General features: G+C 37.9%; 6 protein-coding genes across 37 annotated transcripts; all 6 read right to left on the reverse strand.

Moving 5' to 3' along the window:
- Positions 1–648: 648 nt before the first annotated feature.
- tle3b (TLE family member 3, transcriptional corepressor b) lies at positions 649–26,426 on the reverse strand. 21 transcript variants are annotated; one of them, XM_026267467.1, is made up of 22 exons: positions 26,047–26,426; positions 25,389–25,580; positions 24,597–24,697; positions 24,188–24,251; positions 22,759–22,803; positions 17,252–17,314; positions 17,039–17,143; positions 13,864–13,896; positions 11,841–12,045; positions 11,676–11,692; positions 8,440–8,562; positions 7,699–7,749; positions 7,462–7,614; positions 6,908–7,040; positions 6,507–6,682; positions 6,333–6,409; positions 5,888–6,137; positions 4,915–5,162; positions 4,669–4,816; positions 4,179–4,329; positions 3,751–3,827; positions 649–2,201 (listed from the first exon to the last, which is right to left on the reverse strand). In XM_026267467.1, exons 2-22 carry the CDS (start codon positions 25,410–25,412, stop codon positions 2,094–2,096), a joined length of 2,352 nt encoding a protein of 783 aa, XP_026123252.1. In that variant the 5' UTR covers positions 25,413–25,580; positions 26,047–26,426; the 3' UTR covers positions 649–2,093. The 21 variants fall into 21 exon arrangements, with proteins under 21 accessions (XP_026123252.1, XP_026123261.1, XP_026123257.1 ...); XM_026267476.1 differs by having other exon boundaries at positions 6,507–6,685; positions 11,841–12,042; positions 13,864–13,893; positions 17,069–17,143; positions 26,047–26,425; XM_026267472.1 differs by having other exon boundaries at positions 6,507–6,685; positions 13,864–13,893; positions 17,069–17,143; positions 26,047–26,425.
- A 61,030-nt stretch (positions 26,427–87,456) lies between these two features.
- Positions 87,457–124,876, reverse strand: LOC113106003 (uveal autoantigen with coiled-coil domains and ankyrin repeats protein-like). Of its 2 annotated transcripts, none has more exons than XM_026267484.1 (18): positions 124,651–124,876; positions 105,105–105,235; positions 101,586–101,674; positions 101,045–101,109; positions 98,908–98,965; positions 98,403–98,473; positions 98,107–98,213; positions 97,452–97,633; positions 96,347–96,384; positions 95,134–95,241; positions 94,908–94,940; positions 94,632–94,724; positions 94,481–94,511; positions 94,258–94,307; positions 90,224–92,902; positions 89,975–90,127; positions 89,489–89,554; positions 87,457–89,199 (listed from the first exon to the last, which is right to left on the reverse strand). In XM_026267484.1, exons 1-18 carry the CDS (start codon positions 124,696–124,698, stop codon positions 89,128–89,130), a joined length of 4,074 nt encoding a protein of 1,357 aa, XP_026123269.1. In that variant the 5' UTR covers positions 124,699–124,876; the 3' UTR covers positions 87,457–89,127. The 2 variants fall into 2 exon arrangements, with proteins under 2 accessions (XP_026123269.1, XP_026123270.1); XM_026267485.1 differs by lacking the exon at positions 124,651–124,876 and adding an exon at positions 105,946–106,622.
- Positions 124,877–128,687: 3,811 nt separating this feature from the next.
- rxfp3.3a1 (relaxin family peptide receptor 3.3a1) lies at positions 128,688–131,297 on the reverse strand. The gene has a single exon (XM_026267486.1). It carries the CDS (start codon positions 131,147–131,149, stop codon positions 130,130–130,132), a length of 1,020 nt encoding a protein of 339 aa, XP_026123271.1. The 5' UTR covers positions 131,150–131,297; the 3' UTR covers positions 128,688–130,129.
- Positions 131,298–133,601: 2,304 nt separating this feature from the next.
- Positions 133,602–172,944, reverse strand: pias1a (protein inhibitor of activated STAT, 1a). Of its 3 annotated transcripts, none has more exons than XM_026267488.1 (14): positions 172,834–172,944; positions 159,840–160,278; positions 142,550–142,634; positions 142,363–142,410; positions 142,174–142,264; positions 141,876–142,010; positions 140,494–140,599; positions 138,736–138,809; positions 137,925–138,085; positions 137,392–137,522; positions 136,725–136,911; positions 136,464–136,603; positions 136,320–136,360; positions 133,602–136,217 (listed from the first exon to the last, which is right to left on the reverse strand). In XM_026267488.1, the coding sequence occupies exons 1-14, from the start codon at positions 172,855–172,857 to the stop codon at positions 135,924–135,926; spliced, it is 1,956 nt and encodes a 651-aa protein (XP_026123273.1). In that variant the 5' UTR covers positions 172,858–172,944; the 3' UTR covers positions 133,602–135,923. The 3 variants fall into 3 exon arrangements, with proteins under 3 accessions (XP_026123273.1, XP_026123272.1, XP_026123274.1); XM_026267487.1 differs by lacking the exon at positions 172,834–172,944 and adding an exon at positions 171,999–172,800; XM_026267489.1 differs by lacking the exon at positions 172,834–172,944 and adding an exon at positions 170,115–170,173.
- Positions 172,945–173,465: 521 nt separating this feature from the next.
- On the reverse strand, positions 173,466–180,878 carry skor1a (SKI family transcriptional corepressor 1a). Of its 8 annotated transcripts, none has more exons than XM_026267498.1 (9): positions 180,516–180,878; positions 177,700–179,407; positions 176,978–177,068; positions 176,647–176,739; positions 176,447–176,515; positions 175,867–175,941; positions 175,693–175,756; positions 175,445–175,510; positions 173,466–175,116 (listed from the first exon to the last, which is right to left on the reverse strand). In XM_026267498.1, exons 2-8 carry the CDS (start codon positions 179,395–179,397, stop codon positions 175,447–175,449), a joined length of 2,154 nt encoding a protein of 717 aa, XP_026123283.1. In that variant the 5' UTR covers positions 179,398–179,407; positions 180,516–180,878; the 3' UTR covers positions 173,466–175,116; positions 175,445–175,446. The 8 variants fall into 8 exon arrangements, with proteins under 8 accessions (XP_026123283.1, XP_026123282.1, XP_026123277.1 ...); XM_026267497.1 differs by having other exon boundaries at positions 173,466–175,119; XM_026267492.1 differs by having other exon boundaries at positions 175,693–175,767.
- A 6,836-nt stretch (positions 180,879–187,714) lies between these two features.
- On the reverse strand, positions 187,715–237,096 carry map2k5 (mitogen-activated protein kinase kinase 5). 2 transcript variants are annotated; one of them, XM_026267500.1, is made up of 22 exons: positions 236,672–237,096; positions 236,456–236,504; positions 236,106–236,173; positions 230,653–230,722; positions 230,189–230,229; positions 228,978–229,045; positions 226,946–226,994; positions 223,663–223,727; positions 218,565–218,604; positions 217,164–217,232; positions 216,221–216,302; positions 216,058–216,119; positions 215,688–215,736; positions 215,376–215,449; positions 213,656–213,706; positions 213,216–213,287; positions 209,584–209,613; positions 205,198–205,224; positions 204,844–204,876; positions 198,211–198,272; positions 194,050–194,095; positions 187,715–188,664 (listed from the first exon to the last, which is right to left on the reverse strand). In XM_026267500.1, the coding sequence occupies exons 1-22, from the start codon at positions 236,801–236,803 to the stop codon at positions 188,554–188,556; spliced, it is 1,350 nt and encodes a 449-aa protein (XP_026123285.1). In that variant the 5' UTR covers positions 236,804–237,096; the 3' UTR covers positions 187,715–188,553. The 2 variants fall into 2 exon arrangements, with proteins under 2 accessions (XP_026123285.1, XP_026123284.1); XM_026267499.1 differs by having other exon boundaries at positions 226,946–226,997.
- Positions 237,097–254,589: the final 17,493 nt, after the last annotated feature.

Below are 254,589 nucleotides of genomic sequence, written 5' to 3' on the forward strand. Positions count from 1 at the left end.
GTGGGCAAACTTACAAAATCAGCAGGGGATCAAATAACATTTTCCCCACTATAGACGACGTAGCCATGCAACGTTTTAAATAACACATGGGCAAACTTCAACAGCAAAGTTCATGGGCAGAGGAAGTGTGATGGTTCATTTCTCTAAGTAACAGTCATTTTACTTCTAGGGCATCAGAACGCAGGTGAGAGACTGACATTTACTGAAATCACACTCTTAATGAAACCAACTCAAACCACCAAAATAAATCAATTGGCACAAACAAACTTCTTGCCCGATAATCCACTTGAGGTGAGAAAATCAAAAGGGTGTGTTGTGTGTGTCACCCGCTGTGGTTGGGGGACCGCAGGGCATATTTGAGTCAGCTGGGTCTGCGGTTACAACAGATAGCTGAGGCAGCAGAAACTATTATGTCTCTTTTACACACACACACACACGCCGCTTCATGTCTCAACTCTTCAGTCAGCCTTTCAACAGCTTGACACCATGTGGGAACATCTAGATGACATATCCAGTATTCCCAACCTCTGTCATTAGTCTCCATACTTAAGACATATGGGGTTAGCGTGACACACACCCAGCCTCTGATTCAAATCCCATTGTGGTACTCTCAATTAAACCAACATTCATGACACGTTTTACAAAAGAAAAAAAAGTTTATTGAATTATTAACAACTGTACATGATCAGTGCTGACACAGTTTGCTACATACTTTGGTGTGAAGTTGAAAGGTTGTGTACTGTACTCAAGTGGGAGTTTGTTGTGACCGGTTCTGCTGTGGTCCCATGAAGTAGACTCCAGTTCCCAACAGTTCAAACGGTCCACAATTACACAAAAATGGTTAGCCAGGATCAGGTTTAAAAGAGCCACTCTTTTCTCTCTCTCACGCACACACACTTTCACACCAAGCTTCCACCAAAGTCAGTGCAGGCAATGAATATATTCATTAGAAAACTGGCTCAACTTGTACAGAAATGAATCCCCAATTGACTCCAATCACTCACGTAGAAGAAGGTTTACATCAATCTGTGAGTGAAAACAAGGCTGCAGGCTCAATAGGGTGGAGCTCTACAGCAAAAGCAAGCTGTCAATCACTGAGGTGAGTCATATCCCATTTCAACAACAGCGAACTATAGTGGGGCCGCTTATGAGATCAGTTGGCAAGTTACTCATCGCAATGTGCGATCCACGCCAAGTCAGCATGTTACAATCAGACTTCATTATCTGAATTCCTCTTTCCAACAAGACGCCACACAATGTAAAGGGCACAGAAAAGTAGTACAGTTAGTCATTCTCCAAGTTTAATATCGCTGTCAATTTACAAACATCTCCTGACTCTCCTCTGGGCTGTTTCCGTCGCATTCTGACTTCCGCAGGATTCCAGTCTGATCCCATTTCCATGAACAGCACATAGGCTCAAAAAGCAAACAAAAGAATTACTAAGATCAGGAAGGGGTTTTCCACAAGAGCCTTTTAGCAAATGGCCAGCCCAGAGAGTGTACTTACAAAAATCAAAATTAAAAAGTGTGTTCTAATCTACATTCATCAAGCATTAAGGACATGAGGACAAAGAAACCCATCACAAGTATATCAGGACATGGAAATATATATAATTATATATTTATAAAAGTTCTTTATTACTCCATATATACACTTTTTAACAAATTGTCCAGGGAGCAGGAGGCCAAAACTGAAGCACTGCTTCATATTACATCACAGATCGTTCACTTTTTGTTCAAATGAAGGAAAGAAGGTGGGGATGGGGGGACTATGGAAGGAATAGGCACACACAATCCCATGAGCAGACCGAAAGCAAAGGCAGACAATAATTTTTACATTAGTGCCGTCTGGAAGTCCTTGGGACAGTTTAACATGTTTCTGCTTGGATCTTTAGAGGACTGCTCCAAGTAAGAATCCAGGTGCGCAAAAAATAAAAACATCTGGGAACTGATCCCAATGGACCGACCAGTTCCTAACCTGGGTTCCTACTATAAAGGAGGAAAAAGTGGAGGAGTGATCCCTTGAATCCATTAAATATGAGGCCCAATCAGAAACTCCATACATAGGTCTTTATATCTGGCGAAGCAGTGAATTTAGTAGATCACTTCATACACAGTGGCCTTCTTGTCTCCAGATCCTGTCACAATGTACTTATCATCAGCTGAGATGTCACAGCTCAGGACAGAAGACGACTCCTTGGACTGTGGAGGGAGGAAAGCAGGAAAACGATTAGCTGACATGATCAAACAAAGGCTCAGTGACATCATAAACCACAGAGCAGCATGTCAACATCACTCCCTTCTAAATATTAACTGAAGCATTTAAGCCACTCTGGAAGGCAAGTAGGTGTGTTGACAATTGGCAACGTATGTGAGCAGTGCAGAGTTGTGTGATTTTTGCCTGAAGCAGGGAGACTTAAATCGCTCAAACAATTTAATGGCCATCTTTTAAGGCTATGGTTACACAGCAATGATGTAGTTAAAAACTGAAAATTTTCCCTTGTGTTTTTAAAAAGTTTCATGTTTACATGACAATGTTTTCAAAACATTTGCATTTACACATATCTGCGAAAACAGCCAAAAATGCAGCTGGCACTGTCACCTTGTTAGTAAATAGTACATGTTGCCATATGTATAGATGTATTTCCACTGTTGGTTGTAATATTGGTGGAGTAAATCCACACTTTGCTGAAGCGTTAGCAAACTCTTGAGCAGCAGCAGCAACATATTTGTTCGCGATTACCTTTAAAATCGACACACTGCACATGTCTACATACTTAACACCGTTTTCAAAGATTCCCGTATTGGGTGTTTACATGGAAGCGATAACGGTGCCGTTTTCAAAAAGTTGCACTTTGAAACCCGTTTTCAAAAATATGCTTACATATAGAGATGTTTTCAGACCCCAAAATGCCATTGTCGTGTAAACAAATAGGCAAAACGCATAAAGTTTCACGTTTTGGGCTGAAAAAGTTGTCGTGTAAACAGCCCCTAATTGAATGTCAGCAAGAATTCCCCTCATGTTAAACAGTATTAATAGATTATTATGTCATGCAGCTGGTAAATGCAAGAGTGGGAAGGTGAAGGATGTTTTAAATTTAATTAAGGTAATACTGCCTGCATGTCACAATAGTAGACTAAATTATAACTTTTCTCCCCCCCAAAAAACTAAGCACAAATATTGCTAAGCAAACGCTCACCAGTAAACAGAGCAAACAATATGAAAAACCTGGAGTGGAGTAGCAGTTGACTGAGTAAAATGGTTTATTTATACATTTCCCTTCACCTTTAATTTTTATTTAAGTTTTAGTCATTTTATTTGTGTTATTTTAGATTTTATCAGATATATATTTAAAACATTAGGGTTAGGGAATAAAACAATGTAATAGCTTGAAACTTTAACAAATACTGATTGAAAACTGTAGCTGCTCCACTGTTTTTTTAATGATGTCCATTTTTTTGACAAGGCCATTCAGAATGACACCTTAACTTCCTCAAACTAAGTGCTAAGCTTTTAAACTTGCAAAATGTGTCAACAAAGACTTCATTTTATGCATTGTAATGGCCTATTGTAAAAGCCATCACTCAAACACCCCATTACAACAGGAATAAAAGTCCCAAAAGAAAGCCTGAAAATAGAGAATCTATGAATCTCACACTACAAATCACACAAACACACAAACACACAAACACACCCCCACTGTATTACGGTCTGCAGCAAGGGGAGGGAATAAGGTATTGATCGACATACCTGGAAAATGCTGGCACCATAGGGAGTCCTCCAAGCATTCAAGAGATTGTCCTTCCCAGTGCTCACAAACCATTTACCTTTAGGAAATGGAACAAACACACATGCACTAATGGGTACAGAGTCAAGGTTGATCTAAATGACTTGATTCACTACAGCTCGACTTATTTGGAAGTAGAGTGGGCCATTAAGAGAAAGAGAGAGAGAGAGAGAGAGAGAGAGAGAGAGAGAGAGAGTGCTGGGGGTGGTACAAAGTGCAACCTGGCCCCGCTAAAATGGAAAAACACCACCGAATACTAAAGTAAGACTCCATGCAATTGTTTTCCAATGTCATGTCTCAGATATATTTTACAGCAAGTCTAATGTTTTTCCACCCACTTATTCTCAGGTGCAAGATACACTACATACAAGGTGAAGTAACAGTGTCTTACCACAGTAGGCAAATTTGAGGGAGAGGACACAGCTCTCATGCAGGTGCAGCTGGTACTTGTCAGGCTTGGTGTGATGAAGCACCTCCACATTACTGCTCTCCATTCCCACAGCCAGCCACTCGCCCGTCGGACAGTAGCCCAGAGAGAAGATCTAGATGAAAGCACAAAAGCACAAAGCCCATCACAAACTGATCGAAAAGCGCATAGACAATTTATGCACAAACACAGATTTGGACTTTCAATACATAATCAGAATTAACACACTTATTCAGCATGGTTCAGCATAAGAACCAAATCAGCATATTAAAATGATTTTTTGAAGAATCATGTGACACTGAAGACTGGAGTAATTCAGCTGTCATCACAGCAATAAATTACATTTTAAAATAAATAAATTAAAAAAGGCTTATTTTAAATTGCAATAATATTTCACAATGATATTATACATTACACAAGGTTTATATCTGATTTTTGTGTGTGCAACATTTACCTGTGAAGTAAAGTCATGCTGCTGGAGCTGTCGTCCCTCTCTCAGGTCCCAGGACCGTACGGTGTTGTCCAGTCCACCTGTCCACAGTTTGGTGCCATCATGGGAAATGTCTATACAACTTGCACCATCTGTGTGACCCTGGAACTGCCTAATTACATGAACAACACATATACACATCATTGTTTAATGCATGTCTATCCTCAAAGAAACACTATTTCATGCAGCATCACCTCACATGATTCCTACCTGACAAGGGTTTGGTTATGAAGGTCCCAGACAGCAATATTTCCATCACTGCAGCAGGAGAAGCAGACCTTGGCATCAGGGCTGATCGCCAGCGCATAGCAGGCCGGGGCAGAAGAGGTGAGCTCGGCTTTGATACGGGGAGTCTGAGAGGCCAAATCCCATATGGTCAGAGTGCTGGCTTCCCCTCCAACGATCAAAGTGCGGCCATCCGGAAGCAGCTTACAGGAACGGATATAGTTATCCCTGTTCTGAAGAGAGAGAGAGAGAGAGAGAGCACATGTTGAGAGACAGACATTTTTCGGAATAATGCATTAAAAGAGGATTAAAAAATATATATATTTATTTTACAAGAATATGTACAAATGTCCCTCTCCAGCCCCTCAATAATTAGGCTGAAGAGGTGAACCATTCTAAATGGTAGGGCTGGAAAGCAGCTGTTCAGATCCCTGTTATTTGCTCTGCCTCTCTAAATCCTGTCTAACCTGTGTTTATCAAGGTTAATCGAGGAGGAGAGTCGGCCGATAAGAGGGCACAGAAAGGTAAGTGGGTAGGGAAAAGCTTTTAAGGGTTTTGAGTTGCAGCACCAGGATGAAGCACATTTTCAAATTAGCAGGAGAATTCTAGACCTATTCCTGGGGGAGATCAATAAGTTCAGGCTTTCAGACAAATTAAATCACTTTATAATGGCCGAACAGCTCATCAAATACACTGCTTTCTGCACTATGGAGCTAGCACTGGGACAAGCACACACAAAAAAGCAAGTAACGCAGACTGAGGGGGATAATGGAGAGCCATCATGGTATTTTCCCCTAGAATAACTATACATATCCTGAAGATTGGTTCTTTATTTAGCATGGGGATTAAAGGGAGGATAAAGATTACAAACTAACATGTAAAAAAAAAAAGTGAAACTGTACTTCAGAAATGATAATTCTGGTCATGTGTGGACCGATTAGACAACATGAATTTTTACCAGACAGTCGAGTTGTGAGACAGGGCTCTTGCTGCCGGGCTGACTGATATCCCAGATCTTCACGCAGCCTTTGCCACCAGTATAGACGTGCCGCGTGGGGTTGCTGATGGTTACGGCACACACCACCTCACCGTGGCTGAGTGTGTTGATCTGACGAGCATGACGGGGAATGCCGGGTCCAATCAGAGCATCTGGAGGAAAAGGTACTGGTTGCATCTGGCCATCTGCGCTAACGTGGAAGGAGTAGGCCCTATTTATCAGAACACAAAAGAATGGGATAAAAGAATTGGAATGATATTTTCTTAGATCATAAATTTCACTTTTGATCAATTGAATGCATCTTTGTTGAATTAATGTATTCATTTCTTTCAAAAAAATAATTAAAAAAAAAAGTATTCTAACAGTAGCATATTATGCATAGTTTGAGCTCAATAACAGCACTTACGGTTTTCCTCCAGGTATAGAGGTCAGACTTGTCGGCAGACCAGGAGCACGCATGTGGGGATGAGGATCAAAGCCCGCCTACAACACACAGACATCTTAGTATCTTAGCATTAAAGCTGCAAAACCAACCAAAACTGTATATGTAATCAAAGAAAATAAAGACAAGGTGTCAAACCATAGTTGATCGTCCATAGGCAGCAGCGGCTGCGGCACTCATCTGAGGAGAGATGTGAAGGCCAGAGTAAACACCCGGATTGGTCAATGAACCGTTCATCTCTGGATGGTGACCCATCATGGCGAATGGAGCCCCATATGGCGCCGCAATCGACAATGGTGTACGTAGAGCAGGTGCTGCTGGGAATATATGAAGAAACAAAGCCAAAGTTGAAAAGCTTTGAATGCATGCATACACTTACAGGTTTGACTGGTTAGCATAGCCCCATCATTTTTTCTTTGGCTCCAGATTAGCCACACAGCATTACAAGCTCAGGTGGCTCAAAAATTTGGTCAAAAAGTTTCAAGAAATGTGAATGCTTAATGAATGGATATGTTTAAAAGTGCACATTTACTACTTACTCAGCGCTTCCATGCCTGGTGGTTTTCCGGGAATGGGCCTGAGCCCAGGGGTGTTGCTGGTTCCTGGGGTGGGAGCATCGTTGCGTGGGGTGGGGGTGTTGGACTTTAAACCTGGGGTGGAGGACTTGTCGTTCTGAAAGATGAAGGAAAAGAGATGGAATTAACTGAGCTAAAGCTACATACCCCAAATGCTCAAAATCCAGAGAGCTCCCTCGCACTAATCCAGTCAAACACTGACAGCTCATTATAGAGAAGGAGGATAAAGCTAAACTTCAGACTGAACCCTTCCCCGAGACCTCATCCTCTCACTCATCTTTAATCACTCTCTCTTCTCTCTTTTCTCCTCTTCCCCTCTGAGGCTAGCTAAGCGCATTGAGATATTAGCCAAGGCTAGCGGCTAAGCCGCTGTTTGTCTGACAGTAGCTGATGTATTCATGTTACGCTTCAATTTGACATTTACACTGCAGCAATAAAACTGAGGAGAGGAAGAGGGTTTTGCAAATGTTCAGAGACTTGACACCATAAATGCCCATCTTCTATTCCTTAACACTTACATGTGGGTGGTCCTTCACTTTTGAGGAGGGGGTGCTTCCAGAGGAGGCAACAGAAGCCGGGCTGTTGGGGGCATCTTTCTTCAGCGCTCTGGCCTTGTCAAGTCCATTCTCAGGGGGAGAGTGAGAGGGGCTGGCCCTTGGAGTGGCTGGATCCTACAGTGGGAAACAGAAATGTCACATACGAAAGAGTAGCAGTTCTCCAACCAAAAAATGGGAAACAGCTATACTAGTTTTTACCTCGTTGGACACATCAACGACCAGATCATCACTTTTGTCACCATCACTGTCCTGTAGTGTATAAACAACAGTTAAATATACTTTGAGTGATCAAAGAAAATAATGGATTTCTAAAAAAATAACAAAAAAATATTTTTTTGGCTAAAACACAGCTGGCTGTAAAAGTTGGCAGTATGAACAATCATATATTTCTAGCATGTATAGACAGTTACATACACACACACCATAATATACACTACCATTCAAATGTTTGGGGTCAGTAAGAGTTTTTGGAGTTTTTTTTTTTTCAAGTCTCTTATGTTCAAAGACTGCATTTATTTGATCAAATATACAGTAAAGACAATAATATTGACAAATACTATTATAATTAAAAATAACAGCTTTCTATTTTCAAAAGGTTTTTAGGACTATTAGACAGAAAGCAAGCACAAAAGAACTAAATAGAAATATTGTGCAACAATGTAAAAGTATTCACTGACACTGATTAACCTTGCTAATACTTGTGAACATTAGAATATGTTTTTAATAGCAAAAAGAACATGACTTAATTAGGGATGCACAATATCCCAGTATCGTATCATTCAGAGATCTGTAATTATTAAATATTTAACAGTGCAAAATAATTTCCTCTATCTTTTCATTTAGATTCAGTTAAATGTAATCTTTAAAACATTAATTGAACAGAATGTCCATTTAAAACAACTGATTTCTGTATGTGGGGCTGCATTATAAATATCGTACATATCGGCTCATGTTTTCCTTCTCCTCCACTCTGCGTTTCTTCGGGTCCAGACTGTATTCTGACGAGCCTCTGTGTTTGTCACTGGCCCTCAGGCTGTCTGATGGTGATACTGAATTATTCTGCTTGGACAAAGAAATAAAAAGTTGATCAGCACAAAATCACAAATAAAAACATACCACTTTGCACTTGATGACAATACCAACACTTAATGTTACCCTGAAACAACACTATATTTCCATAATAATATAAACATTTTGCACTTAATTCAAATCAGGAATTCAGGATCCTCCCTCAAAAGGTGTCATCTTGAGAAACCCAAACTGACAGAACCTTTCAGATATCCTGTAGCATTCATATATTTACATTTGTGGGTTTATTACATTTCAAACAAACACTGCATGTAGGAGCGTCTCCCTTAAAAATATCCTAACAGACACTTTTAGGTTCAGCTCATTAGCTGCAGACAGCCGGTTATGCTCATGATGGCCCAGACTCACAGCAGCACAGATTCACATATCAGAGGCCACATGGGGCCACCGGCGGCTTTGAACGAGCCATGTGTGTAAATTCCTCGCTCGTACAAGGTAAACATGGAGAAGTGAGGGGGTTAAGCCCCAGGCCTTGTTAGATCACCCCGTAGTCCCTGGCATGGAGAAAAGGAGAGAGCGTGGGGCTTGCCAAGGAAGCAAGCCCAGGCCCCGTGAAGCAAAGCAGGCGGGACAGCTGAGCAAACTATCCCTGAAGAGTGAGGCCTCTAAACCAGCCTGACCACACCACACTTCAAACATTCTGGGCTAACCTCGCAGCCCTGGGCACCCTGCACTGAGCATTAAACAATGCCAATGCGCCAAACTGGACAGCAGGGTCAAGAGAAAACTGATCCCTGCGGCACAGAGGGGGGAGAGAGAGAATAACACAGTGAAATGCAAACACCAGACCAGAATAAACGGCCCCTCACCCCGAGAGTTAACCAGGCGGATGACAGCTTGCTTTCCTACCCTCCTGCACATGCCCACACGGACTAAAACACAGCAAACAGCCACCATTTCACCACAACGACTGGGCCTTAAAAGAGGGAGTGAGTCCATGTATGCCTCTTTTACTCCTCAGCCCACTGCCAAAACCACCTGTAGAGCCACACAATTAATTGAAATAAAAGTGAAATAGCAATATGGCTTAGAGCGATTATCAAATTGTAAACGCTGTGATTGAATTAAAAATAAATATATGCGCAGGGTGTTTTAGAGGGAGGCATTCAGCAAGCAACAAGTGGCTTGGCTTTTGGCTTTCTCTCAAAGTGGTTTGTTCACAGTAAATTCTGAGTCCCACAAACTACATCTCTGCGTGAGCTATGAGTTTGGGTCACTTATGTTTATTTAAAAATACAAATACCGACCAATATTTTAAACATAAATGAAGACGGCCACAATAGTAAGTATTGTAATTTTACAGTTCTTCTGTAAAATAAAATTATTTGTTATTTTACAGTGAATTACAATAGTAATATTTTGTTTAATGTTATAAATTGCAATAATCAAAATTTGACATCGTGAAGCCCTTCAAAAAAATAAAAAAATAAAACAGCAAACCTGGAGCCTCCATTCCAATAACACCAATTCGTATACAATATTAATAATAGTAATAATAAAAAGGGGCAGCTGGAGCTACATAGCCCAGAATGCACCAAGAGTGGCAGTGGCTGAGTGACGCTCCCTCTGTGAGCATGGCTGGGCAGACGGGCACCATCTCTGGGCCAGAAAGTGTGGCACTGCCAGTGCATGATCTCTGTGCCAATCCCACACTCATGAAGAGAGAGTAGGAGAAACGGATGAAAAGGAGGATGTGGCTGGGCCAAAGGAAGTGATCTCCAGGCAGAAGGAACTCCACGCTCTCCTGTAGGCGACATAAAGGAATCCCGGTAGCTTAAACCCCACTCACAAACACTCTACAACAATCTCAGTGTTGCTTTTGTCAGCACTAAGCAACCTATTTCTCTCCCCACCCCCTTCTTCTGCTAATCCAAAAGTAATAAACAGACCTAGACTGCTCTCTCCGGCTGACGGGAGCGTGTATGTGTGCGTCTCAGCTGCGGGTTTAATAGGCTGACCTTTTAAGACAGGCATAACGTGACTCAAGCAAAGTCAGAGCAGTGCTATCAGATGACCCCGTGACAACAGGAAGTCCAAGCAGGCAGAGAGCAGGACGGCCTCTGCTGCACGAAGCACTAATCAGCAGCAGAGTCTGATTTCTGCAGGCATGACTGCACCCATTCACACTGCTGCCCATTCAACACACACAAACTCTATCGCCAACTCAAACCTTTCTGCATATCCAGTTTAAGAGGCGAAATGGGGCAATCCAGCATTTGAGAGATAGGGAGGACTTTCAGTTGTTATAAGAAGACTGCAAATAAACATTTGACATTGGACAGAACAAGAGCTGTGGAGCCAAAGAGCCAAAGAGCAGTTAACAAAACTGAAGAAAAGAGGCACAAGGAGAAACAAAAAAGGCGGCAATGAGATATGATTGAATGAGTCGAGTTTATCTGAGCCAGGAGCCGCAGACATGAAGAGTGGGTAGGGACAAATCCTCTAAAATAGAGAGTCAAAGTCTTTTTTAATTGTGATGAAATTATAGCACTGCTAATCCCTGGCCTGTGCTTTTGTGCATTTTTTACCTGGATTAAAAGTAGGATTATACAGCAGGCTCCCCTCCATTTTCTTTTATTAGTGTGCCCTAATGCTGCCTGCTCTGCTCTCCTCACGCTGTTAACATGCCGATGACTCCCCTCTTCATCAAACACCAGGAATAGTTCAACAAAAAAATTGAATTCTGCCACAATTTACTTCATGTCACTTGAAACAGTTTGAATTTTATGGAACACAACAGGAGTCATTTGTGATGCGAGATGTGAAATGGAGATACATGATGCCCAAAGCAGTTTTTTGGGGGGTTTTGGACAGGTAAGGGAAATGGTTTGTAGAGCCTTCTCTCTAAAACTCCTTAAGATCAGTGTAATTTACTTAAAATTTAAGACACAATCATGCTGATCCACTTTGACAGATGCCAATGCAGCATCTAACACCATGGTGGTATGTTTACACCAAGAAAAACGATGCAAACTGCTAAATGAACCCATACAGTAGTTATGTGTAAGGAACAGACTGAAACTGAAGTTCTGCATAAAAAAGCAAGTAGAGAAAGACATGGAAAATCAGAAAATGACAGAACTCACTGTGCTAGATTCCCGCTCTTTGTCCATGGGAGAATGATGAAGTCGTTAAAGAAACAGATAAAGAAAAACACCAAGTCAGCATTTACATTTATTTTCTTACCAAAGCATGAGTGTAGCGCTTCAGAAAATTTGTTTTGTTTTCTCTTCAGTGCACACATGCATTACCTCTGTGCTCCAGGTCATGGTGGTTCTTCTCGTCTTTGACTGGCAGGTGCGCCTGGCTGCCCAGAGCTCCCAGCGCCAGCAGACCTGAGCCTGAGCCCGTGACTGAAGGGATGCCTGGGGGCTGCAGCCCCGAAGGGTGAGGGGGCAGCTGGACCGGGGGTCCATGAGCAGCATGAGAAAGGTGTTGAGCCTGGAGCTGCTGCTGCTGTCAACACACACATATACATCAAGTGGGTCGGAGGGAAAAGGGATATGAACAGCACACACTGAATAAAGGTGACTGGTTAAGCCCCTCTCACACAGGACGCATGGAGAGGAACATTAGCACCCTAACACCTCCATTAGTGGCTGGATCAAAGCAGGACACCCTTCACAAGGACATGCCCTCCTTGAGCTCAGCAGGAACAGCTCACTCTGACACATTCTGCAGATTTCTAAACATGCACTGCTCTTAAACTACACTACTTAACATGCATCTTTTGTAACAAATCAGAAATACATAATCTTGTTACATCAGCTTCAAACTGAATTTTTACACACTCCTATCCAATACAGTCAAGAAACAATATAAGGGTGCTTTCTGGTATTTGTTTTCTGAGCCAATATTATGTACACACATTCATTCACTATAGTGTATGTGTGTGTGTGTAATATATATATATTACATTACACACACACACAGTCAAGTGAGTTAAGCAAAATGTAGGTAAACATCAAATGAAAGGTATCCACTACAGTCACCTCGCAGCCCATTCTATGTTTGTGTTAATTTAATAGCCTGTAACACATGATGTCAAAGCAGTGGCTGTTTACACCTGAGAGAGGAAGATGTAATAATGCAACTGAGGAAATCAGGTAAATGTGTGTTGCACTGTGTGATTATCTTAATTCCATCTGGATTAAACATTATGTTGGTCAGTGCTTAATGTCTGTTAAAAAATAAAATGCATATAAAGGCTTTTATTTGAGTGGCTTTTTTTAAATTTTGGATATATTTTAATCTCTTTCATGTGAAAAGACTTAATATGAATCCAAATCACAGACTTGTATAATTTTATACCTCAATTCCCACAATTGTACACAGCAATTATAGAATTTATCACCAGACCAATTTTGCTGGATTAACGGTCCTGTGACACATACATCCCATGCACAAGACCTTCCCAAATCTACAGTAGATAGACATGCCCATATTAGTAATAACTGCAAAACCCCAAGTCTGTCTACATCAGTACTTAACTAATAACCAATCCAGTCCATATTAGCACTTTAAAAAAAAATTATATTTCAAATAAAAAAACCTGACATACACTACCATTCAAAAAAATGTAGGGGTCAATATGTTTTTTCTTAAAACTTATCAAAAGTGACAGTAAAGACATTAATACGTTACAAATATATTTCAAATAGATTCAAGTAATTTCAATAAAATTTTAAATTGGACAAGAAATCAGCATATTAAAGTGATCACAGAAGGACCACGTGACAACAAAAACAAATCTAGCTTTGCCATTAACTACTGTATTAAAATATTTTTATTTGAATAAAAATAATAATAAAAAATAATTTATCAAATTAATCCAGTCTTGGTGAACACAAGAGACAAACAAACAAAAAGAACAGTAGTTCATCTATATAAATTGTGAACAGATAGTCGTTAATAATAAGATTTTGTAAGCAGAAGATTTAGCTTTAAATAAAAACAATGCATTCAGTTGTTTTAAGCAATCAAAATATGTATCAAACATTTTATTGATGTATCAGCAGTCCTGCAGTGGTCACCTCAATGTAAAGAGGGCTCAAATATATCATATAAATTTATGAACCTGTGTGAACGACCACTACTGTTCTCCCAGTAAACAGCCATTGCTTTGACACTAATGACTAAAGGAAGCACAATGCAGAACACACACACACACACACACGATAACACGGAAAGGCATTAGTGTCTAAAGAACATTGAGGTCTCAACTTCACTTCAAAAAGCCAAATATAACACACAGAGGCTGTCTTTAGCACTGACCATCAGAGCAGGGTAGACAGCATGAGGCTGCTGCTGATGAGAGAAAAGAGATGAGCATGTCATTACACGCTCACAGTGCTCACTCATGAATAACACATCACTACTTCACAAATCCACCCAGGCACATGAACGCTGACCGACACTATTTCAGCAATGAAGGGTGCTTTTGTATCCAAATGCGTGTGTTTCTAACCTAATCACAGTGCTGAACACCCTAACCGTCCTAGAAAGACACAATGATCCCTACTAGTCTTCTAATAGCATAGTAGTGACAAATATAACTGGCTAAACGTTCGCCTTTATAATTATCAGTCATGTTTTGAGTCAGACTGAGGCCATTATGCTGCTAGTGTGAAATCTGAAATGCAAATGAACAGAAACAGCATGCAAAATGGATCTGGTGTTCTGTATCTAAACAAAAGGCAAACCAGCAGCAAACCTATGCCCCTAAGGTTTACATAAAAAAAAAAATCTGTATGTATATCTGGGCAGCACGACTTGAGAAAAAAATATTACATTGTAGTTTTCCATTATAGTTTAAATCAGTTTACAATTAAAAAATATATATAACAATAAATATAATAATGCTAAATAATGATGCTTAAGTGTTTTTTTTTTTTTTAAGAAAAGATGTCTCTAATATTACTATTATTAATATTACTTTGTGGTTGATTTGATCAAATCACAGCCCTAGTATGCATATATATGCCAAAAAAAGAAACAGTATGAGTCGAGCATACACTTCGAGATATATATTATAAATATTTTTTTTTTCCCAAGTGTATGCATTACTCATACTGTTGGTTTACGGTTGTTGTTTTTTTGGCACAGCTACAGCATCATTAACATTAAAACCTTGTCGGCTGTAACTTATTAGCAAAGCCACAGACATGTACAGCACTGTCACTTTAACAGGTCAGTTTTACCGCAGACTAAAGCTTTCGTGGGCGCCTCTCTTCTCTTGCTAACCCACTTATTTGCCTCCACCCCTCCCTGTGGATATCACTCCCTCTCAATGTCTCTCTCTCCTTTCACAATCTTTCTCCTCTCTTTCATTCTCTCTCTCTCTCTCTCTCTCTCTATGTGTGTGCCAAACACTGCTGGCTCCTGATTAACAGTGAATCTTTAATGACCCCCCTCCCCCTCTCCGTCAGGGCACACAGATTGATCTCCTGCCATCTAACCAGCCAACAAATAAAAGCTTGTTTTTTTTCCCTCCCAAGCCTGTGAGGATGTGTGTGAGTGTGTGTGTTAATTCCTGCAATAGTACGGCAAGTGTCTGCCTGACTACATCTATTTATCCACCATCATGATGACCATGTGACTGCTAAGTGTGTGTGTATGTGTGAGCAGAAGCAACAAGCCCTGCCCCCATGCCTCCCCCACCTCTTGCCGAGATCGACAGTTGCATTCAGGCAGATTCGAGGAAGCAATTACCTTGAAAACAGGGGTCAGAGTCTTGGCTCATTTGCCTTAATTGAATTCCAATATCTGGCTCTGGCTGTCCCGACCCAGCTCAGGACCTCCTACCCAAAAGCCCAGCCCAGGCCAATCAAAGTTGGATAGCCACACGCGCCACATTAACTACTTTTACATCCAATAAAAGTTTGATTTTAATTACTTATTAGACTTTAACTAATAGTTAGACGTATTTTATTACCATCTTCTAAATTATAGAGAATAAACTGTGATAATGTGAGAATGGTTAAAGGTGTCTGATTAAATGTAGGTTTGACTATTTAATAAATGAAGTTAACCAGCTAACGTTATACATACCATTTTGGTTTCTGTACCCAATATAAAAAAAAAAAAAAAATGTACAAGTGCAATAAAAATATCAGTATCTGTAGTAGGTATCGGCAAGTACCAAAAATAAAAGTATCGGTATTGAGCAAGTCCTGGAAAAAGTTGTATCGGTGCATCCCTAGTGACAATACAGATTTAATCTTTCAAACACTACAGTATATCTGGACAGAAAGATCAAGTATACATAATTGTGATGTAAGGGCACTTCAACAGAACAGAAATGCAACAGAACAGACCAACAGAAATGCATATTTTAGATTAAACACAGCATAACATTATCTGTTATTAGATTAGAATCAAATACCAACTCTAAAATCACGTGTGTCATTATTTGACATTTTCCTAATCAAATGCTGTTTATACATTGTGCAGTGTTTCCATACAGGTAATATGAGGTACGTGATTGTCTCTTGCTAAGCATTTAGCCATTACATTCTAGCACAAGATTGGCACCACAATTTATTATGCTAACCCAGCTCTGGAGCAAAGTTTCATACTCCAGGTAAAAAGCGTTGCAAACCCCACTTCTAAAATACAAATGTGAAATACACCTTTACTCAGGGTTAAAAGCGGGGTCTAAAATGACAATAACCAGGGGTTAGGCACAGTGTAATTAGCCTAATACAGTAACCGGTTAAATTCAAGTAAGGTTTGTGTTGCCCAAGTCAATAGGAAGCTTCTCAATACTCCTTAACACAAGCTCTTTAAAGTATTTAACATGGCTCATCACAGACAACCCTGACAGAATTAGACTTCTCCCTTTGTGTGATCAAAACAAGAGCTTAACAACACAAGCCTAAACATGTTTTCCTCCACATGCCTCTCAAGCCCGGTTACAAACAGAAACACAAAGAGACAAGCACTACACGCAAAAATGAACACAAGTGGCACACACTGAAGAGACAAAAACAACAATGGCATAAAAAAAGCAAACATCATGGTGGAAACACATGGCATTACAAATTAAAAAGTAAAATCAGACCATGAAGGGCAAAGGGCAAATCTGCAGCAAGAGACTGATGGGACTAAGACACACCAACGATCCTGATCTGCGCCTTGAACAAGTATAAGCATCTCTGGCAATCATGGATTTGCCCTCGGACTGTTTAAGAGTGGTTGAGGTGATAGGTGTTGGATTGAAGGTTTTACATGGAGGATTACATCTGATACATCACCTATAACCCAAACCCCGCCTGTGGGAGTAGGCTAGTTTACCTTCTTTAGGAGCTAATTTGATCTTTATTGCTATATTCTATAAATCCAATTGCCATTTAGGAGCCAGGCGGGAATGTATTAGTACACAGAGCTGCATGTGTGCAGGTTTGTCCCTAGCCCTGGTCAAATGAAGGAGAAAGAGGGGTATACACACGGTGAGAGGCAGATTGGGAAGTCCACGTACCCCGATGATGGCATTCAACTCTGTCATTGTCACTTGCTTAGCACGTTCAACAGCCTGCGCAACCTGCTGTTGGTGCTGGAGGAAAGAGAGAAGACAAATCAATAGGCTGAAAATTTTCATGGGCTAACAGAAATGATGGCACCAAGATGGCTTATTTTATGAGCAGAAATTTTAAATATTTACCTCTTGTGACAAGAAAGGCATGATTTGAGCAAGAATCGCATTTAGCCGTTTGGCAATCTCAGTCTGAAATAGAAAAACAGAGACATACAAACAGTACGGTTATTAAATGTTGTCAGCTCTTCTCTAAATCACTCAAATGTACTTAATTCACGACAGCACTCTTACGTTACTTTCACATTGCTGAATGCTCTAATCAAGCCTCGGTGCATCTAAACGAGGCATGATGGGATACCTCCAAAACTACCACTGATTAATGAAGTAAAAACTTCAGAAACGTCTGTCTTCGCTGATGTTGCCATGTGTCTGACTCGCCGTATAATGAACACGAGGTGATTTGAGCACTGATATGGTGTGTGTGTGTGTGTGGCTCACAAAGCCGAATAGTGCTCCAGAACACTGCTACTGAAACAGATCTGGCCAAATTCACAGCTCTGCCAGGCCAAGATGGGCAGAAGGCCTGCGGTGCCCATCTGGCCAAGAGATGGAGAGAGGGAAGGAGGGGTGGTGGGGGGGGGGGCGTCGTCTGGCCTCAACCATCCCCCCACCCCCTCATTACCCAGACAGATTATTTCATTAAGATGCTGAAATATGCTAATGCTGATTTGGTGCTGGGAGATTAACGATGGCAATACTGAGCAATTACCATTTTTCCCCATGCTCCCATTCCAGCAGCGCAGGAGGCAAGGAACCGGAGCCCTACAGCAATATTCAAAATGACTTTTATTGATATGGAGAGACGGACAGGGTAATCAGCCAACATGCTCTGGTTCTCCTGCATTACTCACGGCTACCTGAAGCCCCCAAGAGCTATATTTCATCATGAGCTATGCTAACGCTTCAGAATGAAAACGAGAGAAGGGAAAGGAGAGTGTGAGGGAGGAGGGAGAGGAAGTATGGGGCGGTGAACAAATTGATTATAGGTTGGAGCAGATGGCCCAGCAGGTGAAGGAGGAGAGAAATTTCTCTCTTTCTTTCACTGCAAGCCACATTCCGTTCATTTTTTGGCAGCGTGACCTCTGTGCCTGTGGGAGGGTGCTGACCCTGGCACTCTGATGGATTCGGTCTCTCTTTAGAGCGGGTGAGAGTGGATGAGTTCTGACCTGTAATGAACTGTCTCTAGGGATGTGAACAAAGGATCTAAGCCCTCTCCACACCCCTTCAGAGTCACTGAGCTATTAATGCTCTCAGCCCAGATTTGCTACACAAACACACACTCCTTTGCAAAACAAACACGTACAACAACCATAATCTGTTGGTATCTAACTAAAGTGAAGAAATATTCGAACATGAATACGCTGCCTGTTCTCATACGCCAGCAATAAAGTGAGCTTCTTTTTTCCATCGCTTCACCCCCCCGCCCCCTCCCCTTGGCTTCCATTCCCTATGCCACTCTGAGGTTGCCACAGCAACCGGTCCGCCCCTATCTCTCCCTCAGATCATTATGTAAATTGGAGCTCTGCTTGACCATAACAGGCAGTAAAATCATATTACGCGCACTGGGGCAGGTCATTAAATTGAATTTTCGGCCTGTCGATCAGATCAACTCTGCAAATTAATGTGGGATGAAAGGGGGTAGATGGAGGAGGGGGTGGGGGGTTAACGGCTTCTCTTTCATGGGTGAGGTGAAGTGTGTGTGTGTGTGTGTGTGTATTAAGAGAGAGAAGACTGGGAAACACTACCCTTTTGCCTGAGCCAAAAAAACCCTGGTGACTGTCCAAAGGAGAAGATATTCCACAGCAATTATCAGAAATGACTTTCCCACTGATATACGGCATACGACTTGTTAGTACACAGCACACTGTGTACCACAGAATCTAAATACGGAGAGCAGTAAGCACCTGCTTTAGCAAAACAGCTTCCTGTTGTGATGCCGGCTTGAATCAAACAATGTGGCTTGTGGTAAAATATCTACATTTACAATCATAAAAAATAAAACACTTTAGGGAAGATAAGATACAAGGGTTAAGCTCATGAAAACAAAAAATGTTTTTGCATCATGATACTACAAAAATGCTTTAATATTTTTTGCATTGTAACACTAACTCACATTTTATCCTCTAATTATCCTCATTTTATCCTCACATTTTAACCGCTACAAAACAAATACTGTACTGTCATTATAATAATTATAATTTTTAGTTTTTTTTATAAATTTAGAGTGAATTCAGGGAATTACCAAACAACAAAACAGCAAATAACAATAATACATTTAGAGGGGAATAAAATAGTAATTAAACTGCCACAATGCAAATAATCTTTTTTCTTTCTTTTTCTCTGACCTGGACGTCTTTTGTGAGATTTAACGTTAACAGACTCCATTAAAAAAAAAAAAAAAAAAAAAAAAAAAAAGCCAAAAGGACTTGATTCAGAATCACTTTACACAAACCTACAATCAACATTAACCTCAAATTAAACCCCTGCACCATGGGATAAGAACAGGAAGCGCAGTATTGCAGAGTTCCAGAGGCGTGCCGTAAGCTACTAGAACAGCTCCCACACAGGCTGATAAAAAAATAAAAAATAGGGCACAGGGAGTGAAAACAAGGCCCTTCAGCAGAGAGAGGCTTTCTGCACAGCTTCACAATCCCAGGTGCTCAGTGCTGTCAAGCAGCGTGTGAAGAGCTCTCACACACAGCCCTGTCAATGGCACGCCAGAAGCCATTTACCTGTTGCTGTGGGTACGAGCTGAGTGCAGCGAGACACTGATGAGGATTAAATATGCTGCAAAACAACTGAACACTGAAGGAGAGCCACTCACTGACAAATGAACACACACACAGACCACTGCACTCTCTCCATGACTCAATGAACAATTACACACAAGATAGAGGGAAAGTAGGGAGCGAGTTTGTACAGTTGAACTTACATTTACATGCTCACTCAAACATATACATTCTGATGACAGATGAAGCCATCTTCACGGATAAGAGTCAAGACAAGTTAACAAATAAACCAAAGCACTCAGTGGCATTCACACACTCGAGTTCATTCCTTCTCGCCTGACACAGGCTCCTCTAAACCTCGGCTTCCCTCGGGCTGAAAGGCTGCATTGAGCAGCAGCCGTCTGTACAGGGTGCCTCTGTCTTGCCCTCGCTGCATTTGCAGCACAAATCCTGTTGGAACTGTTTAGTGATGTTTGTGTCTCTCTGTGCATTCATCTGCTGAAGCCGGACACAAAGGACACAGACACGACCACCTGGTTCAGTGCACAGAGCTGAGAGACAGATGTGACCCAAACTTTATACACAAACACACAACAATATCTATATTCAACAATGAAGATGCAATGTGGCAAGCAGCTTAAAATGTCCTATAGGCTTACATTTGATTACTTAAAGTTAATTCTTAAAGCATTAAATAATTAAAACAAATGCATTTTCAGCTAATATAGCATATCAACATATTATAATGTTGTGATGCCAATTCACTATTAAAGCAATTGATTTCACAGTTTATTTTTGTCTAGACAATTTTTTTTTTTAATTACAGTCCTTATCAGGCATTATGCATGGATTATTAGTGCAATAAATTAAATGTAACAAAATAAATAAATTAAAAATAAAAAAATGCTAAAGAAAATGGTGGGTTTTAAACTAGAGATAAACTGTCAGAATAAAATATAATATAACTCTGTCTGCATTCTGTTAGGAATCAACTGGCCTGCCATGATAATGCGGGCACATTTTGTCACCACTAGACATCTCACTCACATGTACACAAACACTTCTGAAGAGAGACTGCAGTGTGCTCCGAGTCAGTTTGCTTTGGCTCAGAATCAAATCGACCATCATCACCTTGACAAACAATTCCTGGAATCCTGAATAAATTATTCATCTGAACAAGTTCCCTCCCCGCTGCCAGTCTCAACCCCCCTCCTCATTCTCTTTCACCCTCTAAGGCCACAGACTGAGCTTCACTTAATGAATCTGGCTTAGTGGATGCACACACAAAGAACTGACCAAATACGGCCACACCAACGATAACACACACACAATAGTTCTGCATTCATTCAGCAGTGGGCACTTCAGGACAAAATGGGGAAGAAAATGAAGACAGAGGGAACTGTGTTAAACACAGAGGGACAGCAGATCAGGGGCCTCTGAGGCTCAGTAATTAAAGGGCTACATTGACAAGCACAGCCGTCCACTTCCTGCCCCCACACGGCCAGCCCTCCCCTCATGACCGTAAAACTCATCATCCTGCCCTGAGGCTCTAACGTACCGCAAGATTAGAGCTGACCCTCGGACCACTACAAACTCTCGAGTGTGTTTACATAAAACGGTTATTTAACACTAATTCGAATCTGGTGGATCCTGAAAGCACATGACAAATCTGGCACCTAAATGCATTTTCCTCCTTTTCCCTTCTCTCCAAAAGCACTACATGAAGGGCAGACTGTGTGTTATCAGACTGCTGTCATCACTAACTCCAGAGAGCAGGGAGTCCATGCTCCGATGAATAATTCATGCGTTTGAGTCCACTCAGTCAGAGCCCTATTGATAAACAAAAGAGAGGCTCTGAAAAAAAAGCCAGTCGATTAACCTGTTTGCGCAAAGCCCCTGTACCTTCCCTTCCCTCCCTTTTCATTTTCTCTCTGTCTCTCTCACAGCTGGAGATAAGTGCCTGGCAGAACCTTTCAGAAAATGCAGTGTCTGTGAGAGAGAGAAAGATGTGGCCCAGACGAGCGCGCGCACACACACACACACAGTCGGAGTAGCTGATGGATTGTGCATGCTGTTACAATTCACCACCCTCACACTGATACCATTAACCTTGTGAGGCCTCAGGGTGAGAACCATAAAAGGCCTCTTCAAACTGAGCTCTCCTCATATGACTCATATGACTATACATCATATCACTACTAATGACATTGAGAGATAGAGAAATAGAGGAAAAGGGGGTGTCTCCTGGTATCTCTTTTAACATGCATCAATTTCTTAACCTCACTTGTTTATGAAACCCCAATCGATCAGTTGCAGAAAAAAAAAAAAATACCGGCTGACAACAATTAGGACTGCCTGTGCTGCCAACCATTCACATCAATTACTTAAAAGAGGTTAAATAACATTTCCTGCTGGACACTGCTGACCTAGTGACCTTTATCAGGCCAGGCCTCTATCTTTCTCTTGCTTATCCTTTTATTTTTAGTTCTGTTGTGTGCAAACACCACTTTCTGACACTTATTTATAGGGGCAGCATAGGAAACAAAGAAAAAAAAAAAAGGGAACAGAATCGGGAAATGGAATCAGACTTGCAGCCAGATTCAACCATGCACTAATAACTATGCCTCTAACTACCGTAATCAATTTAATCATATGTATCACTACTCAAACTGTACGTTTGCATGATTTTGTGCACGCACCCATTATAATATCTGCAAGAAACATTGCATGCCATTATCATCTTTCTGACCAGAAGTATTGGTCTTGTAAAATACAAATAATCCCACAAATAAAACCCACACAATGTACAATAAAAAGAATATGGGGTCCGAGAAGATCACATACCTGTTTATGCATTTCAATGTTCAGCCCATAGGACATCTCATAGTACTGCAAGAAAAAAAGGAGAAATGCATTTAGCACACAATAGTGTTACGCTATTGACTGCAGTAGTGAAGAGTATCACCTTTATTATGCACCCAATTTATTTCCTAGTTTAACACCCATGAAAAAAATAAAAAAATAAAACACACAGCTAGGACTCAGATAATTGCCTGATTATAGGAGTAGAGAGCAATGTTTATGAATCTCTCTGGCAACATTTGTTTAGTGGCATTTACTCACTACTAACATTCATGAAAGCACACTTCTCATACCAGTTACTGAACTGTGGTTTAAAAATAAACTATGCAAAGATTGACAAATAAGCATCTCATCCACCATTATTTACTCTCCCTTTCCTCACTGTTCTTCCATCTCTAAGAAACATTTATTTTCATTGAAAATTTCATTTCAGTTCCATCATTGGCATCTGTCAATTCAAGAGAAAGGTGGTTTTCTATACTCAAAATAGCCGTTCAGACTATGACCATCTGAACAACTTCTGCAAACATTTTTTTTTTTTCCTCGGAGCGTGACTGTGTATTTCATTCCATTTATCTAGTAGTGGACTTTTTACCATTCGGCATTCCTCCGAAAAATAATATTTAACAAAGGTGCCGGCATGTTGAGTCAATATCTGCTGCATGTTCAAATAAGATAAGAGAGAGTAGAGCTCGGTTAACACTGCTCAACCTGTGCACTATTACATCACATCCTGATGGAATTCCGTTTCCACTCACTGAACTTCTAATAAGAGGCGTTCAGCCACACTAATATTAGTGTAATTCCTGAACCACACACAAGGGTCAATATTGAGCGAGACTGCAATCATCCTGAAGGTTGATAACGTTTCATGTGAGTCAGGTCTCTATGTAATCTAAGACAAAAACAACTACACACACCTCCACTGAATAAATGCATACATTGGTTGATTTTTAATTCATTAAGTGACAAGATCTGTGTTGTTTACATTCACTGCACATTATCATCATAAAATTATTATTAAATCTTGAAAAATTATTTACAATGGACTTGTCTCTTAAATGCAGTTTGTTCCAAAAATCCAAATCTGATTAAACGGAGCAGGTCTGCCTTTCTCTCACACATAGAGACACTCAGCACCTTGAGTCAGAGTGAATGGAACAAGCAGTAACACCCTGCCCAAAACAGACTCCAGGTATTTCACAACAAATAAAAACACCCACGCTCTTATAATCTCAACACTGATCCCCCAGTGCAATCAATGCAAATGCTATCACACAATAAATAGGGGCAGTGGATACTAAACACCAGCTCAGATAGCTAGCTGGTGACCCTATTGATGTTGTCAGAGAAACAAAAGATCAACAGATAGAAGACGTCGGATAGAAAACCAACCACATCTTGCTCTTACCATGACATAATGTCGCTGCATCTCTGTCTTCTCATTGGCCAGTTTGTCATACTCCACTTTAAGACTTTAAGGTAGAGAGAAAGATCATTATAATGAGTTTCTAGTGTTCCTGAAAAGCAAAGCCACTTAAAGATGCGGTCACATACACAAGCAACTTATTGACATATGTACTTTTGTAGGGACAATTACATATACAAATATTAAACTATAAACAGTTACAAAACGCACGCACACACACACACACACACACAGGTAGGCCTATAATATGTACAATGTTATAGTGACTATCCAACAACTGTGAAGTTTGAGGTTGCACTGATGCTGCATTAGATTTAAACAGAATAAAATCAGCATCAGAGCCGCCTCAGAGTCTAGTAACAGGTGTGAAATGAGTCATCGCAATATTTACCTGTGGTACTGAGCTTGAAGGAACTGGAATTCATCTTTGATCCTGTCACAAGATTCTGCTACAGTGAATTTGAAGCCTGGCTGACCAGGCTGGTGAGGTGCCTGAAAAAAGTATATATAAATAATGTGAACTGTTGCAAAGGATAAACTTAATGTTAGGAATATAACCCAACCAGGCCACTGATGCAGTATGCGATTACAGTTTTTAGCATGTCATTGTACCTTTGAGTTCCTACCACCATTACCAAAAACAACCTACGACCTTCTCCATTACTCCTTTTACGGCAGTTCATAGGTCTCAGGTTTTGCTTTCACTGTGTTTTTGAGCAAGTCATGGGTATAACCACGGGTGTCAATAACACATTTCATGCTTCCCGATTTTCAGGGAAATGATATTTCATCGGAGCTGAACTGCGGTTTGTCAGAAGTGCCCAGACGCTCCCTCGAGCTCGGCCTGTCGGTGGTTTTGAGCCTCCAACACTCAGCAGCGGGTCGGCGTGACACAGACGGGTCACTGCGTCTAAACAGCCCCGGAGAAAAACCAGCAGCTGACTCCTCTCCTTTCATTTTTTCTAAACGTTTTTCCGTTTTAAAGTGAAATGAAAACATACTACTGTTCAAACGCAAATTAACAGACGTCCAGAGGAGTACATCCTAGTTTGGTTTGTGCAGAAATAAAAGAACCGAGGCGATGGAGACGTCACGCGACACAATGTGCTCAACGGTGAAGGAAAACGCGCTTTTGCGCGCAGCTGCCTGAACACAATGTATCAATATAATTTATGTTACTCACCGGATGCCGGCCCTGCGGATACATCTTGAATGTATCCTTTCTGAAGTGAAGATCCAGGGATGTGGTGCTCTTCAGTAATCCGAGTAGATGAGCGAGAGCCCGTCGGTCACCCCTCCCTGCACTCGCGGACAAACAAAGCCCAGTCCGTCCACTGCTTCTCCCGCTCTTTATACCCGATTTAACTTCCTTATCCTTCACACACAGCCAAGGAACAAGACAGAAACATTGCGCGCTGGCTCATTATCTCCAATAAGAGTCAAGCATTGAGCTGCGCGTGCTGTAAACACAGAATAGTTGTGTAGAGCGAGTCAAACACACATTTGCTGCTTGTCATCTGCGCTGCGAGCTGCGACTAACAAGCTGCTTATGAGTCTTCTCGCAATAACAAGATTACCTGACTGCTGTTTGCTTGAATTTAACCCGATAAAACATCAATCAACAGAACCCACAACAATTTACAGCAATTCTTAGATAAATTGGTCAAAAATTACACTTATTCCGTTTAGCACAATGTCGAGCCTCGAAGTAAATACAGCAATTGCAGCTTTGCAAATTACAAAACAGGAACGGAGAAAATATATCACGAAGTGTGTTGAATTAGCTAAATAAACAGTCTGGATTACAAGTGTATTCTTTTGAAAGTTATCTTCTGCGTTACCTTTAGTCTCCATAAAATCCCTTTCCACGAATGTAAATACAGCAATAATTCCTTGCACCGAGGAAACGTCGAAGTCCTCCACTCGTGACCTTATACGAGCAGTATTAGGCGCTGGTTGGGAATCAATCCCAACCCTACAAAAGCAACGCCAACAATCGCTTCGAGAATGTTTTCCTCAGTTAAGACTCGGTTCTCGCTAGAACACAGTTCGCAGTATTCCCGCTGTTGGTAAATTCTCCCAATCCCTATTTGCTCGTTTGTTTAAAAATGTCTGATAGTGAAAAGTTTGCCTCGTACGTGCCAGCCGCTCGCAATCGCTTTGCCTAGTTTCTCCAACGCTCGCAGTACCACACACAGACTACCCACTGACACGCGGGCTCAACTACCGCGAGAACAAGCCAACGCGACCAATCAAAGCTCGGAAAGGACTTCACTGCGCCGACCAATCAAACACAGGAACCCCACGTGGGGCACGTCTGTTCCCCGCGTGCTGATTGGCCAATAGATATCTGACCTCATGTTCGCCATTTTGGCTCTAAATAGGTTGCTTTCCCCGTAGACAAACAACTTACATGAGCGACGATTGTTCGAAGTCTGGCCACCAACTGAAATCTCAAGAGATAGATTGTAGCCTAAGAAATACATATTACAAGCGAAATTGTCTGTTTCGCTTCTATTCTTTTTATCAGCATGACTACAGCGGTTTCAACGAAAAGCAGTGGGGAGTTGCATTAAATCTGATTATACGTGCTTTGACGTTTCATAAATAAGGTTTTAATGCCATGTTTTCAGTACACTGCGAATCCGTCGCTAATGTAGAATAATATGTGAGCAGTTGATCGACTGATTTGAGCCAAAACATCCATCAAATGTCCTGTTTTATCCTTTCCAAGGACGTCTAGCACAGTGAAGCGAGAGGGACCCTCATTGCCAATGTATAGTTATGCTACCGATTTTGAATGTAACTCAAATTAACAGCATAATCTGTGAAATCAGCCCTCATTACTTGATTCACGCTGTCTGCTCAGCAACACCCTCCATGCCCACGTCTGTGCCCGAAAAAAAACCAGCCTATCATGTGTTGCTCAGACCCACGTGGGGCGTAGCTCCGCGTTCTGCGCCTGCTGACCAATCAGAGCACTGGCGTGTATCTGATTGGCTAAGAGCGACACGGGTTGTCAGTTCGAGACCTAAGTTGTCAATCAAACCCACGAGGGGTAGAGCGCTGACAAATGCCTGTGCCTCTCAGCCTCCCGCCTGCGAATAGTGCTTGGAATGGCTGCTTAATTAGCTTCGAATGGCTTTTCCTTCCAGCTCAAACAATCTGTCACTACCATGTGGTAAAAAGAGCCCCGCGTAAAACAAAAGAGGGAAAAGCTAGTAGGGGCTAAATATCAGTTTGATTTTTTTTTTCTATGTATGCAAGTCGCATTACCACAAAACAAAACATTTATTCCACTCAAAGGCTGGTTCATCGTAGCCAACTGTTTCTGGCTTTATTTGTTTTCTCCAAATAGGGGTGTAATCTAATATGCTTAATAATCCTCTATGCTTATTTATTTATTTATTTTAGATCATAAAAAAGCTATTTACGTATAAAGCGTATAATCCGGGTAACCTTAACATGGAAGTTGGAATGTACTTTTTAAACGGACTAATTGGACACATTTAAGATGTTTGCACTCAGGGACTTCAGGTCATTTCAATACAAAGATCTGGGAAAAAGCCAACCATTGTTCGATTAAACTGTAAACTTTTGTCCATCCCATTTGGGAGGGTTATTGGCTGGAACAAATGTCTGGAGTGGAGCCGAGGATAGAGCATGGAGTCGTAATGAGCGCCATTATTGAAACACGACTGCTCTAACATTTAAGAGAACTAGCTTTTGTCAGTGCACAAATGTAATATTGATTCTTTCTCCTGGAATTACAAAAATGTTCAAAATGTTAAACTGGGTAAATGACAAACACGCTTCTATGAACAGTAAGCTCACTGCAAGATACTTGTTGGTGTGTGCAGAGATAATATAGATTTCCTGCTTGTTCAGTGACCACTCACAAAAAATGTTCTGTATAATACAACAAAAGTGTGAGTCAATGAGTTTTCATGCCACAGGCAAGGCCTACCATAGTTGTGTCAAGTCTATTTTGACGACCGTAACAGCTGAAGATGACAGACTGCACTCCACGCCTCTTTTCAAATAACTGCCTGGTCTATAAAACCAAGCATTTGTCATATACCTGCAAGAGATTTATTTCAGCACAGATTTATGCATTGCTATATAATCATTGCTAGAGGATGGAACTGGTTTAGTTTTAATTATGGAGCGGAAACGCACAACAGTTTCATATACAAGTGCCTGTTCATGCACCTTTGTTCTGACAAACACGCTTTGTTTTTTTCATGCTAATGCAGCTCCAAATGATAGCTGGTGGGATTATCCTCAGTATGAGAGAAATGCTTCTCTCTCAGTCCCTGCCTGCCTGTTTTTCATGCATGCAACCTTCCGCTACCTAGCTCTCTCTTCTTTGCTTGATTTCCCTGGTAGTGGAGCAGAAAACTAGGTCTGACTCTGCATGGCGTGCATGTATTGTGGGGCGCCTCTGTCTCTGGATTATTGACGTGCTTTCATAAGTGGGATTGGGGCCTGAAAAGAGACATTCCTGCTTACAATAGCTTCAGTGTGCAGTGTTCGGCTGAATGGGCCATGGTGTATCAGAGAGACTTGTCAGGCTGTAATCAATGCAAACAGGATGAAAAGCCTTATCAAAAGAGACAAACGCAGAAATGAGCACTGTGGCCAAATGAAAACAAGAGTAAGAAAGATGGAGGCTCTGGCAGTTGGCCCTGGCTTGTTGTATGTGGAGTGTGTGTGTGTGTGTGTGTGTGTGTGTGTGTGTGTGTGTGTGTGTGTGTGTGTGAGAGAGAGAGAGAGAGAACGAGGGAGAGAAATCAAGCCAATGAGCACTTAGAAATTCTCATTCTGTTCCAGTGAAAGTAATATCTTCAGTACAGGAGCCGTGGCATAACCGTGCTGATTCACACACCCCTCGCAGAAGCAGCATATATTAGATGCTAATGTGCAGGTAATAGATGATATATATCCATATAAAAGGACTCAGTGCTTGTGGATATGTGAGTGTTAATCCAACACTTTGATTTGGGAGCTGCCAGAGATGATGGGTAAAGAAAAGCTTCTCTTTAGGGATTCTCCTCCCAATCCAATCTGCATCTGTACTGATGGATTCACTATAATCTCACCATAAAGAAGAAAGGGATTCCACACGAGAACCTGTGGCACATAAGCCTGTTGAGAACTCAGCTGGCTGTCACAGTGTGTGTGAGTGTATATAAGCCTGTTTTGAGCACAGCCGAGAGAGAGAGAGAGAGAGAGTGTGTGTGTGTGTGTGTGTGTGTGTGTGTTTGGAGAGAGTGTTATATGTTCATAAGCCTGTTTGGGACACAGCTGCCCATCACAGCTATTTGAAAAGCTCCGGGGGTAAGCCATAGGGGCATGAGAGCTCTCTTGAAAAAACTTGGCAGTCATATACTTTACAGAGTTTTTCTCCATGTTGTCTAAGGAATCAATAGCTATGTCCACTCTTAGCTTCAGAGACAGGTTAAGTACACATTTCAAGAGAATCTGGATTATTTTGCAAGTGTAAAAACATTTATGGGGCCTCTTTGTGTATGCTAGACTCTCAGTAAAAATAGAGTAATGGAGAACATTTTAGCATCCAGAAGAGTCTGACATTTCATTGGTTATTGGAGAATGAATGCTGTTTTACCTCTCTAAATGTTCACACGAACTGTAGTTTAGCAACAGCCCCTGTTAGCAGTATTACACAAACAGCACTAATGATTTTATACAACAGCTCATTACAGCTAATATTTTGTATTATTGATGTACTATTGATAGACTATTTATTTTTATGTTATATTTAAAAATATTAATTAAAATTTAGTTTTAGTAGACTTTAATTTATGTCTATAGTTAAAAAAACATTACACTACACTAAAATAAGTTTAATTTTATAACAAAACTAATAATAAAAAACGAATACATTTTTATATTTAAATTAAATGAAACTTTATTTCAAGTAAAAGTTTTTTAATGAATCAATGCATTTGAATGATTAGTTAAATGAATGAATCAGTGACTCACTCATAAGCCATCTACTGGTGAAGTGATGTAACCTGCAAAAAGAGTCAATCTAAAATCTCTACCACTAATGGAAAGACTAGTACATTAGTGTCTGTCTGGAACACTCAAACACACACACTGAGTGAAAGAAATGGTGATAATGAACTTATATTATTTTTGATCAATTGTGAATATGTCTGTTTGATATTTTTTCCATTTAAAATGAAATAGTAAATGCAATAGCTATTTCTTGGGTGCAGGAGAAAGCAATGGAGTGAAATCAAAAGAAGCAAGTGAGTCTGGAGTTCTTCAGAGGGGTTCACTTATTTTTGGTGATTGAGACACAAGTGGATAGGGCTTTAAAAGCAGGTCAACAAAGTGGCCAGGTGCCGCACACAGAGTGTGAAAGCTTGGGGGGATGAAAAGTCAAGCACCTCCTCAACACCAGCAGTATCTATACTGCCAACCAAGCTATCATCTGACAGAGAGAACAGTGGATGAGATGAAATATAGCTGACTCTACACCTACACACACAGACACCCACAGATACACTTGTTCATGCTCACTAGCTGTGGAGAAGCTCTACTGAACACTGTCTCGCATGGTACCTCTCATCAAAAAGTACCTTTTTACAACTGTTTAATGAGAAACTCATAATTTGTTCTAATAATAGAAAGACAATTCCATCCATAACTGACGAGACTGTAAATGTCAGGGTTTGTATGATGGAAAGACCTATCTGTATCGTTTGTTCCCATTCTCTTTCAGACGCTGTGTGAAGAATTCAACAAATCACAAGCACTCAAAATTCCCTGGGGGAGATTCTGTTCTCTGAGGAAGATTTCATGTAACTATTCCCCTATCCAGTGACACACACACACACATACACACCTGTCTAAAATGCAGTATTGTAGGAGGCCTAGTGTAAAACAAAGGTTATCATCTCAGATCAGGTCTTATGGGAAACACACGACAAAGAGCAGTAGTCCAGCCCAGCCCAGCCCAGCCCTGAGGGTCTCATTAGTAAGACACATCTGTGATCAGGTTAGCACACCCAATCTGTCCATGCTATCAGCCCCCGAGCACAACAAACTTAAAGTGAACCTGCATTAAAGATGCTAGTGTTTTTCTTTTAAAATATTGTAATTAAAAGCATTATTTTTAAGGTTAGCGATGTCATATTAAACTAAGATCAGTTGCAAGATATGGGATACCTCATACGATAAAAATGACAAACACAAAACACTTCATGATAATAATAATTGTTATTAAACATAATATAAATATAATTATTAAACATAACTTATTTTTTAAGTTAATTATTAAACTTAATAAGTTATACAATAGTTCTTTCACAATGGTTTTATTAAACAACAAACTTTTATTTAGTTCTTAGTTTATTTAGTTCCCTGATTCTTACTCAATTCTATTCCATCATCATCTATAGCACAACTGTTTATACAGTTTATTTATTTGCAATATTTGTTTTGTTTGTTTGTTTTGTCGGTGTGTTGTTGTCTCTGTGCACTGGAAACTTATGTCACTGAAACAAATTCCTTGTATGCTTAAGCACATTTGATAATAAAGCTCTTTCTAATTCTGATTCTTCTACCCAGAGGTCTGTATATGCGTTTTAGTTTAAGACCAAAAACTAAACTATAGATTATTTCTAAAATAATTTTAGCAGTAACTGTCATGATGAAAGGGCCCTTATCTACTTTTCCCACCTGTCATTCTTGTGAAGAGGCTTCAGATTTTGTCCTTGTCCTTTATTCAGTATTATCTATCATTCAGCAGATGTCTTCCCCATTATATCATTCTTATTTTCGACCGGCTTACGTCACGTCCTAGTACACACGGTGGGTGCGAATGCAACCCTTTAAATGGTACTTGGAAATAGTTCGCGAAAAATCGTCCCATGACTTTATAACTGTACATTTAGTTCTAGAACTAAAGTGGTGCGAAAGGCCCTATAGACTTTCCTTCTCTCTCACACGTGACACTATCAAATACTTCACACAAACAGGTTTTCCTTGTGTGGACTTATCATGTACTGTACAAAATCTGTTTCTCCCATTTACACAAACACAAGCGGAAGATATTCTTGTCACATCCTTAATCTGAAACTCCTGCGGACCTCTATCAGGCTTTTAACATCTCCAACCGCCCGCTCTCTCTTTCTGTTGAGTGCTGCTACCTTGTTATCCGAATGTCTCCCTGTCGTCCACTTAGCGAAAGGCTAGGGAGCAGCCCAAGGTCCATCTAACTCACGAGAGAGTGCTGACTATTCTGCCGCTGCAATTCTCTCTCTTTCTTTATCTGTCTCATAGATAGTAACACATTTCAGAAACTCTTGGACAAACTCCATCGGTGTGTAGCCAATAATATTGTGAAACTCAGATAAGGTTAAGAGTGAGTTTGACACTAGTGCAGAAGGACAGAGCTCACTGTCACAGCTCACAACCCACCGTCAGGCCCACATTTCTGCAGGCAGTTTTCATAATGATATTCATAACCTCAGAAGGACTGATGGGGAATAAGAGAAAAATGGATCGATATCTCTTGTTGATGGTACTATTTTGTTTACATTCAAAGGGGGCTGTTTTGGCATTAGATCAACGATGTATTGAAATCCTGATACGCTAAACATCTATTTACAAAATATATTCTAAAAATGATAACCTTAGTTTATAAGTGTGAATGTTTATATAACCTTCGAGGGAGATGATTTACTAAATATCTATTCTAACAACAATAACCTTAGTTTATGAGTTCAAATTTTTATATATCCTTTTTGGAAGATCGAAAAATATTTGGCTTTCTGTCCATGATGAAGGACTAAACACAAAACTCGCAATTTCAAATAGTTTTTCTTAGTTTGCATGCTGACACCAAAATAAGCTACTTTCATTTAGCCAATACATGGCAATTCTATAAAAAAATGTCCTTTTATTTTTAATTCAAAATTCTACTACTAATTGTTTTAAATTCAGAACAATATTTATTTTTCTAACAACTATACATTTTAAAAAACTAAATAAATGTAGAGTTTTTCTCAGTCGCTTTGGTGCATTTCTCAAATCAAAAGTGAAATTCTCAAAACTACTTGTGCAACCTCCACATCATCTAGTCATTTGTATGCATCATAAAACCAGTTTCTCATTCTTTTGAACAAGTTGCGATTGCTTTTGTACATTCATGCAATTGATTACGTACATTTATCCGTGGTTTCCTACATTATGAGTTGCTTATGTCATGTCACTCAAAATGTATTATATCGTTTTCTGTTCAATAGTCTTACCCCTCAAAACATCTAGGTATTAGTTAATCATACAAGTCATTAAATCCAAAATGGTTCATCTAGTTGTCATAAAGTGTCAAGCACATTTTTTATAAACATTATTAGTAAACTTTTTGTAAATTTGTCATGAATTGTGCAAGTGAAACTTGACTTATGAAGAGAATGCAGATCAACCATTGATAAACTGTTTCTCTGAAATAGCTCAAAGGTTAATTTCATGAATCTTCAGTTGGAAAGCATATACTGTATAGACAGAGGACAACACAAGAGTTCTGACACAACACATTCTGACAATGGACTTTTTTTTTTCATCTTTGTGCCCATAATTCTTTTCCCTTTTCTATATCAAACACTGAATGCATTTGAATTTATTTTCAATAAACAAAAATCAAAGTAAAAATATAATTCTCTTTTCACAACAGGTTCACCTTTTCTTAGACATGTTTGTAAGTCATGTTCTCTGGGATATGACGTGTTTGGAACTGCTGCTGTTTCCAGGGATCTGTTATTACAACAAGAGGTTTTCCTCAGGGATCAATGAAGTTCTACCGTATCCTGTTCTAATGATGCTACAGAGAATAAACACGACCTCATTGTGGTGAGAAACATGATTATGTAAAGATTGAAACAAAATAGATTATTGAAAAAGTATTACATTTCTTTGTTCCTTTATTTCTTGCAGTACCTTGAAGAGTACAAACCCTTCAGTTGCTAACAACATGGTTGTGATGTTTTTTTTAACCTAACCTAACCTCCACTGTCTGCTTCATAAATGACCATGAACTCTGCCTGAGTGCTTTAAGAAAGCCCAAGCCGTCGTCTTGACCTAATGAACGCTGCTGGAATAAAGCAGCTGTGCTGTATCTAATACTCAGGTCTTAAGTGGTTTGTCCCCTTCTGTGAGGTGATGGTGTTTCTGGGAATACAAAATGCTGTCTCTGTACTTCTCTTTCAATGCTGTTGCTTTATTCAACTCACGTAAAGCACTGCATTTTCCTTCTTCTTTCCTTCTCTCTCAGCAGAAAGCTTTTAAGTCTGTGTATAGTTTGCCACTGGCACTGAAAAGTGATGAGTGTACCATAACCTGTTGCTTTTAGTGATTACCTTTCATTTGCATTATTTATACAGTAAAATCCTTTCGGTTGCTTTTTAAAGCATTATGTTAACAAGAGGAAAGAGTCACAGGAGCCACAGTTCACTACCACAATAAAGAATTGATCTGAGCAGGATGGGCTGCTTTTAACCTTCCTTTTTAAAGGCTCCATTAATGCACTCACAGAGAAGAGTGGCACTCCCAGCATGCACTAGTGTTAATGGCGCTGTGACAGAGGCCTGGGCGAACAGTCTGGAATGTGCGTCACTGACAGCCTACAACCTACAGGGTGTGAAATTTCTCTCTCAAACACACACGAACCCAAAACCAACTACACACACTCGCACACCCACAAACACAAATAACTTGACAGCATGAGGTGGAGTGACTGGTTGCCATCACAAGCAGGGAGAATAGGAAATGGTTTCAAAGGTGAATTCAGGCAACCAGATCCTGCAAACAGTCAAAACAAGTGAAGGTAAACATCACAGGCATTTTGTGTAAACCACAGTTGATGGATTTGAATTGTACACTTCCTTTCATTATAATGAAGGGCGATGGATTTCACATTAGGGCGTAGCCATTGTCATTACACAACGGTTTTCTGCTAAAGTCACCTGCAAATATCTGAGGACATGCGAACAAAGAACAAGATCATAGGCATAAAATGAGATTTGCATTTACACTGCTGAGGTAAGCATGGACGCAGACTGACGTGTGCGGAAAATGTTTGTATAGATTTGAGTAATGTCAGTTGCGATGTTTATGTAATCTGTAGATCAGAAAGGTCTATGACACTGAACTGCAAAATTCCCACCAGGGTTATACGTCAATTAATAAAAGGTGTGATATTACAATTTAAATGAGGTTGCAAACATGATGCATAATAATAATTTGAATTGATATAAAAAATAAAAAAAAAATGTAATTTTGGCCAGTTAAATTGGACAGAGACAGATTTTTTATCCAGTCATTCCAATTCAAATTCTTCTGAGACAAAGATTTAATGTTGGTTTAATTTGTTTATATGCCTTAAACACATAAAGAAACAATATAAAGTCAGAATGCTACATAAAATAACAGACATATTGGATGGATGGATGGATGGATGGATGGATGGATGGATGGATGGATGGGTGGTTGGATGGATGGATGGGTGATGGGTGGTTGGATGGATGGATGGACGGACAGACGGACGGACGGACGGACGGACGAACGGACGGACGGACGGACGGACGGACGGACGGACGGACAGACAGACAGACAGACAGACAGACAGACAGACAGACAGACAGACAGACAGACAGACAGACAGACAGACAGACAGATAGATAGATAGATAGATAGATAGATAGATAGATAGATAGATAGATAGATAGATAGATAGATAGATAGATAGATAGATATCTAACAAAACAGATACAGATATAATTATTTTTGAACATAAAAGTATCTATGCTTAGCACCTCTTCCTTCAAGGCAGAAGGTGTTCCGCTTATTCAGAGAGGCGCAGAGCAATCAGACAGCCTGTGACTGCGAATGTGAAAACTAGAGTATCCGTTGGGATGGAGGATAACAATTAAAGAGCGTCTGTCAGAGTCAAGCACCCCCTCTCAGCCTTTTTACCATTAATTGGGATGTAGGGAGGCTGAGGGCGGGCAGGTTCAAGAGGCTTCATGTGAATGACAGACCCACTCAGGGCCCTCTTCAGAAACCATCCAGAGCAGATGAGTTTCTGACAAAACGTGATCGACAGCACACAGTAACAGCTGAGGGGTCCCACCCTCCCCTCCCCCCATGCCCATACAAATACACTTTCTCATTCACAGGCACAGCAGTCTGCCATCGGTGTTCATTTGCAGAGTAATGAAAATGTAGTTTGGATAATAAAATAATTTCTCAAAGGAAAACAATATTGCTCAGGTTGCTCCTTAGGTGTTCAGCTGGTTCATATAAGTATTGTTTTATCTTAAATAAATTCTGATGGATGGGTGTAGAGATGGAATGTGAATAGTAAGAATTTGATGTGAAATGATTGAGTTGCGACAGAAACTCATTTTGGGGCCTATTTTTCTTTCAATTTAATCATATATATATATATATATATATATATATATATATATATATATATATATATATATATATATATAAGCATTTAAAAGAATAAATTGTCATTATTTACTCAACCTCATGTTTCTCATGTCACACCAATATGACTTTCTATCTTCTGTGGAACAACAAAATAAGATACTTAAAGAGCCAGTAAAATGAAAATTCTAAGCTTCCTATCACTGTTTATAAGTCCTGTACATTAGGTTTAAATCCATCCAAGGTTAAAAAACATTGTCATTTTGTCAAAATATTATTTTAAAATTACCTCAATTCTCAGAGATCCCCAAACGGTTCGCGCAAAGCTGTTCAAAAGATTCAGTTTCCTTAAACCCCACCTTTCGGTAGCATACTGTGTTTTGATTGGTCAACTAACATAGTCAGGTTTGAATGGTTGTTCCGCACACACCTCCACAGTAAACAATGCGTTAGCATCTGTTTGGGGTGAATTATGTCTTATTCCTCTCATCGCGAAGCAAACAGTAAAATAAAAAACTTGAACAGTCTCGCTGCTTTTTCTTCTGTGTGGGTGTATTCAAGCCGCGCGCTTCAGTTTGAATCTGAATAGCGCGTTCAGCGCGGGGGCGTGGTCACATTAGATATAACGAAGGGAGACATGAAAAACAGACATCCCGTTGTTTTCACATGGATTACTTTATCACAGAATAAAGAATCGGCAGCACTTGTTTAGTTTTAAAGTAGACATGTCAAGCTTTCTATAGATATCTCTCTCATGTCTCTTCGTTGAGTATTCACGGAGTTACACTTCATTTTAATGACGTGTTTGTAAATGAAGATCAGCGCAGACAGCACACATACTGATGAGACGCTCAGGAGAAAACAAACACATAACTTCATAATCATACTTCGCGTTGTGATTCGGACATGCTCGTTGCTCTAAATAAAGTTGGTAATGAACCCTCTTTTATGGCCAAAAGCTTTGAAAATCCCGTTGTACTCACCGAGATTAGAAAAGCAGTCATCAGTGAAAAAGGATTTGTTGTATTGCTCTGGTATTGTGGTGAAAATGAATTTTAGCCATTGGTTCTTCTGATTTTCATTCTTTGGCAGTGAAAATAAAACAAACTTGCCTTTACAATTAAAAACACACTGTCTCCTCGACATGATGCTCTCACATCAACCAGAGCGTCTTCATATGTTTTTTGTTAATACAGTGAAAGCTAATAGAGTCCAATGTTGTTTTGGGGCACCACTGACTTTCATTGTATGGACAAAATCAATTTAAACGATCTTTAAAATATCTTTTGTTCTACAGAAGTCAGGAAGTCATATGAGTTTTGAATGACAAAAAGGCAACATGAATTTATTCTCCTTCAAACCATATGCACGTCAGACAGAAGCATTTAAAGTCTAGTATTTCATATGCAATATGTGAACTGCTTTTTCATGTTGAGAAAGCAAAACAAACAGTTGAGTTTCTATAGCCCTGCTATAGACAATGAGCAAAGCAGAGGGTGAGAAAGGAAGTTAAGAGCACTTGTAAAGAGGCCAAGAGTGTCAGCGGTGGGGATGTGACTTATCAGTTTAGTGCTAAATGGGTTCAGTGTCCACTATCACCTCTTAAGACTTTGGACCAAATGCTTGAGGCTACAAAAGCTGAAGACTGCAGTCTGTTAAAGTCTGGAAAACAAAAAATGGCTTATTCTACATAAAATTACATGTTCAATGAATCAATATGACTTAGATGTGTAAATCCGGTCTGTTCCCTTTGACACATACACAGAGTGTACTGGTCACTATGTTCTTCACACACTTTCTGGAAGGAGGAGACGGGAGCAGGCGGGCATGTCGTGACAATACACACCACTGTGTTTTCCTGTTGAACACAAAGGCTATCTGTCACTGCAGGACCCTTCTGACTCACTCCTCCTAGATGCTGATTTCATGACCTTCCCAGAAAAAAAGAAAAAAAATGAAAGAAAAGAAGAAAAAAGAAGAAAAAAATGCTTCCCCTCTGGTCCTCACTGCAACTTAAATCCCCCCTCCAGGCGAAATTGACTTCACACAAGTACTGCCATGCTTACTGAATGACACAGTCTCTCTAAAAATATCCCCTTCACTGGCAATAGATTGCTGTTGAGCTCTATTTCCTGTCAGAACACACTAGACTAGATGATGAGATGGAGGGAAGGAGAGAGATGAAGGGAAAGAGTGAGAGTGAAGGCACAGAACTGCTTCAGACACTGAGTTATCAAAAAGCACCGAGCAGAGGTTGTGATACACATCAAATGCACCTCAGGCTCCCTCTTATCATGCACACATTAAAACCCACAGTCCCTCTTACACATCCTAATAAACACACACCTCAAAAACGCATCGTGTTGGTTTAACAATCATGAAAGCTCAACACACACACAGAGAGAGAGGTGTGTGCTAGCTCAGAGCAGTCAGTTACTCTGATTAGCACTGATTAACCTCCTCACGGATCATGAAGTCTGCCGGGGCCTGGTACAAGATTCATCGATCGTAACACTCAGCTGTTTCTTCCGGACCAAAAAAACGTCTCCAAACCAAAAACCTCATAATCATCTTTTTATGATCTTACACACAAGAGAGAGAAAGCGATTAGCCAAATCAACAGAGATTAATGCGCTAACCGTGTGTGTCTGTGTGTGTGGTAAAATCCATTAGTCTTCTTTTCCAAAGAAGATTAAAAATGGACTTTCTTTTAATTCTCTAATTATCGGACTGCTCCATGTTGATGTATTTCCAACAAGCTCTCAAGCAATTATTATGAGTATGGCTGATGGCGAGCAAAAAACAAATAGCATATTTAACTGGCGCTAATGGCTTAAATTACTGTACAATTAGGTCCCAGTGAAGTTATTTCGTATTTATCCACTTCAAACTAAAACAATCAGAGAAAGCATTTCACAGTCTTCAGTCTTCAAGGTCAGTCTTGTTAAACTGCAACCCTTTGAAAGGATTGTATCTATTACACCTGTGTGTCCAGTTCACATTTCTCTCATGTGGATAGCCAGGAAACAGTTGGGTGTGTTTTTTTATTTAAGACGTTTTTTGCCAAGTGGCTCTGTGAGTCACACACCATAATGTCACGAGGCCTGCACATCACCGTGTGAGTTTCCTTTCTGATGGTGTGAATCCAGACCTCTGTGTGAATTAGGGCAAAACTCCCCAGGAAGAACTGTATGGACTAAATGACTAACATGTGGTGTTACCCTGCCCTTTTCACTCCTGTCTTCAGCCATCTGTCCTCCCCGCCCAAAAAGTGATCCTTGTCCTTTTTATGTAGTCAAAGAGTTCAGGCCAGACAGGATTTCTGCTACCATAGAATGCCACAGTGATCATGAGAACATGACATCATGAAAACACTGTGGCATTTGGCAGATGTTCCATTGAATAATCCCATGCAGCATTTTTTTTTAAACACACAATTTAATATCAGTGATGTATATATTGCTTGCAAAATTTATTTTATGTAAGGATACACTGGTCATTTTTAAAAGCCGTCAATGAAGAAAGTTGTTATTTTAGAACTAGCTGTAGCAAATTCAAATACCATAACCAAGGTGCCATTGTCATTTTACTGATCTGAATTGTCATTTTACTAAACAGTGACCCCTAAGGAAGAGATCACAAACAGATATAAATCCATATCTCTGCGCAAAGTGACAAATCTCTAAAAAAAAAAAAGTTTTCTATGATTATTATTTATTCAAGAGATATAGATTTTCAGAAGTGGGAGTCTCGTATCTTTGTCAGCATTTTGAGCCACACATTAAAAATTTATTGTTTTCCATTTTGTCATACCTGTATGCAGAGGGCAATGCCGAAAACCTCAGCAAAAACTGATTTGCAGGACTGTTCGTAAGACGGTCATCACACTTTTTTTTTTTTTTTTTTTTTTTACAAACATTTGTATTATTTTCACCCATTAAAATACTAAACTTAAAATGTATAACTAAAAAATCTATATAAAACAATATAGTTCACCCAAAACTGAAAATTCGTTTCAAGACCTTTGTTCATCTTTGGAACACAGATTAAGATATTTTTTGATGAAATCTGAGAGCTTTCTGACCCGCCATAGACAGAAATGCAACTACCATGTTCATAGCACAGAACGGTAATAAAGACATCGTAACAAAATAGTCAATGTGATTTCAATGTGTGCAAAGAAACAAAATTTATGACTTTATTTTAAAAAAAATCCTCCTGGGTCAGTCTGCCACCATCATTGAGAGTACAGGTTTTACTGGTTTGGAGCAACATGAAGGAGGGTAATTAATGGCAGAATTTTTCTGTTAACTATCCCTTTAATATTTTATACATCTAGTAATATTGATCAGTACAGTGTTCCTCTATAGGGTAAAATGATGATGCAGCAAGGTTGGAGATTCTGTTGTATGGAGACTCTCATCCAGGATCATCACTGTCCTGCAGAATTTAATTCAGGACCATCTGTAGTTTCATGTTTGTTTGTTTTTTATAATTAAAGGTGCTTCAACATCTGGGGAACTGAGCACCTGAAGGTGGATATATCCTCATATATATATATATATATAAAGTAAAATCAAACCTTATATCATCCATAATAGCAGTGATTTTTTTACCCCCGTATACTGGAACAAATCTTAGCAATTTAGCAACACATCTGGGAAGGAAAAAAAAAGTTTTATGTCAGGATTGTGTTATTTTATTGCACAGTTGACTGATGTGTTCTGGGGAAAAAGAGTAGGGAAAAATCAATCAGTAGATCTTCTGTTTGACATGATAGATATGTTTTTCCTGACAGAGCTGACTGCAGTCCTCACACACAGGACTTCCTAATAGTCTCTGAGCAGGAGTTGTCCTGGTAACATACAGGTAGGTGTCTAGAGTCCTGACGGTTGTGTCACATGAGACAGAGACAGCAGTTCTGCGCTCACATGATGACTGGCAGTCTAAACAAATGTCTAAAGACAGTTGAGACATCATCTGCTCACAGTAAACTGAAAAGAGATACAGGACGGGATAATGACAAATGTAAATATAGTCAATACAATATGGGCGTTTACGGTGGATTTTTTTTTGTCTGTGCCAGAATAAATATTGGAATGACCATCAATTGAGAAATATGCCTGAAAAAAACCCGAATAAATTATATATTTTAAATTATAACTTATATTATAAAATCTCCCAGTAATTTACGTCACAAGGAGGATTGGCATTATGTGATTATTTGATTAATTTACAACACAACAGAAGAATTTGTCTGTGTGTGTGTTTTGTATTTTTTTATGATCTCAAGCAAGCAGGGTCAGATTTACCACTTTTCATGACATAGGCAAAGCAAATTTTTGGGCCCCGTTTCCCTATTAATATTATAGACCTAACATTAGCTACCACCCAAGCAAATAAAAATATTTCTTAATCAGTGGAAACCATTACAGTGTTTTCTATCACAATAAGCATTTGTGTTCAATCAATAAAAATCACATTTGTTTGAGAACCGAGAAAGACCATTCCAATAATAGGTGCAGTGTCGTGGCCACATAACCACTTCAGGAGTGCATTATCTCTCTTATACTTGTAACGGCCTGGAGTCACAAACACACATTAAGACATTAAGATGGTTTATTTTCCTTTCTCTTTGGAGTGTTACAAGTTGCGAATAGATAAGATCCCTAAAGTTGCAAAAACTAAAGTCTCAAAACAAAAGAGATATTCTTTATAAAAGTTAAGAGTTGTCCATGCCCTCCTAAAATGTCTTGTTTAAACATGCCCACACGTCTACATCATGATGTGGGAAGATTTGCATAACGCTGCCAAAATGCTCACGCAAAGAAAGAAGACATAACTTTATTGTTGCTGCCACTGCCGCCATGTTGTGAAGACGCTGTGTGTTTCATTGTGAAAGCGAAACTACTTTGTTTGGCCTTCCAAAAGAGGACACATCTAGACATCAGTGGTTAAGTTGTATTTACAACACTGTTCCAGAACAGTTCAACCCCAATATTCAGATGTGTGGAACGCATTTTATGGAGGACTGTTTCCTGATCCTGGGAGAGAAGACTACAATGTCTGTAAGTATGTTTTTTATATTTAAAGGGACATAAGTGATTTTCACCATTTACAGGGCGTAGTCAGCGATTGAATTGCAGTCCAAATCCTCGATTTCTGTATTTTTCTCTCACCACCCCCGTAAAATCCCCGCCGAATTACCTTCTGTTTTTTGACAAACTCCAAGGTTGTGTGGTAATTTAATTGCTGTCCGAATCCACATCTCTGAGTTTACAAGAAGAAATCAATTCAAAATTCATTGCTTAAACCATTTTTTTAGGTCTCCCAAACACCTTAATGGACGTTAACTGTTGCATTTTGTAGTAATTTGCATACATATTTATTTCTGAAATGCTGGAAAGAAGAATAGATTTTGTAAATAAAATTCATTTTATTTACAGCAGATAATAATGTTACTGATCACGTGAGCAGCACGTTCCCAGATTAGTAGGATCACAGAACTCACTCCTCCTCTGTGAATAGATTACCATCCGAATTTTATCACTGAGGTGATACATTTAATTTTACATACATTATAATCTGTAATGGTGTCCCCATTGGATGCAATAAATGCCTTGTTTATAATGGGTTTTAATGTTTTTGTCTCATTGTGCCAGGAGATGGCATCACAGTATGGTAAGGGGCATAATATTTCCGTCACACGCTTGAGTTATTCTGCCAGTCACAATGCACTGGATAGCTGGCCAATCAGCATACACCTCACTTTTCAGAACGATGAGCTTTGTAAAAAAATGGATGCGTTTCAAAAAGGCAAAGCATAGAAGAGAAACAATAATGTACATTATGTGGATTTTTTTTTTTTTTTACCTTAAACTGCATAAACACATTTCAATACACCAAATACACAAAATAAATGTTCTTTTTAGCAACATCATATGACCCCTTTAAACTACTTCAAGAACCTCTCTACTGAGAAATGTCATGTAGCTTTCCAGCTGAAAAACTATTTTATTTGATAAATTTGATAAATTTGCTGACAAGAAGTTTCTGGTTTCTTGGTGTGTGTGTGTGAGTACATGTGAGTGTGCATCCATGAAAGAGAATGAGAGGGGAAAAAAAGTGTTATTTCCGTGGCCTACATAAAAAAAGGTGGAAACCATGGAAATACTTTGTCATTTTCTACCCTATTGTTTGTTATATTTATTTGCTCATTGTCTTCTGGGTTTTTGGTTATTTTACTGTTGTAGATAGCCCATAGTATAACAAAAATATTATTTATCTCTTCCTTAAACTTTAGAAGGCCTTTGACACCGCTTGATGATGTGGCAGGCGAGATATGCAGCCTCACCAGGACACAGCCTTCCTATTGAAAAATAACTACAGAGAATAATGATTTAACCACGAGACACACCTGGAAACAAACACAACAGGAAAACATCCAACATGCGAACAGGAAACAAAAGACAACACTTCAAAATAAAAGTCAACATGCACCCAGAATCTGTTACACCCTTCTCAAATATTTTGAGTCAAATACACTGTACATCAAACACTGTAAACATGACTATGATTTCAAGGTGTATGATGAAATAGTTCAGCACAAAATTAATCCTGTCATTTTGAGTGCTCAATTTGACACAATCTCCTTAATGCGTGGGTTTCAGTCTTCACATCATTCCCACAAGTCCTAAGAACATGGCTTTTGACATATGAATGAACACACACACAGTACACTAAAATCCACCATCATACAGATACATGAAATCTCTTTCTTGTGCTTCCCTCTCTTATTCGGTCTCCCACAGGACAGCAGGTTCAACCTAGATCTGAAAACACATTTTCGGCTCTACTGAACAATCTACTGTTAAGGTGCAGAGATGCTTGCCCTTGCTGCTCTCCCTCGCCGCCTATCCACCTTGTGTTGGGACAGTCCAATAAATCTATATTGCTCTGGCAGCATGCCGCTTACTCCTCAAGCATGATTTTTAGACAACCTTTTTTAGTACAGAACCAACACCCCCACCACCCACCCCAAAATGCCAGCTTCCTGTGGATTACTACAGACAAATTGCATGCACAGCAAAGGACACTGAGTCCACAGCGCACTAGCACTAATGAGCTATCTGGCCCACTGATGGGGCAACCACACATACCCACGTCAAAGTCGCTCAGTGACCCTCACTAATTGGGTGCTGGCAGAGAACAGCTCTATTTGCCCAAGAGGCGTGTAGAGAAGCACACTACCTGAACACGCAATGAGCAGAATAAGTATGCACTGCATTTAGCACATAAACGTCACATTAAAAAATAAAAAAAATTAACGCTTCCTGCAGCAGATTTTTTTTTTTTTTTTGCCATACTTCAAATTATTGAAGCATGTTTCTACCGCAGAGAAAAAAAGAAGTCATATTGAAGATACAGCATCACACTGTTGCAACTGCTACATTTAAAGTCACACTGTGGCATATACAGTCAAGTAACACTTATCTTTTTATATACAGGTGCATCTCAATGAATTAGAATGTTGTGAAAAAGTTCATTTATTTCAGTAATTCAGCTCAAATTGTGAAACTTGTGTATTAAATCAATTCAATGCACACGGACTGAAATAGTTTAAGACTAAGTTTAAGAGATTATTTTAATTGTGATGATTTTGGCTCACATTTAACAAAAACCTCAACAAATTAGAATATGGTGACATGACAATCAGCTAATCAACTCAAAATACCTGCAAAGGTTTCCTGAGCCTTCAAAATGGTCTCTCAGTTTGGTTCACTAGGCTAAACAATCATGGGGAAGTCTGCTGATCTGACAGTTGTTCAGAAGACAATCATTGACACCCTTCACAAGGAGGGTAAGCCACAAACATTCATTACCAAAGAAGCTGGCTGTTCACAGAGTGCTTTATCCAAGCATGTTAACAGAAAGTTGAGTGGAAAGGAAAAGTGTGGAAGAAAAAGTTGCACAACCAACAGAGAGAACCACAGCCTTATGAGGATTGTCAAGCAAAATCGATTCAAGAATTTGAGTGAACTTCACAAGGAATGGACTGAATCTGGGGTCAAAGCATACAAATGTGTCAAGGGATTTGGTTACAGTTGACATATTCCTCTTGTTAAGCCACTCCTGAACCACAGACAACATCAGAGGCGTCTTACCTGGGCAAAGGAGAAGAAGAACTGTACTGTTGCCCAGTGGTCCAAAGTCCTCTTTTCAGATGAGAGCAAGTTTTGTATTTCATTTGGAAACCAAGGTCCTAGAGTCTGGAGGAAGTTGCTTGAAGTCTAGTGTTAAGTTCCCACAGTCTGTGATGATTTGGGCTGCAATGTCATCTGCTGGTGCATTGTTGGTCCATTGTGTTTTTTGAAAACCAAAGTCACTGCACCCATTTACGAAGAAATTTTGGATCAGGTCATGCTTCCTTCTGCTGTCCAGCTTGATTGGCGTTCATGCTGATTTCAGTTTCCAGCAGGATTTGGCACCTGCCCACACTGCCAAAAGCACCTTAAGTTGGTTAAATGACCATGGTGTTGGTGTGCTTGACTGGCCAGCAAACTCACCAGATCTGAACCCCACAGATAATCTACACCTGAGATTCTATGGGCTATCGTCAAGAGGAAAATGAGAAACAAGAGACCAAACAATGCAGATGAGCTGAAGGCCACTGTCAAAGAAACCTGGGCTTTCATACCACCTCAGCAGTGCCACAAACTGATCACCTCCATACCACACTGAATTGAGGCAGTAATAAAAGCAAAAGGAAGCACTACTAAGTATTGAGTACATGTACAGTAAATGAACATACTTTCCAGAAGGCCAACAATTCACTTACATTTTTTTATTTATTATTGGTCTTATGAAGTATTCTAATTTGTTGAGATTTAATTGGTGGGGTTTTGTTAAATATGAGTCAAAATCATCACTTTTATTGAGATACACCTGTATATATATTTTATTGGAGGCAGAAATAAGACTTTTTTAACCATCAAAGAAGCAGAACAGTAACTAAACTGTTTTAGCCAATGCATTACAAGAAGCTCTAATATTTAAAGTAGGTCTATCTGTTATTGTTCTTGTTTTATTTTTCTCTTATGAGGACGCTTCAGTATACCCACATGTTCCACTCACCCTCAAAACCACAGAGAAGACGCTCATCTTAGGCAGGAAGTGGCTGCTGAGGCCAATACATTTCAGTGGCAGTAGATGACAGAACAAAGGAAGTGCGTCACAGATCAGACCGGCTGAACTGTGTCTTGGAACACCGCAGACTGACCACATTCTAGAGTGTCTATCTGTGAGAGCACATCTGTACTTCACACAGGAACATAAACAGGTCATGCATCCTTGCACCCAGCACTCACAAACACTGCAAATATCACGTTCAAAATACAGTTCAGAAAGAAAAAAATCAGCATCAGGGTGAAGACTTGTGATTAATAAAAAAAATATATATATAAATAAATAAATAAATAAATAAATAAATGTTTTACAGAGTCCAGAAGAACGTGAAGCAACATAAATGTTTTCTACATTGATCATAATAAAAATAAATAAAAAATAAATGTTTCTTGAGCACCAAATCAGCATTTTACAATGATTTCTAAAGGGATCACATGACTGACTGGAGTAATGAATACTGAAATTCCACCTTTCACAATAATGGATAAATTCCATTTTAAAATATATAATAATAGTTATATTTGAAATTATATGTTTTGATAAGCATAAGAGACTTCTTTCAAAAATATTCTTGAAATATACACTGACATACTGTATTACATTAGAGGAAGCCAGATTTAAAAGATATTAAAGGGGTAATTCAAATGCTTTAAGTCTTTTCAACTTAATTTGGGTGTTTGGGAGCAGTACCTGAAAAATCCACCAGTGAGGGTCGAATCTGAAGCCTCATTAACAAGTGTCTGTGAGCCATGATGACAAGGAATGGAAACTCACCTCAATTACGGATAAAAAGAGGAATAGAAAGAGAGAAACATAAAAACAGTGAAAAGCAGTGTAAGCTGTAATTAATGTCACACTCGTTAGCACGCTAAGCAAACTGAGAACCAGACATAAGTTAGAACACTGACTCTTGGTAACACATTTTTTTACACACCCACACACAAACACATCTCACACAGTTTGTTTACAAGCATTAAGTGCAGACTTAATTTCAAAAGTTAAATGTATCTACTGTTGTAATAGTTTTTTATTCCATTATTTTTAATAGTCTTTCACTTAGTATTTTCAAGGTTTTAGTGTAATCACATTACAATACCTTTGTGTGCACGCGCCAAAATACGAATAAACAGAGCTGAAATATGATAAATTACTAGATAAATGCTACTAAAATCTTCATCTGCCTTTCCAAGTATATAACATAATGTATAATCAAATTTATGAAGGATTAAATAAACATCATCATAACTTTCTGAGAAATCGCACAACAGCAAGGCCAAATGTAGTCCTAATAACAAAGACATGCTGGAGGAAACCCAGCTACAATTGCATTATCAAGGTCAGTTAGTCTAAAACCTGGACGGTTATGTTTATTTTTCAAGTGCATGTAAACACATTTGTGTTCCTGCAGATTCCAATCTCCCTCTTTGTAGTGCTAATTTTATATCTGCTACCACACAGACATGTGTCAAGAGGAGCTGGCAGGAACCTCTACAGGGCTGCAATGAAGACACTTCAGTAATGATCCACCATCTTTATGAGCTTCATTAGCCACACACGCAGAACAGAGGAGCACCTGTGGCAAGGCTGAGCTCCCAGGCCTGGCACTCATGGCCCACCCAAGTGCGTGTATGTGCATGTGTGTGCAGGTTCAGGGCCTACAGCAGTGTTGCGCATCGAGGCCTATGAAACGAGAGCCCTTGATGAGAGACGAGTGGAGCGCTTTACTCTGTGTGAGAGAGAGAGCAGACTAAACCACAGCTCTACAGCAGGCTGTAATTCACCCGCCACTGAAACCACCGACATTGCTGCTGCCACTGTCTGCACTGCATTCGCTGTTATATACATGCACGCACACACACACACACACACACACACACACACAGGATTTCCTTGTTTGTTTACGTAACGCCAAGAAACGGTCACATGCAAAAATGCAGCTTCTGACAGAAAGCAAAATTGTGAGCCAGGGCTCTTGTCATGTTCGAGGGCTGTGATCACGGGATCATGCCTCAGAGATGAGGTTTCATTTCTCCCACTGACCTCTCAGGATAAACTAGAAAAGCCACTTAACTCTGGGGCTCAGCTGCCAAACCTCAAGAGAGTTATTCAGAGATGGAAAAAAAGAGTGAGACAGACAGGGAGTGACAAAAAAAAAATAAAGAAGAAGTGATTACTTGACTACAGTACAAGTAGTGTGGTTGTGTGTGGTGCTACGCAATTGTTACATTTCATTTGTTTTATGACACTTTTTGCATGCAGGATCTTATAGCTATAGAGTTTAAAGAGTTTCCAAACTGGACCTTAAAAATGCCATTAAGCCAACATATGGCTTTTATGAGTGTATGCCTGCTGGAAGCCATCTATATGCTATATGATGTGTGTGTGGGTGAGTACACTTAAAATTCATTTAGCACATGTGTACATTTAAAAACAATCACTTTCAAACCAAGGAGCTATCTACTGGTCAAATCTGCACGCAAAAAAAATTCACCATCACATACAAATTCCCAATAACAGATTCCTACTGAAACGACTCGATTTTGTCCAGGAAAATAATGTATATGTGACTAAATGCTGTAAGATTACTGTTTATTAATATTTCATTGTAACTACTGAATTAACTTGTAAATTAGAGGGGATTCAAGCTCCACGTGGAAACAAACCAGTGCATTTCATGTGATTTAATGGGCTTTTGAAGATATTTTAAGGGAGATAAGGCACACAAATGATTAAATGAATGCTTAAATAAAACTGAGCCATCTCACCCTTAGCCTTTTGCCACATGTTTATTGTGTGTATATTTAACAAGAAGAAAGAAAATGGCTCAACAAATACCCCTTGGTGGCATGTTTGATTACCTTCCAGCCTTTGCTTCCTATTCAACAATCTGTAGTAATTTGTGAGCGTAAGAGCAAACATCTGGACGGTCCCATTACAGCTGTGTTTAGAGCAGTCATAGAGCAGTGAGTGGGAACAAGAGACTGTCCAAGCACATCGACTGAAATCCCTAAACACATACTGAAGTCATAGAGCACAACCTCATCCAAATTCACATCTACTCTGTGACCTCAACATCCTTCAGCTCTCTAAACTGTTACTAAATTCTTGCACTGGTCTGTCTGTCTCACAGAGCGGAAGTGACCCAATAGTCACTAAGGCTAAAATCAACATTACTGATGCTAATAATTAAAGTTAGGGATTTGAACAAACCTCAAAAACCCTGATTATTTTTTTCCCGTAGCTCAAATTGTGTGGCAAATGAGGCCTATGCAAAAACATGATGTCAGCAGCTGATCTGCCTCCATCAAGTGTGATTTATGAGCTCATCTTATTCCATCTCCTTTTATTGGTTTCTTTTTTTGTATTACAAATGGACACCCCCATCTTTCATCCATCTCTCTTGCTCTCATTCTCCTCCAGGGTCTTTAACGGCTTGATGAGCGTAGGCTGAGTGGGCAGCAATGTGATAGAGCTTTGTGGCCTGCTAACAAACAAATACATGCACAAACAGCCAGCCACACACTGCTTTCACCTCCAGAAGCCTTATCTATCCATCTCTATGAGCAGGGATTGACTAGACACTGATAGCACTTCTCAGCAGCTCATTGCATGCGGCTAAGAACAAACACACACACTATGTCTGCAAAATACAGACACACACATTTAATAAATAATGAATTGCTAAAAATGGATTCAAGTATAAAATTGTATTTTCAACCAATTATTGTCCAATTTATTGTCCATTGTTCATCCCACAGAGAAAAATTAACTCCATGAACAACTTTACAATTTCCATTTCCAAACTGATTCCAAATCAACACGTATAAATCTTGTGTTCACTCTTTAAACCCATTTCTCACTGAATCAGCTGAAGCCAGAACAGCTACTGACTTTGTCAACATAAGCGAATACAAAGAGAGATAAACAGCAGAGAGAGAGGGGAGGAAATTGCTACTGAGGCCAAGTGCATTGCGCCGCAAGCCTGTAAATCATCAGATTATAGCTTTTATGAGCACCGCTCGCGTGAAAATAATTGCTAATGTTCGGAGAGTAACCAATGGAAATCAAGGTAATGGAGCAGTTTATAAATTCTGATCGCTATACATGGAAGACTTCCAGCCCATCTAATTTGTTATTTACAGCCTATAATAAAAAATACTTAGAACTGCACAATGTGTGCATGACTGTTACGATCAAAAAATAAATAAATAAATAAATAAAAAAAACACTTTCGTAGCTTAGTTTCTGTTCTGTTATTTTTAGCAAGGCCGCAGAAGAATCTTCCTAAAGTCCTAAATTACAGATCAGTGTGAGTGACCAAAAACGGATCTTTATTTTAGTGAGAGAATAAGTGATGAGAGAAAGAATTAATGTTTTTACATCACTGGAAGTAGGAAATCCTTTAAAGAGAAGGAAGACTGAACAGGGGTTAAACTAATAATTGCCTGCAGGATGCATGAGAGACGTGTGTGTGTGTGTGTGTGTGTGTGAGAGAGAGAGAGACAAACGGATGTGAATATATGCAGAAACACACAAACACCACAAAACAGTTGTTTTCAATAGAACTCCAGCTTCCTACTGCCCTAGTTGGAGTGCGTTGGTCTTGCACAGTAGTTTATGCACAATTTCTCACACTCATTTTAGAGATTATGGTGTTCATAACAAGCTTTTCTCGGTCTCAAAGTGTGTCATAGCCCACACAGATAACTCGCTGCTTTTCACTCGGAGGTGAAAACACCTCCTCAGTATTTAAATCATCTGTGGTTTAAAAAGAGAGAAGCACAGCAGTATCAGGGTGAGGTGGAGGACGCGTTTGTGTGTGAGAGACAGTGGGAGAGAAAGAGGGAAACAGAGAAAGGGAAGTGGGATCATTAGAGCTGTGTGGAAGGTTGCTGTGCATGTGTGTGAGTGTGTATAAAGTGAAGAGAGAGACCAACAAAAGGGGAAGCATACAAAAAGGTGATCTGTAAAAAAGCAAGTATGCGGCTAAAATAAACTATGGGGATTTATGGTTGGTGAATGTTTAATTTTAAGCTCATCTGTTGTAGTACACTCTTATTTTTAGATGACTTAATTGGTTCACGCACACACACACACACACAAAAGCATCACAGTTGAACTTTCCATGCATTATGTGTCTCTCTCTTTTGCTCATGCAGCATATCACAATATAAATCTGAACTATTTTCTACCACACAGGAAAAGTAATGCTAAAAATCTGTCAAAGTGTGCAAAAATATAGGGCACGCCCACATAATGTCACGCAGAAGAAAAAAACGAGAGAGAAAAAAAAACGCCAACCATCACCTCATTCTGCAGTTCTAAGAGAAGTTTTCTGTTTGAATCAGTATTTTTCCTTTGAGGGAGGATGAGGTATATCAGTAGGGGACAGATCTTTAATTATACTAAATACTGAAGAAAGGATGTAACAAAGACAAAATCACTATCGTGGGTTAATGTCAAACACGTACACAAGTCATTCACGCACCACAGCATTGCCTTCACCTCCCTATAGACTAACACTCTACACACACATAGCTACACACTGCAATCCACTTCTCTTTTTCTCACTAGACAAGTAGCATGCCTGCTAATATGTGGTTGCGACCTATCTTCCTCCCCTTTCCTTTTTTTCTTTTCTCTGCGTTGTTCTCCGTCTTTTGTTTTTTTTTTCGCTCAGTACATTGCGTGTGAACTTTACCCATGCTGATGTGGGTTTAACTGCCCCTGATATGAAATGCGTGAGAGAGCGTGCTCACCAAACCTCAGATGATAAGACATGTAAAAGCGTGAGATACAGTGTTTAAATGTGGTGTATGCATGTGTGGCGCCCTACGTCTCATGGACTAGTGCGAGCAGAACAGAACTAGCAAACAAACAGAATGCAAGAGGTGTCATGTTGGGCAGAGAATGTGTATTTTTAGCTTCCACTCTCTTCTGACAGTCCTCGATACATTCACACGCATCAAAAGCAATGACAGCGGTGGCAATATGTGCAAAATCCAATTTGTCACCTACACCTACACAGAGAGAGGTGCACAGCTCCTGGAACCATAAACCTCTGCTTATCACCCACACTGTAAAACTGAAAGAGAGAGAAAAGCATTTAACTCTCAACAGAGCAAAAATAAATAAAGACTGAAGGTAGAAATACAATCTTAAACTGATAATGCGCAATGCGAGAAAATGCATTGTGTGTATGCCCTCAGTTGCCATGACAACACAGAGCGGGAGATCATTTAACGTGGACAAGTCAAAGGCAACAAAGACAGAGCGAAAGACGCGAAAGGGAAAAGTCATAGCAATTTAAATAAAACAAGCAGACAGCAGCTTGTAAGAAAGAACATCAATAATTCAAGCAGCTGGTGTGATGGAGTGAAAAGAAAACCAACTGCATAATCACATCACACCAGCACAGTTTACACATCAAGCTGCTAACACGTTTGTGAGTGTTGCATCCCAGAATCAGCCACGGAATGTGTTAATGTGTGTGTTGAGTTCAGAATGAAACAAGTTATGGGTTACGCGAGTTAAGGGAGATTCAGGTTATGAGTTAAGTGTGGTGGGCTACAGTGCGAGTCTGAATGTTGCAAAAGCACACAACAGAGAGAGAGAGAGAAAAAAGCTTGCAGAGGAGACAGCGTGTGGTTTCTGGTCTGTGAGGTTTCACAAGAGCAAACGTCTCTCTTGCTCACTCAGCACTTCTAGATCATTGCACCAAACCACAGCTGAACCTGTGAGATAACCTTCACACAAACACACTGGAGGAGAAAAACAACCTTAAAAATAAACCTGTGGCTGTACCATGCTACATGACAAGATGATCATTTGTGAGAAAGAAAGGGAGGAAAGATGAGACGAGCAAGTGTGAACTTGTGTTTTTGTTCCTTTGACCAAGATTTGAGCGTTTGAGACAAGAGTGTGTGCGTGTGCGTGTGCATTTGTGGTGAAAGTAAGATGCTTTCACAAGGGGAACTGGTTTTTTGGTAGCCTCATTATTTCTGCCGACACGATGATTCTCACAACCACATCTTCTTTCTTATAGAGCAACAACCAAGGCCGGAAAATTAAAAGCACAACAGTACAGCGCTTCGTAGTTGTTGTGATGACGCAGAATCTGTTATTCTGAGTTAAAAACAGAAAAAAGCACAGAATGTGATTCTCTTTCCGATGGTAATCTATCTGAAGATAGTACAATTGGGGGATGTGTTTACATTAACAGTGTCACTTGGTTTGGCACGATGACAGAATGAGTCGGATGATGCTAAAGATATATTAAAAAAAAAAAAAAATTACAGTAGTGGTTACAGTTCACAAATTATATGCTCAAGAAGACTTTAGTAACATAAAATACATAAATACAGTCATCTGAAGACATTTTTTATATAGAGCCGTTCAATCAGGATGTGAATTTGTAGGCCAACATGGAAGGCTAAGTCGCCATAGGTTCTTTTGAGAAGTTCCTTTTGGATATTAGAAAGCCAGCTTTGGATTTTTGAGTAAAATAAGGTCTGTTGTTAAAATTAATTTCTACAACTTCATTAACACATAGTCAAACCTCAAACATGAAGGCAGTTGTAAACTGTAACTGTAAATGTAAACTGCTATATATAGACAACAGCAGACAGTTGTCAGATCATCAAGCATGCAAACTCATAAACTTGGGGTTATTGTAGCGTCGTACACCAACTCATGTCATGCTTTTCCTTATCAGCAATTAAACCTTGGCCTTATGATAAGTACCCAGCAATCAAATTGTATAAAATTTAAGCCCATAAAAAGACTTAAATACCTTAAATGGTATAAGAAAAGTCTTAATTGTGATTTCCATCTTACATTTAGGGATGACAGTAATGCAGTCTTACATTTAGGGATAGAAAGACTACAATCACGATATAGCTGGATTGAACTTTAAAAGGTTATAATTTCACTGAATATATGCCTTCTAAAAATCTAAAATTAGTTTTAAATAAATATGATATTTTACATGTTTGACACATCCTTCTCTTAAAACTGTTTTAAATGTTGGAACGTGATGTGTATCCTTTATAAGACTTTTTTGTGCGTGTGTAAAAGTGTTTATCTGAACTATAAATCATGTCATTTTATTGTTTGGGCTTTAAAAAGGGTCATAAAAGAAAAAAAAACTTTAAAGTAATTTTAAAAGATTCTGTAGACCATGTAAATAGTGACATTTAATTTTTTCCATTTGTTGATATTTGTGTTTTGAAAAAGTTTTTTTTACTTACCAGCTATTACACTGTGTATGTCAAGCATAAAATAAATCAAATGAAAGAATTCAAAAATATATAAATAAAATTATGACCTGACTGCTCTCACCCAAAACCAACCACCATGTCAGCTCTGTAAACTGAAAGCAAATTTGCTACAACTATCCAAAATATTTATGAACACTTTATTGCGTGGTGATGAGTTGCACAACATCTTACTGGGTTTTAATATACTGCAATATACCCGATGAAGTAATGGGTGACCACTGTGCTTGTTCAGATGTGCTCAAATTCAATTCTGGTTGGGTAAAGGAGATGTCAAAGGTTTAGCACAAATTGCTGTCAAATAATCCCCCTCATCTATACTAAACGTCTTCGTGAAAAAGGAAAAGAATCTTGAGTTAATTGCTCAAGGTGAACCATGCTTGCACATTCACCCTTATTTAATGACTGCTCACATTGTTCATAATCATATAATAAGTATATTTCTCAATCAACTCACTTGATTCATGCACACATATTCCTGTCATGTTAATATAAAGTCATGTCTCTACGCTTCAGTGAAGTTGCTTATTTCATGTTCGCTCTTGTCTGCCTCTGTGTTTTACAAATGAGCACTGACTTGTGAAGCTGATGTAAAAGCATGAAAGAGAAGTTACAATACAGACAAGCAGAGAGAAAGAGTAAGATTGAAACAAGGCGTGCAACTGCTCCATGATGAAATTTGTTGTAGACTAGCAGCAAGGGGGCCCGATTTCCATTGTGGAGTGAATGTAGGATGAATCAGGGAGCGTAGCCCAGAGTGGCTGTCTCTCCCTAGGGTTGACATCCACACCTGCAGGGGCCTCAGCTGTGAGCTCCATCCTGCTGCTGCAGCTTAATCTCTTTAATCCAGAATTATCCCAGCAGCCATCCACTCTCTCCATCCACACTTAATCCCCCCTAATCCCACCAACTCCACACTCACTGAGCCAGCTGCAGACACACCGCTATCCTTATCACTAGCAGGAAACGTGAATGTGTGTCAACAGCTTCTCTGATGCTTTGTATTATCAAATAGTACACGTGTGCTTCTCAAACAACAGTGTTGTGGATCTGACCGGAGGAGTGATTGTATTTCAGATCATTTCAGCATCTTTCGAACTAATTATCTGATATGCATTAGCATTAGCATTAGCAGTGAAGTTTTAATGGGACTCTCAATGTGCTCATTATTGAATCGATTCAATCAAAATCGGATTAATTCAGGAACAAAACAAGTGAGTGTCATTATGCGTGAGTCATTGAATCATTCAAAAAGCAATGATTCTTTCAACAGTGTTGCTTGAAGAAATGCAGTGATTAATTATGTTTGGGCTTCGTTTTGAAAAAAAGCAAAAAGAAAAGGTGATAGACCAATCATACCAATTTGTGTCATATATTAACAGGATGGAACAAGATCTTCCACTTTCTTATTCTCACTTCATCTCATTCTGCTGGGAATGACAAGTCATTATATTTCCTTATATCAGCTGAGTGGAGTGTGACAAATCTTCTCTTACTTTGTGCATAAAAACTCACTGTAAAATGTTAAATGTTTTTTTTTATTTTATTGCATTTCTTATCATAGAAGATTCTTTTTTAACTCCCAAGTTGTTTGCTCTATTGTGAATGTTGAATAAAATCTTGATTACACCCTAAAAAATAACCCTAAAATGCTATTTAACTGCAGGGCAAGTTCCAACTTATTTTGCTTGTTGTTGTTGTTTTGACATTGAAATTCTATCCTCTGTACCCCTGCTGTTTATTTGTCATTATCATGATCACATCTTGGTTGACGAGAGAAACCACTCTTGGTAATTAGGTGATTAATTACTAAAGTGACCCAGTGTGTACTGGAGTACCACAGATGCATAATGAAACACGTGCTGTTTATTCATACTAGCGATAACAGGCCTTAGTGTCCTCTAATGGTCTGTATTATAATGGAGCCGCTATCAGCTGAGAACCTGCTGCAGAGTTTGTCCAACTACTTTCTACATAGACAGTGTTTTCAATGGAAAGTGAATAGTTTGAATATGTATAGAACAAATAAGATCTGTTATATAGAATCGAATTATTTTATAACATTGTTCATTGTGGCCCTCGTTGTTTACAACTGTAAAAAAAAAGATGACAGCGGAGACAATCTTTGTCTGTTTCATGCTTTTTTCATTCAGACTTCATAGCTTTGTGTCACTTTTCTGCAGTCATGATCCTATAGCTTCACATAAAGTTTTCTTATGATCATCAGTGTTGGGTCTAACTAATTGTTAAGTCATAAGTTGCTGTAATTTAATTACTTTCCCCTTGAAAAAAATAAAGTAAGGGATTACTCTTTTTTTTCTGTTATTTAATTAGTTACTTTTTATGTATTTGATCTTAATACGGTGTATATATTGTAGAACATTTATACACAATACAATAGTGAAATTAAAATCTAAATGTAAAGTCTAACCTTAAAATGCATTCTTTTCACGTGCCCTTTTCACTTTAAATACTTTGGTGAGTTAATAAGAATGTTGGTAACACTTCAGTGTTCAATTCCCACTACTGACTTTTTGCTTATTAGCATGAATATTACTTGGATATTGGCTGTTTAGTATTACTTAAAAAGCACATATTTATGTTTTATTCTGCAAGACTTTATTCTAAATCCTTAATCCAACCCAATTCTTAAAATTTACTAAGTATTAGTACGCAGTAATTAGGAGTATTTTAAGGCAAAAATCAGTTAATAGTTAGTTAATAGTGAGAATAGAACCCTAATCTGAAGTGTGACCAGAATAATTAATATAGTTATTTAAAAGAACCGTTTCATGTTTATCCTTGTATCATTAACTTGTCAAGGTTGATATAAGATTTAGAAAGTAATTAGTAATAAGTAATGAAATACATTCTGGAGATAGTCATTTGTACAGTAATTAATTACACTGTTGAAGATGTAATCAGTAACTAGCAATTAATTACTTTTTTAGAATAACTTACCCAACACTGTTGATCATACAGTATATGAGATGTTAGCTTGACTCAATAATACTATATGCTGAGGGGATAGCTCTCACTCTCCCTTTTTCTTATCTCCTAGTTAAATGAAATGCAATCTGTGCTTAAAGAAAGAAAAAAAGAGTCCATCACTGTCAAGTGAATGAGGCCATTTAAAGGGATAGTTCACCCTTTGTGAAAATTTTACCATTTATGCATTAATTCATGTTGCATGTAAGTGTTCCTGTATGCCTTTCATCTGTGGAACACAAAATAAGATATTAAGAAAAATGTAAGGCAATTTGGTCCAATGTTGTTTTGGACCCCATCAAAATACCAATGCAATATTAATATTGCAACTATTGTAATACATGTACATTTTAGCTTTTGTACCTTATAGGGTACCGCCTCGGTGATTGATTTGTACCGTTTTTTCTTTGCATCTTTTTTTCTGTCAGCTGAACCACCTGTCAGATACTGGTTCTCTTCACTCCTGGCCCTCTGCTCACATGGAAAGTCCTCATATTAAAATGAAGAACTCCGTTCATGTGACTCTCGTCCAACACAGCAATACAATCTGCTGCACTATAAATGATCTGAGGACTATCAACATTTAGAGTGATTCACACTCTTCTATTCTCTGATCACTTTTTCAGTGGCAACAGATCAACACTGATAGAGCTCTTTAACGCTTCTGAGAGAAGAGCGATTAAGATCTGGCCTGGTTGACGCAGTGGAGTGGTACTCTCATCAAGCTGTTTTTGTTGATTATGTAGGCACAAATTTGCTGGCTGCATGTTGATACAGGAAATTAGAGGCAGAAGTTCTTGTAAGAGGTGAACAAAGACATCCTCATGCCATTCAAAGGTGTTCAACTTTCAGTAAACTAATATTTGGTGCAAATGTCAGTGTGTAGGTTAGGAAATGAGAGCAGAATCCTACGAACTCTCAGTTACCTTGAACCTGTCACTGTGATGCCACATCTGAATAGATGCATTCATAATTTAACAGGAATTTCATGCATAAAGATTATAGGTTGCCAAGTCATTTACTGCCTCCCCAGGGCCTCACCTGTTAGCTTATATAGAAATTATATATTCATAACACTGGATAATGCAGGCAGTTTGTTTATAGCATCATCCATTTTCTAGAGCTATTTTTTAGAATCCATCCGAGCTGTTTACTTTACCTTAAGTGTTCGGGAACACTAGGAAAAAAAAACTGTTTATTTTCTTGTGTAAAAATATTTACTGCGTATGACTAAACACAAACTGATAGACATAATATTTATCCATCCATCCATCCATCCAGGTATCAAGCTATCCACCCCTCTGAAAAAGGCCTTGTTGAAATGCAATAATTTTCGGGTGGTGCAAATCTAGACAGATTTTTTTGGAAACACAGTTAGGTGTGACGGTTCTCCCACAGTGCTTTGTGGAGGAAAAAGTCAGACTTCCAACAGCCATTTATTTTTTATTACTTTGATACGGCTCAAATACCTGCTTTTCAGTATGCCTCGCAATACGTCCTCCTCCAAGCGTTTTGCTTGAATTTGACAATATAAGTTTGACATCAGAATGTGTTAGACATCTCAATGATCGCAAGCCTAGAATAAAAGTTTGCTTAACTCAGACGTGTCCCTGATTATTACCGGTACAAATGATGGATTGAAAGTAACAGAGATGCATAAAATTAAAATAATCTGACTCTAAGAGTTCACTCCAAACACTGATCTGAGGTCAGTCTTACAATCTCAGATTAGCTCTTCATCTGATCCCGTTACATCACTCAGACACACATCCTCCCTAGAGCAAGAGACATAAGTATGGATGGATAACTCAACACTTCAGCCAGATTGATCTATAATTACAGAAGAGTGCAAATGCCAGACCGAACTGATCTCCCCTCTGTCCGCACTGTAATTAAGATAAAAAATTATACCAATCACTTCAGCTTAGAGCCTGTGATCTGACAGAGCGCCAGAGGCATGTGCTCAGCAGCGTTATCTTTACCTCTAATCCAGAGGCTATTTACTGAGCTTTACCAAATAATACAGCCACTCGCTTCCTATTTGTCTTGCAGATTGGACCACTGGTGTGCTACTTTCATTTTCAGCAGCCAGATGTTAATGATTAAAGGGGGGGGACACGTAACATTAAATAAGGCAAACACTGCAACCAAACTGTGGTAAACAAGAGAAAACTCATTGAGTTTTATGAGTTGTTATAATGTTAATGCAATTTAGCAATGCTGTGCTCCGTGTCAGGTTAACGTAAGAATTATTCATTAAAGCCGTCAGCCAGTTTTATGTTTCGCAAAGCATCAGCACTCCTAAAAAGGTCATTTTGCAATGTTTTAAGGTGCTTCACAAATGAATAACTTTTATGGGACTCTGCTGAGAGGGCCAGGATATGAATGTGTTGTGCACACCGCATTACTGGAGATACAAAGTGAGTTTGATTAAAGGGGCGATTTTGCTGCTCCCTAATGAGAGGTAATAAGAATTACAACAACCTTTCCGAACATTAGCTCAAAGGGCAATAAGCTCATTTGGCATCTCCACCTCACACATCAAATTAATATTAAAAGAGTGTTGTGTAAAAGTAGTTCTGTCTTCATAAATTCAACTAGCAGGGACTTGAGCTAGGGGAAATATTTCATTTGCTTTGGTCACAGTGATGTTACGTTAGATTTTACATCGGTCTTAAAGACTGAACCTGAATAACTATGCCTGTACTCTGCGTTTGGACTAAATTTTTCTGGTTTATAAGTCAAAGTACGTTTAATGCATTCCCTTAGCTTAGCTTAGGCAATATATCGCTCCCAAAAGTAGTAGAGCCATATGGAGCATTTGGTATATTGAAAAAAACGTTTTTTATATGTCAAGTGCACTGTAAACTTGCTATCTGTCCATTGCTGAAAAGAATAGTATTGAATAACAACTTGACATTTCTCCAAACGGAGCTAGAACACATATGTCCTCTGATCCCATGAGGTGTGTGTTACAGTGATGTGAGTGAGACGGGAGGAGATCTGTCCCCACAACAGCCTGACATTCAGCTTTCTGAAGAAATAAATGTAGTAGCGACCAACAGACTACACAAACATTTAAGCATAACGGACTGTTTTAATAGTATATTATAATCCTGCTGTGAATTATTTTAACAAGCCAGTTACACTAAAGATAAAAAAGCACTTCCTATATAAAATATGTAGTTTTTTAAGCTGGTTTAACTGTGTAGAGCTCTCCATCCACATGAATGAGCTGTAAAACTCTGACTGCAGGCCACTCTCTTAATTGCTCCACCTATTATGTTTTTGAACAAGCCCTTGAAGATTTGTTGAAGTTAATATTTTATAGCCAACATTCTGCAAACTCCAACCAACTCTTGAATTAATGAGTTGAGACAAGAAACCAAAGACTTGCCAGCAGCAGCTACTGGGTGAAAAGCATTAAAGAGAGCTACATCAGCAAGATACTGCCAATTTAGAAATAGAGGAGAACGGATGTGTGTGTGTGTGTGTGTGTGTTCGCAGACAGAAAAGAGAAAGAAAAGTGTCAAGAGAAGAAGTGCTTTTTATTCCACTTAGTTCTTTCCACTTCTTAGAATGTTAGTGAGCAATAAATGTGGTCAATGAGATTGTTCCGTTTAAAACAAATCCTTTCATGTGCTTTGCAGCTTAACTGACACTTTTAACTTTAGTGACTTACAGCATACTTATGTACGGACAGCCCCCCTAGAGCAAGCTAGAACTTGAACAAAACAATTTACAGTGGTGATTGAGCGCCCCTTACAGGGTTCACACCTGGACCTTTCGGTCACCAACTTAGATCTTTACCCCCTGGCTACACTGCTCAATGCACATGCAAAAATACCATTAGGTGTAATCAAACAGATCATAACAGCATCATCAGCAAAACCACTCTCTGTTTACTCTCTTGACACCTGCATTTATATATCGAGGAAGATGTGCCCTTCTCTTTGTGCTTTGTTTTGTTATAAACTTCTCAATCATGTATATGCAGCATTAAGCAAATTCATTTTCATTTTCACAGTCTCGCTTAAATAGGAGTACTAAGATATGTATCACTGTGATCTAATCATAGCGATGCGTTCAGCCAAGGGAGAAAACATGTCCTAGATCCTAAACTTACTGTCAAGTAAATGCATCCATACAGTACAATTCAACAATAGTAGTTTTATGTTTTTGAAAGACGTTTCTAATGCTCTCTAAGGCTGCATTTACTTTATCAAAACTACAGTAAAACAGTAATACTGTGAAATATTACAACAATTTGAAAAACCTGTTTTCTGTCTGAAAGTATTTTCAAACATAATTCGTTCCTTTAACGGCAAAGCTGACATTACACCATTCTTCAGTGTCACATGATCCTTCAAAAATGATTTTATTATGCTGATTTGGTGCTCAGAATATTTTATTATTATTATTATTAACTTTAAAAACTGTTGTGCTGCTTAATGTTTTGCGGAAACTGTGATACAGTGTTCTTTGATGTTCAGATATATACCAACACACACACGTAATTTATACTCATACATTACATGAATTAAATTGCAGTTCTAAATATGATATTTAAACAGCTTCATCTAATTGCACTGATGTTTCCATAAAGGGAAAGCTCACACTTCAGCAATCATCCGAGCTGTCACTCTAAAGGTGCACTGTTTTTCCCTCTGAGACAATCCAAGAGCTCACACTTCACCTTGATTAGTCCACATTGCTGTAATTCAACTTAATATATTTTAATGGTTGATGGCATTTGCTTGGAGAGCAGCATCAACAAGTGTGTAATTATCTCCCTAATTAAGCTGCCAAAACACACGCACTGCCAGAGCACCTCTGAAACAGTGAGTGCTCTGTTCATTAGCATCTCTGTAAGCTTATTAATCATCTAACAGGCAATTAGCAAGCCGTTACCATTCATGCCTGCTATGTAAATATATTCCTGGGTTAATTTTTCCCTCTGATAATATAGAAAACATTATGAAAATTAGATTCGTGACCATATAAATTATGTGTGTTGTTAAAGGCAGAACAATGGTACCGCAAAGATAAGCACAAATAAATTTGTTATAAGAAAAAAAGGACCAGCAGTAGTGGGAACGATTAACCTGACAGACGTTGGCTCGCCTCTGAGGCCCTTTATGGGCTGTGGTTATGGCCTCCATCAGGCTTCTGTTGGACAGATCACGCGGCTTTATCCGGAGAGGAGGCTGCAGATGATAGACAGTCCTAGATCCACTTACTACTACAACCCAGCCTGCACCTCGGACACTACAAATGAAGAAATGAAGAACACTCACCCTAAACAACAAGGCATAATGAATCACAACACAGGGCAATGAAGCTAACGCTCCATTAGTAAATTAAAGCGCTGCCCTGAGCGTCTCATCTTAGTCCTCGTGGAGGATGGGAAATGGAGTGTAAATGGGATTTTCCACTAGATTCCAACCAAATTTCAGCGAGACCCACAAATAACACATACATCATAAATTTAATGCAGGCTCAGCCAGAAGCCCCGGTCCCTTCGGCCTGTGTTGTTAATGCGATGTAGTCACTGAGAGGATATTATGTCAAGCGTTTAAGCGGTCTGTGGTTCAGGGCTCTGGGACAAACCAAGCTGATGAAGCTGTGGGGAGATGATGTTCCATGAAGACTAGTAAATTGCTTGTATTTTTATGCCATCATGGTGTTATCATATTTGTAGAGGTATAACGTTCAGCGGGGTAGTTTATCATCTAGATGACAGCAAAGGGGACAAAACACATGAACTCTCTGGTTTTAAATGAAAAAAAAAAACACTGAACACTCTTTGGACCGTTGACAGACACAGAGGCACGGTGGACTATTTATCAGAGGTTCACAGAACGTTTCAAAGAGGGACGACAGACATGCACACAAACACCCTTCGATTTGGACAAGAAAGTGGATTCACTCGCCAGATGGTTTAGCCATTTCTCATTCCCAAATGGTTGAAAACTCTTTCCCACTCGACTTCGGCAAAAGAGCGGCCACCATGTGCGTCCTAATCAACAGCAATACAAGAGGCTTGTATATCTAAATATGCGTGACTGCATCAAGCATTATGCAGCCCAGATGTGCCCTCTCCCCCAAACCGAGGTGATGTATGGAGACTTGGCTTTAGAGAGACACTATGAGGAGCTGATCTGAAAAGCAGCCCACATCTGAAATTTCGAACGCTGCTTGCCAGACCTACTTAACAGAGTGCATTTCCAAAGTCTTCAGCATGGGGAGTTTAACAACACAGGCTTGCCAAGGACGAACATTACCGCACGCATCCCGAGACCAAACACACATATATCTTCATTTCTTCGCCATCTGATGTACATTTTCTGCAGAAGAGAAATCTATAGACATGGTTCATTCTCGTGTGCTCCTTTGGGTTGCTGTTAAGAACAGTCAATGACTGAGGCGCTTTCAATTACAGCTGGTTTCTCTCTCCGCTAATTACTGCCACTTGTGTTGATTTTTTCTCAAAAGGGCCATTATTTCTCTCCTTCTCAACCCCTCACTGCCACCCAATCAATTAACATGAGTAATACTAGGGCTATTAGAGGTCTGTACGCTGCCTCAGGAGGAAGTTTTGCCATCAGCAGGACGAATGATTGCTTAATATAGCAGACAGACTCAGAGGAAAGCTTACCGCAGTACAATCCTCTAAAATCGATAGCCTGTATTGTTTCAAACGAGGAAAGCCAAGCTACGATAAAAGCGCTCAATAGGAGCGTCTGGGCCTCTGAGACGCTGATCTGGCATTAAGCTCCGGTGGCAACAGGGAGACATTACTCTCTTTGGGTGGACTCTCAGCACCCTGTCCAATAGCTCGACCTCTGGTGCCGAACACATGCGTGCAGCAAGAGGAAGTGGATCTTTTTGTGAGGCTCGAGGGACGTCTTCTGTGGTGAGGACAAACATGCTGAGCTGTTGAGTCAGTAGGTTGTGTTTAATCTTGATAAAACTTGGCAATGGATTGTGGAGACGGGTGTTTTTAATCTTCTGTATGGCAGGTTATCAACACCATCAATTGGCGTATTGTTCTTTTAATGCAGTTGAAACATGGACAGTTACAAGTAAGCTTAAAGGTGGCTTTAATTACCTCTATTTGTTAAGCTATATTATTACAACCGCTTGCAGAAATACGTGATTGTGATTAATCAATAGCAGAATTCTGCACTCAGATATGATGTTTGAATGTTAACCCTGAAAACCAATCTCCTGTGGCAGTTTCATGTTTCCGATCTCATTAATATTCAAAGGTGTGCATATGTAACATTTACACATACATTTCCATATGTGTGGATACACGCTGAAACAATACGGAGATACTGACAGCAATTAAAAGTGTAAAAATCTTTTATGTAAAGAATAATTTGACGACGGGCTGTTGAATTATTATAAAAATAATGCACACCCGAGGTGGTGATGTGGTCATGACTCGAAGCATGTCTTGATGTGTGGTAACAGTAATATAAGCAGAATAATTGACTCCAGCCCATTTCATTTTTAGAAAAATAATGCACACCCGAGGTGTAACGGTCACTCACTCACACGTTTTACGTCGTTGCCGAATGAACACCTTGGGTGTGCATTATTTTGTTTAATAATTAAATGGCCTGGAGTCAATTATTCCTTACATATATGTAACCCTAAATTACATAAGCACTTTACATCAAGCTGTCAGGCTTCATTTTGCTGTCATGACAAGGCTAATGTTAGCAAATGTAACATTTATGCAGACTATGTGCTTGTTTACCTTCAAAACTGTTGTGATTTGGCACAAAAAAAGCACTGGATCCAGACCCTGTGACCTCTCTTCAGCCCTCATATCAAGTTGCTCTTATCTACAGACCAGCGCAAAGAGGATGAAAGGAGAGAGGGATCATTTAAATCAACAGCAGCTGATCACTGAGCAAATGCACATTTTTCTCATATTCCGTGGTATTTAGAGCTTACAGAAAACAAACTTTCCACATCCAGCACGAACAGTGAAAAACAGCAGGTTAAAGATCAGAGTAAAGGTCAAAGTAAAAAAGGTGCCATATTCATGATTTATTTATGTATACTGTATATGACAGGGTGTGATGATAATAACATTAATTTTATTACTTGAAAATGAATAGAACATCAAATTAATCTGTTTGCAAACACAATACTAAGACATAATGTACACTTGATACAACATATAATAATCTAAAGAACACCTAACAACCAGGCGATTTAACTGACTTGAGAAATACACGTGAGGAGCCATATGGATACGGCTGCTGAGCATAACTGAAGATGCTTTTTAGAAGCCATGAATAACATGCTTATTTATTCTTACACAATTATGGGAAAAAAATGTGTCTCTTTTGAAAGAAACGCTGCCAACCTGGCCCCATGAGAAAAGAAATTGAGATTAACTGTACTGTGCATTATTATAGACACCTATATATACACCTCCATATGTTAGATTGCTCACCGGAATGATGATTAATTGCAGTATGCGGTTTTGCTTTGCAATTTACAGGCGAAGGGAACTTGATGTAGCCGCCACTGAACACTCATCAGCTTTTAAATAACTTCATAGGCCTGAATCTCTTCAAAGAAACAAAGCAGCTGACACATAAGAAAATATTGCTCTCTTTTGATCTCCCACATCTCTCTTTGCAGTGAAGTCTTCCACAGAGATTTGCATTGAGCATTAAGATTCCAGCAACGTCTCCCAATCTCTCCACTCCTTGTAGGGTCAGAGAAATCAAAGCGGCATACATCAGACGAATATCAGAGCAAGACTCATGGATTAGTGCCCATGGGGTCCTGGCACTAATTAAAAAAGAAGTGGGAAAACGGTTCCCACCGGCTCCTGGGGGAAACGCTATGGAATGATTAGCTGCAGGTGATCGATACATCCCATCAGCCAATCACAGGTGTACTGCTCTAGGGAGTCAGACGGCATAGACGAGGCTCATCTGGATTCTAAATAAAAACAAGTGTGCTTGGCCGAGAGGAAGGAGAACTTATTGAACTTTTGCAGGGGAATGGAAAGATGAAATCTGAAGCAAGCAGAAATGGGCTGTACAGACAGATCAGGTAGAGTGCTGCTGTAAATAGGCCTTTACGCTGCCTGCTGCCACTGATGTTTCTGTCTGTAGATACACGAGCATTAATGGGAAGCTCAAGTTGAATCCATTAAGGCAACTTCCTGTGCAAACATTATAGACAACTCTCCAACGATGCAGTTAGGCAGCTTAGTTTAACCCTCGTGGGAACATCTCGAGAGTTTCTTCCAGTCATGTAATGCAACACCAGGCAATCATACATACATTATAAATAATAAAAACAAAAAGTATATTTGATCTTTTTATAATAATCATAATAATAATTTTATTTATTAAAGTCCTTATAGTGCTGTCCAATGATTAGGCCTAATCGCGATTAATTGCATCCAAATCCAATGTTTTTGTTTACATAATATGTGTGTACTGTATTATGCGTTTATAAATATACACAAATACGGTTTATAATTTGAAAATATTTACATGCATTTACATATATATATATTCATATAATTTATATAATATATTTATATTATATAAACATGCATGTTTGTGTATTTACTGTATGTACACATAATAAATACTATACTACACCGTACACACACACATATATTATATAAAAAGGTGTATATGTGTGTGTGTGTGTGTGTGTGTGTGTACATAATAAATATTTATATATTTATGGTTTCTTTTTCATATCTATTAATTTATATACATATATATATATATATAAACAAATCGCTCACCATGGCATTAAATATGTTATTTATCAACAAAATGACAGAAACACATATATATAATAGTAATTAATTATTGTTATTATTATCATATACGTATATATCATTTTTTTTCCATTTACATGTATGAATTTACATATGCATAAAAATGTCATTAAATATGTTATTTATCAACAAAATGACAGAAACATATATATAATATTAATAGTAATTAATTATTGTTATTATTATCATATACGTATATATCATTTTTTTCCATTTACATGTATGAATTTACATATGCATAAAAATATATGAAAAAGAAAAAAAAATTGGTGTAGTTCATATTTATATATATGTACATGGGGGAAAAAAGAAACACAAGATTTCACCATGGCATTACGTTTATGCTGTTATCTGCTGACAGACAGAAATCTATTAGGCAGAAAGCACTGAAGTTGTTTCTTTATGCCTCAGCCAAACCAAAAGAGTTGTAAGAGCTAAGATCATCCCATGTTGCACATGTGAAAATTCCTCATAGCAAAGCACTGGGCTGTAGGTTACCGTGGTAACATGCATGCGTTTAGATGCTCCCCCCTGCTGTTAACAGCATGGATCTTCTGAGCTGACAACAATGAGGCAGGTAATTTCCTCCGGCCCCCTGGAGAGCCTATCATCTCTCTTTACTGCCTCCTACACATCTCAATACAAACCTGAGCTTCTACGCTCATGCTGTAAACCAAAGAACACCTGCAATCTCGTGCACAGCACTGTGCTCATTAGCTAACAGGCATTTTACAGGAAACGATACGAGAGGAGTCAACATGTCATAGAGGGACACGGGCAAAAACAGCGGGCTGTTCCAGCCTGTGCTAAAAGTGTTTCCAGAGACATCAGGCCTAATTTGCCTGTAAATAATTGATTTGCTATCGTTCGGGTCTCACCAGAGACCCTCATTTTGTCCGTAGACTGCAAGGCTGCATCCACTGAAAATTAGCCTTTCAAATGTGTCTAACCTCCTGGTTCATGGACATCACACACAAAAATACAATCACACAAGCACGCAGCATGCACAGCAAACATAGTCGCTTTCTCTCTCCATAGCTTCCCTTCAGAAATAACCTTCAACTAACCTTTAAACCGTACTGAATAATTTAGATCTCATTTTCATATCAATGCAGGAGTCAAGCCAGGCAATTATCTTTTATCTGTATATTTCACTGTCAGACCAAAGCATAATAAAGATTTCCCAAGTGGGCCTGGAGAGAGAGGGAAAAGAAACTAATAGGAAGAAAGCATAGCGCGTTCTCTTGTTATCTTAAGACATTAATGATTAATGAATAATGTTATAATGCCTCCAAAACCTTTTGTGAAACATACATACCTGCATCCCGACTACAAAGTCAAACATAAGAAATTGTCAGATCACATATTCAATTAGGCCAGAGGAGCATGAAGAGAGAGTGTGTGTTTGCATCAAGAGAGAGTTTCAACATTAATAGACCGTGACACACTTACAAGACAATCCAAGATCATAATGAGAAACATCCTATTTAATTGACAGTGTCAAGGGGAACAGCATTTGGGCATCTAGACTAGACTGTAGATGGTTCGCACTCTGAAAGACTAGACAAAGTCTTTAACAAAAAGAATCAATCATTTATTTAGAGCAAGAGCAGACGTTTCAGCCATCCAGCTATTCTCAATGCTCATAATGAATCAACCACAGACATGCAGTCAATTAATACCCGATAGATAATCAGGAAACAAGTAACAGGTGCAAAGGGAGGGGCTTCTAGACTACACACATTAAAAAAACAACAATTATTGTATTTTTTCGATTGGATTCCAGGGAAATTAGATATGACTGCAATATCCAGTCACACAGATGTGCTATACATCTGACTTTGTTTCAGATCAATGATGATGGCCATCATTTATTTAGTGGCGTCTGAGCTGTGGCCTAGAGATCAGCACACATGATCTGACATGCTGCATTACGTTGCTTATAAAGCCAAACAAGGTCAAGTCTGGCTTGCATTGCTTTCCAATACTGCTCTTCCCCCCATCATCTCCTGCCAGCTATAGTCTGCTATCAATAAAGTGGTCAAATCATGCCATATCATGGAAAAGTAGATTCACAAACTAAGTTCACCAAGCCCAAGCTAGACTGAAAAACATGCAATTCATTAACATTACATTACATTTACATTTATACATTTCGCAGACGCTTTTATCCAAAGCGACTAACAGATGAGGACGGTGGAAGCAATCAAAAACAACAAAAAGAGCAATAATATATAAGTGCTATAACAAGTCTCAGTTAGGTTAACACAGTAAACGTTTCAGAAATCATCATAATTACAACATCACAACCATGAGACTGCCAAAAAGTGCACTGATGATTTACTTGAAGCATTCTTCACTTGTCACTTTCCCACTTGCTACAGTTTTGTTATAAACAATGGTATTCCTATCCTTATAGTTTTGTGTGTTTTTGTTTTGTTGTTTTTTTCCCTGTTCTATAGGAGTTATTTGGATTGCAGATCTGGATTTCCTTCCTTAATATATTAACTTAATTACTCACCCTCATCAATTAATACTAATTAATTACTCACCCTCACTTCATTTCAGTTACATTGCTCTATAAGCAGGGTCAGATAGCTCTTGAATTTCATCAAAACGAAGCTCTTATGGGTTTGGAACAACAGGGTGAGTAATTAATGACAGAATTTTCATTTTTGGGTGAAATATCCCTTATTTTAGAGAGTATTTGTCTTACAATAACAATAAAAAAAAGAAACATTTGAGTGAGGATGCGACGATATGCTGTGTTAAAAAAAGTATATATATATATATATATATATATAAAGCTATTGGGACAAATCACAGACTTTACATGACTGTGGCATTTAGGGTGCAGCATCCAAAATGACCTGTAATGTTACATACCTACAATATACTTTATAATGTTACAACAGTTTTTCCATGGAGCTCAGCATTTTGTCACTCGAAACGCTTCTAAACTAGGTTGGTTTCTCCACTGAGGTTTTGCTTTCTTCACTGTGTGCAGTGCTCTATGAATAAGGAAGCCAGCAATGATGAAGCAGTTTCTTACCCTTAAGTGTGTTGTGCATTCACAGCACTGTTAATTACTGAAGTGCAAATGTGTGCATGGGGAACAAAGCCAATGACATGCCCACAGTCAAAAACACATTCATGCAAACATGCACACACACAAAGCCTATATACTTTAGCAGTGAAATATAAATATCCTATCATGTGGTATTGTGGGTAATTAATTCTCATGAATAAGAGAATATGGTTGCATATAAAAGAGGAATCAGAAAAGCTTGCTGTAGTGTTTGACTGCAGCTCCCTGTTGAGAGAGTTATAATAACCTCAGCCCCGCATTTTCTTACGATGATAATACTATATCTCTCTCTAATTATGGAAATTGGGACTAACATTAGCATACTGAGCAGAGAGTTGCTAAAGAGAATCTGGCAGCTGAATATAGTTGAAACTGGTGAAAACAAGTGTACGAGTTTGGCTTTCTACAAAGAACAAATAAAGATGTAAAAATATCTTTATCTTGTTATCTAATCCATCAGAGTGAAATTATTGAGTGCTTGCTTGTAAACTGCACATTACTGGCACTGTTAGCAGATATTTTAATATGGTAATGGCAGCAGCAGTGCAAAGACAACCTTCTTCAAACAATCACATTACCATCACAAGTTTTAATGGAGCAGCTACGGCCATCTGTTTCTAAACACAGAGCTAATTCAGGGGCTCCATGCTGTGCCGTTTCAGCAAATAAGGATCAAAGTTTTTGTTGAGGCATTTTGTAAAGTATAAAGATAAATGACTGCAGTGTTTTAACAGGCCTGACCACATGCATTCATGTCGACACAAAAACTAGAAAAGCTAGAAATCAAGAAGCAGCACAAACCAAACATTTCCTAAAGAAAAAGATATGGTGAATGAAATGAAATGAAATGAGGAATAAGCAAGAATGGGTGAGACCAGAGAAAAGCACAATAGACTGAAAACATATAAATACAATTTCTACATGCCTGCTACACACGCATGAACTTTAAAAAAGATACAATAGAGCCCCCAAAAACATATATAACTGTTTTTTACAATTTATTTTAATCTTGTTATGGCAAAGCTAAATTTTCAGGTGCCATAACGCCAGTCTTTCTTGTCACATGATTCTTCATAAATCATTCCAACGAAAATAGTTTGCAGCTTAATATTTTGTGGGGGAAAAACAAATAAAATTATATATATATATATATATATATATATATATATATATATATATATATATATATATATATATATATATATATATATATATATATATATATATATATATATATATATATATAGCTATAGCCTTGGGGGCCGTAATTGAGTCCAAAGAAGACCTTTCCTGCCCATAACATCTCAGAATGTGTCATTAAATGTAGGCTCTATATACAACATCTACAAATCTCTACATATCTAATGTCACACATTAAGGCCTTCAACATGCTTCTTTTACCTCCCATCCCCCTGTTATCACAGGTAAAGCAATGAGCAGGGGGAAATTCATTTATTTCTCTCTTCGCTATCTCTTATTTGCCGCAGGCAGTCAAGGAGGGTTAGCATTTCACTAATGTGTTCATAATTTAAATGGCAATGCTGTCTGTTGGCGGAGCATGCCATGAATTATGCAACAAGACATCTCAGCCTTCAAGCAGACAAACAGAATAGACTCATACCTCTGCAAAACAAACAATATTCCAATCAAAATGCCACTATTAATTAGCTAATTAGAAAGCTCAAACAAGTGCGAGCTCGTGACAGATAAAGTAACAGCGCGAACCTATGTTCTTAAGTGATCATAATTAGAAAGATATCATTAGTGGGTGTTAATTACAAAAGCGTATTCGAACAAATTTGAATATTAATTTTCAGTAAAAACAAATGGTTGTTCTTTCAGCTGACTTCTGGTCTTCATCTCGCTTCATGCGGAGCTTATGATGATGATGCACGCACACACACACACACACACACAGGACACCGAAAATGGGAAATGCGGAAGGCATTTGTTATGAAGAGACGCTGATTTTGAAAACCCTCATGTTGTAGTGGAAAAGGAAAAAGGAATCATTACTAATGAATGAAGGGAAGATAAAAAAGGAAAGATTTCCCTCAAATCTTTCAGTGTTATGTGAATCTTTAATGCAAATGGAATTTCAAATGAGCTGAAGCTATCTTCAGAGACCTCTACTGTTTTCCACCAGCCCTCGATTAAAATTTATATCACCGATGATTTATAAATTTCATTAATAGCCCTGCTTTGAGGGAACAGGAGAGACAGAGAGACGGCAGGCGTGCTCAAATGCTCTTTCTCTCTCTATCCCTGTCTCCTGCTCCCATTCTCCTCCCAAAGTATTACTCACCCTCTGTCTCCCCGTCTCCAATTTAATATTCCATTTTCCTCACACATTATAGAAAAATCTAGTCTTGCACTATCTCCCCCTTCCCCGATGTCAAAATCAGAGTGATTTTATAATTGGGCCCTTGCTCATTGTTATTCAAAACCCGGTAGAGCCAATTAGTTTTACCCTTTCTGACCTGTTCATGCTTTGCAGGAGCGCTAACTAAAGACTCTAAGTGAGGGAGCTGCAAAGGAGGTCTTATCTTCCCCCGGTTCTGATTAATAATCCTGTCACAGCCATCTCACTCTTTAAAAAGAAAAGCCTGGTTAAGGCCCAGTCTTTCTCCATCACTTCCTTCCCTTTTTATGCCTTTCTATTAATCTTTAATGGTGGCTGGGTCACTCACTCCCTTTTGTCTTGTCAGATAAATGTAGTGTTAACAAGATAATGAGCTTTCTGGAGGATGGGGGAGAGGGGAGCTGTGCTAGCAGGGTGACCCCCGTTCCAGCTGAGATAGGTGCGCTTTGGGGGAACAGGACAGGATGCGTGGCTCAGGCTATAGTATCATTGTTTTATCATCTTGATCATTTCATATGACAAAAAAGAGAAGTGTCGAATCTAACAGCAATGAGTGGCTTTGTGAATTCACAATCATTTCTATGCAGCTCAGGAGATGGATATCATACAGCTGGGTGATAGAGCCAAAAGTATTCTCACTATATTTGTTTTCATACCACTCGATATCAACATTTATCATTATACTCCATTACAATGAATGCTTTGCATTTTCTGTAAGACCTTGAGGATGAATGCAAAAAATCTATACCTTTTAGAGCCCCATGACTTGGGTATTTTATTTATCACTAAAAAAAATGTTTTCGATTTAATACAAATGTATCAGCCAAAACGATGTACTTTATAGCATAAATAAGATGCCGTATAACAGAACTTTATACAATAACAGTATACAATAGATATATTTGTCATAATTTCCTCATGTTAAACTGAACTTTTATTTTGAAGATCGTTCAAACACCTTAATTGTGTATTTGACAAATTTTTCTCACATAAAACTGCAAATCTTGTGAAGTGACTCTTAGAACAGTTCTGATGATAAAGTTCACATAGAATGTCCTCCATATAGTGAGATGGCAGGCACTGAAAGCACTGAAAGCATCACGTGTGTTTAAGTTTAAGTGAACAAAACCGCACCATTCCTTCGACACACAGAACATGCAGACTTGACTTGGTTAACAGACTGATGAGTGTATTTCCACCATTTTGAGTAATTGTTGTTATTATTGATATCGACATACATTTAATCTTGATCTTGATATGATAATGTTTAAATCACCTAGCCCTATCGTAGATGTATAAGATACAAAGAGCTTCTCACGATCATGTGCACTGTTTTGCATTCAAACAAGAAATTCAATAGAGTAGGCTGGTATCTAAATTATGGGTGAGGGCGATCTGACACAGGCGAATCTTAGAAATTACATTTTAGCTGAAATTGACACTTAAAATAAGGTTTCAGCAATTAAGTCTGGATAAGAATTCGGGGTGTTGTGCTCTTAGATGATAAATTGCAGCAGTCACGTATTGAAGTTTTTCAGTAACAAGCCGGCTCTCAATATTTCAGTCGAAACTAAATTTGCATACTGTTACTCCAGGGTTATTTTTAGTTGTGGTGTAGTGCATTCACACTGCTGACATGTTTACCTGTTGTGGCTCGTTCACACTGTGTGTGCATAGAATAAATATAACAACAGTCAAAATGCATCACCAGAGAACCACTAATTAAATCACCATTTCAGTCCAAGATTTCAGTCCTTCAAAACTAATTTGGCCAAACTTATGCTATTTCATCCAAATATATTTTTCTGTGCACCACTAGTGGATCTAATGGATTCAGTTTAAGCAAGAACATCAAAAGCAATTGATTCAGCTCGAAAGCATTCCGTTTCACAAATATCCTTGTCATCAAAACCAAATGGTAGGTGAACTTTCATCCTGTATAGTAATATTAAAAGGTAATGTGAAATGTGTCCTGTCTGTTAGCGAGATGCAATACAGGTGCTTTTGAGTGTGCCTTTGCATTTAAAGTGAATAAAAAAACTCAATGACACTGGCTGAACACTGCAGAAACCCATAACTCTGAGAGACAGGAAGGAAACAAATGTCCAGTGAGGGTGACTGACATCCCCAAAGGAGTCTGTTTAGGAGTGTAGCTAAAATTATTTAAAAAGAAGAGAGGTTAGTCCTCTATTCTATATTTCTAAAATCACAATATGCTACACAACATTCAGCTACATTCAGTGTATTTACACACTCATAGAATTTGAAAGCCGAGATCCAGCACAGAATTTTTTTTTTTTAGCAAATCCATCCTGTGACATCAAACGCAGTGCCATTGGTTTTGATTTTATTAAATGTCTGTGTCCCATTTAAAACAATAAAACAGGCCTTTCTGTGCCGATGCTCATCTTACAACTACATGTTGGTCTCTGTATGGTTTTAAGCTACAGCCCTTTGTTCATCTCTTCTCAGAGCTATGGGAACAGAAGAGGGGAATGTAAAAGTAATATGTTGCAAGAATGGAAAATGAAGGACTTGATCCTTCCTTGTTTTTTTCCTCTTTATGCAGGATATTGCAATGAGGGGATTGTAGCTAGAGGGGAAAGAGGGATGTTAAATAAATCTCCCCCACGAACAATCAAGGTTTTTCCATCAATGACATATTCCACACATTTGTTTATTATTCCATCTCTTATACCCATATGTATGTATGTATGTGTGTATTATATATATATATATATATATATATATATATATATATATATATATATATATATATATATACACATACACACACAGACACACACACACACACACACACACACTGCACTTGCCCTCAGGAAATCGTGTTGAGATGGGGGGCCAGTCTAATTGTCTCCCCTGCCTAGGCTGGCCGCCCAGAGGCCTCCTACACAAACCATTACATTAAATCTGTTATCCAACCAGCCGCAGTGCACCGTGGGGGCATCTTTAAACACATCCTCCATTTCCACATGCACGCAGACCTACTGCTGCTTCTTACAAACCACATAACACAGTCAGACTGACTGACTGACCCAAACCAGTGATTACAACCAGACCAAACGCACTTCTGAAAATTAATACAACAGCATTGATTTTCAGGGACGTTAATGGCCAATAGGGTATGAGGTTCTGTCCGCAAAGCATCTCTGGATTGGACGGCAAGTGATACGTTGAATGCTGTGTCACAAGACTAGTATAGGTTGGTGTGGTTTGGTAAAGAGGAAATGGTGCTTTTGCTTTGAGGGTGGTTACTGTGGCCAGCACTCTCGGTTCTGACCATGGGCCATAGGAACTTGGGGCATTTAGAGCAGAGATGAAGTCAAGGGTAAGAGTGTAATTGTGGAAGTAAAAAGAAGAATGGGTAGAGGGAGGGAAGATGGCAAAGAGAGGAAGAGAACAGCGTGCTACCAGCTGACACAGAGAAGCAGGAAAGGCCTTAGAAAACAAATGTCTGTGGTCTGCCTAAAGTTCAGGGTGGGGCAGAGTCTGAGGTTTTGGCCATTGTGAACAACACACTCAGACATGGTTCTCAGAGAGTTGCAGATTGAGTCACATGAAAATCAGATGGGTGAATACAAAGAGCAAACACTTGGGGCCTTATTCGCTAACAATTTCATAGTGTTTGCATATTTAGTTATTGTATAAAAGAAAGATATTTCTTACGTAGAATTTTCGCTGGTTTCACAAGAGGTTCATTCACACATTTGTTCTTACCTTTGTTTTAATATGTTAATGAGTCTGGGTTCTGAATGACAGAGAGCAATTCCACAACTAGTCATTTGCATAAAAAGTGCCCAAACGATGTCCATATAAGAGCTTTCCATAAAACTCTCACGCAAGAACAGGCGCTGCAATTGAACACTCCACAAAACCTGTTAAAACACAATAAACCATTTTACTGTCGATAACACCGAATAATACATTTAGAATACATTTTAATGAAAAGGTATTTTTTAATTATGTCTCTGTGAACTGATTTTACATGCAGATATTAGCGCATACACCCGGTTAGTGAATGAGACCAATCTTTGTATATGTGTGAGGCTCCTTTTTACAACAAATCTTTATAAAGCAGATGAAATAAAAATAAAGTTTTATTAAAGATGCAAATGTTAACAATTCAGTCAAAGGATGAATGATATGTGCACAACATAGGAGAAACATTCTGCTAATACATTTTCTATACTTACACAGACAAACTTGTATATAATGTTTTACAAGCCAATTATTTCCAGTGAGTGCTAAGTGACTTGTAATAAACTGGAATCTGGTTACAACAGTCAGCTTTTGACCTTTTGCCCATTTAATAGGCAATTGTCCTTGGTCTCTTTCCAACAAAGCAAAATGGCAGCCTTCTGCATCACAGCCATCATTTTTTAAATAGTAAGTTGGTATTCCTAATACATAAAAAAAACATCCTTATACTGAGTGTTGAAAGAGAGGCTTGAGTCAATTAAGGCAATATTCGTTGTACTTCTGCCAACCCTGACATTTAAGCCAAACACCCACTCTTGACCGGAACAATCTGATACTGGATCCTGGTTTGTTATTGAACGCATCCGAAAAACCAAATATCTGAGCTAAATTGTCTCCAAACATGCATTAAAAACATTCTTTGGGGTTTGAGGAACTGTCATCACTGATGTTATCCAACTTTTTGTAAAAACTATTGTAAATGTCTCAAAATATTTACTGTAATCTGGAAGACCCACTTTTACAGATTGTGATATCATGATACCCACAGAGCTATGATTACATTATACTTTAGTTCTTGTAAATAACACTAAAGTTGATTTTTAACTTTGAATATGATCCTTTATTACTGAACAAACCGTTATTTCAGAAACATGTTTGCATGTACCTTTTTACACAACAACAATGCAATTATATGAATGAGGGCTTAAATAATTTCTTTTGGTATTTTCTTTAGATGTAACTATCAGAATTTGTTTTATCAATCTAAAGTATAAAAAATGTTTTGTCTTAACTGAAAATATGTTAGATGTGGTTTTTTTCTCTACATAATCCACATGCACAGGGGCTCCTTTCCCTTCCAGTTGGATGTTATACTGGACCCTCACTAGCTTTTAAATGATACTCCACTCCTCACAGTCATAAATATTCATACCCAAAACTCTGTTGGATAATTCTGCATGCTGGTCCCAGTAGCATCCATGTAGTCTGAAGTGTTATGTAGCATTAAATATCATGTGGATGGACCTGCACATCTTCACACCTACCTGATGGGTTGATCTGAGGGCAGAGAACCGAATAAAACAAAATGTAGTTCAATAGTGTAGTCACTGTCAGAAAATATACCAATGGTGCACAGAGAGCCAAGAATGACAAGAGATGGAAGCTAGATTAAAATCGGTTTTCTACAGAATTTTCCTTCTGTTAGAAAAAGACTGGCAACAGGATCATACAAGTATGCCAGTGCTTAAACTCACATTTGAATAATCATCGTCATCCCCTGAGGCTGACAAGATGTTGGAGTGGTTGTACAAGCATCCTAATTTACTACAGGATACTGCTTCAGTCAACAACAAAAGTTCTCAAATAAATTTTGTACGATACGCAATACAGCCACTCTATACCGATCCTGTAACTATATCAGCATTTAACTCCTTCAAAATGAAGATAGAGTGACACTGACCAAATTTGCAAACAAGCGTGTTATGAAATGAATGAAACCTCTTTCTCATCATATTGTCAAAAAATAAATAAAATAAAAATAAACACTCAATGACTGTTTATTTGATACACCTGGAATTAACAGACAAATCAAATCTGCCATGCAGGACTCAGTTGCCTGAAAACTTAGCATCTGATGCAAGCTGCTAATTGCTATGTAAACAGGACAAAGGGCAAAAAAGATAGTAAGGAATATTGTCTATAGCAAAGCATAATATTTACATTAGTAATGAGCTATAGGTTAAATGATAAATGCCTTCATCCAATATATCAAAAATGACTCAACCTCTAGAAAGAAAAACTGTCGCTGTTTACCCTTTCAAAAGGTACTTCTATGTACACTTTAGGTACTAATATTTACTTTTAAAATATTCATATGCACTTTTAGGGTAGCATTTTTGGGTAAATAAGGTACAAAGACATTCCATTTACAGTAGCTTTTGGGTAACACCACAGTGATAGCTTGGTTTGATTTTTTTTGGAGAGTGTACCCAGCATCAGGGAAGGGTAGACGACAACCAAGGCTAATAATGCAATGAATACTGAATCCCCAAATGCAATGCACTTGACTTTTTCTTACATTCTCAAAATGAAGAATTAAAGTCGGCATGAAACGGAAGTAGCAACTGTCTTTTTTTTTTCTCTACTGTGATGTCTATTCGAGTGAAACGGCATCTGTAATGAGAGGGCGGGACTTGATTTCATCGTTCTGGAATTGATTGGATCGTTGGAGGTTGGGGCGTTGCTAACAAAATGGAGGCAGATCTAAATGCCAGTTTGCAGTTACTTGTGAGGGGATTTCTCTCCACTGTATTTACAGCCAACACCAGAGCATGAAGAAAGGTTTTATTTATTGAGGATGATGACAAGGGTAATCAGCGGCACAAAACATACCTAACAGCACTTGAGAGAGACTGCCTGAATGACTGAGCACCTTAATTCATATTCATAAAAAATTGTTTGCGATGTCCTAAGAGTAATGTTGTGGGAATATTCTAATATTCTTTCAATCTTTAAGGGTAGTCCATTCTGATTTCATGGTGACTTTAACTAGAATTATCGGTCACACTTTTAAACTTCTTTATTTTTTTATCAGGCAAAATTGTTTTCAACTATTTTTTAAATGTAGAATAACTGGGAAACATTTGCAGCAACAATGTGGTCATAAGTCTGCTGTAGAACTCTCTCACATACTATTTGTGGCCAATGTACAGCATGCAGAGATCAGTACACCATTATCTTTTTAGATTAATAGAAAAACTATAGCCAGAATGGACAACCTACCTTACAGAAGAAACAAGCACACCCAACAATACATTTATACTCTAAAATGTAGACGAAAGGGAACATACAATAAGGTTAGCACCTGTTACACAAAAGCACATTGGTTTAACTGATTAAGTTAATTCTATGTAGTTCTTCAGGTTAATTCTATGAACTCCACTAATGGCACCATTGCAACCATGCTGAGACCATTTCCACCGGAAACGCAAATTATCAACTGTGCACCCCCAGGAGTGAATAACATTAAAGGCAGTTATTGAACTATTCCATCATGGTGAAGAATGTGAGCTATGGCATTTGACCAAAAATAGGAAATTGGACCATTCCTGCACAAAGCAGAAATGTAAGCTTTGGATTGCAGCATCATCAAAGTGAGACTAAAGGAACAATGAAACTCCAAACAGACCCAGGTTCTTCCCTTCTGAGAAGGAAAATATCAGGTGGGGTCGGGATCTAACAACCACCTGGGATCCATTAGGGTCTCCATTATATCTGGGCTTCTATTTTTTTCCCAGTTCACAAAGCCTGAAGTGCGAGTTATCGCCGAGATTGCATGGCTGCCAAGGTTGTTAACCTGCAGGCATTTGTAATGTCGAGCGGGAGTTGCTTTATTAGCAGAGTGAAATAATCTCTACCAAAGTGGTTGAGATGATGACAGACCCAGATTTATGACCCCTGTGAAAGCCCCAGCATCGCGGCTGCTCCAGCATGCATCATGAAAACTAATAAGAAGTGAGCCTCGCTGCCAATTGCATAAATTCATGCAGATTTTGATCTCAGAACATCTGCAAGGCTAGAATAATTTATGTCGAACTCTCCATGAAGGGGCTTACAAGTCCTCTGATAACTTGTTTTGGTCTGTTTTTGTGAGGAAGCCTCAGGTAATCCTTCGCCTCAGGGACAATACCTGTCAGAACTGCATCCAAAACCACAGAAAGCGCACATCAAAAGCCACAAATTCAGAAGCAGAGTCTCTCTGGTCTCTCCACCGCATCTGAAACGCTTGCATTTATCTGCAGTTTGTGATGCGACTGGTGGAGCAGAAAGAATTTAATCATGAATTCTCCTAATATGACTTGGTGAAAATGAGAATAAAACGCTTATGCAAATGACAGAGACTTATAAGCAGGGAGTTCTTATATACATACGCACTTTCACATTCACTCAAATGCATCTGCATTGCTCTCTTTCTGTGCACACATACTGGGTTTTGACATCTAACTGCTTATAAAACTCAAGCTCAATTACTCCTTTGTACACAAACACACTTCTCTGCATGTGGCATCTAGTTTTAGTGCAATTTGGTTGATTGGGAATCTCTGCAGGCAAAGCGAAGTCTAAAGGCAGCCAACAGCCAATTTCTGGTAATTTAAGCATTGTTGTTGTCATTTGATCATAAGAGTTACCATTTACACCCACTGCCTTTATAATACCTTTTTCTGGCTAGGTTCAGGAAGGAAAAAAACTGCGGCACAGTATGCTCAGATACTTGCATCCCCACCTCACATCTCTACGGACTCTTTACAATCATTTCAGCAGATGCGGCAGCAGGTGAACCTGGGTAAATATTCACAGAGGCATTATGATGCGAGTTGGCATTCTATTGCCCATCTAGAATGGGAATGAGTAGCCATGACACACCAACAGATTCAATAGATCACCTGCCAACACCTCAGCCAATGGAAATCAAGTAGTAAATCACATAAATATTTGATGACAGACCATTTCACCTGTGTAAACAGATACAGGGCCAACACATTCACTGCAGAGGAAGCATGAGCTCAAGCTGTACATCTGCAAGGAGAAGAGATTTATATCCAAATCTTTCCAGGGTACTCCTTAAAAGCCAACAGTTTTACAGTCTCCGGATGAACTTGTTTCATTGGGCAGGGACACAATAGCTGGATCAAGAGGAACATTGATGAATTAAAAAAACAAGGGAAAAAAAAGAGAGAAATATTTAAAAGTCTTTAACTGAAATATATTAGTATGATGAAGCCAGAAAAGGGGGTAAGTTAGAAAGAGAGACTGATGTGATACAGCAATGTTTATAATTCAAATATGTCAGGTCCTGTCTTCTAAGAACATCAGGAATCATTCTGCTCTGTTATGAATCAATGCCAAAGTCTTAAACATAATGTTGGTCTGCCCTCTGCAGGATGGGAGTGGAATTACACCACACTTCTGTCTCACTATAAAGGCAATAACTCCTCAAAAAGAGAGTCTTTAAAATCAGATATGAAAACTGGGAAACCATTCTAAACCCAGATTCATTGTTACGACCTCAGGCAGTGATTCGGAGAGGACAGTGCTACTACCAATAAAATGCCCATCTCTTGACCATTTAGCCTGTGGAAGCTAATGAGGCATTAGTTGGAGAATATTTAATGGACTCTGCTGGCATAGTAATTAAGGACAAATGAGAGAACTGGAGAGCGGGCACAATGGTGCCTGCGCTGTTATAACCACTTAACATGATGGAGTCGGTTAGGCACAATATCTTAAGTCTTAAAATAAAAAATAAAATAATAATAATGTTTTCCTCCCAATCAAATTACTGGAACAAATCTAGGCCAGTAAAAGCAAAACATGTAAGATAATATACACAATTTCTTTACATTAACAACTGGCATTTAGTTTTTGTAAGTCTTACAAAAAAATAATCCTGAAAACATCACATTCAGATTGTGCTTATGGACATCTTTGTACGGTGTAAAATAATAGTATCTTGATTTTACTACTCAAAGGTAATAATAACGGTGTCCCTTTAAGGATACTTTTATAGTGACAAGCTGTTACATGCCTAAAGGTACACCTCTTACAAATTATTCAAACTGAATTTGTGATGATCGTCATGATCTTAATTGTTCATCCGCACATCTGTTCCAACCATTCCTGTACAGTGCACTTATTCAATGCACCTTAAATTGTTTTGCCAGTCCACTGACTCTCTCTGTGAGCCGTGACACTCAGGATTCAGACGTTTGTTGTTCAGATGGATCATAAATATTTCCTTTTGATTGTGAAAGGTAGAAAGTGGCTCTCTGAGAGCCAGAGGCATGAAAGGCTGGACACAGCAGCCACTGTCCCCCACTGGATCCTACCATCTAACACCTGCTAGCATCCGGAAACAGTTATTCGAGGGATTTGCATCCAGGGCGAACTGTGATCATTAAGGTGCGATCAAAGGCAGATGATGCAAGCAAATCACAGCAACACCAACCTGCAAATGCTGCAGATGAAAGAAGGAAGATTAGAGAGATTTAGAGGACATTTAAAGCCATTAATCCAATACCTTGCCTTATAAGAAGAGGGAAAAGCAATTTAATTAACATCCAGGACAACAAGCTCATGGCAACATCAAAAGAGCCTGTCCTTGATTAGAGACACTTTAAGTAATGAATTTCTGTTCAACTTCTGGTATATAAAAGCAGGTAGAGTGTTTTTTAAGTTTGACATTTCGAGGTAAATTTGGTAAAAATGTCATTTAAAGTGATTAGAAGGCCCTTGCTTGTTAAAACTTAACTCTCACTTGTCAAAGATGTAGGCAAGATTGTGCCTCTAACTCAACACTACAATAAACCCCTGTGCAGCTCTCAAAACACATGGTATTAATTCAGCTTTCCTTTCTTCCAAAGTGTTCAACAAGGGTTTGTTAAAGTTTACCAAATGTGGCTGAATTTCAAGGAAAGAAACAAATGCAGATGTAATTTTCCACTTTACAACCTGTTTATGTATTGTGAATTCCTTCCTAGGAGACGGGGGCTTTTCATGTCTTAATTGGATTGTGTGACTGCGGCTTTGTCTAACAAATGCACATTTTCAATGCTAATGATCGACAGTCACAACCCTGAATTTGCCTAAAGCACTTTGACTGTGAGCCTAATGAGTAATGAATAAACTAATACCTTATGTTCTGCTAGCAGGAAACTCTTCAGGAACATTAAACATTCCAAACACCTCCAGAGCCGCACCTTCACCCCGCTGCTGGCCTCCTGCCGGAGGTATGAAATCAAGGAAGTAAACACTGAAAACTGGGTGCAAAAAGAAAAGACAAGCTGAAGCAAATCACTTGAAGATCAGCAAGAATGGTTCATTAGTTCAATGACATGATTGTGCAACAAAGGCAACTAAAAATGATATATTACAGTGGCGCAGCAATTGGCAGCATATTCCATAAGCAATGTAGCTGTATATATAATATACTGAAAAATATTGCAAGACTGTGTATTGGTTATCACACGATATGAGAGAATTATTTTTGTTTGTGTGTGTGTATTTTGTGCATGCATTTAATATACCATTCATGGTTTGGGGTCAGTTAGGACACTAAATAGACAGTTAAGACTATATTACAAGGATTTATATTTTAAATAAATTCTGTTCTTTTGATCTTTCGGTTCAAAAACCTTGATGATAATAACAAATGTTACAGTTAAAAAAATGGCACCTTTGATATTATATATTTAATTGTGCTTACTCATTTATGATATTTTCATATTTCTACCCACAAATATCCTTCTCAAGAAAATAAGGTACAGAGGGTTTCCTTTGTGGAAGTTGTATTTTTTTTTCTTACATTTGCTAATAATACTAATAATTTAAAATGTCAATCTCAATATGAATATCCACTTTCATCTGCATTATAATTCTGATTCACTGAATTTAGTTGTTTGTGTCTTACTATTTTATAAAATGAAATTGTATACTTTAATTTATTCTCTGCCATTTATTGGTTATATAACATCCAAATAATTATCAGACTTTTATTGTAAGTACATCCTTGAGATATAAAGACTTACAAACTAGTTCCTAAACTCTTCTAAGTCCACCTGAATCAAGTAAACCAGTATTTTCTCCAGTGACTTCGGACCATCGACCAGTCGAGTTCCTTAAAAAATAAAAAAGGCATAACGAAGATGGCCAAAAAAAGAAAAATGGTATGCTCTCCCCACCTTTCCCCTCAATTTACCTCTTAACAAGCCTTTAAAGAACCACAAGCCCACACCGCAGAGCAAGAAAAGCAGTCAAAACCGAACCCTTTATAAAATCAAGAAAGTACATTAGTTGCAGCACTATTTCCAAGCAGCCAACCATCAATTCCGCAGGCTTATTCTGTTAAACCACGGACACAGCCCCATGTGTCAGCTCTTAGCAGACATGTGAAATGCAGTCGATTTTCCATCGAAGCCTGGGGATTATTAAGAGCTTGAGCTTGGAAGAGAGGACAACCACATGTTTCTTGTTGAGCCTGACCGGAAAAAGGGGGAGAAAGTAAAAATGAGTTGATACACAAGGCATTAGTGGTTAACCAAGAGCTAATGAGGGGAAAAAAGAACAACAATGAGCTCAGATGAAACCGTTTAAATGTGCAGTTTAAAATTTCGGCTTTGGAGTACAACACCCCCTCGTGCAAAATTACCTTGCGGTTAAGAAGTCTTAACCGCAAGTTTCAAAAGTCTTTGAAATGTGCTCAACAGTATCGAATTTTTGTACCTCTGTGATCTAATCAACCCTCTGCTGCTTACTGCCGACCCACTCAAACAAGGATGTTTATTTTTAACTTAAACACATTTAATGGAGGTAGATCCCCAAAAGTACAGAACACAACCCAATTGTGTCTTCCCTTGTGCAGAAAAACCCGTCCGTGGATGGATGGAGCCACGGCCTGGCGGTGGTAGTGGGACTCTCCTGTGGCCGGTCCAATAAATCCATTTTTATATATTTTTTCAACCATTTTTCCCCTCATCCCAGGTGTTATATGATGGATGATGAGGTCAGGGAGGTATGGATTACATGGCAAGGATCAGAGAGGAGCTGGGCAGGAGACATGTTGAATCCATCTAGTCCAAATCAGCCCCATCTGTCCCCCAGAGCCCTGTTATCCTATAAATGAACTTTATTGAGGCAACAAAGTGCAGGGACCTCTGCAAAAACATTAAAGGGGTGAGCAGAGGTGACCGATCCAGGGTGGCTAATGAGAAAAGATGGGGGTTTCCATGACATTCTTTTAAAAGCCGCCCGATGATAAGAGGGTGAAACTGATGGGAACGGGATGTGGTGCACATCTGCATTTGTTATTAAACTATTAAAAGGAAAGGTAAGAAAAACTTCAAATGCACACAAAATCAAAAACAGACAGAAAAATAGAAATGGACGCGCAGCACAGATAAAAAGGGAGCAAATTATTCGCCTGACACGTGGAGGGCTCTGTGGTCAAAGTGAGCGTAAATCACGACACAAAGACTACCGACTGAGTAAGCAACCACATTAAAGCAACACAAACAGGGTTGATCCCCCCCGCTCCAATTCTGCCCACCTACCAGGGGGCCAGCAAAACGACAGGGTTCCACTGTGATCCTTACAGACATGATTAATGGTAGAGAGAAAGGGAAAGAGAGGGGAGAGGTTGGAGGATGTCTGGTTCTGCTTATGGTCCTGGAAATGAGATTAAAGGGAAAGCTCCAAACAGATTGAATTGTATTTGCCATAATTGCTGAGAACAGCTTATGCAGGGCAGGCCACAAATAACAGACTCATAAAAACAAGAGACTGCAAGAGGAGGGGAGAGAGGGAGTCAGAGGCAAACTGAGAGCTGTCGTTTCAGCAATCACATACACAAAAAATGTGAAATTAATCAGGTGTGGGACAAGCTTTAAAAATATAGTGGCTGATGTAGATGAAAAGTGACTGATCAAAGCATGCTGAACAAACTAAGATAAGCAAGCAACATGGATTCTGTTCCGCAGTATTACTCTTTTAAGGTGAGTGAGAAATGTAATCACTATGACCTTTATTGGGAGAAAAATATTGCCTTTTCTTTGTATTTGTAAATCTCATTTTGTTTCAAAGATAAGTTAAATGCTAAGGTACAAATAGATGCAAACCACATGAGAAAAAAAGAGCCCTAAATTGGATTTAAAGTAACAACATGTGCGTTCACTTCAAGGAGAGTGAGAGGGGCTGGAATGGTCTGGCAAAAGCAAGGTTCACTTCATGATACTCCGAGACTGCTGGGATTAATCTTAGTCATTTGCACAGAGCCGGTTTAGTCTAAAAGAGGCACTTTTATTGATGTTAGACTCAAAACAAAAGGGAAAACAAATGTCCATGAAGGAGAAACACAGACTAACTGATAATCATAAGAGCACAGTTAGAATGTAATACTAATAAATAATGAAACCATTACAATTAGTCATCCCCAAAAGAGAAAACCAATGGCATCAGTTAATACCTAACAAACCAAATGGCACGATGATGGTGGTATTTTAAAAATAAATTAAAATCAATACTGGAAAGCCATGGTTGGGTGCTCAAATTGATTGGAACTCAAAAGTTAATTTAACAGTTTAGATGAAGGCAAAAAAAAAAAAGATACACAAAATATAGAGTATGTCAGTATACAGTCATGTTCCGAAACCTGGACAGATTATTGTGCCTTTCCATTCCAGTCCTGCTGAATTCTGTAATAGTTACCACAAACGTGATGTTGTTCATTAATCAAAAGTATTACAAAGCCATGTAAAAGGTGATATATCAGATCTGGGAAGCATCAAAAGGGAGAATTCCTAAATGCATCACATTCTCCTACACAAAACCACACATCAAACTTGGCCAGCCAAGTCACACCACTAGATGGCGATATCAGCCAGGATTCAGGACCATGAGGGATAGAGTGTTATGAAAGGCCTCAGTGTTAAACGCTTCGCTCATGAGACGCAGTCTGATGCTGTCACTGCAGAAGCAAAGCAATTTTACATAAACACTTCAGTAAAACAACAAATCCACCGTGAATCACCCAACCCAATAGACACTCACTGACTCAAATACATCACACGTATTTGGAATAAAAAAATCTAGTGTATGGTCATGGGCAAAACTGCTAAAGAAAAGTGTCTGAAGAAGCTGCAGTGGTGTGCTCTGATCTTTTATGATGACTTTGGACCATAACAATTCTGGGACGCTCCAAAACAACTGTGCAAATGACTTTTACTGTGCATTTATGCTCTTACTGTATACTGTATGTGCTTTAACTTACATGTAATATTACTATTGTCTGCCCAGGATATGCCTCTGTGCACACCACTCCACTAAAGCCTGGAAGCTAGTTTCCCTGGTGCTGAAAGATCGACTTCCTCTAACCAGAATATTAGTGTAACCACTGCTGAGGATACAATAACGCTGGACTAAGAACAGAAGATTAAAATCTCTCGTCCCTCATTAATACACTGTACATGTAGCTCAGATCGAGGCTATAAGAGTGGAGGGAGGGAATGTTCTTCTTTAAACTGTAGTTAGGTTATTTCAACATGAAATAAGAAGGTACATGAGACTTAAATCACTGAATGTGCAGTTTACATCTTTACAGCAATCCGCACTTTCCATCACCTCTACAGCATGTAGCAATAGCTTGCCTAGTTAAGCCAGTATGCTTATTTGTGAATAAATCATTATCCATTGCCTCTCATGTCTATGATTTATGTCTTAGGATAAGTAGAAGTATCCTTACTGCTATATCTAGTACTGTCACTAAGCAAATCTATGTTATAGACACAATGTTAGTGTTTACATCGCTCAGCCTAATTAGGACATGTCAAATGTTGCAATATGTGACTTTCTGACCAAAGCATTCCAGAGCAGTATCAAACCGCACTGAGCTGAACGGGAGGTTATGTGTGAATGATGAATTGGAGTCAGTGTAGTCTCAGTGTGCCGAGTTCAACACACAAAGCCTTGTCTCATTCGAATGATCTGCAATAAGGCAGCTTGGACATCTTCATCCATGTGACCCTGAAAGAAAAGAAGTGGCCGGTATTTAGTGACGATACATCCACCTTTAGAATTGCTTCCAGAAACTTCTGTGCAATTACAGGCTATGACCTGTATACTATCACAGTGTATTAATAAAACAGCACTGTTGATCTCTGCATGTCATCCATGGTACAAAGAAAACCATACGCTATAGCGTACCTAAGAGGTTTCAATAAATGACCTTGACATAGGAGCAAAACAGAAGGAACTGCTACTGCAGAAAAGAAAAAGAACCCTTCCCACTCAACTCACATTCACACGCAATTACCTGTGCTGCACTGAGAAGATGAGTTCGATAAATTGAAACCACTTCTCTATGTTGCCTCTCAGCATCCTGTTTAGATAAAAAAAAAAAAAAGAGGATGGTCCATGAGTTGGAAAATTCAGCTTTGACATCACAACTAATGAAATTTTAAAATGTATTAAAATAGTTATTTAAATTGTAATAATATTTAGCACATTTCTTCTTTCAAAAATATGAGCAAAATATTTTGAAAAACAGTGCACTCTTTTGAAATTTAAAATGTATTTTAATTAATTTAAATTAAACATTATTGAAAAAAAAATTTGCATATACTATATCGCTTGAGTAAAACAGACCATTAAATTCAGAATAACATCAAATCTTGGAAGCCCTTCTATCAGTCCCAGTTTCTTATATATTATTAGTATATTATTTAGTCCAAGGTGACGGCATGCCATATTTGTGGGCAATTACAAATAAATCCAGCAGTATGTGCACAGAGCTACTCACAGCCAGCTGCTGCTGGAGGCTCTTGACCTGGGCTTGGAGTGTGTCAATGTGTTGAGTCTGTCTCTTGTTGGGCGTGCTGCCAGCATAAGCCAGCTGGGATAAACCATTCAGAGCCTGTTTTAGCCTTTCAACATCTGCCAGCAGTTCTGTGATCTGAAACGAAAAACACCTCGCTTATAACCAGACAAAATATCAGGCACTTATCGAAAAAGCTCTTCCATGTAACAAATTAGTATATAACAGCCTTACCCGTTTGTCTTTAAGCTCAGTCTGCTCCGTGGATGCCTGAATCCTCTTCTGCAGTTCTCCAATGGTACTCATTGATTCCTCGTATCTCTCCTTCAGATCTCTGATCTCCTTCTCAATAGAGGCACTCTTTACCTGCAAGGCCTCGGTTTCGGTTCTCGCCCTCTTTTCACCCTCCCTAGCCAGAGTCGTTTCCCTGTAAAGGTCCTCATACTGCTCATCCAGTCCTGAAAGCCGATCGCCAAGTTCACGCACCTCCTCCTCCAACTTCTGCTTTTCAGCTCGGAGCAGGGTCACCTGCTCTTCATGGCTGTGGAGGTCATCCAGAGCATGTGTTGCTCTGAGAAGCTCAGTCTGCAGGGTAGCTACGTCCTCAGCCCTCTGCGCACTGTTTTCTTCCTCCTCCCGCAGTGCCAAGCGAAGCTCATTGACCTCACGTTCCAGAGCCTCTCTAACCTGGCTATACTGGGCCTCATCACAGCTCTGACTCTGAAGCTGTTTCTCTAGTTCATGAACACGCTGGACTTCCAGTCTATGAGCTTCATGTAGGCACTTGCACTCCTTTTGCGCCTCCTGCAGGCTGCCACTCAGAGAGCTCTGCATAGCCTCAAACTGCTCCAGATGGATAAACTCACAGTTCAGTTTCTTTTGGAGACTCTGGATCTCAGAGTTACACAATGCATTTTTCTCCTCGAGCTCGGCCCGCTGGATCGTAACCTCTTTATATTGCTGCTCCAGCTCCACCAACTTCAGACTCAGCTCCTCCACCTGGCCCTTGCAGCGATCTTCCACTTCTTTGTACTTCTCATTGGACACAAGCCCCGTCTGAAGTTTCTGCTGCAGATTTGCCATCTCTTCTTTAAATTTTTCGTTCTCCTGCTTTTGGCGTTCTCCTTTGGTCTTTTCGTCATTGTACATATCCTGCATTTTGGCAAGTTTTTCAGCCAAGTCCTTCAAAGCGGTGTTGAAATGCATCTCTTTTTCCTCCATAGCAGTCAACGGAACAAACTTCAACTGCAATGCCTCTTGAATAGTATCCAACTCTTTCTTCTGCGCTTCAACCTCCTCGTGGAGCTTTGATGCACTCTCTTGAGCACACTGGTACTTGGAGTAGGCATCTTGAGCTCTTCCCTCTGCTTCTGATAAAGCTTTGCTCATTGTGCTTCTCAAGATCTCATGTTCCACAAGGCTGATATATTCATTTTCTAACTTGGCCTGCACATTCTCAAACTCCTCCTTCAACCTAGCATTTCCTTCTTTCGCTTTCTTTAACTCCTCGTCCCGAACTCTATAATCATCCCTCAACTTTCCGATTTCAATCTTTGCTTTCTCCAAAGCCTCATTTAACTCCGTCTGCACTCTCTCGTACTCACTCTTTGTAACAAACTCAATGTCAAAGCTCTGCTTCAGTAATGATTTTTCAGCTGCCAAAATCTCAAGTTCATTGACCTTCTCCTGGTATTGATCTTGAAGGCTATTAAGATCTCTTTCCAGTTCTGTGCTGCGTTCTGTGAGTGCAGCCATATCGCTCTCATAACGTTCACAAGGGATGTACATGCTCCTCAAATTGGCAATGTCCTCACAAAGAGAGGTCTTCTCATCCTGCAACCTCTGTAGCTGCTCTTCAGCCCGTTTTCTCTTCTCGGTCTCCTCTGCTAACCTAACCCTCAGCTCCTCCACAGCGAGGCCCATAGACCTCTTCACCTCCTCATGGTTTTCCAAGGTCACAAACTTGGTTTTCATATTGTTGCTGAGCTCCTGCAGCTCTTCTCGGAGCATTTCTCTCTCATCCTCACCTTCCTCCACTTCACATATCAACGACTGACACTTTGTAGTGACGTCTGCAAGTTTCTTCTTTAGGGTTGAGCTTTGCTCCTCCAGAGCAGTCCGGACTCTCTCGTGCTCTTGCAGGGGGACTGTCTGTCGGTCGTCCATTGCACGGTGGAGCTCTGCCACTTCCTCCAGCACACGGTCATAATCTTCCCTTAACTCAGCCAGCTGTAGCTCCTTCTCATCTACAGCATTGGTAAGGAGGTTCTTCATGTTGTCAAACTTCTCTCCTGGAACCATTGAGGTCAACCTGGCATCTGCAGTCTTCACTTGACCCTCCATGTTTAACAGCATCTCCTCCATGTTTTTATGGTCCTCATTCATTGCACTCAGCTCTGCAGTGAGCCTCTCAACCTCCACAGCCAGAAGCCCTTCACTTTTCTTGTACTCCTCCAAAGCTTTCTCACTCTGCTTTAAATGGTTCCTGACCCGTCCAACCTCAGCAGAAGCACCCTCGTACTTTGCCTTCACCTCATTCAGCTGTGCTTTGAGGTCATCAACAACTTGGTTACTGAGATGCTCCTTTACTGCCACCACATGAGCCTGAAGCTGTTTCACCTTTGCCTCGGAGTCTATCATTCGCTTCTGCACATCTCCCATGGCTTCCTCCAGCTCGTGTATCTGCTGATCCGATTCGCGTTTGATGGTCTCACACTTCCTAGTCAGCTCCTCACACTCCTGAGACTTGCATGCTAGAGCCTTTTGGAGGAGACCCACCTCCTCTTGTGCAGCCTCTTGCTGTCTGCGGACAGATTCAAGCTCTTGACCGAGTGTTTCGGGATCACCAGCCACTGTCTGAGACCACTCCAAAGGTCGGGCCACAGACTGAGGGGGTCCTGTAGGCTGCAAGATCTGAATTCAAACACAAGTAGGCATTCATTATTAATCACACAAAACATGCTTACAAATGATCCTAGTGTCTGTGTGTTTTAAGCGGATACTACGCCACAGTGGAAAAGCCTGGAAAGATTTTTTTTCACAGCTTTCCTTTTCCTCTTGACTATTAAAACAAGAAATTTTAACAGCCAGCCTTAAGAGATGAGAAAAATGGAATGGTTCCCATACTTTTTCTCAAATGGGGTCACACTAGGGCTTATAACTTTCAAAGAAAACTTTATCTAGGCCACATCCCAAGTCAGACATGTGATCCTACTTTAATAGGTGCATTTTTTAAAGTGTGCGGTGACCTCTAACACAGGTGAGAGTAAAGATGTCTCTGCTGCTAATGTGACAACAAAATTGCATCCACCACATCTGCCCAAAAGCTGATCCCAGGCACAGTCCGTCCATTTAGAGAATAACACTAATAAATCATAAACCCTTCTGACACTGCAGGCTATGGAGGTTCTGAAATAAAATGAGAGAGAGCATCTTATCTGACTGCCACTGCCTCTCCTAAGCTTAACACCGCTGACACAGCCAGTCTGCTCACTGCATTACTGAACATGAGAAGAAAAAGTAAAAAAAAAACTAAAATGCCAAACCTTGGGTGAAATGACCGGCTCATATGTAAAGCTTGTGCATGCTCAGCAAACCTTTAGAATCAATGCTTGATTTTAAAATTTAAGCTTTGCACTTGAAGTTTGACGCTATTGTTGAACTGCATAAGGAACGTGGGATATCTATATACTGTATGTACATAGAAACAACTGGAATCTGTGTATTTACACAAGTACATACAGAGTAGTAATAATAAACTGTATTTAATGTTAAACTGTTCTTAATGTTAACATGTAAACAGAGTTGAATGTTACAGATAATGCCAATGTTACACATATTAAAGGCATAAAATAAAGACTTACCCTCTTAACATACAAAAAATAAATATATACTTACGACAATAATATATAAACATTTAGACATTTTGGATGTCTTATTATCCAGTGACAGCAATTTTAAATCACAGTAGTCTCATGTTAGCATATAAATGTTAAAGTGACTTGTGTTTTATTACAGTATAAGCTACATTACTGTATAAGACTTTGTTTGTACAAATAAAGAAAATCTTCTGTGGTAACAGACAGCATGCTGTACTTTAACAATAGACTTTTATGTGTATTTAAGGCAAAACTGTATAGATTAAAATCTGTTAGTAGCAGAAAACTGGCATGGGATGAAGCTGGTTTACATCAACATGAAATATAATTAGCTTTTTGTCCTCAGCCGAAATCCCTGGCATTAATGATTTTAAAAGAATTTTTATTCACCTGAGCAGAATCCAGGCTGTGTGACTGTCGCACTAGTACATTGTCTTTTCCTGCAGAGAAAAAAGATCCCAAAATGAAACACACCTTTATTCACAGAAAAAAAATATTTTCTGACATCCCTACACTGAACATTCCTTCAACATCAGTACACTATTTATACTGAGGTCTCTAATATCAGAAGAGTCGTCAGTCTAAAGATGCAAACTTTAAAAGACAAAATCACCTTTGATCACAGACTGGCCAGGGTAATCTCCCTGTAAAATAAACACATGCAGATTTATTCATCATTCCATCAAACTTTGATCACAAACTGCTGGATCTGGAGTTAATGAGCAGCAATCCTTGATGAACACATTGCAAATATTTTTACTGACCAAATGGCTCCGCTGCTGGACTCTCACAGTCTCCATGGCCCTGGCTCCTTCCTCCTTCTCTTTGGCAGAAAGTAAACGCTTCAGCTGCTCTCTCTGGTGTACAAAACACAAACTCATGAATATTCAATAGCAACTAACACCAAACCTTAATAAAAAAAATAAAAAAATCCATAAATAGTAAATACTATGACAGAAGTGGGATGAAGAGATGAAAATTAGAATAGACAATGTCATTGGGACAGAAGGAAACCATTTCCAGAACAACACACTAATTACCTCCTTGTGAATGTCCTCCACTGTTGACTTTTCCTTAGAAAGAGAGAGAACATTTGACAAAAGATATCTATAGAACTATACTGCAATAGAAATATACAGCAACCTGCTCAGAAGAATTGATAAAATTGCCACGTACAAGTATTTTGGCTGAAAATGATGAAAAACACCCATATGAGGCGCAGGCTTTCAAATAAATTGGCCAATCACAAAACTCCTGAAGAAATACCTGACTGAGTTGCTGCTGAAGCATGTTAACTTTATCGAGCAGTGTTCTCTGTTCCTGGTGGAACTTCTTTAGTGTGTCCTGTTGACTCTCATTCTTTTTCTCCAAATCCTGGAAAACACAAACATTCACATAGACGATTGCTCACACATTTGTATTAATATATAGTTTGTAATGCAAAAAAAAAAAAAAAAAAAAAAAAAAAAGTCTATGATAAATGTCTTATAACCCCTTATAATTAATAAACAATTCATCTAAAGAATGTGTAAGGAACATGTAAATGGCACACAATAAAACAAGTCCAGGTCTTATACTAACAAACAATGGTGAACAAACTATAAACAAAGAACAAGAACATTTTACTGGCAATGTCATACTGTCATAGATTTGACTGGACCTCATCTGTATGATCTTATCATGGTTAGAGGCTTCAGAAACCATCTCAACAGATTGCAAGGGACGCAGAAAATAAAATGTACAAATTACTTTTTAATCTAATTGTAGAGCCAAAGACCCCCTTAATCAGTGAAGGGTTTTTGAGTCTGAAAAGAAAACGAACTTATTAAATTATAAACTATATGAGCGGGCTGCAGTTTATTTCCACCATTGTCACTGATTTTTACGGTCTGACCTTAAAAGCACATTAATTGCCTTCAAAGCATTTTACAAATTAGAAAATTATGACTTGCTAAGATAAGTGAACTTCAGGAGGATAAAAAAAAGCTTAAATTATAAAAAAGCGCTGAATGTGGTTCTTTTAGAGAAAAATATATATATAGTGTACTTCATTCATTGAACACTGGGTGGCAGTAGTGCGTAAAAGTTTCTACAGCACTGCAGTCTCTAATGCAGGTACAGTCAGACTATGGTTTGAGATAAGGAATTCTATTAGATTAAAATAATTTATTTTCCTTTTAATATGGTAGATGCACAAGTGCTGAAATGAGAAAAACTAAATTGCGTTCTCTTCACATCAATCATAAATTCCATTTATATTATTCCAGACTCGGTGCTCTAGATAGCTTCAGTGAAATTACAAAGGAATAAATGCAGCCGTTTTCGGTGCAGTATGCTAATTGGTTATGTTTTGGAGTAAGCAATAAAAGGAAAGATTTTAACCTTTTGTGATTAAGTTTAATCTGTATATTATGTTTCTTAAAATCTCATCTGAAGAGAGTTGCTCAGAAAGAAGTGAAGGTGAAAATGTTGTGTATACCTGTCTCTTTTTTTGCTCTATCTTGGCAGCCTCTTTTGCTGTGAATACAAATGAGTAAATGATTAAATAGCAATTCATGAAACGACCAGAAAAAAAATAAACAAATAAATACAGGAGAATTGAGATGTTTTTCCCCCTCAGGAGTTATGGTATGTATAAACGCTTCTTTTTTACTCTGAAGTATGAAGCTGAGAGGAACGGTTCTACACTCTTCTTAGGAAGTGTGTGCATAAGCTCTTGGGGCTTTGATCTCTATAACCTTATTACCTGATAAAGCCCTATTCACACCAAAAGTGATGCAACAAAGCAATGCGAAGAGCAGGGGAAAAACGGATAAAAAAATCTGATGAAAAGTTGCATTCAACTGATTTACACCAAGAAAGGCAGACATTTTCATCAGCCTCTTTGTGAAAAGTTTTAATATTAAATAAAAAAAACTTTACTTAAATGCAAAGGATAATGAAATGGAACAATGGAAGTAATGAGGTGATAAAGGAATATCTGGTTCCTATGAAAATAGTGGTCTGTGCCAGAAATTGCTTGGCAAATCACTTCTTTTTCGCTCTGCACGGAGTGCTTTTTCATCGACAAAAAGCTTGGACTGTGAAACTGCAGTGAAGGACTGCATTATAACCTGCTTGATTTTGCCCCTTTTTATTTTCAATTTAAAATGTGAGATTCCTCTACTAAACTGACCTCTTATACTTTCTTTCTTACTTACATTACTGAATGTCCAGTATATTAGATTGCAGACTTTTATCTGTTTTGATGTGACAAACTGATGCAAATAATAAAATGTAACCAACCATAAAATTGTTTGTACAATCCAACTCGATCTCTGGACTAGTTTAACGGTCACCTTGTAATATGGCTAATATGAATACCATTTTTTGGTCCAGTATTTGTTATTTGGACCAGTGATTCATGTTGTTGCTCATGAATTTACAAAATCTGCCAATTCAGTTCATGTCAAGAATTTTACACCCTGTTGTCCCAATGCAGTTTGAGGTACATTTCAATTCATTGCAATTTAAGCACTGCTCTAATGCTCCAACACTGCAGACATATGAGAGAGAGAGATCATAAAAACAAGATGCAACAAAACCTTTTGTGGCACTGTCCAGATAACTCTTGACCAGAGAGAAAAGCTCCTGGTTTTTGCTGAGCCGTGCATAGTGATAACTGTCATGGCCGGAACCATCCACAGCTGTGACGTCAGCACCGTGTTTCAACAAAACGTCCACAGCATCCTTACAAGCATACTCGCAGCCCAGAATCAATGCTGTTCTGAGTGAACAAACAAAAACACAAACACATTTTCAATATGACCAAGTGACATCAAAATATTACATTTAAAAATGCTTCTGTGAACTATTAGGACAAGAATAAAACTAATACATTTGGTATATCCTTCTATTCACCTTTTATTTCAACATGAAAGAAAGCTATTCCATGAAATCGTGAGATTTCAGATTCATTAGCCGCTTTAGATCAGTAACTAGAAGAATAATAATGCAGAGTTAAATTGCTCATGCTACAAACTATTATGCATGACAAATTAAGCAATTATGCTAAGAATAATGCCAATTTGCATTATCAATCAGCTAAAATAACTGAAAGCATCCGATATCCAAAGGGGAAAAAAAGGGGGATAAAATCTAAGGAGATCTCAGAAAATTCACTAGCTGGATAAAAACACAGCAGGGCAAGAAAAGAGGCAATAAAAACCAATTACTGAGAAATATGAATGTGATATTTACTTGTTCTGTTTGTCTCGGACTGTGATGTCACTTCCTCGATCTAACAGCAGCTGACAGATGTGTGGATGACACATTTGAGTGGCAAGCACCAATGGAGTCCGACCATCCTATAAACACACATAAAAGTGCACATTTGCATCAACTCAAACCAAAAAAAAAAAAAAAAAACATTTTTAAAAAAGCATTTGAAGATAAAGTACATTTGAGGGGAAATAAAAATACAGAACATTTGTCCAGGGAAAAAGAATGAGATGACATAAAGAAAGAAATATCCCACAAGCCACATATTAACTCACAAAGTCGCTGACATTAACTGATGCCCCACTGTCACAGAGCAGCTTCACACTGGAGGAGCAGCCGGCCATAACTGAAAAGACAAACAATAATCATTTTTCCATAACATTTCCCCCAAGCATGCGAATTAGATTCAGTAGACTCATCTGATATCACACTCAAACACACAGACAAAAAAAGAATAAATAAATCTAAAACCTCCACTGGGCACGGAGTAAGAGCAAGAGCTCTAAATCTTACATGAAAGCCTTCTGAGGGAAGGAAAATAAGCCTGTGAACTACATCTTATTGATTATGACTGCTGCTGCCTCAAAGAATCACATTCAGTGTTCATCCACTACCCTTTCCATCTCTGCTTCACCACTTGTTGTAGAAGAAAGTGGAAAAAGAAGGAATGAAAGAGCAAAAAAATGGAGGGAGCAGGAAACCCCCAAGTTAGGTGGAAGAGAGAGGACTGCAGAGTTCAACTCCAACAAAATCTCAAAATGTCCAAAGCTTTTTGCTTACCAGCATCATGCAAGGCTGTTCTTCCCTGCAGGTCCACGTTTCCCACCGGGCAATTGTGCTGAAACATAAAACACTCGTCACACTCACAGTCACTCCATTCACAAACACTTCATGGACTACAAGCTTTAAAAGGTCAGAGGATGAGTCTAAACGTTCGGAAACATCCTTCATGACTGGCTGCTCCTAAACAGATGAACACAAAAACCAAGAACGCACCAGAATGACATGGGGGTGTGAGAGTCTAATTCAACGCTTTGAAATAATTCTGGACCTGAGAAGTGAAACCAGGTCGAGCAAAGGAGTGTTGCTAAGATACTGGCCTCGGTGGTCTTCAGCCCCACCACCCCCTGTGCCCTCATTTCTAAAATCTCTTTCACTCTCTCCATATTCCACTGTCTGTCCTACTTTCTCGAGCCCCATACCTTCTCCGCCTCTTTTTTTGCTACCTCTAACAAAACAACTCCTCTGACTTCAGTCACTATAAAAACCTGTTATGCTCTAGCAACAGCCTCCAAAACCAGTAGCGAGGTCACATGGTCTTGCTGGCTAACTGTGTCCTGGGTAACTCTATCTGATGGGCTCTAGGAGCCAGTCTCAGATTGCACATGATGATGGCATAGAAATATAGACTGCAGGTTACAGTACGGGCAGCCTGTCAACACTGCAGACACCCGGGAAAATGTTGTTCGAATAACAGCACACAGTCATGACACTTAAGGTGGATTACGCTTCATATCAGCTGTCAGTGATTTCAAAGGCAAGCAACAGACAATAACTAAAATTAATTTTTACATAATGAGTCGAGTCAGATTTTTCTCATTTTGCTCCCTGGGGTACAAAGTAATTAACACAAACAAGTCACTGAGACAAAGACGCTGTTGTTGGAGTCATCAACAAGCACGTCATAGGAATCATTTCCGATCTTAATTAGCTCAAGCGCCATCACTCACATCGGCACAGAGACAGAGTTTTACCCTCTTGCAAAATGTGTTTGTGCATTAATTGAGTGAAATTAAGCGGCGTATCTGTAAACAAGATCTGCTCGATTTGCCTTCAAACAGCATCATTTTCTCATTATCAGGATGTCAGGTTCAGTGTTATGCAACTGAGTTCAGGTCATTGCTTTATTTTCTACACATTGTTTATGAGCCTGTGGGCTGAAGTAAGCTCACTAATAGCATTAAAGGTTAGCAAGCAAACTGAAAAATCGATTTTGCAGTACTTCCTTGAACACACAGATGACAATGAAGCAGGGCTGGGTACAGGCCAATGATATAGTACACAAAATCAGAAAACATACTCTTCAATAAGCCTAAAACTGTATTTTTTTTTTTCAGAAATGATATGCATTGTGAATGTCTTTACCATTTCAAAAAAATGTTTACTTTGAACTTTCTATTCAAAAATCCTACAAAAAGCATTTCAGTCTTTGCAAAAATATTAAGCAGCATAACTACCTTGAGTTATGGTAAGTGATGTTTCTTAAGCACCAAATCTTTGACATCACTGGGAATAATTACACATACAAAAGCAAACATTTCACAGTGGTACTATATTTTGGTGCATGCAGATCAAATAAATACAGTTGGTGAGACTTCAAAAACATTAAAAATCTTACCAGCTTTTGAATTGAGGTTCATTGCTACTGTATATAACAATATATTTGGAAGATATTCAGGGCGAGGTCAGATGAGAGATTCAGAGAACGTCTCTTCTCTGTTGTTTAATACTGCATCTCAATGATACAGCTTTGACTGTGCTAAAAAATGCTGGTCAGAAAGTGCCTAATTGAACTTCAGGGAATGATACAAGTCATAAATCATATAAACCTCATAAGAAAAATAGTGATGTATCGACACAATATAAGGAGAAAACCTGGGCACATTGATACAAGAATGAATCGGCACAGCCCTATAATGGAGGCCGTAAATAATCCTTTCTGAAGTTCCTCTCATCATCAAAGTCCTCAGAAAACCTCATATCTACTCTTCAAAACCTTTCCTTCACATCAAAAAGAGGATACAATAGAGCAGAAATTGTCTGGCTTTACAAGAAAAAAAAAAAAAAAAGAGTACAAAAATACCTCGTGTTTCTAGCCATTCCTTAAAACTGTATTGATTGTGAAAAGCAGCTTTACCTGGAGTAGTTTCTGCACACATAGCGACTGGGCATTTCTGGCTGCCAGGTGTAAGGCATTTTTTCCTACAGGAACAAAACAACAAATCAATTGGAGCCATTAGACAACAAACCAATCTGAACCAGTCTCCCTTTAGAGACAGATGTCAACAGCAGGAGTCTGACTAAAATGTTCCACATCCATTCCTGTTTTACATCAAACAGTTCTTCTCTACATATCATTTGACAGTGACATTTTTATGGCTTATACCTCTATAAAGGATTTCCAGAGTAACCGCATTCTCTGGTGAAAAATGTGTTGCTATATCATTAACATTTAAAGAGAGAAATTCTCCCGAAATACTTTTAATGAATTCTGAAACATGTCCGTTCCTCAATTTGGACAGTGTGACAGAGAGTAATGACTATTTTGTACATTATCCCTTTAGTAAGCAACCGGACAGAGCGTTTTACTCCCCATAAAAGTACATTTAAGAGACACATTTTATCATTATATGTGTTCCTTGGTATTCAAACTCACCCATCTAGAGCAAAACCCTCACCTGTGGCATCGGTGGCTGTGACATCCACACCGTGATTAAGAATGAGGTTCAGGCAGTCGAGATGTCCTCTGGTGGCAGCAAGATGGAAGCTGAAGAGAAAGGAGCAGAAACGGGAGAAAGGGTTAAACTTGTGTCGAGGGCATTATCACCATCATCAGCATTCTAGAGACGGAAAGGACTACCATCAAGAGAAATTCAACTCTGTCTCTCAAATGCTTCTGCACACAAAACTCCTAACTTTACATTACATAACCATACTTTTTATTCATACATGCAGTGCCTAATGTAAACATACTTCCATTATCAAAATGCTGGCCAAGATAATGTCCATATTTAATGCATTCACTTTCACTTCGTACTTCATATGCAAGATGCCAAACTGATAAAAAGCAGCACTTTTTAGTGCTCGGTTTAAAGCGGTGAGAATGTCTCCGAGACAAGTTGTAAAGAGAGCCATGCAGATTTTCACCTGTGTTTGTAAAGTGTTATTTTAGACCGTGTTGATGGTGAGAATCCAAACATGTAGACAGGCCTTTGACCTGAAGATTGACAGGTGAAATTGTGGACACAATTTCCACACACTGGCCTAAACAACAACCACCCATGGTGTAATGGATGGGTGGCAATTAGTTGTTGTTAAAATTAAGGACAGAGAATAGGTCTTGTGTTTTATCCGTTTCAGCGATGTGGTGGTTCATCCCAATCCTTAGTGTGTATCACTTTCTGAAACTTTATTTTTATGAAAATTCATACAACATTAGTTGCGTTATAGTCACTGTGTAAGTCATCAAAACAACATTGTTCCACTACTACAGTATATGATGTTTTCAAATTTAATCTAAATTTAAATTAATACAATTTCCAGGGAAGTCAAAGGGGAGACACAGCTCATTGCTCTACAGGTTCCTCCAAATATGATTTCATAACTAAAAATGACTAAACATTTTATTAGGTATATGGAAAGAAGGTGAATGTTATAATAGTAAGTGACCCTCATTAGAGGAGACTGAAGGGCTCAGATGGTCATGAAGACCCAGACATGTCATTCTAGCTTGGCTCCAACTCCTTGGCTGACTCGCATATCTGTGGCTTCAAGATACTTTATGTATTTTTAGAGGTGCTAGAGAGGTGGGACGGGGGGCCAGTTTGAATTCAAAACAAGAGTTTTGAATGCTGTACTAGTCTGTCACTAGAGTCTCTGCAATTCAGCAAAAGCCATTTCAATGCATAAAAGTATCTGATAAGTGTGGAATGCATTAGGAATTTTAATACTTTGCTGAACGCAAGGCTCATTCTTAAAATTTTGCTGCTACAATAGGGCTTTAAAGTTGACATCTGTCAATGGTGAACAAACTGAACATTTTTTACTAGTCATAAATATTCTTACTAATCAAGCATCTTCAAAATAATAATAATAGCATTTTGAAACATTTTGAACAGTTTAAAACTATTTAAATTACAAAAACAAATCATTTTACCATTTTAGCTAACAATAACACAAAACCATTTAGAATTTGATTTCCTAACAAAGTTACTGGCCAACTTCAATTTCACTCTCATTGGGGATTTGCAAAGTGTTAATTACAAACTGTGTGTGTATAGCCTACATATATTATAAACTGGGTGTGTTAAAGAAACAAAAGACTAATGCCACAGCAGGAAGGCTTGGTCTGTTTCCTGTGAGCTAACCATGTATTAGCAAGCTTCCATCAAGCAGGTGTATTTCATTCCATACTCTTATTTAAAGATAGAAAAACACAGAAATCTGCTCATTTTCATCTGCCCACAAAGCAAAAATGCTGGCCTAATGCAGGTTACCAATTAACTTACCAGAACTACTGGATTACGCCCTACAAGCCCTGTGGTCCGCCCTCCCTGGGGGCTATTCTGACCAGTAAGGGAAATAACAGGCTTGAAATGCAGTCTGCATGTGGGGTCCTGCTATATACGACCAGAGGATTTCCATAAATCCAACATTTGACCTGTGTATTCCACTTGACTATGCACAAAGGCTACATATTACCATGTCCAGGTCATCTGGTAGTCATTATGGCACACTGACGTCCGCAAGCATGTTTCATATAACAGGCTGGTGTTTATTAATTGAGCTCTGTTACACTATAACACCAACCCGGCGACTGCGACGGTGTCCGATGCTCTTGATTTAGTCCTGAGAAATTCTAGCACCTTATTACAAGTCAAGCTCCTATCCACCCAACAGGGCAAGAAGAATCTCACACTATGACAAAAATACCCAAAGGGGAACCTTATGGCTTTAAATGAGGGAAAGAATCAAATCTGTGGTTAAATCAAGCTGAAATGTGTCTGTTTATGCCCTACATAGACCCTGTCAAGCCAATAAAAACATCAGGGATTGATGGGAGGCCAACTAGGCTTTCTAAAACAGGAAAAGACACAGTTGATCCACCAGTGTTGGAGTCTACTGTGCGGCCATGTAATAATGTAGAACATCACTCAGTGTGATATTGAATAACGGGGTTCAACAATTTAACTCTGACCCCAAATACTTTCCTGCATTTATCCCGAAATAAAAAGGCATCATCTAAAGGTCTCCAGACTCGGAACTTCCAGAAGAAGATTGAGTAAGCAGTTAACATGACAGATTAGGAAAGAAAAACTTCTAGATACTAAATTTAGTCAGTGTACACAAGCATTGATTTATTCACTGAAGACGTACTTCCAGCCCAGGAGGCCCAGGCTGTTCCGGACTTTTCTGGTTTGTGCCGGGTCAAGCATCTCCAACCACAACATGTTTTCCCATTTTTACTCAAATTCTTGTTCAGGCACAAAATGCTTCAGTCCGGACTGGACAAAAACATAGGGCCGATGAGTGAGACTATAAATACCAAAGTATGAACAAAAGCATAAAACCAAGCATAAATGAATAAACAAACAGGACTCCTCAAATTTAAAAAGTGCTAATGAAGTGATAACCAGTCTGATGCATGATAAAGCTGTGAACTATATTGAAAGCAGAGTTTGATATCATTATATAGCAGGGATCCAAAGACATTTAAGTCAAAAAATATTTTTTTCCTATAATAAAAATCTTACTGTTATAATACCATTGTGCCTAAATATGCATATGTAAAGAGTGTTTAAGAATTTGAATGATTATGAATAATCTCACAGTTTGAGTGTTTCACGCTCAGGCAGGTGTGTGCAAAACTACATATTTTCAAAACAGACTAACCGGTACGCTGCCTAGTCGATTCATTGGTCTTAAGGATGCCCTGCATTATTAGTCTGGTTTCGGGTTAATCCCATCAAGAGAGGCCACGTTCCTTAAGGACATGTTCTTAAGTTAAACAGTTAGACCACACACAAAAAATAGGAAGAGAACGCAGGATTCTGAAAACAAGCTTTGAAATATAGGACTGTTTAACTTCACACACTTTCTTAAACCTAGATTTAAAAATTTAGACAAACTAGTTGACCTTACTAATAGCCTAATCCGTTGTTGGATGACTAGTCAACCATGGTGACAGGGATACTTACGCAGAGCGGCCCTCTACGTCAAGTTTGGTGGGGATGATGCCCTTCTTGCAGAGCACTGCTGCCACCTTGTCCACCTCCCTCCTCTCCACTGCCTTCATCAGCCTGTCGTCATACTTATTCCAGTCTGTGTTCTAAAGGATAGAGAGAGACACGTCAGAACACTCATAACATCAGCATGTACACAAAGACAGCAGTGTCATGTTCAATAAAGCTGCTGAGGTGACACCTTTTGTTCATGAATCTCCGAATGATCAGGGTGGTGATCTCAAGTAGAATTAGCTGAATGAAGGAATGTTAACAACAAAAATTCAAAAGCACAACAGGAAACGAAAGGCTTGAAGTCTTCACAAAATAAAAAGGATGGTTTTAAAGGTTTATCTTACATAAATTGAAAAAAATAAAATGTTTCACTTTTCTAAGCAACTGATTAAAATGGAAATGTTTATGTTTACGTCGAATGTCAATAAAAATGTAATTAAAATAAAATAATACCTGTAATAATAAATTAATAAAGGCTTGTAGCCATCCAGGACACTAAATAACTTCTGAACCAAAGAAACACCTGAGGATATAGATATTTTAGAGTAGTCTTAATACACATTACTCATTAAAAAAAAAAAACCTTTTGCATTAACAAAAGATGCTTTAAGCCTGCCATGGTCCTACAAGTTCACACAAGCTTTTCAAGAGACGTCTAAGCTAAAAGACGTCCCAAAAGCACACACACTCACTTCAGAATCAAATGTCTCTGCCTCCAGCTTTTGCATACATAAAGAGAAAGAACTGAAAGCATAGCAAAGTTTAAGGGAAAAATACCACTGGAGAATCTCTTGATACCTACAAAGTACATGGAGGTGCATTTGAGCCATCGACTCATCTTGGTGGTCCTTTTGCCGTGGTCTGGAGAAGTACAAGAATAAGAAAAAGTTCTGTCTGAAAAAAGAAAAGAACACTCAGCCAGCGAGTGTTTGCGTGTTTATGGTCTTCAGATGAATCCCCCTCTCCAGCAGACAGCCTGTGCCTCGCAGGGGGACCAGAAACCTCGGCAGAGTCCTCGAGCTTCTCTCCAGCCCACAGCCTCTCCACGAGACTTCATCACGGCATGAGAAACGGTGCAAACACACAGAGAGTGAGCCGCTGTAGCACAGGGACCAGCCCTGGGACAGCAGCTCCTCCTCCCAGGCTGAGTCTCTGTCGCTTCCCTTCTCTGTCAGACCGTCCCCCTATCCGTACAGCCTCTATCCTGCTTTCCGTTCTCTTCTCCTATCCTTCTGTCTGTAACTGCTTTGCTCCTCTATGCCAAATGGCAAGGACGTTCAACCTCTGGCAGTAAATATGTGAGCTCTTCTAGGTCTAAAATATCCCTGTAAACAGCACGTAGACAGGCTCAGGGTGGTTACCTCTTTATTTTTGCACCTCAGACCTTCCTCCAATGACTGAATGGGGTAGAACTGCTAATAATAAACCATCCTAGCATATCTAGTCCATGAGTAACAGTTACGGTGACACCCGTGAGCAACAAGGCCAGCCAAATGAGAGGAACCTCAGCACTGCAGGCAAATACTGTATCCCCCTCCGCAGTCATGGCCGCACATAAAGCTACAACCATTAATCTCTAGGAGATTAAAGTCTCTGGTCCAGACCAGGTCATCATCTGGCGGTCTGAGGAGACGCTTCCAGCCTCACTCACACTGGGGGGTGGGGGTTGAGGGGGGGGGGTTCTGAGCTGACGGATGAAGCACACGGTAGCAGGATTAGGTGTCGGCTTTTTACAATCAGCTGCCTGGCATATGGAGCCTGAAACCCTGTTTACAATCGCCCCATGCCGTCTCTGTATCTGCAAGACAAACACTACGCAAACGATCTATTTCTAAAAGCAAGACGTCAGCTTTTAATTTGGTAGGTGAGAGACTTGAAAGTGGATCAAAAGGCTGCAGGGACGCATAAGATTTTCAAACCAGCGCCAGAGGGGGAGTTCAGTTACCCCTTAATACACCCCTCTACCCCCAGCGATACAGCAGAATACATGTGAGAATACCCACATGTATAGCATGTCATATGAGGGACACTGGGAAGGGTATCGACTCTCAAAACCTGCTTGGTCCCATAGAAACAATGACACTGACATGGATGCATATAGGGTCTAGTACCTTAAATAAGCACAATATTGAGCATGTGGGTGTGTGGACTATTTCGGTTTTGTTTTGTCTTTTGCAAAGGACACTGGCTGAACAGGCTGAATAACTCACAACTGCAATTCAGTGTCATATTAAAGTGTGAGACCAAATAAAATATACACTATGTGTCTGTTTGTCTGGGCATACGTGACTTACCCTGTACTAATACCAATTTACGGTTCAAACCTTGAAATTAGTTTTCCAGACAAAGAGATTCCTTGGTAAATCTGAAGAGGAGTATTATCCAAAAGTGATGGAAGACACATATGTGACCCTGGACCAAAAAAAACAAAAAAAAAAAACAGCCCAAAGTCACTGGGATAAGTTTTTAGCAATAGCCAAAAAAAATTTTTTCTATGGGTCAAAATTATCGATTTTTCGTTCATGACAAAAATCATTAGGATATTAAGTAAAGATCATGTTCCATGAAGATATCTTGTACATTTCCTACCATAAATAAATTAAAACTTAATTTTTGATTTGTAATATGCTTTGCTTAGGACTTTAAAGGTGATTTTTTTTTTTCAGTTTTTAGATTTTTTTGCACCCTCAGATTCCAGATTTTCAAATAGTTGTATCTCGGCCAAATATTTTCCTATCCTAATAAACCATACATCAAAAGGAAAGCTTATTTATTCAGCTTTCACATGATATTATGTACATTTCAAGAAATTGACCCATATGAATGGTTTTGTGATCTAGGGTCACATATGAATACCTCTTCGTTACGGTTTTTAAAGTCATCCCAGGATGCAGCCCGTGAAAATTCAGTTTGCAGAGCTGTAATCTATGCAAAAGGCTACACTTTAAGAGTTCAGTATAGTTTAACGGTCACGTTATAATTAGTTTCAATGAACTTGCTACTGTTGCAAAATAAAAATAAAATAAAAAAGTAATAATGAAGAATGAATAGGTGTGGCCAATATTTTGACTGGTGTGTTAACACTATTATACACACAGACAAAAACAGATGGTTGAAAGTATGTGGACAATGGGTTTGACTATTCCAGTAATTCAAGAGAATTGTGCACTTGTTGAAACAGTTAGAGGTGGGCCTTATTGAAAGTGAAAGTTCTGTAATATGGAAATGATCTTTAAATACTACTAATAATGCCTTCTGCTGTAGCTCTTATATCAGTACTCCTCAGATGTCACGGAAGGTTTAAAGTCAACAACTTTGAAAGTGATTAAAGGATAGTTCACCCCAATTCTGTCATTATTTACTCGCCCTCATGTCATTCTAAACCTGCATGACTTTATCTCTGCGGAACACAAAAGATAATATTTTGACAAACGTTTCTTTTTATTATATGAACCAAAAATGCCTTTTTTCCCCTGAATATTTTATGAAAGTCATATAGGTTTGGAGCTACATGAGGGTGAGTAAAGGACAGAATTTTTTTTGTTGGGATAATATATTTTAAGGAAACATCAAGCACTTAGTAGTGTAGTAATTTAGTGTTCATTACATCTGCAAGGATCAGTGCACTTTTATTTTCCAACGAAACAACAAAATTATCAACTGTATATTAATTGATTCAAATTAAAACTAATTAAGAGTCTTAAGTCAACCTATGGGAAGAGTTGACGGATCATGAGTGTGTGTGTGCGCATGTGTGTTTATGTCATGCATGAACGAAATGCATTTGCATACGAGGGACAGGTGCAAACAGGTTGGTTTGTTTATAAAGTTGAGTAATAGGGTGTGTCGTTCTTCTAGTGCAGATTTGAACGTACCCATGAAATCCACACAAAAACACACACCATACTAGTGTTTTCAGTGCAAACAGGTTAATAAGACCAACAAGGTATGAAGTGGTTGGACAATGTATCTAGGTTGGATCTTGGCTGCCGGGCAGTCTGGGTGACTCTGTGTGTTATAATTTATGTCATCACCTTGTAAAATGAAACCCAATCCCCCATCCCAGATCACACACACACACACACACACACACACAACCCACAGTCTTGCCTGGCAACAGCAAACGTACATGGCCATAAATCAAGACACATAGAAGAAAGCTATAGATACTTGTGTCCTGCTATACAAAGATAACACAGAGAGAGTATAAGAAATACAACAATACCAGGCAGTTATTATGAGTGTGACAAAGAGCAATCAAGCATGTGTCTCACTGCATAAACCAAGTCAGTGCTTTAACTACTAACCTGCACTAGCCCAGGGCCATAGTTGACAGCTATGAATTATTAATGGCATAAACTGAAATCTGCACAACAGCTCACTCAACAGATTCATCTTCGTTGCTCCCTGTAAGGACACCTGCAGCTAAAAAAATAAATAAATCAGGCCATCGCATCGCATCTGTTTGTTCATATTTCCACTCTTCTCACACAGAAACTGTCTCGTCACTTCAGACCAGTGACATGCCATCCACACATCAACAGGTCTGATTTAGTGCAGCACTAACCACAATCGGCCCCCCAAAGAGTAGCAGAGAGCAGTCATGCTAGATTTAGAAAGTTCTGGAGGCAGACGTATCCCTCTCAAGTGACTGTAAAGGGTGGGATTGCTGAAGGTGGAAAGAGAGGGAAAAAACGGCATTCTTGGAGTTCAGCCTAACACTAATTCCACATCAAAAACATCTCGCCGCTGGATACCACATGCCTGAAGCAGAGAATACTGGTGTAATATCCTCTTTTTGTTATATATATAAAAAAAAAAACACAATATAAGTAACATGCAAACTGAAAATCTCCTCGGGTCATGTTTTTTTAAATGTGATCCAAATTTTTCTGATGAGCATGGAAAACTGGTTTGACCTTTCTTCAGATACAATTTCCCACATCAGTGTTACAAAAAGAAAAAAAGAATCTGCTAATTTAAATAAAGCTGAAATCAAATGCAGAATATACTGTAAAAAGCTGAAATATAAGTTACAACTAAAGTAGGCTAGTACATTTTCTAGATCTGAATCTCAAAGAAAATTACAAAAAGCAAAAAAAAAAAAAAAAAAAAAAAGAACAAAACTTTAAATAAAATTAAATTTGAATATCAAAAAAGCTAATTCTATATTGTTCCACATTCACTTCAGAAACTCATCACATGCTTGCTAAAAAAATAAATAAATCTTATTTCACACCGCTCTCTCACTCTATTCATTAAACACATTCAGATAATATGTAAATCACTTGTTTTGTGAACCATTTTGCATTCTAGTTGTGTTTGAGTTGTATTATGAGGGTGTATTATGAGAGTCTAACCTGTCATTACTGTGCACGCTGTAGTTAACTGGAGACTATTTGAAGGTCTACTGCTTTGCTAAAGTTCAGTGTCTGTTGTCGAGCACTGGGCTAAATGGATGCTTTAATTAGCACCACTTCCCTTCCAAAAGGCATCTGGATGATCTCAGCGAAGTGTGTCGGTATGCTAAAGAAAAGCAGAGAGGAACTATTGGAAGATGTTGTGTTTAAATGTACACTATGGCTAAACGAAGATAGCTATTGGCTGATGGCAGTCTCTCTGCTCACTGACATGCCAAATATTATGACTGAAAAGGTGTAATGCTGCAATTAGCAACAACGAAATTGAGTTAACGGGCATAGGGTGTATCCGTTCCTCACACATTATCTAATCTTCAGTTGTAACTAAGGTAGTTGGCTCTGACCCCACCAGTTAACGTCAGTTATCTCCTATGGTGTCATCACAGTGGGAGAAAGGATTCTAGACTATTAAGTAGAGATGTCAAAAGTATGACGGTAATATCAGTAATATCACACGATTTGTCTTTCACTTCCTGGATTAAATGTCTTGGCAAGGTATTAAATGTATTAAACTGTTCCGTCTAAACTGAATGCAAACAAGCAGAACAAAATAAACTAATTAAGAGAATGAATACTTACAAGAATACCTAAAAATTTAAATATGTGTGCGTAGAATTATATAATATATCATTATATGGAGGTATTGGGATATACAAACAAAAATCATATGTAAACAAAAACTTTTATTCTGGATGCGATTAATCATTAATCGTTTCACAGCACTTAGTTAATAAATAATAATTCAACAATAATCCTGATCAGACAAAGAGAAAGAGAAAGTGACAGTACTTCATTTTTTTTTGGAAGAACTTGGAGCAACGCTGATTAGCTGAAAATCGCCTGAGGGCTGCATGCCATTGTTTTCAATTCAGTTGATTATTATTTGCATTTAAGATTAATATTACTGTAGTGGAATAGTGTTGCACGGTGCACCGATACTTCAAAAGTATCGCGATTCTCGGAAATTAAAAACGTCACGATACCTAAATTTATTAGTATCTATACTTCAAAGAATGACTGCGTTTCAGATTTGTAAGAGACGTATTTCATGTTGGTGTCATGGTGTGTGCAATGCACGCTTCCAGTGCCTCCTTATGTACGTCTGTGTTTTTTCTCCTCACGCAAGCAAAAAAGCACTACTGCCTGCATTAGTGGCTTTACTAAACTGATTTGGCTTTACTAACATGTGTGCATAATCGCATTAAATAGTTTAAATGAGTTGTTCAGATGAACAAAGCACAAGGTTTTCTTGCATAATTAACATTTTAATTGTTTGGTCAGACCGTTCATATATAATATTCACATTAATCGGGGATTAAACGTGGAGTTATGTTCTGTAGCCTATGCTAAATATGAAAACGAGCGTATCTGCACAGCACCTATAACTGCGCTTTGTATCTGCTGATTGCTGATCGAGATTTACATGCTTGGCTTACTGACCCTGTAAACTCATTCATTTCATTCATAAACGAGATGTATAAGTTCATTCAACTCATTCACGCATGAGAAGATCTCTCGATCTCGTTCAGTGAAGGGTGGATTCGTTCACTACAGTCATCAAATCACATGCTCCGTCACATCTTGAGTAACTCTTTGACTGGATGAAACAGTTCAAAGAGCTGTTCACGAGCTGCTGTGGAGGGAGGAGCTTCAGTGAACGAGAAATATGAGTCTAGTAGCAACGTATCTTCCGTGATGTCCGCGATGCGCGGGTCGGGGTGGGTAAAGAGATGTTTTTCTTTATTTGCAGGCTGGGGCGGGCCAAATTATTTCATAAACGGGGGACCCGCGGGTTGAAAAAAAAACCTGACCCGCACATCACTAGGCTGCACGTGCGAGCACAAGTGATACTGTGGCCGCCGGTCCATGGCTGGTAGAAAAAGATGACGCTCATTAAAGCTCACTGGCTGAGTTTTCTCCGCTGAAAGAAAAGGTTGCACAACTGACAGAATAAGTTACAATATCTGAGATATTGCTGCTAAATTTTATTTGCTTTTTTTTTTTTTTTTTTACTTGAATGCCATTGCTTAAATTTATATTATTTATCTTTTGACATTTAATCTTCTGAGTTCAGAAACATTGTTTAATACAATCGCTGTTCATATTTATTATTCAAAGTTCAGAATCAAGATAAATGTATTACTCTTATGTTTCTAACTGTATAACTGAGATAATGCTGCTAAATGTATTTTTTCTTTACCTTGAATGTCATTGCTCCATTTTATTTTTTATATTTTGATATTTCATAATTTGTTCAAATGTTTAACATATATGCTGTTCATATGTTCATTTATTAGTGTGTAATATGATTAGAATGATGTCCCGCAATTCTTGACTAGGTATCGGTATCGAAACAATAATTTTGGTATCGTGACAACACTATAGTGGAATCAAAAATGAAGGATTGTAAATTCTCACTGGAATTTTCAGCTGTAATTCTATAATTCTAATATAAAAAGACCCTACAGAGCTTAAAAGTGACTAAAGAAAGAGGTGTTTATTTAGCACTGATTGGAATATTATGGTGCACAAAGCATTGTCTCAATCACTGTATCATTGTTTTGATCCAACGTCTCTTTGTGGGATAAACTGAGAAGAAAACAGATTTTGCAAAAACAAGACAGGGCCAGACAGGAACACAGAAACACAGTTGGGTCTCGTCCAGCTGTCTGATCAAACCCTTCTGATCTGACCTTTGACCCAGTGGTCAGAACACATCCCTGCTATTTTCCTCTACTTCCGACAGCTGGGTAAAGCCCAGGATCAGATTTCTGCTGACCTATACAGTGTCACCCTCATATTTCATCCTTCTTCAGACCACCACTGTATAATTCTTAGCACATATCAAAACCATCATGGGACAATCTAGTAATTTCATTGACACCACTAAGCAACTTAACACTTTCATGTTATGTAACTCTCTTATAAATATTCAAGTCCTTGACCATGTCAAAAAGCTTCTTAATTAAAATGAAAAGCGAGTCATGTTTGAGAGCAGAGAGTGCTCAATATTTCGCAAACACTCAGAGAATATCAATAGATTAGAGAATAATAAAAAATTTACATCTCATCAGCCTGCCCATGTCAGTGTTTGGGAAAGTGCAAACACTTGGCAAGAGTTCAAGGCAAATACATCGGAGGGAAAGATGATTTCATGAATTAAAAGCAAGCTCACTACTAATCATTCTTATACATTGTAACATGCAACATAACATTGTGGAATATTATTACCATTTTAAATAAAAAATATTTTCAAATAGGATACAGTTAACAATAATATCACTTCATTCTTCAGAAATCATTCTAATGCGCAGATTCGGTAGTCAGGAAACATTTTTTCATATTTTCAAAGATAAAGTTGTGCTGCTTAATAATTAATAGAAAGCATTTATGTGAAATGTTTTCTCATTTCATTATAAACGTCATTACTGTCACTTTTGACAAGATTGTGTTTTGAATTGTATCCTTGCTGAATAAGAAAAAAAAAGGTAGTTTATGACACGAATGCAGTTGATCATTGCACTCAGAATGAGTGAAACGCACAAGATAAACTTTAAACCAGACTCACTGAATGCAGTCTGATCAGATGCCTTATTCATCATTCAGTCAGGAGGAACAGATAGAGACTGTGGGTGGCACAGCATATCTTAGTGGATTCTAGAGAGGGGAGTCATGACTTCTTCAGAGTTCATCCTCTGTTGGCCGGCGCCAGTCCGTCCAACGTCTCTATCAAAACAGAGGCATCTTATTCAACCAGAGCAGAGTCCTATCACCGCTCTGATGAATGAGGAAGAATTCCAGACTAAATAACTCCCACTATAACTCTCTCACACAGTCACCCCTCTTTCAATTGTTATTTCAATCAAAAAGAAATAGGGTCCCTTCCCATGCCAAGGGGCCAAAATAAATAGCCTCTGCAACCACATTTATTTAAAAGTTCATCTTTTATGGAGCTTTGGAGAAAGTCTCTCTAAAATTTTGTCTAATATATCTAACGATTTGTTTGTGTATTTGTTGATACTGAAAAATTCCTAACAATTATGAAAACATGAAATAGCTGGAGGAAAGAGACTAATCAAAACTCTTTAACCCACTTGATTAAATGTGTTTTTTTACAGGGCTCTGTGGAATACTTGATTCTGATTGGTCAGTCGTGACATTCCAAGGCATGTTATCCCTCGATAACATCCTGTAGAAGCTGATAACACAGGCTTATCCAGGTAATTGAAGTCGGCGCTGTACTCTTGCTAGGAACTGTTTTTTTTTTTCTTGATGGAAGCTTAACGTTTGTTTAGTTAATGAAATATTATAACTCAATTGAAAATTATGCACTATTATTTAATTATGTCATCCTTGTATCTAGGACTCACTCTCTCATTTCATACAAATGCAGCTGGCTGCCATTTTGATACGATTGTTTTTGTACATTGTAATGAGTTATAAGATAACTAACAAACTGGTTAAAAAGATTTTAAAACATTTTAGTCTTAAAGTGATAGTTAACTCAAAAATGAAAATGAGATGTTTATCTGCTTACCACCAGGGCACCCAAGATGTAGGTGACTTGGTTTCTTCAGTAAAACACAAACTGAAAAATTTAACTTACATGGTTGCAATCTGTTAGGAATTTAATGTTAGTGGATGGGAATCATGGCTAAAACATACAATAAAACTAAAAATAAATAAATAAACATACACAAACAAAACCAAATTAAACCCTGCAGCTTGTGATGATAAATTGATGTGTAAAGACACAAAATGATCAGTCTGTGCAAGAAACTGAACAGTATTTATATTGTTTTTTTTTTTGTTTTTTTTACCTCTGCTGCACTAAAATGTCTCAACTGTCTGAAATGTTCTGCACGTCGTCACACGCAGACAGTGTCGAAGACGCACAGTGAATCAGAGGTTAAAAAAACGATATAAATACTGTTCAGTTTCTTGCACAAACCGATCGGTTTGTGTCTTTACACATCAATTTATCGTCACAAGCAGCAGGGTTTAATTTGGCTTTGCTTGAGCATGTGTTTTAGTTTTAATGTAAGTTTTAGCCATGATTCCCATCCACTTACATTATATGACTAACAGACTGCAACAGTTTGAGTTAAATATCTCTGTTTGTGTTCTGCTGAAGACACAAAGTCACCTAAATCTTGGATGCCATGGGGGTAAGCAGATAAACATAAAAGTTTCATTTTTGGGTGAACTATTGCTTTAAATCTTTTAAACACCATAATTATAAATGTGGTGAAATGCTGTGTAATAAGTGGCATGACTGTACCGTTTCCCTTAATTGTCAGTCTAGTTTGAACTTGCCGCTTGCCGCTTGCTTGCAGCTGCTGTTCACAGAAGCTTTGCGTTCAAATATTTCAACTCAAATCAATATGTTGTGTCTAGTTATTTACTTATGTGGCAAGGAGCCGTGTAATGAGCAGGATAATGTACATCCAGCCGGTTGTTACAGCAGAATAACCCCCTTCAGGGTGATACAAGACACCTCCGCTACGGGGTCCTGCTCACCCTTACAGGGGATATTCTGTGATAACAACCGGCTGGATGTACATTATCCCTTACATGACATGAGAGAAAGACAGGAGTGGAATATCTCAGACACTAAAAAAAAAAAAGTGCAAAGGAAATGTTCTCTTAAATAATGGTCATGGTGGGGAATGCTTTGGATTTTTGGCATTACATTACAGTGACCTCGCATGCTCCCATTTCTGTGGATTCTGGTCTGTGGTGGAAAATAGGAGCGTGACAGCACTTTCTCTAACATATTTAAATTATTTCCCCTATAACACTGGAGCCCCCTAATGGATGACTTAACCACTGAGATAGATGACTGTTCCTGCAATCCTCTCATTCATCCATAAACACATGTACAAATAACATGCACTTTCTAAAACCTTGTACAATACTTACAGCTTGCTTAGATAACTCATGATTAAAGAATGAAATCCAAACATGTGCATGTTGAATTGTAGCTTTTATTTTATCATCATTGTCTACTAACTCTGAAGCCGTCCAAAACTTCCCACCCACTGACCAGCAAGTGACAAAGCAATAGTCGTGTCTGTGATGTAACTCTAGCTATTGTCAGTCCCACAATGATCTCTTCAATATGTTCCACCCTTATACACTTGCATTTACACATCAAGGGGTCTTAAAAAAAAAAAAAAAAAAAAAAAACATTCCAGAAATTCAAACGGTCCATGTATTTCATTAAAACAATATTTGTCTGACCTCAGTTAACTCAACTAGGTCTCAGCAAAATCCCACTAGAAAAAAAAAAGAAAAGAATACATTCATCTGGCCCAATATTGCATTTGCCTGAGGGAAACACCTGAATCAACATAAAGCCAACACAACGTAAAAGTACACAAAACACTTTAAAGAGAATGAGAAGAGTTGATCAGTGTTGATCTGAAGAACAGAAGCACAGATAGCATAGATGAATGTGTGTGTCCATGTTTGTTTGGCAGTGTGAAAGAGATGAAGAAAGGACATCGCACCGCTGTGACTCTACCAGCTAAAGCCTAGCAACCATCCTTCTCCATAACCTATGCTGAGACTGGCAGGTTAAGACTTGTCTCTCTATGCCCTTTAGAAACTCCTTCTCACCCCCCTCCTCTTCCTACATACCACAAACACACACATAATGCCCACTAAATTCTTCCCTACTTGGGAGGGAAAAAAAGGCATTCTTTGTATTAGTAGCTCTATCTAGTATGGTAGACCTCCTTAAGGCACTGCAAGACATTTGACAAGACAAAAAAAAAAAAAAAAAAGAAAGGAAATAAAGCATTGGCCCTTTGCCTATGTTACATATTAAAAGTACGACATAGTTCAGTCAAAAAAAGAAAATGCTCATTCCAAACCTTAATATGCAAAAGACCCTTCTTCAGAATATCTCTTTTTATATCAGGAGTAGAAAAACATAAGAATGAGCAGAATTAAAAAAAAAATTGATGAACTATCATTTATTTATCATGAAACATTGTTTCAAGTTAACATTAATCAAGGTGGTATTAATATCAGAGGGGGAAGACAGCTGGTTTAACAGCAGATATTTTATTATGGAGCAGAGCAGAAACTCAAGTAAAACCTGAAAGAGTTATGCTGACAAAACAATGGGCCATGAATTCACTTCCTCATGGGGAGGGATTAGTAGACAATAAACCTAGTGGTAAGAAAAGTGGACCAAAAAAACAGAGCACATTTTTCCATTTAAACAGAAAAAGGTCTACATGAGAGCAGTGCCAGTGCCACATCTCTCCTCTAGGAGGCAGTCCAAACACCTTACATTTCCAAACTACTGCTGATTTGATCAAATAAACATCCAATGTGAAGACAAATAAAATTTGCTTCTATGCTCCTACGAAGTAAGATAGTAAATGATTTAGTGGAGCTGTCTGAGTTTCGTCAGGTTTCTTCACTTCTGATCACTGTGACCCAACACAACTGCAGTCAAAGTTGTTGTGGCTGTGGTTCAGCACTGAGTTGTGTGTGTGTGTGTGTGTGTGTGTGTGTGTGTGCGCGATGAGGTCAGCAGTACCAGAGCCACACAAAACCACGAGCTGTCAGACAGTGTTTGGAGAGCCATGGTCATAGTATGCTTCTCTCCAAAAACAGTACACCTAAACTCATAAAACAGATCAATCTCAAATGTTTCACAAAAGACCTCAAATACACTTGGTTTTAATATTGAAATCATGTTCTAAAAATGTATTTAATCAGATTATGAATACAATCAATGAATGATAAATGCAAATTCTATGAACACTTTTCTCAACATAACAAAATAGCCTTATCACAAAGACTTGGTTAAAAATTAAAAACTAAAAAAACTAATCTCAACGCAATATGGGGTGGTATAGTTGGATACCTGGTCAAATAGCCCATAATTAATGAGTAATCTGAGATTATCTCTCTTAGGTATTCATCAACACAATGAATAGTGTCTCTTCACGTAGGACTGCAGCCTCTTGTTTGCCAAGTACATTCCACACGATCAATATGCAGCAACACATTTCATTCATTATCCATCTCTCCAGCTCCTGAGCTGGAACTAAAGGGTTTTCTGTTGCAGATTATCAAAAAAAAAAAAAAAGAAGAATAAAAGGTATTATCACATTTTTGAACAGCTACAACGGTTGCTTTATGTTGAAACATTAAGTGTATGGCAATAACTATACATGTCAACGACGTGCTATTTTCTGCAGTTTGTTTTTTTACATTTCTATTAATTAAAAATACATTAAAACAGGATTCTTACAGTGAGTCATTAAAAGCTTGCAAATGAACATAGTAAACACCAACACAAATATAGATCTTCAACATTAATGCAGTTCCCCGAATCTTATCCATTATGTTTTCTTGTTTCTGACGTTAGGCCTTTATGAGAATTTGGGGACATTTATGAACGTTAGGAGGACCCAAGTGAAACTGAATATGTGAAAGGCCAAATACCAGGAATTCCTTAAATCTCAAAATGATGTCATGTGATATGGACACTCAAGGTTTCTATGGGTTTTCTGGGAAAAGAGCCAGGTAGAAAACAGGAGAAGTATGGACAATGGGATGAGTGTCTAGTAAATACAAAGACAAAAAAGGCAAAGATATTTCCTTTAGCCTCATGTCTACAAATGAACATAGCCTACTGCTATCCGAGAACACTCTGGGGGATGAAGAAAGAGAAAGGAGGGTCCCTGCCTTACTAAGGGCTCTAAATCATACATCAAAGTCATGGAAGCGTGTTGTTTGTACATGTTTTGAACTCACTTACTGTATAAGACAAGTGTGGGCAAGCAGAGGAAAATGGCCGAAACAGAAAAACAGCTGCTTTACTGCTTAGCAAGCAAAACTACTTCTAAAGCTCTTAGAAAATAACAGTTCTGGCTGACAAAAATACAGATTTAGAATATAAACTAAACACACATTTTTTGTCAATTAAAAGTGCTATACTGAGGGCTTTAAACACATAACACACAAATTCAAGAAAAAAAATGTTACTTCTTAATGACCCTGTTATTTATACACTTTATTAGTGAACACTACATCTACGATTTCTCCTCTCCTTGCAAGTTTCAGAAGCATACAAATTGAAACAAGTCTCCTCTCCTCTGGCAGAAAAAAAGGCTGTTTTGGTTGTGTAAGGTGATCTCAGACAGGGTGAGGCAAGAAATGCCTCATGTCCTTTCAGGACCTTCCCAAGAGAATGAGAATGGGACAGATAAGAAGATACAGTTTCCAATAGAGTGGAAGGGAGGAGTGAACATTTATTAAAATAGGGGGTGATAAGAAAACGTGCCAGATGTTATGCTGTTTACAACAATCATACAACTGGGTAACATCTGGTAAACATACCAGCACATTCCTCTCTCTCTTTATCCAACCATCCTCTGGATGACTTCAGCAAAAACGGAATGAGGAATGAGGAAGAGCCACATAAATCCTGCATATAACTAAAAACTTGCTGATAAGCCCTGCAGTTTAAGATCAGTGATCAAATGGCATTAAATATTTGCCTCAAATGGCTTCTTCCATTTTCAAATGAGCAAATGAAGTACAAACTCAGCAAGTTTATAAAGTTTCTCCAAATTTAATTCACAAAAATTCTCAAAAGTTTATTATTAAATCAACAAAGCTGTCAATTTTTTGAAACTGAAAAGTGTAGCATAGTAGTAGTCTTTGATTTATTTGGTCCAAGTAATTTGATTTTGATTTAAATCAAGCAGATTGATAATCAGAAGACATAAATAAACCTCACAGAAATAAACTAACATACTGTAATGTTTATAGAAATAGAATAATATAGAAATAGAAAAGTTAAAGGAGTCAAGGAGTCCTATTATGCTCTTTTACAACGTCTTGATTTTGTTTTGGGGGTGTGGACATGCTCTCATATCATAGTAGGTTGTTCGAAAAACATTATTTTTCACATATTTTACTTTTTTCAACACTTCTCTCCTCAGTCTGGTATGAACAGCCTGAATAGTTCCTGTATCAAATGAAGGCCCACCTTCTGAAATAAGAAATGTCCTGTGATTGGTTAGCTGGGCCAGTGTGTGATGTGATTGGCTCTACTCCACGCCTGGTTGGGAAATGTCATGTCCCTTTTAGACAAGCAGCCTCCTGCTACATAAATATTGCATCAAAATCACATCAATTAGACCATGATTTAAACCCGGATGATTGTAACCACTCCAAGTATGGGATGTCCATTAACTGAATGTGCACAGCGTCAGCTGGTTCCTGTGCAGACAGCTTTGTTCACAATAATGGGAGCAATCCAAATTTTACTGGGGGTGATTTTTTTTTCCCAAGTCAGTCCTGAAATACTGTTGTTTTGAAAACTTGATGAAAAGATCATCCTGATCCTGCACCTCCAGACCTCTGGCAATGGCTGTTCCTGGTTCAAGACCAGCAGGTTTTAGCAACCAGTATAGAGCCAAAATTTCCAGCCAGGAAACGCCAATACAAATGCTTAAATCTAAGCTGCATTAAAGAGCCCATTTCATAAATCAGTCTCCCAAATTCTCTGAAGTGGATCAGCTTAATTATTTCAGGTACAGAACAATGACAATGACATATTTGTTATCAAAAACTCTTGAAGACACAACTGGTCCAAGACATCCTCTGCCTCCATGAGTGCCTTTCTGAATTAATGAAATCAGATTAGATGAGACACCAGATGTACATGTTCAAAGCAGCACACAGATTTTCAGACCACCCTGAATATGTGTAAAAGGAAAACACTCTTAAATAATTAAAAATGTGTTGACCATCAGACTTGGGCTAACATTTATTTAATACACATTTCTTATATAAAAGAGACTCTAATAATCTGACACCATGTGCAAATCACGTACTTGAGAATGAACCTGCTTATCAGGTAATTTTCTTTTCCACTTGAATAAACTAAAACCTTGCTTTTTGGACAATTTTTCCTCTCCGTCAACATACACAATTTAACATCAAAGCTCAAATTAATTCTCTTTGATGAACAAACAGGGAAACAGACTCTGCAACTGCATGTTAGTCATTGAGTTCAGTGGAAACTCATTTTATTGCAGTAACGTCAGCTCTGCAATGTACTGATGACAGGGTTCCGGGTTCCAGACTTTTGAGCTGTGCATATAAGCCTGAGGGCTTTCAACTACAACAAATTCCCATTGCCTGTAATCCCCAGCCATTTATTCATCCTAGGATAACCTTCAATCCTCACTGTCAGTTTCCCACTACACTGGGGGCCTGAGCTTAACACAGCAAAGTTTTTAGAGAGGCTCAGTGGACACTGGAGACACGGACACAGCAAAGCTTTCAGACAGACACAGCAGGCACAAACACCATGTTTAGACACTCCTGTACTTTCACCAATCAATTCAGGAAATAAATAAATAAATGCTGCACGATATTGCTGGAGATATGAGTAATTCTTTTCAAAACATCTTACAGATGGTGAAAATAAAACTTTGGTTATTTTCGACAGATTGGGGGACTGAATAACATAGCCAATGGAAATACCAAAATAAACCCAATTACTTGGATCAAAGAAAAGCAGTAGGGGTGAATAAAATTATTGATTAACCCAGAAGACCATTTTTCCTTATGTGGAACACAAAATATATTTTTTGAAGAACAGTGGGAACCAAAAGGGTTACTGGAGCTTATTTACTTCCACTGCATGGAATGGCAGAGATTACACAAAATATCTTCTTTCACATTAGGAATTTGGAACTACTGTACATGAGGTTCAGTAAATAACAATTTTCATTTTTGTGTGAATTACCCCTTAGTTTAAGTACTGCACAGTTGGCCTGGTTTGCTTTTTGGTGCCAGTGCACCCTTTAGAGCTAGAGAACAAAGAAGCCCTTAAAATGTTTTTTTGTGATGCAAACCACTTCAGTAATCTTACCATGATATCTTTCCTTCAACACCACACAACAGCCAATCCTAAAGACAATCTTTGACAGTTACTTATGATACAACCAGTAAAGAAGGTACTACAGAAAACTACTGTTGAGAGATTGTGAGAGGCAGTAGATGCTGTACAATTAGATTCAAGTTAGTACATTTAAACATCAGTGACATCACACTTTAGATGTTATCAAAAGTAAACTGTGGAAGTATCACTCAACTAAAAAAACTTGATTAAGTTTCAGGGCAGGCATGCTTTAATTTAAATTAAATTAAGGTTAATTCAGGCATGCTTCAAGGGCTCCAAAGAGCCAGAAACAACACTGCTTGCACACTATGATCCTTTTGAAGACAGTGTTGAGTAGAACATAAACATCGCAGTGCACTGCAATGATTAAACATCACCAGTTCACCCCAAATTAAAATCTGTCATCGTTTAATCACCACCATGCCATTCCAAACCCATTTGACTATTTGTTTCTGGCAGCATAAATGGCTTTTGGATGAACGTTTTGTAATGCTTTCTGTACAATGAAGGCGAATGGGGACAGAGGATGTAATTCTGCCTTTAGGGCCCTATAATTGCCATGATGCAGCAAACACAGACAGAGTCATTGGAATCCAGTCATGAAAATTGTATTTAATTAATAATTTGGAAATATTTCCATGAATAACTCAAAGTTAAGGCTGTACTATTAAAATCTCAATGTCATCAGGTTCTTCACTACAGAAAAAAAGGATTCATCCATTTTTGAAAATACATTTATATTAAGTGATTTAAAAAAAAAAAAAACTGAATCTCTACATTTCTGAAAAAATAATGATAATACACACCATACCCACATTTTGAAATTATCTTCTGGAAATACTAGAAATCCTTGCTCTTGCCATTTTTTTTAAATCAATTGAAATGAATTCTCAAATTATTGAAATACAAATCCCATACCAGAAACATCAAAAAGTAACTAAAAATGTTTCACAGTCTTCAATATTTAATACGACCTTAAATGACCTTTGTCTGAACATAAGATATCAGATATAGACTAATTTTCATTACATGGGATATTCTGAATAAGGTGCTTACATTAAGACCATAGACACCAACTGTCCAGGTCTGATTTAAGGAAATCCTAATGCAGTCCCAAAAAGCTGGTTTTATATGGTTTTGACACACACACAGTATAACACTTCATTCTGATTAAGACTGAAACATATATGTGTATGCGTGTCTGATGCGTGTGTGTATGCGTGTGTGTGTGTGAAGAATGCATGATTGCTGAAACTGAGAAAACTCTTCCAGCCTATGAAAGAATCTACAGACATGTCACAAAAACAGAGGGTGTGCTCCCATGGTCTTTTGTGTTCTGTTAAGTCAGAGGGCAACCAGTGACAATAGCCCAGCTCTGAAAGCATGTGGAAACGCTTTTTTTCCCATGTGTCAGAGGCATCAAGTCAAAACTGATCTCACAGAGTAAGAGAGCACATACAATCATCAAATATGAAGCAAACGTGACATCAGATGTTCTGAATCATCTTCATTACACAGTATAAGTTCCCTTTATTTTAAAGCCAAAACAAAACCCTTGAAAAAGCTCTTCAATAACTAACCCCCAAGCAGCCTCCCACACTGCTCTGGGTGCCAGGCTCTTTGACATGGAAATTAAAAAGAGGGGAGGGTGAATATCTCAAGGATCAGCTGCTTCTGAATTAAGGCTGTTTGTGTTTTTGGATTCCATGTTCTGCTCGAGGAAAATAAAACTATTAACTCATTTCCAGAAGCTCAATATGATATCCTAATAGAAAGTGATCCCTGGTCTCGTTTTTATACAGTCAATAAAATATTGTATAACTGCAATGAGAGACAAGTTTAACGTTTCCCAAAGTTGGGCAAATTCATGTTAATTCAAGCAGTGCAAAGAGCAGTGCCCATGTCCCGGCCTGTTAGAGGATGTGACACATGATTATGTGTCAAAAGATTTGTCTTAATGCAGGATGATCTGAGTAAGCTCTCGAGAACAAAACAACTACGAGCAGTAGATTAAATAACACATCGAAAAGTACATAAAGCTTATCGACTAAGTTACGTCAAGAAACAAACCCTGCGCAATGTATATTCAGGAGTTATCATTAAACAAAACAAGCGCCAATGTTTTAAACTCGTAACTTACTGTGATGGTAACTTCATGCTTTTTCAGTCGATACTTCAAACTCTTCATGTTTTCTCTTTGGTTGTATAAATAAACGGTAGGGTGTCGGTTAGTTTTTGAATAAATTACAACAACAGTTACGTTTTACGGTTTAGTTTGACTGCGCAAAAACAACTTTTAACGTCTGACAACACACTGCGAGTTTCACCTGACGCGAAACACCAGCAGGCTTTTCTGGACCCGTTTCCTTACCGACAACGCTGCAGTCCAATGGTAGTGAGGGATAGTAGAATAAATCACGCTCGAGCCAATCAGACGTTAGAGGGGGCGGGACTTCCTCGTGGTCCCAGCAGTGTTTGAAATATTGTAGCTGCGAACAACTGGAGATGCTGTTGTGCGCCTGACGTCATCCTTACCTGGAAAAGGGCTGGACTTTGTCTCAAGCGAACTTTTTTTGTATTATGTTGTTGTAATGTTCTCTTTCTCTGTTTTTGTTATTTGACAATTATTGTTTTGTTCTAACTGTTTAAATAAAAAATAAAAATAAAAAACTTTGTCTCAAGCGAGAGAGTTATGTGAAGAATATTTATTTGATAACAACACCTGAATTGCTTTGGGTGGAGCCAGAAAAGAAAACTGATAGGTTACGTACGAAAAAGGTAACCTTTATATTTTACAGTGGATTTCATTATTCTGATTACTACGCTAGTATGTATGATGATAATGATATTTTCATTTATAACTCAAAAACAGTCTGAAATGCGAATTTGCATTACATCGCTGGTGTTAAACAATAACCCTAAATGAAACTCGGCGCTACAATTTACAATACCAAAAAAATGGTTCGTAGGAAACCTTTTATTTCTGAAGAAATCAGAATACATGTCTATCATTGGTTATATTTATGCCATTCAAGAGACGTGTTGCCCCCTTCTGGCCTTCTGGAAAATTCTGTTGAAGAAACTGGTGTGAGGCGTTTGAGATTCTGTTCGAATAGTGTCTTTTAAATGTAAAATATGGAACACTGAACAAGACTATAGGCCTATATTCTGTCAAAAAACAAATGAGTGGATTAATTAATGAATTAATTTTATTTTACGTTTGCCTATTGAATACCTCTTTGTTTGGCACATCTGAATAAATTTATTTATCTAGCCTATATACATTGAAATATTGGAAATCAAACTTTCTATTTTTTTCTATGCTTGGTTACCATAGAGTTTGTCCAGGAAGTGAAAGTGAAAGATTTAGAGGAAGAGCCCTGGTTGTCCTTGTATAAGCTCTCAGGTCAACCTTGTACAGTTATTCAGCAGGAAATCTGACTTTCTCTCTGCCAAATTTTGTTTTCTGGACAAATTACTGTTGTATCAATATTAACAGGACAAAATCGGATGAATACCATAATATAAAATAATGACTTAATGAATTAATGTTGATGTACTGTATCATCTATTTATGTAGGCTACTTTACGAGGAAATCACATTTCAATCACTTGAGTCAGGGCAAAGAATTTATCAGAGTAATGGTCAAGAAAAAAAATCTATTTTTTCTTACTTTTAAACCATGAACCAACGGGGCATTCATTTTCACAAATAAGGGCTTGTCATGAAGGATGACACTAATGTTTCCACACTCCTGTAGGCAACATCTGTGCGACCTTCAGCTGGTAGTGAGAAATTTGTCGGGGTAGTTGTTAGCTGGAAGGAAGAATAATTCACTCTTGTCAAGTTTAAGCTGTCACGCAGGCTTTTTGAGATTGCACATGCAGGAACAGAAGGGGAGATGTTTAGATGTAAAGCGTAATGTCATTTCGCAGCTGTAGTCGAGAAAAGGGGAAATTGTTTCATGATTATTTTGAAATTGTAAATACAAGACAAAAAATTCAATCTTATCTACTTCCAAATGTGATGTTTATTCCACAGTTACCTGCTGATTCTTCGTAACTGTTTGTGGAAAGCTCTAGCAGTTTCAGAGTGAAAAAATGTTTTAAAGTTAATCCTGCACCATTGTTGTTTGTTTTTTTCAGTGTCCTACAGTTCCACTACTTGATGTGTTGACATAAGAAGTAAGATCAATACCAGAGATCTCTCAGTGGAGAGAGGACGGGGATGAGATCAAGAGGGCAAGTTCACAAGGCTGAGTAAAGCACTAAAGGATTTTCTTGTCTGAGACAGTCTTATAAACAAGCATGACATATCAAGTCAAGTCAAGTTTTCTTTTTTTTAGTCAATTCTTCCACATGTACAGCACATGAAATTGCGTTACTCTCAGACCCTTGGTGCATACAGATAACACAAACAGTAGAGCATAAACATACAGATAGATGCAGAATATATGAATGCTGGTCATATACTGTAGCTCAACTGGCTGAACCTGGTACTAGTATCACCAAGGTCATGGGTTAAATTCAGAGAATGCACAGACACTGATCAAATACCCTGAATGAGGTTTATGAAGTCTTTATCACTGGACAGTAAGAGAGGATCTAATGTGTGTTCATTCAAAAACATCAAACACAACTTTCATTTGCCTGTGCAAACATAGCCTAAGCTTAAATATTCTCTTAACTGTTTAAAATAAATTCTTAATGGATGTTATTTCCATAAACCACAATGGACGATGTTGTTAGACAGAAAATATGACTAGATTTTGAAGACCTGTCCTAAGAATTCTATAAACTTTTAGACTTTGAAGTCTCATTACAAAGATAAAAATAAAACACACATGATTAAATAGATTCTACTTTTCATTTGAAAAGGTCAAACAATTATCATTAATTAGACTGATAATAAAAATTAATTTCAACAGAAATAAATAACTGTTCAAAAATAAAAAGCAAGTCTATTATAACACATGCAATGCAGTACATTCACTTCTACTTTTTGGATTATATTGTAACTGAATACATACAGGGGTGGAGAGAAATATACTGAAACACTGTGGGTAGAATACACACATCAAAAAAGACCAATTAAATTCCAATGCGATGAAATTCTTATCTAGATCATAATGGGAATACGTTGATTTGATGATGTGCATTAGGAAGTGACTTGTATAATGTACTGTAACTCCTAACCCACTCAGTAATAGGAAACCATGTCTCCACAAGACATCCTGTTAGCAGTGTGGGATCTGATTATATTAGCACACCCAGCAGGAGACCAAAGTGAGTTCTGTAAAATTGACAAACATCCATGGGCAAACCGGTGAATTTGCATCTACACGGCACTCATTTCAAGGGAAGGCAGTCAAATTCATACCTCCACATATGTGTCCACATCTCATGAAAAAGGCAAAATAACTATATGAAAAGTTTGTCATAGTAGCAGCAGCAATAATGGTACTGGTCAAAACAAATGGGCTGCTTTTGTACACAAACAGTACACATGCAGAATTCTCTTAGTTTTGATTTCTATTTCTAGGTATGTAGACAAACAAATATTATTCAAATGACATTTAAGTGCACACATAAAAGTTATAGGTGCCATAATTGTACCTACTGCTTAGTTTTTAAAGGATACTTTTGGTTTGGTCTTCGGAGGGAAAATATTTGCATCCAAAACAGACTGACTGCAGCCCAGACTGTTCCTCACAGTCCACTGACCTCTACTGACTAAGCACGGGAGTGTGACGTATCATAACCAACAGAACATCATCAAGAGCATCACTTCTCTGCTAGTTGTCCATTAAAAGGCTCCTGTGTGAGCGTGACGGTAAACAGCAGCAGATGTACTCTTTTCAAATCTTCCAAATTGCCTGCAAATGACCATCATTAGCTCACTATGTAAGTGATTTAAAGCAACCGCAATTTAACAAGACGTTAAGCATTCTCAGTTATGAACCTGATCGCCCCTTTCTGGGTAATTAACTGCATGCCGCAGAGCTGTCATTTCTACTGGATAGAAGAACACGCTTGGATGTGTGCAAAGAGACTGATATGCCCTTCGCCTGACTAAATGAAACATATTTCTGCCTATCTAGCTTTGCTTGATATATTCCTGAATGCTTTGATTCACAAAGCTCTGATCAGGGTGGATGGTAGTATCTTGGCTGCAAGCTTGTGTGAGTGTCTGTCAGTAATCCTAACTGAATTTGAGAATGACACAAGACTGACAGGGAAGCACTGTGAGAGGGAAATTCAGAAAGCGTGTTGTCAATCAGTGAGTGCGAGAGAAAAGGACAATCAGCAGATTGGACCGAAACTTTTACTTTGGCTTTTGCTCAAAATTAACTGATGGTGTTCAGAAAGTGTGTTTTTTTTTTTGTTTGTTTGTTTTTTTGTTTTTTTGTATAATTGTAAATGGCTTATAATATAATGTAGGGCTAGTGACACTATTTTATTTACAAATTATATTACTTAGGGTAGGTTTATTTTGTATTGTCAAATCCTAACTGCAAAATGCTATTGAATCTAAGTCTTATTGCCCAGATAGATAAATAAATAAATAATGTTCATTTAACAAATGCACTGTTCATTGACCAATAGCATGTATGGTAAGTTGTCAAAATGGAGTTTGCCATTGAACATCTTATTATATGCTTTTCAGCTTATAACTATACAAAATAATTTAAAAAACAGCAAAAACATCAAAGGTAATATCCTACAATATCAAGCCAAGGTTTTTGGCAACAAATAATATTCTAACCTGCCCTGGTCTCACTTTTATGCAAAATAACCTTTTCCTGAAAACACAGTTTAGCCTTTAGGTTTAAATCTAACAGGCTCAGTGTGGTTTTAATATGTTCACTTGTTACCCAAAGGCTATAGCAAAATAATGACGCTGGAATTTAATTTCGGAGGATGAAATTCACAAAGATTTAAGAGGGTTTAAAACAATGTGTTTGAAAAACTGGAAATGTGACCCAAAGCCTTATATTTGCCCAGACATAATCCTCAGAAACATGGATGGTCTCTTATATATTCTGTCTTTATTAAAGTCAGTTTGTAATTGAATTTAAATAGATTTTAATTTAACACTCAGAAACAATGAGATACACACAATTACCCCTAGAACTGAGATATAAAGTGCACAATACTGTATTATTATTTTTAACATTTCATGGAAGAGGAATTGTTAAAGTGCACTGAATGCAGCGTTTTTCTGTTGTTGTTTTTTAAGCAAAATTAAGGTCACATTTTATATCGAAAGTTGGGCTATTTTAAAATAATGTTTCACAAAGAACAACAAATACAAAGACATGTACGCAATACAACTGTACACCATGCTTATACTGTTGTAGGTACTGTCAGTTCACCCAAAAAATACCACTTCTATTCTTATTTAGGCTACTCACCCTCATGCTGTCCCAAATCTGTGATCTGACATCCCTTTTGAGCTCCACTCCAGAAATAAAGTCATACAGACTTAGAAGAACATGAGGTTGAGTAAATAATGACTAACAGTTAGCCTACATTTTGGGTAAAATAACCCCTTCGACAAGGAATACCGTTTGTTCCCCAGGACTCAGTAGCGCGGGATGCACGCACACTTACTGCTTTCAAACTCGGAGAAACAGGTCCTTCAGTTTTTTCCTGAACTCTTTACGCATAAGACAGTAAATAAATGGGTTTAAACAGCTGTTCGCGTGCGCCAGGCACACGGTCACCGGAAACACATAGGTATGAACGATATAGTACGACTTATCCCAATGCACAGCATTGAATTTCACCAGCACGCCCCAAAACGTTATGGCATGGTTGGGCATCCAGCAGAGGAAGAACGACAAGACCACGATGGTGACGGACTTTGTGACTTGCGTTCTTCGTTTTGAGTTGTTCTTCATGCTCCGCTGACGGATGAGCCTCAACAGCAGCAGATAACTGACGGACACTATTGCCATGGGCACAATAAAAGCGATCAGTATTTTCTGGAGATGATAGACTGCCAACCAATACTGTCCGTCGGGGAACCGCAATAAACAAAGTTTTTCGCCGGCCACGTTGGTGACTGTGGAGAAGATGGATGTTGGCGCGGTGGCCACGGTGGCCAGGGACCACAGGACGACGCTGACCCACCTGATGGAGCAGCTGCTCTGTCTGCTGCGGTCCTTCAGAGCTGAAGCCACTGACCAGTACCGCGTGATGCTCATCGCGGTCAGGAAGAAGACGCTCGCGTACATGTTCATCACGGTCACCGACAGGATGATCTTACACATGGCGTCTCCAAACGGCCAGCTGAAGTCCAGCGCCGTGTCCACGGCCCAGAAAGGCAAAGTCAACACAAACTGAAAATCCGTGACGGCCAAATTGAGAATGAAAAAGTTTATTTTAGATGTGCGTCTCTCTTGTCTCACGCGAATAAAGAAGAACACCAACAGGTTCCCAATCAGACCTACGACGCAAACCACGGAGTAGGTGATGGAGATCAAGCATCTCAACACTGGACTCCCGTCGGCGGTCACATCAATGTCTTCCAGGCTCTTAAAGCGCTCGCGATCACTTATAGATCTATTGATGACACCACTTTGATTACTGTCTCCCATTATATCCAGCGATTTCACTATTTCAGCGTTGCCCATAAAGACAAATAATGTACACTTATAGATTCATATGTACTCCAGTTAGTGTAGGCTACCTGTTGTTTAATCAGATTTATTACTAAATTTAAGGCTTTCTAAATGATAACTGGCAAAGCATCATTCATCCATCATCACTACTGCAGACAAGTTCGAGGTTCTGAAACTACTGAGCACAACGCCGCGCGCTCTACTATTTATATCGGGCGCTTTTAAATATCCCCGCCCATCGAGAGCAGCGATTCGTCTTCCCATTTGATTGGCAGGACGACGTCAAATAAACATAGGCCGCTACAAAACTTTGGGGTGTCCCTCGCGTTTGCTGTAGTTTTTGGTTGCATACCAATATGAAATAACATACATTAATATATATTAAATTAAAAAAATTATTTAGTTTATATATATATGCCCTCCATACTTGTTAGAACAGTAAAGACAAAATAGCTTTCTCTGCTGTGGAGTCTAGACATTCGAATATATTATTAAAAGATGATTATGCGACAAAACTGCAGAATGTCACATTTTATTATTAGTTTTTTCGACATATACATGTTTTATCAGATAAAAAGGACAGCACTTTTAGAGTTCATCCCACTATTTGATGTGAGCATAAGTATTGGAAAAGTTGAATTTATGGCAGATGTAAAAGATTAAAAGCTAATATTTAGTTGCAGATCCCTTGCATGCAATCAGAGCAGTGAGTCTGAAACACATAGACATCACCCGACTCTTGGTCTTATGCGTTGAAATGCTTTTTTCCAGCCTTTAATGCAGCCAATTCCAACTCTTGATTGTTTTGAGGAGTTTCTATCTTTAGTCTCCTCTTCAGCTGCATGGTGAAATTAATGTTAAATCGGATTTAAATCTGGAGATTGATTTGGGCAGTCTAAGACTTTACATTTCTTTATATATATATATATATATATATATATATATATACACAGTTGGCCTTCACGTTGAGACATCTTATGGAGACCAAACTCCAAACTGGAGCTTTTTGGACCCATGGATCAGCAGTATTTCTGCTGCAAAAAAAGGCAAAGCTCATAAGCAGAAGAGCACCATCTCCATCCTCAAACTTGGAGGTGTATCAGTCCTGTCATAGGGTTTCTTTACTGTAGAAGGAGGTGGAAATCATGACTGTATGAAGGACATCATGGATTCTTTGAAGTATCAGGCCATTTTGACAAGAACTGTGATGCATTTGGTGCAAAGACTGAAGCTGATGATCAATGGACTTTCCTTCAGGACAGTCATCCCAAAGTACACATCCAAATCTATTTCTGCTTGGTTCAGTGATCAGTTATAGAATATATATCAAAATGTATATGTGTGTGTGTGTAACAGACAAAGAAATACTTCACAATTTAACAGCTGTCCATTTAATATTTATATCTTGTTATGTAAATATTATACATTCTATCATATTTATCCAGACAAAATAGGTTATGTCAGTCTTAAACAATCTATTTTACCTATAGCACATACTTATAAATCTACGGGAATTAAATGGTAATAACCTCATGAAGAATCATGACTAAATAGCTTTTAATACACAGTTCAAGATATTGGCTGAAGTCAAGAGCAGGTGGATCTTGCCATCTTGGTAAGTTTTCACTGCCATCTGCTGTTCACATTTAAATATACACAAGTTTTTCTCAAGGCTTTTGTCAAGTTGCTGAAGTTGACTGTCACATTACAGTATGTTATATTACAGCCTAATTACAGTTTCTAATATGACAGTTGTCGCAGGAGCATTATTGCATGAGACAACTGGAGGGATCACAGAAATCTACGCACCTTATTTTAGGATTTATTTTAAAGGTAGAAAAGATTTTCTTTGTGATTTACAATGTTCATGGCTTTGAAACACCATGTGTAATCAAAATGACTGGTGGGCTACAGAACAAAATTGAGAGAAACCATAACTTATCCATATTTTATGAGAAATAGTTGTTTGGACTCTTTGTTTGTGGGTTATCATTCATTAATGACTACCTAATGGAGAGTTGTGCTTTAAGATATAGCATAAAATGAAAACGGTTTACTAAAAAAAAAAAAAAAAGAAACATTCAATATAATCTTAAATAAGGTCTGTGTGAATCGAGAATAGGTTAAAGCTTGCTGACCCAGAAACAGTGTTGTAATTATTTCTTAAATATTAACAGGCACCTGGTTATTTCTCAATTTAGTATCGTCACCTTTCCACAGATCGATTCAGGCTTGTCTGACCTTTATCACCGAGGAGTATGCCATTCAACTCAAATGGGTTATGTCCATCTTGCATTGTGAGTTACCGCAAGGTAAAAAAAAAAACACAACAACAAAAAACAAAGCTGAGCTATTCAGCACAAATGTAAAGGACTGTAATATCCAAATTCTTAAATGTACTAAGAAATATAGTATTGTATACACATCAGCTCTTTTTTTTTTTTTTAATCAAGACAAAAGCCAGTTAACTCAATGCATTTTATTACATCTAAATGTCTCTACATAAACATGTAACATTCAATAGGTAAACAATTTCTTTCAATGCATGTAATAAATATTTTTTTCACTTAGTACTTTATACAAACTGACATTGGTCTACTGTACAATAGGTCTTCCACGTCTTAAAAATCTTTTTCTTTTTTTCTTTTCATAAAACATGCCACATAGACACAGAGTGGATGAAATTTAAGGCAGTGAACATAGATGCCAGCTAACTGAAATGGAAAATAAAATAAACTTGGACTTTGACACGAAGTCCATTCATAACACAGTTCAGCATCTAAATTATATTAATACGTTTGTTATGAGGTTGCGAATCCAACTTTTAACACATAAATGCACATCACTGGACCATCCAAGTTTGCACAATGTTTGCCTTCCATCAAAAACCAAAACATGCACACATGCTTTCATACGCACATTCATACACACACAACCTATCCCTTTAATGTATTAATGAAAACTTGTATTGTGTTTGTCACTGAACCTTATCTGTGTATCCTAGCAAACAAATATTGTCAAATACACAATGGCATGAGACAGACACACCGAATTAAAAGACAAGAACTGTCCAAATTTACTTGTTTAAATAAAGTGTCACACATTAACACTGCTAGAGATTTGGTTTTAAGAATTTTGCAACAACAGCATATGTATTTTTGTCTCCGTCATTCTTATCTCATTAATTACTTAACCAATTATATTCCAAACCAATCCTAGAGCCAAGAAATAAATCAACTGATAAACATCTAATACTTTGGAAGAAACGTAGGATAAAAAGAGGTTTAGAGGTCAAAGGAAACAACAAAACGCGATAGCTAGATTCTGCCACATGCAATTACCCCAGTCCCAAACCCAATTAGGCTTTGAAAGGAGGTCTGGTCAACACACTGAGAGAGCCACACCAGCAAACACACACGCACACACACACACACACACACACACACACACACACACAATAACAGGTCCAGTCTTTCATGCACAAAACACACTCGCACAAGGCACACATGACAAAACAGTAGAAACGATGAGTGGCTTTAGTTTTCCTGTACAGTACCAAACACAGATGACCTAACAGACGACAACTGAACAGAGACCTCAGTCACTGCTTGACACCTGTGAGAAGTTTCCCGCCAACACTAAGGACATCGTAACCTCACCATCTACCCACTGCAGAACCTCCAAACAAATCATTCCTTCTGAAAAATTCAATTAGAGAGGGACGGTAGGAAAGGAGAAAGAAAAAAATTATTGAACCATCAACATTAAGCATGGTAGCCCCAAAAAAAAAAAAGTAAATCCTTACTTTCCACACAAAGTGTACATTTAAGTTCACTGAACTCACAAGCTCTCACTCTAGAATCATAAACACTAAACAGTGTTATTTTGGCATTGAGCAAGAAAATATGGATGCAAAATTGTTAGAGAATTACATCGTTTTAAAAACAGTCATGAATTAGATTTCACATAAGAATCATGAGGTCAGACATTGGCCATCTGTAACAACGCTATTACTTCCAGTTGTTAACCTGAATGTAAAGGAATGCTTCTTAACGGCCCATCAAAATAAAGGAAGTGTTCATCAAGAAATGATCTAGGCATCATTTACTCTTTCAAACCTGTACGACTTTCTTCTGTGCAACACAAAAGAGGGTTTTAATGGGGTCTAAAACAACACTGGACCCCACCGACTTTCATTGTATGGGGGAAATAAAACAATGAAAATATCTTCTTTTGTGTTCCACAGAAGAATATACTTAATGAGGGTGTGTAAACGATGACAGAATGTTCATTTTTGGGTGAACCTTCCCTTTAAAAGCATTATATAAAACAATCCTGCACGTTTAGGGCAAATGTTATGGATTGCCGAAGACAAGTTTTGCTGAACCAAGAGTCCGGCAGACGGTCCGATCGCAGCCATTGTGCCCTGTGGAATCAGACAAAATATAGACCATTACAGAATATGATGGGTCAGTGATATAAAAAGTGTTCATATTACATTGAAGAGGCTGTTAAAAAAAAAGCTGTGAAGGAATAAGGGCGTCAGTCTCCCATGAGACAAAATCTAAAGTAATTTTAGCAAGCCAGAGGTGACAAACAAAAACTCTTTCAAGTGTACATATACATTAGATAGATACGTATATACAAAAGTAAAACAAAAAATATATTTGTTCTCTGTACACGGCAACGATTATCATCGTTTACAAAAACACCCTTCAGTCATCCTGTATTGTCCTGTTTTCTTCCCAATGTTTGGAAGTCTCTTCAGTCAGTTTCGGTCCCTGGGTCAGTCTAAAGAGATGACGTCTGGGATGGGACCGTAGATGGCAGACGTGGGGGCCAATTCGGAGGTGGGGCGTGGGGCAGGTGGATGTCCGAGGCTTTCCCGCAGGCTGTTGGAGGACACCAGGCTACTGCCGGTGCTGCTGCCATTGACGTTCATGGGAGGGAGGTTGTTGTTTACAGGGGTAGAGGGAGGGTCCAGGAAGAGCTGGGACGAGCCGTACGGGAGAAAACGACTCAGGAGGAGGTCGTGATCTTCAGAGGCTGATGCGGCTGCTGCCATCACCATGTTGTAGTGCTGGAGAGACAGCAAGAAGAGAAAGAAAAAGAGTAAGGCAAACAGAAGATGGTCACTGAAGTGGCTACAACAAGTTACATCAAAAAAAGTTTGGATTGGTACCTGATGATTCTCTCCTTGTAAAAAAGGAAAAAAGTTGAGATCTGTAACAGGTAGAGGTAACAGATAAATCAGCACAAATGTTGAAGCTTAAACAAGCACATTTTCCACATTAAACGGGCTCCTACTGATGTTTGGGTGCTGTACCTGACAGGTCAGTGGGTGTAGAGTAGTAGTGGCGGTAGTCCTGAATGAGGGGAGGAGGTGGGGGAATGTAATTGGTGTCCACCTGAGGCATGCTGGGAGTTCGACTCACAGGAGACGCTTGTCTGTGGAGATTTAGTACCCTGTGAAAAAGCCAACAAACAAGCTAGCTTGAGTTAACCTTTCACAAAACCAAACCATAGAATGTCATTTAAGCATATTTAAGAAGCAGAAAATAATTTGTTTGGTTTTACTGAAATGTACCCATTATCCATCTGAGGAGAGATGCTAGATAGCGAGGGGCAGCTTTTCTTCTGAGGAGGTTCTTCATCTTCCTCTTCTTCAGACGAGCTGTCAAGAGTCAAATCAATCACCTCCACTTTTTTGCTGTTGCCTCCACTGTTGCCGTTTGTTTGAGAGTTCTGCTCCAATACTGTTGTACGACATCCACCTGATTACACACACACACAGCAGACTGTAAGCCAAATTATTTCAGGGTATGGGTTTAGTTTATATAAGCATGTGTATGGCAAGGTGGGATGGCATTTCTCAGGAAAAGGTTAATGTCACATTCATTGTTTGCCGCTATCAGTCAGATCAAGAAAACCTCAAGAAACACTTCTCATGATTAAAATGAAGCGCTTTACAGGTTTGTATAAACCTTTTTTTCATGATACACTGATGAATAAAAAGTTCAAAAGAACAGCATTTATTTTAAAATATTTTTGTAACAGTGTAACAATACTGTTACATTTAATAAGGTTATAATTAATAAAAGTTTTCATTTCTTTCACAGCTTTTTTTACATTTATTTTGTTTAAAAAAATCAAAATACAAAATTACTGTATTAGGGCTTTTAAGATGCCTTAGACCACCCAAAACGCATCCTGCAACACTTCCTCGACAACAATAGGACATGATCAGAACTGACCATCAATGCCATTATATGAAGCCGACACCTCCTGCACTTCCTTTTTCGACCTCATGGGGGCCCAGTTGCCATCTTCTTTGAACTGGATTTCATCACAATCTAAACAGCTGTTCAGAATCTCCATGAACAACCTAAGGATGGACAGAGAAATGGGTAGGGAAAAGGAGAGCAAGAAGACACAACGGAGAGATTAGAGAAGAGAGAATGTAAATTTAGGGATCATCCACTCAATGGAAAACAGCTGGAAAACTTCATGCAAAATCTAAATTATATTAGAAAAGTTTATATTGTTACATAAATATTTTGACCACAACTATATATGTGACCCTGGAGCACAAAACCAGTCATAAGTAGCATGGGTATATTTGTAGCAATAGCCAACAATACATTGTATGAGTAAAAAAAAAAAAAAAATAATAATTTATGCCAAATATCATATATTATATATGTATGGTATATAAATCACATAGGGTAAGGATTGTAAAAACAACTTAATTTCTTGTGCTGTTCTGTTCTGTTATTGTTCTGCATACCCATCAATGATGAGATGTTCATAGGGTGCTTTTTTGTCACATACAGGACACACCCATGTGGGCTTCTTTTCATTCATCTGGATGTAGAGTGTAGCATCAAAACACTGCAGGTGTGAGCACGTCAACGCCCGACACGGAATCATTAGCCGCATCTTTCCCAGCTGTGCAACACAAACAAAAGCACAGACAGTCATGAAGGAATTAAACCATCCAGACATCCCACATGGAAAAAATCCAGGCAAACTCACACACACATACATGCAGTACATAAACAGTTGTGGACTTGGACAAAGACCAAAGAATGAAAAGAGAAACATGAACAAAACTTATATAATCATGGCAACATACAACTGACATTAAACAGCCTAATTGTTTTAGACAGATTTATGAGTCATAATATATAAAACACTCTGAATCTGATTTAATTTGAGTAAAAAAAAAAAAAAAAAACGTCAGTCTTTGCTTTGTGTGATCATACTTTGAAACACTAGAATCTTAAATAATAATATGTTATAAAGCTCTGGTTCTCATAAAGACTTTGTAAGATCCTATAGCTGGTTGCAACAGACCTGTCATGTAAAAAAAAAAAGCCTTAGGTAATTAGTTCTGATTTGTAATTAAGATTTTTCTTAGCTTAAGAGGGTTGTTGCAGCTGGCCCTTGGGCTTAAACTAACATGAAGCCCAAAAATTGCTCCAAAAATATGAATTATTGTGTGTGTGTGTGTGTGTGTGTGTGTGTGTGTGTGTGTGTGTGTGTGTGTGTGTGTGTGTGCATGTTTAACCGAGTGATCGGACAAATAAGATGCTTACCGGACATAATAATGAAACTCTTAGGCTGGTGGTTGCTATTTCACTGTCAGGGTCTGCCGTTAACTTTTCCTTTACTGCAGGACATGAGCAAAAGCACACATTAGCAGCTGAAAATCTTTACTGCTTTGCTTTTAAAAAATGACTTTGAGTTGTTAATACCACTGGAGGAATTAAAGAACTATACGGTCACATTTAACCTGGCAATAATTAAGGACTGAGCACTTCCATTCATCATATGCACACCTACACAACCATTCTTTACTATTTTTATACAGTATGGATACATATAATTGATATAATGTCACAGTAACCACACATTTATAATGTAAAAAAAAAAGCTTTCTGTTCTGAAACGTCAACATAAAATCCTGAAATGTATATTGAAATATTCAGGTGCACAAACACAATTGTTTTTATCATTAAAAAATAAAAAGTAATGTTTCTTGAGTACCAAATCAGCAAATAAGACTAAGATTTCTGAAGGATCAGGTGACACTGAAGATTTGAGTAGTGACTGCTGTAAATTCAGCTTTGCCGTCATAGGAATTAATTACTTTTAATATACATTAAAATAGAAAATTGTAAAAGAAAATTATTATTATTATTATTTTAAATTGAAATATTATTTCACAAAATTAGTGATTTCAATATTGATAAAAATAAAAAGAGCAGTCTTGGTGCTGCTAATAATAATAATTTAAAAGAATCTTACAATCCTCAACTTTTGAACAGTAGTGTGTATTTATTAAATGGGTTATCATTGGACAAATATGATATTCACAGCCATTACACTTTAAAATATTTCTAAAACACTTGTTTGTATTTCTCAAATCATGTGAATAAATATTAGTGCTTCAGAATTAGCTTGAGCTGCCTCAGGCTGCTGTGCTGTAGCTTGTTTACAGCAGGGGCATCAGGGCGTTCTTTCAGAATTAAGAAGCCTCTTCACACAGTTTATAGGTTGCTACATAAAATTAAAGTATCATGGAAAGTTTGAAGGGCAGACAAGAACAAAGAGCAATCTGTGTAAAGCAGAACTGGGATGTTTCCATTTCTTTCAGTGATGAGATCAATCCTAGATGAGCTCACACCATGCTATACAGAATAAAAGATTCTGGTAAATATACACAATCAAGCATTACTTAGTCTTGATAATTGATAGGATTAAGAAAATGACTATTGAATTCTATGGAGCACAATTTTTAAGGTTTTAAATTGTATAAAATAATACACCAACTAATTATAGTTTATCTTCGCAGCAAGGAAGGAACCAGAGGACTCAGAAACTATTTCTTTAGACTATCTTTAGATCAGTTATCAAGAAAATAAAAAAAAAACGAAAAACGAAATAAAAACTTAACAGAGCTGTTCTGTCACTGAAGTCCTCTTTCAACGACTTGTTCAAGCACAGAGGTTTCAAAATCCACATCTGAGGCAATTATTACAATTTAAAATAACTGGTTAAATGTATTTCGAAATAATATTTACCTTTTGTTTTTCAGAATTGATGAATAGACATTAAAAAACAGCATTTATTTGAAATACAAGTCTTTGGCAACAAAGTCTTTACCTGACTTTAATTTAATGCATCCTTGCTGAACAAAATAACAGTAGTATATATCAAAAGTGTAAATCTGTTATACTAAAAACTGGATGGAAATTCCTGTGGAAACCCATAGCTCAAAAATGATCATTTTCTCCAGGTTTTAGGACAACAAACAGGACAGCTTTGTTTCTCTTGGAAATGTGCATGCTTACTGAGTGCTCTGGAGTGATCTGGATTTCTGATGCCTTTAGCCCGTAGCCTCTGCAATAGCATTGTAGATGAAAGCTGTTTGACCAGGTACACCGCCATAGAGTAACTCTGAGAAAACAATCCAACAACTGATTCGTTACTAGAGACACACTGGCATCCCACACTTCAATTCGAGCAACATTTTGTTACATACTAACATCTTATTAAAACAGTATGCAGTCTATATATATTTTAATGCCGGTTACCATACGAAATATTTAATAGTTTATGGAATAACTTAATAACCATAACATCACAGTGAGACAATGCAATACTAATGCCAGGATATAACAGAGTGCAAAAACCTACTGCAGAGATGAAGCTTCTTTAGGGCATCATTTATTTATATTTTCAGGTCAGATCTTACATCATCGTTTTATCAGTGCCATATGAACAGGTTCTATAATAAAGGGCCCTTAAGATTCAGTGAGAAGGTACAGCTCATATAATTTTCATGACTCCTGAGCAAGAGTGAAAAATTTAAGGAATCTACCACAGAGAGTGCCAGGATTGCTCATTGCCTGCCGAGGCAAGTTATATGATAAGGAATGACATCATTCATGAAGCTGAATATTATATGTAGGTGCAGTGATGTATTATGTGCAAGAAGATGAATATGTTAGCTAATAAGATATAGGGATCTGTGGATGAAGTAATGAACTCCTGTCTGCCTAGAGTAATCTCAAAGTAAAACAGAGAGGTTTTCTTTTTCTTAATATGCATTAACAGCTAATGGACAAGAGTATTCATCCATCACAAATGCATTTCCAGAACATATCAAAGGTAAATGAGCATTCACAAAAATCACAAACTATTTCAGATAATGTATAAACCTGCAGGGAAATATTAACGATTACCACAGACCACAACACAGAGAATAGACATAAAGCACTTAAATTAGTAATATGCAAGTTAATACATTTCTGTTTGACGTCATATCCATCAATACTCTACAAAAAGCATTTTTGTTTTTCTGAAAAATGACTGAAATAAGGCCATCTGCAAGAGTGATTTTTATTTTGATATTATATTTATTAGCTGTGCCTCAAAATGCCACTCCGAGAAAATACTAAAATACTACATACATGCTGACCTTTTCACACAAACTGCATTAAGCCGATGCTATAATTGACCATCATGTGACTGCAAATGGCTGCAAGACACGTATGGGGAGCTAAAAATAAATGTTGATTTCAACAGGAGTTCCTCTAATAGGCTTGCTTGATTTGCTTTATTAGACCACAAATTACTTTCCATCTTTTCCCATAAAAGTTGAAAAACACATTATCAAAGAAATGTGTTTATATTCACAAATCAGGTGAGGGAGGGATTATTAGTAACTTACACGTCCAATTTCTGAGGTCCAGGACACTATGATGGTGTTGGGGACAGTTGTGGACAGTCTGATCAATGAGGTAATGTTGATGGGTCTGCTGGGCCTCTTTGGTTCCACGCCATTTTTGGTAGGAGGCAGATATCCCTGGTGAAAAACAATAGGAAAACAACAAGTGATGAACTTGTGCATTTAAATAATGTTTTTTAAACAAATGTCATTTTGAGTAGATGCCAACAGTGTCTTGACCATGTGTCTCAGTTTAGAATGATGGACAGATGGACAAATAGACTGGAGCAGTTTAACTTACTGGAAGATTACACGGTTTCCCATTGACTTTAACACAAAGATTAGGGGGGAAGTGGTCCTCCTGAGGGCAGCTCGTCTCTGATAGACAAAACCTGGATTAAGCAGAAAACAGCAGTCTAGTGCTCTGAAGTTTTATACAGTATCATATTTATGCAAAATGTTTCAGTGTATCAACACATAAATAATTTACCGTAACTGTACTTGCACTGTAAAGTCACATTTGGTCCCAGATATATCTCTATAAAGAGAGAAATTCCAACATGGCATCACACATTCAGTGCCTTATAGACACTCCTCTTCTTATTTTGGGATTTTGCTTTGTTAACATCATTACATCATTTCTGAAGGAAATGTTATGTATGAATAAACAGACTTACATTGAGCTGCTGACTTGTTGGACCTGCTGTGGCGTCAATGCAAATGCAAAACATGTCTCCTGAAACCTCTGGCTGTTGTCTGAAGCTGCAGAGAGAAAAAAAATCCAGAGAAGAAAAATAACTACACTGAAACAACCTTACATAAAACATATTTTTCCATAGTTTACATTCAATGCTTAACGTGAACAAAACCCAACAGAACTGTAAATTACTTTGTGCCAAGTGAAAGTTTCATATAAGGTTTGTGGGCTCTGAAAAATCTCTGAACAAGTTTAAATATGCAAAGTATTTCAACCAATCCTAATTATTTAGATAAAGTCAGTTTCATTTTCAATAGCAAAGCAAGATTCTTATCCTCATAATTCCACCCATATGTGAGGGGGGCTACAATCAAAGCTCAAAGAGTAATGTTACAGTCTTCTTCCCCAACTCTGATCCATGTCCAGCTTAAATAACATCAATGTTCCTTCAAAACAAACTTTTTCTGGGAATGCTCATATCATTCCTACTCAGTTCATTTCCATTGTCATCAAAGGGAGAGACCCAAGCTGTTTTTTTCCAAAGGTTCAAAGACAAGATAAACAATGTGTCAGAAACCATTATAGTTACAGACCTTATTCTAAAATGGTTGCTATGACAGAGTGCGTGTTTGAAAACTAAATACAGATTATGTGAGGATTGTTACTGGTTAGAAACATTTGTTGTTGTGCTACCAGATTTAGCCTGCGACAAGTCATGCAAGTCTTTAGGGACTTTGCTGTTAATTACAATCAGTAACAATAAGGATGCTATAACAGCAGACTGCAAATCACAGATCTGCATCTTTTTGATAAAGGTAAAACACCAAGCTTCAAGTCCATTTAGAGATGTCCATAAATAAAGGTAAAAGTCCATTTTTGTCTTGCCAGGATAGATGTGCTACACTAATACCAATACATCCACAGACATGTTGCTGTGAGCATTTTAGAAATACTGCTGCTTCACATATAGCTTACATGAAATTACCCTGTAGAAGATCTATACAGGTGGAGCTGGGGATGGTGGAGGACAAGTATTTGAATGTTGAGCAGCAAGCTCATTGGCTGCTGTCTGATGCAACAAAAAAGAAAGTGGGTAAGGACCTGTTGTAGGACCACTTGAATTTCAGTGTGATTATTTGGCAAAAAATGATCAAACAAAACAAACAAAGTTAAAGATGAATTTGACTGATACCATTTTTTTTTTCTTTTTTTTTTAAGTTCTACAGATTTGTGATAACACAGCTATTTTGAATTCCTGAGGTTTCTGAGAGAGCTGGTAAACATTAGAAACATTAGAAAAGCTGATCAAGTGACAAAGGAAGAATAACTCTCTCTGTAAGTCAACTACCATGTCGTTCAGTAATTTTTTCACTTTTGCACACTTACACACAAACGATCTAACTAATCCAAGTGCTCTCTCATCCAGAGAAATCTTCCCTAAAATAACATTCACTGCTACACACTGACACAAACTCAGCAGAGCCAGCCAACCATCATCACACCAGTAATTTAAATGTCTCTAAGCACAGAGGTTCAGTTTTTCATGTCATGTAAATCTAACACAAGCAATACACTCACAGCCCATTTTCCTCTCGATATCTCTTGCTCAGCTGGAGTAATCATGCCTAGTGATGCAAAAGGCATAATATACATAAAAATAATAAAACAAAAATAAATAGACAAATAAAAGCAAAGTTTAACATTGTTTTTATACAATGGTTCCACTCCTTGCATAACGGCGCATATTGCATATTTTTCACATTAAGAAATAAATAATGTTTCTGTGAAAATACTATATTTATGACAGCTTTCTATAAAAGCGTTTTAATTATAGGTCACCATTCTTAATGTATTGTGCCATGCTGAAATGACGTGTCCCACAATGTTTCACTAAAGGTCAGAGAAAATCCTCAAAATCACTGCCTGAGCTACAGTAAGGTTGTTTGGTGATGCGAAGAGTGAAAATTAGACAATAGAACACAATGATTATTTAACAGCAAAAACACTGAGAGAATCAGAACCTGTGTGACTGAAGAAACAGAAAAGGACTGAAGCAAGGGAATGAAGGTGAACCATGCTGATATATGGCAGTTCAGCATTTAACCATTAAATTACAGAAGAACAGCGATGTTATTGCTAGCTAAAGAATTACTGAATGTACCTTTATGTACTACAAAGCGTTTTTTTTTTTTTTTTTGCAAGGAACAAAAAGCTAACTGTTTTCTTACAAGAGACTCATTCTACTTTGAATAATGAAAGGTTTTGAAAAATTCAATGGGGTGATTTGGCCCTTGTTTGCACATGGATCTTCACATTCAGCTGGAATGACGGTATTATTTAACAGATTTGAAGGCTTTGTAATTGTTCATAAAGGTGACACAGGTCACGGATTAATAATAGTAGAAATTCATGACACATATTACATATCACTAATTTATGGTTCTAATAACAAAGTGGCTAATAGAGAAATGTTTGAGAAACTTGGTTATTTGCTTAATGAATGGAAAAAAATATAAATACATACATATAAAATATAAGAACATTTGATAATGTGTACTTTAATAGGTGACTTTAATATAGTCTCTGATTCATGGCTAGACAGGAGACCTCAAAGAGGTCCACATTATGTGTATAATGATACTATATAGAATTTTTGTAAAACTGTAAAAGTTATTGATTACTGGAGGGTATCCAACTCAAATAGTATTCAGCATACATGGTTTAACCCCTCAGTAAATGAACAATGTACAAGTATTGTTTTTTTTCTTGTGAAGTACGTAAACTAGTCTTGGAATGTAAAATTACAGCTGCCCCACTGACAGATCACTGTATGTTTGCTCATTCCTTAGCAGTCTTTAAGAAATATCACATTTCTCTTAATATTTGGAAGTTAAATAATGACTTGTTAAATGATCATAGATTTTATCAACAGGTGTTGGCTCTCATTGAGGAGATTGAAAAGCTAGATATGATAGATAACTTAAATGGGAAAGGTTTCAATTTAAGGTCGAGGGAACGGAATAGTAATAGTGTGCACGTTTTAGTAAATTGAGGGAACGAATTAGTAAAGCATTTTCAGCAGTCCGTTCCCTGTAGTCTTCTGATGTCTGATTTTGTAGCTGAACCAAACCAGATAGTTATCGAAGTACACAGGACAGACTCAATGATGGCTGAGTAGAACTGTTTCAGCAGCTCCTGTGGCAGGTTAACCTTCCTCAGCTGGTGAAAGAAGTAAAACCTTTGTGGGCCTTTTTAACAATGGAGTCAACGTGAATGTCCCACTTCAGTTCCTGAGAGATGGTGGTGCCCAGGAACCTGAATGTCTTCACTGCCCCCACAGTTCTGTCTATGATGGTGAGTGGGGGGAGTGCTGGCGGGTTTCTCCTTAAGTCCACTTTCATCTCCACTGTTTTGACCGTGTTCAGCTCCAGGTTGTTAAGACTTCACCAGACAGCCAGCTGCTCAACCTCTTGTCTGTAAGAAGACTCATCACCATCCTGAATGAGACAGTTAACTGTAGTCTCGTCTGCAAACTTCAGGAGCTTTAGAGAGAGGTTTTTAGAGGTGCAGTTGTTGGTGTAAATGGAAAAGAGCAGTAGGGAGAAAACACACCCCTGAGGGGCACCAGTGTTGGTGGAGCAGCTGTTTGACATGAGATTACCTAGTCTATCTAGTGTTGTCAAAAGACCTGGTACTTCGGTACCAAGTCGGTGTAAATTTTTTTTAAATGTTACGGTACCAAGTTTTTTGAAGTACCGGTGGTACCGAGTACCTGGGCACCCCCGGTTCTTGATGCACTATCCCAGAGGTGAGCAGATGTGCTCTCTTCATAAAAGCTCTGAGACATGGCGACATCAAATAGATGAAACCAGAGTATGTGAGCAAAGTGGGACTGGCAACAGTTTCACCTCCGCGCTCAGAGCTTTTAATAATCTCTCCAATCCGGGTTCACAATTTCCCATTCCCGCTCCACTCCACTCTAACTGATACCAGAAACACCGCTCCACCTTTGCTCTGTGGCTAAAGTATTTCAGTATGTTTGAAATATTGTTCATAACGTGGACTATATTAAAACTAAAACTAAAATAAATAGAATAACAGGAGAGTTTCAAAGTGGCTTAGGCCAGTGGTTTTCAACCTGTGGGTCGCTGTGGTATTGCAGGTGGGCCGCCAATTAAGAAATAATAATATTGTTAATATATGTAAAAATGTCATAGCATAATAACATAATTTCATATATACAATTAAATAAACAATAAATATTAAACTATAACTATGCTTTCACTATTTGAGCTCGCTGATTAAGAATAAACCACCAATTTATATTTTTGCTGCATATGCTACAGAACAACAAATTCAAACTTGCATAAATGGCTGTCAACAAAGTCAACATAAATGGCTGTCAACATGTTTCCTCCTGACTGCTTGCTCCGCTGACTGTCTACCTGCTGCCGAGCTCTGCCTGGATCTGGTTTTCCTGTTTTGCTGAGCGGTGCCAGCCCGAGTTATTTTCTGTTCATTGCCAGTTTATTCTAGGGCTGTGCCATTAATAGAAATCGTCATAAAATCACAATGAGCATGTGCGATTTCTAAATCGCTTTATAGCATGATTTTCCGCAGCCCTGACCTCCCGCAGTATATGCTATACGATCCAAATAGACTGCAACACCCCTAGCACGAGAAAAGAACAGACTGGGCATATGCTTACGTAACTCCAGGTTCACACACTGTCTGTGATGCGCCTTTTTCCCAAACCCATGTTAATGGATCAGAGCGTTCACAGTGCACGCGGTAAAAGTAGGGCTGGGTATTGTTCAAAATCTTTCGATCCGGTGCCAATTTCGATACCTCAGTTTCAATGCCGGCTCCTAACGATACTTTTTTCGATACCATATGTTTTAAAATCCATTTCAACATCAACACAAATACATTAAACACAAAACTTTTATTTTTCACCTTAATTAAAACAAATTCTGGTAACACTTCACACTCAGGATAACATTATTAATACAACTGGTTGTGCTTTTTGGATAGGGGTGTGCCTAAAAATTGGCCCTGGACTTTCTAGCCCACAGCAGCCCACCACATCATAACACAAACGCCCCTGTTTTGATGTAATGAATTTATTTAATATTTAAGTAAATGGTTTGGGGATTTTAGCCAATAGGGCAACTGATCCTCCGTTAAAAAAATTAATAAATAGAAATAAATAAAAATACCAGCAGCCGTTCATTTAGCGACTCCTAGTGAGAGATACATGCTCATCAAGACACAAACATTCTTCTAGAACTAACACTTTGCATTCAGTAAGCAGATCCATACGAATCATGCATGAAATAGAAGTTTATAAACTCAAACGATAGCTTTATGTGCTTTACAGATGAACTTGAAGTCTTTATTCATTCGAGATGTTCAATGATAGATAATCTTTGACTCAGTACTACAAGTTCATTATCCAATTAGTGAAGTGATGATTCTTTTGAGTCAATCTTTTAAAATAATCATTTATTATGTTTAACGAAACCAGTGTAAAAATCAGTGCCTAAAAACGCGTGGAAAAATGCTAGTTGCGCCGCTTTCTCCTACTTTCCAAAGTGAAAAGAAATTTCAACAAAGGATAAATGGATTTGCAGCACAAAAAAATCGCTTTCAGTAGCTCTGCTACTAAATTTATTTCAAAATAGCAATCCATATACAGATCAGCTGTTCCTTCATCTTGGCTGAGCTTTCAATGTTGTTACGGGAAAGGATGAAGCTGAATGTTTAGTTCTTGTCACATGATCTGCAGTGCGCTTGAGGCATTCTGAAAAGTTGAGATGTTTTTAACTCGATGCGGTGCAGACGCGCCTGGTAAAAATGGGCGCGACGCACCGCGTGCGCATCACAACCGCGTCGCTTCCATTATGAGCATGCATACCGCGCGCCTACATTGGAAATAACGAACTTGAGCGAGTTAAAGATGTGATATGTGAACGGCCCCAAGAACTGCGGTCTTCTACAGTACTTATGCCGTGGAGAAACACAGAAAGTGACCAAATTCAAGAACAGTGTTGCGGCATCTCTCAAGCAACGAATAAACACGCTAACTTGGAGAATGCAGTGAACACTCCTTTTCTCGCGTCTGCCCTAGACCCTCGGCATAAATATCTCAATTTCGCGATGAAAACATGAGAGAAGTAAGAAAAAAAACTTTTTTGAACATTATCAGAACATTATTTTCCTTGATGCGAGTGGTGCGGATGCAGCCGCTGCCACCAATGATGAAGAGGATGCAATGCCCACTCATCGGAAAAGGCTGAGCCAGTTCTTCAGCGATGATTACAGAGAGTCCAGCCGAGACGAGTGGGAACAGTTCTTGCTGGAGCCATGTATTCCACTAGATGAGGATCCCATTCAGTGGTGAAACGAAAACACAAAGTGCTTCACAAAACGTATTCGCTTAACACACCGTTATTTGTGAATCGCGACAACGTCTGTGCCGTCAGAGCGCATTTTCTCCGCGGCCGGCCTTATTGTTAAGGAGCCGACTATCCCCCGATCATGTTTACATGCCCGTATTTCTTAACAAGAACATGTAAAACAATAGAAAAAAAAAAGCAAAAAAGATTTGCTGACAGCTTAAAAGTTTCAAAGTTAAGTGTAGGCCATGTTCTACAATAGCCTAATTGCTGCTCCTTTACGTTTTTTCTTTGTTCACTTTTGTTTCTTTTTTTTTGCTTTTAATCTGTACTTTTGTTTGTTTGCACGCATTGTTAAAGGTTTTCATCTACAAAACACGATGTATAATGTTCAAGCTTATTGTGTGTAAGCTTGTTCAAAATGACGGAAACAATAAATGTTGCTGAAAATAACGTCTGTCTCATTAAACTTAATTTAAATAAACAAATATTCGAATATTCATTTTTTGTGAGCTCAAATATTCGAATGTGATATTTGCAGAAAAGGCCCATCCCTAATACACACACAATTATATCAAAATAATTGTCTCTCCAAGTATTCTCGTAAACACAGTCGGTTATGTTTTAAGTGAACGTATAAAGTGGCCTGCTGCTCAGAGAAATTCACTGTACCGGATAAATCTGTCTCTCTTTGTTTTTTAGATGACGTGAAAGAGGGCATGTTTCAAGATACGCAACGGAGTAGACCAAACTAAACAGGGAGGGAGGGCAAAACACCAAACAAATGCTTTATTAATTGGTGGTATTGCCGGCTTTGGTTGCAATACTCTTAACGCATATGTTGCACATTTGCTGACTCGGCATCCACTTTTATAAAGTGTAGCCACACTTTAGACCTCTTTGGCATTGTAAAACGGAAGCATTTTGAGAAAAAAAAAACTACACTTGTGTTGTGTGACTGCGAGTATCTTCAGAAATCCTCCCCGTCACGTAGTGCTGGACAGCCAATCACGATGAATTTAGGTCCTTACATGCACGTATGCTACAAGCTCACATAGACACAGCCGTTTGGCAAAAAATAAAAAATAAAAACGTCCTCTTGGCTTTTGGAACTGAAATTTGGCACTGAAAGATAAATAATTTTGCGAATATCGCACAGCCCTAGTTCATTCAATAAAAACGGTTAACAATCTAGCTTCTGAGTACTAAGTTGAGTACTACCCAACAATAGCGGGTTCAGTTAATTTTTTTGCAGCGGGCTGCACAAACATATATGTTTGGTTATGTGGGCCGCGAGTTGAAAAAGGTTGGGAACCACTGGCTTAGGCTATTGTGTGCAAACTTTTTTTTTCCTAACACATGCCAAACTAATAACATGATTGTCAACATTAAAAGGTATAATTGCTGCTTTTTGCTGTGCAAATTTTGTTTGTGATTAAATAACTTCCCACTCGGCTATTGCCATCATTATAACCTTCTGATTTGAGAGTATCTAGCTTTATCAAGCTATAGCTAAATACTGTATCAAGCTATAGCTAAATATGTTAAGGGGAATTGCAGGAGGTTTTAATGGTTGTGTAGAGAGATGGTCAGAACGGGCGTGGTGGGGTTTCAAATCTATAATAAAACTAATTTGGGTCGTTAGCAAGTTGCTGATTTGCCTCAGTATATGTTCTGTATATGTTTTATGAACTTTTGTACGTAGGGCCTATAACATCTACCTGTCCAGGGACTGCGGGTGGAAATTAGCATTTTTTGCTATAACCTGGCACATGACATCTCTTCTTTTTTAGACTAATGTTTTTTCTGTGCATTGTCCCTGATCAAATAAAATAAATTCAAAATTCTAATTCAAAATTCAGGGCAGGGGATGGTGTCTTGTAGTTTGTGATGGCTCTCAGACCTTTCCACACTGAAGTTGATACATCGGAATTGAACTGATCTTCCAACTTTTTAGAGTAGGTCCTTTTAGCCACTCTAATCTCTTTATTCAGTGTGTTCCTGGCCTGAATGTAAAAGACTCTGTCCCCATTTCTGTAGGCATCCTCTTTGGCCTGACGAAGATATCTGAGTTTTGCTGTAAACCATGGCTTATCATTGTTGAATGTTAAGTCCTGGAAGGAATGCATATATCCTCACAGAATCTAATATAGGATGTTACAGTCTCTGTGAGTATGTCCAGAATGGTAGTAGCAGCTTAAAAAACACTCCAATCAATGAGGTCAAAACAGGCTTTTAAAGCCCAATCTATTTCATTGGCCCATCTCTTTGCAGTCTTTACTATGGGTTTGGCAGATTTAAGTTTTTGCCTGTAGGCTGGTATAAGGTGAACCAGGCAGTGATAAGACAGCCCCAAATCTGCTCGTGGAACAGAGTGATATGCATCTGTGTAACAGTAATCTAATAACCTTGCTATCTAAACCGTCCAAAAAAACAATTACTATTATTAAATAATTGAAGACCAATAACTCTACTCTTTATAAATTACTTGCCCTGGTGTATGCTAATCATCTTAAACGTACTTGGAAAACTTGTAGAGGAGTATAAGTCAGCAATCATTAAGGGAAGATACATTCAAAACCACATTAGACTAATCCCGACAATCAATCAATGATACAACCAGAAAGCCTAATTTTATTTATAGATTTTTTTAAATAATTTTTCGACACAGTGTAAAATCCAGGTATGGTAATCCAGGTATGACTCCTAGAATTGAAATTTTACACGGATGTCCAATCTCTCCAAAACGGTTTATATTGTGCACTCAAATCTTAGTTTATTTAGTTTTCAACCATCCTCAATTAAAAGGAATAACCATTTCTGATTATGAATATTGAATTAGTCAATTTGCTGATGACACAGATAAAGGACAAAATATAAATCTATAGTTAAAAAGCCCTGAATACTATTTCAGTTTTTTTGTAGAGCATCGGGATTATACCTACATTTAAAAGAATGAAGTGAAATACTTGGGTTTAATAATGTCTAAAGAAATATATAAGAGAGAATTAGTAAACATAGAAGAGAGAATTAACAGTATGAAAAAAATCCCTTAATCATTGATTTATGAGAGATCTGTCTATTATGGGCAGAATCCTTTTGACAAAAGCAGAAGGCATATCTAAACTAATTTACTCATGTTACTCTCTTTATGTTTCTCCTCAACTGATAAAAAAGGTTAACTCTATTATGTTTAATTTTATATGGAAAAACAAAACACATAATATTAAAAGATGATTAAAGACTATAAAGGTGGAGGTCTGAAAGTCACTGAATTTCAATCAACGGTTGTACTTAAACTGAATTGGATTAAAACATTTTTAGCACAGCCTAACTCAATGTGGTTTCACATACCTAAGTGTGCATTTAAGAAAATTGAAGGGTTGGATTTTTTGCTGAAATGTGATTTTGAGGTTTCCAAATTGCCAATTAAGCTTTCAAAATTCCACTAACAGATTTTTTACTTTTGGAAAGTGGTATTCCAAATTTTACACCTCATGGTTCTACTTTGTGGAATGTCTAAGATTCTGTTTTAAGGTAGATCCTTGTGTTTTTTATTTAAAAGAGCCTGAAACCATTGGAAATTTACTTATTTCTTGTCCAGTCATATTGAAGTTCTGGCAGGATATTTACAGCTGGCTAAATATTTATATCAACACTTATATTCCATAAATGCATTTGTTTCAGGTTTTGTTTTATGCTTATGATCTTTTGAAAAGGTCAGTCATTGATGCTAAACATTATTATTACAATGGGTAAATATCATATACACAACAGTAAGTGGAATAACAGTATACCCTCTTTAAATTGCTTTAAAAATTAATGCAAAATACTTAAAATCTTTAAAGCACTTATCCAAAGATGATCAACCCCTTGGGAAATTAAAACCATGCATGAGTCTCTTTCCTTTAAAGACTGGTAAGGTCCTTTTTTCTCTCTCCCTCCTTGCAACCCCCTGAAATGTTTAAAGAATGTTTGTTTTGTTTATTGTTATTATATGTAGAGATATATACACATGTACATTTATGTATGATGAAGATATTATTGGGAAAGTCACTATTTATATATATATATATATATATTAGTGGTGGGCCGTTATCGGCGTTAACGTGCTGCGTTAACGCGAGACTCTTATCGTGCGATAAAAAAAATAATCGCCGTTAATCTATTCTCAAAGTTGGGTTGGGAGCTGGGTTTAGGCGAGCTATGATGACTTTCACCTTGATATTTTATATAACTGACTCGCTGAGGCCAGCCTAAAAAGATGCTCAGGACAGTTGACGGGCCACTGTTTTTACGCCTTACCGCTTGTCGATTTAAACATTAGAGCATCCAAACACAATACGCGGAAAAGCTGAACGGTGTAGCTGGTTACTGGTGTTCGGAAAGCACGAGAGAGAGAGAGAGAGAGAGAGAGAGAGAGAGCTGCGTATCACAGACAGCGGCACTGAACCGAGCTCTCTTCTGCAAAGAGAAAGGCATCTCAAAACACTTGAACATCGAATTTGCTTATTTTCTGCTCTTGTGCCGACAAATACTTACAAAATATGTCAAAATATCCACCTTGGAAATTATGCTCGAAAAAACTGTCACTTATTTCTTAAGAAGGCTAAAAGTAAACAGTTGAGGGAAAAAATGGGATGTGTATTATATTGGATGCGTTCATCGTCTCTTAAAGTGACCACGCCTAATTTAGCTACTGGCTGCTGTAATGTTAATCCAATAAAATGAAAGAAAATCACTCACTGCTCTTGACTGAATTAGTTTGTATTTTTATAGTCAAACCAACAATTATTCAGAAACCAGATATAATTTTTGATATATATAGCAAAACTGTAATAATGTGAGAAATGTTGAAGGTGTCTGAATAAATGTAGGTTTGATTGTATATTTCATTTTTACATTGAAGACTATCCAATGCTATTTTACATTTAATTATTTGGTTTCTGTACCTTGACACCTACAATCTTGAAAAAACTTAAACATTGGTGTGAAACAGGAGTAATGTTGTTTGCACCTTGTGCAATGTGGAATTAGTTTACATCTTTTTCAAGCACTTTGTGATGCATTTTGGAAACAGGAGATGAGCCCCTTTTCTAATGCACCACCTATCTTGATAAACCCCTTCTAAAAGACTTACTGTTTGTCAATTTTATTTGGGTAACACACATATCCTGAATGCTTTCGGCAGAATTCGAATGAGCCATTTTAATCTAGATTAATTTCAAGATCACAGTGAGATTAATCTAGATTAAAAAAATTAATCTATGCCCACCACTAATCTATATATATATATATATATATATATATATATATATATATATATATATATATATATATATATATATATATATATATATACATATATATATATATATATACATATATATATATATATATATATATACATATATATAGTCATATGCACATTATTGTTCCCCATTTGAGTTTGTAAATTGATACAGTTGAATAATAATAATAAACTTTATGTGCTACAGCACTCTTGCTTGTCTTCCTAAAAGAAAGCTTGATTTGTTAATGAGATATTCGATATTACACAAAATGTCTTAATTTCCTGCTTCTTTGTGAAGCTGTTTTTCAGGTTGTTACCGTTTTACTTTCTGGACACTTGCTGCTCGCTGTCCCCTACCGGCTGCTTTTATTCTCAATTTGTTTTATTTTCTCTGTTGCCTTCATTTGTCTTTTCCCTTCTCGTACATGTACAATACATCATTCTGTTGACAGGTCTATTGACTTTTCTCTATTTCATCAGCATACACCAAAAAGAGAGAGTGTTCTCGGAATATGAGTGTGTGAGGCAGCGTTATGGAGCTAATTACTTTCCATTTAACTATGAATATTGACCAGGGCCGTGGTGATGAAAGCCCAAACAAGCGCCACTATACACCCACCTACCCATTTTCACAGGCCGTTCCTTCCTCTGGCCCTTTCTTTCCTGCTTTGCTTGTATTGAATCGGTCTCATTTTCTCTCTTGCACCTTCATCAAATCTCTCGCTTTCCTTAACATGAAACAGCAGGGGTGCAATTAAACCTGGAAAATCGACTCGCCGACACATAATTAGCCTGATCTCTATTCTCACAATCAACACTGGGGAGGTAAAAGACGAGAGAGCTAGAAAAAGATGGGTATGGGAGAGACAGAGAAAATAACGTTGTTGAGATGAAGGGAAACAAAGGGAGATTGACGGGGAGAGGCGGACAGAGGTATATGAGAGAGAGAGAGAGAGAGAGAAAGAGATTGAGAGAGAGAGCACAAGCACAAGTTCCCTCCCCCATGTCTAATCTAAAAATAGCACAGCAGTCTTTATCATCCGATTTGCTTCAACAGTTGGAAGCAAAGTGGACGTGAGGGCCTGTGTGTTACAGTTTGTTTTCTGACAAACCTTCCCGTTTATCTGCACGCGCCTAATTGACACAGACATAAATCCTGCTCTGTAGCCATGTGCCAGGACAACAGTATTTAAGAGTGCACCTTTCTTAGCATCCGATAATAAATATGAAGCCAAACCAAAAACCCGAAGATATGCATGAGTTTTTATGTATGACAAAACGCTGTGCTTATCCTAACAAATACTTTTTCATTGGTAAAGTCATTTGTTGCTGAATTTAGATTAGAATGAGCTAAATAAGCATTTGATTTTCTCTTTCACAGGAGAGTGTCTTGTGGATTAGACTCTTTATTGTGTTGACTGCACGGCTGGCTGTGTGTTGAGTGAGTGATAGTGATGTCTGTGCGTTTTCATTCTTCAGAGAGGCTGGCTGACTCATGATTCTGGATACTGAGTTAAGCAATAGTTAGACTGACACTCACTGCGGCTGCACAACTTTGTGTGGAATTGGCGCAAAATCAAACCAACAAACCAAAATCTCATATCACGATATGAGTAATAATCCAGATAATCCAGTTCAGCAATGATATATATATAAAAATTCCAATAAAATGGTAATGGAATGGAATAAAGATGAAAGGCGCTTCATTTGATTTACTTTATTTTCATTTAGAAGCATGGATGGTCAATGAAATGCATACTTTTTCATCATTGTTACATGATCTGGTCTTTTGGAAGAAATTAATAATAATACATTTATCAGGGACGCATTCAAATTCAAAAGTGACAGGTTATGACATTTATAGTTTTACAAAAGATTTCTGTCTCAATTAAATTTTCCATGACGATATTAAGCAGCACAACTGTTTTCAACACTGATAATAAGAAGACATTTTTCTTGAGCACCAAATCACCATATTAGAATAGTTTCTGAAGGATCGTGTGATGCTGAAGACTGGAGTAATGGAAAGGGGGAGCATCCCAGCAATGATTGCGACATGAGAGCAATTAATATTACATGTATGTGCTTATTTTAGCAATGCTGCAGTCACTCATCAGCATATCAAACTGCATATTACTATTAGTAATGGTTTTATTTAGTCATGAGCGTTATGGAAAGCCAAACACTTTGAAAACCATGCAAACCAACATCCACGAGACCCACATGACTGTAAGTGGATCTGTTTACACACTCGGCCCACTAATAGCGTGCCTGAGATCAATTTAGGTATTCGTGTAAACATAGTCAGTGATGTTTTGTGATATTTCAGTGATGTTTGACTTTAGTGTGCCTACACACACACAGTCCCATACTAAGTGTCTATAGATCATTCGTCTTAATGAAAACACTGCTAGGATACTCTAAACCCGACATACACGCCAATAAAAATTACTCTCAGTCTTTCTGTAGAACACTAAGACAGAAAGTTAAACACAAAGAAATGGAGAGACAGAGCGAAAGAGAAAGGGAGACTGTGCACAGCTTTAAATAATTCTGAATTATCTACTAATCTGTTACTTTCTGTTTAAATTACTTTCTTAGTTTCGGCAATGCTGTATTGTTTGCGGTAATTAAAGTTCATTTCAATTTGGAATAAACTGAGACAAAGAATCCTCTAGTGTTGAGCTGATGCTGATGCTCTAAATCTGTTTAACTCATTTCATTTACAACACTATTCTAACATTGCTGAAATTGTCTATGATGCAGTCTTTATTCAGAAAGTGTATATACTGTATTGTTTGGTTCATAACTGAAGGATGCTCACCACATTGCTCTCAGTGTGTGGGAGTACATTCATGCTGCGAGCAGCAGTAAGACACATCTCTGCTAATTAATAAAAGACACTGACATCCTTTCTATGACGAAAATACATCTAAAAAGGATCCAAGTTCTTTAAATGCTCCTATATGCCAGCATGCCAGAGAGTGATTGATGTAATGACTAATCTATGCATAGTGCATGGATAGCTCCGATGAGAGCAGAATAATGATGATAATGTGATTATGACGAATAAATAAATACTTGCTTCCTGTGGCTTATGAGGCAGGAAGGCAATGCTATGCTGTTAGAGATAAATATGTTGTTCAAGCACAATGAGAATCACATGTGCTCACATGAAAGGACAAATAATCCAGGAAAAAGTTAATGGATTTGAAAGTTTCGTTCCCAAAGAACTTCTCAATGATTATGATAATAACAGGTCAAGATAACTCAATATAAAAAGCTAACAATTTAGTTTGTGAACATTTTGTGTACTATAGATGAAAATGGCAATGACGTTTAGTAATACTACTCATTTATAACTTGAAAAACTAAATTCCCTGTCATTGTCTTTAGCACTTTAAGTCAAATAATGCTGCATCAGCTTCATACCTACATTACTGTTCCGTTTGGAGTGATGTTTTTTTTAAAGACATGACACTCATTACTTTTATTGAGCAAGGACACATTTAATTGGTCAAGAGTAGCAGTAAACACTTTTACAAAGTTGCAAAAGTGTTCTATTTTCTGAAAGCTGTTCTTTTGAACTTTCTATATCACTGATAAGAATAAGAAATATTTCTGAAGCAAAAAATGTATAATTTGAATACTTCTAAGATTTACATTTTTGTATTTAGCAGACACTAAAGTGACTTACAGTGCATTCAGGCTATACATTTCCTTTTTTTTTAACCAGTATGCGTGTTCCCTGGAAATTGAACCCATGACCTTTCGCGCTGCTAACAGAATGCTCTACCACTGAGCCACAGGAATTATTATTACATTAATAACATTTCATAAATTAGTTTTTTATGTTTGGTAAGCATACGAAGCTTTGTTCTTTTTTTCTTTTTTTAAAGGTCAAATGTTGCAGACCCTCAACTTAAGAAGTGCATGTATGGAAAGAGAAAAGTGTCCACTGAGTTAATTTTACTTTGACGAAAATCACCTACACATATTCCAAATTTGTAAGTAAGATGTTCCCAAGAGGACTTAAACACAGCATTTAGTAGGGTGTGTTTTAACATCATTAATTCTACCATTACTTTAAAGCAAATGGAAAAATTAGAGAATCAAAACACAACGCACTACTATCAAAGAACAGACAGAGAACAGGCATGTTAAATAGACACATCATCATCATACAAACATTTAGCTTGAAATAAAATTAGCTATAATAATAATAATAATAAAAAAGGTGTCTCCAACCATGCTAACACCAAACCTACAGATCTGTTCCAAGAGACTGAGCACACAACTCCCAAATGGTCTTAAGCACTTGCAATGAATGAAACTGAATGCCATTGGAATATAATCTATGATTCAATAAAGCTCAATGAAAATGTAAATATGCACCAACTGATCAAACACATCATTGTTTTACCCAGACTGAATGGGCTTATTTAGTTAACGTTAATGACTAACTACATATCTAACATGTCTGCTTAGCTATTCAAAACTGCTAAATTTACACTTTACTTTATTACACAGCAAGTCTAGTATATTGCTCTCTTTAAAAAGCCATACTGTCATGATAGTACTGCTGGGATTGTGTTGTCTGTACTGCATAACACCTTTCATATGTGCAATTCAAAACCTATACGGCTGCAAAACAAACTGTGAAGAGTTTCAGTAGGTGTGGATGCATCACTGAGAACATGACTCTTTTGCTCTGACTTTCGATGTTTTAGCAAAGTACACCCTGAATAGTCGATCTATCAGCAGGCTGATATTTTATACATGAGCTGTGGGGTGGATGCATTTTTGGGGTGGAAGTATACTGTTGTTCCTGAGGAACAAAGGAACAGTCAGAAATTGTTGAAGTAATCAACACTAGGGATTCAGCTAAAGAAAATCACCTTTATTTATATAGTGCTTTTAACAAAACAGATTGTGTCAAAGCAACTGTACAGCATTAATAAGGAAAATAGTGTGACATTAATGCAAAATTACAATGGTAAACACTCAATTACGAAAAGCTTAATAACTATCATATGTCTTCTAAAAACTGCAATGTGTAGACAGACAGACAGATAGACAGATAGACAGATAGATAGATAGATAGATAGATAGATAGATAGATAGATAGATAGATAGATAGATAGATAGATAGATAGATAGATAGATAGATAGATAGATATTCACTAGTTAATTTTGGACTGGCTGTTTGGACCACTGCAATGTGTGCTCTAGAACATTCTGTGCAAGGGATGTAATGGTGTCTGGTGCCATAGTGTGTGTACTCATGATTTTTAACACTGTATGCAAATTAGAGTGAGAGAGACAGTTTAGGAAAAGAGAGAGACTGTGGTTGGTTGTGGGGATTGGCAGTCTATTTGAACAACACTCCTCAGGCAAACGAACATGCTGATCCAAACCAGCCAACACCATTAAAATGCTAATGTAGGCAAAAAGGGGTCCGCACATCTCTACAGTTGCCGTACATCAAAAAGATCTACAGATATGCACTGTTCAAAAAATAATAATACACCACTAAAAATGTGCATTTACATGCACTCCTCAAAATCTCAGCAACTCACCAAGACTCGTGGGTTTAATGAGCTCGTCCAGTAGGTCGTAGAAGGGCAGCCGCTGCAGTTTGACATCAGGGTGTACGGGGTGCAGGTTCGTGGGGAGGTGGGGCAGGCCCAGCTCGTGTTTGGGCCCGAGGAGGGAGATGGGGAGAAGAGGGGACGGGGGTGCTCCATGCCCATCAAATCCCAACTGTGTGAGGCCGGGGGGCAGGGAGGCAGCGGCGGGGTGGACTCCGGGCAGGGCCAGTTCTGCCGGGGACACCAGCTTGGTGGGGAAGCGTCGTCTGTAGAGCTCCTTGATCTTCATCTGGATGGCAGGGCTGCAGCCGGCTTTAAGGAGGTGTAAGGCTTTAGTCAAGAGCTCGTGCTTTCGTCCATGTTTGTTTCTGCCGGCGTAGCCCAGAAGAACCTGCAGCTCTGACACCCGCAGGCTCATCACCATTTGCTACAGGAAAAGGAAGGAACGAGAGAGGCAGAAATTAACAAGTACATTCTGAGCCAACTCGATGACAACATCACACTTCCAAGCCAAACGCACTTCATTTGCATAGGCCAAACTGTTTACTGGGCAAACACGCATACACATACTCGCAGCTCAGACACTGATACACACATCTGAAGGCACACACTCAAATACAAACACATCTCTCACACACGCGCCTTCCCTCAGGCTAGGATAGTTCAGTAATGGTCTAAGCTATGAAATATGCAGGAGCAGCCCCAAACACACACAAACACAACGGAAGTGTCACATTCCACAGGCTTGAAAACGAGACGGAAAAACCAAACAGAAGAGTTCAAACAATGCAGAGCGAAGACGGGCAATGTACACACTAACATTCGTAATAATAAACCATTCTTCTCCAGAATGGCAAATGAACACATGCTGTCCAGTTTGATTGATGTGCGTTTCCTGATGAGATTAAAGAGACAGTTCACCAAAAAATGAACTGTCATTTCTCAGTACGTGTTCCTATGCAACCTTGCGTCCTTGTGTTTTTGCAGAACGTCGTCCTCAACCACTGAAGTTCAATTCCAATACTGCAAATACAGAGGACATTCATAAAACTACCCAGAAGTGTTCGTGCAAATGCATGACTCTTTGTGAAAGTAAATATGTCGTTTTGTTTGCCATGATCTTAACAGTGATAAAGAATTTACATGGCACATTATAAAGGATCTTACCATCGTCACAGCACAATTTACAAATACATGCAGTAAAATAAAAAGATATAAAATAATGTAAGTAAATCTTTTAATCAGTTATGATGACATCTGTGATGTTATGTTCAGAGTATATAATTGTGCAATGGGTGGTGCTGTCCTGCTATTTAAAATGTGCTGGGATGGTCAGTTGAGTAATAAGACATTGAGAAACATCCTCTGTCATCATTTACTCACCGTCATGTAATTCCAAACCTATACAGAAGCAAAAAAAATGTAAAATATAATGTTAGTCAATAGGGTCCAGTGTTGTTTTAGACTCTATTGGCTTTCACTATACATACCAAAAAAAAAAAACAGTTTAAATTATGTTTCAAAATACCTTCTTGTGTTTCAATCAAAAATGTTATACAGGTTTGGAATGCAGTGAGAATGTATGATGACAGAATTTGAATTTTGGATTGAACTTTCAGTTTAACCATTTGCATTTGGAACCTACAATATTCTTAAGTAACGTCTGTTTGCATTCTTTCCTTTGTAAATATATTTTAGCTTCTCCTTTTGACAAGATATTACTTGAGAATTAACCAGACAATAAAAAGCTAACAATGCACTGATTAACAACTCAATCCCTCTGCTGCAAACAAGAACAAATCAGAGCAGATGCTCTTGCAACCAGGAGCCTGCCAGACATTCCTGAATAAAACACATGATGCATTTCTGCCTTAAAATAAGGAGAGGAGAGGAGAGCAGAGAGGTTGGTTCAGGAAGAAAAAGAGAATGACAGTGGGCATGAGAGAGAGAGAGAGAGAGAGAGAGAGAGAGAGAGAGAGAGAGCAGAGAGAGAGATGGGGGAAGGGCAGAGACATGAGCTGCTCGGCTTCCAAAACAAATGAAATTGAACACACACTCAAACACACACACATGCACACAGAGACAGCTCCAGTAAAAATACTCAGCAGGCATAATGCTGTTTGAAAGCAGAGTCTGCCGACAAAGGTGCTCTAATTTCCCCCTATAATGACCCATAACAATCCAATCAGTCATTAATTCACTTACTGATCTATCATATTCTAACAACTGTCTGGAACAAATGCAGAAATGACAATCAATAACTGAGCTGTTCAGGTGAAGGGATGGAGAAATCAGAACTAAAGGCGATGCAGACATTCATTTACGGACAAATCATTCGGTCTGGTGAACACACTCAGAAAATGGGTAGTAAAAAAAAAGCAGGTGAAATATTACAGACCAGCCACGAACATCTCACAACAACACACTGACAGCACAGGAGATTCACACAGCATGTGTGTGTGTGTGTGCGAAACAAAATGAGAGATGTATGATTGAGCTCATGAGTCTGAATAGCTTGACTGAAAAGGAAAAAAAGAGAAAGAGAGAGAGAGATGGAGGCTATGACCATGAGCATGCATACCGCATCTGTCAAATGCTTCACATGTCTGTCAATTCTCTTTCTGAGAAACACTTGCCTTTTCACATGTGCAGGGTGTGAAAGTAGTTACTTGTTTTATCAATCAAATAATGGGAAAATGAGAGTACAGAAGACACTGTGAAAGAAAGAAGAAGAATAATTCAGGTCCAATCAAAATAAAGGAGTTAGCTGTGGTTAAATTACATTCCAGGAATTGGATATCATTGGGTGTGTGAAGCATCGTGACACACTGTGAAGCATTTTGCAGAACCACACTGAACCTGAAACTGATGCATTCATATATAAACAGACAGCAGGATGTTTGACACATACAGTCTATTCTGTACATTTAACCACATTTTGATGTTGTTTGAACTGGAGGTCATGTGTGTACAAGACCTGCTGTCACCACAGCTCAGACAATTCACAACGTTGTTTGAAAATCCTTTTGAGACCCTTCAGTTCATATAATTTAACACCACATGACAGTTGCAGTATTGAGCCTAGAAAACCATGATAAAAATGAGCTTAAAATCCAGAATTCACCTTCGTGAGCAGCCAACTGTATACCTGCATGATATTCATGTTTTGTTCATATGAATTTTATTCCTCTGACTTTTCTCACCAAGTGAACCGCCCACATACCTCCCTCCTACACTCAACCCCCTCTCGCTCATCACAGCCCAGAGGCTCTAATGTTTTATCCCACGGCCATTTACAACCAACTAATACAGCACAATTTCACACACACACCAAATCCCAGAGGTCAGAATGTAAAGGTCTAAGTTATGCCAGTGTGAAATCAACGTCAGATATGGCCACCCTGGTAAAGTTCTCCCACACAAAACTGTCATACGAGTTTCAAAGTGATTCAACACCACCACCACTCTTAACCCACAGAGAGGAGAAACGAAGAGGTGTGCTTGATGTCTCCATAATCAGTCAGCTTTATTTAAATAGAATAAACCACAATGAATAGGAAGAGTGCTAAAAAAAGTCTGCAAAGCTAGCTCATTCTTTCCAATCATACACCATTACAATCACCTGATATGGCCTTACAAAGTGGACTTAACAGGGGAAAGACTTCAAATTGTATAGCGAACATGCATGTTGAGGCACTAGATCATCATTGTCAGAAAACAATGCAAAAATGTGCTTCACATTATGCTTTTTCACTGAAGCACTGTTTTTCCTGATACAGCATTTATTTGATCAGCAAATAGTAAAAAATTTAATATTGTGATAAATTATTACAATTAATAAAAATAATACCTTTTTTCTATTTTGCTATATTTTAAAATTGTAATTAATTTTAATTACATAATTTATTATCAATGTCAGAAACAGTTGCTCCCTAATATTTTATGTAAACTGTGAAAAATCGTTTTCAGAATTCTTAAAAAAAAGTATTTAAGACTTTCTCAGACTTTAATTTGAAAATATTGTCTACGCATTTTTTTTTATTTATAAGAGGCGCCAAGTTTGACAAATAGAAATTGAACTTGAGTTGATAAGAATAATAAATGCAAATACTTTTAGAAACATAAAAGTATAATAATCCAATCCTTGTGACTCATGTGTTGTCTGAGGTTGATGTAGTTCCAAATGAATGTGCCATGTGAACTTCTGCTGAAATCGCCTGCAAAGTGTGTTGGGGGCAGTGAAGACAGTGTGGGGAGGACCCTGCGAATCAGAACGCAGCTGGAATCTGACCATCTAGAGAAGGGCTTATTAAACAGGTGCACATTAGTGAAGGTCTGTGTAATATTACACAAACAGCACAAAGGTTACGACTGCTCAGCATACAAAAAAATAAATAAATAAATAAACCCTAAATAAATTATTTACATATCTAATGCAAATTTATGGGTTTATGTATTTTTCCAGGGCAACAGAAAGGATACTTCTCATTCAAAATATTGTTTTCTTTTTTGCAGCATACATAAACGTGTATGTTTATTTCGGCTTCTGCTGTTCAGGGTAAATCTGTGCCAGGTACATGCTCTAATTCCACTTGATGTGGGTGATCCAGCCAAATATTCTTCAAGGTCATGCAGATTTATACTTATTAAAAACAGAAAGAAGAACATACAATGCCAAATACACCAGCACAAAACCTGAAGGTGTTTTCGTGTTTCTCCACTGCTGAAACAGAGAAGTGTTTTTCAGGCTCAGGTGTAACGTGTGATAATTAAAGCATTTGTGTAGGTGTGTTTGCGGTCTGTCTTTGGGGCTCAGGTGCACATGAGCCTGTGATGAAGATCATCTTTCCTGAAGTGTAATTTCAGAGGATGAAGGTGACTCAGAGACAGAATCCCTCCATCTTTTCAAATGCCTGTCTGTCTGATGCTGCGACTGACAGCCAACAAACAGTTGAGGGGTTACAAACACACACACACACCTACCCCCAATTTCACTTGCATGCACACTCACTCTCACTCTCCCTCTCTAGCTAAGAGCCCAGAACACAATTATGGCCAGCTTTTCCTCCAACTCTAACTCTCTCTCTCTCTCTCTCTCTCTCTCTCTCTCTCTCTCGTCCGCCCCTCCCCCACCATCTCCAGCCCTGCAGCTCACTGGCGGAAGATCAACTCTCTCTCACATACCTCAGTGCTTTGTGTTTCACCAACACAGCTCCAGCGACGAGCATGCGCGCACACACACATCCATGTAACCATATTATTATCATAGCGTGATCTAAAGGCTCCAGATATGACACAGATATGAAATAGCAAAGTCCCCAACAGAGCCACTAAACTATCTACTAAATGGTTTGCTACTCAATGGAGCTCATTCACAAAAGAAGGGACAGTTGACTAAACCCGCATACAGACCAAATATTAGGACAAAATCATTCTGATTTCACAAAAATGGACTGGTACAATTTTAGTAGCTATGTCTAAACAAATTTTATATTTTGAAAAGTTATTTTTCTTGCATTTTCAGATATTAACTGTAATTATTGAAAAATGTGCCTTTAGAAGTGAAGATAAAAGTTTTTGTTTTTCCAACATTTATAATTTGTCATCTAGACAGAATTACTTGGACAATGAGTAGTGATTGGTTTCATTAAACAGAGAAAAAATAAGAATTAGCTACAAAAACTTTGCACTTTCTTTACTCACATAACAAAACTAAACTAAACTTTTACAAAATGCGCTCAAAACGGAAAACAAAAATAGAAATGTTGTATGTATTGACGATAAAGCTGGTAGATTCTACATTAAAGGGGGGGTGAAATGCTCGTTTTCACTCAATATCCTGTTAATCTTGAGTACCTATAGAGTAGTACTGCATCCTTCATAACTCCAAAAAGTCTTTAGTTTTATTATATTCATAAGAGAAAGATAGTCTGTACCGATTTTTCCCGGAAAAACACGACCGGCTGGAGGCGTGACATGTGGGCGGAGCTAAAGAATCACGAGCGCGAATAGGCTTTTGCGTTGAGAGCGTTTGGAAGCTGTGACATTACCTTGAGGAAAAAAACATCATCCAAAACAAACCATGGCTAACAGTCAGATTCAGCCATTTATTTATGATCCAGAATCAGATCCCGAGGCTGAAACTGAACGAGAGCAGCAGCAGCAACGACTCGCTCTGAGCGGGGCTCGAACCCGGGTCTCCAGCATGGAGCGTCAAACTGGGCCTTGTTTGTAAAACAAGCATCTTCGAAATGCAGGGGAACAAACACAAACACTTGCACAACTACGTTGATGCTCTGTAAAAATAAACTCCATCCACTGGTCCCTTAATGCTGTTTCTCTTTTGGTAATCTGTGCAGGGTTGTCTTGCCCTGGCAACCAAAAACACACTCCTTTTGTGACATTTCGCGATGCTCTCGCTCTGATCAGTGAATGTCTGTTGTGCTCTCTCTGCTCTGCTATACGGGAGCGCGCGCTCTTCCGGCAGAAGTGCCCTCAGGACCCATATAAGGAAAATCCGCTCCATCTAACGTCACACAGAGCCATACTCAAAAAAAACTTTCCGAAACTTGTGACAAACCGGAAGGAATATTTTTGGAACAGAAATACTCCTTCAAACGTACAACTTAATTTTTGAAACTTTGTCCATGTTTAGCATGGGAATCCAACTCTTTAACAGTGTAAAAAACTCAGTATGCATGAAATAGCATTTCACCCCCCCTTTAACAGTTTTATCAATACTGTGGTATCGCGATAGCAAAACTGTCTCAATATCATTGTGGTCACATGACGATATGAAACAATATGTCTTCTGAGCAAACTTTTTACAATATATCTGAATTTCTTATTCTAACATAACAGGTCTTTAAAGTTGTGTTTTGGGCCATTATGCTTTGGCACAGTATGTGTCAAACGAACTAAAACCTGAAAGCACTATATGGCTTATTTCCTTCAAGTCTATTTTCGCTGCGTGTTTCACAGCAAAGGATGCACTTTGTTAAGGTGATCAGCTCGCGATCCAGTGTTTCCGCGCCTCAGAACGGCTCTGTACACAATGAAGTGAACTAGTTTATTACATGTGCTGTGAGTTTAGCACACATTTGGGAATGCAACAGCCACCAGTTATGCTTTATTTTCACGGGAGATGATTACAGAATTAGATTTGTAGTAAGATTTGTAGTGAGACGCATTTTTGTAAGCATGTTTTACTGAAGCTGGAGTTTTCTGTCAGGATAAAAGCTCTACTGCAGATTCCAACTTTGTTTACGTTCAGTAGACAGTTCGTAAACACTGAACGTAAACAATGCTGATTACTGTACGTTGATTATGTTCTGGGGTACTCTCCAAAATGGTGGAAAATGGTAACTCGGGGAGAAGAACTGTTAAATAATATATGTAACCCTATAATAAATAATTGATGTTATTATAATTTTCTTTGCACACAAAAAGTATTCGTGTAGCTTCATAAAACAGGGTTGAACCCTTAATGTCACATATACTATTTTACCAATGGCCTCACTATGTGCATTGATCATGGCAATATCCTTCCTGTCTATGAACGAATGTATTTCGGGTTTGGAATGACATGAGTGTGAGTAATTAATGAAAGAATTATAATTTTTAGGTGAACTATCCCTTTATAAGTCCACTAGTGCAGTATGAATTGCTGACAGCTAGTTTAAATGTAACGTTCCTGCAGTCCAAATTTAAAATCTCTCTTTCAAGTGTAGAAACTAGAAAATAAGTTTTGTAATTTCCATACTGTAGTGTAAAGTAGGGCTGCACGATATTGGGAAAAATTTACATTGCGATATTTTATTTTTCTGCGATATATATTGCGATATGAAATAAAAAAAATATTCTTACAAACTAAAATGGGGTGAGCAAACTTACATTCTCATTTTAAATGATTTAAACATGGACACCATCATGTTAATTGATTAATATGCGCGAAGGAGAGAGAGCAAGACAGCGCTTGTGTTGATTGAAGACATTGAGCGTGCAGCCGGTGACAGGTGCAATATAAATAGGCGTCGGGTCTATTTCTAGCATGCACGTGTTTTCCGCGCCGACGCGCGTCTCATGCAGGCAGTCTGCAAGCTCTAACCGGTTAACATGGGAGCCGAATTAAAAACGGACACGCCACGCAGCTGAGACGCTTGCGCCACGCATCTAGTGTGTCGCTGGCCGCGCGCTCGCGCTCGCGCTCTCTCTCTCTCTCTCTCTCTCTCTCTCTCTCTCGCGCGCGCGCGCGCGCGCTCTTTGGCCCATACAGTTAATGAATAACGGATCAACTACGATAGCCTACATCGCACATCCTGCCATGTGACTATCGTGGATTTGTACATCGCGATATAGATGCTTAAACAACACATCGTGCAGCCCTAGTGTAAAGCAAAAATAATATAATATTTTAATTTATTTTACAGTGCAACTGTTTTACAATACATGTCTTTCTGTTATATGAATATTGAGTAAATAATATTATAAAATTGTTGTTATAGTTATTATTATATTCTAATTAGTTTGGCTTCCTAAAACACCAGAGTGAATGTAATTTAGACTAAGACAGTATACCACAAATAAAAAGAGGTTTGAGTCCCCTTTAAAGTTCAATTCACTGACTTTGTTCTATAAAATAAATATTATACCATGTGGACTTTATATTGATATTATTGTATCATGAGATTTTTATATAATGACCTCCTTAGATGTAGATTCAGAAACTGATAAAAAGGTGAACTAGCCTAACATAGGTCAAAAGGACACTATTATCAACCAGCATCAACATTTTGCCAAGTCAAATAATCCGTCTGTTTAATACATCAGTCATCAGTTTGGTTTTAAACACTTCCAAATCATTTGTTTTAAACAGGAGAAGGGAGCAGGTGGCCTTGAACATTTGCCAGAGAGGAGGCTTGCCGTTAATCACTTACCATTTGCAAGCTCAAAAACAGGCTAACATGTAAAACCAAGGACACGACAGCTTTCTGAGCCCACCTGGCATTCTTTCGCATACGTGTTGATGAACTTTCCTGATGAAAGAATGTCATTGTGTAATCTCTTCATAAAGAGTCGGCTCTATCACACTCAAACTGTATCTCAAACAAAAACTTTTCTTTCTACACAGTCCAAGACATTCAGATCTTAAGGTGTCCCTTCTCTTCATGCTCTAATGCCTGGACATAGCCAGACTACAGAGGACTTTCTGCAGGAAACACAATAAAAAATTCAGACCAGACTTCAGAGCATAACATGAATCCAAAACACTAGCAAACCAGAGACCAAAGCACACTTGAGCCTTATTTCCTGGAAGAGAAAGTCATCGTTGTTCCTGTGTTTACACAGAAAAACATATTAAATTATATTTATCACCAAATGCATTTCCAAACCACTATATAATGCCAAAACACTGAAGATTGTTTCAGAGAGGAATAAATAAGTGCACTTTAAGATTTATCATGTGATTGGCATGGACATACACATGCCTTAAAGTCATGATGAGCAAGAGATCTTTTTCCTGTATTGTAATATAAATCTGAGTGTAACAAATCATCAGAAGAAGAGAACTAAAAGAGTCAGACTTGGTTCTATAAATCAGTTGTTGATTAGATTTTGAGATGTGGCCATTGAATTAAAAAAATGAATACGAGCTTGTAGTTAGTTGTGGAGGCATGGGGTTTAAACTGTCCGATATGTCACCATATCTCATTCATCTCTTTTGATTAAATATATAAAAACAGGGCCTACAACACCCTCAATTATAAACAAATCACAGAGAGAGCGAGAGAACGAGAGCTTCTCCTCTTTCTTCAGTCAGCCTGGATGTGCAACACTGTCTCTTGGCAGCTTCAAAAACATCAAATCTAATTTGTTGAGCATGTGGAGCTCATTGTGTTTTAAATCTAAACCTCATTCATCCATAATGCTGTGATGTAGTGTGAAGTATGCTGAGAGGAGACATGGAGACTTTAATAGATGATTAAGATTACAGTCTTTGTCCAAACAGAGCGAGAGTGCTGAACCGACTACACGTATTTATAAGCCATAATAGCAGCAAATGACCCCAGTTCAGTAGGATGATTCCACAACGTTCTGGAAGAAATTCCTCTATTCTACTATTTGTTTATGTGCTGCATTATGTGAGAGAATGTGCAGTGTGAGCTAAACCCCCAGGAAATTGGTACAGGAGCTAGAGCCAGGTAAGAGAACATCTGCTGAAGGGAGATATAAAACACACACACACACAACCACAATCCCCACCTTAATCACCTCTCAGTTGATGGAGGCTATTTGTGTGGCTGGAGATAGCTGGCGAAAGCCTGAGAGAGGGAATGAGTACATCAGTATAAGCATGTGTGTGTGTTTAAATAGATCTCATCAATTGCACAAAATAATGAAATGAGGAATGCGTGTACACTCAAATTATTTTTTTTCTTTGTGCTGGCAAACCTCAACATCCATTCAATAAAACATCTGGGCCCACACTGATTTTTCCTAGTGCAGGTAACAACAGGACCATTTAAATCAATCATGCATGCTTCAAAAACAGCTTAGGTTACATCATCTCTTACTTAATCACCATTATATAAATCAACACCAGATATGAATATATGACAAGACACATATCCATGCTCCTCTGAGAATCACTGCAACTGAAAACGTAAAGAAGTATAAATAAATAAGAGGTGTAATAATAAATAAATAAGTAATCTGATCCATTAATTACATTTCCCCTCTGGAATCAATAAAGTTCATTTCTTTAAAAACAACTACAACAGTGATCTGCTGAATTCATACTCCTGGATAGAGCCAGCGTATCACCATATTTAGACTCATATTTAGACTCAGCACAGTGTATGGAAATTGTGAGAAAATTAACCACAAAATTAATCTGGAGGAAGTGTCCCACAACAGGACAAAGCAATATTGATGATTCACCTTTAAGCTTAAAGAATGAAGATTCTGGAACTCATTACTAAACTGACTGTTTTAATCAGATGTGTTTCTAGCCTTTAATCAGTACGAGGCCTCCATCAACTACAAAAAATAAAAAAAGTGTAATTTTTTTGGGATACTGTTATGGATATATTATATAAATTGGCTTTGCAGTACAAAGATGAACTGCTTTATTGCAGACCAATGATAAAATACATTTGCAGGATTTGTTTCTAGTTTATTGTTGTATAGTCAGTATCTAATAATTTCATAGAAATATGACAGAAAGAGTTTGCTATGGAATAATTTTATACCTGAAGCTCACGTGGCACTGAGATGCCAGTGAAAATACACAAGTAGTTTACATGCAAAGAGTCCACTGTGTTTACCAAGAACACATGAGTCTTCACATCACAAGCTCTTGAGCCCCTCGAACCGATGCATATCAGTCCCGTAAGCAACGTGTGGGCAAGTCTATCTCTCTTATCCACACTACCCACACCTTCTGCCATCGAACTAACAGTCATTCCAAGCCAAAGTAACATTTTGTAAGTTGCTGATTACTGCCTTTAACGTAACTGTTAAATATTTCTGCAAGCAAAGTGGTTGCTTAATAGAGGTGGTGTAAAATATCAGGTTAGACGCCAAATCTAATTATGGCTTTTCTTTCTGCACTGGTGGACCTGCCAAAGACACGGCTCAAGGGCAAACAATAGGTCTATATGTAAGAAACGAGTAATAAAAACAAAACAAGAACAAAGCACTACATTTTATGGAAAGCAATATACAAGAAGAAACTTTGCATGAGCATAAATAAGAGAGGATCACTCAAATAAATAAAAAAAAACACATTTATTTAACACAGTATGAACTTCTTTCAGTCCTGCGGTCAACTCTCTATCATGACACCGAGGCTTTCAAATTCCACAGACACTACAGTCCATAGACATAGACACAAAAAATAACAAAGCCATATCAGACATGCACCGCTTGAAAATAAATAAATAAATAAATAAATACTGCTTAAGCATGTTGTGGATCAGTATTTTCCATTCTTATAAAATTATGAATGTCAGCTCAAAGACCCTAACTGAAAAGCAACAACATCAGAACATCACAGTCATCCAACACCTGTTATTAACACACTACATTACACGTAAAGGGTTAATTAACAAAAAATGAATATTGCTCCAAAACTGTATGACTTACTGTTTTTGTGAAACACAAAAGATGAAGCATGATAGCCTCAGTCACCATTCTCTTTCAGTTTTCCCCTCATGCAATAAGCAAACGGTGACTGGTGCTGTCACATAAGTTTTTACATCGTTAGTGAACTGACACTTTAACTAACCGCAATGTACTTTTTTACAATAATTGGAATATTATTTTTTCATCTTTTTTTTTTCAGAAAAGCTTTTTTATCCTTCTATGAACCGAAGGATGTCCATTGGTCTTTTAGCATAGGGCTGGTGAGCTTAAACGTTCCGTCTAAGTGAAGACATCGGCCTGAAGTTTGGAGATCAGCTGCAATAATCGGTTGTTATCTACAGAAATTTGAGTGACGGTGCTCGTGCACTTCCACTCACTTGATTGACAGCTCGTCAACAGCGCTCGCGCCCTGCACGCGAAGCGATGGAGCTTTCTGGCAAATCCACAAGTACAGGCGACTACATCACACACAAACCATCAAAAATACACGGTCTCCTAACAGCATATTTCAAAACAGCCCGAGTCTGAGACTGCATTTTCAGCAAACACTCTTAACGCGAGTTTATAGGGAGAAAGAGTTAAAGTTAGTAATTCCCCTGAGCCTGAGGAGAGCGCTGGTCAGACAGCTCCCTCTACATCAACAATAACACGCTGGACGCTTTCTACAACACCTCCACTGCAAAACCATCTCTCGTGCAACTTTAAACACAAGAACAGAGGTCAAATCCATTATAACGGCCTCTTAATACAGCAGGTTAGTAGTACGCATACTTCTAACGGTACAATAAGATGTCCCTGCACACTATCCGACTGGAAATTGAGCGCAGCGTTTTACCTTTAGTTCCGCACTCTCCGCCATCTTGTGACTGCTAGCGCAGGCGAGACGCGAACGGGTCACGTGGTGTGCACGCGCAGCTCGTTGCCGGCGTAACCGTTCACACGTTTTCTAACAGTAGTGACCGAAATGTTGCTCTACGGTTTCAAGAGGAAAGCCTGTATGTTTTGGAAAAGTTCATATGGTTACTGCTCCAAAAACAGGGGCGTCTCTAGAGACTCATGGATAGGAAGGCTAAGTCTGTTTTATCGCGTCTGAGCACACTTCCACAGGATTTTCAAAGCTCCCAAAAGTTCATCCATTCAATTTAGTATGAGTTTCAAATATATTAAAACAATGTTGTTTTGGCTCATAATTAACTAAAAGTATTCAATCTAAGTGCTTCAGTTTTGTTTGACACTTCAAAAAAAATTGTTTTAATCCAAATAAATAGCTACACTCTGTTCACATTCGTCCAATTAAAAGAACAAAACTGCTGTAGTATCCAAATTACCTGTATTTTATTTTAAATCTTGCGGCTAAAACTTCGAGAAGAAGATCATTTTTAATGTTACTGGATTTACAGAAGTGTTATGACCCCCTAAAAATCGCATACATAGATGTGAACATAAATAAATCTAGAGCATGCACAAGTTGGTTTTCCAGGTAAAATGAATGAATGAATGTATTGGCGCAAAATGTCATAGTTCTGTAACATAAAAATGTCTGTAATGTAAAAAAACGTATATATTAATAAATAACTTTTTAATATACCATACAAAATACGTTATTTTACTTAGGCCTATTCAGAATTCTAAATGACAATGGTTTAATTATCACTAAATTATTACAAAATATTTTCTGAAATATTTTTGTACTGTATTTTGCTTTTTGCAATTTTCATGCCCCCCGCCAGGTACTGAGTGTGTGCACGTGCCAGACATGGTCTAAATAAGCGTGTGATCAAACGGAATACACTTGTCCGCAGTTACGAACATTTGTGTCGCTGAATAAGCACATCGGCAATGTGCAATGTCTGCTTTCACCACTAGATGGCAGTGTTGTATTGTACAACAGTAGTAGACGCCAAAACTCATTTTCGGGTTCGTGCGTTTGATTTTTTTAAACCCTCTACTGAGCACGTTTGCAGAAATAGACCTATTTCTTGAAAAGTGGTCGACACACTTTAATAAGAAAATAATATTGTTTAATTTAGACTAGCCTATATATATAGGCTGTTTGTCTGTAGGATAGCCTACAGCAAGATAATGATCCGGGTGTTATTATTAGCTATTACGCAAATGTTTTCCAGGTAAGATAAACACAGTTTCTGGATTTAGAATTCGTGTCTTAGAATAGAGATTGGATCTGTGATCATTAAAAAGTAGCCTATTTTCGAAACATTGTGTGACGGAGATATTTTGAATTTACGAGTCAATACTTGTGGCTTTGATTGAACTTTTATTGAAGGATACTAGAGATAATATTATTTTTGAAAAGAAAAGAGAGAGAAAGACAGAGAGAGAGAGAGACACTCCAGGGGTCTTATGACATTTAGTTTGAGCACTTTCATGTGGAATATCAACTTTTGTGGTATTCTCAATTGTTTATTTGGAAAATATGGGATAAGTGCTTGTTCAAACTTGTGTTTGCTGTTCATTAATATGAAGTACAGCTGATTTTCAATCATGTTTGGGTTGATTAATTTTGGATAGATGGGTCTGAAATGTTGCTTATTTAAAGTGCTTAAAACACAAATAATTTGGGAGAGCACATCAGTGAATTCATTTAGAGAAAAACAAATACATGTAAAAACACATAAATACATAAATAATAAGAATAATAATCAACAATTCCAGTTTATGAAATTTCACATTATAGTGTTCATTGCACATTGCCACATATTATGTATTTGTATTGTTAAAAAAAAATCAAACTATTTACACAATTAACAGCACAATTATAAGAATGTTTCTCGTCATCCTCTGGCTTGTTTTACAGATTTCTTAAAGTAATCCTAGATACTTTCATTCGCAGTGGAATGTTCAGATGCCAGTGAATAGCCTACTTGGGATGGATAGTGATTCAGCAGTCCTCAGGCCTCAGTGCTCGGTGTGCGTAACTTGAACCTCTCAGACAGAGCGTAAGTGGAGAATTCCTTTAGGGGAGGTTTACAGATGTCACTGGGATCCTGGGACGCAGCTTTAAGTTAAGGTGGCAAGAGGGGTGGCTTGAATGTGCAGGTCCCTGTGCAGTGGCGTGGAGTGAGCATTTTGCAGGAGAAATGGTGAAGAGCGTCGTGAGCTTCTAGGGAAAAGGTCGATTTAGTTCCATGAATCACAGCACAAGGGAAATCTACAGCTAAACCTATAGAATTCTTTACTGAGTCATGCGACTTCCTCCAAATGGCACAGTGACACACAATGATAACACCATACTGGATGTCCAGTGAATGAAGATTAGATCAAACTCCTTTCTAATCAGCACTACAAATGCACATTTTGATGTTTCAATGCTTTTTAACTACATCCATTTGTTTGAAAAAAGTAGCACTTGCATATTTCTTTTGTAATTATTTTAGAATAATGTAACAAAAAAAGTTTAAGGTTGATAGTGTATGTCTCTAAATTACCTTTAAGCTTCTGCTGAATTGCATAACGAGCCTTTCTCTCCTGATCCAATTCGTTGCACAATGTGTCTAAATAAAATAAAAAGAAAAAAGTTCATAAATCATTCGGCGCGGGTCACAAATATTAAATGTTTTTAGAATCCCTGTGACTTAGTATTTCTTTTAATTATTCTGTCTGTCTGAAGGTATATGCAAGTGTTACTTTTTCGAAGCTGTCCTTTTTTCTTTCACTAGTGCAGAATATGTATTACCTCGTACAATCTGCAGCTGCTGGACCATCTCCTCTCGATAAGACAGTTCCCTCTTCATTTGATCCTGAAAATTATCTGTTAGAGTCAACACGTGTTATATTAACTTAAGTTATAAATAAAAGAAATTATGCAGCAAATTTAAGCATGGTGTGGATATATCCATCTCTTAATTACCTTTCAGACTTTGAAATTCCCGTTCCAGTTTTTTTCTTAGCTCCACTTGCTCCAAGAGCTGCTTTTGCAGCTCCTCTGTGGAAACCGACAGAAATCACATCATTTATCACATCACTGTGACTTTTAATCACCACACATATCCCAATAGCTTTTTTTTTTTTGTATCATGTATTTCACTCTCTGTTTGCTTTTCTTGTCTAATGGCGCTATTTAGGTTACTAAGGCTAAACACACGGTCCCCGTGTTCTCAAGCATGACATTGCAAAATAATTAGGACAGTTGCCTGAGGGGTGTGTGGAAAACGAGCCTGCAATGTGGATCGTCTGCAGTTCAAGGACAATTCTCAGTTAGCCTACACACAATTGCGTAGTGATTACGCGCATTTTTAAATGCATAATGGGTGTAAAATAGAGAAAAATTGCACATTATTTCCCTTGAAAAGAGACGACTTCTTGTGGCTGCCTCTGTTTGTAATCTGTCGCGTTATTTTGTACTGTTTTTTCAAAACCCTAACACATTTGCTTAGCTGACAATGGAATAACACTGCTCAGAATTGACAATAAAATATCCAGATATTTACCTTTCGCCATATTCTCGATGTCTTTCTCGAAATTGAATCTGTTATCAGTATTTCTCAATGTAGCGTCGCCTGCCACAAAATAATGAAGAAATATATTATCACACTGCATAAAAAAAATATATACAGATTATTTAATGTAAATGTATAATGGTGTTTTAAAACACACATAAGAACAGGACATTATTTTAATTGCTACTCACGTGGGGTCTCTTTGCTAACACTGATATGATCCGAACAGGATTTCTGTGATTCACATTCGTCGTCAGTAGGGCTGTTGTTTGAAATGCGGGAATCTAAAGGAAAATATAGTCTTGTTAGCAGGCCACGTATTCAGAAGTAAATAATTAAATCCTAACATTTCTTCTTAAATCGACTAAATAAAAGTTGTTAAAATTCTAAAGCATAAGCTTAATAATAGGCTAGTTATGCATTGTAAATTGGGGGACATTTTCCCCAGTCATCTCAATAGCAAAAATTGTCCAAATTTACCCAAACTGACTTATTTAAATGTTAAATGTGAAACTGTCTTACCGTTTGTTTCCGGTGCGCAGCGAGGAGGTTTAGGGGCCGAGCAGGGCAGTGTGCTCGGAACAGATTCGCCCTCCTTTTCATGTGAGTACACCTGCAAAAATTAACCAAGCGTTTAAAACATAATTGCAACCCCAATTATGCATTATTTTCTTCTTTTCGTACGCAACCATGCTTCAGAAAACAGTTTATATTACTACTAATGATCTACGGATATTTGGCAACATCAAGTCAAATTACTCCTATTACAAGGTAAATTCGGTCAGATGGACTGACAAAAGAATAAATCGCGCAGTATCCACAGGGGAGCCCTTACACCAACGCACCAATAGCCCACGGGCGACGAGAGAAATGACCATTCATTCTAAACATTTAATTTACCATAATTACGCGCCGCTGGGTTCTTTTATTAAGATCGTTATACCTTAACAAATAGAATATAAACGATCTGTATCCATAACAACATAAATTGCAAATTGTTCACAAATAGAAAACTGAATGTAGAGTCCATAGGCAATTATGCGTCATTACTTGCTATTAGAGCTGAAAGACCTCTGTATCAGACAAGTGCTATTCTGAACAATGACTGTTTTAATACGGTCTGCCATCTTGTTGATTCTAAATAATTTGACACTAAGGGGGAGATATTTTATTTTACGTTTTAACACTGGATATAGATTCAAACAGTTACTGTGCCACCGAATATGACAGTTTGTGTGACTCACTTCGTAAATAATGGCATCACTTTTCTTTGCCACCTGCTTGTTCTTTTGATCAGGGGAGCTCCCGTCACTGAAAGTGGCTATCTGGTCATCATCCGGCTGCGGAGTTGGACTGTGTTCTCTAACGGGACTTTGTCGGTCGTCCACGGAAAGCTGTATAGACTCCTCGTCCTCCGGAATTCTGTGAGTCTCCACGTCGACATCCGGTTCTTCCCCGCTGTCCACACACGGAGAGGCGGATCTGTAGCTGGAGCTCTCACTCACAAAGTCTGGCGACAAATGTCCAGGATGAGCTCCGCTGTACGCGTCCCTGTTCCCGTAGAGCTTAGCTATGCTCTCTGCGTCTTTAACGACGGGTCTGAACGCAGAAATATAGCTCAGTTTTCTGGGGGTGCTGGGTTGACCCTCACTTGACCTGGCCTCGTCCCCAGATTTGTCCTCGTCGTTCCTCAGGGACTGCGAACTGGAGCAGCGCTCGCTGTCGAACAGACTGTCTCTAGGTTTGTTTCCTCCCCGCTCACTTTCTGACATGTCTGTTTCGGTTTGCCGGCCACCCAGGAGCTCCGTGTGGGGTTTTGGTTGTGCTGGTTGATAGGATGAGAGCGGCAGGCTGCCGGCGGTGGGCCAGAACATGGGGAACGATGGATAGATCCCGTCCTTCGCACCTGGCCAAAACACGCCAGGTAAATTGGTTTTATTCTGCTCACCAACTCCATCATCCTTCTTTTGACACAGTCCAAATGCTGGGAAACTATATGGATGCGGGAAGATGGGTGGCGGGATCTTCTGAAGCATGCCGAAACTCTTACTAGGCACGGGGATGACCGGGTAGTTACGCACGCTGCTGGTTAAGCTGAGGTTCCCACGGTCGTCGTCGCAGCGCAAAGTTTTGTGAGGAATATCAGAGGAAGAGGTCTGCGTGATGTTTCCGGAGGCCTGCGGTTTGAGCGGGGAGGACATATCTGATCCACTCCCTGGCATTGCGCGCTTCCGACTCCCGCCGTTAAACATGGCCTTGACGTCCTCCCACGCGTGACAAAGGTCATCAGACAAGCTTTTGTCGGTGAGTTTTAGATGGCGTCTCCATGAATTAAAATTGGCCGCGTCCGGCTGGGTGTATTTCGACTCAGGTGTGCGGTGCGAATGAAATATAAACTTGTTGGGTGAAAAATACATATTGCAGTAGGTGCACTTGATGCATTTCGCCCTGGAGCTGTTGTACCTCGCAGGTATGAAGCTCCCTCGGCAGCCCCAGGAGCACTCGTGGGAAACATCGAATGCAAAATTCTCGGGTAATTTGGGAGGGTTGTGAGCGCCGAGGAAGGACTTGCAGAGGCGCTCGGCCTCGCGTTTGGTGATCATGCCACAGCGGCGCGAGGAGATGGGCATTGCCCCCGCGCGCCTCAGGATCTCCAGCTGCACCGGCGTGCACTGCACACACGTAATTCCAAGCGCCACGCGTCTGTTGTGGATTTCGTTATAGCTGTAGTTCTTCAATAAAGTGTTGGAAATCTGCGCCAGGCACAGCCTCTCCTGACCATCGATGACCAAAGAGACGATGGGCACTCCGTACAGCACAGTCTCACTCACTTGATTTGGCTTCAGCGAGCTGCTGCTGGAGTAAGGCTGCAGTTCTTGCTTTGAGTTGGGGGAAGAGCAAACATCTCGTCCCGTGGAAAGCTGACTGGGTATCGACTCCATTCCTGGAAGTCTGTGAAGAACGAGTCAGAAATGTAACATTGCAATTCAGTTTAAGAACTGTTTTTTTTTTTTTTTTTGCAACTTCCGAGGGATCATCTAAAATTATTATGCCTTAAGCATTGTCCTAATATAAACACTTTTTTTATCATAAGAGGTATTACTATTATTGTGGTTTTTATTAGAATTTTAATATTATTTAATGTAGTTTTAATAGTATAGGTCTACAATAGTATCTCAATTAAAAGGCAAAATCAAAAAAGGCAGTATTTGGCAGCTATATTCTGTTTTTAAATGTCTCCTTCCTGTCTACAATTTTGTCTGTCATATTTTCTATTAAGTTTCATCCTCGATAAAATTACATTTGCAAAATAAGAAATTATACTTAAAAATGTCAATTTTTACAGTCATTTGAATAATTATTTTAGCATTATATTACAGACTATACAGTTAGTAGGCTATTTTAAGTTAACACTTTACATTTTAAATGACAGCTTTAGGCCTGCTAATTAATATTTGCAAATAATACCTCGTTTTTTAGGTTGAGAACCTTCCCGGCTCTAACGCTATCCCTAAAAGCTCGCACTATCTGACCTGAGAGCCTGCATCATTGCTTAATGTCTCCAAATCGGCTCAGAAGCCGGAGCGGTTTACTTAAAGGCCTCTTACGGCTCTAATACGCAAAGAGGCAGAAGGGAAGAATCTTTTAGCTACTCCAATGAGCTTAGCAACAAGGAAAAGAAGCAGTAAGCAGCTTTCTGTGTAATTACACAGCCTGTGTTGTTCGACTTTGATCTGTTAATAAAACTCTTATCATTTCTAATTAAAACATAACGCATGGAGCCGTTATATTTCAGTCCTACAAATACATTCGTTTGCTAACTTACATCTTTACGATGTACGATTATTATTCTATAGATTTGTCATATTATTTTGCATCAAGTGATTTAGGTGCAATAAATTCTCTTTCGTAATAAAGTATCAGCATATTTTTTTAAACATTGGCCAGGCTAGCTTTTCTTCTAAAATAATTTTGACATAAATAAAGCGTGTCAATTCAAGAAAATACACTCGCTGATTATTATTTTGATATTAACTTGTTAATATAAAAAGAAACTTACCTTTTTATCAGGAAACGAAGTCAGATGAGCGAGTGTGTTTTTGCGTCAAATTAACAGGCCTAAAACAAGGACAGAACGTCCGTCTGTAGTGCGTGATGAGAACTGCGAGGTTATATAGACTCTCTCCTCTCAAAAACACTTTAGAGTTTCCATTCCACTCAGCTCTCGTGCGTGGTGACGGGAGCGCGAGCAAAGTGACCACATGGCAATCCCGGAGCTCGTGCCTCTTCTTAATAGGTTGTGCGCGATCTGCTTCAAGAGAGGGGACGCCAAAAAGAATAAGAAGGCACACCCACCGAGATCAAATCCGATTCTGGTATTAACCGTTTGTTTCCACTACTCCAAAACAAAGATCACTGCCAATTTATAATTGAGCTACTTCTACAGAAGATAGATAGCCTAGATAGATAGATAGATAGATAGATAGATAGATAGATAGATAGATAGATAGATAGATAGATAGATAGATAGATAGATATTAAATCAAGTAATGCCACCAAAAGCAGGGCTCTAAGTGCAGTTTTAGCGGTTTTGTGCGATTGCGCATGTAGCTACAAGGAGACGAAGAACAATGAACAACGGTACTTTTGATGATTTGTAATTTTCCCCCACTATTATCATGTACACCTGCGTCTTATTGTTTTGGAATAATACGTTTCCTGTGAACTTAATGTTTATGTTTGAGTGACACGTCGGAAACCAAACAATATACTATCATTATGAATTTGCACTGAATATTTCCTGTAGGCTACATGTCCGCAGGGCACCTGAACTGCTATTAGAGGCTCGTGGTCATCGCATTTTACATCACGTCTCCCGGTGAATGATGCACATTTGTTAAACACACCAGGCAGTGAGAGCGGCTAGTGTGTACAAACAGTGATATATCAGAGCAATGGACTGAGGTAAGTGGTGCAACCTTATATGGCCGTATTAACTATTTAAAACCTGATCAATGACCTTCACTTAACCCCACTAAGTCTTGACGTAAAGATATCAATATCGAACAGGGCAAAGTTGTGCGGTCCACTCTGAAATACGACAGTGGAAAATCGTCATTCTCTCGGAAATGTTTTGGCGATGTGTGCAGGCGTCACCAGTCACGCGTTTCAGTGCCTGCGTCTCTCACTTAGGAAGACAGACGTTGGATTAAAAAAAAAAATCACTGGAGAAACAAGCGAAATATCTGTCTTAAATTTTCCCATCCCATTTAATTATTACAGCAACTGTCTATTGTAGGCTACCTCCCGTCATTCGCTGAGGTGTCAAAACAGACCTGATTAAACGGTAGTTAATTATATAACATGTTAACAATTACCCAGAATCAATTAGTTAATAATGTCCAAAAAATGCCTTAGAGCAATTATTCTTCTTGGCAGAGCCATTACATCAAAACTGCCTTCAAGCTAAACTGTGTTTTTCGTTAAGTGAACATGTATCTAGTATATGGAAAGGCTGCATCATTGACCGTTTGACACAACTAGACTAAACTGATTAGTTTTTATATCAATTTTTCCAAAATGTTTGAGCAAAAAATAAGCAAATAAATAAATACATTTTAAAAGCATAAACCATTCTTTAAGTATATTTTATGCTTTTCAAAATGTATTTATTTAGCCTATAATAAAATTATATAAATATAATATAATACTTAGCTTATATCCTCAGAGATGAAAACGAATGGGAAAGTTTAAAAATCTGTCGAGCGATGCTCAGTAGGCTATGCCCTGTGACCAAGGGGCCAGCGGCTTAACCTAATTCAATATTAATAGGAAGGGAAACTTTAACCAGATCTGCCTGGACGTGTCTCCTTTCACAACTAAGACGCTTCGTTCTGGCCCAACAATAATTACAATTTTATTCTGTAATTATTCCTTTCGTGTTAATTATTTAGAGCTCCGACTCAAAGCAGCATTGTGTGTTTATGGCGGGGAGACAGGGGCTCACGTGTCCTACAGGCGTGGATCCTCCCACGAGCAGGTACAGCTACACAACAGCCGTCTTTAAACAAGCTACCCTGCCATCATTTAGTCAGACCGCTGAGAGGAATATACCTTTATTGCACGTTCATCTACCACCTTAAAATACTGCAATCATTCTAACAAAAATGCATTTGTAGTCATCTAATGGTCGCATAGACTAAATTTATCACTATTAATTTGACTACCGTTTTGTGTTTAACTTGATGTTCTTGGTAACCTCTCTGACATGCTATTAAATAATCAATGATTGTTTTTACATAACGGTTGAATCAATACGATAAATATTGTGTTTCAGGACGACATATGCCATTATTGGCTCATTAATATACAAGCTATTATATTACACGAGCATGAGTAAACTAATTAAAGAAACTTTATATAGGCCAGTTGCTGACTGTGGAAGAAAGGATCGAGAAAACAAAACGTCTTCATTAAATAGTGCACTGTAAACGTTATTTTGCATGCAATTAGGATTGAAAACATGTTCTTAAAATATAATTAGTTGCATCACACATAAAGTTGCAATAAAATGACTTTAATTTAGTTTAATACTTACCAATGTAACCGCACAACTTGTCTCCTTTTATTTTGAATCTGTCAGTGACAAATGGTTCGGACAACAGAATAGACTAAATAAATAAACCAACCAACCTGATTATAGTAGTCAGTAATATCGGAATGAGTCAGGCGTAAATATATTTAAGGCACTTAAAAATAAAAATAAAAATTGGCTAATGTCATCATCAGCTGACCTGGACACCTTTACAGGACAGTTTGAACTGATGCCCTGTGGGTGCCGTTTTAGAGGACCAAAGATGGTCAAGAGACCAAGCAAATCTACATTTTTTTATGTCTTAATTTTTTATTTCGCATATTGGTCTGGGTTTATATTAAAATAACCAATTTTATTTAAACCACATCATGTTGACGCGAATAATAATAAGATAATATAAAATGCTAACTTTTTTTTCTTAACATTTTATTTGACTAAGAAGCTCATTCTATTGTTGATGACAACAAAGACGGAAACCCTTTAGATTTAAACCAGTGTGTTTTAGAAAACTACGAGATGCTGTCCTGGAGGTCATTGCGAAGATTGGCACATAAATCAAAGGCAGACTAATTCAGCAAGAGAGGTTTAATAAACGCATCGGCTGAAAAGCAGTGTTCTACAGTCACCGTTATATCCGCGCAGTATAAAAGCGCGACCCCAATAAATTTCACTTTAGCGCGAGATCAATCAGCTTCTCTCATATTGATCTCTGTCGCCTTGACACCCCCGAGTCGCCTGCCGCAACCTTTTTGTTTCGAGTGAAAATAGCGTTTCGATTACTGTTTTATTAGGAAAAGATTGCTACAAGAGGTTCGCCATGGCCTGAAAATTAAGTGGTGACATTTTAATTACTAGACATTGATAAAGGAATCTCGCTAATGGCTGTGAACAGGTCTTTCAGTGCTCGTCCGGCCCTCGCGCTAATCAAACTGGACTGCAGGAGAAAGGTCGCATTAGAGCACTGGTATATGGGCCCCAACAGCTGAAGGAGGAGGAATACTGAGGGCCTTTAGCTGCTGGGGCCCATAGACTGATGCTCTAATGAGACCTTTGGATTGGACTGTTGTTTGACCCTAAAATGCAAACATGGTTCAAAATGACTTAAAGTTGTTTAGTTATTTTTCCATCGACGACTATTTATCAAGTTAAAGATCCATATATCAAAAACAATTAACTCACTTTTTTATTTAAACAAGGTCCAACAAAATGTGTGTGTGTGTGTATATATATACACAAATATTGCTTCCATCACCATGTATAAAATATATATAAAATGTGTGTGTGTGGATATTCATTATGCTTTTTGTATTGATCACCATAATGTTACATCCGATGCACAGTGTTATTGTAAACATTAAGGCTGGTTTGTGTAAGTGAACACTAACAGTGATCCGGTTCAATATGCTCTCATGTGGAGAGGAGAGTGACTCCGACCTCTGTATCAGATTCCTGTCCTCCCCATTGTAGTCATCCTGTACGCACCCCAACACTCGGAAAAACGCTGGACCAAAACTGCATCTCAAGACCACTAATGAATTATGTGTAATCAGATACCATCCTTTCAAACACACAAAGTGTAAACTATGTAATGGTAATCATCTGAGGGATAAGCCTAAACTTAATCCAGAGGAGTATCTTAAATGAATACCGTCTTTGAAGATGAAAGTAGGTTTATAATACCATATACTCAATTATTTATCTTATAACTTTAGCAGGTCTCAGAATACAGACAGCTACATGTAAATACATTTACGCAAAGACTGCATGGTTAAATCCATACAGTCTTGCATTGTTGAATTTTATTACGAGAACATAACTCATATTGCATGCATGTTTTTGCTTTGGACCTAAATGATCCTGCAAATTGTTCAGGGAAGTGTGCTATATGAGCACCAGCATCACATATTGTCTTCACAAATAATGTAAATCTAGTTTGGATTGTCCTGAGAAACATAGAAACATGAAATACAGACAAATTAATAAGATCTGAAAGGTTTTATTGGGAAAAATCACCTTTATGTGCAAGCCTCACCTCAATTGCTTCAGGCATTCACATCTTTGTTTTTGTTCCTCATAGATTTAGTTTTGGCCAGTTGTCATTAAAGTGCCCCATCATAGGTAATGAAAGGTTATATATTTTGGTTTTGCAAGTTCCCAACATGTTGACATGCAGGTGAGGTCAAAAAACACTTTCACTGTCTTATAATTTGCATTTATCTTTACCTTACTTGCTCAACGACTCTCAAATAATTTGCTCAATGATTCATTTTTCAAAACCCCTCCTTTGTGTGACTCTAATCTGAAGTGATTGGTCCGATTTGTCTCATTTTCACGTCATCTTGCCTGTAATGCCTGATAAGCAGTGTTTGTGAGCGCAGTGCTGCTTTGTGCACAGCGTTACCGGGGAAACCGTTACACTGTAAAAAATGATTGTGTTTTTAACAGTAAAAGACTGTAAAAATGCTACAGTAAAAACCTGTTAATAGGTTATCAGTAAGTTTCCATACTATATACGGTGAATAACTGTGATTACACAAAATTTAATTTTACAGTAAAATACTGTTAAAATCACGGTTTTTGAAATGAAAAAGAAAAAGTAATTGTAAAATTTTTTTCGTTTAAATAACGTTTCTTATTAGTATTTTTCTTATCAGTTGTGTACATTAAGGTTTTATCTTACATCTAAAGTTGTTAAATAATGTTGATTGCATTATTTCAGTATCATGTGTTTCACCATGATGGTGTTTAGTGTTTCTGTGAATAACACTGTGCACATACATATATATATATATATATATATATATATATATATATATATATATATATATATATATATATATTCTCAGCTTATGAAAGAGCTGTTTGTGATGAGATTACAATGGTTCAAAACAGATATTAGTACTTTAATATGATGGCATTACATCAGTTAATTAAATACGTTTTTTTATTGTGAATTTAAGTTAAGTCTGTAAATCCTAAAATATTGCTACCATATTTATAACGGTGAAGTTCTGGGAACCACCGTTGCCAGTATTTTACCGTAAATGTCACAGATTTTTTACAGTGTATTTTTACTGCTCCAAAAGCAGCACCTAGTGGCAAAGAATGAATTAGCATTTTCATTCAGACCAAAGCGAAAAGACCAACAAGTGGGCGGACAATATGCTAATGTTTCATGAAACCGCTTGGGATTCGTTTTAAAAACAACTCGTTTCAATGATTCAGAGTCGACTCTTTCTTTTGAGAGACTTTATACATGGTGCACTTTCAGTTTTAAAACTTGATGTTTTCATTCACTTGAAACCTTGAGAGCTGTGTTACTGCATGAAAGGTTATTTTCAAAAATCCATAATAGGGGCACTTTAAAATCTAAGAAATTATTTTGAGACAGTGACAAATAATATAATTTACAATCCATCTTAAAAATCCCAACAATGTAATAATGCATTTGGCTTTGGTACGTGATAACTACATTTTCAGAACTGCATTCTTTGTTACATGGAATGCTCTTCTTCCACTGTGCGATTGCAGACATATCAACTGGTGTATTAATTATGATATTTTACAAAACACAGGCAGGGATGAACTACAATATTGAATTAAAATACCTGGCACTTGCGTTAAAAAAAGTAATACTGATGAGACATAAAAATTGCACATAAATATAAGAAAAGAAGGCATATGTGATGACCTGATGTGGTTAATGTCAGGAGCTTGCTGATGTGCTTTGATAAAATCCTAAGTGAAGGAAGACTTAAAGGGTTATTTCACCATATACAACAGACACGGAAGAGAAGACAATGCTGAATAAAATCATAGTTTTTGCTATTTTTGGACCAAAATGTATTTTCGATGCTCCAAAAAATTCTAACTGACCCTCTGTTGTCACATGGACTACTTTGATGATGTTTTTCTTACCTTTCTGGACATGGACAGTATACCGTACACACACTTTCAATGGAGGGACAGAAAGCTCTTGGACTAAATCTAAAATATCTTAAACTGTGTTCCGAAGATGAACGGAGGTCTTACGGGTTTAGAACAACATGAGGGTGAGTCATTAATGACATCATTTTAATATTTGTGTGAACTAACCCTTTAACAGTAAGTTAAGTCAGTGAATTTAGATTGCATACATTGTATAAGGACTCTGTTCACTACTTTTACAAGTTTCTAGTTTAAAGTATAAGAGAAACAGTAATTCAGGGTTTAAATGGTGCTATGAGTCACTATTTCCATTCTTGCACCTGCTGTGCTAATCTGCATCTGCTAATTTGATCTAAGAATACACAGGTTAAGAAAGTTCATTTTAGAGAATTTCTTTCATCAAAGTCTTATGGGAAAATATTAACTAGAGTTGTTCGATTTGCTGTATAATATTAAAACATCACTACCACTCAGAAGTTTGTGGTCGGTAAGATTTTTTTACATTTTTGAAAGCGGTCTCTTATGCTCACCAATCATTTATTTGATTACAAATATAGTAAAAAAAAGTTAAATATTATTACTATTTAAAATAACTAATTTATATTTTTAATGTTTAAAAATGTAACCTATTCCTGCAATGGCAGAGCAGTCATTACTCCAGTCTTCAGTGTCACATGATTCTTCAGAAATCATCCTGATTTGGTGCTCAAGAAACTTTTCATCAGCGTTGAAAACAGTTGGGCTGCTTCATATTTTTATAATATAAACTTACCGATTACAAACTTTTTAACAGTTGTGTACATAGAGATAAAATTGTATAAAATGACCTTAAAAGAGAGATTAAGGCAATGCCCAAATCAAAGTAACCCATTCCCATGAACCCCTTGGGTTTATGCTTGACCAAAACAACTGGCCTCTCATGTTTCATTACAGTCGGCTGCTGCTGGACTATCTAAAATATCATACACAAGCCTTCCACCACAACAAGGCATCACATTTTTCCATCTTCAATGGTGTATTGCCACAAGTGGCAGGCCATTTATGAAACTCAACAAAAAGTGGCTTTTAAAACAACAGCAGCATGACTTGCACTGCAGCAGGGGGCAATGCTTGACACAAGCCCATATATTTAAAAACCGAAATGATTTATGACATACCCACAATGTTTTGGCAAAACCAGATTGTTGCTTTAAGTACAGAGACAGTATTTTCTCTCAAATCCAAACCCACAGGAACTAAATCTGAGTCAAGCAAGCAACAGCCCCCCGCAAGGATCTTCTGCGAAAACATTTACTTTGGAATCTGCACAGAAAGTGAAAAGAAACCCACGGCAGAAGAATAAAGTTAAAGATTTGCATCAATGCAAACCAACATACACGGTTAAAATCCTCATTTGCACGATGCTAGCATAATCTGCATTGTTCTTGAAGCAGTTCTCTCACCATGCACCATTTAACTCAATATTGGGAGGAGGTGCTGCAAGATCAGCCGCTGCTTCTCTAGGTTTAGTGGAAGAGTAAAGTGAGGAAATGTGGACACCATATTATCCCAGAATTCCATCCGGTGCCGCTGCTGTTCACATGAGTCTCTGTGCTTGCTGGCTTTTGCGATCCTCTAGACTACGACACACCCACATGGACACGACCTCCGTGTTGCCATCGTTATATTGCATGATAAAAGAGTGGTCCTAAAGGGAGGGAAAAAAAAAAACAGAACGAGGCAAATGATTCTTCACTGATACATAACAGCAATATAAATTAGTAATGGAGACTGAACAACAATTATGCTCTCGTTCAAAGACATCAAAATTATAGAGGAAGCACATCATTCTGAAACCATAAATCTGGTGTGACATACAAATTAAGAAAGACAGATACAGTTTACAGATTTTAGTTATGTTCATGTCAAGGTGATGCCAACTGAGATAAACAGTAACAGAATGAGCAGCATAAATGAGCTTCTCAAGTACCAACTTGACATTAAATAGTTCAACTTACAATTGAAGGACAGTGATCCAAATACAAAATCACTGGAAGCCTTAATTATAAAGAAATTCAAGCTGAACTGAAAAGCAGCTGAAAAATCAGACTTCTCATTAGTCAACAACTGTTTCTTAATCTGATGTTCATTTGACGCAGAATGAACACCTCTGATGATCTTCTCATACCCTTTCACCACTACAGCATCCTCTCGCATTCTTTCCTTCTTTCTCTCTCAATGAGGACAACGCTCTACCATCAATCGTTCTGTCCTCTTAATGGTGAGCTCTGCCTGTGCCACAGTGAGGTTAATCACTCTCAGTGCTGGAGTGCTGGAGAGGGCAGTCCTGAGGGGTGACTCTAGCAGACACCCATCTCATCAATCACACGGCCTTGCTGCCAGCTTCTGAAGCGGACCTGCTGCAGTCATATGCATGTTGAGCCTGCCTGCTCAGGTGAGGCTCTGACGGACCCCAGCGATAGACAAGAGCAGAGAGTTCATCTCAGAAGTCTTCTACTATGGGCAATTTTGGCCCAAGTCTGGACTTGGAAATTAAGTCTCTTAAAACACACTTTTTATACTTCCGTTGTTATGTTTGTCTGTCCATCGACGTCAAATACATGCATTCCAGCAGAGGTTCTACCATTTTAATTTCAGTGAGTGTGCCCTAAATGCACAACATTTAAGTAAAAAGTATTGGACTAAATATTGAACAAGACTCTTCAGAAATTCTTTTCACAAAATAAATATCAAAATGGTTTATTTCAGTATTGAATTTATTTATTATATATTGAATATTTTTGTAACATTATATACACTTATACACAATAACTCATATTTCTATGTAACATAACATAACATATAAAACTTTACCGGTATATGCCATTTTTTAAGCGAACCGTTATTTTTTTCAGGTAAATGAAAAGAAACCTTTATTTCGCTATAGTAACCATGTATCTAGCAGAAAGTATATTGATAGGATATGCAGGTCTGCTAACTAATGCAAACACACATACAGTAGGATGTGTCTCTGCTGACCTGAAATAAATCAGAGCTTAGATGGTCACCTGTTTGTTTGGCTGTGCTGAGACGGATCACAAACACACAAACCACACCACCTGTGTGTCCCTCTGTTGGGTATGTGTGTGTGTGTGTGCTGGAGCATGCCAGAAACAGGACCTCCATTAATTAACCCACCTGCTGCTAACTTAGCACACTTGCAGAGTGGAGAGGCCGTATAAATACTCTGTTAGTTAGGTCATTATCATCTCCCAGCTTTACCTTTCTAACACGTGAACAAAAAAATAAATAAATGGGAAAATCTCATTTAAAAGTGTGGCTACATTAATCACAGCCCCATATCAAAGTGTGATAATCACCTGAATTCTCTATTAAAGTAAAACAGCCGAACCCAGGGGAAATCTCACCTCTCTCTTTAATTGTTTTGAGTCTGTTAAAGGCTTTTTAATCTAAGATTAATTTATGCAATTTTAAATAACTCTACATATGATTAATAAGCTTGAAAATTAAAAGCAATTATAACAAGTGGTTGGTCATCACCTCATTAGAATGTGTTGGCGAACAGCGACAGCTCTGCGTAATGTGTGTGCGTGTGTGTGTGCGCATGCACAAAGCCAATATTGAAGCCGAGAGAAAACATGAGAGAGAGAAACAGACTAAGGAAGGTGAAGAAGTCAGAGTAATAACTAGGTCTTTTCAGATTTGCATACTAACGACCTGCTCCCACTGGATACAGGACGATGTATATGAGCTCTTGGATAATGTTAAGATTTCATAACTGCTGATCTTTTAAGTCACTAAGCACTATGGGACAGACCATCTATCTGGATTTAAAAGCTGTAGGGTAAGCCTACTTTAATTATTGTTAAGCTAACACTACATCTGTGAGTGAGACGGGAGGGCTGAAACAAACATCTCAAAAACAGCCAGTCATTTCTCCAAATCTCCAAAACGGGTCTGTGTTTCAAACTCAAAGTTTTCTGAAAGCTTAATACTCAATGCTTATTGAATCTAGGAAAACATACAGTGTATAACTCTGTGGTTGAAATCAGCATTGGTAAAGAAAGTTAAACGCTACTTTTTAACTACTAAGGTAAAAAATAATAATAATAATAATACTTTTATTTAGAAAGGATGCCTTAAATTGTGTATCAAGATTTTCACAAAAACATTAGGCTGTTTTTAAACATTGATAAGAAGAAATGTTTCTTGAGCACCAAATTGGCAAATTAGAATGATTTCTTGGTGAGCATAAGACATAAGAACAATGTTTGAATGATAGTGTATATATTATCGATTTTGTCAGTAGATCCCTTCCATTAATCGTTAATGTACCTGGATTACATGAATGTAAACTGGAATCATTTAGAGGAATCGTAAGAGAAACTGTTCAATTCTTTAAAACTCCCATTTCTTATATTTCTTTCTAAAGACAACGCATATAAAGTGACTTTTATCAAACTCCGATAACTGCCTAAGCCAAATTAAAATCAAATAGACCGATTTATTCTGACAACCTGATTTCTAACATCTGACCAAGTCTTTGTGGCAAAAAGAGTCCGGCAGATTTGAAGACCCCCATTCTCAGGGGGGTGGGCGAGAGGGAGAGAAGGCAGACAGACACAGTGTCAGAGAGCTAAAAGGTAGGACTACCCTCGGGGGAGTTCAAGAAGCTCCTCAGCGTGCTAATGTGTAAACAAGTCATCAGAGCGGTGTCAGAGGGCTTTCAACGCCTGTTCTCATCCAAATCCCCACGGCACGGGCCACTGGCATTCAGCGAGACTGTGCGTCTTTTTAAGGGCTGCTCCCATGGGTCTTAAAACACATGAACATAAGCAATCGCTCCTTAGCTCATCAGCCCACATAATCAGGAAACGTGGGGGTGGCTACAGGAGCACTGTGACAGATTCGGCGAGCTATAGTGGGAATCTTTCAGCTTTTTGTCCCTGGGTGAGCCTCATATCTGTTGCAGCTGAGCCCCCTGGACAGCCCGCAGGGAAAGGGGGGATGGCAGAGGCCAGGAGGGGACAAAAGGTGCAAAAAGACTGAGTGGCAATGAGAGAGAAAGATGTCAATCACTGCACTGAGCCTAACTAAAACTAACTTATATATGTTTTTTTTCTGATCTTAAGACCCTAAAAATGATTAAACACACAACTTCACCCACACACACACGATGATTCAAATGACACCGGCCTGTATTGAATATAGCATTGCATAGGCTAATATAAATAGCTTATATAAATTATAAAGAAAGAAAGAAAGAATTTAGCTTTTTCAATAAGTCCGTGTCAATAAGTTCAGTGTGAAATGACTTGAGCTTCAGAAATATTAATTTTGTGATCAAGAAACATCATTATTATCCATGTTTTTTCAAAATAACAGCATTTATTTTCGATAGAAATCTTTTGTAAAATTATAAATGTCACTTAATGTTTAATGCAATCCCTGCTACATAAATAAGCACTGAAAAAAAACACATCAGTGTATTACATCAGTCAAAAAAGACAAAGTATGTGTTTTAATAATAGTGCAAATACCAAGACATCTGATATTAAAGGATAAAGACATTTTTTCACTTGTTCTCAGAGCGATGAGTTAAATGCTAAGCATTATTGGAAGTGGAGACTGTCTCTCAATCACCGTCCTGATAGAGTTCATCTCGACAGTGAGTGAGCAAACACTGAATCGCAGGTATCACACTCATGCTCTCTGCATCAGCAGCAGTCAGATCTCTGTGGACTGCGCTGTCCGTGGTGCTGAGAAAATCCAGCTGCTGTGCTCACAGCTTTTAAAGGCTTTGAGTGCAACTTCTGTGACAGTGTTAGCCGACACACAACCTAGTCAGCCCAGCCACTGGAGGAATTTGAGTTGTTCCAAATGGCACAGAAGTAGAATTAACACTACATCTACACCAGGCACGACAATACAAAAGCACCCATTATAATCAGTGATGCTGTCTACAGTGGATGTGGCATGATACAACATGACAAATCCCTGACAGTAAACAAATGCTTTGCTCCATTTATGCCATACTGACTCAAAATTCTAATTATCTGCTATGATCGCTTTGTTGAGTTCAGTATAGACGGCCTCAGGTTTTGTTGAAACATTTCTAAACTTAGTTTTTGAGTTTAAAAGCATTAGAGCCTGTGTGGACTGATTTCCCAGACACAGATGTAGCCTGGGCTGAGACTCAGAATTCCAATGGATAATTTGTCATTTAAGTCTGAGCCATAGACAAAAATATTCAGAAGTTTTCTTTTTGGATGAGGACACAATGAATCAATAATAGTAATAATAATACATTATGCTATACACTGGGGGAAAGGTTGCATTCGAGGTTGTAAAAAATGACAATTATGTTTTAATTATGCTTTAAAGTCTTCCTACTTCAAAATGTCACATTTAATTTAACATTTTACTTGACATGTGAAATTTATTAGCAATTTCTAAATAAAAAATATTTTCTAAACCATATTTTCCCCAGTGTATGAAAATTCCCTTCATGAAACTGATGACATTGTATTGTCCCTTTTATATCTACTAATGGGAGAAGCTTCCAAGAGGTGCTTAGATTTGAAAAAACATTCAAATGTATACACATCCTTTAAAGATGTTAAAATGTAAACATTTAGAGTTGTTTAACACCTCACAATGCTCAAGCACCTTTTTATCTGATAATATCTAATAGGCATGTGCCCTTCACAAACACATATAGCATCCTACTGCTTTTTTGTTCTTCCTCAGCTGAATTCACAGCAGAGGACTCAAAGGTTACACATCACTTAAACAATTCAAATCAATAGCCTGATGGTCTTAAAAGTTACTTGCATTGTGCAGATTAGTGGAGTATGTAACACAGGACAGATGAAGTTTTCAAACAAAAACCAAAAGAAACAAAAAAGTCAAGGTTTTACCCAAACCCTTACACAGAGTCCCAACAAAAGCCTTCCTACCATTGAATATACCCATTCACTTACTCCATCCATTGAATAATTGCCATTTCATGTTCTAATCCCCTTGAAGGCTGATTTGGACTTAAGGGGGAAAATGTGGAAAAGAGACTCACCATAAGATTATTTGGAGCTGGTCTTTCTTTGGGTTGCTTCCTCATACTGTAGGAACAAAAGCAGAAGAGGTCATTATATGTGATTCCACAAACAGTAATTAATTGGCCTCTGTTAATTCAAAAGGATGAACGCAAAAGAAGCATGTCAGAACTCCTTAAGGTTTGATTGAGGAGGCCAAACCTTGACTTACCTGCTTTGCTCATCAAATGAGGATTGAAGTAATTCACTCCTTTGAGGACTTCTTTTTAACCCAATATTAAAATAGCAAGGGTTTATTAGTTAAGCTTCAATTATACTTGCTATGTGATATGTTGCTATTCAAAATATTTACATTTAGTCGTTTAGCAGACACTTTTATCCAAAGCGACTTTCAAATGAGGACAGTGGAAGCAATCAAAATCAAGTCTATGTTAGCGTAAAGCAGTGCACTTTTTTATTATATAATAAATAAAAAGAAAACAGACAGAATAGAAAAATAATAGACAAGCTAATGTTAAGGGGCACATTTTGTTTTGTTTTTACACTAATTGTTTTTCATCAAATATTGGCCAATTTATCTGACAATGTATTGAAAATATGACTCATAATAACAATAGTCAGCAAGGTTTTAATAGACTTTATAGGCTTTTAAAGGTATAAAATGATATAAAATATACTGTCATTTTATTTTCCACTCTTCAATACTCATAACATCAGACAGGGTTTTTGTGCACAAATCTATTCTGATTTCCTGGCTTTTTATTCAACTTCATTCTGACCTTTTAAATGGATCAAGAATTAAATGGGCCTATTTTTGCAGCAGTGCATTTAAGGCTTCTCATATAGACAGTGTCTATGCATGTACAATGAGTGTTCAATATATTTTGCTCTGCACATACTCTTCAATACCAACCTCTTAAGACAAGTTCACAAAACAATTCATGATGAAATGTGCCACTGAAACTCTTAAGGTCAGACTGAAGTGATCAGGGACCTTGTAAAAAATCAACTTCAGTCACTCCATTTGAAAGCATATCAAAGGCCTTTATAGCAGCAGGTGCTGCACACAGTCTCAAGATTTGACAACTTCAGGGTTCCCCGTCCTTAATGAACACCAGATGCAAGGGCCTTTTCAAGTATCTACCATTTCCACACTACCCTAAATCTGTTTCAGTATACATGTTGTAACTGAAGGCCCTTATAACACATCAAGTATAACAATTAATTTGTGAACATGCAAGCTCAGTATAGCAATCTTAATGCTTACAATTTTCCAAGGTTTTCTGGAGTTGTTGTGCAATAGCCTACACAAGAACAAATTTGAAATCATGACTCACTGACCTCACACAGTTGTTTCTATCAAATAAAAAGCAATGTCTTCTGTCAGTGTGCACCTGTGTAATATTGATATGTTGAACTAATAAATAGGAATAAAATAATAATTACTAAAATTGACGACAAAATAACTTAATGAAAAAACCCAGACAATGTGGTTGTCAAGAAAATCAGATGCTCTTCAAAATTTAGTCCGAATTTCATCTAAGTTTGGTTTTCAAACTGCCAGCACATTCAATTACTTTCAAGGACTTTCCAATTCTTGAATCCATGTCTGAAAATACTTTCAAGAGTGTGTAAATCCTATAATTTAGGGCAGCACAAGAATTGGTTAAACTTATAATCATGATTATTTTGATTAAAATTATAATCACGATTTTTGATAACGATTATTATATACTGCTGAAAAAACTGCTAAAACTATGACTATGAAGGTCACATGTCTGCTCACTGAATAAGCATAATTAACATGTAAATCACATCACGTTCCTGCATTTAGGGTTCTGATATCAGAAATCCTAGAACAAGAGAACAAGCCCATTTGTAGTTTAGTGTCAATACAGTGGAAGTTTACAGTATGTTTTCTTAAAGGTCCCCTTCTTCGTGATCCCATGTTTTAAACTTTAGTTAGTGTGTAATGTTCTTGTTAGAGTATAAATAATATCTGTAAAATGCTAAAGCTCAAAGTTCAATGCCAAGCGAGAGATTTTGTTTAACAGAATTCGCCTACAAAAAAACGACCCGTTTGGACTACAGCCCTCTAGTTCCTGCAGGAATGACGCCACTAAAACAGTTTTTTTGACTAACCTCCACCCACATGAATTCACAAAAAGGGGGGCGGGGTCTTGTCGACAGAGAAGCGGAAGAGCTGCGTTTGTGTTTGCCATGTTGTTGAAACGCTGTTATTTTCATCTCGGAGTCCAGTCATCTTTGTTTCGGCTTTCCAGGGACGCTGTACTTGGAGATTAATGGTTACAATTTATGTTTAACTCGGTTCCCGAAAATTATACACACAAAATTATTTGCACAAAGATTATTCTTGAAAGACGGAGCAGTTCCCTCTTTGTCTGGAGAGGGCGTTGTTTATGGACCACAACCGGTGTAAGTGTATTTTATTATTTAAGTTGGGGCGTTTAACAGTTTCTGTAACTTATTACACAAAGGGCAACGCTGTTTAGCTTTGTTAACTACTGTAGATGTTAGGGCTGTACAAAAAGACGAATGCGGTTTTCATGCGCATTTCGTCAGTAAAAACGCTCCTGTGATTATAAGTACATCTCCAGCACATGCGTTCTAGTCCAATCACGTTAGCAGGAGGGCAGCGCGCGCTCAGCTGCTGTCGAATCACAACACAGAAACCGCTGGCCCAATCAGAACTCGTTACGTATTTTTGAAGGAGGGACTTTACAGAACAAGGAAGTCATCAGCCCGTTTTTATGACAGTGAAAACATGAACACGTTATATTGCACACTGTTAACACAATCAAAGCTTCAAAAAAGTGCGAATAACGGGACCTATAATATTATAAATATATAATATGCAATCATAAATCCCATTTTTCTTAATAAATGTAGATTATGCATCCAGTATATCTTCCACACCATTTTTATCGTCACATCCTCTTTATCATTGCACTGTTGAGGTTAATATTACTGCATCTCAAAGTGATAAAGGGAGAGGTAAGTAATTATCAATTCTCCTTGGCACAGATCACACCTAAGTGCAAGTAAATTAGTCAAGCTGACCCAGATAAGAAATGGGAGGGATTATAGGGACAGAGCGGCCTACAGAGGGGCCCATTTGGACCATGATGAATGACACACACACTCAGAGCAGGCTAATAATAGAAGAGGATGTTAGAAGAGCAGTGCCAGGCAGGGGTGGCCTGTTTGTGTAAATAAAGTGTGTTGCAGGTAAACATCAGCTGCTAAACAAATCCCATAACATCTGGCTTCACCCACCGTGCCCTCGGGCAAAAGAGGTTGGTGGGGAATTGGTTTCTTGGGGCATGACCTGTGGAAGGCAATTTTGAGTGCGGTTGTGTTTGAGAAAGCAAGGTCAGCAAACCAGGGACGGATGTTGGGTAAATATTTACTGGTGTGTATAGCTAGTCTAACTCCTGTACTGTCTGGTGTGTAGACCCAGGAAAGGGTATTGTGTGTTGGGCCACTACATTTTACACGATTTACACACAACTTGTTGGAGATTTTTTTAATGTTTTTTTTTTTTTAAAGAAAGGCAAGGCTGCAATTATTAGATCAAGAATACAGTGTAATATTATTACAACTTAAATAACTCTTCTATTTTAATATATTTTAATGATGCCAAGCTGAATTTTCAACAACCATCACTCTGGTATTCAGTGTCACGTGATTCTTTGGAAATCATTCTTATATGCTGACTTGGGGCTCAAGAAACATTTCTTATTGTCAATGCTGAAGCCAGTTCTGCTGCTTATTATTTGCGCCAAAACTGTGATTTCTAAGATTCATTGATGAATATAAAGTCTAGTATATACTACATAAACACACACAAACATATTTAGACAAACAAAGGTTTTAAAGCAGGGGTTTGAACAAGAAATCCTCATTTGGCATAAATGCATAAAGTAAGTTTCAGCTGTTACATTATTACATAATTTTCACAGTCAGACATTGGGCAGCTTTGATCAGCTCCAGTATTTTTCATATTCTAAATGTATTCTGTTTTGTTTTTAAATAAAATGCTCTAATAGTTTGTGTTGTGGGTTATCAATGCAAATTCATTACAATGTCATAAGGCTTTATTTATTTCTGAGAAACAGAAGAGAGGAAACAGGTGTTCAGTTAGTACTGGAGATACTCACCATTGTGTAATGAAGTGGACAAATTTCTCACTGAACTGACCAATTGGAAGCACCGGAGGATCCTAAAAAAATAAACATATATACACATTGTCAAAATTATAATTTTCGAAAAAATCCACAATGGAATAGAAATATTGAAAAGATGTTTAATGCTTTCAAAAAAAAAAAAAAAAAAACTTTAAAATGATGTATAACTGTAGTTTCTGTGTGGCCTTGACTAGTTTGCAAAAGGGTTACAGTCCATAATGAGGTATTCTATGTGTGGACATTCAAAAGCAACCGTGTATATTCAATTTTCGAAGCACCTGAACCCCTCTTTTGTTGGACAGTGGACGAACATGTTGAACGTGTGACAAACACTCACAGACAAAAAGCATACACTCTCAGAGAAAGACAGCCATTCATGTGCTCATAAGGCGGAAGGCATACAGCTGACAAAAACATTTAGTTATGACCTCAACCTCCATTTAATGTTAACAAGGTAAGAAAATTAAATCAGAAACTTCTAAAGAACAGATACATTGAAAGCAAACAGAACATGTGAAATAAAGTCAAATTCTAGATCTATTTCTAACGCTGTAATTGAAGCTTTCTTGCATGTATTCAGACACCTCTGAGACCAAACCATGACATATTCAGTGTAATATATCTTTCTGGAAATTGGAGTCCCTGTTTTATCTAAGACTAGAGAAGAGAGAAAAAAATGTGGCCTGTTTCAAAGAAAAGATTATTTGTATTCCAACCATAATTTGAATTAATATGACCTCAGGGGAAAGAAATGAGGACATCAATATGTAACACAGACACAAAAGCCTTGATGTTAAAGACAAAATTGAGATTCAAGGTGTTTAGGAAGGACTGATGTATTGGAAGGGAAAGTGAATAGATTTTCTTTTAGGAAATGTCTGTTTGTGAGGGACAAAGAGAATGTAAAAACTGCTTTTACAGCCTGTAGGAATTGAATATAAAAACTGCACAGTACTAGCAATCTTGTTGCAGTTTTAAAACACACACATACACATGGATAGCAGGACGACATAAAGCAATGATCTGATCCGAGGCTATGAGGGGACTAAAAAAGTTGCATATGCAACAATAAACAAAAATCATGTTGTTATTGAGAAATGTGTGTGCATTAGAAGTAAATGCCTGCCTGAATAACTCTCATAAACATTCTTAATAAACAAGTCTCATTCACAAAACTGTCTCAAACTCACTATAGAGTTAGTGGTTTGAATCATGTTAACTTCTTCCTGATTCAGGAGTTCATAACTAACTGAAAAAAAAGTAATTTATCAGTTACATTTTTCAAAAATAAATACTGTTAGTGTGATGTATATTTTAGGTTCATGCTTATTCATGTACAACAACATGTAATTAAATATAAATGCCATTTCAACATTTGGTATTCTAAAAAAAAAAAAAAAGAAAAAAAAAATCAAATAATAATAAATAAAAAAAATACATAATAGGTTACTTTTTAACATGTGGTTCAATTGTCAAGTTGAATCAACTGTAATAGAATATAATCAATTTCCCCACACAGACAGAAATATTCCTTCAAAACAGAATCATGGTGTCGTCTGTATAATGCACTAAAAACTTCTCGTCTGAGAAAATCTGTAATTTGACAACTAAAAATACATTTGTCTCTAAATGTTTCTTTTTATGCGCCATCTTCTCACTAGTCCTGTTTTTTTTTTCATCTAGACAGTTTAGGAAACACCTGTTCAAATGAACATACAGCCAGAGGTACACTAGTGCAGCTATACATCATTACACAGCCCGTAGGTCACAGTAAACATACATGTCCAAAGTCTGGACCAAAAAAAAAAAACTAATTCAGAGCAAAACTCATAACCCACATGTAATTACAGCCACATGCACACAGCCTCACACACGTACACTAACAGATGCATGTACACTTGAGGACGCACAAACACCTTCATTTGGGAGTCTTTGATGTGGCGGCTGCATGATGAGGATGATGATGATGAAAGCACTGTTAATATTATGCAGCTTGCTGCCATTATCCAACACTACAAACAGAGCCAGACCATGGCCCGTCTTCCTCCACAATACCAGCAGTAAATATACATGTAATTGCCCAGCAGCAATTATCAGGCAAAATTAGATCAGTAATTACAGAGGTGAATTTAAGCAGAGTCTTATTAGAAGCTTCAGGGTTGTTTCAATACACGACTGGATAGGGACAATTAAAGACGGGCCGCTGTGCAGATGGACAAGTGTGTAACAACTATTAGACGCAAAGTAGAGCTGGACCTGATCGAGGGATTTGGGAGAGAAAAAAAAAAACTTTCGTGCTTCACCTCATTTAGCATTTTATTCACCCTTCCCATGAGCCCTGCGAGGCCTTGCGGCTGATTATTTATACTGGGGTCACCATGGAAACCAGCCATACACATTCACACACAATGCCCTTCAAACAAGCTAGACTGTCATTACAGTCCAAGTGGTCAGATTATTAAATCAACGACCTGTGACCTTTCTGAATTTCTCTCATATACTTCATGAGACTTCTTTGTTTTTTCAGTGGCTTTTCATCATTTCCAATGGTAATCTCACCATGGCCTACAGGTTTAAAAGAAGCGCTAAGGAGACAAATTTGGTAAAATTTGTAAAGAAAAAAATCAAGTAAAGTCTTGAGACGAGTTTTATAAAAGTTGAACTAGGGTTTTGCCGATAGACGAGTATCTTGTATCGATGACAGACAGTGATATCGCCTGTGGCTGACATAAACAAGAGTGCAGATGTATGTGCAATGTAAGTATACCAGATTGATTCTTTGTGTATATAGCTTCACTGATTATAATAAGAGTGTTATAAAGTGCATTAATTCACGCTAGACTGAAATCAGTGATGATGTTCTTTGATAATGCAAAATGCTGTTCGAATAAATAAAGAAACGTAAGCGTTATAATTAGTAGTTTACAATTATAACAATTATTACTACGAAACAATAAACAAATAGGAAATAATTAAATAAATTAGCATGATAATATCATATATTGGCGATCTCACGGGATGACGACAGGATGACGAGGGGGTTACGGGGGAAGTAGTGGCCTAATGGTTAGAGTCGGACTCGCAATCGAAGGGATGTGAGTTCGAGTCTCGGGCCGGCAGGAATTGTGTTTGGGGTGTGCATGTACAGTTCTCTCTCCACCCTCAATACCACGAATTAGGTGCCCTAGAGCAAGGCATCAAACCCCCAACTGCTCCCTGGGCGCTGCAGCATAAATGGCTGCCCATTGCTCCAGGTGTGTGTTCACAGTGTGTGTGTGTGTGTGTGTGTGTTCACTGCTCTGTGTGTGTGCAATTCGGATGGGTTAAATGCAGAGCACGAATTCTGAGTGTCATGTCATGTCATGAGAATATGGAGAATACATATACTATAAAACTGGAAAAAACTAGCCAGACTATCATTACCAGCGTCCTCTTGAAGTCAAATTGGTCAGATTATTACATCAACTGCCTGTGACCTTCCTGAATTTCTCCCATATGACTCATGACACTTTTTTTCTTCCTTCTAGTGACTTTTCAACATTACTGATGATGAACTCACATTTAATGGGTCTCAGATTGTACATTCACATCACAGAATATGCATTCCCATTTTTCTAATTGACTGGTCTTGATGTTCTTCTTGAGCAGATATCCTCTTTAATCAGCCTGTTTCTCATATTCTCTCCGGTATAGTTTCTAAATGTTCTCATTTCTCCTGCTCTTTCAGTCCATCACACTGTCTCTGTCTCTTTCTCGGTCTGTGCACTAGATTACTCTTTAAAGTAGGTCCTGGGGAGTACCCACAACTCCCGTCTCAAGCTCTCTCTCACCGTCTCTCTCTGAAGGTTGTAAATCAGTGGCAGTGAGTAATAAGGCCTTGGTCAGCTGAATGCAGTCGGCAGCGGCGTGGCGGCGCACTCTTTGGCCTGAGGGAGACGGAGCGAAGGGCACGGCAGAAAATAGTTTGAGTGATGCCTCTGCCGGATGAGTAATGAACAGGTCAAGCAGGTCAACTCATTACACGAGCGGCCGTTTAATTATTAATTACTTGCAGCAATCTATAGCAGACAGGACACGTTGGGTATGTTTAATGTGTGTTTATGCTTCCCTCTCCTTCATCTCTCTGTGGCGTTCTGTTATTAGCATGTGTCAGTGAGTAGCTCAAGCAGAGAAGAGAAGGGAGAGACTCCCCCCACACACACAATTAACACAATTACTTATTAATTACTCACATAGCGGTGGAAAGCGCATTTAAATGTCGGAGTTACCATGGCCTACGGGCTTTAACTGAATGCTGAGGAGATTGATGCAAATTTGGGGATTGTCTAAATGCCGAGTGTGGTAAAAGATAACCTCGTAACTCTTAAGATTGGCTAATTTAAGGAACAGATCTGCTGAGGTTTGCTAAGGTACAGCCATTCAGATCCAACAGTTTTAACACAGATGATGTCATCTTACTTTTTAAGTAGAAAAAAACCCAAAATGGATGGCCCTGTGTCCCAGTGTACAGCTGCTTAGTGAGCAGACAACAGTGAATTTAAAATACCTTTACATAACCCAAAAATGGGAAAGATTGCGATATTCTTAAAAGGGTAAAACTGAATTTTCAGCAGCAATTACTCCAATCTATGTGACCCTTCAGAAATGACTCCAAAATGTTGATTTGCTTCTCAAAGAATCATTTTGCAATACTTATATGAATAATTTTCAACACTTATAATAATACAACTAAAGTTTGGCTTGAGGATTGGATAAAATGACTACTGAAGAATCATGTCACAGTGAAGACTGGAGTGAAGGTAGAAAATCAGCAGTCATCACAGGAATACATTTTAAACATTTTAAAATATCTCAACATAGAAATCAGTAATTTTACACTGTAATAATACTGATTCATAATATTACAGTTTTTACTGTATTTGATTAAATAAATGCAGCCTTGGTGGGCATATATGTACATACATACCTACACACACACTGCAAACAACTGCCTCAGGGCCAGTAAAGAGTACAAATCTGAAGAATCACTAATCATAAAACTCTTTATACACACCAGGGCCCGGATTCACGAAAATCTTCTTAAGAAAAAAAATTAAGAAATTTCTTAAGATAAAGTCCACGAAGTTTGTAAGTCTTCTTTTCTTAAGTTCTCAAATATATTCTTAAGAACATCTGAATCTTTTTCTTGTTTCTTTTTACATGACGCACTGCTAAACTCACACTATTGTCTTTTTGTGATTCCGTAGATTACCCTAATAATCATAATAAACACTGTATTTTCTTTGCGACTTTGACTGGCACTCAGCTTCACGTTTTTAATACGGCCTGTTTTTGAACAGTTACTTTTAAAATAGCCTGTCTCAAGCTGCAGCGATATGTTTCATTCATTTTTGTGCCGTGTTATTGCGCTCTCATCTAAGTGAACGCTTCCGGTATGTGAGTCCGCGCTTCTACAGCAAATGCGTCCTGTGTATTCATATACACTGCCAAAGATTATGTATTTATAAACTCAGTTCAACGCGTTCAATTATAGCTCTCTATCTGACTCATTTTATAATTGCTAATGACTTTTGAAGTCAGCAAAAAGCAGCGTCACACACAGACTAAACATGACCCTTCAGAAAACTCATGCACATCCCTAGTTCTTCTGTGTATTATATGTAGCTGTTGTTGTAATGCTTAAATATAACAATTCATTTGAAATAACCCAATAAACTAATTAAATAATTATTATTCTTTGGGATTCAAGACAAGTCCTAAATTTATTTATGATGATTTTTAAGAAGATTCTTTTCAAGAATTTGAATTCTTCTTAGGTTTTGTCTTGAGAACAATCTTAAGAAAAAAGATAAGAATATTCTTAAGATGAATTTTTGGGAATAGAAAATATTCTTAACTTTTTTTTAAAGTTAAAAAAGAAAAAGAAAACGGCAGTTAAGAAGAAATTTATTTTTAAGAATGTTTAGTGAATCCAGCCCCTGATTTATACCAGAAAGGTGTGTATATCAGAGCAGTGATATATAACACAAGAGCTGTATCTATTTCAAGGAATATCTGGGTTTAACTGACCCTGACGCAACTCCTCAGAGAGATAAGGGTGAGAAAATATGTCAGGGTTTAGCTGGGTGTATTTTAGCGCCTAACGGATGTCAAGGTTAATGCAACAACTCTGTGGTCCACAACCCTCAGTTGTCCAGAGCCCTGTCATGCTACATTAAACCAGCAAACCGTGTATGCGCGCATGTTTACAAATGTTCAAGACTGAGACAGAATGAGAAAGAAATGCATAGAATATAGATATAAGCTTTAAATTTGTTTGTACAAAAAAAAAACTGTGATTGTTTTACTGTTAGTCTGAAACAACTGCAATTTGCTGCCCATCCTTCTTCAATGTATTTTTCAAGTTTAGTCTATTTTCAAAAACAAGAGTTAAGCCAATTGTTTCTTTCTAGGCCTTGACTTCAGCACGGCTGGGCCCTCTACAGCTCCAGCTCTTCAGATCTCAAACCCTGAGCAGAGCTGATAATGCACCTCGCTTCATTAGGAAACAAAATATCAGCTTTCCACCCCATTAGGGACGGTTTCGTACATGGGACACAAACTCACCTCATCAACAATGCACTGCAATAACTGAAGAGGCTGCGACAGAGGGGGGTAGAAGAAAAAGAGATTAGACCCCATACAACGTCCTTACAGTGCAAAGGAAATAAAATCATTAATGCAATAAAACAGGTAGCAATACAGCTTAATCAAATGCACTCTGACTCGGGAAAAGCCATTTGATCTGTAATGTTTTCTTATTTCTAATGGCACCTAATCTGAATACAGGCTGTTAAGACAGAGTGTATTATTGTCTGGTATTAACTTCAGAGGGAGGCAACCATGCGAGGTGAGGAGAAAACTGCAAGGGGTTGCGAGAGGAGCCGCCTACATCTCTGAAAATACATGAAAAGCACTTACCATTAAGGAGCCCTGGTTCTTTTGAATCTGCGAGGAGAAAAAGGGATTTAGGTGAGAATGAGTAAGCAAGAGCAAAAACATGCAATTAGCATGTTACAATCACAAGCATTGCACCAAGACATGTTTATGATTACTGGGGGAAGATCAGGAAAACCCTGATGGCAAGATATGGGCATGATGTGGTAACATCGTTTACATAATGAAAACACAGCCGTTAATAGTCTGATCCTCAATTAGGATAAGCTTCACCAAGCATTTTTTCCATCAATTTCACATCTCCTGCATTTAATTCACCTCCAGGTTTATATGTTTGTCTCTAAAAGTATACTCGTGCTGTACTTCTCAAAAAGTTTCACAGTCTGGGGATAAAAAAAATAAAATAAAAAAAATAAAGGTTGTTGTTTTATTTGATAATAAAAAATATTTTATATCCATAACCATGTTATAACAAATACATATAGTTTCTACATAGCATTTCTGTTGGAAAGGAGAGTCCGAGTTCAAGGTAATAAAAAAAATTTCAGTCCTTTTCTGCCTTGCAATTTCCACTTGCTGGATCTAAGTCATCATCTGACAGAGGGTTTAGCTTAGATGGAGATAGACTGAGAACTTTTTCCACATATTTTGTTCGAACTGAAATGTTATTTAAAGGGCAACGGTGCTTACACAATTTGGCTTAAACCTCCTGCCTGGACCTTATAGTTTCAACTAACAGCTAACGATGTGAGACCACTCTGATGACATATTACGCTAGTCATTGATTCTCTCTTCTCAATTAAACATGGCCCAGCTCTCTTTAAATACCTGGAGACACTGGACCTATAATGTAGCAACTCACAGCACTGGCTAAAAATGCAAAGAACGGCAATCACAGGACAATTAAAGGCATAAATATTTGTTGTATGCACCCTTTTAAACCACTGGAGATGGATTGTTCTACTGAACAATCAAGACCACTTTAAACACATCACCTCGGCTTCGATTGACAAGCAATTTGAGAAATCATAACACCAAATATGCCATTTTTGCCCAACAAAGAAACCAGACGCAGTGGACTTGAACTTGAAAATGTTGTATATTGATGTATTTCCATGGTTAAAAAAAGATCGCTTCTGATGTTCATTCATGTTAATCTCATGTTATAATTAGTAAAGAGGACGAGATGATTTCAAAAGAAAAATTTCATATAAAATTTGAAAAAAGATGGAGCCAATGTTTTCTCTCAATCGATCAGCCCTCAGACCAGTTTCACCAGTAAGTGAGTGAGAAGAACTAAAAAACCTAGAGTGGAGCTGGAGTGAAATGAATTCACAACACTTTGGTCAAATTTTCTGCAAGTTACTCCTTTTTAACTTCTTGTTTACATAACTGTTGTACAATCACACTCAAAACTGTGCTGTTATACTATATATTGTCAAGACTGTGATTACCTGCGGCCTCAACAGAAACGACATGCTTGCTAGGGTGACATTGCTTAAATATAGCATTAAAGCACTGGGAGAGCAAAATCATACAGTATATTCAGACGAATACAAGGCTTAAAATGAGCTGAAACCAAAACAGCCGGAAAACAGAAAAGGCAACAATAAATCAATCAGGAGGAAAAGCGCTGGAGGCTGTATACACACGCCAGCCAGTCTGCAGTCTTCAAAGATTTTCCGAGCGAGCCATCGGGAGACGCCATTAACTCCTGACAAAGAATGCAAATTAATCCCAACATGGGGTGAGACGAAATTAAAGAGCCTTTTATAATCAATGACAAGATAACACATAGAAAACACACCCATGCACTCACACACACAAAACAGCAGCAGATTTGTGGCTCTGAGACGGAGTGCGAGTGGAGAGGGGGAAGGGCATCAGAAGTCAATGCAGAAATACAACAGGCTTCTCTCAAGATTTCAGAGCACAATGGACAATGACTCTTTTAGCATGTGTATGTGTGTGTATGAGAGAGAGAAAACAGACAGATGCCCGGGCTGATGTGAGTGACAGGCCAGGCCCGAGGTAGTGTGTGTGCTGGCAGGGTGGCGTGTGCATGCGTGTGTGTGATGCCTGCAGGTGAAGAGTCTGCAGCACCATATGGAGCTGTGAAAATTAACATCAAGAGCAAAAACGCTCTAGCAGTGGGAGGTTTAGCTCTCCCTCTCTTTCTTACTGACTAACCCCCTCCCTCTTTCTCCTTCATGCCTTTCTCTCTCTCTCTCTCTCTTTCTCTCTCTCTCTCTTTCTATTTCCATTCCATACGAATTCACAAATGCAGGAACAGGGAAAGGGAGAATAAGGAAGATTAAAGGAGGAAGTAATAAATTAATGGGGTGTGTATACATGAAATGCTTCAGTATAATGCCTTTGGCTCTATGGGCCAAGAACAAAAGTTTTGCCATTCACTGGCTCCAATTCCTATCGCTTTATCGGATCGTGATATACTGCATGATGAGAAGAATCTGATTGGCTTTCACACAATCCCATGTCATTGTCAAAGAGGATTTTTGTTTTTGTTTTTAAGGGTTAGATAAAGACGAAATTAAAAAGGACACGTTTAGTTCTGCAATCCTGTGAGGAAGAGAAATGCTGTACAGATCAAATCACGGTTCCAGACACTGTGTGTATGAGGGAGTGTTTGTGTGTACATGTGAATACATTAGTTTATGTAATAATACTCTGTGTATTAACATGATAATGGCCCTGTTAATAGATAATGCTGGAGAGCAGAGGAAAACAATTTCAAACGAGACAAGCCTCCAGGCCACGGGATAATGCACACACACAAATGCACGAATGCACTCTTACACAGAAACCACCCTGGCCTCTAGCCTTCTCATGTTCTTACGTCTAATGTTCATCATCTCACAGTTTGTTCATCCTATATTTTGTCTGTCTCTTCTGTTAGAAAAATGTACACTAAAAATGGATCAGGATTTAGGATTAATCCAAGCAATCCTGATAATATCCTTTCAATTCTTGCATTGCATGTCAATTTTATAACTTTCGCCGTTGCCCACAATAGCTCTGCATCAACTGATGTGTGAGATAAAGTACAAACACACACCAGTGCCAAGCCCAGCCTCCGTGACCGTTCGATGCTCAAGGCTTTGGCTCTAGATGCAGCCTCAAAATGTTCCTTTCTGATTTCCTCTGCATGCCCTGAGTGGCTGCTTTGTTTTAATATGCTAATTAACCCAACAGGCATGCTGGGAGTAATTTATTGAGCATTAGTCAACATTTCCCTCATTAAACTCACTGCACTCTTGCATGCAGTGTAAAAACTTAAAAGCAGACAGTCTGATTAGAGAAAACTAAGGCACTGAATCAGATTTGGTTATTTCTAGAGTATATACACACAGGGTTGAAAAAGTATTGTAAAAGTATTACTTATCTTTCAGTACTGTAATAATGTCAATCAATGTCATCGTCAATAAATTAAACAATTCTGTAAAGTGTCACCATGTATAAACTGATTTAGTAAAAAAGAGTTCCCAAAAAAACTAGAGAGGAATCAGAAACTCTGCTGTTTCTATGTAACATATTCCTTAGGATGGCATTGAAAAAAAATGTATGTAATTTTGAAAGTAAGGACATACTTGCCCCCAAAACAACTCAATTTTTGACACTGTCTAATTAAACATGTATAAAGAAAATTAAACACACTATACATCTACACAATGTCATACAACAGGCGACATAAAATAACATTCTTTGTGCATTGGGTACTAAGTGGTTATTAAACGGAATCCTCCAAATGAATCCGGATTATTATCTGGGTTTGTCATTCTTAAAATGGGATAATCTTGATAAATCCCTGAATTAAATCTGATTACAAGGTGGCTGGGATTGAGGAATGGAGCAGGTCTGCAAGTCTTTTCAACTTTTAACGTCCTGCTCCAGTCGTGTTTGTGAATCAGTTTCTTGTAGATCAGCCACTTCAACCATTTCTACTATCTTTTCTATGTATTGACAAGTCTCCAGGGCTGTCATTCTGTTATGGCAATGGGTGTTCCGTTTCTAACACGCCCTGTACATGGTAGACCAATCACAAAGGACTGTGTCATCTGACCAAACACAGCAGGGAAAGGAGGGGTTATGGAGAGACTGATTCTTTGAACTGCTTCGCATTTTGTGGTTTACGTATAATTTAGAAGAGGTCAAATTAAATCTTTTTTTTTTTTGATGAAAACTAATGTGTTTTTTAACCTTGCATGCATGTAAACATGCAGGAGACTCAAAAAACAATATTAGCTACCTTAAAAATGGCATTATAGGAACTCTTTAAAATCAAGAGGAAGTGGATGCCTACCGTACCTCTAGGGCGTAGAACTGTCGAATATTTAAGACCTGAAAGTTAAACTGGTTAAAATGCTATCTGATTTGATGTAGTACACTCACCTGTGGATATGGAAAAGAGCCCAGCGCCAACTGCCAATGAAATAACAGAGGGAACGTTAAGTTATAATGAAGTACAGAGAAATAAATCACATGCACACTCATTCACACACACCTGAATAAGCACATCAGCTTTTACCAATACAGCTCTGATGGACGAAGTCTCAATCAAAGCTGCTTAACATGAACATACTAAAATATATTTCTTAATAATACATTACACTCATGTTTTTAGTAATTTCACTGCATATTAACTGCAACTAAATTAGAACGTATATACAGTTAATAAATGTACATTGAATGCACGTTGTTGACCTTCATTTTTTTACTCGCTTATTTTATTTCAGAATTGTATAAACTCTTCAAGATGTGGTTATAGTGCATTGCCGAATGCACTTAGAATAATTTGTTAACTGAAAATAAAAACAAAAAAACAATCTTTTCTTTTGAAATGTGTATGTAATATGGACATGCTACAGTTAAAATTATAGTCAAGTACTTTACATATGTTTTAGGGTCTTAGTCAACAAATCAGAATAAGTGTACAGTACTTCTTTAAAGCATGACAAATATTATTAAAACACTCTCTCAATGTATTTTTTATTTCATTAACATTGGATGAAATAAAAGGGCACTTGAGATACAAAGCTTTCCAAAAAAGCACAGTATAATATGAGTGCACATTCAATACAATTAAAGGGTTCGTTCACCCAAAAATTTAAATTAGGCCATAAATTACTCCCCCTCAAGACACCCTAGGTGTTTATGACTAACTTCTTTCAGAGGAATCCAGTCGAAGTTGTATTAAAAATTGTCTTTGATCTTTCAAGCTGTGTAATGGCACTCAGTGGGTGTTGCAGTGCATCAGTCCAAAAGAAGTTCAATAAAAAGCGCCCATCCCATTAAACTTCAGTTGACTGGTGTTCATTCAGCTCTTCAGCTTCAGCACATGCAGCTTGAACAGCAATGCACAACATTAATAACTATAACTGGGAATGTCATAAACATAATATTATAAAGAGAATCTTACCGAAATAAAAAGTTGTGAATTATTTGGGTTTATTTGCAGTGTTTCAGCGCATTGTTACAGGAAGAGCCAAGAGCATGTCCAAGACACATCGGGTTGTAGTGCGGTTGCATTGTAATATTGGAAATAGGCTACTTCTGTTTTAAACCATGAAGGCGAGCCAGTGGATATCATACAAGCAACATGCAAACTTTGTGCAAGTCAAACTTATGCCAGTGAACGTCTTTTACCATGATAGTGAAAGTAAAAACTGATGGCACTTTCGGCATTTGACAGCGCACACATTAACAGCACGTATTCTCTCAGAGACAATGAGAGATGAATCTCCAAATATGTGGTATATCTAACTGTTATGTTAATGTTTTGCTTCATTGATAAAGTGTTACTGAAGTATAACAATTGTATTTAGGCTATAGGCCTATAATTCATTGTAGGCTATAATAGACATGTTTTAAAAGACATTTTTAAAACCTTTTCAGTGAGGAGTAGCCTAAGCTAATAGCCTAATTTTTTTTCCCTCACAGGCTGCGAGTCATAGCATGACAGGTATACAGTGATGCACTATGAAATTGTTGTGAAGAACATTAATTGTAATATTAATTTAATAATAAAAGTAACCTAATAATAATAGCCAGACAGGCCTACATTAATTGGAAATGCCAAATACTCTTAATAATGACAATATTTAATGATTCTGACAATATCTCTAGCTATAGTCCTTACATAATTGTCCTCTTTCACTCTTTCAACACATTACATCGTCTTATCGTCAGGCCCAATTTGTTGGTAATCAGGCTCTCAAAAATTATTTAAAAATGTGGATTTAGATTTATCAGCCAACATATCGGTTTTCATATTTAAGGAATTATCGGCTATCTATATTGGCTATTTTCATATCGGTGCATCTCTACTTTTTTATGGAAGGGCATTTTTTATTTCACTTCTTTTGGACTGATGCACTGCAACATCCACTGTGGGCCATGAAACAGCTTGAATAGTCAAAGACAATTTTTAATATAACTCCGGCTGGATTTTTCTGAAAGAAGAATCTGATATAAACCTAGCATGAGTAATGTATGGCCTAGTTTTCATTTTTATGTGCACTAACCCTTTAAGTGCACTTGTTTTTCACAAGAGTTATTGGGCAGTTATATCCATAATTCCGCCTACATCCCAGTATCACAGCAGGTGTGTGTCTTTCAGCAGGTGTTATTCTGTGAAGTCTACAGTACAGCACATGCTGGAATAAAGAACAGATGTGGAAAAAGCAGCAAACCCAGAAGCAAAAGTCAAACTGAAAATAAGACTATTTTCAAACCTTACTTTAATTACATTCCAGTTACATTTAGAAAATTAATCCAAGTCAAACCACAGTGCATTCATTTATTAAATCTAACATACCCATCTCAGTTCAGGAGGTGAGTTCAGTTCATTAGTTAAGAAATCTGCCAACAGAACATAGAGGTAATTCACCGAAACTGCTAAGACATTCCAGCAGCCGAGTCGAATCAATCACATCTAACAACATGGTAAGGTCGACACTATATCATAATCAAATCAATACACTGTTCATCAACTCATGATAATGTCAATCCACATGACCCTTGATATTTCCATCCCTAAACATCTCACTGATAATGTCTAACAGTATTGATAAATACAATCAAGCGATTGAGTAGAGGGATACAATAACAATTCATCACAGCCAATGAGAAGCGCTGACAATTACAAAATGGGAATCAATAAAGCCAATGAGAACTACCAGCACGGCATTTTCAGTACACGAGTCAAACCACCATATTAAAATCTAATCCACTCATTTATGTACAATTCTAGAAAAACATCCAATACAAAAAATTCACTCTGCCTATACACCTTTCTTATGTTATTCAGGAACACACACACACACACACACACACCTCTGGAACAGAAAACACAGCACTCTAATTACTGGACGTTCTGCTGGCTGAGTGATTGATAGCGTTTTGCCACACTGACTCCAAATCTTTCACTCTTAAGCCCCTTCCACACTGCACATTGGTCCCAGAAAATTGCCAGATAATTGCCGGACTGCCTTCTGTGTGAACGCAAACACGTCCCGGGATTGATTCCGGGATTGCCGGATTCAGTCCCAGAACGAGCTCTGTGTGAACAAAAGACAGAACCAATGCCGTAAAGGTGTGTTGTATTGATTACTGGGTGTTTTGAAGGCAGATCAACGTTCATGATGAAAAAATGTGTGCAAACTGTAATGAAGCAGAGATCAGTTAGCTCCTCACTATCTGCGCGAAAGCACATGTTTGCACATAAAATCTAATTTCTTACTTTATGCTCACATGGGAATCTGAAGGGAGAAGGTCCAAAACGATAGCAGAGCAGAGTCTGTTTGTGTGTGTGTGTGTGTGTGTGTGTGTGTGTGTGGCAGTCAGTGGGAGATCTTGAGTGTGATCCATGCATAGCTGTAGGCCAACATCTGTTTGGACAGGCTGCCTGCAGGGACTATCAACTGCACTCAGCAGAAACACTGACACCAGTCCACCCGAACTAGGAATGCTGGGCTGTGCGTATACATGGGTGTTTATAAGAAATTATTAAATGGCTTTTTTACCTCCATGAAAGAGATTCCAACGCTCCACACGTCTGAGTGAATACCATACTGTTCACCTGATATTCGCTCAGGCTATAGAGGCAAAGACAAAATGAAGAATCATTGCAATGCAGTGTACAATTCTACATATGAATTGTACTTAGAGTAGGACTGTGGCAATAAAGGCCACACAAACATGAATTCCTGATTCCTGTGTGAACTATTTAACAAGCTCTGTTGTGTAAATGTGTGGGTGCATGAGTGTAAATCGTACTTCTGAAAGCATTTGTTTGTATCCATATAAAGCATTTGATGGTATTCTGTTCATTACACGTACAGACTTGGCTGGCAGCCTTTTCAATCAAATATGCATAACCTATGCATTCTCTATTCAGTATTCATGTAAAATAACTAGAAAGCATCTGAACAGAAAAACCATTACAGGTATGAATGCAGCTTACCGCCATGTATGCATTGGTTCCAACGTATGTTTTAGCAATGGAGTTCACCAACTGTGGAAGAAAGCAGGAGAAACATTATTAAAAATGAATAATTATATGTGAATGATACATTAGTGTGGCCTTCACAGATCTATGTTGAGCTTTTGTTGTCAATGATGACAATTTAGGATTCTACCATGCATTTAAATGTGGCTGTAACTCAAAAAACATAGCTTTGTGTGCAGCATGAAAAACAGGACTTTAATTCTCACTTTAATAAATCCTCCAGATAACAAACAAAGAGTGTTCCCTTTAATCACTGAAGCTGTCAGTCACTTCATTTCAAAGCAAGATTACTTATGAAAAAAAGAAGGAAAAAAAATATATTATCAGTGGTAATGGTTTGGTTGCCAAGATAATCTTCTAAAGATTATTTTTGTTGTAGTTGTTTTACAGAAAAAAATAAGTCATTTTTGTTTGTAACAAGGTCAGGATGAGAAAATGATGACTATCCCTTTAAGCAGCTGATTTTATTTTTAAATGAAGTGCATTAAATGCATTAAATCTCAAGCATGAACAACAGTAATAATAATCAATTAAAAGGATAAGTCAACAATTTTAACTACACAAAAAATATTGGTTTGTCAATATTAATTAAAATCACAGTAAATGTTACATACAGAAATCATCATTAACCTACAGTGCATTAATACATTCTGTAAAATAATGCATTAACTAAACCTAACTAATCAAACCTGTTAGTTTTGAAGTGCTATCTTCAAAACCAAGTAACAAATAGATTCCTCTTGCCAATCCTAAAAACTGATCTTAGCTGTGACAGTACTGGATCTCTAGTACAATCACACCTCAACCTCAATATAGAGAAGCCACATTCAGCCCTCTGATAGAAGAAGCACAGATATCTCTGTTTAAACAGTGAAATTCAGCACATATGTGACAGCAGGTGACCCGAGCTCTCTTCCATAAGCTAAAGGACACAGCAAGAGGAACTGATTTAAATCTACTGAAAAGAGTGTGTTAATGTGGAATGTTATTGAAATGCCAGCCTGGTTTAATTTTAGTCTATACTCTCACAGGGAAGAGACAGTGAGATCCGGGCACAATGGCACATGTCAGCAATGACAGGACAAATCATAATGAGAGCGTTCCCCTGTGGACTGACGTGCGTCTGTGTGCGCGAGTGTGTAAGTGAATAAGAGAGACATAGGTTTACTACACAGTGTCATGGTCTGGACGGGCACAGAGGAGAACACACACACACACACGCACCTCATCCAGGGGTCAGCTTCAGCTTGAATCTCTTCAGGGATGGTGGGTATGAATATTAATTAAAAGAGGGCCGTTTGGAGTGATTGGATCCCATTGTTGGACTCCTAAGTGTATTAGAGGTGGAGAGACTGATGCTGACTTGTCTCCAGCCACACGCACGCACACGCCATCACTCACACATTCCGAATATCTGGTCAATGTGGTAATTACAAAGAGCTGAAAATGAGAGGAGAGGAGCAATCTAGGGGGTATCTGGGGGTTAGGGAGCAAATACAAAAAAGTCCCTGGAGGAACAAGATAGGGAATAGAACAGAGACATTGAGACTGATGGGACAATGGCTGATCTGAGCTGACTGTGCTCACACCATACATGCACATGAGAAGCACCTGTGTGAGTATATGCATTCATGCAGACAAACAAACATGCACCCAAATACAAATTAACATGTACCTGTGTGCTGACTCCAAAGTCACACAGTTTAACCTGACCCCGTGTGTTAACCAGCATGTTGGAGGGTTTCACATCTGCACAGAGACACAATGCATTTACACAGAGACTCAAAATTATATATCCATGCATTTAATATTATAGATGTTACTAGATTATAGCAGTGCAATATGGAGGAGAGTTCAACTTTGATTATTCATTGCATATTTTAATAGGCAAATTTATCAAATTAAGTATATTAGCATTAAGTACAAATGAACAGTCCTTTCATTAATAGTTAATATTTTACAAGTTACATAACAGTAGTTTTCTCACCTCTGTGTAAAATCTTTAAGCTCCAGAGGTACGTTAATCCTTTTACCACCTAAAAACACACACAAACTGCCACACTTATTGAAAACAAACTCAGAAGAGACTCATAAGGGTATGAGAGCTACGTCTGTAGAGAATAGAGCTGTAAATTATCTGAACAGTGGCATATCTTTGATTATAGTGAGAAAGTGTGAGGGAGAGGGTAATGAGGGTCAGAACCGAGAGCAAAGACAATTCAGCACTAATAAAATGTTACAAAGACAAAGCACACACACACTTGTCTGAGCTGTAACTTGGAAATGCTAAAAACTCTAAAATCCAAGCTTTGAAAATTCCCTGATACATTCGATTTCATGACTTGGAGAGGACGTACCGCAACAGCAATTCTGCCCAAGACATGCTCTGGGATTCTCCAGTAGACATCCAGAGAGCCACCTACATTAAAAACAAATACATTTCAATTTCACATATTGCGAGTGACGCTTTCTTTTGTGACTGTTTTGTGACTGTTGCACTTCAAAACAGATGAGACTTACCATCCATAAACTCAGTGCATATCGATATTCTGTTCTCCACAAAGAAAGCACTGTAGAACTTAATGATGTATGGAGAATCACACTGTAAACAACACAAATATATCAAAACTATGGTAAAACCTTTATACTGTATGCCATAACACATTTAGCACTTTATCATTAATGTAGACTACCACTGGAAACTTTGGGCTCTGTAAGAATTTTTTTTTTTTAAAGCTCACAAAGACTGTGCAGTTTAATTTTATGTGAAAACTGTAAAACATTTTTTAAGATTCTTTGATATGAACATGGCTTGATGAAAATGCTTGATGGGATATTTAGTTATACAGTTTGTTGAGAATTTTTTTTAGGATCTGAATGGTTCTCAATGATTTGTTTCATTAAGACTTTGGCTGGTAGTTATTTGTAGAAAGTCATGTAATGCTAATGCAGTAGCAATTTATTCAGAATGTGAAATTGGCTGATTATTCTATGCGACTGGCTCATTGTTGCAAAGGGTGATTTGTAATAAATTAAAGTCTATCCTGCAGCTGTTGTCAGAGCAGGTTACATGAACAGGTGGACTGAACTACATAGGCACTGATCCCTGAATAATTCATGACACTTCTTTACTTATCACAGTCATAAACCTAATCTGAAAGCTGAAACCACACACAGCTCTAAACGAATTTGGTTTTTAACTGGAAAGTGGCTTCAAACTTTACCAAGAACAAAACATTGAGAGTATTCAGGTGGTCCTTTTTACAGACACTCTCAAGGATAACAGAGTAACACGTAGTTATTGTAGACACAAGTTTAGTTATAGAGAGGAAGGTAAGAAACTGGTCATACTGGGTGAGCACATTTTCAAAATGAGGTCTGGAAAGAGGACTGAAATACACAAATAGTACTATGCCATAAATATGGATTAAGTAATCAAGCAGACTTAAAAAGAGATTCAGACCTTATAAAGGATCTCAAGCTCGGACATGATCTGCTTCTGCAGCTCCACGGTGATGTCGAGAGGAATAACCTGCAGAAGAAGAAAAGGCCAGCATTTAAAAAAAACACACACATACATGTTGACCTTTCTGAACTATCAAATGAGAAATTGAAATCTCAAATGAAATCCATTTACAACCAAACAGAACACTTAAGCAAAGTTTGTTATATCCAACTCACATATGCAATGCTAGACACTTCACCTTATCTTTTCCAACAATTTTACATCAGGTAAATACAACTTGCAGACATAAGCAGTCATTCACGTCTACTTTCTGTGCATCAATACTTCTGTTTCAGCTCAATTTTGAGTCTCTCTTCAGCCAGTACGGACAGGAAACTAAAACACCTACCACGTAAAAACAATAACATCGAAAGCTGGCATATAAACTCTCAAAGAGATATTCCAAGGCTAAAGATTCTATTATTACAAAGTTCTGAAATGAAAACTCGATGTTTTCTGTTGCAACCTAGGTGTTCGATCTCTCTTTTTCCACTTTTGTCATGAAGCAGCGACTAGCTAAAATGCTTCTTTAGTTAAGGTTAGATTATCAGCCTCCCACTGAAATAATTGATTACAGGTAAGGCAGTAAGGCAAGGCCACGCAGTTAAAGCTCAGCAGAGATCACTTACAGCCTTAGCCAAATAGATAGCCCTGCTCGAGCAGACCCAGGCAGAGCGCAGACGGAAAGATGAGCAGACAGCAGAAACGAGAGGAGAGGAGGACAGATAGGAGATAAGACAGAAGAGAAGTGAGAGGATAAAAGTAAACTAAACAGATGTCAATGACGACGATGGGAAAGGGGAGAAAGAGAAAAAAATATGTAAGAAAGAAGTGAAAGAAATGGCAGAACAGAGACCAGTTAAGATAGAAAAATCAAGCCGCTCTGGTGTATGAGGTGCCACAGGTTCTCAATCATGCCCAGCTGAGGCGATGTGTGTAGGAGTGCTGGATTTGCTCTTTTGTGCTCTTCAATTAGAGCACTATTAACATCTCCAGTGGTTATTCACTGCATCATGCCGCAGTGAAGTCCACCTGTAAAAGGTGTGACACCTCTTTTTCTCTGAGGGTTCTATATCTATTTAAAAAGGGTTGTACTGGCTGTATGATTTTTTTTTTAACCCAGTAGTTCAATATGTGCTATAATATCATATGTTGGGTCTTTGTGTGTGTTATCATGGTTTTTCTATGTGAGCCAAATAACTCTGCCAATATGTAATCAACAATATGTATAAGTTGTATTAAGTGTACTAAATTAAAAACTGTAAATTCCTATAATTTAATGTAATGGTTGAGTGGTCGCTTTCAGTTCCAGAGCTTGAGGTTCTAAAGCATACAGAGAGAGATATGTATTGTTCTTACCTTCACTGCTACAATTCTCTTCCCAAGCAAGTGGTAAGCTCTGTCAAAATTGAAAAGAATTGAATGAATGGCAATGCAAATTTTCTTAGCAGTACCTTACTTCTGTAAAATGTAAAAAACAAACAAATCAAAATGTGTATGTACACTACTCTTTAAAAGCTTGGGTGCTTTACTTTTATTCAGCAACGATGCATTAAATTGATTAAAAAAAAGTGAAAGATTATACAAAAGATTTCCATTTTAAATAAATGCTGTTCTTTTGAACTGTCTGTTCATCAAAGAATCATTAAAACTCATGATTTCATTAAAAATAAGCAGCACAAGTGTCTTCAACATTAATCATAAGAAATTTTTCTTAAGCACCAGATCAACAAATTAGACTGATTTCTGAAGGATCATGTGTAAACTGAAGACAAGAATAATAGTTTTAAAAAATCCAGCTTTGCCTTCACAGGAATACATTACTTTAAATCACTAGAACAAAACATGTTTATTTTAACAATATTTTTCACAATATAATTTTTTTTTACTATTTGTGTTTATTTTTAAAATGCAGCATTGGTGGGCATATTACAATATCTTACGGATCCCAAACATATATGTGTCTGTATTTTTATCTTATGCATTTAAACATTTTAAACACTGCTTATGCATCCAAACACTTTTTTTTTAGCCAATATACACACACAATAAAACTAAATTAGGGACAGACATTCAATGATTGACGTTTAAGGATGGAAACTATGTTAAAGGTTTTGTTTAAGTCAGAGCAACCTGAGATGCACATCCATATGACTAAGTAAGACACCCAGGTGCTTTTTAAACATTTGTATTTATTTACAGATTATCAGCGGCTTAATCGCTACGAAAAAGATCTTAGAGGAGGGGTGTCCTCATCCTAAGTGTCAAATGCAGGTGAGGTCAACCCTGAGTCAGTCACCTGCGAAACCTCAGACATTCTGAGCTGTGGAGCGTTATCAGCTCCGTTCCTGTTTCAGCGTGAGCTCTCCCAGACAGGCCTCCTGTTACAGGTCGAATTAACGGCAAAGCCACAATTATTTAATTATGATCCTTGCTCATTCTGAGCAGTGGATCTGGTTACTGCAGTAGGTGCTGAAGAGGAGTTGGGTTACAATAACCCACGACATGGTCCATTCCACCAGATAATATACTGTAACAACAGACAGCTGCCAAACGAGGGTGGATTCAACAACACAGAAGCACGGTATGTGTGTTTGTGAAGAGAATGAGAAAAGAAACGACAGAAGAAGAAAAAGACTGATTTGATTATGAATCTCTGTATGTATGTGCGTATACATCTGCAGTATATAAATTGGCAGTGGTTTGTGTTTGAGACAGTGCATGTGATTTATGGGAAATAGATGGCTGATCTGGTTACAGCTCTAGACACCTTGTAAGTCCGGCAAGCCTTTAATTAATGTCGCACTAAGTGACGCGACGGCTAACTTCCCTCATTTAGGATGAGGACACTCGATCCCATCTCACCTCAGTGTCCTCTGCAGGTACACTTTACACTTTGGAAGATTCTGAGCCATACAAGGTACACAGATGCTCAGCGATATGTTTGCTTATTGTTAACACACACACAAAAAATATGTACTGAAAATTAAATCTTAAAGTGTTCAAGTAATTGTAAAGAAACACTGAAAAAAGACTTTATCTTTTGGAGGTGGTACGGCGTGATGGGTACAGCTCAGGGCTGACTATAGGATGGTTGCTAGTTTCACTTCACGCATGTAGCGAGTCATAAGCATTACTATTGTGCCCTTGAGCAAGACATTTAACTCCAGGTCTCTCCATAGGGATCGCCTGTGTAATATGTATGCTATAAGTTGCTTTGGATAAAAGCATCTGCTTAATGACTACTTACTACTGCCAACTCAACCAATTTAGTTGTCTGAATGGTCGCTTCAGGACATTCTGAACAGTAATGTATCCTACTAAGCCCATTCGCAAAGTTCAGATAAAGTCCTTGAACTTTGACCCTGCTGAGTAAGTCATGCAGCAATGACTTAAGACTGACAGACGTGTGGTCAGGACGAGGTGACGTAGTGACGTGTGGTCCTGACCCCCGTAAATGTGTCCCTATTCTCTGTTTGTTATTTACACTCCAGAGCCCGAGGTAATAAAAGCTCTGTCATGCAGTATTCATGGATCTCTCAAAGACAGCTATCCCATGCATGTGCGTTTGCAGACGAACACACACGCATGCAACCACACAAACAGGTTTCGATTACAGTGGCCAATGCAGACCAGACAGTTCTCTCAGTTTCTTTCTCAATGCCATCTAACCTGAGATGACCAGATGATCACCTCACCTGAAAGAAAGCCACAAAGCGATGTGCGCGAGAAGAAACAAAGCCTACAGCAATGGTTCTCACCCGGTGGGTCGTGACCCAAAAATTAGTTGCAGACTAGTTCTAATGGGTTCACAAATTGTAGGGGGAAAAAACAATGTTAAAGGTAAATATAATATGATAAAATATATAGCATGTATATATATGTATATATATATATATATATATATATATATATATATATATGTGTGTGTGTGTGTGTGTGATATATATATATATATATATATATATATATATATATATATATATATATATATATATATATATATAAAATACACACATACACACACACACACACACACACACACATATATATATATATATATATATATATATATATATATATATATATATATATATATATATATATATATATATATATATATTTATTGCAATTAATTGCATGATTGTTTTATGCAAAAAAAAAAAAAAATCATGCATCCAAAAGTAGTGTACTGTGCATTTTTAAAACATTTAAAAGTACTGCTATATGAACAAAAGTCGCTGGGGTATATATATATATATATATATATATATATATATATATATATATATATATGCATTCCTAAGAATTCATTTGGACAACTTTAAAGGTGATTTTCTCACTATTTAGGTTTTTTTGCACCCTCAAATTAGGGCTGGGCGATATATCTAATGATATAATCATGCGCATTTAGTCTGTAAATCTGGTTCTGTGATTATCTTGACCAAATATTGTCCGATCCTAATAAACCGTACATCAATGGAAAGCTTATTTATTTAATCTCGAAAAATGTGAATAATTTTTAGAGAATAATTAGGGTGTGCTCACACTGGGCAATCCTAACCCCCAAAAAGTCTGGTTCATTTGACTAGTGTGATCACTCCGTTTAACAGTCCCTGGCTCGGCTGGAAGAGGTGGGCAAGAGGGCGGTTCAGTTATATATAGATCAGAGTGTGAGCTCTAACCGCACCGGAGTGCATAACTTCTGATACGTGCTGCATGACTGTGTGAATATTTCTGAGCGGCAAAAGTGATAGATGTGTACAGCAATATATTGTGAGAGGGCTGTGTGTTACCATACGATTCAAAATAATAAACCACAATGTTAACAAAACAATGCACTCCAATGTGCTAAGCAAGCGGTTCTCTGTTGTCTTCACATGCTATCGGAAACTTCCTATTTCCCATTTATGAAGTCATGATTATGAGCTCATTGCATTCTTTTCTGTTAAAAATGGTGGACAGTGGTTTTAAATGATGATGCTTCACCGAAATAATTTGAATGGAAGCATCCCCTCCTGTGGCCCATGATTTGTTTGTATGTGTATTCAGAGCCAGTGAGCAATGGACTTTCATAATAATAAAAAACTGGTTAACGCGATAAAATAATTATCAGCGGTAATCAATTAATGCGTTATTCTTGTATCCATTTGTATATTCTTGTATCTACAGTATGCATATATTTGTTCAGAATTGTAGAGTATGAATTTAAGAATGTTTTTGTTTACTATTTCTTTTCTCTGATTTGTGGGCAAGAAACATGCTTATAAACACAGTTACACAACCTCAAGGGGTGCAGGTTAGGTGAAAGCCTTACAGAAAAAATTATATTTATTTATTTCTAAGAAAAGCAATTTAAGTGAATACCCTCGGCGCCATCCTGTATGCAGTCTGATGGTCACAAAGGTTTGTGTTTTGCATAAAGGAGAGTGCGTGTATGAGAGCGAGCACAGTAGAGGTGACCGAGGACAGCTGTGGAGATGGATGGGAGACTGACCTAAATTTCCCTACGAGCAACATCAGAGATTATATTACATTTCACCTGCCGCTACCTGTACTGCACTGCAGCTGTCAGTCTAAGCAGGAAACACAATAACACTAAATGTTACCTTCTTCTTTTAAGATCATGAATATGTAGTGAACAAAATAGAAATAAAAAAATAAAGATTCTTGGTATTACAATTTTGCACTGGTTTTTAGTGCCAACCGACTTCCTATGCTCAGAACGGCTGTATTTCTCGATCTAACTCTTTAAAGAGAAAGAACAAAGGGAGAAAAAAAAAAGGTTTGAATTAGAAGATGAATGCGAAATTCAGCAGTTTCTTTTGTTTGAGGGGAAAAAATAATTCTAGGCAAACACATTTAGTGCTGAGCTCGCCAGACTGCATTCTTGTCTGGGTTGCAGTATTGGCTTTTTTAAAATGGTTGAACAATTTCCAACAACCCAGAGGTGCCCCTCCAAGTAAGAGAAGCATATGATGAAAGTCTGTGTGAGCCACAAAAGCACACAGAGCCTTTTCAACAGTCACTAGGTTCAAGAAATTAATGAAATGATTTGTGTGTGCAAGATGATGACCTTGCCCTGTCCTGTATAGGCTGTGGTACATAGCTTTGGCACGGAACGCTTTAGAAGGATCAAAAAGAGTCACTTCAACTTCACTAAATCAGCATCGTCCTTAAGTCACATGTCTCAAGACATTTCGTGAATCATAATATTGGGGGGTTGTTGAAGGACGTCTGAAAACATGAGCACATGTGAGACCAATGTAAAATTAATCAGAACATGAGTGCAGGCAACAAAACACTTTTTCCTTTTCAGTTTCATTCTCATGGTTCAATTTGTTGGCTCTGGTTAAAACCTATAGATTGCACTAAAGGGTAAAGAAGGCCTTTGAAGAGGCTGACCACAATCAGTCTAATTAAATCTCAAGGTAAAAACCACGAGAGCAACACTCACTTGTAAACTGTTCCGCCATTTCCATGGCCAAGCTGCTCCTGGTACTGGAGGTCATGTTCATTTATCTAAACAAACACAGGAAAAAAAAGAGAGAAAGACTCTGCAGTTATCCAAAGAGGACAGAATCTAAATAATCAAGGGGGAGCGGTGAAATGTCTATTTCCTTGGTGGGAATGTGTATGCATGCATTCATAGACTTGTCAATGAGATTACCACTACAGCAGTGTTCTATTCTTTCTTTAGCTCAATACATGTAAATAGTAAAATAAACTAAAGTGAGCTGATAAATTGAGAGACAGAAACAGAGGAAGACAGAAAAGAGAAAGCAAAGCAGAGTCAAAAGAGACCCCACAGTTGTAAAAGCAACACCAAGTTGAAAAAACCCTACTTAGGTCCAGAAAAACTGCAATTCCAGTGTACGGTCAAATTGATCTTTGGCAAAGAGTTTGATTGACAGGTGATTAACAATGGTGTGTACTGACGTCTTTCTGTGGTTAAAATACATTCTGATATTCTGTCTTGTTTATTTCACGCTTAAAGTAAATATGAAAAGAGTTTGCTTGCTGCTTGAACTGAGGTGCTACAGTGATGTCATGACACATTAAAGACCCACAAAATGTTATGTATTTACTGTTTGAGTTTTTTAAAAGAAAAATTACCAAATTTGTAAGCTGAGATCTGAAAAGTAACCTCCTCTATCTTGTCAGTCCACGTTTTGTCAGTTTCCTTTTTGCTCCGCGATGTATTTTTCACTGCGTGAGAACATGATGTGTAGTGTGAGAGCTGCATGGCTTGTGCTTTGATAAAAGCTGGCAAAATGGCCAGAAGGACTGGTATGACTTTAACATTCAGTCAGTTTTAGGGACATCGGAATGACCTCCATCTTTATTTCAGCCTCTCGATTTGAATATAAAATTAAATACATGCTGTAGGTCATAATCCTCAGACCTTCAAGTAAGACTAAATGTCAGTGGCCAATTACAACAAACCCCTCAATATGGTTTAACCACTATAGATTTTCAGAACTTAAGGGGTCTGTAAAACCAGAAGCTGAGTATCTCTGTGGCTCTGTTTTATCTTAATTATAAACATACTTGTTTGTAATGCAAACAGTTCTATTGTTTACTGAACTATACTGCACTTACTGCTATTTTTCTCGTTGTTTCTCTATAGAGGCTAACGAACCGCAAGTCTCGCCCATAGGCTTACTTCCGTGTTCAAGAATACGATGGATATATAAATTATTTATAGTTACATGTATTCAAATAAATTAAACATTTTAGAATAATAATGACCCTATTATTTAATATTATCAACAGCAGCATTTTTTCATTAGTATATTATTACATTTAGTATATCTTCTACCAAGTAATATGATATCATTTCCACATATCAAGAACTATATGCCTTAACAACAAATGGTCATATCGTCAGTCAGATATTATCGTGCATGGGTGGAGCAAGCGAGAGAGACTCTTTGTTGTGGCGTTTTAAACCGGGCAGGTGCGGGAGAGAGAGCCTATGGAATCACCAATATTTGAAAAAATATACTTTAAAACATACTGATAAACTAACGTTAAATATAAAAATACTGTATTTAAAACAGCTAGTTCATATATAGTCGGACGCAACTGTCATATCATGCGTCCTGTGACAAATTTGCCACATCTGCGCATGGAAGTTATCAAACTAATATTCTGCAAAATCAGTCAACGGTGAAAATCAATAGTAGATTTCATTTAAAGTCTAGCAGTTTAACACTAATATTGGACATACACGAACACGTTAAAAATAAAGCATTTAAAACAGGTAAGTACATATATTTGGGGTAAAGTTGAATTAAACTGATGCATCGGTCATACAACACTCGGGAGCGGGCTCCCCATGATGAGACCGAAGCACCGTCACAGAAACAAGAATGAGATGCATAACTAACATAACTGTCACTGTGGCATTAAACTCAGTTAGTGAGGGCTCGTTTTAAATATTGCACATATATAGGCCGTTAAGATTACTTGTAAAAGTGCAATGAAATACCTTATATCTGCAGATGATGTACGTCTGTTTGTGGATGGAGATTTTGAAATGGCCAAAACTATGTATTTTGCATGCATCATATTATAGTGCGGAGTGCATGAAAATAATAACAAGGAGGCAGAACGAACTTATCATCCATAGTGTTTCTCAAGTCCTACGTCATCATCACATAGTGAGCGTTAGAAGTCAAGTGATCAGTCTTTAAGAGAAGGACTACGCAAGAACCACTATTGTGGAGAAGTTCGCTCTGCTGCCTTGTTATTTAGTCTTTACTTTATTTGTAAAGCAAAGAAAGAGTTAATCTCTCATGAATGAGAAGAACGCGTTGTCGTGTAGCAGCTATTAAATGTACGGGATACCACACCTCGTTTTCTATCTCTTTAATTTCATGGATTTAACGAGTTACCCGAGTCAAAGCGGACAACTTCAGCGACAACAGGCTCTAATCCTCCTGCGCTCGTGTGTGTGTGTGTGTGTGTGAAATGCGGTGCTGAAGTGAAATAGCTGGGCAGTTGATAGCCAAATTATAATAAGCAGCCTAACAAAAATAATAGTTATTATAATCTTATACATTAATAGGAAAATGAGCCTAATATCGTCTTGATTATCGACAAAGAAATCTGCTTATGTCGATATCTATGACTATCGTCGATACACGATACTGTCGTCTAACGGCACAACCCTAGGAAGTACAGTTATTCTCTTGTGAAGTCAATGCTCTGCTGACTGCTGGGGCCCAGTGCAGGACATCCGATTAGGCCGAAGTGTGTGTGTGTGTGTGTGTGTGTGTGAATGCATGAGGGAGGATGCTAGTGCTCCATTAACTGTGCATGTTATAGGTCTTAATTGTCTATCTGACACACTTTGGTTGACAGACTGGCCTGCTGGGGGCCTGTGGAGGGAGGAGAAAGGGTGACAGGGAAATGGGGAGGGGTGAGCAGAAGGACACACACAGATACAGCTCTGATCACTCAAGATAAAGATCTCAACCATATCACAGAGAAAGGGTCAGAAAGCCCTTTAGGGGCAATCAATAGATGCTTTTGCACATTAGCACACATGGTGACAAATTAAATGGGATGAGTGATATCAAGCATCACTGGATGAGTGGTAGCAGCATCACTAACAAGATAATCCAATTCGATTGAAGTGGGAATACAGTGCGGTATACATATATGTGTGTGTGTGTGTGTGTGTGTGTGTGTAAGAAGTAAAAGTGTGTGTTGTGAGGGGAGGGCTACTATACCTGTCCATTCGTCAAAATCTTCTTAAGCTCAGCAGAAGATTTCTTTAAACTGCTGAAGTGAAAAGACAAGGAATGACATTTTGTAAAGATGACTCAATAATGCTTTGCAAAAAACTGAAATGATGAGTGAATTGTTTAGAGCAGTTACTTCACATTAGAAATGTCAGATGAGAATAATTTGTCTAGTATGAGCTGCTGCATTTAATTTCCCTACATTACTGCCGAATAACACACACTGGCCTTCAGAATGCAGGTCTCTGTACTGTGCCGGGGATTTCTTTCTCTAAGACAGAATCCAATTAATATCCATTTAAAAAAAAAAAAATGTTTTTACTGTATATTGTGGGCATGAAGACTGCAAACTGTAACTGTTCACAACAAGGCCCTATTGATTAATATATCTATTTTCCTGAAAAAATAAATACTTCTACTTATATCATGACTGATTTCCAAAGCTCAAAGACACCATAATGGGACAAACCCATTAATAAATAAACAGGCATTACATTGTTAACATACACTAAAGTTCAAAGGTTTGGGTTCAGTAAGATTTTTGATTTATGATCTTAGGCTCACAATGGCTGCATTTGTTTGCTTAAAAATACAGTACAAACAGTAATAATGTTAAATATTAGTACAACTAAAAATACTTATTTAAAAATTATTTTTTAAACAAATTATATTGATTTATGTGATGGCAAAGCTGAATTTTCTTAGCAGCCATTATTCCAGTCTACAGTGTCTCATGCAGTGTTCCCTCTAAATATTTCTGCTGAGCATAACTTTTCTCTGTCGGGCAGACATTTCTTTATACCCTGCAGACCTGTACAGCGCACACACAAAAAAAGTGTGTAACTTTTAACTTTAATGTGCTATTTATATTTGAACTGACCATTGATGTAACTACTTGATGTACATTTTAGGTTACCTGAGGAAACATTTTATACAGTATAATAATACACTGCAGTCCAAAAGTTTGGGATCAGTAACATTTTTTGCAGAAGTTTCTTATGCTCATCAAGGCTGTATCTTTTTGAAATACTGCAATTTAAAACAAAAGTTTTCTATTTGAATGAACTTTAAAATACAATTTATTCCTGTGACGCAAAGCTGAATTTTCAGCATCATTACTTCAGTCTTCAGTGTCACATGATCCTTCAGAAATCATCCTAATATGCTGATTTATAATCAGCGTTTGATGCAGTTGTGCTGTTTAATGTCTTTTGGGACCTGTGACAATTTTTCAGGATTCTTGAAACAGTGTTTTTTTAAAAATAGAAATGTTGTGTTAAAATATACACTACTAATCAAAAGTTTGGGGTCAGTTAATTATGTTCTTTCTTTGTTTAAAGAAATGAATCATTTTATTCAGGAAGGACGTGTTAAATGGATAAAAAATGTTAGTAAAGACTTATATTGTTGTTAGAAACGATTTCTATTTTGAATAAATGCTGTTCTTTTTAACTTTTTATTAATCAAATAACAAAGAAAAAATTTTTACAGGTTCCAAAAAACATTAAGCAGCACAACACTTTCAACATTGACAATAAATCAGCATGCTAGAATGATTTCTGAAGGATCATGTGATGCTGTGAAGACTGTAATCGAGTAATAATGCTGAAAATTCAGCTTTGCTTCACAGGAATAAATTAGCCTATATTTTAAAGTGCATTAAAATAGGAAACCAATATTAGAAATTGCTATATTATTTCACAATATTACTGTTTTTAAAATATTAGTGGAAGAAGCGCGCAGCTTAGACTGAACATGGTCACCCGATCCATCAGAAACATTCCAATATGCTGCTTTGATGCTCAAAAACATAAATGTTAAAAAAACATAATCTGCTGACCAAGAAATATGGAAAACTTGAGGCATTAATATCTAGAACAGAACCAAATAGATTTTATAGTCAACTATTGATTTCGTAAAAGAATTTCTAATGCAGTATACATATATATTTACTAACAAAAATCGATTCCAAATACGGTTTCTCTCTCAATGAGGGCAGGCATGATCTGGGATCACTCACCTATCACTGGACCGGGAATCAGCCGCAGAGGAGCCCCTGCCACATGAGGATTCGGGCCGCGTGTTCACCTGCGGGCAAACAAAGACAATCAGAGCCCTGTGCTAATTAACCTGTGATTCAACAGCAAACTGTCTGGTTTGGCTGCAAGGTTAATTGGCTTTTGTGAGGGAGGCAGAGAGAAATAAAGCGAGAGGCTTGAGGAAAGGGGTCACTTCATCTATCAGGCAAAACTGTGGAAAAAATGTGCAGTAAAGCACTGATTCTCTTCTTAATTAGTGTCTATGAAGACCTCATTTAGATCGGTTTATCATGTTTTTTTTTTATTCTCTTCAAGTCAATTAATCCAGAATTAAACAAAAAACCATTGACTAAGATGGTCCCTATCATACTATTTAAATAAACGGAAACTACATCTCCCTAAGCCGGGGGTTAGTAAGGTTTTTTCAAACAAATTAATAGTTGTATTCAGCAAGGACGCATTCATCATTTAAAAGAAAGAGTAAAGAAAATGTACAGTGCTGCAAAAAATTACTATTTCAGATAAATGATGTAATTTTGTATTACCCAAAGAACGTTCTATAAATCAAAGAATCTTGAAAAATAAAATAAAAGAATCATAAGCACAAAAATATTAAGCAGCATAAGTGTTTTCAATATTAATAAATGTTTCTTGATCACCACATCAGTATATTAGAATAATTTCTAAAGACTGGAGTAATGACTGCTGAAAATTCAGCTTTGACATCACAGGTGTAAATTACACTGCAATAAAAAAAAAAATACTAGTTAATAATATTTCTGTGGTGATGCACAAGAACATAAAAAGAGCATAAGAAGCATAAAATGCTGTGTAGTGCCTAAAAGACTTCTTTCAAAAATATGAAAAAGGATAAATAAATAAAAATAACGAATGCATTTTTTTTTTTTTAATCGCACAAATCGTAAACTTCGGAATCTTCATGCAAGCTTTAAATATGTTTTTGTTACAGAATTGCATAGTTTTGTATAATGTTTCCTAATTGTGTAACATAGAAAGTGGAACAAATAATTCTTATTTTAGAAGATAAAAAATACAAATGAAAGCAGTGAGGGGGTAGAAAATAAGGGACAGATAGACAGAGATTCTTGACTTCAATTGACATTTCAATAAGTGGTACACGGCATAACCAATCCATGCCCAACTCTGCTGAAACAATCATTGAGACACATACCTTCAGGCCATGTATATTGCGGATCCCTGGGGTCTTACCGGCTGAAAAGAAAATTGACTAGATTGTAGATCACGTGAGGCCAGAGAAAAAGAACATGAGCAGAATATATTAAATGTTTAAAATGACAGAATGATTCTATCTGCATCACTGCAAAACAGACGTACTGAGACACAGCTTAGGGAGCCTTTAACTATCATAAAGAATATTGTGTGTGTGAATGCATATATATTCAAAAAGAAATTGCTTCACTTAACCAAACTGATACTTACTCTTCTCACAGAGGCCACTGAGGAGAAAATAAAGTGTGATTTTGCTAACAGAAAATGCTCATGCACAGACAGATGTGAGCAGGGCACTGCTGAGTATGGGGTTTTAAACTGTGATCTAGGCGGGCCTCGGGCACATTTACTGTTGCAGTGTTGAACTGTAAATTGGACAGGCACACTAACACACACAATACACACCTCGTGGAAATATCTGTAAAGGCTCAGGTAACAGTCCATTGATGCGTTGCTCCATCACTGTGTTGCAATACTGCAGAGAATAAAGTGGATAAAAAAATACAAAATAAATATTAAAAACAGCCCGGTTCATTTTTTTTTTTTCAGTATATTACACACAGAATCTATATAATGCTCAATGACGGTCTCCCAGAAAAAAGTCCCATGGATTACATAAAAGCAATCTTATGTCAAAAAACACATTCTCTTTCTCTCAGAGTCACTTGCATTTTGGGAGGAAAAGAAAAGATGCTAAATGAATCGGGCACCCTGCTCAGCTAAGCTTTTTGAAACACCAGTCACCCTCTGTATCAATTCATCTGTTGTAATGGCTGCCAGACGCAGACCAATCACTACATTTTCTCATTTCAGTCTGACGTAAAAGCAATCTGCCAGTAATGGCTGCCCATTAATTAATTACACTGCATAATAGGCTGAAATGGAGTCTGGCATTTATAAACCTTATATTCTGATATTATTAATGTCATGGCAAGCTTTTTGTGTTATTATTTTTTACTTGAACTAATCCAGTGATAATGTATTTAATTTATCTAATTGCGCCATTTATAAAGAAATTGTAAAGACTTGTTTTGTAATGATACTGTTCATTTACTTAAATGAGACTTTGTGATATTTTATATTAATATGTGTGTATACATATTTAGTGCTGTCAAAAGATTAATCGCATAATTTTTTTTTTTTACATAATATATGTATATCTATGTATATTCATTGTTTATATATAAATACACAAAGTGTAAATTTGGAAAACATTTTTATGTACTGTATTTACATGTTTATATTTATATTCATGTAATCTATATTATTATAAACAAAATATTTCCTTAAATATATACATGCATGTGTGTGTATTTATATATGCATAGTAAATATGCACAGCACACACACAAATATTATGTAAACAAAAACGTTTATTTTGCATGCATTAAATCATGATTAATTGTTTGACAGAACTAATACACACACACACACGGAAAAAAAACTAACTACAAATTATATCATTTGTTAGTTTATATTTATTTATAACGAAAATTTATACTATACTTATAATAAATATTCAATATTAATTACAAATTGATCTTGTAAAGAAAATTGTGAAAAGTGAAAACTTTTCAGAAACTTGTCTAATACATGTATTTTACATGTGATATGTGAGATTATATATATATATATATATATATATATATATATATATATATATATATATATATATATATATATATATATATACACAAATATATTTTATTTATTATTTTATATATTATTGTATAAAAATGCAATATTTTTAAGGTGATTTTGCAATTGAGGTGTCATCTTTTACTTTTACTGATTCTATTTCAAAAGAACTCCACTCTCTTTCGAACCTGTGCAGAGATTTTTGTCTCCTGCCAAAAAACAAATTCAATTGATGTTTCGGTTAACAGAACCATCTGGCCGTTCGTCCTCTTCTCTCAGTCCAGCACGAGACCTTTGTGTCCAAACACAGAGCCCCATCACACACAATAAAGCCATTAAAAACCACAGATCCAGATGGACAAGAGAGGAGGGGAGAATGTCAGTCTTTAAAAGAAAGACAGAAACTGAGAGACAAAGGCAGAACAAGACAAAGGTCAAAAGCAAGCCAAACTGAGGGGCCGGCAGTACAGCGCTGTCCCTCCGCTGCGTGCGAATGCGTGATGAATATGCCGGGGCGTGCACGAGGACATGCAGAGGAAGCAGTGTTAGAGCAGCTGTTATTAAATACCCTATTTATCACTGTCACCTCTCTGCACTGCCTGCAGGCGCTGAAACCATGTAGCTCTACCAAAACGCACACCTTTAATTTTCCACTCGGTTGCTTTATCGATCAGGGCTGCAATTACCTAACTAATCTGTAACAGTGTATTAAAAGAAACCTCCCTTTGTTGGACAATAACTAAAGGCAGTTTGATCACAGGAAGGCAGCATGAGAGCTGGAGGGAACAGAGGAGTCGGACCTCCGCTCTGTTGGACCCCGATCATTAACACACCCCGAGTAAAACGCTCCGTAATTAGCCGGCCCAGCCTGGGAGATCAGTGCATGTGAGTGTGTGTGAGTGTGTGTGTGTGTTAGCGATGCTACATCTGACATGGGTCAGTCTTTAACTTTGAACTAACATCCTGGAAAGGCTGACGGTAAGAAGCAGCTCACCGGGGAGCCAGAACATCTCAGAGATCTCACACTGATGATCGCTACTGGGGTAAAAAAAAAAAAAAACTGCGATAAGACAGTTTGAAGGTCGGCTTCCACCAGAGAGCTCAGCGAATTAGCTTACACACCTGTGAAGCAAAAAGTCATCTCTTAATTCCTATTAAATCTACATAACGGCAGATCCCTTCACATGGATTTAATTGAAGCAAATTTATAAAGGTCCCCATAGAGACCCTAAGAGCCACTAAGGCAAAGGGCAAATGCTTGAAATATGTCCACAATGATCGGTTAAATGTAGACACAAGCTTCCGAACATGTTACAAGCATATTAAATTCCCCCTTCTCAGCAGCTTGCGCTCTCCCCAGAGGAGCAAACAGCATCATGGGAGGAAAAACTCATTTTCAGACAAAGTGGACTCGGTTGTGCTGTTAACCAAAATGCAACGGGGAGGCAATCTGCAACGCGCGGTAATATTCACTGTCAGAGAAATATGGCCTCAAAGAATTCTTTGGTGACGTGCGATGTCACATTCCTTAGGAGGAACATAAGTACATGAGCATTAATGCAGATTGTCGCGAATACTTGCATTCCCGCAGACATCTCCAATGTCAAAATGTGTGCTTCAAAACCAGCCACATGGAGACCGCAGAATTAATCAAGACAGGGAAAAAAAAGTTGAATTACACTCAGGCAGTGCAGGACACCCGCGAGACATCATTGTCAGTGTGTCACCTTCTGGCCTAATCTGGCTAATGACTGCATTGGCCTTGAGAGGTACCACTTTGATAAAGCATCTAAAAATAAATAAATATCAAATCTAAGTGATTTCATTTCCTGCAGAAGCGGTGGTTTTGAAGCCCATGGCTACTCGGGAGTCATTGAGAGCTGATGGGGGGTAAAAGACAACACCAGCTGAAAGTGGATTTTGAAAAATTCCTCTACCCAGGAGGGCTGTGCTTCTAATGAGGCGAAACTTTAAGTATTGAATAATAAATAATAAAAGCTGATAGTTCATTTAACTTCCACTGTACTTCACAGGGGGAAAAACTATTACGAGTCATTACGCTTGGTGTCCACAATGTGAGCAGTAAGTATTGAAAGCACTTCTACGGCGGTCTCGAAAGAAGAGCGTTAAAAACGACAAACCGAAATCTGAGAGAGATGAAGAAGAGAGGAAACAGGAGTAGGCAACAACATTCCCGAACCTGAAAAGAAAGGCAAAAGTTTACGATAGCTTCTTATTAAATACGTGAGACACTAATATTTCCAGCGTTTTCAATTTGTGCCTGGTCACAGGGGGAGCCCGCTGCCTGAGTCAACACAAAAATAATGAATAACAAAAAAATAAACAGGATCGTATTATTACAGTTTTCCCTTTGCTAATCTTGCTTGGTTAACACCTGTATCATTTAAAAGGGGGATCAAGCCAGAGACGCACGTTGCCATGGAAACATCAAGATGTGCAAGCCAGAAAAGGGAAATAGATGAAGAAATTGATGAGAAAAAAAGAAAATATGTAGCTACTTGTCATCCTTGCCAATCAGCAAAGTAATGAGAACACTTTCCCCAAGGGTGAACGGATCTGGAATAATAGATTTGTAATAGCTTTTCCCTTCCAACAAAAACAGTCTCAGCATTCAAAAGTTTAATACAACAGACTGTAATAGAGCGCAACAGTGACCACACACTTTTCAGCAGCCTTGGTTCCGGAAGTACTTTTCTTTGTCTGTTTTCTCCATAGTCATTTCAGTACAGCATTGTGATTAAACTTATGAACCAACCAGCTCCGGGATGAGGTATTGCAATATATCACCGATAACTGTGGTGTTTCAAAAATATTGTGTTAATACTAGTGGTCGACTGATAAATTGCCAAGGCTAATATATTGGTCAATATTTGGCATTTTACAAATATCGGCATTGGCTGATACGTTTTTCTGCTTGACCGATGTGTTTGAGGCAGGACTTTTATTTTGACGGAGCAGAGAGTTGCAGCGACTTGAGTGCACACAGCTCACATTCTCACTCTTGTTTACTGTCATTGTTAACAGTTCTGTCTAATACAGATAGAAGTCTGTCTAGTAATCAGACTGACACGTCTGTGGTGTGGGAGACCCGGGTTCGAATCCACTGTGAGACACCAATGTGTCCATGAGCAAGACACTTAACCCCTAGTTGCTCCAGAGGTGTGCGACCTCTGACATATATAGCAATTGTAAGTCGCTTTGGACAAAAAGCGTCAGCTAAATGTAAATGTAAAAAGGCAAACATTTTAATACTTTATCGTAATACCTCGAAAAATAATATACGACCGTCAAAATACAGAGATGTCAATTCACACGGGACTAATATTATCGCAGGGCCTCGGTGTTCGGCGAAATGTTTTTTGCAGGGAAATTTTTACTTTACAAATTACAGACATGGCAGATTAGCATGGCATCTCATCAGTAAAGCCGGTCCTGTGTAGTAAATCACCATCACCTGTTTTCAGATTGAGCGACTTTCAGTACATAGAGCCATAGTTTATTGACAATTAGGCATAATCGCAGATGAATCGCATTGAATTTCGAACGCGGTTTTGCCTAATTGTCAGTGAACTACGGCTCTATGTAGTGAAAGTCGCTTAATCTGAAAACAGGTGATGATAGTTTACTACTACTCACAGAATCGGCTTTACTGATGAGAAGCGCATGACAATCACTTGCGGTTAATTGCATAGCCCTAACCTCCGCAATTATTGAATTGTGAAAATCTGATATTGATGAAGATGACAGCCCTACCACAAACTATGATTTGACACTAAAAAAATCTGAACCAGAAAAAGATACAAGACTGTAATGAATCCCATGGTATTGCAAATGATGTTGTTGAACAAAGCAACAGGACAACTGACTGTAATAATAAGTACAAAGCAGTCATATATATATGTGTGTGTGTGTGTGTGTGTGTGTGTGTGTGTGTGATTCAACAATATTGATTCAACAAATTACCTTAAAAGTGCAGTGAGACCGACTTAGTTACATCATTTGAAAAGCTTCATGTAATGCTCTTTTGTCAATGTTTTGTGTGACTTCTCTGATTGGTGGAGATTTGTTTACAGTGATAGGAAGTGTAGTTCCCTACTGCCAATCTGGCTATAAAATACATTTTAAAAAAACATTATGCTGAAATCATACTGTTTAACAGCAAAAGGTCTCAGCTGCATTTATACATCAGGCATACTCACATATGACAGCATGGCTTTGAGCTCCTCATCACTGCGAACTGTGATTCGATCACCAACTTCATCCTCATCTGAAATAAACAAGAACACATCTGAATCATCAGCTACTCACTTGCCTATTTAAATCAAACATTTTTATCAATCATCTGCAAATTTGTATATTTATTTATTTATTCCTTATAACCAACTGTATTTTTAGTTCAATAAAGATAACAGCATTGCAAACAGAAAAAGACAGTAGTTATTCTTTAATATCTTCTTGTAGTTTTAAACTTTTATACTGGTTATACTGATAAGTTATTATTTTTATTTTTTTATTGTATTTAAAAAAAGAATATAACAGCAATGCTCACATTCAAAAGCGGTGACTGTGGCTTCAGGCATGACATCCTTGATCGCGCCCTGCCGAACAAGAGGAGAATCACTGAGCCATCACACGTTTGACTGACAGCTGTCAACCAGCACCACTATTCTCACAACGACTCATCAGGGAATGACACACTCCATGAAGGGGTTGTCTCTTAAATGTACTGAGACACCAAATAACTAAAGTTAAAACAGCAACTCACCAGCAGATCGCTGAAGTTGAGATGTGAAGGACAGTCCACGGATGAGTCCATGTCTCCCAGCGGGGTTTTTATCCGAATCACGATTCCTTCGGACTCCATGCTGCACTGGTTATTCAAAACAAGTAAAAGCATAACAAAAACATAATCTTGGCTTTCAGAGCAGATTCCCAGACACACAGCAGCTGTACAGCAAGCTAGACGGCTAGCTGCTTAGCTCACTAACAGTGAAGAAAACATGAAAGTATTCCCCACACAACTGACGCAGCGGCTACTTGTCTAATAAATGAACGAATATCATTAGAGATGTAATGACTTTTGTTAATCCGATTTATAACGAATTTTTTTTCAGTAGTTAAAAAACTGTCAACAATGAAAGTAAAGCGGAGGAAGTTTAGCGGAAGTGTTGTCACATTTACCCGGAAGCTGAAGATCCATTCGATGCACATAAAAGCCAACCACAGGACGTTAGTTTACTGCTAGACATTACTCGCGTAGTTTCTGTGTCAGTTATTGTTGCATGTAATTATTATTTTTATTTCAAAATGTTGTCATTAAATACAATTATTTATTAAATTATCAATAAAAGAGTTTAGTCATGACGTCATTTTGGCCTGTGGTTTGCTTGTGGTTTAAAAATAATTAGATGATCCACAAATGTATATTTACCTACAACAAACCACATTTTCCTGTTTTAATTTTATTTATTATTATTATTATTATTATTGTAAAGAATTTAAACATTATCTAAACCATTTCATTGTCATAAAATAAGAAAGCATATAGAACTTATTCATTTCGCAATGACTTTTATTTCTTATGTTTTTGTCTTTTTCCCCCTACTTTTTGTACTTTTTGTTTTCAATTGGCATAATGTGTATTGTCCATACTTTTGTGTATTATGTACAAACATCTTTTAAATGTCTACTCTACAGTATATTCTATCCTTACATAAAATAATATGATGAAGTAGCTATAAGACTAGATATATTATGTATTTTTATTTGTTTGTATAATTTTAATCAGACACATCATTTTAGTCATAAATTAACTATAAACACATTGCAAAATCTTTCTCTTGCTGTCTGTTAATTCATTTTTTCAGCTGTTTTTTTTTTAATTAAAGTAAATTTTTGCTTTCTATTAATTATTTTATATAGTAATAGTGGAAGTACAGTAAAATGGTTATTATCACAAAATAAACACAGACAGCTTTATCAAAACTGATGCAGAGACATTGTGCTTATTTCTTATAACTATAAATACGAGTACACATTTAAATACATTTTCATAAGCAGTGTAGTCACAAGGTTTTTACTGATGTAGATACAATAATTTACCTTTGTTATTTACTTTATCTCTTTCATATTTTAACTCTATTATTTACTTCTTTGCAGCTTTAGTTATAAATGACTTAAATTGCATTAGTATTTAAAGATTTCCACTTTGCACATCTCATTAGCGTGTAATTGAATGTACAACAAAGAACATTTAGTGCGCTGTTGATTACAGCTTTATCTTAGGGGACGACTCTTTCGCTCAATCATGGTCACAGCCTGATTGCAAAAGCCTCAACAGACATTGATCCTTCAGCAAAGTAGAGTTTTGCTTCTTTCGACCTCAGAGTCCAGCTAATGCCGCCTTGATGCCCTGGACCACAGGCAGGGTTATAGCATTGTGTAATGATAAACAGCTATGAAAGCTAAGTCTGATCCATGGCGAGCTGAAATCTACAATGATATGATCGCTGCCTTTCAAACAGGATCAGGTCTCACATCAAACTTTAAAACAATAGTGATCCAAGCCTATCAATGGCATGGCCTGTTATCAGCCCTAAAGCTAAAGTGGAACAAATACGCAGTCTGAATGAGCAATGAAAGAATGCCACCTTAAATGTTTTCTTTGCTCACTTTGTAAGAGGATGAAAGCGAAACGCTTAAATACGCAATGGGGTTGACTTTGACTGAATGAAGACCATTCTCGTCTCAAAGTACGATTGAAACAGTCAGGTTTTAACCCTCTAGTCAAAACATACAAAGAGCTCTGTTTAATGATCAGATTATATTACTCGTATTATGATTGCCAAATAGTTTTGATAGCTCTAAAATGTACAGTTTGTATAAACAGCTGAATACACAAGTGGCTCATAAACACACAATCAAACCTAATGAGTGGTTAACCCTTCACGCTCTGAGGTCTTTCTGAATGAGTCATCAGCTGCTCTGCATGACATTGATTGTGTGTCACACAGCACAATAAGTAATGGCTGAGTCTCACTGTTGCAGACTTAGAGGCTGAATTGTAGACAGAAATGGAGTACCAGAGTCAATGTATCTAGCTGTAAAGTGCTGATTAGAAGAGAGATGTAACTGCAGTTTGTCGTCCTCTCTGTGGACCTGCTGTAAATGTCTGGTGCAGTATTACAAAAAAAAAAGGGGGGAAAAAAACATGCCACATCAGCAAACACAATTATCAGAAATCAAACTGGACCTATAGCCATGAAGATGAGCACAGGACAGAGAGAGAAAGAGGGGGCTGGAATTCAGTGTCTGGTAATTAAAAAACATTTTATCAGCTCAAACGGTCTTCTCTCTCTTGCTCTCCATCGACAAGCTGCTTAGCTGAGCCAGAGCAGTTTGACTACAGACACATGAGCTCCTGGGGTTTCACTCTCTGCACTGGAGAAGAGGAGAAATAAAAGACAAGCTGGGAATATTTCCATCACAGCAAAATTGGTGGTGAGATTTTTCCCTATTTTTCCCACAAAGACATACATTTCCTGATATCATTGTTTGTAAAAAATAAATAAATAAATCAGAAAAGGGTTTAATCAGAGTTGGATAAATCTGAAGAGTTCAGTCACACAAATCAGCAAAAAGTCTTGAAACTCCACACATTTGTAAAAGATCAGCACTACACTCAATACTGACCGTCACACCTCTCACCCACCGGATCCACTGCATCTGGAATGTGTCCACCACTCTGATTGGAATCGCTAAAGTGTGTGCAATATGTAAATGAGATCCTCATTGCTTCCATAAAATAGAGATGCACATGCATAATAAATTGGCTTGTTAATATTTCATTACCGTACCTGTTTATTTTGCACATCTATCACTGTAGTGAAGTGGTCTGCTTTGGGTACCAACTATAACTCGCTTTGCATATGTCACATTCACGTTACAGCATAAGAGAAATACAGCTGGAACATATAAAGTTGGACAACATTTTCAGTTTTAGTGCAAATAAATATTTTCCAAATAATGTATTACACCTTATGGAATATATTTTATTCTGTTAGACACTGAAGACTGAAAGGTAGCATCAATTCTGAAAGTGATTTACAGATAATGGAGTATATTTGCTTGTTTGTATTCATTTTTAGTAGGTCATTAGGGACTTTCTTTTATATACCTTTTTTATAATACATTTATTGTTCTGTAATACTTCAGTCTCTTCGAGACAACACACTGAATCTCAAACAAGTCAGTTCTAAACTAGCTTTACCATTTGTACAAGATACTACAAGATTTGTACAAAATAGTAATTGCCAAAGAATGTGTTGTTATGCCGTGCACTCACTGTCTACTGCCAACAGCACATGTTGTGGCCTGGCTTTGCCGTGACTGCCCTAACATCTGTTTGTTAAATGGGATCATTATAAGCATATTAAGAGGTCAGTGGGATCAAGGTTTTGTGTTTAAACTAGTCCATTTCCACAGTCATATCAGAGCAGAAACACTGCGAGAGGGGAGTTGATAAATCAAGCCTGAGGGGGTCTGGTAATAGCTCTGAGCCAGGTAGCACAGGCCTCTCAGCTTATCCTATTCGTCACCTTAAACGTTCTGCCAGCGTGTATGCTAATGTACTCACACCACTGCCTCTAGATCTGACCTATACTGAAGACTTAATAAGTGCTCCGCTCCTTCTGTTTTAGACAGCCCCGGTCCTCTTAAGAGCTCCAGAACAAACTCACACACATCTTGTTTTACACTTCAAATTGATTCTGGATTCTTGCACATTAAAAACTGTACCTGGCACACTAATACAGACCTATTCAGTATATTATATATACAATATACATTCTATACACATATTTATACGTATCCTTAATTGAATATTTTGTGTACTGTATAATGCATATTGTGTATATACACTACCATTCAAAAGTTTGGTGTCAGTAATATTCTTTTTTTAATTATCAAGGACACTGACAAGAATGCATTATGTTTTTTGTCTGTAGCGTTATATGAAAAATAGAAGAAGAAAAAAAATCACATTTTGTGTTCCACTTGACTAAACAATTAATCACAATAAAGACATTTATATTATTAATTATCATTTATAATATTTATAATGTAAAGATTTCTGCATCCAACCTGACCCCTGATAAAGGGAGCTAGCCAAAGGAAGAGAGAGATAATGTAAAAATTTCTATTTCAAATAAATTCTGTTCTTTCAATCTTTCAATCATTTTTTAAAATAATTATATTACATTATAGAAATAGCTTCTAATGTAGTTTTTGTTTTCAAATATGCATAAGTTGCTTCTTTGAAAACGTAAAAAAACACAACACAAACTTTAAAACGGTAGTGTATTTGTAAGAGATACAGTCCGCTGGACATGATTTTGATTGGATATTAGAACTAGAGCTGAATCTGGTCTCTCAAACATTGATGTTCAGGTACGTATTATCTCTTCTATCAGCCTGATCACATATCCCAGCTTCCTCATCTCAGTTATATTTGAAGACAGGCTTAATGGCCAGAACTACAGGCAAACGTATAAAAGTACCAGAGGTATTCAGGCCAGTATCGATCCTAAAGCAGCTCCTGTATGCTTAATCCAGCGGTCGGCATGATGAGCAGGCTCCAGAGGGTCATTTAGAGCGTCTGTAAGTATCCAACCGCACTGCCTCATTGTAAAACATAACAAAAGCAACTGAAATACAAGCCTGGACTGTACCTGGGCTCTATAGCGTCACTTTTTCATTAAAAACCACAATCCTGCAGCTGAGCCTCAGGGAAAGCCACAATGCAGCCTTCTAACACAAGGGCAAACACACGGGACCTGACGCTAGCCTTCAAAAATAAAAAAAGCAGTAAATAAATAGATAAATTGAGATGGGTTTTTGCAAATGGCTTGAATGTAAATGGAGTATTGAATGTAACTGGGTTTGTCCGGCACGCAACACTTGGGCTATTATGTCTGTGGGTTTCTTTAATGTTTAGAAAGACTCCAGCTCCCTTTGTTTGCCGAAAGCTGATTTAGTGCACTAAAGAGCGCTGCGAGAACCACCGCACATAAGCAGCTAATGTGACATACTCTAAAGTAGCCTGTAAATATCATACAGAGTGTGGAAAGCATCTATAACTGGCACATTAAACAGATGTTGGGTCTGTTGACTAAGCTACAATGCTGTGTTTTTTTTGTGCTTCTTTATGCGTGTAGCGCTAGCTTGAGCCTTTGTGTAATTACAGGGTAAAAGTTCAGACTATAAAATCCCTCAATGACACAGGAAATGTTTGACTGTCATGTCTCGTGACCCCTGACTGTGATGGAGAACGGCCACACATTTCAATCTTGCAGAGGTATACGCAGGTCAGAGATGGCATATTCGATGAATGGCACATGGCCTTATGGTTCTCCATATGTGTTTTGTGTCTGAAATCGTAAGGGTCGTTTTCAAGCCGCAGAAACTAATCACACTCAAAGTGAAAGAAAGGATCCTGATGGAGTTCCTTCCCATTCTGTCCATATAATGGTGCCCTCTGGTGGTAGAAATGGCTTGAGCGCCTCACAACACTGACATAATAAAACAAAACATAAGAATCTGCTAAGAGGCCATAGTTCTGTATAAACAGACAACAGCTTCTTGGCAAACAAAGCCATTGCAAGCAGACCTCGTTCCATGACTGTGTGGAAGGAAATGGAGATGGCTCATTAGGTGTGCTTGCTTTGTAGCAGGGGATCCATCTGTAAAACATGCCGCACATGAGGAAACAGGAAGGAACTTTATGATTGCTCGAATCGATGTGTGAGAGAGATTCCGTGTTGACACATCCTTGATGGATACGAATCTCACTCTCTCTTTGTTTCTCATCCTCCCAGTTCCTTCCCAGGAGATTTTCTCTCCTGTCACAACCCTGGATCGCCCAGCCGCTAGAGGTCAAAGGTCAAACTCTAAAAGAGAAATTAGTTTATTGACACAATAAGACCTGGCAGTTTATTTGATGTTCCATCACACCGTGTTCCAACCTTCCTCATGTTTGCCTCACAATTTCACAGATCCCATGGGAAGGAGAGAAACAGAAGCTATATAAATGAGAAATCCATCACAGGTGTTATCATGCTCCGAGGCCCCTTGATCCTGAGTCCAGTTGACATAGTGGCTAATCTGGTTTAGATACCTCATATTGTATTGACAGAGAACTTGTTCATTTCTTATTCAGTTGAATAATAATAAAACTGAATCGAAGCTATTTAATTACACAGGTTTCTGTGATTAAGCACAATTAATTACATTACATATACAGTACATTTATATACTATATATTTATAAATAATGTATATATACATTTATATATATATATATATATATATATATATATATATATATATATATATATATATATATATATATATATATATATATTATATTTGCATTATTTTATATTTTATCTAAACTACATATTCTTATTTGCTGAATAATAATTATATACAATGATGAATATAACATTTTATTAAACATTCATAAACTAAATTATCGGACTAGTGATTGTTTGTTGTATTTATACACAACAAGATCATTATCAGTCTTAAACTTAATAATAAGTATAATAGTTATAAATATAAATAGTTTAGTTAGAATATGTTATATGAATGTAACATTTAATAAACATGCAATCATAAAAAAGAGGAATCAATCAATTTTACAACAAGCACTTCAATAGGGAATATTGAGCTTTCAGTTGCAGATATTTGCTGTTGGCAAAAACACATCTGCTGTCATTACATTCCTGGAGCACTGAATGAAAAGTGCTTAACCTTTGCTGTGCACCTACATCTGTTCGATCAGATCAGCAGACATTCAATAAGGTGGATTTCCACATAATGACAGCTGAACTGAAATGAAAATAAAACAACCAGTTTAGCAGAGAATCTGCGAGCCATTTGTTTTTCAGGTTTGCATGGGATATACACAAGCATGTGTATCATTTACATTTACATTACATTTAATCATTTAGCAGACGATTTTATCCAAAGCAACTTACAAATAGGAACAATAGAAGCAATCGGACCAATGAGAGAACAACAACAGTATACAAGTCTCAGTTAGTCTTGCGCAGAACACGTAGCTATGGATTTATTTTTTTAAACAATAGAATAGAATAAAATAGAAATGAAAAGGTAAGTGCTAGTATTAGTTGGTCAGGTGCTGGCAAAAAAGATGTGTCTTTGACAAAAGACTCAGCTGTTCGAATTGAGATTGGGAGGTCATTCCACTAACATCAGGAAATTTTAAAGCACAGAGCTGGATGTGAGAGCTCATTAACACACAATTGTCTAATGATGTGAAAAACAAGGCCTCTGACACTTTACCAAGACTAAGCACCTCATCTTCCCTATAAACACAGACATATTCTCTCTCTCGCTCTATCCTGGAGAGGGTGATAAATGCCTGTGCAAGCGAGTCAACCGGATGATCAATCAGAGCCCAGCCCTCCTTCATCTGGTCAATGGCACTCTTGTTTCTGCTGTGGGAGAATGGCACAAGGACTTTACCACTTAATTATGTTGTTAATTGCTGTGTTAAGATTTCTGCAGGAGGTCCCTCAGGTTAGTAATTGAGGGTGGTCGCACCTGCAGACTCCAGGCATGCTGTATTTATTCACAATTCAATAACTTGAGTCAGGCGATAATGATCATCTGCTTTCAAATGCTGCTGCCCTTACTGTTAACCCGCTCTCACAGGAAATATTGATACTCTCCACAGCAAACTGCTTGATGAGTAAAGCAATGTATTTTTGAAATATCTCATGCCCTCGAGAATAATGTTGATTAAGACCTTATTTACATCACTTTTAAAGTTAATTTTTAAAACTCACTTTGAAATTGATTGATTGTAAACAACTGTTTGTGGTTTAAATCCTTTTATGTTTTTGAAAGAATCTCTTATGTTCTCCAAAGCTGTATTTATTTGATCAAAAATACAGTCAAAACAATTAAACTGTAAAATATTACTACTATTTAAAATAACTGTTTTCTATTGCAATATATTTTAAAAATTTAATTGATTCCTTCGATAGCAAAGGTGAATTTTCAGTAGCCAAGTTTTTCATGTGAACTTTTTAAATGCATATACTTGCAATGACAGACTTTACATTTTTCGAACAGACCAGTCTTAAAATCTTAAAAGAATAACTGAAAACATAAAAAAAAAAAATCTGGTCTCTTTTATAAAGGAAAGATGTTTCCATCTGCTGATGCTATACAGAGTCAGTGTGTGATAAATTAATACAACTGAGGACACTCCTGCTGCCCAGCACAGTTATAGAGTCATAAGTCAGCTCTGTTACAATAGCCTGCGTTTGAACCACACACTCTTTGCCTCGGGCCAATAACCTAAATATGCCCCCTAATATGGCCACATCAACAACAGGCACACTTGACGTCCTCTCCATCATAAAGCATGTGGTTTGATTACCTTGCAAAGTACAGAAGTAGTAACCTTGCGTTCATCTGGCCAAGTTTCAGTGCGTTCCCTCCTGTGGTGCTTCCAGAACAGCCAATAATTAAACAATATGCACACAGGCTGGTGAATAGCAGGAGCTGCTCTCAGCTTCGGGGAGGGTTGTGTATAACTGGGGCAAGGGAGGCCTAGCTGTGTCTACAGCTGGGACTGTAGCAGTTAACACTCTTAATGCACCATTAACACAAACTATAACATTTGACTGAACCTGCCACGCACTCCTACACACATACACACCACGCTGTCTGGTCCATTAACACAACTATAACATTACAATGAAGAGTTTCACACACAAACACACTATTACAGCACACAGTGTAACCATTACCACAAGCTGTAACATTATGCCACGATGACGGCAGTAAACCAACAGTGGAGAATGAGCATGCCAAACTGGGATGTGGCTGTTTGACTTTCTATAACCTGTATCTGGTTGAAAGTAATATTTTATTTCTATTCATTATTATAACATTCTATACAACAGTTAGCGATTTGACTTTTCAGTGACTCCTGTAAGTTACATGTTGTTGTTTTTTTCAGTAAATGGTGACAATGAGTCTTAAATGGAGTCATTTGATTATTTATTGCTGAATCCCTTATTTAACTGATTCATTCGGGAACAAAACAGGCTTTTGGGCATCTTCCAGTTCCCACAATTGCATTTAAAGCACTTGACCACTTGTCTGTTGAGATTAGGTGAAGGCCTCAAGGTTTAAAGAACTTTTGATTACCAGATGAAACACATGCATATTGTAAGATGCAAGTGTTTACAGAGCTTAATGTGTACTTTAAAAGAAACTTCTCTGCTCAATAGTCCCCAACATGACACAATTTAGAAGTTGGTGCTAAAGTGATAAAAAAAAAAAGTAGTTAGAGATTAGAGAGTGGATTTTGTGTACATTAAGGTCATGTTTCTGACCTGGGACATGGTCTTTAAAGTGACCAAGAATGCAAATGTGGGTGCTGGAACAGGCCCAGTCTCTCTGTGAATCACTCACTCTGTCAGATTGATTAAAAACTTTAGCATGCATATTTACATGTAAAAACTAAGGAGGAACAGTGCAATGGAATGAAAGAAATGGCCCCGAAGTGAATATATTAAATAAAGTATAATAAAGATCATTATTTTGTGTATTTGGTTTAACAGAACATGTTGACATTCTTTAATGTTCAAAAAACACATTATTTTTCAAATACTGTATATTATTGTAGGTCCTCTATGCCCCGCCTCTCTTAAACGGGTAATTTTCTACAAAGCCCCCCCTTCCTCTGATTGGTCCCTTTCCATAATCACAAGCTTCATATTTCAAAATAAATGTAAAGACAGTTAATAATGTCCTTAGTTTTACCTTCAGTTCAAGCCTGAAAGGGGAACAGAGTGACATGACAGACACAGTGATGGAGCTTATATGTGTTTGCAGTACAACACACCAAAGGTTAAGACAGGTGACCATCTCTCTCTCTCTCTCTCTCTCTCTTACACACACACACACACACACACACGTGAGCGCGCAACACGCAAACTCCGCATTTGAACATTCAATAGCAAATACATAAACTAATAACAAAACACACTTACAGTAGCTGATTCAGAAGCAGCAGATTGTCGTAGCAAAGTCAGAATTACCTCCTCTCCAAGGTTCATGAAACGGTAGTCCATAAAATGTGTTGCTGTTCTATTTTAAGTAATCTTAAAGATTCCTAAATGCATCTACTTTCAAAAGGAAAAATAAAGTGCTTTTGCTTTCGCCATAATACACAGCATCGCCTTGACATGGCTGCTTCAACACTAACAGCGGTTACTGAAACCACACCTTCTTTCTTTGCCTGAACATTAGGGCGACATTACACAAATATTTCCACATAGTGATGTAGATATGTGGGGGCGTGTTTAAACAAGCCATTTTAGGGGGTGTGGCAGTCTTAACTCTGATAAAGAATATCTCTTTGGATTTGAGACTTATGCACTAAGAGCTTGAAACACTCCAAAGAGAAAGGAAAATCGCATCATACAACCCCTTTAATAAATGCATTAGGGATATAAACACAAACTCATACCATGGTCCACATGCAAGACAAAAGATGTAAAGTCAAGTGCATATGTTTTCTGAACATGAGAGAGAAACAAACATGCAGTAAAAGTCCCCTGACACAGTGCAATAACCTCTGGTTTCTGTGTCCTGTGAACAGGCTTGCCATTGATTAAAACAGCAAGGTGTGCAATAAAGTGCAGTCGAAGTGCTGGCTCCATATGGCCTCAGACCCTGAGGCTGTGAGCTCACTCTTAAGCCTCCCCCTGCTCCTCTTCCCAATTCTACAGATGGTAAAAACACAATTCAAAGCCCCAACACAATGGGTCCTTGGCAGCAGTTCAACCATTTACTTCAGTAATTAACAGTGCAGATACCACTACAATTATGGGATGGATACTAACTATGTCACCCTGAGAATTAGAGTGAGCTAACAGCTTGTTCTGCATGATAGGTGACTCTACTGTAAAATAGAATTTATAAAATAGGACACTTATAAACAGTGATAAACAACATGCTTGCAGGACATCGTGATTACCTCATAATTAGTTCACAAAAGTTCCCGTCAAGCAGCAAAATGTAGTAATTAAAGTGTGACAGAAAATCTTTGTAAGCAGCCGAAAAATTTACATTTCAGGCTTACAGTATGTGTACTGATTACATATTAAATCAATGCGCTGCCAACTGCTAAGCACAAACGAGCCCTACACTAAAGGCTCTGTAATTGCAGCTGAATGAAGGGCTTGCCTCACTTTCACTGCAGACAATAACTTCAAAGCGAGGCCTTCGTTTATTCCTCCATAATTACGTCCAAATTCCACTCAAATTATCCCATCTAATCATCTATTCTCTACAAGCATACTGAATGTACACTACATATCTAAAATGTTTTATGATGGATACTCCCAAGCCATCAAGCACTCTTTTGGACATAAATACATTGTGAACACAAAATCTAGACAGCTGCTGGGCTACTTGAGCCCACAACATCTCACACTTTCCCTCATACTGAGTGATGACCTATTATATAGTATTTGAATAGAACACTGTATAACTAAATCATATCTACATAAAACAAATATCTACACTGACATATTTTCGCTGTTTTGATTAAATGTTGATTATGTTTCTACCTAAATAATGGTAAGTGGTTACATGTGTATTTGCTGTCAAATAAATAAATTGTGAACCATTTAGTGGAAGGGAGTAGCCATTTGCTTTCTTATCTAAATATAACGTCAGTCGCCAGCATAAAAGGAAGTTGTTATTGTCTTTTCCCCCCATTATGACGTATATCTGAATGAAATGGCTTCTCAAATGAGGAAAAAATATAGGACAGGAGTTGATTTTGTTTATCAGGAATTGATTGGATTGTTTTCGTTTGTCAGGGAAGTGACAACTGTCATTTCTGGCGGGAATGAAAACGAGGCTCCGAGGGAAATACCGTGCATTCAAAAGCCTTTCTATAGACAAAACTCCATGGAACAGTTTTGGAAGTTGTGAGTTGTGAAAATTACATGATCTAGGACTTTGATAAAGTGTGTGCAAAAAGATAAAAATGCAAGTCTATCCCTCACAGCCTAATTTTTATCCGTGCAAAATTCAGTATGGCATCTAAGGTCTATTGCTGTGAACTCATGTACTGTAAGATAAATCATTTGAATAACACTGCAATATTCTATTAATTAATAAGAATTTTGATTGTTATTTTATTTATGTAGTCCCAGACAGGTTCTGTGGGCGGTACATTTTTTGTGTTGTTGGCAAATTATCCTGTAGTATCAAATCATTTTAATCATTAACAAATCACTCACTGAAAAGCATGTTAGGCTTATTTCCTGAAAAGCACAAAAAGTTGCCAATCAAGCAACTTCCCCTAAAATGTATGGAAAAACAGCTAACAGTTTGACCCAAAACACTCCATGGTGTGATGTGATTAATTAATATGCATCACCAACAGAATGAATCTCTCATAGATGCAGTTCCACACCAAAACCACTGCCTTTATTAACCAATCATGACAGAGGCCAGTTGCATATAGTCCTGTGACCGATTAAAATTATGTCAATATTCAGCATCTGTCTAGATGGTAATAGTGAGCACCATAGCACACACTACAGCCTGTTATACAACTACATTTTGGGCAATGCTGTTCTGTCCTCTGCATCTACACCCGACGGAAAAGGCACATTACACAAGACCATATGCTGCCAAAGTTCCAACAGGGACCGTATTACCGTCTAATTCTGCATCGTAGGAAATGAAGGAATCAGTGCTGGCATTGAGTCTGATTACCTCCGCATGACTCCATCAATACCCCAGTGAGCTGGTCTGCTTCTCTCCCCACAGGTGAGCGCTGCGTTCCCATTCCCATCAACAACACACACATACACACAAAAGTGTCCATCTATCTCCGGAGGGGAGGAGGAATTGTATGATCTGCAAATGATCTTACAAGATGATCTCCTGCATGAATAATAAATATAATTGCATTTAGAGGAGAAAGAGTGAGAGAGAGAAACAGAGCCAGCTACTGCTGCTACTGCAACACAAACATACCATTATTTGTTATGCCACTAAAGCACACTGAGCAACAATCGAGAATGCTCGGATTTAAAGGAATAAATGTAATCAAATTATCAAATTAGCACTAATTAACATCAGGGTGCTGAGTCTGACTATTAAAGCTCACAAAAGTAGACCGGGGAAAAAAAACAGCTCAAGTCAACTTCTTAATTATTCTTGTGCATGCAGCATTTCCAAGACTCATGCGCCCTAAGTGCAGATAAAGACACCATCTGCTGGCAATTAGAGCTAAATAATATCAGACATTATAGCTAATCATTTTGACTGCAAATTTGATTAAAACCTGCGTATAATTCTGGCTAGTTTTAGTTTTTCTGAAAAATGTGTTTTTGCAAAACCATAGTCAGGAAAAAAAGTGACGCATTAAAACAGGCTGATTATTCCTTTCCAAAAACCTTGGGAAACATATAAACATAAAAAGAATAACACACCCAGTCCTAATCTTTTATAGTTCATTTGCGTTAAATGAGAAGGAATTACTGTGTATCACTGCGGCCTGCTACAACAGCAAGGCATTGCCGTTAATGGCTTTTTATTAGCTTAATCTCCAAATTAAATGGTGTTTGAAGCTGAAGACGCTCTCTTTTCTACACTGTTATTACCCCCATCATCATGAACCCATTTTCCTGCCGAGACCAATTTGAATAAGACGAGAAGGCTGCTTCAAATCTGTGATGGCTGTGTGTGTGTGTGTGATGGACCTGCAGGCGAGAGAGAGAGAGAAAAAGAGAGCGATCCATAATGAGGGATGCTGGGGAATTGCCCTCCTGGAAGACCTGATGTGTTTCCAGTTGGCTGCCAGCTGCCAGAAATCAAGACAAACACTGATCATTGACAGGAGGATTAACACTGCCTCGCACAGACATACACACCTGAACACGCCGACGCACAGAGATCTTTTAACGGGCGATGCTTAAAGCAAAAACTGTATTAATTAAATCAGTTACAGGCTTTCAAACATCTTCGACTCATATATTCAATTAGTCAGCAACATGGTGTAGCTAGCAGGGGGACATTATGGGTGTAATTAACAACGTATTAATGTGTAAATGAGACAAAACTCTCTTGCTCTCCCTCTTCTTATGCCAGAAATTCACAAGTAAATAAATACATCTTTGACTACACAAATATATTTGCACCATATACTGTATTTGTATTAGATTGATGGCAGTTTTCTTCACTAAGGGCACTTTTGGCTGTGGGGATGCTCTTAAAACACACTTTTTACACTCTCACTATAGTTTGTCTCTCTAAGTATATCAGGATAAATTCTTCAATTTTTGTCATTCAACCACAGTGTCATTTACAAATACCAACTCAATTTTTACATATCAAATTATTTTATTTATTTGATAACATGTGATTTGAAAAATTAACAGCTGGAACAAAATTCCCAACTCATTTGTCCTACTAAAGCAAATTTTATAGATTGCATTTTATGTGTCATACGCACAAAATAACGTCTTGAATGGAAATTATGCATAATGTAATGTTGCATGAGGAAATTTTTCTTCACATTCAGTAAAAAAAAATAAAAATTTGCAGGACAGTGGTATATATTCATAGTTTCAGGCTGAAATTTTGGTTGGGTAAAATAGAAAATGTATACCCAAAAAAGGCATTTAACAAGTAGCCAAGCAAATTACGAAGGCATGGAAATAAAATAAAATAAAATAAAATAAAATAAAATAAAATAAAATAAAATAAAATAAAATAAAATAAAATAAAAGTTTACTATGACCTTAACATAAAACAAACAGAAAGAACACCCCTGGAACACAAAACAGACTTTTGAAGAAACACCCATATATTGAAAATATGGACTTAAATATAATATATGAAACCCTGAGGAAAGAGTGAAAGGACAAAAGAGAGTCAGAGAGAAAAGCAGTGTAAAACTGATATATTTCTGCTGCTGCAGTAGTCTCTTAGCTGGAAATGGTGCTGCATCCAAAACCCAAGCAACTGATTTACTCCATGTGGAAAACTTTTCTCTAAAATCCAGAGACATCTGTTATGAGATCTGAGTTATTAAATATTTCTTCAGCATTATTATTGCACAGCATAACCAATCAAAACCAGACTGATCAGTTACATAAACCAAATTACATGACACCAGCTGGGCTGTTCTTACTTCTTTTTGAACACTGGAACACAAAAACGTCTGTGTGTTGCTGACAAGGGGACAACATGACATGACAGCACAACTAGGAACAGCACTAGCTCCTCAGTGCTTCATTAGTATCCAGATGCTGCTCCTCTCCTCCCTGCAGCTAAACTGCTTTGACAGAGAGATACCGCACAAATTTGGAATGAACAAATTGGCTTGAGACTTGGCTGTCAACATTTGGCAAGTTAATAACAGTGAAGAGATCATTGTGTCTTTCTCTCCACATCAGCAACTGTTGCTCTGATTGAAATCCATCTGTCTACATTAAGTCAGCACATGACCATGACCCAAACAAAGACTCTCAAACCTGAAACCAGCACTGAGATCAGACCCTGAAGTAGCTCTGACTACGTTTAAACAGTCAAGTGCTTTACTCACCCTCATGCAATCCCAGATGTATGAAAAATCCATTCAGTATCACTTAGGAGCCTCAAAGCTGATGCTTCAACAAACAGCAGAAAGTGCAAAATGATGGTAATCCATACAACCCTATTTGATAAATCAATGAAGTGAAACAACGGGTATAAGGTAGAGAAATACTTAGATTTTTAACTTATATTTTACATTTTTGCGGCATCCACTTTAAGAGTCACATAAACTTGTATTATATGGGTTTATGGAGATTATATTTCTAAGTATCCAAAAAATGATCGACTCCTGTAGCTTAAATATATATGGAAACATTGAAAAGTATTTCCAGGAGCATATATCTGCAAATAAAACTGACTTTAATATGATCATTATTTTATACCAATATCTGAATTGTTGTATTCTTTATGTGTCTAGATATTATCTATATATATATAGAATGATAGCAATTATGCATTTAAATATGATGGCAATGATTGGTCAAAATGACAATGACACAATTAGGATTGGAGGGCCTTTGTTTTATACATGTATAATGAGCAAACCAAGTTAACTGGGTTGTTTTTCCCCATGTAATATGTTATGTAATGTGTTTGATAACCTAAAGCATTTGTAAATAATGGAAAGCAATGAGAATGTAAAAAAGTCAAAGAGCAGACCTTGTGACAGAACTGATAGTGATATCATATACTACCAACTGGTCTTGAGTCAAGAGCTTAACAAGATCAAGACTTCAGGACTGCAGTAAGTGTATACAGTGCACATGGATATGAATGGTCAGACTGAAAGGTTAGATTATTAACCTGCTGCCCTCCCTCACATGTGGTTCACACAGTCATCAACAGTACAATAACCACTAGTGGTCTGTGCACTCAATAGACTGCTCATGCAGAATGTTATTAGTAATGGGTCGCTGTCTTGATTTCTGTCCCACTCAAATGGCTACTCTTCATTGGGCAGGGATTGAGCGGCCATTAATCAGAAGCCTGGCAGCTGCTGGACTAAAACTAAAGCTGTTAGATTCGCCGTCTGTGTAACAGGGAGGTGACTGCTTTCAAAACATAGTCAGCAGACCTTTTTTCACAACCCATGTGACGTTACATCAGACATACTTGTCAATGGACTGTTGGAAGGTTTAATAAAACAATTCAACTAAAGTTGAACTTGACAATAAACTCATTTTAAACAGTTTTTAGCTTGGATAACAGTATCTATGAGTGGTGATCGTATAAGGTTCATGAAGAAGTTCAGGTTACTCCAATTCAAGTTCAAGCCCAATTTTTAGGGTTGCACACATTTTATATCTTTCTTATTTTTAAAACATATAACAAGTATAGTATTTATAGTATATGGCATTTATATACTGTACAAAATGTAGCTAACAGAAGTAACAATAATATGTTTATAGGTGTGTGCCTTTTACAAAACTTAAGGTTAACTTACAAACATAAGCATTAGACTAAAAACATCAAAACTATGATCAATCAACACTAATAATACTATAATACTAACATTAAACACTAGATACAAAATTATCCTACAAATCAAAAAGTAAATATGATAAAAGATTTCAATGTTGGGTAGCCATTTAACCTTAATCTCATGTATGTTTCTGAGTATCTCCAGCTTGGTCTAATAAAGGTGCTATTTTGAGGTATAAGGACTGAAAATTCTTTTCTCGTAAAACAGAAACTTTTACAAAAATATTTTGTACCCAGTCACTCAGTATCTGCTTGAAATAGTAGAACATTTAGCACCAGTCCTGTGACTCACTCTTAATATTGATGTGCTAGGCCATTTTCTTTTAACAGTAAGTATATGCCTACATCTAACACCCATTGCTCAGTCCAAGCACTCCTGATCATTTTTGCTTCGCGCTGAGGCTCAGCTCTCTGGAGACCGAGTCGAGGTCTTAAGTAGAACAGGTGTTCGCGTTTTTTAAGGAGAGGCAGAGAGTCTATCTTTGACGCAGACAGAAGGCTTGAAGGGAGAAATGCTGGCCAGTAGTAGAGA

This window comes from Carassius auratus, chromosome 7, assembly GCF_003368295.1.
Source record: "Carassius auratus strain Wakin chromosome 7, ASM336829v1, whole genome shotgun sequence".
Taxonomy (NCBI): Eukaryota; Metazoa; Chordata; class Actinopteri; order Cypriniformes; family Cyprinidae; genus Carassius; species Carassius auratus.

Coding starts and splice junctions, on each gene's coding strand:
- tle3b (XM_026267461.1), bottom strand. CDS start 25,412: ATGTATCCGCAGGGCCGGCATCCG. Junction 22,804..24,187: donor TGCAGCGACATTATGTCATG/GTAAGAGCAAGA, acceptor TTTTTCTTGCAG/TACTATGAGATGTCCTATGG. Junction 6,686..6,907: donor ACCAGGCATGGAAGCGCTGA/GTAAGTAGTAAA, acceptor ATATATTCCCAG/CAGCACCTGCTCTACGTACA.
- LOC113106003 (XM_026267484.1), bottom strand. CDS start 124,698: ATGAAGAGTTTGAAGTATCGACTGAAAAAGCATGAAGTTACCATCACA. Junction 94,512..94,631: donor TCCAGCAGCGGAGCCATTTG/GTCAGTAAAAAT, acceptor TTTATTTTACAG/GGAGATTACCCTGGCCAGTC. Junction 92,903..94,257: donor ACAGCCTGGATTCTGCTCAG/GTGAATAAAAAT, acceptor GTTTGAATTCAG/ATCTTGCAGCCTACAGGACC.
- rxfp3.3a1 (XM_026267486.1), bottom strand. CDS start 131,149: ATGGGCAACGCTGAAATAGTGAAATCGCTGGATATAATGGGAGACAGT.
- pias1a (XM_026267487.1), bottom strand. CDS start 172,046: ATGGTGACTGAGGCTATCATGCTTCATCTTTTGTGTTTCACAAAAACA. Junction 142,411..142,549: donor CAACAAGTCAGCAGCTCAAT/GTAAGTCTGTTT, acceptor CTCTCTTTATAG/AGATATATCTGGGACCAAAT. Junction 136,361..136,463: donor TACACCCACTGACCTGTCAG/GTACAGCACCCA, acceptor TACCTGTTACAG/ATCTCAACTTTTTTCCTTTT.
- skor1a (XM_026267490.1), bottom strand. CDS start 179,397: ATGGAGTCGATACCCAGTCAGCTTTCCACGGGACGAGATGTTTGCTCT. Junction 175,942..176,446: donor CATCGAGAATATGGCGAAAG/GTAAATATCTGG, acceptor CGGTTTCCACAG/AGGAGCTGCAAAAGCAGCTC. Junction 175,768..175,866: donor GGAATTTCAAAGTCTGAAAG/GTAATTAAGAGA, acceptor TGACTCTAACAG/ATAATTTTCAGGATCAAATG.
- map2k5 (XM_026267499.1), bottom strand. CDS start 236,803: ATGCTTTTACTTGTTTTGAATAACCAGTGCAGCATGGAGTCCGAAGGA. Junction 230,230..230,652: donor TTTACAGATATTTCCACGAG/GTGTGTATTGTG, acceptor TTTTCTTTTCAG/CCGGTAAGACCCCAGGGATC. Junction 229,046..230,188: donor GCAATATACATGGCCTGAAG/GTATGTGTCTCA, acceptor GTTTGCCCGCAG/GTGAACACGCGGCCCGAATC.